Source organism: Vipera ursinii (assembly GCF_947247035.1).
Source record: "Vipera ursinii genome assembly, chromosome: 6".
Lineage (NCBI taxonomy): Eukaryota > Metazoa > Chordata > Lepidosauria > Squamata > Viperidae > Vipera > Vipera ursinii.
Window position 1 is genome coordinate 42487936 of NC_139515.1, and position 288358 is coordinate 42776293.

The 288358-nt window shown below is 39.3% G+C and overlaps 1 protein-coding gene across 1 annotated transcript; it reads left to right on the forward strand.

The window, feature by feature from the left end:
• Positions 1-3799: 3799 nt before the first annotated feature.
• Positions 3800-218790, forward strand: HMGA2 (high mobility group AT-hook 2; the record flags this gene model as incomplete). The annotated part of the gene is made up of 5 exons (XM_083365607.1): positions 3800-3919; positions 6347-6433; positions 17675-17725; positions 192278-192310; positions 218743-218790. The coding sequence occupies 5 exons, from the start codon at positions 3800-3802 to the stop codon at positions 218788-218790; spliced, it is 339 nt and encodes a 112-aa protein (XP_083221733.1).
• Positions 218791-288358: the final 69568 nt, after the last annotated feature.

Below are 288358 nucleotides of genomic sequence, written 5' to 3' on the forward strand. Positions count from 1 at the left end.
AATTTCATATTGCATGATATCCCTGAATAATTTTACGTAGCTGTGAATGACATGGGGCGACGAGATGGAATCTTGTAGATCTAGGTGTCAACCAGAGTCCCCCAGCATCAGTTTCTGGATGTGGTCCAACGAAGATCACTATCACTTCAACCCAAAGTCCCAAACCTAATCCCATCACATGATCTAGAAGGCACTGAAACAAACTAGGGTAACCAGGAAAACAAGCCGAATTCTGCCCCTTCCACTTTGTAGTGTAGTTAGTTAAAGCTAGCATCAAAGCTCAGCAGAACAGAAATAGGCCAGACAATCAATATTAGTCAAATGTGTCTAGTGCATCCTTCTCAAGAATGTAATATTTAAGTTTGGTTTAGAATTGCACAGAATTTTTCAGCTAAGGGAGAGTTGCTTCATTTTGTGTCTTTTAACTGTTTTTTTTAAGGCATTCATAGGAATCAAGAAAATCCTATCATTTCCCTCAACTATGATAAGGTTAGTAACTGATAATCATTAAGAAAGAAGTGATCAAAAACCAGGCTGTAATTTTTCCACATCTGTTCACACCTTGTTTAGATCAACAAGCCGTGAAAAAAAATACCCCAAATGAGAGGACAAGTAATTTCTGAAGTTGCCTTCCTAGAAACAGACCCCAACACTGGCATCCGACTGAAGTGTGGCTTTGATTATTTTATGTGCAAAGAATTATGTGTGCTGCTCAAAATAAGCCACCAATTGCTTTTGCTCCTTCTCATCACATCTGAGTGATTGAGATGTATTACCATATAGGAGAAACATGCTGGCTTGCTTTCTTGCTCCCATTATCATGGAAAAGGACTTCAGTCGGGAGTTAATCCCTGCTTGATCTGATGTGTCTTGAGAATTTCTCCTTTTGCACTACAGCTATCATTCCACTTTTTGATTATTCTCAACTCCCTTGTAAATTTAGGGATTGATTTGGTTCAGCAAGAAAGAATAATGTCCCAATGGGTCTGGATTGTCCCTGGATTGTTCCTATCTTTTTATTCATAGTCCATAGACAGTACCAATAGAGTCACTTGTAGCAGCAGAAGACCGTTACTGTATCTGCTTATTGCTGTTTTGATGCCAACACTCTTCCTCTATAATCACTGTCAATTATAGAAAGAGGGATAACTTTGTTTTTAATATGACATCAATGAGAATAAAATTATTTTTATATCAGTTTCATTCATCTAAATAATACATTCTTTTTTGCAATCTGCTTTAATACTTTAATCCAATTATCATATAATTTTTGAGCAATATGGTGAGTAAGGTCTTTTTATGTGAAATATGTTTGACGTCTATTTTGCACCAGCTACATTTGGGAATAATACATGAAGTGATACTTTATTTTTATTCCTCACTTATAGATTAAGTGTAGCCAAGAGTCATAATTGTGGAGGCATAGAACTTTTTCTGTTTGGTGTGAAAAGTTGGCATTGCTGGAGTCTATCTCTATGGCTGCCAAAGGAAGATGGATTTAGCAGGCATGCTTTATTTAAAGTGATCTGTCATCTACACACTGGAGCTCCACACCCCTTTTCATTTGTATTGAAAAGGTGATTTCACAGCCTCTGTAATGGTTTAGTGAGGTTAAAACATGATCTAAATTGTTAGTGTGGAAAGAGGTTCTTTATTAATATATTTGTTTCTGTGGTGTGAGATATTTGATTAAAACATTAAGGCAGCATCATGTTTCTTTCAGGCTAAATATGCAATATATATATCTGAGGTTTTCGCGGGTGTTTATATGTGGATCTTCGGAACCAGAAGAAGGAAGCTGAAGCCTCCAGGCTGATGATGACGGATGGGATTCCGTCGAAACGTTGCACCTACACCTTTAGTTCTACGCAGGAAGAAACCCGAATGACCGAAGATCCATATATATATATATATATATATATATATATATATATATATATATATATATATATATATATATACACACACACACACACACACACATATATATACACATACATGTATGTATCTGTGTATGTATAAAAATTAAGAAAGGAATGTGCCAAGGTTGTATACTACTACCTTATTTATTTAACATAAAGAACATAAAAGACATCTCAGAGTGGTAGAAACATTTTGAATGTTGAATAATTGAAAGAACGCAGTTGAAAGTAGAAGTCTACAAAAACTAAAGATGGTAACTCACGGCCTGGATTTGAAAAAGAACATGCTAAGGGGGATGATAACAAAATGCATACAGGAGTTCAAAACAGAGAGGTGAATTATTGCCAAGGAAATAGACAGGCAATGGAGGGAATTAGGTGAATATATAATTGTTTTATCTAAATCAAAGCAAATTTTTACTATTGTAGCTTCTGCTATTATTATACATTAGCCAGGGAGGCCATAAAATTGTGCTTGTATTTGAGTTTTACAGATTGGAAGTGAACTCATTCAACCATTTTTGTTGCTTGATTTTGATGATTCATTGAAAAAAAAACCAGTACTGGATAAATATAACTGAATGCCATTGGTAGAGAAAAAATGGATTAAAGGATTTAACAAAAGGCAAAGAAAAGATGGTGGCAGGTATTCGAATTATGTGCTAATTATTTCACATTCAAATAATTTTTTGGGAAGTATATACTGAACTTTTGTTTTAGTAGTATTTAGTGTTTTTGTTTTAGTAGCATTTCTCCCAAGAAAAATGATCCCCGCAGCAATTTGGAGGGAAAAGCCATCTGCATGAGGAAACCTGATTTATTTGGTTCCTTTCAACCAATTCAGCCATTTTATACTTTCAAGTTGGGCAGCACAACTTTGGTCAGGTACCATCTTTGAAGCACACATTCTTTGAGGTGTGATTGCTGTTTTTAATGTTTTACAGTATTTGGTCTAGGTCCAGTCATCTGTTTTTCCCCCCTTTCTCTGGTTTTGTCTCCTCCTCCTCCTCCTCCCGCTCCTCAGGGTGGCCTACCCCTCCCCTCTTGTTGCCTCCGGTTTCTTTCTCACCCAGGGCTAAAGATTTCTCTTTCTTTCTTTTTCAACGCAGGTTACTTATCGCGGACAGGCTCTCCTAGCGTTTCCATTCTCTTGCCGGCTGTTCTCTCTCGTCATATCATCACGGAGGCAAAACGCATAAACCTCCCGGAGGTTTTCTCTTTCTTGTGTCGGTGTGATCTCCCAACGTGCACGATCCGGTTTCAGCCCAGCCGAAAGGCGCTCTGGGTTATACACTTTTCCGAGTGCCTTCTCTAACTCGGGTTGCCGCTGAACGCACCGAAGTCTGCGGAGCCCCCCACTTTGCTTTGCGCTCGTAAAAGGAGCGTTCCCGCTGGCCCGCCCACCGACCCACTGCTCTCTCCTAGCATTTCAAGCGCTTCTCTTTCCACTCCCTCCACTTTTGCTCAAAACAAAAAAGTCAGCAGCTCCATCTTCCTGCATTTCCATCCATGCGCTAAATTGTAAAAAAAAAAAGGGGGGAGATTTCCACCTCCGCCTCCTTCTGCTGCCGCCACCGGCAGCACCAGCCTCACTGGCCGGCTACTGCTGCTGCCACCGCCACCACCACCATCATCTCCCTCCTCCTCTGCTTCTCCTCCTCCTCCTCCTCCTCTCCTCCTCCCTTTCTCCTCTCCTTTTGGCAGCACCAGGACGTCCGGCGTGGTGGTGGTGGTAGGGATAGCGGCGCTGCCGGTCCTGCCGTGGGGTTGCGAGCTGACGGGGTCGCCTTTGAATCCTCCCGTTTTTCCAAGGTGCCTAGCAGAGCGCGAGCGACCCGAGAGCCTGCCGATAAGCTGAAAGGCAGCGAGGAGTCACGATGAGCACACGAGGTGACGGAGCCGGGCAGCCTTCGACTTCTTCAGCGGCTGCCAAAGAACAACCTGCCACCGCCGAACCGCCGAAGAGGGGACGAGGGAGACCCAGGAAACAGCCCCAAGTCAGTAATTTCTAAGCTAACCTAGACTAGAGCAGAGATATGTGAGAATTGGGCGCGCACGTGCCTTGCAAGCTCCTCAGCATTGGCGGTGTGTGTTGGTAGATGTAAAAGTGTTTTGGCGGCCACAACGGGTTTCTTTGCTCTCTAGCAATTGTAATGAAGCGGGTCAGAGTTGCAAATCCCACTGGCAAGGGGAAGGAGCGGTATGTGTTTGTGTGTGTGTGTGTGTGTGTGTGTGTGTGCACGCGCGCGCATGAAAGGGAGAAATGTGCGAGCGAGCGCGCGTTTGTTTCTTTTGAACTGGCGAAAACTTATCTTTGCCTTTATTGTGTGGTTTTACTCTGTAACGCGGAGCGGCTCCGGTCCCACCAACCAGCGCTCAAAGGCTAGTTTCGAGCAAAGTTTAAATCTGAGCCTGTGAGCGGACTGAAAAGAAGAATGGGAGTCAGGGCTGTCTTCGCTACGTCTCAATCTTTGTGCCATGTGTCTTCTTAGCTGGTCTCGCAGTGGCTGCTGCCGCCTATGGTCCCATCCGACTTCACCCCCTCCCATCGTGGCCGGGAGGGGGGGGAGTCAGACTCCCCAACTGTGTGATTCAAAGGGGGAACCATTGTTGGCTGCGTGTTTACTTTGCATTTTGTAGGATTGTTTGACTTCCTCGAGGCTTAGTCTGGTCCCCCCTCCCTTCCAGGAAACTGAGTACTCTGTGTGAGAAATAGTGCTTCGTGGTTTAGGGCTGGGTGAGTGCTCGTGGGACATTTGAGTCCTGGGCATTCCCTTTTTTTCCACGAGGTGAAATCCATAACTACTATGTGCTACATTTGGCAAAGTAAACAGGCTACGGGGATACCCGAGTTGTCCTTCAAGTCATGTGGAGAGAGATTCTCTGCGGATGCAACCAATTAAGGTTGCCGTTGTAACGCTGCCTAGCAGCATGGAGAACTTTTTCTGTTGTTGTTTGGATTGGTTTCCATTTCTCGGAGGCAGCTATTAGCAATAGGAATTGCCTACTACTAAGTGCATTTAAAGCTGACTTCCGCGGCATAAAAAATTTCATTCATTAGCATCAAACCACTTCCTTTAGAGCAAATCAGATGGTCGGCAAACTGATCTGAAACCTGAAATGTAAAATACCTCAAAGTGTGTGTGTGTGTGGGGGGGTTCCCTTAAATTTGCGACGCTGTTGGGTGATCATTAGCTAGAACCTAACACTCTTATTTTTCTCTTCACATCCCCAACAATAAAGCAATAAATATAGAAAGGAGGTTGTAAACAAACACACACATTCCTTGTATTATCTTTATTAAGCTATCGTGATTTCAGTGTTCCCCTCCCCCAGTCGTAGCAAAATTTACCATCACCAGTACCAGTTTATTTTTAAAAGTGTGTGGTGTTGGAAGATTCTGGTTTGAAAATGGAATATTTTATGAAATACAGTGTATTCAGAAAAAAATGCTTCTCTCCCAGTCAGTGCTGAACATGATAGCTATCTGGCTTGATTTTTTAAATTTTTTAAATTATGTCAGTTACACAGCAGTACAGTGAAATTCTGTGCATGCCTGCCCAGAAGTAAGCCTCACTGAACGCTGGGTTTTAGTCCCAGGTAAGTGTGTATAGGATTACAGACTTAATTTATTTTGCAACCTAAAGAATGCAGCAGAGTTTTAAGACCCATTCACAACTGCACTTAATTAGTTGAATTTCATCCTGTAATCTAAATAAAATGTTTGATATTTGAAAGTGGATGTTTTTTTTTCTTTTAGTCTATATGATCCATTAAATAAACATTTGAATTCTGAAAAGTGGAATCCTACACATTTAAACAGTCTTCTGTTTATTATCAAACAAAGTATTGGGGAACAAAATATCTGAACAAAAACTGATTTTATATACTCTGAATCTCAGTCACGCTATAAACTTTAAATTGTTTTCTCATCAGGCCAAAACATGCAGACCCCACACATACTGTACAATATATAGATTCCATTAAGCTAGACAAAATGGATTGTAAACTACAGAACAAAGCAAAGCTCATTTTGGTAACTTTCATAATGAGAGGAAAAAATATGCCTTAAATGTTCTTTAAGGTTGGAATCCCAGTCTCAAGTGGTTACAAATGTATATTTAATAAGCAATTATCAGGTGAGTGGGAAGAACCTCCACTGACAAGAATGACAAAACATTATCTTATTAGGTGTATTTGGTTGGGAAAAATGTATCTGATATACTTTTTCATTGTTTTTCCATGGAGCTCAAGCTTCTAGGGAGAAACATTTTAATTAATGTAGATAAACATATACTGTTATTTCCCACGTTTAACATTCTCTTTCACTATAAAATTGAGTCACTTGTTGACTTTAAGGTCTGTTGCTTGTATTTAGATTTGTGTTGAATTTTTTGGGACAACAGTGTGTTTTCTGTTTTTAGGAACCTACAGGAGAGCCATCTCCCAAAAGACCAAGAGGAAGACCTAAAGGAAGCAAAAACAAGAGTCCCTCTAAAGCAGCTCAGAAGGTGAGAGTAGTCCAGAACAAAAGATTTGCTTGCATTACCTCCTATTTCTTAGCTATTGTCTAAACAGTTTCACATTTAATGTTTGCACTGTGCGGGGTTTGGGCCATTTTAATAATATTTCAGGCAGGAATGTTGGAGGAGGATCTTGGACATATGAGAAGCAATCCTCCCTCACCCCCCCTTGCATAGCTTCTACATATGTTTAGTTTACAAATTCAGGATTTCACTATATATGAACCCTGTTTACTACTGTTAAATAAAGTCTACTGTTGTTAGTATCTAACATTAAATGTTCATATTCTGAAAAAATTTAATATACTTAGGCAAATTATTACTCTAATGTTTTGTTCACTATATAGTTAAGTATAAGCTCAATAATACATTGATGGGTATCAGGATATATGTTTATACACTGATCATCATTATTATCATCCTCATCAGACATTAGGGGTTGAATACCAGACTGTCCTCTATATTCCTTGCTTGAGTTAGGAAGTATGTTTTGCGGAGGGGAGAAACATGCATTCTGAATGTTGTCAAGGGCAGGAAGCATGAATTGACTAGTTCATTGAAGTAATCCACTTTGTCTCAAAACATTTTTTTTATTTAACAGATTCCAAACCATAATACCACATAATACCAAAAAAAAACCCTGTTTTTATTTTAAAAAATCATGGACAAATGCATAGTATAGTGGTTTGCTTTTTACAGTTTCTTTATAAGATACTGCTGACCTCAATTTTAAATAATTTTGAAACATCATGAATCATGGTAGACCAGTTGCTACCATCAGTGGTTTTCATTTACAAATACATCAGAAACAAAAACACAAATACTGTTATTGTTATACAGATGTGGTATTCTTCGAGTTAAAACTTGTCTAAGCACTTTTTTATATATGCACACCAGTTTTGATATTGTTAATAATGTTGAAATTATGAATTACCATAGCAACCTAGATAAATGCTTTTTTTAAAATTTAAGGACTGACAGTGTTTTTTTGTCTTTCTTTAATTTAGCTCCTTTGAGTTTCAGTACAGAAAACTATTTTATTCTTTTGCATTTGCCCGATCCCCTTTTTCTCCCCATTTTTGCAAATGGAATTTAAAATACCAAATATATTTCACAGGCAGATGTATTTTTAAAAAGAATATTGTAGAAACAGTGCAGACAAACACAACAAAAATAATCTGTAATTTTAATCCCCCCTAAAAGAGAATCCAGGTAAGGTGATATGATAGGGTGATATAAAATTAAAGATGGTACTAAGGAAATGAATAGATTTTATACTGCTAAAAGTCATAATCCCACAATCATCCAATAAAAAGGATAGAAGGCAATATAAGGCATGCAATGATTAGTCAGTGACATTTCTTGTAACAAGATGCAGTAGTGACAACTAATGGGAATAACTTTAATGAAAAATTAAATCAGTCTTCTTTATTTCTTCCCAGAATTTCATGACCATTCTCTTGTAGGCTGGTAACAAATATTCCAAAATTTATGGAGGGCACCAGGTGGGAAAAGACTGAACTTACAAATGGACACAGCTATCCATGGTGTAAATTACTTGATTTTTTTTGTAAATCTGTAAAACTGTTAATTTTTTTTACAGAAATCAGAGATCTCATGACAATTTCTGGAGGGTTTTCACATTCTGCTATAGGCTTTCCTTAGGTCCATAGCTGGCCACTGAGGAAACAGAAAATTGAACTATATAAGTATCTTGCTGAACCATAATATCCTTGCTGAACCATAATATCCTCAACTTATTACTGTAAAGGAGCCTGCCCATCATGGTTGTAATATGGGTCATCCACATGATCAACCCAATTTTACGACTTTTTTGTGTGATGGTTTTTAAATAAGTGAATCAGTGATTTGCTATGGGCTTGGTTTGTGAAAAACTGGAAGTAAATGTCAGTTTGGGGCAAAACTGCTGTAAAATAGAGTAATGTGATCTCAGGATGCTACAGTCGTAAATGTTGGCGGTCATCAAGCACCCAAAATATCACATGACTGCTGGGGGGGGGCTGGCCATCAGAACTTTGAAATCAGGTTGTAGGTATCCTGGGGAGGTCTGCCATAACTTAAACAATTAGTAAGTAACTAGTTGTAAGTCAAAACTACCTCTAGTGTGTTTGATTTTGGTTCAGTGTGATATACAAAATCACTCTCTATGATTTTGTAAACCGCTGATGACTTAGTGATATTTTTAACACCCGTATATAGTAGTTTACTCAACAAACACCAGTAATTTAAATAATAATTTAACATGATAAGTGAACCCAATTAGTGAATCTGCTATTTACTCCACATCACAAAACTTATACTTCTAGTCTTTGTAATAAGCAGTTTGTCATGTTTATAAGCAAGATTTATAAATTTAGATAATTAATCAGCTCTCAGGATAATCCTAACTATTGATTCTATTAAATTCAGTTTGCAGAACAAATAGGTTTTGGATTGTGCATATACAGTTACTCGTCCCAGCTTCTGCAAACCTAGCAGTTCGAAAACACGTAAAAATGCAAGTAGAAAAATAGGGACCACTATGGTGGGAAGGTAACAGCGTTTCCGTGCGCCTTTGGTGTCTAGTCATGCCGGCCACATGACCACGGAGACGTCCTCGGACAAGCGCTGGCTCTTCGGCTTTGAAACGGAGATGAGCACCGGCCCCTAGAGTAGGAAACGACTAGCATGCATGTGCGGGGGAACCTTTACCTTTACCTTTATGATCATTTTATAATATTAACTTGATTTATAAATAATTAGGAGTTTAGAGATATTCACAAAGGAATGGCAACACTTTTGTTCATAATTCAAAGATGTTATTCTTAAAATTATTGATTGTTTTAATAGAATAATTTTACTCTGCAGATGTTACCAGTTTTGTGTTAAAAATATACCATTTACTAGATGCTATGGCTCTTTGAAACACAGGAGTTGTATAATGGTTATCACAGAAGAGGGAGCTTTACTTTTAACTTACAGTGATTGAAAAAGATTGTGTGCAAGAAGTTGTAAGTGGATTCTGCCAATAAATATCTAGATTTTCAAAAATCTTCTAAAATATATCTTCCAAACAATATTCTGCAATAATTATTGAATGTACAGTAGTGACTATTGGTTAAGTTTTTCTTTATGTGGGTTAAATATCTACTTAATAAAAGGACTATTTGCCTGTTTTTGAAGATCTATTTCTAAGAATGTTGAGGTGTAGATAATTAATTTTATATATGCATGGTTCTCTATCCTAATTATCCTCTATTGGGGAAATAGATTTGTTTTTATAAAAGTATATTCATATGAATTCAGTTTCTTTGCTCTAATAGAAAAACTCTCTCTCTCTCTCTCTCTCTCTCTGTGTGTGTGTGTGTGTGTGTGTGTGTATGTATGTATGTGTGTATGTATTGTTTAAATTATATTGTGCCTTTCCATTGTTAAAGCAGTTAATAAAAACAAATTTTAAAGTGTAACAGACAAATTATAAAGTATAGAAGTATACAAAGATGTATAAATCATAGAAGTGCTTTATCTTTTTGGACCTTTGAGAATTGTAACTCACTTTGGAATTTCAATGTATACAAAGTAACTGTGCACATTTGGTATATTGAATTCTTAGGAAAATATATTATTGTTAATTGTAACTGTATGCTTTTTATTGGTCTGAGTTATGGCTATTAAATAATTTTAAAACACACATATATGTTTATTTCCAACCTAGATTTGAAAGCAGGAGTTGTCACTGCTAAAATTATTTTACCATAAAAGTGGATTCTGTAGGTAATGAAATATTGCCAAAATTTATGATAAATAGGTGGGTTCTTTCTCAAAGTAAAGTAATTGAAATGTATTAGAAGATAAATGTATACTTTTAGAATTCAGACAGGCAAATAAAGAAGCTCATGATTAATTGTGAACTCTTACACTTCATAATTAAAAATCTCTCTCTCTGTATGTGTGTGTGTGTATGTCTATATGATATATATATATATATATATATATGAATGATATGGATCTTTGTTATATTTTACAGAAAATTCCATTAAATCTATTGGGATTGTTCTGGAATGCTCAATGATGTATATTTTAAATTTCTTCCTGCATTTTTTTAAAGCTTACACAGCTTCTGGTAGACTTAGAAATCGGGCCTGGGAGGCATTTAAAACAAATTGAGCTTGTTAGGAAATTAGTAGTGTGAAACTTGACAATACATAAAAATGCTGCAGGATCTAATGAGTAGTTTGTTTCATGTCTGCTGCACAAATTCCAGGGAATAACCTATAAAAACAGTAATATAAAACCTACAACTAAATGAATGTATAATTAACAGAGCTTTCTAAAAGAACAGCAGCAGTATTAGCTCTTTTAAAGTTTTAAGTTCACGAAGGAATCAAATAAGAGGTAAAACAAGAAAGATGGGAAGCAGGATAGCACTGTTCTAATTCAGATGTTTCTGTCACTGAACAAATTCTTACATTGCTGTTTAAAAATGTAGTTTTTAAATATTTGAGGAAAATTGTTTAATAGCTTCTAAAACAAGTATAGATATCTTATGAGTCATATTCTAGATTTTTAGATTTACAGTTCATATTCTTTGCTTGATAAAATACAGTTGATTTTTTTTAGAATGAAGATATACATTTAAGGTATTGTGTTACAAATTGTTTTTTTTTTGGAAGTGAGTTCTCATAATATTAACTATCAAAAATTAAAACTGTTTTGAGAAAAAATGTGGAGATTACATTTGTCCATTGCCTCTGAAATGTGTATATGCCTATTATTCACTAGTCAATTAAAATAAACAGCCTAAACTGTGAATATCACCAGCATATTATTTGTCTTTTCCATTCTTCAGACAGTATCATCCACACTACCCACAATGAGACAGTGAAGAAGAAACCTAATTTGCAAGCATAGATCACATCTGTATGTAGACTGCCATTTATTTATACTTGGGCCAGGAAAAGAAACCAATCCCCTCTTTTCTGGTTAAATTTACAAACATACAAGTGAAGGAAGATGCAGGGTTTTAGCTGCTCTAGCTATTTTTTTTATTTAGAACAATGATTTCTTTCCCCCATAATAAAACACTTCAAGAGCTGCTTTTGTTAGCATGTTTCCTTTACTTCCAAATGTGTCTGTAATTTATGGCTTATGCCAGGATAAATCTTAAGGTACTATACAGATACTAATTCTTCCTCTGTTAGTTACTAAACAATACTTAATCTTGATATGCCCTTAAAAATGACATCGTACCATAGCTATGACCATGCTGGTAAATAGAAAATGATGGGGCCATAGAGTTTGGCACATAGTAAAACAAGAAATAAGTTTAGGTTGACTTGTGCATAGTTCATAACCATATTCACATACTGGTGATAGTTATTAAAAGCAATCAGAAATGTAATCTTATAAAGAAAGCAAACCATGTCTGTTAAAGCAGTGATTTGATTAGTTTAGCATGTGCTAATTTGTATGAAACCATGCAGGCAGCATTCGGTCTGTTCCAGTTTGACTGTGATTGGTAGTCTTTTGGTAGTGCTATTGTGTAAATCTTAGTACCGTGTTTTCCCCGAAAGTAAAGCCTACCCCGAAAATAAGCCCTAGCTTGATTTTTGAGGATGGGCCTAATATAAGCTCTACCTCCAAAATAAGCCCTAGTTTTGGGGCAAGGCACACACCTAAAAATCAAGCTAGGGCAGGGGTAGGGGTGTGGATCTGCCCCATGCGCCCCACACCCATTTACCTGGCAGCCAGGCCTCTCCTTGCTGGCCTACTTGTTCTGCGGCATCTTCTGCAGCCAGGCCTGCATTTCACAGTCACAGGCCTTTCCAGAAGACCTGTGCAGCCAAGAACCGAGCTATGGATTCAATCCATAGATAGCTTGGTTCTGCAAGACCTCTGCGGCTGAGGACTGAGCTATGGATTGAATCCATAGCTTGGTTCTTGGCTGCAGAGGTCTTGCAGAACCGAGCTATGAATTGAATCCATAGCTCAGTGTTCAGCTGCAGAGGCCTTCCAGAAAGGCCTGACTGCAAAATGCAGGCCAGAATGCAGCTGGAGAATGAAGCTGCTCCTTTGGCCCCAGAAGAACTTGACCTGCTCGGCAGGGCTGTCGGTGCCAGAGGTGAGTAAGACATCCCCCGAAAATGAAACCAGGTGCCTCTTTCGGAGGCAAATAAAATAATAATAATAAGACCCAGTCTTATTTTCAGGGAAACACGGTAACTTAAATATAGGCTTATGAGTAAGAGGCAGATTTTATTTTTATAGACAGAATACAGTATATTCTTTACCATGATTCTGAAACTTGAAGCTGGATGCCAGTGGAACTGACACATGCAAAATATTTTCATGTGGTCATCCTACTTGCTAGAGTGTAGTGGTGAATTTAAAATGTTAAACTTGGTGGTAAATGGCAAATGCATTATTCTGCCAAATGTTATAGTATAAGTTACTGATATGTGATGATTGCAGACTCTGGAATCATGTCATTTTTAGTATTCTGTCCATCTGAACATGTCTAAATGATAGCAGTCATTTTCTTCAGCTATTTAGACTAAATCTTTGTAGAATTATGAACTGATTAAAAGAACATCAATCAGATCTTGTTTGCTTTCAAAAGAAAAACGTAGGTAAACGGTTTAACTAATTAAGATTTTTTTCCTCTTTCTGCTGTTAATGGGAAAGTATGTTACATATTGAATGAAGTCAGGCTTCATCTAGTTCACCCATATGTGAGGATGTAACTCACCTTATCAGGATGTTAAGAGAACAGAAGATACAGTGAATTGATTATGCAGGTATACCATAAATCATGGTTACTGTGTGACTAAACCTCTGATGAAGACGTAAATCTTAATATCTGAAAAGTGATTCATGAAGCTATAAGTTTTAAAATTTGAGACATTGAATATGACTGAAGAAGTGTTGATAGTCTAAGTTTAATACGTTTGCAATGAAAAAATAGAATTTTTGATACAGATAATCCTCAATTTACAATACTTCATTTAGTGACCTTTCAAAATTACAACAGCACTGAAAAAGTGACTTATGACCATTTTTCACACTTACGACCGTTGCAGCATCCCCATGATTCACATGATCAGAATTCAGACACTTGGCAACTGACTTATATTTATGATGGTTGCAGTCCCGGGGTCACATGATCTTCTCTTGCAACCTTCTGACAAAGTCAATGGGGAAGCCAAATTCACTTAACAATTGTGTTACTAGCTAAACAACTGCAATAATTCACTTAACAACTGTTGCAAGTAAGGTTGTGAAATGGGGCAAAACTCACTTAGCAACTGTCAAACAAATTTTGGATTCAATTGCGGTTGCAGTTCGAGGACGATCTGTATTTTGCTAGTGAAATGTCTTCTGTTATACTTCAGTGGGCTTTAGCTACATGAACTTTCTGAAATGCTTTCTTTCTTGTATCTGTTTTTGATTTTAAACTACATCCTTGGTAGGGGATGGCAAAAAAATCCTTGAAATTACACAGTTTTATGTTTGGCAATATTGGGGAAGAGGTGCAGCAATAGGTGCAGGCTTTTTGTTCAAAGAGGTTTGAAATTTGGAGCATGCTGAGGTTGCCTTGAGGTTTCCCCTGTGAAACTTTGTTGTAAGATCCTACTTGAGAGAATTGAGAAAGAACTTAATGAATACCTTTGCCTGACTAATTGTTTTGAACTCATCCTCTTTCTTCTTATACAGTTATATCAGTTAGTTGTATAATAATGCTACTACTGAGGAATATACATATAGTTTCAGGAACATTTATTTGGATGCTTGTTGTTCTTACTTTAATGTACCTTTAAGAATGTTTGCATTGACTATGGTCACTTGGGAATAAAGTTCAATGAATTCATTGGGCCTTACTTTCAGGTAACAGCAATAGGATTGCTGGAAAGATATTATCACTTTGTTGTGAAATCTTTGTCCCCTCTTTCCTCTTTTTTTGAACTGGAATATATCATTATCTTTCTTATCCCTCTGAATAAAGTCTAATCTGAAAACTACATCCTGTAATCAAAAGAGTTTTCCACCAAGAGACTATTCAGTGGTAGGAAATTGCTGTTATGATTATTTTAGGGGAAACATTCCACTATGACCAAATTCTCCCTGTCTTTTTAGATACCTTTATTTTTCAATCATGATACTATTACAGTCATTTGTTTTAAATACTAGTTAGGGCGAAGCTCCAAAGATTTCTAAAGTCCATCTTGACAGATGACAGATGAATACATTATATTTGAAGAACTGTTTTGACTATTAAAGGAGAGTTTCAGGAATTTGTGCAAAAGGATAACACAATTATCACTCTGGAAAAGATATGCATTACAGTAACTGTTTTTTAAAAACATGCATTCTCAACAGAAACCTTTTTTTACTTACATGAAAATATGAGAGGATTGGGTCAGGTAAATTATATGATTTGAAATAACCAGTGCTTTTTTTGTATGACACATGTCATACAACCCGCCTTGCCTATCCTACAAGATTCCATCCCAAAAAGGTGCCGGAACTCCGTTCTGGATGTTCTGTGACAAAAAAAGCCCTGGAAATAACATTTTTAGATACAGTACTTTAAATGTTTTTAGAATATCTGTACTGCAATGAATTAAATTAATTCAGTATATCCAGTTGCTGACCTGAAGTGAGGTTGTAATGTTTTAGTTTCCACTTGTGTAAATCAGAAGTGTTCGTATTCGGTTTTTAACTTCAGTATTTTTTACAATAACATAATGCAATGCAAAAGGGACGCGGTGGCTCAGTGGGTTAGGACGCTGAGCTTGTCGATCGGAAGGTCGGCAGTTTGGCGGGTCGAATCCCGAGTGCCGCGTAGCAGAGTGAGCGCCTGTTACTCGTCCCAGCTTCTGCCAACCTAGCAGTTCGAAAGCACGTAAAAATGCAAGTAGAAAAATAGGGACCACTGAGCTACCTCTGATCCTGTGGCCAGGAATGACGACCAAGGTTCTCCAGGACCATGAGTCCAGGGAATACCACCACCAGCCCAGCCACAGAGTAGGGAAGTCACTTTGCAGCAAGAAGGCTGATACAATAGCAGCAGACCCAGCTGACCCTTCCTGTTGCCCAACATAAGAAATAGCATCTCATATTTGGTAATCTGTGGAGCAAGGCCCCTGAATACCTCCAAAACATCCCAGACAATTACCCAGCCCATATCACCTGTCCTGAAGTCAATAATAATAATAACTTATAGGGCTACTGTTTATTAAGTAATGCAGGAGAAGTGCTGCTTAAATCTTAAGGCTGTAGTTCTGTGTGAATATTTAATGGTTATCATTGGAGACAGGAGGTGGCTTCACATATTGCCCTTAGTCATGATATAATTCAGGGCTTTTCAACCTTTTCACCCATTGTACCACTTTTAGGATATGGCAACATCCGAGTACCACCAGTCACCTAGCAAGGTGTCAAAAACTTGATGACCCCCCCCAAAAAAAGGAAAAAAGTGATGAAATACAGGTAGTCCTCGACTTACAACAGTTTACTTGGTGGCTGTTGGAAGTTACAATGGCACTGAAAAAAGTGCCCCCCAAGCCAAAGCCAAGCAAGACACCTGCCTGCCCACCCAGTGGCACTCTTCCTCCTGTCCAAAGTTTTCATTGTTGTGAGCATTTCTGTTGAGGATTGGCAGCAGGGGTGGGGTGGGGGGGTGTTTGGTTTTTATTCCCCCCCTCTGCTGGGTGGTTGCAGCAGGTTTTGGTCACTTCACATGACCCTGGGACACTGTGACCGTCATAAATATGAATCAGTTGCTAAGCATCGGAATATAAATCACAAAAACCTGGGGATGCTGCAACATTCCAGCTGATCGGCACTTCTTCTGGGCTCAGCAGAAGCACCAGGATCAGCGCCGAGCTCCAGCTGGAGCCTGGCGCTGATCCTGGGGCTTCCACTGAGCCCTGAAGAAGTGCTGATCCTGGCACTTCCGCTGAGCCCTGACAGCCCTGCAGCTCCAGCCATCTCTCGCTCAGGCTTGTGCGGTGCTGCCGCTGGTTCAGCTCATTCCCCTCCCCCACTACCACTTTTCTAGGATGGTCGCATACCACCTGCCAGGTGCCAATGTACCACAGGTGGTACCCGTACCACTGGTTGAAAAGCTCTGATATAATTAGTTAAGTTTTGCTTTGGTATGTTTATCAATCCAACCAATTCGTTTTTTTAAAAAACATCTGTGTTAGAATTTATATGAACCCACCAAATTATTATTTATTGAATTGCAGCTAAGCAAGCCATGGCTTAGCATGTTTATGAATACATCCATTATAGAAGTTAAACATTGGCTTATGCGATTGTGCTATGTGTAAACTCAGCTAGAGCCCTTATTCAAACAAGTAGTATAGTTTTGTACAATGTGTTAACCTTTAAAGGAAATTTCCTTTTGAATAATAACAGAATATAAATGGTATAGATATTCAACATTTCAAACTGTTTTTTATCCACTTTTGCAAATGAATTGGAATGGTAAGAAAAACTGAAGTGTTCATGCAATATATCATATTAATTCAGTTAAATTCATTCAAGAATTTAACTTTATAAAGTGTTTTTTATTTGTAGGATTTGAATTAATATTAGTACTTAGCACCAAAATCATGTTTAGAATTGGAGAGGAGGAAAATGGATTGAAATAGCCTTTCAAATAAATGTATCTTTTGAGTATGCTGTGAATAATGTAACATACAATTTATGTATAGACAGTATGTTTTCTGATCTTCCTACATTCCTCTATTCCCAGCTTTTTTGTTAGCAGTCATTGCTAACATTTTGAGTTTGTTTTGGCCCACAAACAAAGAAAAGTTCTTTAAACAGATACATCCAAAGATATTTTTTGTCAAGAATGTTGATTTGCTTTCCATACATTCTTATCAGTAGTCTAGACACATGAAGATCACAGTGAATAGCATATCATTTTTTTTAAAAAAAGCCATATCCTTCCTTAAACAATGAACTTTTCATTCTGTTTCATGAAAGGATGGGCTCAGCTTTTCTCCATAAGGGAAAAAGGGAAAGAATAGGGAATGGGGGAGAAAAAATAAAATAGATAATAGCAGATTTTTTTTCTTAGTGGCTCCCTTCTAATCAGTAGATAAATAAAAATAACAGTGTTGCAGGAAGTAGGCGCTAGTTACCTCAACACCAGGGTTGTCTAATAATGTAATTAGAAATAATTTGGATCTATATCATGTATCTTTGTTTTTACAGAAAGCAGAAGCCACTGGAGAAAAACGACCAAGAGGCCGACCCAGGAAATGGGTAAATACTACTTTACATTTATAACTATGGCTATTTCATCCTCCAAACATAGCATTAATATAGATGGTTATGTCATTTTTTAAACTTCATTGCTATTTTCTACTTAATTCATCTCCTAGCAGATCCTAACCTGGCTTTAATGATTGATATACTTAGTTAATAGCCTGGATTCACACCATAGTCTAGTGGCACTGCAGGAGGCTGGTTTCAGAAAGCTGCAGACAGTAATATCTGAAGTGGAAGAGAGAATGGCAGTCCCAGTCTTGGAGTAAATCATCTCCCATCTTCCTAGTATATACATATACTTTCTCTATATTTGTCGGTTAACCTTGCCTAGTTTGCCTCATCAAATTTGTTATATCACAACTGCAAGACGTCTGTTAATTATACTGGCTGGGAACCCTAGGATCTGTAATCCAAACACATTTGGGTAGAGTAGATTAGGAAAGATAGATGTTTGTAGGGAGCACAAACAGCAGTCCTGTGTGCCTGATGTTGCAGCTATTTTGTGCTCCTGGTTGCTATCACTTATTCTCTTCATCACTATCCCCAATCATACCCTTACTCTTTTAGAGCTCTTTGGTGGCCAAAGCTTGCTCCTCTTTGTGGCTACAGCATTGGTAGGAGGAGGAAAAGACCGGATTTTTTGTTACCTCTTCAGCAAATAGTACAGGTAGTATACAGATTTTGTGATAATAGATACTAGATTGCACATGTCATTGTATATGTAAATAAACTGGGCTGTGGGAGCTGATTAATGTTTTTTTTTTTTGCCTGGACCTCTGAAAACTGCAAGCACTGCTCAGTGAAGGTGTTGAAAGAAGGCTCATGAAGAGTAACCATGGTTTCTTACCTTTAGACTCTAATTTGCTCAGAGACTATTTATTGAATGGAAATAGTTGTGTGAGTCTATATCAGCATAAATGAACCTCAGCTCTTGCTTTTTAAAAAAAGAAAATGAGATAGTTTGTTGGGTAATTCAGTTACAAAGGTTAAAGAGGGGTTTATCAGACATCAGAAAGTGATTATGAAAGAGGATAAAATTCAAACAGAGTGTAGGCAAAGATAAGGTTAATAAACAAAACTCCTTTGTTTCTTTCCATAGTGTCCAGGGAAAACTCTGCCTCAGAGTTAAGAAACTTATACCAAACAAATCATTGGTTTATATTATTTATCCTCTTTGGGCTGTCTCAGAAAAAATTGGCTTAAGCAAAGTGAACTTGGGTTTTCAAGCCACTCTTTAAATCAAGGTTTACATCTTCACAACAGTGCAAAATTGTTGTATAATTTTTAAAGTAGGGATAGTGTAGCTAAAGCAGATGTGTTTATTAAGTTTAGTTTGGGTTCATTCTCTCACATGCATCCTAATATCCTATCAGTAGAGTTTAGAATTTTGCTTTGTGGATTCTTGATTCAGGGCATATTACTCATGTCAGAGCCGTTCCTGTCACTATAGCTTCTTTTGCGGCACTAACTATTGCCATTGTCTACTATAGAGAGCATCCTCTCGTACTGTATTGTGGTTTGGTATGCTGGTCTGACAGCCGCGGATAGGAAAGTATTACAGAGGGTGGTGAGCACAGCACAAGACATTGTGGGCTGTCCCCTGACACCACTGGATGACATCGCCAGGGCTCGCTGTCTTGGAAGAGTGAGGAAAATTCTCAGGGATGACTCACACCCTGGACAGTATCTCTTTACTCTCCTACCATTGGGTAGGAGATATAGGAGTATATCCAGCCGTACCAACAGGCTGAAGAACAGCTTTTATCCATGGGCTGTTAGGCTCTTGAATGGGAAATAATTTTATAAACTTTATGCATAATTGACTTGCGAGGCCGGTGCATTGTGCAATTAGCTCACATGGTGTAATAAGATGGAGGGTTTGTTGTCACTGTGAGTTGTGGGTGGGGGCATGAAGGGAAGCTCAGCCAATCTCAATGTATACATGGTTGTAGTTTGACAATAAAGGTTCATTCATTCATTCATTCATTCATTTTCCAGGCAGTGTGGAAAAATCTAAAATAACGTCTCAACAGGCAAGTAACAGCTCCACCATTCCTCTTATAAAATGAAGAGCTTATAGCTCTAAAAGAGGAAGTTTCTTCAGGATATCAGATAAAGTGATAGGACAGACAATGACAGTACACACAGATTTTCCCCTGACATCTCCATGTCAAAACCTGATTTATCAAAATTAAGAGTCAAAATGCTGCAATTTTTCTTCCAAGTTGAAGCCAAGAATTACAAATCACTGGGAGAAGAATGTCTACGTTAATGTGTAGACTCCTAATCATTGTTAAGCTCTCTGCCAAGACTTCAGCTATTGTTCTTTTTTACTTATTAATCTATTTACCAAAGTTTAAAAAGGTACATATAAAACTAATTAAAATTAGGTTAAATCTTACTTAGTTTTGTCCCAGCCAATGCATTTTTTGTTGAGAGTACAGTCCTTGTTATGTTACTCAAAGGGGAAACACAATTCCCAGCCTAAAAAAACCCTATGTGCTTGTACTCTAGACCAGGACTTTTCAACCTTTTCACAGATTGTACCACTTTTAGGACATGACAATATTTGAGTACCACCATGCTTAGCAAGCTGTCAAAAACTTGATGACTAAAAAAAAGGGGGGGTACTGATTAGATTAATTTGTTGTTATAGAAATGAATAGTTTATAATATTATGGAAAAGTAAAAAGTTGAGGTTCAATTTTAATGCTTCTTTCTACTGCAAAAGAGGAAGCCTGTTCTTTTTCCCTTCTCCCCCTCACTTTTTCCTCCTTTTTCCTCCCCACTGTGTCCTACTATTTGCTTTTGTATTTTTGTATTTTATTCTGTAATCTAATAAAATATTACAAACTGTAGAAAAAAAGGGAAAAAGTACCAGTTTTAATTTCTTTGGTGGCTATTCCTTTGCTGAATCACTTTCCCTTTGCACTGACAATTGTATGATGAATTTATCCGTGTTTATTAATATGCGCCACTACCAGCTAGCTCAGGGGTCTTCAAACTTGGCACTTTTAAGACTTGTGGACTTCAACTCCCAGAATTCCTCGGCCATCATGGCTGGATGAGGAATTCTGGGAGTTCAAGTCCACAAGTTTGTAGACCCCTGAGCTAGCTGTCGGCCCTTCCTTTCTCCCTTCTGAGCTCTTTCCACAGTGTAATATGAATGCAACAAAAAAAAACCCAATCCCTTCCCTGTACCCTTATAAAGACACAGGAATCAAGTGCAAAATAAGAAAGGCTCACAAAATAAAGAAACACATAAACTCCATTTTTTTCCCTTTAAGCTGCCTCACGCGTGTCACGGGTCACAATGTTGCAATCCGAGACTGAAAGGCTCGGCAATTGCAAAAAGCTTTAGCCTTAAATTAAGCCTATTTATCTTCAAAGAAAACTTTCTAAAAGCCATAGACAGACTCAAGGCAAGGGGGTAGAACTAATTACATTTGTTTAAAGGGATTAAACCTACGGAAGTCAACACTTTGGACTCATTGCTAGCCTAAAATACAGACTAAAATAGTCCAATAACCAAAGCACACAAAGGAGCCTCTGAATTACAAAACACTGTAAAAATTGTACAGAAACCCTTATGGTAACCCAATCAAGCTGCCAGCTGATCCAGAACTAAATAAACCCACCTCCTTTCCGACATGCCTGCTTTTTATTTCATCAGCGCTAATTGCATTCTCCTGGCTTGACAAAATAAACCAGGGGACCTTTTCTTCCAGCAACAGCTGCTTCTTCTTCCCTGTCCCTGTTTCCTCCCTGCCTGCTGACCTCTTCACTTTCTCTGTTGTCTTTTTTTCCCTTCCTGCCCATACCACCTCCTTTTATAGCCTCTCCTCTCCACCCCCCCCTGCTTTTCTTCAGTTCATCTCCAGCTCGGTGCTGCTTCCGGAAGCGCCAATCAGAGGAGCTAATCATCTGGAGCCCTGCCGGCTCTTGGGGCTTCTGCTGAGCCCAGACAATCCTGCAGCTGCAGCTGCCTCTCCTTCAGGCTTGGGTCACTTCGGCTCATTCCCCTCCCCCGCTACACTTGGCTAGCAGTCACATACCACCTGCCACGTGGCAAAGTATCACAGGTGGTACACGTACCACCGGTTGAAAAGCCGTGCTCTAGACTAGAGATGAGATATTTTTACCTCAACAGTCATATAAAGTATATGATAGTGTTTAATAGTCTGGTTTTAAAACTAATGTTTAACAGTATATTGAAATATTCTTTCTGGATAACAAAAGAACAATGTGAGTTTTGTAGTTATTTTGGTTTGTACCAATAAATGGAGAAAAGATGCTTTTATCAAACTGACAGATGCAGACAGATTTTTCTGTACAATGATGATGATGATGATAATTTGTTAAAGTTCTATGCTGCCTGACTCCCTGTGACTCCATATGGTTTACAAATTATTAAAAACTTTTAATACAATAAAAAATACCAAAGCAGCACAAAATGAAAGAACATGGCAGAGAAATAAAGTGTGGGCGGGGGGGAGGAAAAAGGAGCCTGCTTTAATATCGTCATCTGTAATCTTGAAAATCCTTTGTGAACTACAATACTCCATTTATAACACAATTTTCATACACAATCATGCTGAACAATTATTTGAATGGATTAGCTTTTTGAAGTACCTACTCTTACCCATAAATTTATAATATTATTTTTACAAATAACTTAAGGCAGCAAACCACCTTCCTCCTCATATTTTCCCACAGCAACCGTGCGAGGTGAGTTGGGCTAAGAGTGTGTGACTGGCCCAAGATCACCCAGCTGGCTTCTGTGACTAAGGTGGGACTTGAACTCACAGTGCCTTGCTTTTTAGACTGGTACCTTAGCTATTAGACCAAACTGGCTCTTATTTACTACACTGTAAAATAGAAATAGCTTATCCTCATGTTAGGCTATCAATTGATGATGTATATCAATTATTGAGAAGCTGTATTCTATCTTTTCATTTTTTTTCTTAATTATTATGATGCGCCCAGAGAATATGGGGATAAAAAATTATGCTATTGTATACGTTAGTCTGAATATATAACATATAATTACATGATCCTGCCTTGAGCAGTGGGCTGGACTAGAAGATCTCCAAGGTCCCTTCCAGCCCTATGGTTCTATGTTCTATGTTCTGTGATTGAGTAAATCTCATTAATATAGTAATTCATATGCATGTCAGAGCTCTCATGAGAATATGTGCATCTAAAATTGTTATCTGCTGAAAGAGCTTAGGAAGGAGCTCCCTATTTGCATTAGAGTATACAAAGAGCTTTCTACTGAGAGCAAAGTATACCAAGACAAAAATCAGTGAGGCACGTTATCTAAAGCCATATGTTCCTATGCATTTTACAGGCAACTCTGTCAAATAAGTTTCATTTAAATTTTAAAATAACATTGTAGTTATTTTATGTTTAATCAAGTATATTTACAACAAACATTTCTACAAAATATTTTTTATAATAGGGTTCATAGAGATTTTTTAAATTATACTTCAGAAAATACAGATTTATTTATTTATTTATTATTGGGACTTATATGCCGCCCTATCTCCCGAAGGACTCAGGGCGGCTAACAACAATAACATACAATAAATACAGAAGTTAAGATAAAATTAAAATTAAAGGCCTCTGTACAATAAAATTAAAATTAAAATAAATTAAAAATTAGAGTTAAAAAATTAAAAACATAATTAAAATCCCTGTCAGTCCAGGTCAGCCAGGTGGAAAAGGAGTGTTTTGAGGCTGCGGCGAAAGGACTGGAGATCTTGGGCCATCTGAAGCTCATGGGGGAGCTGGTTCTACAGGGCTGGCGCTCCCACAGAGAAGGCCCTCCCCCTGGGGGTCGCCAGCCGACATTGTCTAGCCGACAGTACCCTGAGGAGGCCTTCTCTGTGTGAGCGTACTGGGCGATGGGAATTCGTTCCCGGCAGCAGATGGTCCTGCAAGTATCCCGGGCCTAAGCCATGTAGGGCTTTAAAGTAAGTACCAGCACCTTAAATCTCACCCGGAGGGCAACTGGTAACCAATGCAGCTCACGCAGGAGGGGTGTAATATGGGAGTATCTGGGTGCTCCCATCACTACCCGTGCAGCCGCACTCTGCACCAGCTGAAGCCTCCGGGTGGTCTTTAAGGGCAGCCCCATGTAGAGAGCATTACAGTAATCTATACGGGAGGTAACAAATGCGTGGGTGACTGTGCGTAGGGCATCTCGGTCCAGCAACTGGCGTACCAGGTGAATCTGGGCAAATGCCCCCCTAGCCACGACTCCAATATGATCTTCAAAACAGTCGTGAATCAAGGAGGACGCCTAGATTGCGTGCTTTATCAACGGGAGGTAACATCTCTCCTCCTATAACCAAAGATGGAACCTCTTGGACTAAACGAGATGCCGGTACGTAAAGCCACTCAGTCTTGGCTGGGTTGAGCCGGAGCCTGTTCTTTCCCATCCAAATCTGTACCGCATTTTTAATAACTCCCCAATTTGTTTTTGCTAGATTTATGAATTACATAGTGGCCAAAATTGTGGAAACCTTTTGGGAAAAATGTACATTTAAAGTTTGATGGCTAATAACACCACTTTTTTTTGGAGTAGTACCATAAAATTATATTTTTTTTAAATTTTAATTCCATTTATATCCCGCCCTTCTCCGAAGACTCAGGGCGTCTTACAAGCTTAGCAGTAGCCTTCATTCTATGTATATGCCTGCTTATTAGGGCTTTCACATACACCCCAAGCGGCATTACAAAGTCAGCTTAATTGCCCCCAACAATCTGGGTTCTCATTTTACCTACCTCGGAAGGATGAAAGGCTGAGTGAACCTTGAGCCTGGTGGGATGCGAACCTGCACTAATTGCAGGCAGCTGGTGTTACTTAAGGAGGCATCAGCGCACTGCTCCACCAAGGCTCTATATATCAATGGAAAGATAATTTAATCAAGAATGTAATGAATAACTTTTATGAAGGATTTGCTATTAGAATAGCAGCTATAAAGAAGAAAAGTGAAACACGTAGAAAAAAATTAAGATATACAAAAATTATCACCATGTCAGTTAATAGTTGGGTAACTAGCATGAATTACGGCCTTACAACGTCTTCCCATGGAGTGAACCAAGTCCTTTAATTCTGCAGCTGTTATAATGTAAAACCAAGATTGAATGACTGCTTCTAATAACTGGGTCTTAATGCTGGATTGCTTCTGACTAACGAGTTTCTTTAGTTGACTCCATAGATCTCCATTTGGGCTAATGTCTGGGCTATTCCCAGGCCATTCCAGCAGTGGAATATGATTATCTTGAAACCACTTTTTGCACATAGCAGCAACATGACATGGAGCTGAATCCTGTTGAAATATAAATGTTTCATTGTCTTGGAAAAGATCATGTGCAGAAGGCTTCAGTTTGGGCTCAAGTACTTCATTAATGTATTTTGGCCATTCATATTCCCATTAATAACACAAATTCTGCCAATACCTTTTGATGTCATACAACCCCAGATCATAACACTGACTGGGTGTTTCACGGTACATGTAATGCAATCAGGATGCAAATCTTCTCCGATTCTTCTCCTTACGTATTTTATGCCATCACTACCAAACAGAGAGAGCTTGGTCTCATCACTCCAAATAACACTGTCCCATTGTTCCTCCGTCCATGCAACAGGGGTTTTAGCCCAGTTTAGTCTTTTCAACCTTTGTCTGAGAGATAAGAGTGGCTTTTTTCATGGAATTCTAGATTGTAGGCCAAATTCCTGCAGTCTGCACCAAACAGTCCTTGCATTCAACTTCACATTGCATTGCAGCATTTCATCTTGTATACACCCAGATGATTTTCTTATGTCATGTAGTCAGTCTCTTAATTCTTCGGTCATCACTTGCTGTTGTGCACCTTTTCCTGCCTTTACCAGTGTCGTTTTGTAGTGACTGAGTCTCCTTACACCTCTTCAGAAACTTAGAAATTCCACCTTTGGTTAAATTTCCACCATTTTTTCTTCTAATTTCTTTATAACTGTAGCCTTGTTCAAATAATAATAATAATAATAATAATAATAATAATAATAATAATAATAATAATAATAATAATAATAATAATAATAATAATATTTTACATCGCTTTCTGGGTGACCAGTCAACTCTTTGCACTATTACTTTAATTTTATTACATTTTACAAGCTCACTAAATGAAAGAACACAAAAAACCCCAACCAAATTGATAGCGATCACATAACACACTGACAAACGTCCTCCTCTCAGCTTCAATACATGACATCAATAACTGAATCCTACAGTGATCTGATTGGCTCATTGCCAAAACAAGATGACACCTGATTGGCTCTCTAAACACTCATGCTCATTGGCTACAATCAGATGAAGGAAAAGCTACCTGATATCAGCCTAAGCAAGTTGTGCTTCTGTTTTCTGGTTATTTGGCTATACCTTTTCATAGAAAATAGATAATTGAACAAACTTTGTTACATTACATTCTTAAATTATCTTTCCATTGATAAATAATTTTAGGGTACTACACCAAAACAAAGTTGTGTTATTAGCCATCAGACCTCAAATGTACACTTTTCCCAAAAGGTTTCCACCATTTTGGCCACTACTGTATACTGTATGTTTATCAAACTTCATGAAGTATTATTTCTGCAGTGTCCTTCACTATGTATATAAAGAGATCCATTCGCTAACAGATAACTAACAGATATAGTTAGTTCAAATGAAATATTTTACATTTCTAAAAACTATGAATCCCTTGGTAAAACTAAATGTTGCACCTCTGTTACCTTGCTTTAATACCGTGTTTCCCCGAAAATAAGACCCAGACTTTTTTTTTTGCCTCCAAAAGAGGCACCAGATCTTGTTTTTGGGGTCTGTGTGTGTTTGTCTTTTCCACTGACCTCCGGCACTGATAGCCCCACCCATCTGGTCTACTTCTTCTGGGGCCATAGGAGCAGCTTCATTCTGCATCTGAGAATGGAGCTCCGGCCTGCGTTTCACAGTCAAAGGCCTTTTTGGAAGGCCACTGCAGTCAAGAACCAAACTATGGATTGAATCCATAGCTTGGTTTTCGGTTGTAATGGCCTTCTGGAAAAGCCTCTGCAAAATACAGGCCTGGGGATGCAGCAGAAGAAGTGGGCCGGCGAGGAGAAGCCTGGCTGCAAGGTAAGAGGATGAGGGACGTGTGGGGCAGCTCCACCCCCCCACCCACCCACACCGTAGCTTGATTTTTAGGTTTGTGCCTCGCCCCAAAACTAGGGCTTATTTTGGGAGCAGGGCTTATATTAGTCCCCCTCCCCCCAAGGGCTTATTTTCGGGGTAGGTCTTACTTTCGGGGAAACACGGTAGTAGAAGTGTACACAAATTCATAATTGTATGTAAAATGTATTATTTTTACAGTAAATTAATATGTCTTGAAAATATGCTATGGGAATGAATTATTTGGCTTCTATGCTTGACTGAAGAACATCAAGACATCTTACAAAAACTCTAGTGTTCATTACGAAGAGCCAATAATGTATTAACATTTGGCTTCAATACATTAGTTTCATATAAACCTATTACTGTATTATTGAATAGGTAAGAATTTTGGTCTTAATTCAGACTAGATGATTCATACTATTGATTTCAGTGAGATACAAATATATATCAATTTATTTGTTTGTGGTCATAGACCAAAGTACAAATACAACAAAAGAAAAACATGGAAAAAGTAAAATCATAGACAATTGGACACCAGAAGCCTTGGCTGAGGGGAATTACAACATTCTCCTCTAATAGTTACAGCTCTTAAAAAAAATTAGAGACCTGAGAAGTAATATATGAGGAGCCATCCCCTAAACAATATAAGACCAAATTACTAGCATTGGGACCAGAAGGAGAGACAGTACTTTAGTTCTGCCTGCGTTATACATAGGGCAGTATAAAAATACATGCTCCACAGTTTCATCCTCAGCCCTATCACAGGGGCATAATCGCTCGCTAATTGGGAGCCTCTTAAATCGCCCGTCGAGTAGTGCTGAGGGCAAGACATTGAAACGGGCTAGAGAGAAGACTCTCTTATACTTGGGGATAGTTAGAGTGTAGAAGTATGAAGCCATCCTCAGTCCATAATTATTAGATTGGCTGAAGATCAGAGTGGAGCAGGTTTTGTTAGCTCTGGCTCTTAAATATTGCAAATCTATGTCTACAAGCTGTTGGACTTCCCTAGATTGGGCATCCTTAAGGCCATAATCTCCCAAGACATCACCCGAAAAACCTAGCAAGTGGAGTTTCCTCATCAGCTCCCTCTCCCAATGAGAAGTATGAGGGTCAGCAAACACCAGGGAGAAGTAGCTACCAGGGACTGCCAAGAAGAGCACCCGAAACCACCATTTAAAGGATCCACGCCATGCATTCGATTGAACGAATGCCCAGTTCCAGGTACATCGGAACAAAGCCAACACAGGGAGGGAGACCCAAAAGTTTCCTAACAAAAACAGCCTGGGTTCTTTCAATACAATCCTTGAAGCCCTGTATCCATATGGGAATTCTGTAAAGAGTTTGGGCCAAGGTTTTGGCTTTATATATACGCAGAGCAGAAGGGATGAACTGGCCTCCTTGGGTAAAGAAAAATCTTAGAATCTGCTGATGGCTACAGGAAGCCAAATTCAGCACCTGGGTTTGATGTCTGGTCCAAGCGCCGGTATTTTGAAATTGAATACCTAAATACTTGAAGTGGAAGACCTGCCTAACAGCATTACCATTAATAGCCCAGTTGTATAACTTCCGGGCTCTAGAAAACACCAATACTTTAGATTTGTTGTAATTAATGGACAAGTGGTTCTTGGCACAGTAGGACCCAAATGCAGAAAGTAATCTTTTCAATCCTAGTCTTGATAGTGATAGAAGGACCGCATCATCAGCGTATAGGAGAAGCGGAATCTTCGTAATTGACAGCTTTGGGGCATGGGACTCAATACGTCCAATGTAAGAGGCCAGATCAGATAAGAATAAATTAAACAAAAGAGGGGCCAGGACACAACCCTGCCTTACTCCGCTCTTAATCGGGATAGGATTTGAGAGTTCTCCCTGCAAGCCGCACCTGACCTGGCTGGAGGTCTGATTATACAAGGATCTTATTAGGAACAAGAGACGTCTATCGATTGAACTTTTGCGCAATTTTGACCACAGCAGTTCCCTAGGGACTGAGTCAAACGCTGCCTTTAGATCAATGAAAGCAGTAAAAAGTTTGCCACCTCGTGTGAAAGTGTATTTGTCAACCAGGTGCGCTAGGACAAAGCAGTGGCCCAATGTGGCACAGCCCGCTTTAAACCTGATCTGTTCTGCACCAATAATGTTGGACTCCTCGACCCAGGTGAGGAATCTACGTTGGAGGTATTTAGCATATAGTTTTCCAATGATGGAAAGCAGGCTTATAGGGCGATAATCGGCCGGGTTGTTCCTATTTCCTCGTTTAAAAACTGGGACAATAATTGCTAGGCTACAGGAGGTAGGAATCCTGCCGGAAGTATTAATATGGGTGAAAAGTGTTGCTAAGAGAGGAATCCACCACTTGGGATTAGATTTTAACAAATCAGGGGGTATGGCATCAGGGCCAGGGGCTTTGCCTGACTTGAGTTCAAAGATAAGCTCAGTAATCTCAGCGTGAATCACAGGTTGCCAGTTAGGAATTGCAGGGGGCAGTTGTGGTCCAAGCTCAGTCGGAAGTGTTGAAGCCTGGAAGATTGACAAGAAATGATTTTCCCAATGTATGTTGGAGATACAGCAGAGAGGGAGTTCTTGGTGGCCAGGCAAAGAGCTGGCAACAATTTGCCAAAATAATCGGGTGTTCTGCTGGATGGAGAAGAGAAGTAGATCCCACTTCTCTCTGTGTTTAGCCCTCTTTTCCTTAACAATTAGTTCTTTATACTCCCGCTTCAGGCGATAGTAGTCCTCTGGTGGGCATTTATCCCCTCGATTACGATAGAGCAAGTAAACCCGGTTAATCTGGTTCCTAAGCATCAGACATTCTTCGTCAAACCAGGGATTACTTCTTAAATGATATGGGCCACTTGGCCTACGGTCAGCTCCTAGCTCCCTTTGGATTCAAAGGTCAAAATTATCTCTGAGCCGCTACTTATTAGGGCCTGATTGTATAGGCTGAGACACTCTGGAGATGATAAAAAGGAGTGAAACTTTCAGTATTAGGAGACCATTTGATCCTCCTTGTATACGAGGCCACATAAGGATCCAATATCTGGGGGCCTTTAGACAGATGAATATTTGAGGAAAGCCCAATGATTGTAACCAGGGGATAATGGTCGCTCTCTGTAAGGCAGTCCACATAGAAAGCATGGACTGCCTTTCTTAGTAACTGGGAAAACAGCACAACATCAATAACACTACTCTCATGTGAGGAACTAAAAGTAAACTCACTGGCTAGGTCGCCTGGGGTACTCCCATTAAGGATTATCTTATTATGTTGGGATGCTAAAAGGGCTAACTGAATACCAGCAAAGTTTGTTAGTTCATCCTTAGAGTGCCTAGCTGAAATCTGGTGACCTATTGCCTGGAGGATTTCTTGGGAGTAAAGTGCCTCAATCAATGGAGGAACTTGGACTCCCAAATGGGCATTAAAGTCACCCCCTACAAAGGTGAACAGCACTGGGAATTTAGTTTCAATACAAGTAATATAGTTCTCCAGTTTGCCCCATTGAGCCTTAGTATCGGCTTGCCTCACCGATGGGGGGAGGGAGATAAGATGTTAAACAATAACAATTTGCTGCGTCCTCTCTTAATTAGGAGCGCCATGGCTAAGGAGTCATGGGGGCAGCTCCACTGGCTCCACTTTTAAAGAGGTAGAGACCAGGCAAGCTAGACCACCCTTGGGTCTTCCCTTCGTAGATTGTTTGGTAGCAGCCAAGGAAGTGGTCATAAACCCTGTAAGGGATATCTCATCACATGCCCAGGTCTCCTGAAGCAAGACCACATTGAATGACTGGATATAGTTGGTAAATTCTATGGTGCCGCACCTTCTCCCCCAACCTGCTGTGTTCCACAAAAGGCATTTGAGAATGCACGGGGGGGGGGGGGTTGCCAGGTTTGATAGTTATTCTGTATAGTTAATTTTTTCAAGAGAACCCTTTAGGTGTGGAAAGATACACCCGTTGTTAAAAGGCAGTGTCACCCTCTTGGGAGACAAAGGCAGGGAAGGGGGGAAGGGAGGCGAGCCTTGTTCATGGGGCTGTAGGGTTCTAAGCGTGCTCCAGTTCATACATGTAGCATTAGTTGGTTGCTTAACTGGCAGGCATTCAGTGGCATCAGCAGAGGGAGTCTGAGATAGCCCAAGATCTTCAGATTTACGAATTAAACATTCTGGAGAAAGGGCCAAGGGAGCTTCCACTGATGAATTGGTATGGACTCTCTGAAATCCAAGGAGATCCTTGTCAGGTAGTGAAAGACTCCAGAGCTTAGATTTAACTGCAGCCAGACGCTTTATAATTTGGGCCCTTTCTGGTTGTGGGAGCGCACGAAAAGAGTCGAAAAGCTGTGTCTCTTCCACGTTCCAGAAATTATCTTGAGATGAGTCGATCTCATGGATAGGTGGAATCCCAGAGGCACTGGCCTGAGGCTTATTCACTAAGAAACCTTGGATGCCCTGGGCAGGTGTCACTGCCTTTGGGGTCATTTCTTCCGAGCTGATCAAGTCAAGGCAAGCTTCCTGATAAGATGTTACTCGCTGAGGGAGTTTGGTTTGACTGCTGTGACACAGAAAAGTAAAATCATAGACAATTGGACACTCAAGGACTTCAACTCCCAGAAATCCTGAGCCAGCCACGCTGAGGGGAAAGAGAGGTTTCCAAGCTGAGCCATGCTGGCTTAGGAATTCTGGGAGTTGAAGTCCTTGAGTCATAAAAGAGCCAAGGTTGCCTACCCTGCACTAGAGGAGGACATTAAAATTATTTACAAGGTTACTTCTGTAGGAACTAAACTTTTAGAATCTAAAACAGCTAATTCAAAAAAGCCAACAGGAAAGAACCTCACATTTTTCATCTGCTCCTGTCTTTTCGAAAGTAAAATTAGATAACAAAATAATCTATTTCCTATGTTAACATCTCTGCAATGAAATAAATAAAGGTAACAGGAAAGAAATGAGAAACATTTTTCTCAATGTAATATGTCTAATTTAGTTGATGCTAGAAAAAAATAGTATCTTTTGTACACTCTTGAAAACTATTTTGAATCTATAACCATCTATTACAACTAAACCACTTTAAATTAAACAATTCTTAAGAATGAAATATTCTTAATTTGGACTTTACTTTTACTATTTGGACTGTTGTGTGTTTTGAAAAATAGATTATTTAGAATCTAGTTATGTTGCATTTCAGTCTTTAAATAATTAACCTAGTATATACATAACAATATATGATGTTTTCCATGGTGAGCTTACCATCAATAACAACATTTATTAAAAAGGCTAAAATAATTTCTGGTGGTATTATCTGTCCATTAAAATTTTGTTTAGTCACAATCTTTCACTTTTTACATTCTGGACAAGCAGTGGTCATGTATCCTAGCAAAAGATGTTACATATGTGTTTCTCATCCATAACTATGGCACCCTAAGGATACCTGCATACATGCAAATGCTTCTCTGGGATCAGTAACGCAGCAGGGATTGCTTTTTCCTTCCAGTAACAGATTGCTGGGAAATACCAAACATGGCATTGAGAATTCCAATGTTTGTTACAAATTTTTCTGGATGTGGTTGGAAAGAGGCTGTTTGGCGCTGGAGACCACTGCCAGAAGGAACACAGCTCTGGGTAGGGGTTCGGAGCAGCTCTGGATGGGGGCTCAGCATGGGCTGCGGTGTGGCAACTGCGGGGAGGGGAATCCTCATGGCGGCTGTGGAGAGGGGAATCCCCGTGGCATGTGGCTCTGAGCCGCAGGGGCGGGGGTGCAAAGGACGGCCAGCGACGCTGTAGCAAGACACCAGCATCGCTCCCAGTGACAGCACCTCTGAGTTCCAGCACCTCTTTTTTTTAAAAAAACAACCCCACTGGTTATATATAATACAGAGTGATTTAGCTGTATTACACATTTTCAACAATTACTGTTAGAATTATATAGAGGGTTGGTTTACCTATTCTAATGTACAAATGTCATTTTTGTTTTGTTTGCAGTACTATTACCTCTATTTAAAGCAGCTGAATTAGTGACTCAATTGACAGTGTTTTTATACCTTCATGGCCACTGCTAATTTTCATTGGTACCTAGATTGTCTGAACTGAAAACTGTTCATACCTCCTCAAAGTTTTTTTAGGAGTGGTTTCCTTCCTTCCTTCCTTCCTTCCTTCCTTCCTTCCTTCCTTCCTTCCTTCCTTCCTTCCTTCCTTCCTTCCTTTCAATTCAGAGATCGGTTTTCAGTTATATGATAAATCAAAAGACAATTTGCATGAACTCATGGTCTTCTATACTTATAAATCCAAATGTGACATTCAACCTATGTTAATAACTTATTGGGAATTAACACATTTTAAGCATCATGTATGGAAAGTCTGTGCTGGATTTCTTTCATAATGGTTATTTCTTGCTTTCTTTTTACAAATTTTATTGATTTTCTAATTCTACATTCACATATTTGAAAAGCAACATGGTGGCTGGGTAGTAGTAATTCAATTACATACAGATATCATTAGTACAGATTTCGAATTGCTACCATAAACATTTCCTCTCTTTTTCCCTTCATATATACTGTCTATTTGTAGATTTAAAGACAAGTTTTATCCTATCAATCACATAGAAAATAACTTTCTTACATATATCCACAGTTTTTAGTTTACACATATTCTAATTGTTTTAACATACAATCTTTTACACAAACAGTGACCTAATAGATTTTTCAATTTTGAATTTTCACTAACATTTAGATTTAACGTTTCATATTTATCATTCCCAAGCTTTTAGTATACTCCCAATTCATCTATCACCATTCCTCACAAAATCTAATATTCAAAGTACACATCCCATTTACTTCTCACCCTCTATGTGAACAAATATGATGGCCTTCCTGTTTGCTAATTTTCAGTTGTTTTTTTAAGTAGTAATCAAAATTTCTTTTTATTTCAATATTTAATATTTCCTCTCTTCCTCTTTGTATCTGCTATTTTTTGCTTAAACTGATAATTTTCATTTTTAACATTCCATATAGACCTATTTATTACTTTCAACAATAAGTTTTTAGCTTGTCTACATTATTCACCTTTACATGATCTTTATGCACAAATCAATATTCACATTAGCTATTAGTATTTATACTGCCAAATTTTAATGACCAAAAAATTTTCTTTATCTCAGTTCATAACAATGTCATAACAATCTTATCTATTTAAGTACATTCTGTTTCAGATTTCAATAAGATGGTCGAAACTCCATTCTTCTTTAGTCTTATTCTGTCTTTTTTCCTTTGCCAAATCATCTTCCATGTCCTTGTTTTTGGGTCATCGAACCAATCTCCTTGTAATATCATGTATATTAATTGATATTGGCAAAACCATCCGGTCGCCATTTTTTGAGAGGACTTGTAGGTCTAGTGGGTCATCTCTATTCTTCCATATCGAGGTAGTTGATCTGAATTGTTTGTCTTCTTATCCAACTGTTCTTTTTCTAGATCCTCTAGTTCCTTCTGAGTTGTATAAGAAACCTCTTCATTTTTCCAAGTTGTCAATGTGTTTTCTAGATTTTCAAATATAAATATTTGTTGAATAGTAGATTCTTCTGTCATCGTATTTGAACGTTTCATTTTTTTCTGTTGTATTTTGTATAGATGATTCCTTAGTTGTGGCCAAAGTTTGGGCTTTCATATCTGGGCTGTCTTCTTGTTCCTTCACATAGCCTCTTAGTATTTCATTGGTTGTGGTAAGAATTTGGATTAGCGTTTTCAACATAGTGAGAGTTTGTTGATCTTCATCTGTAAATAAATTTTGTTCCTGGTCTTCTTCCATATTGGTATTTTAAGCTAAAGCCTTTACACTTAGAAAATCCAAAAGAGAGAATTTTTTTTCTAGGTAGGAACACAAAGCCTTTCACAGCTGTTTTTCAAAGTTCTCAAGGTTATATATATTATCTGATGTAGTTCCCATCTTCAAAAAAAATAGATCCAGGAAACTACAGACCTATCAGCCTGACCTCAATACCTGGGAAGATTCTGGAAAAGATAATCTTTATTTTATTTATTTTTAATTCCATTTATATCCCGCCCTTCTCCGAAGACTCAGGGCGGCTTACAAGCTTAGCAGTACCCTTCATTCTATGTATATGCCTGCTTGTTAGGGCTTTCACACACACACACCAAGCGGCATTATTACAAAGTCAGCTTATTGCCTCCAACAATCTGGGTCCTCATTTTACCTACCTCGGAAGGATGGAAGGCTGAGTCAACCTTGAGCCTGGTGGGATGCGAACCTGCACTAATTGCAGGCAGCTGGTGTTACTTAAGGAGGCATCAGCCCACTGCTCCACCAAGGCTCAAACAACAAATCAGTAAACACCTTGATACAAACAAAGTCATCACTAAAAGTCAACATGGGTTTGTCAAAAACAGATCATGCCAGACAAATCTTATTACATTCTTGGACCAAGTGACAAAATTAGTGGACCTGAGGAATCCTGTAGATATAATTTACTTGGACTTCAGTAAGGCATTTGATAAAGTAGATCACAACCTACTATTTGATAAGATATAAAAATGTGGGTTAGATAGCATCACCACCAGATGGATTTGTAGCTGGCTGACAGGCCGTACTCAGCGTGTGGTCCTCAATGGAACTGCATCTACATGGAAGGAAGTGTGTAGTGGGGTGCCCCAGGGCTCTGTTCTGGGCCCAGTGGTCTTCAATATCTTCATTAACGATTTGGATGAGGGGATAGATGGGGAACTCATCAAATTTGCAGACAACACCAAGCTGGCAGGAATAGCCAATACTCCAGAAGATAGGCTTAAGATACAGAAGGATCTGGACAGACTCGAACACTGGGCACTATCTAACAAAATGAAATTCAATGGTGAAAAAAGTAAGGCTCTACATTTAGGCAGGAAAAATCAAATGCACAGGTATAGTATAGGTGGTACCTTGCTCAATAGTAGTAACTGTAAGAGGGATCTTGGAGTCCTAGTGGACAATCACTTCAATATGAGCCAGCAATGTGCTGCAGCTGCCAAAAAAAGCCAACACAGTGCTAGGCTGCATTAACAGGGATAGAATCAAGATCAAGTGAAGTACTAATACCACTTTACAATGCTTTGGTAAGGCCACACCTGGAATACTGCATCCAGTTTTGGTCACCACGATGTAAAAAAGATGTTGAGACTCTAGAAAGGGTACAGAGAAGAGCAATAAAGATGATTAGGGGGCTGGAGGCTAAAACATATAGGGAACGGTTGCTGGAATTGGGTATGTGTAGTTTAATGAAGAGAAGAGTGAGGGGTGACATGATAGCAGTGTTCCGATATCTAAGGGGCTGCCACAAAGAAGAGGGAGTCAAGCTGTTCTCCAAAGCACCTGAAAGCAGGACAAGAAGCAACGGATGGAAACTAGTCAAGGAGAGAAGCAACCTAGAACTGAGGAAAAACTTCCTGACAGTTAGAACAATTAACCAGTGGAACAACCTGCCTCCAGAGGTGGTGAATGCTCCAATACTGGAGGTTTTTAAGAAGAGACTGGACAGCCATTTGCCTGAAATGGTATAAGGTTTCCTTCCTGAGCAGGGGGTTGGACTAGATGACCTCCAAGGTCCCTTCCAACTTTAATAATAATAATAATAATAATAATAATAATAATAATAATAATAATCATCATCATCATCATCTATTTCCCTGGGCAGTCAGCCAGGCCCATTTTAAAGTTTCCCTTTGAGTCCCAAAGTTGTCTTAATCTTTTCAGTTTTTCTTTTTTTTTCATAAGAAAGAATCCAGATTTCCAACAGAAGAGTTATGAGTGCTATGGGCAGGCTGCATTATACTCGTAACTGGCGCACTACCTGTATCAACATCATATAAATTCTAGCAAAAACATATTTGAAAAAGTCTGTCGTGTTAACAATCGAAAGTTTCCTTGATTCTTCTCTGGTAAAGTAAGTATAATAGGAGGACTATATTTAGAAATGAGAGGTTATAGTCTTGGATAGGTTTCATTATCTAAACAATTAAATTGCAGAATTTGCTATGTGTTTGTAGTAGATTTGGTTTAGATATTTCATGGAATAGTATTGGCATTTACATATTAATTCCTATTTCATCAAATGAAACGTTTTTCTTTTTAATCTTAAAAGCATTTAAATTATGTACCCAGATTATATGTCCTGTATGAAAAGTACTTATAAACCCATATTTACAAGAAAGTACTATTTATCTGTTACTCTTATTAAATAACATGAAATGTCTCAGCACTGTGTGTTTTAAAATCCATCTTGTATGCATCTTTACCACTTCAGGGTGAAGGTCTCAATCATTTTTTTTAATCTAGTTTCTTTCAAATGTAACTGGTTGTCATACTTTTGAACATACTTTATATTAATGAATAGTGTAGCAACTGACTAGTGTCTCTGTCTTGCAGTGTGAACATCTATAGCCCTTTAAAAGATAGGAACTGCAATACTATTACTATTAGAACTATTTTAGTGCTTGTTTGGTGTGCTGGTCTCCTAAAGCATAGTCAAGAAATGTATCATAAGTTGTCAATCATTCTGTGCTATTATAGTGAAACAGAACATGAAGGGCAAGGGCTCTCCCATTAGCCTAATTTATCCATTCATCTTTCTTCCCTCTCAACTCTTACTAGCAGCCAGATTTTCTGCATGCTATAATAACAGACAAAGTTGTGTTACAGTTGACCAAATGAAGCAGACTCCTGTCAGTCATCCTAGCACAGTTTTGACTATGTTGACTGGAGTGGCTGTGCAGTTTCTGACCAGTCTTTCTTAGGTATTCCTGAATATATATATATATTATTGCCTGCAGAATATATGTTCTACCATAAAATTGCAGCCCCATTTTCTAAAGAAAAAGGGAGTAAGGCCCTTTTTGCTTACATACTTTCAAAAGTATTATCCAGTTCCTCAATTTTCTCTGATTCTCTCAATTACCAATCAATTTTCAGCTATGGGTGACTATTAATAGTTTGGATGGAACATTTTCATTGGGGGAGGAAGATGATGCTATAGGAAAGAGTTAATTGCCCTTCCTGTCCCAGAATATTGTTGGTATTATCATTCTTTAATAAATGACAGTACATTTGCTGTTGTTACTACTGCTTGCCCCATTAATTGCATTCTAATTGATAAAAAGACCAAGTGCTTGATAAAATATAAAAATTAAGAAGTCCATTCCAGAATCTTTGACATTTCAGCTACTTTGTAATGCAGTATTAAAAGTATTGGCAAATCAATCTAGTGATCATTTTGTGTCTGTTAAGTTACTAATTTACACAGATTTGAAAGTTAGATAGAATTTGTAGTCTTGTATGTAGTTAAAAGAGTGAGTGGATCCGATATGTTACGGAGTATCGAGTTTGACTGGAACATCAATTAATTTAATTAAGATGAATTGGGATCCCTATATTTTTGCCTTTATAATCCTATCTTAGTTTCTTTGGATTAACTCTTTGAAATGTCCTTTCCATTCATTTACAACTGATCCAAACCATATTGTAACATGTTAATGTTGATAAAATCACTTCTGGGGCACTGCCAACTACCCTGGGGCACCAGTGGATGTGTGGCACTCTGGAGGTGGCTGATGGATTAGATAACACCCACTACCTTCCCATGCTCACTTTGCTCAGTTTCTCATCATCTTGGACAATTTAATTTTAACTGAATCTTAAATTTAAGATCTCTATTGTTTTAATTTCTTAGTTATATGGTACCTTTATCAATATTGTAAGCCACTTAGAATTGCCTTCAGCAAGATCAAAGACATACAAGTTAATAAATATGTCTACTAGGAGCTTCTGTAACAGGAAAAAATAATGCACTATTAAAAATACAGATTAAAGGAAGAATCTAAACTCTAAATAGAAAAAAAATGGGTGCAACACAATTGTTTCTATATATTGAATGTGCCTTATTCTTGTCAAATTTATGTTAAAGATTTCATACTGAAGTTGTTGCAGTTCCCTCCCTCCCATCCAGGACATAGCACAGAAGCATTGTTTGAACAGGGTCCGTAAGATTATCTGGGATACTACTCATCCTCTTCACAACCTGTTTTCCTTGTTACCTTCTGGGAGGAGGTTTCGTGGTATCCGTAGCAGAACATTCAGATTCAACCATAGTTTCATTCCATACAGCATTAACCTTGTGAACTCTCAGGCTTCTTACTTCCGTTATATATTCAATATGGACAGTTTTTAATATTTTATTGTTATGTATATGTAGGGGTGTGGGTCCATACTGTACATATGTTGTTTTTGGTATGTTTTAGATGTGTGTCATGTATGTGTTTCACTTTGAGAGCGGTCAACTAAATTTCATTTTTGATGTGTGCCATTGTCCCCACAGTAAAAAATGACAGTAAAGATTATCTTATCTTAACTACATACAGTGTGGTTGAGATCTGGCTATACATTTACTGAGACATAATGATGCAAAGTGGCTATGATCTTTTCTTTTAAATATCATGGTTCCAATAGATGAGACCAACTAAAACAGAAGCTGAGGCTTGAGGTTTCCTTTAAGAACATGTTAATTGGCTACAAAGTATCCCCACTGTCAAAAGTGAAACCAAGGCTAAAGTTCCCTCCAAAAAGTTACAGTATACAAAGTTAAACATCCCACTCACATTACTATGCAATCAATTTCTAATAGATTATTTTGGTGGGGTTTCTAACAGAAAGCTCAGCCTCCCAGTCTAACAAGCAGAATAAACAGAAATGACCTCGGTTCCCATGGGACAGAGAATTGTTTAAGCTAGCAGAAAAATTCCACTACCACTCTCCCATTCTGGTGGCAACCGAAAATGAGCCAAATGGCTTCATTCAGTTTCATTGCAGAGTTGACAGTCGGACCTCCCAAAAAGAAAACAGATCCTGTAGAGAAATAAACTGAGACGTTAGGAACCACCCCGAGATTTCTGAGGATGCTTATCGTAAAAAAATTTTTTATCAACCGATCTGCCTTGACATCTGAACTTTTCACCCAAGTTGCCTCTGACAATGGATATACCTTCCACTGTACTAAGTACTATAATCTCCCCTTGAATAATCTAGAGTCAAGGATTTGTTTTATTTCATAATGAGTCTCCCCCTCAACCAAAAGGGGACCAGCTACTTTCTTAGGAATTGGTCTTAAGGATGACTCTCTGAGAGGTTTTAGCAAACTACAATGGAAAACAGGTGGATTTTCCCCAATAAATGAGGAAGTTGTAACTCCATTGTCACATGGTTTATAATTCTAACTATAGGAAAAAGATAAAAAAAATTGACCCCAATTTCTTGCTAGGTAATTTGAGTCTTAAATATTTAGTTGAAAGATAGACTTTCTCCTCCACCCAGAACAGTCTCTGAGGAGATCACTTCTTGTCAGCTTGTTCCTTGTATGTTTTTGCAGCTTGTGTTAGAGCCTTTTTTACGTTAGTCCTAACATGATGTCACCCACTGATCTAAAGTTTGTGAGGCAGGTGGTTCTTGGGGGTATTCAGGAATAGGAATGAACTCTTTACTGGTGGCTATTTTAAATGGAGTGAGCCCAGTACTGCTGTGCATGGTATTATTGTAAGCCACTTCAGCAAAAGGCAGGAGGTCAGCCCAGTCAGTTTGTTGGTAGTCAACGTAGCATCTGATGTATTGTTCTACCATCACGTTAGCTCGTTGAGCCGATCCATTCATGCTCAGATGAAAAGCTGATGAAAGTCCTTGTGTGGACTCAATTAGCTTGAGAAAGTCTCTCTAAAACCTTGCCGTAAATTGAACTCCCCTGTCTGATATAATCCTCTTTGGAGCACCGTGGAAGCAGTATATATGTTTCAGAAACATCTTGGCTAATTTCTTTGCAGAGGGAAATCCTGAGCAGGCTATAAAATGAGCCTGCTTTGAAAAGAGATCAATGACAGTCTATATTACTGTATTCCCCCTACTTTCCGATAATTCAACAATAATGTCCAGAGCTATCTCCTCCCAGGGCTGAGAGGGGTCCGCTACCTGCTGCAACAATCCAGGGGGATTTCCAGGTCGCTTTTCCATGGCAGCACAAGTGGCACAGCTTTTTATGTAGCTTTAAATGTCCTTTTTCATCCCCAGCTTCCAAAATTGCCTCTGGACCAAATGTAATGTCTTTAGAAACCCAAAGTGGCCGACTTGTTTGGCATTGTGACTGCGTTAAAGCGCCTGGAGTCTGAGGGTATTGGGCAGGCACAATTTAGAACCCTTCCAGGCTAAACCATCCTGTGTTTGGGTCAGTAGGGTCTTATTCGCCTGGATCCATGTGTCATTTTTTAAGTCTTCCTTAAAAATTTTTTTTTTATCAAAGGGCTATCTGGCTCAGTAGATTGTGTGTACACTTGGCCCCTAGTGATTACTTGTGACGCTGATTGTGGCAGTGGAATAATAGAATTTACAGTCTCCTCTTGGCAGCTTTTGTACTGGGGCATTCTAGACAAGGCATCAGCTAGGAAATTCTCCCCCCCCCGGAAGTATTTCAGAGTGAAATTGAAATAATTAAAGTACTGTGCCCAACAGACTTGTTTGGGTGACAGTTTTCAAAGGGTCCTTAATGCCTCTAATGTCCACACTTCAAAAGGCACTTTACCCCCCTCAAGGAAATGGCACCAAATTAGTAGGGCCCATCTCACTGCAAAAACCTCCTTTTCCCATATAGCCCATCACATTTCCATGTCAGTTAATTTCCTGGAGATGTAGGTGCAGGGTTGTAGGTCTCCTCTTTGATTTCTTTGCAGAAGGAGTGCTCCCACTGCGATATCACTTGCATCAGCCTGAATTATGAACTGCTCATCAGGATCACGGTTTTTGAGAAAAGGTTCAGCAACCGCTTGGCATTCCATAGACCATGGCAGGGGCTGACTGGTTCAAGGTTCCCCCTCTTTTCCAGTTTTCAGTAGTTCAATAATCAGAGTTATTGTAGCAAAAGAGGGAATGAATTGCCAATAAAAGTTTGCGAACCCCAGAAAGCTTTGAAGCTGCTTGCAGGTTTGTGGGAGCTGCCATTCCAACACTGCTTTGACTTTGGCTGGGTCCATTTCCACCCCTTCACTGGAGATTCTGTAACCAAGGTAGTTGAGGTGCGTTTGATGGAATTCACATTTGGAAAGTTTAGCATAAAGTTTTGCTTTCAGTATTTTTTTAGTACTTTGCGTACTAATCTGATGTGCTCCGCTATAGATTCTGTGTAAATAAGGATGTTGTCAAGATAGACTAGGACTCCTTTATACAAGTGATCATGCAGCACTTGATTGGTCAATTGCATGAACACACCAGAGGCCCCTTGTAGGCCAAAAGCATAACTTTGAAGTGAAAGCTTCCCAGAGGGCTGTTGAAAGCTGTTTTCCATTCATCCCCCTCTTTAATTCAAGCCTCTCTTAAGTCCAATTTTGTGAAAAACTTTCCCTTCGCCAAACGGGCTAATATGTCTTTCATCAGGGGAGGGGGTACATATTCTCCACACTGACTGCATTTAACCCTTTAAAATCCACACACAGTCTCAGTGACCCATGTTTCTTCTCTTTAAAAAGCACAGGGGCAGCCACGCATGACTTTGTGGGTTGATTGAAACCCCTGGCCAGATTCTTGTCAATGTACTCCCTCGTTTCTTTTAACTCTTTGGGTGTCAATGAATACATTTTTGGCTTAGGAAGTTTGGCACCTGGTAGGATTTCAGTTGCACAGTCAGTCACGCGGTTTGGGGGAAGGATGTCACATTCCTTTTCACTGAAAGCTTCTGCCAAATCTCAGTATTCAGTACTCAGTATAAGTTGGGTCCCTGGAATGGGTTCTATGGCAGCTCTCACAGGTTCAAGGGTCAGTTCTTGATCTTTAGTAGCGATAGCTTCTCACACCTCGCTGGGTGTGTGAGGGGTAAGGGGTCCCATTACTAACCTTAAGGTCCTCACTCCATCCTCCCACCAAATCAAAGGGTGCAACTTATCAAGCCAAGACAATCCGAGAATTAAAGATTCAGTCATTTTTGGGACCACTATGAAGCAGATGATTTCCCAGTGCTCCCCCATTTATAAATGCGCTGTGCTTTGGTTAGATGAGTGGCAGAAGTTCCCCCCATAAGTGACCCGTCTGCCTGTTCAAACCTTATGGCTAGGGGCAGTAGTTTGACACAAATTCCTAGTTTTAGCACTGTAGGGAGATTGATTATGCATCTGGTACAGCCTGAGTCAATTAAAATGTTTAAGTCCTTTTGGGCTCCTGTCTTGGGTACTATGACTTTCATAGGAAAGGCAAAAGATGGGATGGGTAGGCTCGCCATTGGGTCATTTCCCCCCTCATCATTGTCATAATGTGCTGGCATTAGGAGTCCTTCTGGATGAGGTTCTGTTTCTCCCTGGGGTGGACAAGTGGCCCGAACAGCTCTTGGTTGGCCCAATTTGATTTCTCCCAGACAGAATGAAGCTTTCTTCTTGTCTTTGGTGGCTGGTGTACTCTTGGCTTGGGGAACTGGAACTGGAACTGGACAATCAGCAACTCGGTGTCCTAGTTGGCCACATCTGAAGTACTTGATTGGGGTCCCTGCTGGCGGCCGAAGGGCACTGCTGGCTCCAGTAGCTTGGGGGCGTTGGACCACTCATCATCTCTCCTGGACCTGCCTTGGTCTGGGCTCAGAGGTGGTGGGCCTCTGGTGGTGATCCAGTTCGATGTTTAAGGTTATAGCCACATGGTACCATTCATGGAGCTGATCAGGAGCTCCTCAATAGGTGCACGCCTGAAACAAATCATGGTCTAGCCCCACTTTGAAGTGGCGGATCAGCAATGGCTCCAGTCGCTGTCTGAGCCTGACAGTCACTTTCCGGAACTCTTGAACATAGTCCTTGGCTGGTCTCCCTCTCTGCTTCAGGTTATGGATGTTTTTCTCAGTTTGCAGAGCTAGAGACTCATCTTCTTACCTGGCTCTCAGTTCACCCATAAATAGATTGATGTTCCACAGTTCTGGTGCTTGTTCATCATGCAGGGTGATCACTCACTCGGCTGCTTCCCCCTCTAGGTTCGCTGCCATGGCATTGACCATCCTGGCCCTGGCGGGGTAGGTGGGAGCATAGCAGTTCAGGTGAGCCCACACTTGGTTCAGTATCTCCATCAAACATGGGTTTGATAGGAGGAGGGTCTCTAGGCGGTTGTCTCCAGTAGGCTTGTTGCATACCTAGTCTCTGGTGCTGGAGCTGGGGGAGAACTACATTGTGAAATGCTCTCGGCTGGGCTCCAGGGCTTGTAGGACGTTGACCTTTCTTGGGATTCTGCCTGTGCACTGGACTCGATGCCAAGACTGGCAGGGGTAGCAGTGAAGCAGCCTGAGTCATTGTGACTGAGCGCGTGCTTCGCTGGGGAGATAGCATTGGGGAGCTCCTGAGGTCTTGTCCACTGGAGATCAGGTGGTGAGCAGTCAGCTCCACAACTCCCACTTCGAGTTCGTCAGATTCCTCTCTCAACCTCTTGATGGATTGGCCATGGAGGGCGGTCAGGTACTTCCACTCTCCTGATTCATCCCAGCCAGCTTGCTGCTTCACCTTTCTCAGTATAGGTGAACAAAGGCCATGGGACAAAATTAGTGGGAGCTCTGCCTCAGCAGGTCTAGCAGCAGGAGCTTCATTCTTTGCCTGGGCAATAGCCTGCATTCTGGTCACCATTGTTGCACTGAGGCCAGAGGACAACTCTCCTTTCCTCTCCATTTCTTCCCTGAGTTTTTGTCGTCCTCCTACAGAGATAGGTAGGTGACTGGAGCTCAGGACCCCAAGTATAAATTTTTAAGGAATCTTGGTTTAATGTCATGGTTCCGATAGATGAGGCCAACTAAAACAGAACTCTGAGACTTGATGTTTCCTTTAAGAACATGTTTACTGGCTGCAAAGTATCGGCACTGCCACAAACAAAGACTAAAGTTCCCTCCAAAAAGTTACAGTATACAGAGTTAAACTTCCCACCCCATTACTATGCAATCAACTATGTTTCCCAATATATTAACAGAAAGCTCACCTTCCCAGTTTAAGAAACAGAAATGACCTTGGTTCCCATGGGACAGAGAATTGTTTAAGCTAGCAGAAAAATTCTACCACCACCCTCCCATTCTGGTGGCAACTGAAAACAAGCCAAATGGTTCAGGTTCGTTGCAGAGTTGACATTAAAATTCTTTAATTTCACAACATGTAGACAGATTTAACCATAGTTTCAATTGGGAAAATGTGACAATTCTAGACCAGGCCAAATCCAAAAATGCCAGAGAATTTCTAGAAGCCTGGCACTCTGACAAATCAGCCATTGATAGACACATAGACATTAACAATATCTATAAAAAAGGTAAATGTTCCCCCGCACATGCATGCTAGTCGTTTCCGACTCTAGGGGCCGGTGCTCATCTCCGTTTCAAAGGCGAAGAGCCAGCGCTTGTCCGAGGACGTCTCCATGGTCATGTGGCCGGCATGACTAGACGCCAAAGGCGCACGGAACGCTGTTACCTTCCCACCGTAGTGGTCCCTATAGACTATGCAAAAAGGACAATCAACTAGCCCAAAAGAGGGAAAAATTCCAACATCTCCCCACCAGTAAGATTAGCCTAGATTAGCTCCAAAGTCAACTTCAGACCAACATTCAAGTAAGCAATACCCCAATCAAGAAACTGCCAAAGAGCTATTAGTAAACAGCCCAACCAAAGAATCCCTAAGACTGTCCCCACCCACACAGATAGGCAAGACACCAGAATATAAACTGACAGTAAACAGCACTTCTTACTAGCACTGATGATGTTACCTAGTTAGGGTAATGAAACATCTGCAAGAAAACAAGCAAGCTCAAAAAGCACCAATGACTCCTCTTTTCTTTTAAGATAAAATCAGAGGATTAATGTAGCAAGTGCCACACTTCAGTTCACAAGAAAGCATAAAGTTGTTTCAGATCAAAGAACAGGATTTGACAGAGGAAACAACTGTCCAAAAGGAAAAGAATCAAAGGAGTAAGCTCAGTTGATGAGCATGACAGCCAGGAACTAACAGAATTTATTCTGTCTTGAAATTCAGAATTCACTCTTAAGTTGAAGAAACACATGCTTGAATATTGGGAAAGAAGAGGAGGAATATTGTAGTAGTAATAATAGTAAAACAGGACAGTGAATCTCTGGAGGTCAAATATTATGCAGATAGACCCTGCAATCAGATAAAGAGAACAGCTGTGACAGTTGATAGCTCACTGCTGAAAGCAGAAATAAATATTTGTTTACCTCACCCATTGGATTCTAAAATGTGCTATTTGCAAGGATCATAGATGAAGTACGCAACTTTCAAGACTTATAAAGTGCACAGAAATGCACTGTTATATTCCCCTTTGCTAATCTGTGATGCTGCCAAAGTTGATACAGCTCTCACCATAACTTAAGAAAGAAGCTTGAGGATATGGGAGTCTAGGTGGCATTTATTGGCAACACATGAAAGCTTATTGTAAGGAGGAAAGAGTCCTGCAAGTGAACAACTAGCTATGTAAATAATGTTGGTGGGAAAGATTTGTTTTTTGGGGGGGATTATAGACTGAATTATTTCAATGACTTGGAAAAATAAGTTGAACCAGAGGAATCCATGAATAATGCTTTCCAAAGTAAATTACAGATCTTTCAAAAAAGCAGACTGTAAGGTGAATAATCTGTAAGCATCTGTAAACAATGCAGTAATTTCCAGAAATGAGACTGGATATGCAAAAAAAAAACAAGCTAGGCTAAAAGAACCTTCTCATTTTTTGATGAAGCAATTTTTAGTAGATTGTGGGAATGCTATAAATTCAAGATTTCATGATTTCAAATCTGTAATGCGCTCCTATATCAGCTTAAGATAACATAAAACATTAAACATTTTGTCCATTCCCCTAATAATGTAATCATGATAACATAACATAGGATATAAAAGGTAATATTACTAACATAGTATTAAAATGTACAGTTCTAGGATCTTTACATATATTACTGATCCATATATGGACATTCTTTTATACTGAAACTATAAAAGTACATGGTAAATGTAATGTGGGATATTAAATTGAAAGAATATAACAATACTACTCAAATAAAGTAATAACAGAATTGGAAGGAACCTTGGAGGTCTTCTAGTCAAACCTCCTGCTCAGGTAGGAAACCCTATACCATTTCAGACAAATGATTGTCCAATCTCTTCTTTAAAACTTCCGGCGTTGGAGCATTCACAACTTCTGGAGGCAAGCTGTTCCACTGATTATACCATACCTTACATTATAATAATACCAGTCTATAAAAATATGGGAATAATCTTCATTTGATCTGCTAGCTCTGCTAGCGCTTGCTATCTTGATTTCACATTTAACAAAGTATCCCATGGCATTTGGCTAGGAAACTTAATATGTGCATGACAAGTGAATTCATAGCTGGATTCAAAATTATATTCAAAGATTGCTCAACAATTCCTCATCAATCTAGAGACAGGTATTTGAACGGGGTCCCACAAGATTCGGTCTTGGATCCAAAAACAAGGCTAATTATTTTTTATATCGCATCAGAAATACAATTTTCAAGTCAGGGAAGTAACACATTTCATTCTGCTTTGGTAAGATGTCACTTTGATTATCAGAAAAGGGCAAGAAGAATGATCAAAATGTTTGGAACTTCCTCTTCCATGTCTAGGTCAAACTTTAAACTGCCAGAATGAAGCACCTTTCTTGCTTTGTTGTTGGCCAAAAATAAGTCATTATTGGTACATGTTTCTGGTAGAAGTTGACATAACAGCAGATGGGCTGGGCTCTGCATCTCTCCACATTCATACAGCATGTTGTTATCTGCTAAGAGCCTCCACTTAAGCATATTGGTTTTACTACTTAGACACTCCTAACTCTCAACCTATAAAGGAGTTCATATCCTTCAACCATATCTTTCTTTAATGTTAATCCTTGCTCAACAGTTCCCTTCCTCTACCTTTTAATTCAATTTTGTTCTTGTAAACCCTCAAGAATGGTTTTCTTGCCATAAAGCTTTTTGTAAACTTGAGTTGGTGGGCTTGGGGCATATATCCATTCAGAGGATACTGTATATTCATTCAGAGGATATATTCATATATCCATTCAGAGGATCCGTTCAGAGGATTCTCTTGCTTAGAAGTTGCATCTGCCGCAACTTCTCTTCTGATCTTAGATGGGGCAATGCCAGTGAGAGGATATATTTTCTTCAATTGGTGTAGATTTGAGACTTCCTGTCACTAAGCGTACTGCTTCTTTGACACTGATATCACTTGTTTCACATGTAAGATGTACCCTACACTGCAGTAGCATACTCTGCTGCAGAGATGCTGAAGGCCAAAGCTGATGTGTGCAACGTAGATGGTTGAGCTCCCAACATGTAGTTTATCAATTTCCTGGTGTTATTGTTCCTCAAGCAGACTTTAGCCTTAATGCTCAGGCAATGCTGTTTAAAGGACAGCATACTGTTGAGTGTCTTGCTGAGATACTCAGATGTTGGACAGTTCTGTAGTTGGTTCCCTTGCCACGTAACATCCAACTGTTTCTTTGCATCTTAATTTTGGAGGTGGAAAGCACACAACTGGATCTTATTTGGGTTGGGCTTTAAATTGTTGATGGTGTAATATCATCCTAATTCTTAAAGTGCTACCATATGTTTTCTGCTACCTCATCAAAAGCTGATCCTTGTGCTGCCACTGCTGTATTGACCACATAGATGAATAGATGTGTGTTGTCAGGGACTGGTTGATCATTTGTATATATGTTGTATAATGTTGTAGACAATACACTTCCTTAAGGCAGCTGGTTCTTCTGCATCCTCCATCTACTTTTCTTATCATTCAGTGTCACATAAAATCCCAGTTCTGGAGGAAGCTGTTAATGGCCTTGGTAAGCTTATTATCATCAGTGATATTATTTAACTTGTGTAGCAATATCCTATGGTTAACAGTGTCATATGTTGCAGTTAGATAGATGAAAGCCATTCCATTACCTTTCTTTTGAAACCATGCTCAATATGTTGTACGAGGTTTAGGATTTGGCCACAACATGACATCCATGGTCTAAAGCCTGCTTGCTTCCGTATGAATTTTGAGATGCAGTTGAGAATCATCCATTCCAGTGCCTTGCAGAGATGGCAGAGGAGTGATATTGGTTGATAATTTTTCGAATTGTCTGGGTCTTTGCCAGTTTTCAGTAAGACAGCAACTCTAGCCTACCTCCACAAGCCAATCTTAAACTCGGCTACACAGTTGGAATTAAGTTTTTTAGAAAGAAATGGGAATGTTTAATTCTGAAAAGAGAAGGCTAAGGATACCTCAATAGCATTCTTGTAGTATTTGAAAAGGTCTCACCCTAGAAGAAAACCTAGGTATGCCAGTATTGCCCTAGAAATTATGACACAGAATAATTTATTTAACTTATTGGATAGCAGATTCTAACATATTATTGGGAAATTTTACTTAATGGTAAGCACTATTTGATAATGGAATCAATGATTCAAAGAGGAGGTCCCTTCACTAAATTAAATAACTAAGCAAGTTAATCAGAATAATTTATAAAATTTTGAAAATATTAGCATTGTTTTCTACAACTAGGTGCTCTTTCATAATTCTGGAATTGTAGTTAATCACATCAAGAGCTGCAAAATGAGAAGCCTAGTATTTAGGCATTATTGATAAATGCTTTATTATAGTATATTGTTTTTGGCAACCTTTCTATGCTTTCATACAGCAGAGCTGAGGAATAAAATTGAATTAGAAACAATAGCTAAATAGTTCCTATATTCTTAGTTAATATTTACTTGGCCATTTTATTACTCATGGAATCTGCCCCGTTTTATCATACCTCCTTCAAGTGATAATAAGGACCAGGTGGAAACCTGTTATTTAAAGTAAAACTATTCTATTTCCATTAAAATACAGGATGATTCATTGATTGAATTGCTGAGCTCTCCATTGAAAATAAATAAAAAGTTCAAGGCTCTTCAACTTTTAAGTTCAGTCCATAAGCCAAACCATATACCTCACAGGAAGCTTGTGTTTGATCATCATTTCTACCCTACTCAAATGTAGCTAAATGGGCAGTGCCTCTGGCATGTTTAGAATGAAAGGTGGAAAGGAAGGATTCAATCTTTTTCTTTAGTGTCATTTTATAGTGAAAGTTGCATATACTTTACACTTTGGGTTTCCTGTCCCCTCCCAAAACTCTTAGGAAAAGCGTAGGTATCAGAAAAACCGATGTGTTCAAAATGCCTTGTAGAATTTGGCCAATGATTGGGGGAAAAAATGTTGGAATTGCATTTCAGGATTACTGTATTGTGTGTTTACATTTTTTCATAGAAAAACTAATGGACTGGTAAATCAGGAGAGATAATAATAGATCTTAGGCAAAATCACTTGCTTTATGCTTGTGGCTCTGTTAAAAATTGAAATAAAATCAAGTAGAAGAAGTAAAGAGAAAGTAATACATACAGTATGACTTATGTCCTTCTCACAAGGACCCAGTAAATTCCATGCTATAAAAACTTTGCTCAAGCTGCCTTCATCTTTCTGCTCCAGCAATTAGAAAACAATAGATTGGATGGTGGCCATTGATATTTGGCATGTTTGTCCCATCATTTTATGGCCCTACAATAATGGTAAAGAAGATAGTAGCTGCAGTAAAGATGTATTAAGCTTTCTGAATCATTCATTTGAGTGGTCATAAAAGCTTCTATAGCAGCAAAAAGTGTAACATCCGATCACGTTTCCATTTATAACAACTTTTGGGTATTAGAAGATGAAATACATTAAAATTAATTGTGTTCTAGAATTCCATGGATTTCATCATTTCCATTTCATTTCATCATTTACCTAATAGTTTGCACTATCTCATGTCAATGATTCATATTTATTTTTAGTTGGTTTTTATACAAGTGAAAAAGTACATATGAAGTTCTTTTTTAAGATTGCTATCAAATGAAACATTGTTTGATTTCCATGGCAATCATTGTGCATAACAGTTAGTCAGCTGCTAAGAGGATCATTACAAGTGGCATTATTGTTTTTGAAGTTTTTGAAGTTTCCAATTTTTTTTTCTGATATAGAGGATGAACAACCATTTTTCACTGCATGCTAATAGTCTTTCTTTAAATTCAATCTGTTTTGTAATTTTGTGCACAAAACCTAAATATTTTTCAATGAATAATAGAAAATAGCCATTCTATAAACTGTGACCTGAGAGCTTTCTAATGAATGATTGTCACTAATCAACATTTTTTCCCCAGCAGTCTGTTTAATGAGATTCACAATCTACTGAAGTTACTTTTTGGAAATGAAAGTATTCAGTTATAGTACATTTCAGGACATTCTTAAATTTATTAAAAATCATATAACTTTAAAGAAGAAATATCATGTATCCTGAAACCAAGGTCTTAAAAATTGTAAAATATATAGATTTGTCAATTTGATCTAGTGAAAAATCAGCATCTACAAAAACAGAAATTTGAAAATTAATCAGTTTTTCTTGACTTAAAACTCATTGCACTCCTGCTACACAGATGTAATTATCAGTATTCTCAGTTTTCTTTGGATGATGGCAGGTAAAAGAAATCTCTGGTGAAGAAACAAAAACTAGGGGTGCAAGTTGCTTGAGCTCATTCCTTGTAGTGCTAGATCAAGAAGTGATTTATTAGAGCTGCTAAAGCCTATAGACCATACATCACCTTCCTGGTTGGCTTTGTTGGCACCTTGTCACATTCTTGTGGGCTTGAGGAATTCATTGTTCTTGTTTGAACTGATAAGAACAAAAAAAAAAGGATTTTCTGCCTGAGACCTTGGGAAAAGTAGAAGGGGCGGAATGTTGACGTGAACAGCAGGGCTGCACTTTCCCAAGCCTTACTTTCAGTGGGTTGTTGTTTTTTTTAGCAAACAGAAGACCACCAATCTTAGGTGTTTTCCATTTCACCCTTAATAAAAGGGTGTTTCCATTGGTGAAAGAACAGGTTAATATACACAGGTTTTCTGTAGCATGATAAAGAAAGATTACATTGATTCTTCTTTAGGGCTGGAAGTTTTTTTATTTTTTATTTTATTTTAATTCCATTTATATCCCGCCCTTCTCCAAAGACTCAGGGCGGCTTACAAGCTTAGCAGTAGCCTTCATTCTATGTATATGCCTGCTTATTAGGGCTTTCACACAAACCCCAAGCGGCATTATTACAAAGTCAGCTTAATTGCTCCCAACAATCTGGGTCCTCATTTTACCTACCTCGGAAGGATGGAAGGCTGAGTCAACCTTGAGCCTGGTAGGATGCGAACCTGCACTAATTGCAGGCAGCTGGTGTTACTTAAGGAGGCATTAGCCCACTGCTCCACCAAGGCTGTAGGGCAGCCCAAGATTCCCACTGTTATGGAGACAAAAGGGAAAAGACAGATAAAACTAGCAACCTAATAAGTCAAATTGGTCAAATAAAGCAAATCTCCAAATCTACCCTTAGACTTATTTATCTATCATCTTTTAAATTTATCATTCAAAACTTAAGGAATGCTTCTGGAAATAAATTCAAACCTTATTTTCCAATCATTTAATTGGAATGCTAAAAAGAAAGTATCTTTTGATTTGAGGTAGTGCCTCTAAAATTCATACACACACAAGAGGACAGAGAGAGGGGGAAAGAAAAGAAGAAAGAAGAAGAAAAGAAAAGAAAGAAAGAAAAAGTTCTTTTGTCTGTTGTCATGGGTAAAATAATGGAGAGGACAGGAAAAGTAATGAAGACATAGCATTCCTTGTGCTACAAATAAGGAACAATGTTATACTGACTGAGAGCCAGCTTTTGAACTCAGTCGTACACGTTGTTTGAGTAAATACAGGATTATGCTGTTAGACTTGTCATGTGCCATTTGATACAAAGCTTTGATAAAATGTGTCTACAAATAATTGATCTGCTTTTAATTTCTTATGTAATGTCTTGTGAAGCCATGATATATTTAATCATGATTTATTACTGCTACCTTAGTTTACACAGCACACTAAGTTCATATACCAAAAAAATCATATACCAAATTAAGCAAACACCAAGAAAAAAAATTACATGATATTTAGGTAAAATGGATCCTACCTTAGTTAGGTTACCCATTTTTCATATTGTATAATTATTTTTAGATGGCATTTAGGTTTGTCTGATAGCAAATAAACAAGAAACAAAAACACAGGTTTATGTTTAATGTTCTTACAATATCATCAAGAAAAGGAGTTTTATCCCCACTTATGGATTAGTTGTCACGGCTTGAAGTAATCAACATTTAAGATAAGGATTCTAGACTAGTTGGGTTTTATGTTTAGCCTACAGCAAACTGCAGTAGTTAAACAATCAACACTTGTCATTGTTACTTATCAGGGCTTAAAGAAGGCTTTACATTTTGATTTCATTAAAGTAAGAAACAGACCTAAAGGAAAGCAATAAGAATAATAGGAAGGGTCAAAAGGTTACACAAAAGTGAACAGTCTGTTACTAGGCATGGCTGTGTCATATTCAGTAGTTCACACATCTACCTAATTATGTAACAGTAGTAATTATAATTATAATGATTTACAGGATCAAAAATATATATTAAAAGTTCAGATGCTATTTTATATTCTGCATCCTCCTAGATATAAAAAAACCTTATTCTTGCATTTTGCATTAATTTATGAAAAACGTATTTTAATAAACTACCACAGTCTATTTCTGTACTGTAGAGAATCCTAACTTTTTCCACATGCATACTTTATATTTGCTAAGTTCTAATTAAACTGTATGAAACGTTCTTAAGTGTGTGCCAATATTAAACCTACAAGAGCTTCCTTTTGGGTTTTTTGTTTGTTTATTTGCTTTTAATTGTACATAGCCCTAAAAGGACAGCTATATAAATCAACTAAATAAATAAACAAATTGGAAAGATTATCAATAGCAATGTTTGTCTCACAGCCTCAAGCTGTCACAATGAGGGGTATTTCTGGAAGACTTTATAACGATAAATGTTGCAAGTCTGCCTATTTAGAGCAGTATTGAATAGTTATATTCAAACATAGTACTCAGCACCTGTTAGCTTCTAAAAATGCAGTATTCATTTATTCAGGAAGGGTTGTTTTTTTGCATAAAGTCTGATGTTTAGCTAGAAAGCAAAAAATGCAACCAGTGACATTTCTCTGCTGAAAACTAGTGACCCTTTTTCACTTCTTGATTTTCAGTTTTCACAGTTTGTTCCATGCTTCGCCATGGGGAAAAAATTATCCTGCATAACAGCATTAAATGTTATCATACGTGGTGAAGATCCTGTTATCTCCAATTGCTGGCAACCGCTAGGGGGAAAAGGGTGAAACTCTATTGTTAATGTTTTTAATGTGTTTGGTTTTATACTTTTAAGACGGTTTTTATCTTTTAATTTTTGATTAGGAACTACCCTGAGTTTGTTCTAAGATGGGATTCTACAACACTAGTGATTTTTCTTCATTTGCCATGTTCTAGGCTTATAGGGGAGCACAGGTATTGGAACAGAGTAACCCTTTAATGATCTGGCAGGCAGTAGCTTTGTTACTTCTCTATAAATTGCTCCTAAGCAGGGGAGATGCCAAAATTAATTGAAATCTGCTGTTAACATGAAATCAATTGAAATCTGCCGTTATCATGAAAAATATCAAATGTTTTCTAAACTCTCTTTCAATACTTAAAAATGTCCTGAAAAAATAATTATAGATTGAATTTAAATCACATATTATAATATTGTTTCCTTCACTGAAGAAGTATGGTATAATGTGCTATAGGACTGTGGAAGACTAGTGACACCTGCAGGATCCTGCTGTTTTTATCAGAATGAAGAAAGACTCCTGGAGTGCCATGCCTATTGGCTGTGTAATGCACGTAGGAAAGGGGCAAGCCTTGCAGTTTTACAATGTTGCTTTTACCAGTTGACCCTTCTTCTTCTCTCTGTGGAAAGCACTATATAAGAGGCAAGAAACCTAAGTTCTGTAATGGTGAAAATAAAACTGTAAGGTATGTGCCAAATTTAAAATAAAAAACGGGTGGTCAATTGATTATGTTTCATCAAATCACGGTTGAAACTTAGCAACCCTATAGATAGACCTCCTCAAGAATGATCTGTCCCCATCCTGGTCCTTTAGGTCTTCCAGTGGTGCATTGATTGCCACTACAATTAAATCCATCCATCTTCTTGCTGGTTCTTGTCATCTTCTCTTTCCTTCAACTTAACCCAGCAATATTGACTTCACAAGGGAACTGGATCACCATATAATGTTCTCAAAATATGATAATTTGAACCTGGTCATTTAAGTCATTTAAGCCTTGAGTGATTTTTTATTTCTCTATGATCCACTAGTTTTCTTTCTTGGCTATTTTTTGGGAATCTTGGATAAGGGGATGTTTCTCAGAAGTGTCAATATTCTTTCTATCATTTGCAATTTTTGGCTTTCATAGTACTATATCAACACAGCACAAGTTATTGATACTCATCTTCTACAAATTCAGCATCCTTCGATGTATATTCAGCATATAGGTTGAATAAATAGAGTACGCTCTTATCTCACACCTTTACCAATTTTGATATAGTGTGTTTTACCATGTTCTATCTGGATTGTGGCTTCCTGAGTTGTTTTGGAGTTCCCATGGTCAGCATAATCAAAGGCCTTTTTATAATCGTTGAAGCACATACAGGTAGTCCTCAACTTACAACCATTTGTTTAGTGACTGTTTGAAGTTACAGTGACACTGAAAAGTCACTTATGACCATTGAAGCATCCCCATGATCACGTGATCAAAATTTGGACACTTGGCAACTGGTTCATATTTATGACAGTTGCAGTGTCCTGGGGGTGTGTCACGTGATCCCCTTTTGTAACCACCTGGCACGCAAAGTCAATGGGGATGCCAGATTCACTTTACAACTGTGTTCCTAACTTAACAATGGCAGTAATTCAGTTAACTGTGGCAAGAAAGGTCATAAAATGGGGCAAAATTCACTTAACTGTCTTGCTTATCAACAGAAATGTTGGGCACAATTGTGGTCATAAGTTGAGGACCACCTGTATTGACTTCTTCTGGATATTCTTTGGCTTTTTCAGTATCCATCATGCATCAGCATTGTTCCTTACCATTGTTTGAAATCAGCTTGAATATCTGGAAATTTTCTTTACATATAGGGCTGTAATCTATGTAGACTGATTCTTAGCATTATTTTGCTAGCATGTGTAATTAAGGATGTTGTACATTCTCTTAAGTCTCCTTTGTTAGTCACTTTGTGATGAGATGGGCAGCATAGATAGATAGATAGATAGATAGATAGATAGATAGATAGATAGATAGATAGATAGATAGATAGATAAACTGAACCTTACAAATGTTTTGGACTACTGTGATATTCAGATTTGCTCGCTTGTCTAGAATCTTCTTTTTCTGTTGTTTGCCATATTTCTAGCCTTCTGACTTGGTAATGCCTAGAATGCTGATCTGACTTCATCTTTTAGTATTTAGAGTTTCTGCTGAAGAGGCAATAGCTTTTAGTATTCCATTTCTGTTTGATTTTCAGCGAATTAACTACAGTTTGCCTATTGACATCCTTTAGCATATCAGATAGAGGTTAGAACCTCCATCTGAGTACAGATTTCTTTTGGAAAACATTGTTTCTCTATTCCAAAAACAATGGTAGTAGTAGATAAATGACTATTAATATAAAAATGTGATTGTGTTTTTTTTCTAGTGTTTAGGAATATTTCGCCCCAAACTGCAAGATATCTTCACATTCCAGCTTTTGTCTTTTGTTTTTCACACTGTTTCTTGTTAAAAAGATTTATCAGTAAAAATGTTAGTAAGGTTGGTAGCTTGGATTCTCTTCCTTCTTACTCTCTTTCTTCATTTTCTCTCTTCCTGTGAGAACTATTTTACTTTGCTTTCTAACATTGAACTTAAATTCGGCAGTGTATCACTGCACTCTGCTGGAAATACTCTGAGCCAGAGAAGACTTCTTTGGATCTCTTAGATGGCTTTTACAAGGGCATGTGTGAAGGCTGAGCAGATAACCTTTGAGCTGTCAGGAACATGACTAAATGTGTGTTTTTGCTTGTCAGAAATAACAGAGTCTTGAGGGCTGGAGACAGAGTTTGTAGCAGGAAGGATGAATAAAATAAATAGAGCCACCTTCATAAAACTAAATGCTCACTATCTTCTTCATAACGGTACTGGTATATAAGAATATGGTGTGGTGTGATGTGGTGTGTAGTGTAGTGTTGTGTAGTAATGTAATATAATGTAATAATACATAACAGAACAGTAACATTAGTGGGTAGGTAGTGATCAGCTTTCCTAGGTATGTGTAACAGTTTATAAGGGGATGGCAGAGTTTTAAGGTCATCATAGGCAACAGAATTATGTTGTTTCTCTTTTTAAAAAGGGGGGGGGAAGAGAATTTATCAGGTTAATTTACTCCAGATTAAGGAATAACATTTACTAGGTTTTACTTGGGAGTCTCAGCTCAGTTTCATTTGTTCATACTGAGAAATTTGTCATTGCCAGAAAATAACTGAATTTTCAAGGCTCAGGGTGGCTGCTTATAGGCAAAACAAAACTTTCTCTACCTTCCCCCCCCCCAAATTCCACAGATAAGATCTTTTCTGCAGATTAAGTACAGGTCTAGCTACATGTAGCATATATACATATATAAAAACCAGGTGTCATGAGTGAAAGCAAGCTCATGGGCATAAATTAATTTAAAGGTCAATTTTATAGGAGCAGGCAAATGCTGTTGTATTTTTCAGCATTAGTTTGAATTAGTTATATGCTGTCAAAGAAAAGCAGAAAATGCTTAGGAAGGAATGTTTGTTTTATCGTGGTTGACCAAAAGTATTCTAGTGGTTATAAACAATGTAGACAGCTAAGGATGGGAGGTGCCATTTACTCGATCTGAAACTCATTCACAAACCTTTGACACTGACTTAAGGTCATGACAGATAAAGAGAGAGGCATTTCCCAGGGAAAAGTACCATAACTTGTATATTATTTTAGTGGGGAAAAAGTGCACAAAAGAAAAACAGAGCAACATTTTATATTGACTTTAAAAGTTGAAATCTGTTTTGCCATCCATGCAGGACACAATCCGTGTGGAAGTTTTTTACTTTTAGAGGACATAGTAAGGTCCTTAAAAACACATCTGTTAATACTTTAAAGAGTGTGTTTCTGATAGGGGGGTGTATTTTTAAAAATGCATATCACAAGGAGACAGACAGGTTTACTGTGAACTTTATCTTCAGAATGAGGACATCTTATAAAAAGGATGTAAAACAGTTAACTTTTAAAGCAACCACTTGTAAAGTGATATGCCCTCATATGATGCAGTAATCTGGCATGATAAGATCTGTAGATGTGCCTTCAGTAGGCTTAAATTGGTTCAAAAATCTACATTTATTTTACTTCATTCCTTATGCAGTATATTCTGAAAGCACTCTTCATTTAAAAGAAGACCAGCATTTTTGTTATTTTTGCATTGGTTATTCTCCTGCTTCAAAGAGGCATTTAAATGACTTGCCACATTTCTTAGAGATTAATCATGACTTAAAAGTTATCAACCTTTGTAATGATATATAAAATTTATTCCTGTCTCCTAGCAACTGGGAAGTACCTACAGAATGCCTGGATCATCTCCTTCATAGTTGTTGCACTCAAAAATTAAAGGCTTGCAAGATAGCCAGTTGCCTTTTAATTAAGGCATTTTTCCATTACTAGTTAAAAGCAAATATTTATGTTTTTTGATGAAAGGAACAAATTATATTATACTGCATATCCTTCTCTTTTTGGTTCTGTGTATTTAGAAATGTGTACATACTCGTATCAACTATTAAAGGTCTATTTAGGAAAAATATATATAATCAGCCTATCTTTCATAAATTATTTGGCATCATTGAGTCTCTCTCTCTCTCTCTCTCTCTCTCTCTCTCTCTCTCTCTCTCTCTCTCTCTCTCTCTCACACACACACACACACACACACACACAGAGAGAGAGAGACAAACAGACTTCTTTCAGCAGAATACTGTTTTCTGTATATTCATGTAGTGTATATCAATCAGTTTGCATGTCCTTCATAGGTATTGCACCCAAAAAGTATAGATAGCCAAATGTTATTGATTCTTGTATTCCTACATAGTTATACTTTTCTTTCTCCACCCAGAGGTAAGTAACATAGAAAGGTATAGGTTACCTATAAAAGGCAATCTTTTATTTTTTTATTATATTGTAAGCCACTCAGAATTGCTGTATTAGTCAGATGGAAGGAAGGAAGAAAAGTAGTCCCTGCAGATTTTACTCCCTTAGTCGTTGCCATCTATAAGGGGTGACACTTATCTCTGTTTCAAGGTCATGAGCCAGTGCTGTCTGAAGACATTTCTGCAGTCATGTGGCCAGCATAACATTGCGGAGTGCTGTTTCTTCCCCATCAAAGTGGTACCTATTTATCTACTCGCATTTGCATGCTTTCAAACTGGTAGGTGGGCAGGAGCTAGGCGAAGATGGATGGACAGTATAGAAATTTAATAAATAAATAAACCTTACTCAGATAAAGAAAAAGAGAGGAAAGAGAGTAGTGTGTCTCTCCGTGTGCGTTCCTGGCCTTTTAGTTGCTTATATTAGCATCCTGCGCTATTTTTCTTACTTTTGCCTATTGGTTTGGAGCCATTTTTTTCTATTAATGCTCAAACAGTCGGCAGCTACAGAAAGAGAGGAAGCCCTTAGATATTTGTAGCTGTTCTGACATTGACTGCAATGAAACAAATCAGTCCCCTGGTTCAGCTGGTCAGAAATAGAACAAAATAGAAACATATTGAAAATAATCAAAAAGTTCTAACCAAAGGCAAGCATTTTTAAGTTTCATTCATATAATTTTAGTAGGGAAAATTGTGAAAACAATGCATTGGTTGAAAACAAAACAGTCTGAATCAAGTTTTAAACTAGTATTTAAAGTTATAGGAAAGCAACAATTATTAAAATATATTTTCTCTTTTCTACTTTGTGGAATTTGTGGACTTTTAAACTACTGGATCAGGCAATTAAATCATCCCTGTTTATTATAGCTCAATAAATTCTTTATAATATATTGGATCATAGTCCCGATCCCTTAGATATTCAGTGAACATATTTTCTGCACTACAGAATTATAACAGTTTACAGTTAAGAGGCAAGGATTTCTTTTATTAAATTTTGTTTTGGCTTCTTCTTTTATATATCCAGCATATTTTGTAAATAATTAACATGAACATCAATGCCATAATTGGAAGAAAATCTGATGTTAAACTTGTGGCTTGTTAACACAAGTCTTTCCTGTCCCGTGCTGCTTGACAGGTTGCTTTCAAAACAAAGAAGTTTTAAAAAGAGTTTCTTATGTATCAGAGTTGTAGAATCAGGCAACAACAGAAAAACACTGTAAACCCCTTAAAGGAGCAGCTTTTCTGATCTTTGTCTAAACTACCCCAAATTTTCCATATGTATGCAGAAAAATGTGTCAGTCTTCCATATTATAGGAAAATTGATAATCTATGGGTTAGGGCAACTTTTTTTTTAAACTGACAAGGGCAAGATACCAAGGATGACTTTAGTAAGTTTTTAGCCCAATGAGCTTTCACTTTGGTTTCCCCAATTTTCAGACCTCCATAGGAATTAAATTGAATAGGCCTTGACTTAATCTAAAGTGTTTTTACTGGCAATCAATTTAATCTTCTGGCATAAAGCAGAAATCTATCTTTCCTTAAGAAGGAAAAGTACAAATGAGTAAAAAAGAGAAAAGAAGAAAAGAGAATAACTTTGGTTCAGATGATGTATTGCCCCTAACAGGTAAAATCAAGTTGATCTTGATGGGAAAAAAGATGACTCTGGTCTTGGACTGAATATCAGAAGGAATTGATCTAATATCAGCTCTCTTGTATTTACAAGACGTAAATACCATATCCTACTTATAAGAATTTCACATGGGATTTTCTTCTGCTTAGGAGGGGAAAATATATAAATCTGAAAAAAATGTAGAAGAAAAGGTTACTGTTAAATTCTAATTGTCTTTTAAACCAGGCTGAGTTTAAAAGTATCAGAATAATTAAAATGCTGTTATTTGTTGTTCTGTCACTCAGATGGATCTTCACACCCAATGGACCGTGGTGCCCAGGCTCCCCTGCCCTCCACTTTCTCTTGGAGTTTGCCCAAATTTATGTTTCTTGGATCACTGGCACTATCTAACCATCTTCTGCTGTCTCCTTTTCCTTTTGCCTTTAGTAGCCAAAATATTTGAGCTTCAGCTTCAGTATCTGTCCTTCCAAAGAACAGCCAGGATTGATTTCCTTTAGGATTGATTTGATCTCCTTTCAATCCAAGTGAGTGTCAAGAGTCTTCTCCAGCACAATTCAAAAGCATCAATTCTTCAGCGCTCAGCCTTCCTTATGGTCCAACTCTCACAGCTGTACATTACTACTGGGAAAATCATAGCTTTGACTATACAGGCCTTTTTCAGCAAGGTGATGCCTCTGCTTTTTAATATGCTGTCTAGGTTTGCCTTAGCTTTCCTCCCACAGAGCAAGCTTCTTTTAATTTCATAGCTTCATAGCTGCAATCAATGTCTGCAGTGATCTTGGAGCCCAAGAAAATAAAATTTGTCACTCCTTCCATTTCTTCCCCTTCTATTTGGCAGGAAGTGATGGAACTAGATGCCATGATCTTAATTTTTAAATGTTGAGATTCAAGCCAACTTTTACACTCTCCTCTTTCACCCTCATCAAAAGGCTCTTTAGTTCCTCTTCACTGCATATTTGAGGTTGTTGATATTTCTCCCAGCAATCTTAATTCTGGCTTATGATTCATCCAGACTGGCATTTCACATGATGTACTCTGCATATAAGTTAAATAAGCAGGGTGACAATGTTGTTGTACTCTTTTCCCTATTTTGAAGCAATGAGTTATTCCATGTCCGGTTCTAACTCTTGCTTCCTGACCCACATACAGGTTTGGCAGGACATAGGTAAGGTAATCTGGGACTCCCATCTCTTTAAAAACTTGCCATAGTTTGTTGTGCTCAACAAAATCAAAGGCTTTAACATTGTCAATGAAGCAGAAGTAGATATTTTTCTGGAACCTCCTTGTGCAGGAAGTTTTCCCCAGTAGCACTGGTGGCACAGTGGTTAGAATGCAATATTGCAGGCAAACTGCCCACAATCTTGAGTTCGATCCTAATAGGCTCAAGATTGACTCAGACTTCCGTCCTTCTGAGGTCAATAAAATTAGAACCCATATTGTTGAGGGCAATATGCTGACACTATAAGTCGCTCAGAGAGTGCTCTAAAGAATTATGGGGCAGTATATAAGTCTAAATGCTAATCTTATTTATACGTAATCCAGCAAATGTTGGCAATTCTCTGCCTCTTCAAAATCCAGCTTTATACTTCTAATAGTTTTTGGGTCACATAATGTTGATGCCTAGTTTATAGGATTTTGAGCATAATCTTGCTAGCATGTGAAATAAGCGAAATTATACAATAATTTGAATATTCTTGGGGATTGGAACATAAACTGAACTTTTCCAATCCTGTGGCCACTTTTGCATTTTCCAAATTTTCTGGCATATTAAATGCATCACCTTTTAGGATTTTAGCTGGAATATTGTCACCTCCACTAGATTTGTTGGTAATGCTTCTTACTGCCCATTTGACTTTGGACTCCAGGATGTCTGGCTCAATGCCGGTGATCACACAATTGTGGTTATCAGTGTCATTAAGGATTTTCCTGTATAGTTCTTTGTGTATTCTTGCCCCCTCCTCTTAATCTCTTCTGCTTTTGTTATTCTCTACCATTTTTGTCCTTTATCATTTCTACCTTTGCAGTTAAAGTGCAAAGTTAAAGTATAGAATATTTAAACTAAAATGTAAATAATTTTTAATTACCGGAATATAATTTCAGTATATTCATTGAAATTTAAGTTGCTTTATTTCTCCCACTGAAGTTAATTAAACTTCTGCTTTACAACGCTACAAATATTCATTGCATTATAATGAGACTGATTCTCTTCTCTCTGGAGTATTTCAATAGCAGCCAGAAAATAATTTTGAATTAAAACTTTAAACTAAAGGTATACATACTTTTTACAGATATGAATAGCTACTTTGTTAAACGAAAGCACTGTCTTTTTGTGTAGTTTTGTTGAAGGCCCTGAGTCAAGACAGATTCAGGCTGTTTTTTGTTTTTGGGAGATAGGTGAAATGGACACATTGGTTGCTGGTTTTTTTGTTTATAGTGGGAAATGCTAAATTCTAACAAGTTAAAAAAAAAGTCTGAAACTCCTTTCATGTAGGGGCTGATATGTAACAATCAGAGATTAAATGCATCTTTGGAGAATCTACGTGATTCTTTTTCTAAAGTTAGTAATGGTTACACATGAATATGAAATACCATTTTAGATGTCTTGTATACAGATAGCCTTAAACTTACAACCATTCATTTAGTGACCATTAGAAGTTATAATGGTACTGAAAAAATGACTTATGACTATCTTTCACACTTATAATCATTGCAGCATCCCCATGGTCATGTTATCACCTTTTGATAAGAAAAATCAGTGGGGAAGCCAGATTCACTTAATACCCATGTTACTAACTTAACAACTGCTGTGATTCACTTAACTGTGGCAAGAAAGGTTGTAAAATGGTGCAAAAACCAAGTAATAACTGTCTTGCTTAGCAACATAAATTTTAGGTTCAATTGGGGTCAAAAGTTGAGGACTAGCGATATTGCGTTTATTATTCACCTTTTCACATATGTTAAAATTTGACTTTTTAAATGCAGGGATAATTAATTGGTGTTGCCAAATTATATTTAACTGATGGTATTTCTTTGTGTTGTATTGTTATCCACTATCTGTGATTACTAGATAGCAATAGCAATAGCACTTAGACTTATATACTGCTTCATAGTGCTTTATAGTCCTCTCTAAGCAGTTTACAGGGTCAGCATATTGCCCCTCCCAACAATCTGGGTCCTCATTTTACCGACCTTGGAAGAGTGGAAGGCTGAGTCAACCTTGAGCCAGTGAGAATCGAACTGCCAAACTGCTGGCAGCAGATTGCTCCAAAATCAGCAGTAGATTACTTGAGATAAATTATGAACTATATTTTGGTCATAGGAAAAAGTATTGTATGACTACTTAAATCAGGTTTACTATGAGGCTATTAGCTGAGACAATAAAAAATAAATCAGGCTGGTTGGCCTGTTAGGGAAAGAGGATGTTTTTGAGAATAGTATGTTTACCATTTAGGTTTAAAGCAAATTCTGTGGTGGACCTTAAACATAAAACTTTGCACTTGTAGTTATGTTATATTGCCTTTTTTTGCAAATGGACAGATGGTTCTGTAGAAGGGAAAGAAATACATTGTTTTACATGTAAAAATCAGAAATAATTTGCCCTATTTCTAGTTTGATCTGACAGCTGTGTCTTTGTATTTAGACAACACTGTTCTCTTTGAGAACATATTAGTAGGTTAAACTGAGAGAAAACATAGGCATTCCTTTTCATTCTTCCTGGAATGCAACCATGACCGGAAGGGGTTATTAAGAGTATTAAATTTCCATATTCCTAGCTTTTCAAAAGGATTGCAAAAGGTAATTTGCAGGAAGTAGCCAAATCTTTTTGTCAGCCTGCAAAGTGAGCTGGATAATCATTCACAGCAACTTCTCCACTTCCTTGACTTTGAATAAGTTCTGCATTAATCTTTAAATTCTGTCTCAGACTGATTTAGTGTTCACCAAGTGTGGATATGGTGAATTCAAAACAATTTTACAATTGTTCCAATAGAAGAAAATATTGCCTCCATCTTCCTGTTCCAGCAGTATGATCACTAAACTAGTTTATATCCTACAAATACTTATTATATTGCCATAACTAATAACGTATTCCTTTTCCTTGTAGTGTAGATTGAGATCCTTTTTTTTAACGGGGGAAGGTTTATTGTGATTCAGTTATTCAAGAAGCAATTTTGAGAAATGAGAGCTTTATCTAGAGATAGAAGAGAAGAAGCTATGGTTACAATTCTTGATTCCTTCTAATCTACATACAACTGCAACACAGTATCTTTTGTATGCACCTTTTCCTTATCTAAGAAAAAGCTTTGAATTTCCTTATAAAGTAAAAGATGATTTTTCTTCTTTTCATTGCTTTCTCTTTAGGAAAATTGAGCAGCAATTCTTACGGAAATCACAGGGTTAATGAGAGCAGGGTGTATGAATCAGTAATATGCATACATATAAATTATCAGTATCTATATGTACTTGTCAGTGGATATAAGATTTCAGTCATAAAATGGAGAATTAGAATTTTATATCTTTCTGCTTCCTTCTAATGGTCAGTTGGATGTTTGCAACCCAGATATGAAAATTAGACAACCATCTTAGATGAAACAAGTCTGAATGAAAAGGGCTCCATATTTATATTTGCTTCTCTGTTCTTTGCCTCATTTTTTGCCTTTAAAACTATGCTTTCATATACACCTGATTAACTTACATAATTATCAATTTATAGCAAGTGGTTTCCTTATTTTCTACATGAGGGTTAAAGGTATGCAGGGAAATCCTCCTACTGACACATATACTTGAGGGTCTTGGCTGAAGGATATCACAATTGGCAAAGAGCTGAGGGAAACTTGACTTGGTAGCTGCTGAAAAGAGTATTTGGCAGTGAGGTGACCCACATGAGTATGATTCATATAGTACTCTTGAAATATGGCAGGAGGCCTAGGAAACGAGTTAGTGCCAACACCGAGAGAGAAATGACAGGCTAAAAAAATCACATTCTTTTTATAGTGCAGTCATTTCTCACAGAAAAAAATATCTAACTTGTCCTGCCAGCAGAAAGATTGCAGGCCCAACTGTGATTTTACGAGTTTGAGTCATTCAGTTAATCAGTTAGTGGTAGAACATAGGAAACCTTCTATTAGGCAAATTTTGAAAAATGTTTTAAAATTAATAAATAGTGACACTGAGCAGTTTATTCATTTACTGTAGTCTAAACCACTTCCAATAAAATGCTAAAATTGAAAAGAGGAAAGCACTTGTTTTTTGTTTATGGAAATAGTCATTGCAACTACTGTTTCATCCTTGATCCAGGTAATCCATACTTAGAGAACAGAAATATATTCTGTTTTACATTATGGCAGTATACTGCTTCTACTTGTTTTATTCTTTTGCTGTATATAGAATTATATATAATTATTAATTCTAGTGTGTGTGTGTGTGTGTGTGTGTGTGTGTGTGTGTGTGTGTGTGTAGAATTAATGCTTAGCTCTGAATGCTGTGGCCACAAAATATTTATCTATCTAACAAAGTATGAGGGTCTTTGATAACAGATATCAGATGTGGCTTATAGATGGCTGGTGTTTTTTAAAAAAAAATCATGATGTTTTATTGGTAGATGTAGTATGCATATGAAACTAGCTGTAGAAGATATATAGAAATATCAGTTTATACTAACTAAATGTAAAGTTATATCCTGACCATGGTTTCTAATATTATTACAAAAACTCTAGCTTAATCCTGGTGCCATCAGTTAAAAACTTTATTGAGAGCAGATGTTTGAAAAATGTTTGAAAGAGAGCAGCTGCTAATAAGAATGGGCAGTATTTAGCTAGTGAACTGATTCAGCTTAAGGCATTTTCATACTGCTTTACTCATAATGGTAATAATTATTAAAAATGTACATCTGATTTTTTTCAGAATAACGTGGTATATCCATTATTATGATTCCATGAGAACATATTTCACCTGCTGCTTTCATGGAGCAAAATAGTATTTCCTTCAGTTTTTCATCCAGAGAAGGCATATTTTACATTAAGTGGACATAGTTTCATCTATTGGTAGAGCCCGACCAAACTAAATACATATATATATATATATATTTAGATGAGGCAGATAAGTTGTGCCTACCAGGTAAATCACCATTTGATAAGCTGTAGTGCTAGGTATAATATTGACATATTACATAGTACACATTATTTGGTAAATCTCACAAAGGCTAGTTTTATTTATTTTCTTTTTTGACTATATATGTCACTAAAATCATTGGAATGTATCTAGGCAAATATTAATGTTAAAAGCAGTGGATAAAAGTAATACAAACAACAAAAACCAAGGAACCATAATACATACAATACATCAGGAAAACACAACTCCAATACTGCTAAGTTTGTAAGCCGCCCTGAGTCTTCGGAGAAGGGCGGGATATAAATGGAATTAAAAAAAAAAAAAATATTCAAAATGATCAAAATAGAAAGCAATCAGAACTCCCCATCTTCTGTGATGATGTAATAATTCCTTTTATAATTGTTAAAATTGTTTCCTTGTTTTGCCAGGAAAGCTAATCATGATGTGCTTGAGAACCTGCTGAGTACATATAAAAGTTTTACCAACAGCTGTGAATCATTTTAATGAAGTTGATCAAAAAATTTGTGCACAACATGAATTTTGCAAACATGGACCCGTCTCTGTGGTCATTTTGGCTTCAGGTGAAAAATGTTTCAGACTGTTTAAAACTCTGTATTTTTTTGTGTGATTCCAGATTTATACACCACTGATAACACTGAATGAGTTAACTGATTTAAATAAATATCTAGATTTTTTTATGTTATAACTTCTTGTAGCATATAACCAAAGACAACATAAATCCACAGATGACATGTCAATTTCATAGACTCATTGGACTTCCCAATACCCATGCCAGGAAAAATATCTGCAGTTTTAAAAAGTTTTTTGAAATGTCAGAAGCGATGGGATCAACCACATCTTGGGGGCTGGGATGTTTCAGAGGGCAGGAGTTGGATGGCCTGCTTCCTAGGCCTCACCGTTCAGGTGAGAGCTTGAGCATGTGCTTCTTAGACCTAATGGAATGGGCAGAAACAAAAGAAGAAAGGCAAATACAATAAATCTAAAAAGATAATAGATAATACCAAACAAGTTAACAATCCATAGCAAAGCAGATTAAAAAACAACAACCAGTGTATGAGCAAATAATATAAATAATGTTCTCAGCTGATACAATTAAGAAAAATAATGACAGCATCAAGCAAACATCAAGCTCAGAGAAATATGCCAGAACTGAAAAAACCTGCATTGCATTGGAAAGCAAATAGCTTAACTAATAGACACATCTTCCTATCTTCCTCCCTCCCTCCCTCCCTTGTAATGAGAACTTCACAAAGGGAATTCCTAGACCATAATTCTCCTAAAAACTCTTAGCTATTTTAATGCCTTAGTCAGAAATATGGAAAAATGATTTATCTGTCTCTTTTCATGAACAACAAAGCAATCTTATAACAGTAGCATTGAAACCATCTATTATTCTATTTGAAATCCTTTAATAAGATATGAGTTATGGTCTCTAATAATGCCAGCTTCCGCACACATACATGCACACACACATCTTTTATATTTTCAAAGGCAGTGTTGGTTCAAAGACTTCTTACTTCTCAAAGACCATAAATTTAGCACCATCAGAAATTGTTGACTCTGTAGCATATGTAAGTTCTTCCTCCAAGAATATGTCTATGACAGATTTATATTGATGGCTGTGCTACCTACACTGCCATCACAGACTTCCATTATATTCAGGTTCTGCTAGCTCAGTCCCCATTTCCTGTTTAAAGTGAGACAAGGTCCTGCTTGAACAAGGGGTGAAATTACAGTTGAACTTTCTAATTGCTGTCAGCACAGGAAAACCTTTGAGAAATATAGTAGTACCTCTTTGTGTCAGGTATGTGAGTGTGTTTTCAAGGCTACCTTGGCAATCTTTTCACCAGTCTGCATGAAGCTGTGAACATTTTTTAACAAGCTGCAGGCTCAGTTTTCTCTGATGCAAGGGTTCTGGGGTGTGTCTAAGCTCTTTTTAAAATGAGATCTTGCCTATCTCAAATATGAAGTCAAAATGGACTTATGCATAAATCTGACAGAGTTTTAGATTGGGTTTGTTTACAGTTATCGACAGAAGTTCTGTGCTAAGGCACATTAGTATGCTGAGGAAAAGAAGTATTGAGGAGCCCAGAGAAACCACACTTTCAGACTCAGTTGGCTGTCTCATGTGCTTTCATATGAATTGAGCTACTCACTTTTTAAAATTGTGTCACATCTTTACAATGATTGATGATGGGAAGTTGCCTGATATCAAGTCAGATGGTTTGACATCAAACTTAATCAGGGCTTTTTTTCTCATAGAACGCTCAGAACGGAGTTCCAGCACCTTTTTTGGATGGAACCTTGTAGGGTAGGCAAGGCGGGTTGTATGACATGTGTGAGTTCCGGCACCTTTTTCTTTTACAAAAAAAGCACTGAACTTAATCCTGACAATTCTGTATAACAATAGTTCTGTCATCTAGCTTTACTCAAGGTGATGCTCTGCATATCCTGGCTGAAGATACTATAAGATGCAGTCCAGCAGACGTGAAGGACAACAGATTGTAGAATGCTGTTCTAAGATTATTCCCATCACATACTACTTTGTTTTGAAATGGCAGGGATGATACATAGCATCTTCTCTACTCAAGTCTTCTGCTTCTCTTATCCTTTCCAAGAAATCTGTTGAATTGAGTTTTGTGCACAATGGTATCATTCAGTAACTTCTTCACTTAAGTGGTAGAAGGCATGTTGAAATATAAGCAATTGGCTCTTTAGAGGTAGACTGTTCTTAAACCTTTAAGATTAAATCTTTCTTCAGTACAAATGAAGAGACATGCTCACCATTCTTTCTTTAATAAAATGAAGGGGCAAGTTTTTCTTTGAATAGATTTTTGCTTTAGGTCTTGTTATCCAAACAAATGAGCCTATGTAGATTGTTCTTAAAACAGCCATATAGAGTTTAATTGTTGTTTTAATAAAATATGTCCCTTAAAATTAGCTTTCATTTATTTAAAGAGGTTTATTTGCTGGGACTAGATTTTTAAAGACCCAGCAGACATGCTGGCACTATGTTTTTTATCTGATTTCTAAATAATTGATTTGATATTACATGATTGTATTTATATAATTTAGCTATGTTAAATGAAACGAAATGGAGATAAGGTTAAAAACTCCCTTGAGTTAAGTTGTATTCCTAGTGATTACATGGATGCCTGCTTATAGTTTTCTGGCCAACAGGATATAAGTGGCTTACTATGTTTTTTTAAAAATTATTTTTTCAAATAGCCCACAGTCTTGGCCCTGATTCTCATAATCTTCCATCCAGGTGCTAACCAGTTCAGACCCTGCTGAACTTTCTGGAGATGATAACGGTTGGCTGAGTGCCGTTACCTATTGAAGCTGTAATCTTGTATGCAGCCAGTCTCTCCGCTAGCAGTCAGAATTCTTTTTTCTGTTGTACATTTTTTATAAATCTTTTTTTCTCTACAAAAATAATGTTTGCTAACTGAAAAATAAGCAACTAATCTCCCAAGAAGTCTACACAATTCAACACATTTGGAGATTCTTAAGCCTGCTTAATCAGCATCCATTTCAGCCATGTTTATCAAATAATAGTAAAATATATTGTACTTAATAGAGAATACTAATATCTTACCACAATAGACATCTAAGCCAAAAGTTATGTCCTGGTATTTCAAGTTATATGTGAACTTTACACATCTTTCACCTCTAACATTTGTGCCCATTTATATTCCCATGTTCCTTCTTTTGGTTGTCAGGGTCTTTTGCTAAGATGGCTCAACCTCCCATTTCCTATCTTCTGTCTAAACCCATTCCTAATCCCTTTAGCCTTTCTGTGATCTTAATCCCTGATTTGTCATTCTTAGATCACTAATTTTTCTAATTCTTCTACTAGATTTTTTGTTTGTCACATTGTGGTTCTACAGAGGAACAGATTATTAAATAGGTTTGTATTAAGCCAGTTAATATGGGGCAGCTTTAAGACAGAGCCCAAGAAAGACTTACTGCACTTTCATCTGGCTCAAAATAAGAGAATGAAAAGAATGGCAAGAATCATCTTTATAATATGGCAAGAATCATCTTTATAATATCTATTTACATCTAATCAATATGCTGTGATATTCTTCACCACTAGATTCTCTCAAGTCTAAGGAATCTTGGAACATTAAGATGAGACCTTTCTGTTATTTGTTTGGATAAATCACAGTGGAAGTGGTATTGATTGTGCAGTTTGAGAATATTTATAATAATTGAAGCAGTGGTGTTATTAATAATACAAAATATGTTTGAACACTAGTTATAAACCTAACTTCTGAAACTTTCTGGCAATCATCTCACAGCCTATCGCTTGGCGTTAGATGGAAGGGGGGGACTACTACATAGCAGAGAAAGTTGTATTTTCTTCCATAATATAGAAAGGTTGAAACAAGAGCTAGTTCTTTTTAGCATGTATCTCCAGCAAATGAAAATTATACATATCATAGGAACATAACAACTTTGAGACCCTATAAGTAGAAGGATGTGATGTAAATTGGTTAAAAAAATAAACTACTGTAACATAAAATAGTGAGTCCCTATTGTTTACCTTCATTTTTCTGTGGTCTTTTGATAAGGGGGCACTACTACATAGCAGAGAAAGTTGTATTTTCTTCCATAATATAGAAAGGTTGAAACCAGAGCTAGTTCTTTTTAGCATGTATCTCCAGCACATGAAAATTATACATATCATAGGAACATAACAACTTTGAGACCCTATAAGTAGAAGGATGTGATGTAAATTAGTTAAAAAAATAAACTATTGTAACATAAAATAGTGAGTCCCTATTTTTTATCTTCATTTTTCTGTGGTCTTTTGATAAGTTGAGATGCACTAATTAAATGGGATTATTCTGCTATGTATGCTCATTTCTGCTTCACCAAACCAAATATCAGACTGGGAAAACAGTGGTACAGGCTTCATTAAACACCATTCCACATCTAGGACTGGGTGGTTCAAATACCCACAGCCAAAGCTTGATTTTGATCCTTCCCATGCAGAACCTCAGAGCCTCCAGACACTGGGACAAGCTTTAGTGGGGATGTAGCAAGATGTAATGGTATGTGGGAATGACCTCAGGAGAATGCTGTCCAGGGAATGATCAGATAGCTGAAGGCATAGCCCACAGCTAGACAGTGAGTGGAACAAAAGGCTCAAAAGAGATCCTCCCTAAATTCTTAGGATGCAAAAGAGGCATGGTGAGAACTGTGCTTTCAGACTTGCAAAATTCTGTTAAATGTAACTTTACAATAAGGTGGAATTAGCTCATCCCATCATAAGACTGAAACAAGGCCAAGTACTATCATGCTGTACAATTTTATATCCTTTGGACAAAAAGCTGCCTTAAGACTTCTGGTCCCATTGGATGGCTACTGAGTGATTATTGACAGTCACCTGTCCAGGTGTTCACAACCTTTTCCAGAAATACGTCTAAAACCTTGTATATGTAGAACATTTGCTGTATCACTGAGTTATATATTTACATTATTTGATTTTTAAAAATCTGTATTTAACCTAACAGAGAAATTAGGCAATTAGCACACCATTGTTAAGCAGTCTGCTGGTATGTTTAAAAGATACTCTGTTCTTTCATATCCATCTCATTACTTTATAAATGGATATCTACCAGAAATAGCAAAGTGGGTGTTTTATATAGCTAGTAATATGAATAACACTTGCAGACCATTAAAAAACAGTTTACAACATTATGATTTTGAAAAGCATGAGAACATTAGTCACCAAACCAAATAGCATTTTATTAGGTTTCAGGTAAATGCAAATGCAAAATTAGTCTTCAGCAGTTTTACTGTCGCTTTGCTCTTCATTCTAGCTTGGAGGCGGAATACCAACAATATAAAAGTATATAGCCAGTTTTATGAGGAAACATATTGAAATTTAGACACATTGAGAAAAACCTTTAAAACCAATGAAATACAGGAATTTAAGAGGTATGGGAAGGAAGTCATGTTTACTCAATGCATTTAGATAAGAATTTCATGGACTTCAGGATTTCAGAACCTATAGTATTGCTTGATTAATCATCCCTACAACTTGAAAATAATTGTGTGTAGTAAATAGATAATAGTAACTGGTTTCGTTTTGATTTTAAACAAACAAAATAAAAGATTTGGGCTAAATTCTACAAATGAAAATTAACAGATGTCTTTTGCAACACGAGAATCTGGCTTCTGATGGAATAAACATTAGGTCTGCTCTTATTTCATTAAACACTTTGTTCAGTTTAGAGCAGGGGTGTCAAACTGCCGGCCCACGGGCCAGTTTCATCATACTGAAGCTGTGCCCACCCCATTGTTGGCAATGCAAAAAGTCACAATACGTCGTGACATATCACGTGACATGGCGAGTTTGATACCCATGGTTTAGAGGATATTCATGGCTATACTATAGTTAAAAAATGATTTTAAAATGCTGGATATTTTAGTTTTTCAAGCTAATAAATCAGTTAAGACCATATCTTTTTTTCTAAAATTGTTTTCATTTCATTTATTTCATTTATTTGATTTCTATACCGCCCTTCTCCCTAGGGACTCAGGGCAGTTCACAGGGCATATATAAATAACTATACAAAAATTAAAAGAAAATTAAACCAATGCCCAATTAAAATACAACAATAATAGAATAATAAAAACCAATTAAAAACCCATATTCCCCCATCAGGCCAGACCAGCTAATTCAAATAAGTGGGTCTTCAACCCGCGACAGAAGAATTGAAGGTCCGATGAAATCCGGAGCTCAACCGGCAGTTGGTTCCATAATGCCGGAGCACCCACAGAGAAGGCCCTCCCCCTGGGGGCCACCAGTCGACATTCCCTGACCGGAGGCACCCTGAGGAGGCCCTCTCTGTGGGCACGCACAGGGCGGAGGGGAGTTGACGCCGGCAGCAGGTGGTCCTCGAGGTATGGTTAACCTTAAGCCAAAAGTAGTTCTACATAATTTTAGTCTTTTTCTTTAATTTGAATTTGATATTTATGCCTGATTTTAGATTATACTAGTTTTTTTCTCTAATTGAAAATATATAAATGAAAAATTCAGCATGCTGCAAAACAAAGCACAAGTTTCAAATCTAATTTATACTTAAGTTGTAGGTTCCATATAGGCCTTATAAACATTCTTAGAAATAAAATAAGTGTAGTATTTTGTTTGGAAAAAGATAAGGTGAAATAGTAGAGATCATCCTGAGAATTTAGAAATGGTGCTAAGGTAAGAGACTAGCTTCACTAATTTTGCTTCTGAGGGAGCAAATTTTTGTTATTAGCAAACCCCATCCTAACACTCCCTTCAGAGAATAGCTCTAATAGGTTGTTAACATTCCACATGTATCTTATTAGTCCATAAATATTGAGAACCCCAGAAGAACAAACATAAGGAGTCTCCTTGTTTGCAAATGCTCCTATAGCAGTGTTTCTGCTATACGTAAACTTCAGGATCAAAATCGTCAAATGTTGAATATGAACCCTGCATAGTCTCATCAAATCTTTCTTCATTTTTTTCAAAATAATTAAGTAATTTTAAAATTTTGCGAAGATATTTGCTAATTTTATGCACATGTAAAAAAGAATAGTCTATAGAAATCATTCAAATATGTATTCTTCTATTTAAAGCAGAAGAAGATATATTTCAATAAAGCTTGAGGAATATATGAAACCACCATATTCCACCATATATGAGGCAGACCATTTGTTCACATAGCTCAGGATTGCTGCTGATTGACTAATGAATGTAAGATGAATGTAAGCTGTTTTGTAGAACTGTACAGTACTACTGATGGAAGCAGGTGGTACATTCCCATGAGCCAAAGCATCTTGTGGGGATTGAAATCAGAAGGACTGTCCAACCCTATATTTTGCATGCAAAGTATATATACTGTGGTGTAAAACTGGTTCTGCCGCTGTTTCCAAAAGTGCTAATTGAAGAAACTAGTATCATTTTGCAGTAAGTTTTTCACTGATATTATTTTTATGGTTATAGCATACATATTAGTTTTATTGTATCAAAAATATATAGTAGCACAGAAGTAGTATTTTAAATAGTCAGATAATCATTATGTCATTGTTAATTACAAATCACATAAACACACAAACAAAACAAAAATAATTTTAAAGCAGGTATGTCTGACAAGTAAATTGGAGTGAAGCTACGAGTCGCTTTCTAAAATCTGACATAGAATGTTCATCTATAAAATGTGTATGAGAATATATGCCAGGAATATGATGAAGCATTATCGGCTGCTTTTTTTCAATTCTAGCATATATCTAAGCCCTTATCATATTACATTTTTAAATAAATATGATAGAAAATAGAAAGACTAATATGTACTTGATCTTTTTTACCTAGCACGTAGAGTTATACAGTATACCACTTCATGGTACTTTACAGCGCACTCTAACCAGTCCACAGAGTCAGAATATTGCCCCCAACAATCTGGGTCCTCATTTTACCAATCTTGGAAGGATGGAAGATTGAGTCAACCTTATACTGCATTCTAACTACTGAGCCACCACAGCTACCTATTGATCTGCTTGGAGCTCAGTCTTTCTATTATCAATTGAAAGTGTATAGAATAGAATGAGTTATTCATAAAGAGTAACAAATCAATCATAACAATATGATTGCACAATTTATATATGTTTGGTTTTTATTAATTGTGCTCTGCATTTGGCATTGTTCTAATTTCAGAGAGAAAAGTTAATATCACTTCATATTATGAGACTAAGAATTGTTCTTAGTTAAGCAGAATTTTCTAAAAATAACATATTGAACACTGATAGATAGAAGAAGATGGTGCACCTGTAAGAACATCTAGTTTCCTTGAAACATTATCTAGCAGAATAATTGGTTCTGGGATTATCAAAATAGAGATGGTACAAAATAGCAAAACAATAACTGGAGAATTACACATAGTCCTCAACTTATGACTTCAATTGAGCCCAAAATGTATGTTGCTGAATGAGAAATTCGTTGAGTTTTGCTTCATTTTATGACCTTTCTTGCCACATTTGTTTAGTGAATCACAGCAGTTGTTAAATTACTCACATGGTTGTTAAATGAATCTGGTTTCCCCATTGACTTTGCTTGTGAGTAGGTTGCAAAAGCTGATCTGAGACACTGCAACTGTCATAAATGTGAATCAGTTGTCAAACATATGAATGTAAATCACATGCTCATGGGGATGCTGCAATGGTCATAAGTGCAAAAAATGATCATAAGTCATTTTTTCAGTGCCATTGTAATTGAACGATTACTAACTGAACTGTTGTAAATTGAGGATAATCTGTATCTCTTTTCATTCTTACTTGGTCTATCAAATAGCTGCATATAATAATTTCATGTTATATCTGGAACAAAATTTATCCTTTCTACATTGGAAAAAATCTTAAGCAACATGAAATAGACATTTCATGAATCAGTAATAGATTTTTTAAAAGAGACAAACTAAAGAACAGGAATACATGGCTTACTTAGTGGAAGAAACTTGCTCTAGAATCTATTCCTCTAAACATGATTTCAATAGTTGAATAATCACATATTGTACTTGACAGTGCTTTTTTTGTAAAAAAAAAAAAAAAAGGTGCCAGAACTCACACGTCATACAACCCGCTTTGGCTACCCTACAAGGTTTACCTTTATAGTTGAAAAAAAAAACTGGCATACCCATTTAATTTAATGAGTGGAAATGTCAGCTTTCTACGTGGAATGAAATTGGCCCAATAAAACAAAATTTGGTTGCTTGTAAAAGATTGAATTATTTTTAAGAAGTTGTCAAACAAGGTGGAAAAATTTACATTTAGAGTTTAATATGGATATTGACTTGAAACAAATTAAAGTTGAAACTTTGTCAGTGAACAGATTACTTGTTAATGTTTATGTGTCTCCCACTGCCACCATCGGCTTCCACACCACATGGTCTGACCTAGCCAATCAAGCCACGCTCTGGCTGTGGTGCTCTGCCACCTCATGGCTCCTCCTGGAAGAGGCAGACAGTGCCGGAGGGGACCCCGCTCGCACCGTACTGCCAGTGGGGCATTTTCAAAAACAAACGAGGATAGGAAGGGAAACAATAGGAAAAGAACGCAACTCTGGAAAATCCATCAAAAAATGGTGCCGGAACTCTGTTCCGGGGCATTCTATGACAAAAAAAGCCCTGGTACTTGATTTGTCAAATGAATTAGATATCTAGGGGGGAAATGCAAAATTGCCTGTCAAGTGAGTTGAAGTAAACAAAGTTAAAGGATTATGAAAATTTCAGATAGCTTTCCAGAATTCCCACTTCAGATTTCAGACAATCAAACTGATTTTAAAAGTAAATCCATATTATAGATAGTATAGTTAAAGTTATTTTACTGCAGAGGTTAATAAAACAAAATACTGACAGTGAAAATCCAATGCTCTTCTAAGGCTAAGTGGTCAGCTGAAGTAGTGGTTTTTGTTTGTGTTCAGTAATTGTGCATTTTTGTTAGTTACACAATTAATTTTATACTGTTTGATGAGAATAAACTTCCCCAGTAAAATGTTTGTTACATCTGATTGGTGTAAAGAAGTCTCACACATTATTTTAATGTTAACATGATATAGACAGCTAAAAAGCAGCATAGATGCAGAATTAATACTTGGCAGACAACCTGTGGTTTGTAATTAAAAGATTAGTCTAATGCATTAATTAGTTTAATTTAGGCAAATAGCAAGAAAAGGATATGTGGTATTTCTGCAAAAGAAACATTTAAATTAATGGATGGCAATTTGAGAAAAATACTTTTCAAATTGATTCCAAACAAAATTGATACACTTTTATAAAATAGCAAGTTTTAAATAATGCCTTGGACATTTTCTTCAAATACTCATTGCATCTAAGTTCTTTTTTGTGTGTTTTATTTCCTTCAGAATAACACCAGACTGCAAACAAAGAAAGGCCTGTGCTCCCAGGAATTTTCTGCATTCCTCTGTGGAGTAGGCATTTTCTCAGCTACAAAGGCCCTTTGGCAAATTTCATCTAATCATGGATTTGGTCTGGCCTCTGATAGGTGCCATTCATGATCTTGGTCTGCTGTTTGATAGAGCTGAGGCCTTACTGGGATCTTTTCACCACTAATAAAACAGTAGTCTTAGTGAGAGAATCAGATTTTCTGTTTCAGAGAAGAGCCATGTTTTCCTCTTTCCTAATCCTATCTGCTTGTTTGTTATGATTTTTACTGAATATACTATTTTAAGTTTACATGGAATAGGAGACATTGGGACAACTTATTAAAAACATGACAGCGGTACCTTCAGTACATATAAGGATTGTATATGGTTATACATGAAAAATACTAAAATTGTTTACTTCTTAGTATTGTGGCCTCAGAATTTAGCTCATGTAGAATTAGATTTGGAGATTTTATTAAAACGGATGATTTTACTATCTGATTTCTGGAAAGATAAATGAAGACACTAAATCTGTGTCTTGATTCCCAGAAATCATAGACTGGGTGTTTTAAACTTGGGGTAGACAAGCTTCTGCCTTAGTGTATTCTTGGGTTTGAAGTCATAATCATAATCATAATAGTAAAGTTGGAAGGGACCTTGGAGTTCATCTAGTGCAACCTCCTGCTCAGGCAGGAAACCCTATACCATTTCAGGCAAATGGCTGTCCAGTCTCTTCTTAAAAACTTCCAGTGTTGGAGCATTCACAGTTTCTGGAGGCAGGTTGTTCCACTGGTTAATTGTTCTAACTGTCAGGAAGTTTCTCCTTAGTTCTAGGTTGCACGTATGTTGTGTTGGCTGAAGATCCTCCTGAGCTTTTCCGATATTCCTCCAACGTATGGAATGACTACGTTGCTTCATTTATCGTTTTCTTCTTTCTTCTAAAGAAGAAAACAATAAATGAAGCAACGTAGTCATTCCATACGTTGCAGGAATATTAGCATATTGGAAAAGCTCAGGAGGATCTTCAGCCAACACAACATCCTTGTCCATGGCAAGGATAAAACACCCAGCCACAAACTGAGCAACATGGTATATGCAGTACAATGCAGTGAGCCATTTGCAGATTTGTACATTGGGAAACAAAACAACCATTTCATAAACGCATGGCACAACATAGAACAAACCCATCAAGACAATATTCAGCAGTCCATCTGCATTTAAAAGACAAAGGCCACTCTTTCAAAGACAGCAAAGTCTACATTTTGGACAGAGAGGACCGCTGGTTTGAAAGAGGGGTCAAAGAGGCCATCTATGTCAAAATCTTTCCCAGAGGGGAAGGGATACGACATGAACTATCTTCAGTCTACAACACAGCCCTTTCAACAGTTCCAAGAAGGCTCCATTTGCACTACTCATGTAACCCTGATGATACAGATAAACAGCCAGGTGGCATCAATGACTGTCTAAAAGAATGCAAATGACCTGCTGCTTGCAAGGAGTATAAAATCCTTCCGTGCCCCACCATCCAGTCAGAGCCTGAAGAAGCTTCTTGGATGAGAAGTGAAACGTCTTCAAAGAAAAACAAGAAAGTCTAGTTGCCTTGTGAAAAAGCATCTTTGGGATAACTATGACCTGGATGACTGAGAATCTCCATAGACATCCTCAGTAGCACATTGAGTCTGACCTGAATGCCTTCTCATCTTGCACTAAATTATCAATAATTTTATATTTATTATCTGTGATTTTATTGCAACAAGTTGGTGGTAGGAAGAAACCCAGGCTTCAAATTTCAGAGCTACCCTATATGAAGGATGGGATTCCTCAGTTTTGTTAGAAGTAGTGAATATAGGAGGCTGGAATCCACAAGAACAGAAACAAGGTTTTATTTTAAAAAAATTCTCTGACTCCATTGTAGTAAAATTAGCATCAAATACCTTAGTAGCTCAAATGTTCTCTCAATTAAGGACTTTATTGTCACGTGGTGGCTCAGTGGGTTAGGAAACTGAGCTTGTCGATCAGAAGGTCGGCAGTCTGGCGAGTGCCGCGTAACAGAGTGAGCGCCTGTTACTCATCCCAGCTTCTGCCAACCTAGCAGTTTGAAAGCACGTAAAAATGCAAGTAGAAACATAGGGACCACTACGGTGGGAAGGTAGCAGCATTCCGTGCGCCTTTGGCGTCTAGTCATGCCGGCCACATGACCACGGAGACGTCCTCGGACAAGCTCTGGCTCTTCGGCTTTGAAACGGAGATGAGCACCGGCCCCTAGAGTCGGAAATGACTAGCATGCATGTGCAGGGGAACCTTTACCTTTTACCTTTTATTATTTGACTCTTACAAGGGTTTGCCAGGGTATGGTAGTACCTATATCACGAAAATGATGATTCTTATGTACTAACTAGAGCAACAGAGCATTATTACACTAATTAAATTGTATTATTGACCTGCAAAAAATCCCTCTTCTTTTCACATTCTTCTTTCTTTATGTAGCAGATGATAGTTGTGCATAGTTCAGGAATTATGCTTTCTACATGAAATGGATTCTGATGCAGCAAGTATGCCTTCAGAAAAGTGACATAATGTTCCCATCATGATGTAAATTTTCATTTTTAATACTATATCACAATGTGATGCTAAAAATAATTGCATGGAAATTGAATTAGGAATTTTGATTCTCTGCTTAGTGTAAAGCACAATCAAATTAATAGCTTTTACAAAATAGGTTGTTGATAATTATTTCATTTAGCTTACCTAATTATAAGGACAAAAGTCATAATCATATTTATAAGTGAAATAGAATTGATGTTGAAATCTCAATCTGATCATAATCAAAATATTTCCTAGTCACAGAAGTCCATTATATTGTTTTCTTATGTAGTCTATAGATTGGAGGTTAAGATAGTGGGAGAACCAGTGTTCTGCCACTTTGATGTTGAACAGAAATATCCTTAGCTGAAGGAAAATTGGGAAGAAATTGAATTATGAATTGAACAGCCCAGCTGCAACTTCAATTATTTCTAGGATCAGAGATAATATAACTTTCAATACCAGTTGCTGGGATATATTAGTGGGATAGGAATATTATCCCACACATACTTTGCATCTCAATTTCCTACAAACCTGCAGATGACTAGGCATGTGATCCTACAAATGATCCAGTCAGTTCTTCTTAATGTTTTTATCTTGGTCCTTGTTGCAGTCAATCAGTGTATTATTTGTCCATTAACAAAGAATATATATGTAATTTGAGGAATCAGATTGTTAACACTTCCATTCAAATTACCAATTGTCCAATAAGGTTTCCATTGTACCAGTGGATGGCAACATAGGATTATAAAGACAGCATAGCTTCAATATACTTTAGATTTATAGAAGCCTATTTTCTATCCACCTCAGTACTCTATCTGTATTACTTGGATAAATAAATTGGCCCAATTTATAGGGTACACTATTAATGTGATTTGATATGAAGCAGTTCAAATATATTTTATAAATATTTTAATCTTTCTTACTATGAAAGCTGCAATTTTCCTTAAAACAGAATTTAATATGATTGAATTAACATTGATGCATAATGCTTAACAACTTCATGAGGCCTTTTTCTATTATTATGTATCTCAATGGATTTTTAAAAAATAGTTTAAAGTTCTGCAGAAAATCTATTAATCTTATGGTACATATCTCCTTGTTTCCAATTTCTCCCATAGGGTATTGTCAACAAGATTATATTCAGCTGATTTATAATTTATTTATGTTTTTATTATTATTATGTCTACTTTTGTTTGTATTTATGTTAAAGGGGAGTTAAAGCACATTATGAACTTGGTTATCTATATAGTTGGTTAATGTTAGTTAGATTATGATTATTATATTTGTAACCCTGTATTCAGCTCTGGGAAGTGGGGGAGGGAGAGCGGGTGATTTGGGGTGGGTTGGTTGTGGGGATTATATTGTAACTTTTATAAAACTTTAATAAAAAAAACCCATCCCCAGTGAGATACTACCTTGATGAGGTTTTGGGGCTTGTGTAGTCTGAGGAAGATGAGAGCTATGCCAGAGATTCAACCATACTGGACAGGTCTCATCAGGGGAGGCAGACAAAGAGTGTCTCTCCCATAAAAAATATGGTGAGACGTAAATTTCAGAATGCCATACTAGCTCGGATGTCACCCGGGTTAACAAGGTCCATGCTAGATGTTGGAGTTCCTGGATATCTGGTGAAAAATGGGTTACACGACTCAGGACTGTTGGCTGAGCAACCAGGGCCAGCAGCTGCAGAACTACTGGAAGAAAAGGTGTTTACCCGTCGCAAATACACAGTGATTGAAAACAAAGAAATAATTATCTGTTATTACAGATCAAGTCCAACAAGAAGAGGATATCTAAAACAAATGCACCAGTTCTGGAAAGAACAACATCCAGAATCAGAAATAACAGAACAGAGACTAGCAGATTAACGCCGATTTATAGTATGAAATAAAGTATTCACAGAAACAGAATTGGACAAACTGCAAAGGTTTACCCAGGGCAAAGAAATCAAAGCCTTGCCAGAAGTAATTCAGAATGTAGAGGCAAGCCAGGGGGAGTTGGGAGTGAAGGAATCCAGCAGAGATATATAATTGTTCTCATTTGAAAACCAGGCACCTCTTCCTCAGGAAGAACAAAGCCCTCTAACTAAAGAAATACAAGAATTGAAACAAAGAATAACTGAGCATCTAGAACAGCACAAAAACAACAGAATAAGGCTGCCTGCATTGAAGCTTGTTCCAAAGAAACAGCTAGCACAAGCATTAACCGATGCAAATACTGCAATATCAAGTATAAGCACCAATTCACTGCAAGAAATAAACCAACTAATATACAGCACAGCTGCAGTTATAACTGAATACCTGGGATGCAAAATCAACAAAGAAAAACAAACAAACAGTGCACCACAAAAATGGAAAGTTAGAAAATAAGATCAGCAAGTTAAGATCACATGCAAGCAAGCTAGAACAGATGAAAGAAAAGCTGAAGAACAAGAAGACCAAAGAAGACCTAATCAAGAAATACCACTTAGAAATAAGGAAGATCAAGGAAGCACTGGAAATAATAAAGCAGCAAATAACAGCTATAGCCAGGAAAATCAGTAGATATGAAGCTCGAATTGCAAATTATAGGCAGAACCTCCAATTTCAATCCAATCAGAAACATTTCTACAAATCCATCAATGGAGAAACTGCAATGAATCAGTCAGTACCTGACAAGGAAGAAACAGTGCAGTTCTGGAAGCAGATATGGGATAACCCAAAGAAACACAACAAAGATGCGGCTTGGTTAAAAGAGGTGGATGCAAATAAAACAGAAGTTGAAAAGAAAGAACTAGTAATAACAACAAAAATGGTAGAAAAAAGAGCAAGGAAGATCAAAAATTGGTCAGCACCAGGTAAAGATGAACTGCATGGGTTTTGGTTGAAACATCTAACTGTTATATACCCACTCATTGCCAAGCAGTTCAACAATATACTACAAGGAGGAGAAATTGAAAAGTGGCTAACAACTGGGAAAACCTACCTAATAATGAAAAATCCAGCAAAAGGGGCAACACCAGGCAACTACAGGCCAATTACCTGCTTACCAACAACTTTCAAATTGCTAACTGGTGTGGTAGCTGATGGAGTACAACAGCATCTAGTTGAAAACAATCTCTTTCCACCCGAAAAGAAAGGAAACCACCCCAATAGCAGAGGAACAAAAGATCAACTCCTAATAGACAAAATGATCTTGGAAAACTGCAAGAAAAGGAAGACCAACCTGAATGTGGCATGAATTGACTACAAAAAGGCATTTGACTCTCTGCCACATGACTCAAGTGCCTAGAAATAACAGGAGTCAGTAGAAACATCAGAAAATTTGTGCAAAGATCGATAGCACAATGGAAGACACAGTTGCAGGTCAATGGTGAAAGACTGGGAGAGGTTAATACCAAGAGAGGAATATTTCAAGGAGATTCATTATCACTACTACTGTTAGTTATTGCACTGTTTCCTCTGTCAACAATACTGAATATCTCAGGCTATTGCTATCAAACATCAAAAACATCTGCTAGACTATCCCACCTCCTTTACATGGATGATCTGAAGCTATATGGAAAAACAACATCTGAAATAGAATCGCTGCTGAACACTGTCCTTATATATAGCCAAGATATTGCAATGGAGTTTGGCTTGGACAAATGTGCCACACTTACTCTTAAACAAGGAAAAATAGTGAAAATTGAAGGAATCAAGATGCCCCACGAAAATAACATTAACAGTCTGGATGAGGAAGATTACTACAAATACTTGGGTATCCTTCAAGCTGACAACATCAAGCACATTGAAGTCAAGAAAAAGATTAGAAGTGAATACATCAAGAGAGTGAAGAAGATCCTCTTAAAGTCCAAACTCAATGGAGGAAATACCATGAAGGCAATCAACACCTGGTCAATTCAATGGCTTTGGAAGAATATTTGAAGGACAATGATGAAGATGCACTGAAATTAGTATATCAGGAAGGCTTACTGACTACTGGAAAGACCAAACTGGCCTACAAGAAAGACCAAATGAAGAACAGAATGGAGGCATGGGAAGACAAAGCACTACATGGCCAGTACATTAAAACAAATAGCTGGGAAAGCAGATAATAACCTGATCTGGCAATGGCTAAGAGCAGGAAAGTTGAAGAAAGAGACCGAGGAACTAATTCTAGCTGCACAAGACCAAGCCTTAAGGACAAATGCATACAAAGTCAAAATTGAGAAGACAGCAGCATACAGTAAGTGCCGCCTATGCAAAGAAGCTGAAGAAACAGTGGACCATCTGGTAAGCTGCTGCAAGAAGATTGCACAGACTTACTATAGGCAGCAGCATGACAAAGTAGCAACAATGGTGCATTGGAAGGTCTGCAAGAAATATCATTTGCTTGTAAGCAAGAACTGGTGGGATCATAAAATAGAGAAAGTCATAGAAAATGATAAAGTTAAACTGCTCTGGGACTTCAGAATTCAAACAGATGAGCACCTGCAACATAATACCCTGGACTTAGCAATTGTCAATAAGAAAGACAAAAAACTCTGGATAGTGGATGTGGCAGTGCCTGGAGACAGCAGAATAGATGAGAAAGAACTGGAAAAGGTAACAAAATACCAAGACCTACAAAAAGAAATAGAAAGACTGTGGCAAAGGCAAACAAGGGTAGTACCAATAGTAATAGGCGCCTTGGGTGCAATACCAAAACAACTGGAGCACCACTTGAACACCATTGGCATTGACAAATTCGTCATTAGTCAATTTCAAAAGGCGGCCTTACTAGGAATTTCTTCCACCCCGCACCGATCTCTGTAATACCATGAAACATCCACATCTGCCTATCCCAGGTAGATAGAAAAAATGCCAAATCCAGTCTGAACATCTGGCTGACTGTGAGATTATCATCATCATCATCATCATCATCATCATCATCATCATCATCATCATTATTATTATTATTATTATTATTATTATTATTATTATTATTATTATTATATTTTGAAGGGACCTTGAGATCTTCTAGTCCAATCACCTGCTCAAGTAGGAAACCTTATACCATGTCAGACAAATGGTTGTCCAGTTTCTTCTTAAAAGCTTCCAGTGTTGGAGCAGTCACAACTTCTGGAGGCAGGTTTTCCATTGATTAATTGTTCTAACTGTCAGGAAATTTCTCCTAGTTCTTTTTTTAAAAAAAATATTTTATTGATTTTTTACAATAACAATCTTTAGTGCTTAGTAAAACAGCATGTTGTCTGGGTTCATATATTTAAAAATAGTAATAATTAATTTTTATAATTCCATAATCAATATATTAATTAATGATATATGCCCTTGATCTTTTCTTCTTCCAGTAGTATTTTTCTTTTGTCAACATTAAACAAATATAGTTCTTAATACTTTCAATGCATACAAGGTTAGTTATAAACATTTTTCTTGTGTTTGTACAAATAACAGTAAGAGCATATAAGATCTTTTCTGATCAACTTATATTTCAATTGTATTTATAAAAGTCATCTTATTAAGTCACTATATGTCCTGTTTTCAAGATTCTTATTTTAGCTTAATTTCTCCTCTGTATTCAGACCATTCTTATCAGTCATAATTTTCTCAAAGTTAATTACCTTTAAATAGTCAAATTTTTCATTCACATACACCATCCCAATATTTTTACATTTCATATATTATAAAAAGTGCTATACTACTTGTATATCTTATCCCTCTTACTGTAGGGCCCCTTTATATCCATAATTTATCTATTCTTTTAACCATATTCAAACAAGTGTTTAATCATATAGCACTCTATCTGGTAGGTTGAATCAAATGTATATCTAACTCTAGCCTTCTTCTTTTGCCAAGTAGCTTTCCAAATCAGTGTGTTCAGCTTGCCAGGGGATTCTTCCTGTAGTTTTGTAAATATTGTTGGGAATAAGGAAGACAAGTTAGGTAGGATGTGCATTTTTTGTCTCTCAAGATCTAATGATTCTCTTGGCTGCTCTATAATCCATTTTGTTAGATCTTCTTTCCTATCTTCAGGTCTGTTTTGAAAGTCTGAAAAATAAAATATCGTTTCCATTTCCATTATTGTGGCAAAACCTTGCAAGTTTTCTTTTGTTTGTATTAAGCTGTGGTTTTCTTCATTTGTAGCTTCCCTCTTTGGGTCACTGTCCCCTAGTTTATGTTCTGTTATCTTGTTCGTTTGTTCATTCTTTGTTGTTGTTTTCTGAGAGTTTTTTAATTATAAATTTAGGTTAAAGAGGTGCTCATTTATGACGTCAAAGTTGCTTTTAATCTCATCATGATTTCAGACCATTGTCATTGAATCTATTGCAGCATTGCATATATTTTCTCCTGGAAAATATTTGTCTTCTCTTGGAGTTTTGCTCCTGCAGATCTCTGATGTTCCAGGCTGGGGCCTTCAGAAAATGATATTAGGTGTGGTTTCCTGCTACTTTTGGATAGGTATGTAACATTCATTTTATCTCCCCCCTCCAGATAGTCTTTCACTGGTACTATAGTCTTTGTAATTAGCCTTGTCAAACCTGCTAATCTTAAAGTCCAAACAACCAAATCTTGTATAGTTCTTATCTTTATATATGGTTTTTATAATCCAGTGCATTTCCAATTGTCAAAACACCACTAAAAGTGGTATTTTATAACAGTTCTTCAATTCAGGGGTCTTACAATTATCAGCCAGCCAGTGTTGCAGTCTAGAACGTTTAACCACTTAAGAGCTTTCCAGTAAATTCCCCCCTAGAAGATTAGCCAAAAGTCAAGGTTTTTCTTTTTCTGCAAACAATTCTTGAGCTTAGAGATCACAGTTCAGTAAGTGTTCATAATTCCAAAAGGTCAGCAGTTTTTAAAACAAGTGTAGTTCTCACTCTGTAGCAGATGGTCCAGTGTATTTTGTTTCCTCTGTTCCCAGCTGTTCTCTATTTAGTTAGAAGTCACTGAGGTTCAAAGGAACAAGTTGTTGTTTTGTTTCTGGGCATCTAGCTAATTTCTGAGTCAATGCATATCCTATTCTATGCTCTAATTCTCCACTAGATGTCAGTAGCTATTCATTTTCCAACTTTTCAGACAAATTATTTTGTTGTAATTTTATCAATACTCTTTCAAATGTGGAATCTTAACAGTTTTCATAATTTTCAGGTTTATCCAGACTGTAGTATTATTAACTTCATTTTAATATATTTCTGTCACACATAAAAATTAAATCGCTGCTTCCGTCTCCTCCCTTCTCACTTTCAAAGGATTTTTTACTTCTTGGGGATCTTTTCCAGGAAATCAGTTACAAAATAGAAGAGAGAAGATTGATATTCTCACCCAGTTTCAAGCATGCTGCTCACAGTTGTTTTGGTTAGTGCTTTTGGACTTCGGCTGCCTGTAGCTTGGGCTAGTCACCCAAGTGTAGCTAGCCTTTCTCCTGTCAGTTGGGAGGGTTTCTCCCGGATCAAAGGGATCGAACGCCATCATTCCGCAATCATTGGGGGCCTCCTCCTTCGCCGCCTCCAGGGGGACTTTAGACCCATTTAGGGTCCCCTGGCAGGGTAAAACCAGCCATGGGATGTGGAGCCCCACAATCCCTCGGCTGTGTCACTACAACACAAGACCAGAAGTAAGAAATTTCTCCTAAGTTCTAGTTTGGTTCTCTCCTTGATTAGTTTTCATCCATTACTTCCTGTCCTGCCTTCAGGTGCTTTGGAGAATAGCTTGACTCTCTCTTCTTTGCGGCAACTACTGAGATATTGGAACACTGCTGTCATGTCACCCCAAGTCCTTCTCTTCATTAATCTAGACCAGCTGTAGGCAACCTCGGGTCTTTTATGACTCATGGACTTCAACTCCCAGAATTCCTGAGTCAGCTATGCTGACTGAGGAATTCTGGGAGTTGAAGTCCATGAGTCATAGAAGAGCCGAGGTTGCCTACTCCTGAACTAGACATACCCAATTCCAGCAACCATTCTTTATTTGTTTTAGCCTCCAATCCTCTTATCATCTTTGTTGCTCTTTCTCTGTACTCTTTTTTACATCATGGTGACCAAAACTAGCTGCAGTATTCCAAGTGTGGCCTTACCAAGGTGTTATAAAGTGGTATTAACACTTCAAATGATCTTGATTCTGTCACTCTGTTAATGCAGCCTAGCACTGTGTTGGCTTTTTTGGCAGCTGCAGCACACTGCTGGCTCATATTTAAGTGTTTGTCCACTAGAACTCCGATATCCCTCTCACAGTTATCTCTATTGAGCAAGGTACCACCTATACTATACCTGTGCATTTGATTTTTCTTGCCTAAATGTAGAACCTTACTTTTTTCACCATTGAATTTCATTTTGTTAGATAGTGCCCAATATTCAAGTTTGTCAAGATCCTCCTGTACCTTAAGCCTATCTTCTGCAGTATTGGCTATTCTTGCCATCTTTTTTCCCCTCTTCCTTTGTCTTTTTTATTTTTCTTATGAATGTTTTTAAAACAGTCATTTGCTCCATTCTTTCAAAGAGAAATAATAACTAGGGCACTCGTATTCCCCTCTAGGCATTGTTTCACAATGTGCTGTATGTAGTTGTTCCATCTTCTTATCCATTGATTCTTCTGAGGTGCGTATGACAGACAGTTCCTGGAAAATAACTTACATTTTCCTTGTTGTCATTTATCTAATTTTTCTACCTTTTTGGTAATGGGAAGCAATGCTAGGTTTGACAGATATTGTCAACTTACTGTAAGCAATGGTTATGTCACTGGCACATTTACTCTTTAAGTACACTATTTGGAAGAAAAGGTCAACAACTGAATCCAGAATCTGCTGCATTTGCAGGCCTAAGGAAGTCAGTTATTGCTTTAGTAGACGTTGTTGCCTTCCAGTAATGAGGCTGTGGACTGATCTACCAGCTCAGTTTGTGGTGAGGTAGAAGCTTGTTCTGAAATTATTTGAACTGCTTTATTTCTAAGGGAGAAAATATTGTTATTGCTTTTGTAAGTAGTGGGTTTATGACTGATTTGTGCCATCTCAGTGGAGGGTTTGATAATCTTTTTAGTATTAGGGTAGATATTGTGCATACATTGACATGGACTTTAAAAGTGTCATTAATTTGAAGTGATGAGATAAGTCTTGATGATGGACTGTTGTAGTAAGTTGGCATGTTGATGGGGATTCAACATTATTAGGTTGAATTTTGTGTATATTGGATCTGGTTTTCTGTAGTGTGCAGTGGAAAATGACTATTAAAAATGCAAGGGTTTGGGATTGGATGCCAGTTACACAGATCACTTTATGGTTTAACACTGGAAATCACCAGACAACACAAGAACAGAATATGAATGTCATCTAAAGACAGTCTATATTACTACATTCTATCACAGTTATATCTAGTTGATATTTCTTACTATTAGTATATTAGTATTTTAATTTGTACTTTGTTTATTTACACCACTGTATACAGTAATATGGGCAAGCAGAGACTGCCTTTGGTAGAACTGTAAAATCTTCTGTTACCCCCTTAAAAAGTATCTGCCTCCGCTTGAAAATAAAGTTCTATTATACAGGGAGTGCAGAATTATTAGGCAAATGAGTATTTTGACCACATCATCCTCTTTATGCATGTTGTCTTACTCCAAGCTGTATAGGCTCGAAAGCCTACTACCAGTTAAGCATATTAGGTGATGTGCATCTCTGTAATGAGAAGGGGTGTGGTCTAATGACATCACCACCCTGTATCAGGTGTGCATAATTATTAGGCAACTTCCTTTCCTTTGGCAAAATGGGTCAAAAGAAGGACTTGACAGGCTCAGAAAAGTAAAAAATAGTGAGATATCTTGCAGAGGGATGCAGCACTCTTAAAATTGCAAAGCTTCTGAAGCGTGATCATCGAACAATCAAGCGTTTCATTCAAAATAGTCAACAGGGTCGCAAGAAGCGTGTGGAGAAAGCAAGGCGCAAAATAACTGCCCATGAACTGAGAAAAGTCAAGCGTGCAGCTGCCAAGATGCCACTTGCCACCAGTTTGGCCATATTTCAGAGCTGCAACATCACTGGAGTGCCCAAAAGCACAAGGTGTGCAATACTCAGAGCCATGGCCAAGGTAAGAAAGGCTGAAAGACGACCACCACTGAACAAGACACACAAGCTGAAAGGTCAAGACTGGGCCAAGAAATATCTCAAGACTGATTTTTCTAAGGTTTTATGGACTGATGAAATGAGAGTGAGTCTTGATGGGCCAGATGGATGGGCCCGTGGCTGGATTGGTAAAGGGCAGAGAGCTCCAGTCCGACTCAGACGCCAGCAAGGTGGAGGTGGAGTACTGGTTTGGGCTGGTATCATCAAAGATGAGCTTGTGGGGCCTTTTCGGGTTGAGGATGGAGTCAAGCTCAACTCCCAGTCCTACTGCCAGTTTCTGGAAGACACCTTCTTCAAGCAGTGGTACAGGAAGAAGTCTGCATCCTTCAAGAAAAACATGATTTTCATGCAGGACAATGCTCCATCACACGCGTCCAAGTACTCCACAGCGTGGCTGGCAAGAAAGGGTATAAAAGAAGGAAATCTAATGACATGGCCTCCTTGTTCACCTGATCTGAACCCCATTGAGAACCTGTGGTCCATCATCAAATGTGAGATTTACAAGGAGGGAAAACAGTACACCTCTCTGAACAGTGTCTGGGAGGCTGTGGTTGCTCCTGCACGCAATGTTGATGGTGAACAGATCAAAACACTGACAGAATCCATGGATGGCAGGCTTTTGAGTGTCCTTGCAAAGAAAGGTGGCTATATTGGTCACTGATTTGTTTTTGTTATGTTTTTGAATGTCAGAAATGTATATTTGTGAATGTTGAGATGTTATATTGGTTTCACTGGTAAAAATAAATAATTGAAATGGGTATATATTTGTTTTTTGTTAAGTTGCCTAATAATTATGCACAGTAATAGTCACCTGCACACACAGATATCCCCCTAAAATAGCTATAACTAAAAACAAACTAAAAACTACTTCCAAAAATATTCAGCTTTGATATTAATGAGTTTTTTGGGTTCATTGAGAACATGGTTGTTGTTCAATAATAAAATTAATCCTCAAAAATACAACTTGCCTAATAATTCTGCACTCCCTGTATATATGGTCTCAATGAGGAATATAAGACAGTACTTGGGGCAGGGGGCAGGTCATCAGCACATTCACACAACCTATTTACTTTCCTCTCCATAAATGCTTACTGTGTAAGTGCTTTGAATCTTGAATTACTGCTTCAGTCTTGGGAAATTGAAGATAAAGTGTGGACTAAGCTTTAGCATGTATAAAAGGGTAGTTTCCCTTAAAAATAGCTATAAAAGCCGGTACGAAAACCATACATGAGTGCAAAGATGTCCATTAAAAGAATGACTATACCAATAAACATCTGCTTTTTTTCATAAAAGTATAGGATTTGGCTCACTATATATCTTAACATTTTTTCTTGATATTATTCCTCTATTTTCATTACTTTCTTTTTCTTTTTATAAAAACATTAAAGTTGATCACTGTTGACCACTGAGTCTAACCTAGTATCATAATTCCTATGGATGTTTATTCAAAACTGTAAAATTATTTTTGAATTTTAACACAACTTCACTTTGGTAAAATGAGAGAAGATGTCATATGGGAAAGACCAGGGCCATATGTCACATGTTAAGTTCCAATTAAAATGATTTATTGCTCATGGCCAATGCAGAGGAATTTATTCTCAACTAACAGCACAACCTTTGGCACTAGATAAGGGTGAATTCAATTCAAGGGGGGTTGGATGGAATTCAAAAGGGGTTGGACATAGTCTGCTTGTGGCAGTGTAGAGATTGTAGGCTGATCCCTCTTTTGACTCTGCTCCCAGGCTCTGTCACTCCTTCTCCTACATCAGATATTTAAGGAATTGTAGCTACCGTCCTGCTTCTTCTTTCCTTTGACAATAAGGCCAAGGAGTACCCACATTGTTGTGGAGCTGTGAATAACCACATTTTTTAATTTAAAAACTGAAATCCTGCATTACACAGATGTGAATACATTTATTTGCTTTTAAAAACATAAAGGAATCTGAAATGATACATATGACCTTCTACTTTTATTATAACTGCAGCATGATACATGTGGCATATGTGCTTTTGTTGTTACATAGATGATAAATATGTATATAACCTTCCAAATTCTTCCTCTTGTTTAATACATTAAACTGTTAATGTACAGCCCATGATTACATTACACAAAGAGAAAACATTGAACGGTATTAATTAACATGAGACCACAGAGCAGCAATTGTGTATTAAAAAAGGTTAGCACAGCAGGGTCTCAGAAATGAAAGGTATTCTAATTTCTATATAATAGAGAGAGAGAGAAATCCTGTTAACCTTTAGACATGGGGAAATGGAGCTAATCACAGCACTAAAATTGAAAAGATAGCAGACTTGGAATGCATGCATATTGTACTGTATGTGTTAAAGTATTACTTCAGTCTGAAAGAGCAAAGTACAGGTTTATATTCTTAAAAAAAGACTGTTTATTCTTGTGTTGCATGCTTTTGATCCACAGTTGTCTACGATTTACTTTAAAGTTGAAAAGAAAGATTTGTATGTCAAATCCAGAAAAAAGTTAGGTTATAAATAACAGAAATATGAGAGTTCAATTGTAGGATGTAAATCCTTAAGTAATATAGTAGAAAGAATAATGTAATATGAATGTCTGGAAACTTATATGTCTGGATACTTATACCTTAGCCTGTTTAACTTTGATGGACTGTTCAAAACAAGTCATTACCTTTTAGTAAACTCTTTTTATAGCTTAGTGGCATGGTCGTAAAGTGTGGTGTCACATGACCCCATTGCATGCAGACAGCAATTCCAGCCATCTGCTTGCCAGCATAAAGTAAGGACCTTGCAGTTGGTTAAGTGAGGACCTCACATGTTCACGACTTCTTACTTCCTGCTGGCTTCTCCAATGACTTTGTGGGAAGCTGGCAGGAAATGTTGGAAACTGTGAACACATGATCATGGCTTGCTGCAACATCATAATCATAGACTAGACATTGAGCACAACATCACGATCACCTGAATGCAAGAGCACTACAAGAACAAGTTCAAAGCTGTTGCAATTTTGAACAGTCACTAAACAAAGGGCTGTTAACCTGAGAACTACCTTTTAATAAAAAGCAGAATCTGTTGCAAATAGAAGCACAAAGATGTCAGTGCATAGTCAGCCCTTTGAAACAGAGGGTTAATGTATTAACAGAACTGTGTGTTTTGGAATTCAATTCAAATTTGCAGCCTTTACATAACTCAGAGCCCAAGTATTAAGGGAATCCCATTACCAGATGCATTCTGCCTATCCAGTATAGATGGCTAAATAATACTTGCTGAAGATCATATCCTTTATCAGGAGGCCTAGGCATATTTGGTAGAGGGGCTCCTTTTCTGTGGAACTGCTTGCCTCCCAAGCTAATAAAATTTCCCAGGCCCATGATACTTCTTGTAAAAAATTAGCTGTTCATTATTTTATTGATATCTTTACACTGCCCAATATCTAGTTCATAGATTAACACAATAGAAAAATCAAACTAATTTTCAGTCCTAATCTGGAGAGAAATACCATCATTTGTTAACTTCTGTTGTGAGCAGATTATCACTTTTGTGAAAGTAGAAGTCACTCATTGTGTAAGAAAGAAGAGCTTCATAGAGTTTCTGAATACAGAACTCATTCATTTGTTTCACAAAGTCTTTTCAGAATACCTCAGATGCAATTTAATTAATTATTTAAATGAATTAGTTAAATACATAGCAGTACCTCCTCATCAGACTGTAAAGGTCAATTCTAAGGAACAACATGGTTCTGTCTGAGCACCTAACTGCATCTAGCAAATCTGAGTGGCTGTTCTGCATCCTCTGTACAGTATCCTCTGTACAGCATGTGAAGCAGATTTCTTTTAGCTAAAGCTGTGAAAAAAAGTTTTTTGGCATCCACATGGAATGGGATGTTCTGTGAGGCGTTGTGCCATCTCTAGACCTATCATTGTTAAGAGGCAGAAAGATTTCCAGGGTCCAGTCTCCAAAATTAGACTTTGTTAAGTTGCTCAAGAAGTGTCCATTAACTCTCTTTCATAGTATGCTACATTATGTATCAGAGTTTACATGCTCATACTCTGTTCTCTGGCAGCAACTAAAATTCCACTGTAATTACCTTTTTATAGTACAGTGGTATTTTGACACTCCTGCTTTCAAACTCATCAAATTTGGTACTCAACACATTTTGATGCAAAAATTTTGTCCTGGTACTCATCATTTGTTTGGTACTAAACACACAAGCTAGAACTTGTCGTTTTCGACTACCTTGTGACTCACTACATTATTCCTTATGGGAGAACTCATTGTTTTGTACTCATTGTTCTTGGTACTCAGTGCGCCTCCTAGAACCAATTAATGATGAGTACTGAGATATCATTGTATAGAATTACTTCTACCTTATGTAATTTAGGTCTGAAGTTCACCTTCTTTGGGAAGATGCATTTGTTTAAAACTTTTATAGGAGATATAAATTAAGATTAAAAGTAAGAGCTCTTTAATTTTAATTTTTAGTTTGATTCTTTTCTTTCCTCTCTGCATTTGACTCAGCCTACTAAAACATATTACATACATAAATCATATTATCAATTTAACTTTAGCAGCACTGCTTACTAAACCTGATTCCTGTTGAGTGCTTTCAGAATAGAACACACCAAAGTTATTGCTATGCCTGGGACTTCCAAGGAAGAAATCGTGAACTAGAGACGGCTCCATTAAAAGTAGAGCCAACAACCACAGCAAGTAGACCGGTTCTTTGTAATTTTCCTCTCCCTCCCCACCCTTAATTCTTTTAATTAAGGCTTTGTTGATTGATAAGAAATGGGATATGGGAAAAAGAGATTTATTGCATTTTAAGAAAAGATAGGTTACTAAAATTGTTTATAATTTTTGTTGTGAAATGGAAAATCATTTCTTTGTATATATCTATTTTCTTTTTCTACCGGTCTGCTATAGAGAGCGTCCTCTCGTACTGTATTGTGGTTTGGTATGCTGGCTTGACAGCCGCTGATAGGAAGATATTACAGAGGGTGGTGAGCATAGCACAAAACATCATGGGCTGTCCCCTGGATTACATTGCCAGGGCTCGCTGCCTTGGAAGAGTGAGGAAAATTCTCAGGGACGACTCACACCCTGGTCGGTACCTCTTTATTCTCCTACCATTGGGTAGGAGATATAGAAGTATAGCCAGCCGCACCAACAGGCTGAAGAACAGCTTCTACCCATGGGCTGTCAGGCTCCTGAATGGGAAATAACTCTATGTATGATAGACTTGTGAGGCCGGCGCATTGTGTAATTAGCTCACATGGCGTAACAAGATGGTTTTGTTGTCACTGTGAGTTGGGGGGGGCACGAAGGGAGGCTCAGCCAATCTCACTGTACACATGTTGTACTTTGATAATAATAAAGGTTCATTCTTTGCTGTATTTTATTTTTCCTTTCTATTTTTTCTATTGTTTTCTTTTATGCATGTTCTATTTTTCTATTTATTCTTCTATTTTCCTAATTTGTAAAAGTTTTTAAAATTTTAAATTGTAATTATTAGTAAACTTACTATTTAAAAAAAATGATTGCTATGTCTGGTAGCAGCACAGGCATATGCTAGGTCCTATAAAGTTATGTATGAATGTTATACTGTAACCTGTAAAATGTAAAAAGATGTAGGAAGTCTCATGCCCAACATACAGGAATTAAACTGTATGTTGGACATTGGAACCTATCTAGAAACCAACTAGAAGTATGGTTTCAGAGTCTGATTATCTTCCAGATACTTTGCATTCTGGAATAACTAATAGCCTTAACTTCAACTTCAACTTACAACCACAATTGACACCAGAATCTTATTGATCTCATTGATCAAAGCAGTCATAAAGCAAGATGTCGTGTGACTGCTTTGCTCAGTTCCCACAATCCTGGCACTCCTGGTTATGATCATTAAACACATGGAGTCTCAAATAGGGGAAAATGCCAAAGCAGAGAGGTAGTGTAATAAACTGAGGAGGACAAGGTGTCGCAGGGGTAGGGAGGCTCTGAGCAGATGCGTGAGAGTCTCTGGGGCTGAAATTTCTCCCTGCTGAATTCCAAGTAGAAACCATTGACTTTCTGGGAAAGTTTGCAGAGAAGATTGCAAATGGTGATCACATGATTGTGGGGGACTTGATAATTGGTTATAAGTACAAATGGGTTGCCAAGTGGAATTAGTAAAATCCTGATTAGTTAGTGTCTAAGTAGGGGTAGGTAGTTATTATATTTATAAAAGAAATAATAAAACTTTCTATACAATAAAAATAATCTTTATAAGCTTGTGATGCTACTTTTCTTGCACTGAGAGTAATTGCCAAGTAGTAAGATTGCAATTTCTAATACATGTTAATTGAATTTATTATAGCAGTCCTTCTTTCTGGCAGTAGGTCCCATCAATGTTTCTGTTCTTATAGGACTTATTAGCAGGGCTTATGATACAACCATAAAATTCTCTCAGATCCAAATGCAGTGTATAGTTCCCAGCTTATGTCTGAGAACATTTTTCTTTTCCACAAAATTTAAAAAAAATGGTTTGGCCATGATTTAGTTAAAAAGAATACAGAAATGGAGTTTAGACCAGGTTTTGACATACTTGGCATTCCTGTTCACTTTTAAAACACCAAATACTTTTGAAACCAGAATGTTCTTTCTAGCTTTTACGTTTAGGAGAATTTATTTTGCTGGAATAACTAGAATAAAACAATGGAAATAAAAATGGCGGTATGGAAATAAAATATAATACTTACAGAGAGTACAAATGTCCTTCACATACATATACAGACTGCATCCTATTTATGAGATAATTATGGGGCCCCTTCCAGCATACTTTCTGGCCTTGCACTTCTGGTTATGAACAGGTACACCTGCTGGATATCTTTAAATTCATCTTTAAATTTGGGAGAGGGCGGGAACCTGAATCACATAGGATTTCTGTCTTACACTGAGGTATTCTATATATGCTTATTTACATGACGCACTTGCCAGATATGAGAGGGGAGAATTAAAACTGGCACAGTCTATGGTTAGCTCCTTGCAATATTTCTCCCAGTATGAATGATCATACTGTATTTGCCTAAACATACAGGATACATTTCTAAGTGAATAGCAATAATGTGTCAAAAGGAAAGAAAGAGGAAGGAAGGAAGGAAGGAAGGAAGGAAGGAAGGAAGGAAGGAAGGAAGGAAGGAAGGAAGGAAGGAAGGAGAGAGAAAGAAAGAAAGAAAGAAAGAAAGAAAGAAAGAAAGAAAGAAAGAAAGAAAGAAAAGAAAAAGAAAGAAAGAAAAAGAAAGAAAGAAAGAAAGAGAAAGAAGAAAAAGAAAGAAAGAAAAAGAAAGAAAGAAAAAGAAAGAAGAAAGAAAGAAAGAAAGAAAGAAAGAAAGAAAGAAAGAAAGAAAGAAAGAAAGAAAGAAAGAAAGAAAGAATCTGGTATATCCTTATTCTACTTAGAAAAAAAATGTGTCCCTTATTGGGGTACTTTGATTTAAAATTACCTTGCCAGTTACTGCTGATACCTGTATTGTCTATATACCTTACAAGTTATGAGACACTCTTGATGTTGTACATAATTTCTTTTTATATTCTTTAGGTATTCTGACATGAGTATTCTACTTTTGAAAGGTGATTGATTGAAAACTCAAGGAAAGTGTAATTTACTATTAATAATCATAAAAGACAGCAGCTCAAATACATAATATTTCTTCTGTAGACATAATGGAGTGATAAATAGTGCTAAACCATAGAATCGGACCATCAGTTTTAGTGGCAATCAAGAATCTGTGAATCTGTGGTTGTGTGTCTAGATAATTATGAATGAATTTTAATAGCTTGATCCATTTTCTGTTTGCTTGTGTTTGAAAAATAAACACGTTCTGATTAAAAAAGATTGTGCCATCTTAGAAGAAATACTTCCTGTAGATTGATGCTTTTTATAAGGTAATAGGCTACTTAACTTTTTATTTAGTCCAAACTTTAAACTTCTGTGTTTTTAATGATGATTTTAAAAAAAATGATCAGTGAAATTCCTGGAAATTTTGGTACAGAATTATTTGAAGAAAATATTTAAATACTTTTGTAATTTTTAACTTATGTGTAACAATTTGATTCATGGTTTAGTTTTATGTTATGTCCAAACTGAACTTTGTCAGTCACAAATGAAAATTTTTGAATGATACTTAAATCCACAATAAAATAAAAAATAATAAAAGCAACAATCTTGTTGTTAAAAGTACCTATGCAATAAGGTAAAGGTAAAGGTTCCCCCGCACATGCATGCTAGTTGTTTCCAACTCTAGGGGATGGTGCTCATCTCCGTTTCAAAGCCGAAGAGCCAGCGTTTGTCTGAGGACGTCTTCTGTGGTCATGTGGCTGGCATGACTAGACGCCAAAGGCGCACGGAACGCTGTTACCTTCCCACCGCAGTGGTCCCTATTTTTCTACTTGCATTTTTACGTGCTTTCGAAATGCTAGGTTGGCAGAAGCTGGGACGAGTAGCAGGTGCTCACTCTGTTATGCGGCACTCGGGATTCGACCCGCCAAACTGCCGACCTTCTGATTGACAAGCTCAGCGTCCTAACCCACTGAGCCACCACGTCCCTTACCTATGCAATATGCACACGTAAAACAACTTTAAAAGTAGTAAGAGACTTGAGTGAACAATTGTTTTATTTGTTTTTAATTTTTTGTATTCATGGTTTTAACTGCCCTGTAAACCGCCCTGAGTCCTACGGGAATAGGGCGGTATACAAATCCAATAAAATAAATAAATAAATAAATAACTGACAGAAAGTAATTAACTCCATTATTCCTCCACTGCAATCAGCTTTTCAAATAACAACCAGATCGCACACACAGAGACCCCCTGCTAGTCCTGACGATCGCTCTCTAAAGGAATTGAAGGAGAAATCAGACTGATGCCTGGTTTAAAGATATGAAATCTATATTAACCTTAAGGGGAGGGCTGGCTTGGAAGGGTTCTGAGTTATACCTCCCAAATGGCCTCGGGCTCCAGGCATTGCAACAGAGTCATGACACTAAGCAAGTGGGTCACTTTGGATTTTTAAAAACATTGCATCTGGTGCGAAGGCAATTCTGGTGGCCAAGAATGAAAAAAGGACATTGAGAGTTATGTTAAGACTTGTGCCACTTGTGCTGCCATGAAGAGGCGTCTTGGAAAACCACCAGGTTTATTGCAGCAGGTGGCTGATCCTTCTTAACCCTGTGAGGAGATAGCCATGGATTTTATAGTGGAATTACCTGAGAGCAAGGGAATTTGCTAAGCACATTGGTTTGTGCTTAAATTGTAAGCCGCCCTGAGTCTTCGGAGAAGGGCAGGATATAAATGGGATTAAAAATAAAAAAAAAAATGAAAACACTGTAATATGGACTGTGATTGATCTATTTTCCAAAGAGGCGCATTTCATAGCTTGCTCAGGACTTCCCTCTGCCCAGAATCTAATCAAACTATTTTTGAAGCACATATACCGACTCCATGGAGCCCCAAAGTGGATTATTTCTGACAGAGGGGTCCAGTTTACTGCAAAATTTTGTAGGGAGTTCGTTAGAATGATTGGGTCCTCCCAGGGGCTATCATCAGCTTTTCATCCGAATACTAATGGAGATGCTGAGAAAGTTGTCACAATGGTGGATCAATACCTCAGATGCTCTGTAAGTTACCAGCAGACTAATTGGGCTGACCTCCTGCCTTTCGCAGAAGTAGCCTACAACAATATGGTGCACATTAGCATTGGACCCACCCAATTTAAAATAGTAACAGGTCAAGATTTTGTGCCCTTGCCTGAGTATCCACAGGAGCTTTCTACTTCCCAGACTCTGGACCAATGACTTCCATGGGGTTTGGGTGAATGTGAAGAAGGCATTGACCAAAGCTACCGAGGTTTACAAAGAGCAAGCAGACAAATGACATTCCCCTCAGAAACCTTTTCATGTGGGACAATTAGTTTATTTTTCAACAAAATATTTAAGGTTAAAATTGCCTAGTAGAAAATTAGGGCCAAAATTCCTTGGTCCTTTTCCTATCACTAAGATGATAGGGAAAAAAAACCCCTGTCACAGTGGAATTGAAACTACCATGATTGTTGGGGAAAGTTCGCCCTGTGTTTCATTGCAGTCTATTGAAACCTGTGTCAGAATCCTCTTTGAGACCTGTCCCAAAGAAGCCACCAGGTCCAATGGTGGTGGAGGGAAAACACATTATGAAATAAAATGTATTCTTGATTCTAGGTTGTACAACGGAAAGTTACAATACCTTGTTCAGTGGAAAGGTTACCTCCTTTCGGAAGCTATATGGGAGAAGTGTACAAATGTGAAAGCGGATAGATTGGTAAAGAAGTTTTACGATAAATACCCTCACAAACCTCGAGGGACTGCTTAACCTGCTTTTTCTTTTCCCTGCAGGAGACTTTTTCTTTTTGATGGGGAGCCAACTGTCAACTTTAAAAATGAGCATGGCTGAGGCCATCTTGCTTATTCATTTTTGGTTAATGCATTGAAAGGAGGGAGGGGTGTTTGCCAGTCTAAATAAACTTTTGTCCTGTGGGAACCAAGGCTATCAGCTGCTCCCAAGACTGCAGTCTGGGCGTTTCATGAAAAGCCCGCCAAGAAGATGTATTGGGGAACACAGTTGTTTGCATAGCTTTAGGGGTAGGATTTCTTAACTTTGTATTGGGGAATTTTTATGTGTGTCTTGGTTTCACTTTTGACGTGCCGATACTTTGTAACTAATAAACATGTTCTCTGAGGAATTTCCAAGCCTCAGAGTTCTGCTTTATTTGTCTCTGTCAGAACCATGACAGCTTACACTTCAAAAGAATATTGTTATTACAAGTATGGGTATTGGCAGCCCACAGGAAAAGAGTTAATGTCTTTCTAAGTAATACTGATGGAACACAAGCAAATTATACCTGTCAAAAAAATCTTATGCTATTCCATAACATAGATTGAGGGTGTGAGATGTGTGCTCTGAATGCTATAATGCATCCAGTATGCAAAGATTCACATTAAAATAATTTTAAAATTGTAGAGCATTTATCCACATATTCAGATAACAAATCTTATTGAAATCAGTTACTTATTAAAATCACAATTATAATCAAGACTGTAAAGTTGAATATACTTTTTGCAAGAATTCCTGCACATTCACAAAAAAAAAATATTCATGTGCATTCACCACTTCATGTCTCGGAAGAATAACATGTAGAAAGGGATGTGTGTGCGTGCACACATGCAGTTTTAGAGAGGACACATCTTTTAAAAATTACTTTATTTATTGGCATGTAACTTGGCATCAACCTTGTTTGATGAAAACAATTACACATTTCTGGTTTGAAGTGGATAGCTGTGTTTGACCATAGTGAGGTCACTGTCAAAGTGCATTTTCTAGAGTGTCCATTTTGAAAATTTACTTTCCATGGGATATGCCTGTTTTTGCACTTAGTACTTTTTCCCATATGGAGCACATTATACTTTGTACTGGCTTTAATGGGTTTCCAGATGTAAGCTGTTAGCATGAGCCTATAAATCTTGAAATGGTTTGAGATTAGCAACTATAGAGACCACCACTGTCACTGTGGCACTTTAATTCAAAATGTACAATTAGGAGCTTGCTAGCAAGGTAGTCTAAGGTTGCATTTATGTATTTGTTCATGAGATGATCCCCAGGTGTTGAAAACACACACCTTGTATAGCTGACATAGAATGAAGGTCCCAACTGTCTTCACTCTATGAAGACCCACAACATAGGAAACTGCCTGATGCCTAAAATGACTACATTTGTTTAGCCTAATGTTAACTCTTAATATTAGCAGCTTTTTCAGGAAAATAGGTAAATACATGCCAGTTGCCAAGCACTCAGATTTTGATTGTGTGATTGTAGGAAAATGCTGCAATGATCATAAGTACGAGGACGAGTCATAAGTCACTTTTTTCAGATTTTGACCCATCGCTAAATGAATAGTTGTAAGTTGAGGACTAGCTGTATGTGGATAGAAATTGAGAATGTGTCCCTAATTCCTGACAGTTGAGTAATGCTTGGTATTTTCCTGAGGGGGGGGGACAAACCATATTTGGGTTATATCACTTTGGATAGTAGATCCCAACTTTATGTATCTGTGGGTAGTGGAGAAATAGAAACCCAGTTTGTATGAAATTTAGGTTTGTTTATATTTTGCTACAAAATAAAATGCTGAAGGGAAAAATATATGTACAATTACAGTAGCATTTGCACCTCATCCTGCTAATACTAACCCAGATGGCCAGATAAGAGTAAAGAAAGAAGAGGAGCCAAACCATCCCATTAACTTTTCCCAACATGTCTCTTCCTCTCCACTCCTTCAAAGTCATTGCTATAAACTGGCTTATGAATAGGATCTAACAGTTATTATTTTTGTTTTTAAATGTAATTGTGTTTTTACATAAAACACCAGACTTTTGCAGACTTTTTGCAGTGGACAGAATATGAATTCCATCTGCTCTTTCAAAGAACAATTTTATTCATTGTTTGATGAAGCAGTAAGGACAATGTTGGTACAGTTTATATACACTTTAATTTACTATATGTAAAAATTATGTGAAATATGTAATTATGTTACATAATTATGTTACATAAATTTTAATTTAATGGACATTATGCTTCCTTTCTTGGTTCATAAAATCAAGCTTTTATTGTATTTGTTGACAGTATCTATAAACCCTTTGATAGGATTTGTTTCCTGAATAGATGGAAAATAAAAAATAAATATTTTCAATGAAGGCTACAATCAGAACCATCATACAAATTAAAGACAAGTTCTGCATAAATAGATTACATGTTTGGTTACTAATGTAAATGTTTCCTGGCTGTCCACTTCCATATGTTATTTGCAGGTGTGTATCCCACTACGAAGTTCCTTTCTTGTATGTAAAAGTAGTTCAGATTTTGAATTCAGTATTACAGTATTTCTAATCTCCTTTTCTATTTTTCAATCTGTTTTGTTCTGTTACCGTCTCTCAAAAACTTTTCAAAAATTTTGCTAACAAATAGTTAATAGTGTGAATTGGAGTTCACACTAAACAAAATTTGGAAGTTCATACAATTTTTCTTCAGTTATTTTAATTATTATTAGTTATCTTTTTCTTATCTTATTATATCCTGAGCATAATGCTTAATGCATTAATGGGATAATTATGATTTTGTTATTACCCTATTAACATATATCAATCTCATGATTTAAATAATACAAATAAATATATCTTGATAAGTTATATATTTTTTGTTTAGATGATATGAGATATCATTATGCATCACTTTCTGCAAATTTTTGGTAGGATTGCTGTAAAATTATTTTATTGCAAATTCTAGATCTCTAAGGGAAAATGGTGATTGGAAACAAAAAGATAAAAAATGTCAGATTTTGGTAATCCTAATACAGCAAACAAAAATAGTTGTTGTTGTTAGCTGCGAAGTCGTGTCCGACCCATCGCGACCCTATGAACAACATTCCTCCAGGCCTTCCTGTCCTCTACCATCTTCTGGAGTCCATTTAAGCTCACGCCTACTGCTTCAGTGACTCCATCCAGCCACCTCATTCTCTGTCGTCCCCTTCTTCTATTGCCCTTGATCTTTCCCAGCATTAGGCTCTTCTCCAGTGAGTCCTTCCTTCTCATTAGGTAGCCAAAGTATTTGAGTTTTAGCTTCAGGATCTGGCCTTCTAAAGAGCAGTCAGGATTGATCTCCTCTAGGACTGACCGGTTTGATCGCCTTGCAGTCCAAGGGACTCGCAGGAGGCTTCTCCAGCACCATAGTTCAAAGGCCTCAATTCTTTGGCGCTCAGCCTTTCTTATGGTCCAACTTTCACTTCCATACATTGCAACTGGAAAGACCATAGCCTTGACTATACGCACTTTTGTTGACAGGGTGATGTCTCTGCTTTTTAGTGTGCTGTCTAGATTTGCCATGGCTTTCCTCCCCAGGAGCAAGCGTCTTTTAATTTCTTGGCTACAGTCCCCATCTGCAGTGATCTTGGAGCCCAGGAAAATAAAATCTGTCACTACCTCCATTTCTTCCCCATCTATTTGCCAGGAATTGAGAGGGCCAGATGCCATGATCTTGGTTTTCTTAATGTTAAGTTTCAACCCAAGTTTTGCACTCTCCTTTTTCACCCGCAACAAGAGGCTCTTTAGTTCTTCTTCACTTTCTGCTATTAGAGTGGTATCATCTGCGTATCTTAGGTTGTTGATATTTCTTCCGGCAATCTTAATTCTGACTTTTGATTTATCTAGCCCTGCCTTTCTCATGATGTGCTCTGCATATAAATTAAATAGGCAGGGTGACAGTATACAGCCTTGCCAGACTCCTTTCCCAATTTTGAACCAATCAGTGGTTCCATGTCCAGTTCTCACTGTTGCTTCTTGACCTGCATATAGGTTTCTCAAGAGACAAATAAGATGGTCTGGTACTCCCATCTCTTTAAGGACTTGCCACAGTTTGTTATGATCCACACAATCAAAGGCTTTAGCATAGTCAATGAAGCAGAAGTAGATGTTTTTCTGGAACTCTCTAGCTTTCTCCATGATCCACCGTATGTTAGCAATTTGATCTCTAGTTCCTCTGCCTCTTCGAAATCCTGCCTGTACTTCTGGTAGTTCTCGATCCACACACTGCTGAAGTCTAGCTTGTAGGATTTTAAGCATGACTTTGCTAGCATGAGAAATGAGTGCAATGGTGCGATAGTTTGAACATTCTTTGGCACTACCTTTCTTTGGAATTGGAATGTAAACTGATCTTTTCCAATCCTGTGGCCACTGTTGAGTTTTCCAAATTTGCTGGCAAATTGAGTGTAGCACTTTTACTGCATTGTCTTTTAAGATTTTGAATAGCTCAGCTGGAATACTGTCACCTCCACTAGCTTTGTTGTTGCTCAGCTTTTCTCTATGGCCCACTTCACTTCACATTCTAGGATGTCTGGCTCGAGGTCAGTGACCACCTCATTGTGATTATCTGGGACATTAAGCTCATTCTTGTATAGTTCTTCTGTGTAATTTTGCCACCTCTTCTTAATCTCTTCTGCCTCTGTTAGGTCCCTGCCATTTTGGTCCTTTATCATGCCCATTTTTGCATTAAACGTTCCCTTCATCTCTCCACTTTTCTTGAAAAGATCTCTGGTCCTCCCTATTCTATTGTTTTCTTCTATTTCTTTGCACTGTTCATTTAAGAAGGCATTCTTATCTCTTCTAGCTATTCTCTGGAATTCTGCATTCAATTGGGCGTATCTTTCTTTTTCTCCCTTGCCTTTCGCTTCCCTCCTTTCCTCAGCTATTTGCAAAGCTTCCTCAGACAGCCATTTTGCTTTCTTGCATTTCTTTTTCTTTGGGATGGTTTTGGTTGCTACCTGTTGTACAATGTCGCGAACCTCTGTCCATAGTTCTTCAGGCACTCTGTCTATCAGATCTAATTCCTTAAATCTATTTGTCACCTCTACTGTATATTCGACAGGGATATGATTTAATTCATACCTGAGTGGCCTAGTGCTTTTCCCTACTTTCTTCAGTTTAAGCCTAAACTTTGCAAGGAGAAGCTCATGGTCTGAGCCACAGTCAGCTCCTGGTCATTTAAGAAGGCATTCTTATCTCTTCTAGCTATTCTCTGGAATTCTGCATTCAATTGGGCGTATCTTTCTTTTTCTCCCTTGCCTTTCGCTTCCCTCCTTTCCTCGGCTATTTGCAAAGCTTCCTCAGACAGCCATTTTGCTTTCTTGCATTTCTTTTTCTTTGGGATGGTTTTGGTTGCTACCTGTTGTACAATGTCGCGAACCTCTGTCCATAGTTCTTCAGGCACTCTGTCTATCAGATCTAATTCCTTAAATCTATTTGTCACCTCTACTGTATATTCGACAGGGATATGATTTAATTCATACCTGAGTGGCCTAGTGCTTTTCCCTACTTTCTTCAGTTTAAGCCTAAACTTTGCAAGGAGAAGCTCATGGTCTGAGCCACAGTCAGCTCCTGGTCTTGTTTTTACTGACTGTATAGAGCTTCTCCATCTTTGGCTGCAGAGCATATAGTCAATCTGATTTCTGTGTTGACCGTCTGGTGATTTCCATGTGTAGAGCCGTCTCTTGGGTTGTTGGAAAAGAGTGTTTGCTATGACCATCATATTCTCTTGACAAAATTCTATCAGCCTGTGCCCTGCTTCATTTTGTACTCCAAGGCCAAACTTGCCTGTTATTCCGGTTATCTTTTGGCTTCCTACTTTAGCATTCCAATCCCCCATGATGATAAAGACATCATTTTTTGGTGTGTTCTATAAGGTGCTGTAGGGCTTCATAGAACCGGTCAATTTCATCCTCTTCAGCACTGGTGGTTGGGGCATAGACTTGGACTACTGTGATATTGAATGGTTTGCCTTGGATTCGAACTGAGATCATTCTGTCATTTTGAGGATTGTATCCCAGTATTGCTTTTCCTACTCTTTTATTGACTATGAAGGCTACTCCATTTCTTCTGAGGGATTCTTGCCCGCAGTAGTATACCTGATGGTCATCTGAATTAAATTCACCCATTCCTGTCCATTTTAGTTCGCTGATGCCTAAGATGTCAATGTTCAGTCTTGTCATCTCTTTTTTGACCACGTCCAGCTTTCCTTGATTCATGGATCTTACATTCCAGGTTTCTATGGAGAAAAAATCTTTACAGCATCGGACTTTCCTTTCACCACCAGACACATCCACAGCTGAGCGTCCTTTCGGCTTTGGCCCAGTCGCTTCATTCTTTCTGGCGCTACTAGTACTAGCCCTCTGCACTTCCCCAGTAGCATATTGGACGCCTTCCGACCTGAGGGGCTCATCTTCCAGCGTCATATCATTTTGCGTTTTGGTACTGTCCATAGGGTTTTCATGGCAAAGATACTGGAGTGGGTTGCCATTTCCTTCTCCAGTGGATCACGTTTTGTCAGAACTCTCGGCTATGACCTGTCCATCTAGGGTGGCCCTGCACGGCATAGCTCATAGCTTCATTGAATTATGCAAGCCACGACAAGGCAGTAATCCACGAAGGGGACAAAAATAGTATAGTCAGTTAAATCCAAATTAATTTGTAAGGAAATAAGATACTGATTTTTGTAAAGTTAATTAAGAATAGTGTAGAAGATAATATTTTTAGGATCAAATCTTGGTCATTTATTGGGATCAGAGGTTAGTCTTCTGAGCTTTTGGACTCATGCTGGAGCCCAGACTCAGAGAACATTCTACCAGAATGTGTGCATTGGGCTATTCTATGCATAGCATTTACTGTATGTGATGCCTGGTTGTGTGGCTTTTTAGTTGTTGATTGGGATGTTCAATATTTTTAGTTCAGAATCTTTATATCTCAGGGTTGAATTTGTGATCCTTGGTGCTCTCTGTTGTGACTCAGGGCCAGCCTGTGGGTCCGACAGCCGGCTCCGATGTATCGGAGGACTCAGATGTGGGGGAGGAGGGAAACGAACCGGCTGATGATGATTTGGAGGCTTTGCAGAGTCCTCAGCCGGGGACCTCTTCTCAGCTGCGTGAGCCCGAGAGTGCGGAGGAAGATGACCCACAGCTGGCCCTGTTCAAGGACGCCCGATGCAGGAGGCAGTCGAGCAGGAACAAACAAAGAAAGGCTGTGAGACTCCTCGGGAGGAGGCACAGGGAGACCACGCCCTGAGCTCTCTATAAAAGGAGTGTTTGGGGAGGGGCTGGTTGCTGAAAGCAACTTTTCCGCTTGAGAAGACAAGCTCTAGTGTTTTTGTTAACTGCGTAATTAAATCTTGGCAGAAGCCTTTTAGCCTTGGACGCTCTCCAGACTCTTCTTTTTGAATAGGGGTTGCGAGAAGAGGGCTGGTTCAGAACACTCTCTGAGTTTGTCTATTCTGGCAGACATTTCATTACCAAACTAGGTAATATCATCAGTACTAAAAAGGACTGGGGTTTGTTCTTACAAGAATAGTTATTAATATGTTGATCAATGTGTCAGTTCACAAATAATATAATTCCCTCATTTGAGTCTCTTTTTCTCAAATACCTTGCTTAGTTCTCCTTAGAACTACAGGACAGCTTGTTTAGATGATAAATGTGTTTTTACCGATAACTGGTTCTTTAAATATGGACTTTTTTCGTGGAATAAACTGATATATTTCCTATTTTGAAGCATTGGCCTGTATAATTTGTATTTATCTTTCACTTTGCCAAAGGCAAGAAGGTTAGAAGTTTCTAATTTTGATTAACAGCAAACCCAGTTCATCATTTTGCAATCAAGTATGTGCAAATTAGAATTAGATTTCTAATATATTTCTCCTTTGGAACGCTAGCTTGCCCTCAAACTACAATTTGTAGGAAAAATAGTCCCCCACCTTTAAATAAAAATTTTTGTGATCTTCTTTTAGCTGGACATGTAAGTATGTACTCTCCTGCCCTCATGCACAAAGATGGGAAGGAAAATGTAAGAAAAGAAGGAATTAAATTTAGAGTAAACTATCTAAATTCCCTGTTTTGAAAATAACATAAATAGACACCTTATAAAGGACATGAGAATATTTTGTACTACATGTACAAATGTATTTTGGCCTTTGTCATACAGTTGCATTCTTTCAGAATCAATATTTTGTACGACTAGCACGCATGTGCAAGGGAACCTTTACCTTTACCTTTTAAACAGGAATGAATTATTTGAAGATGATGGTTGAAAGTGTTGACTTCCAGGTGTTCAGGATTTTAACAGCCCTAGCCAGTATGGTAATGGGTAAGGATTATAGAAGCTGTAGTGCAATTTCTGAGATGTTCAGTCCCCAGACCTATATTTTTGTTGCTTCTGGAGGCCTCACTTCCTCTAAATAATTGGTGAGTAAGAAAAGGCACTGGAACATTTTGTCCTACATACGTTTTGATTTGCTTTGTGCTGGAATGTTGACATTTCTTGTAAATACATACTTTTCTGTGGTTTTATCATTTTGAAGAACATTTCTGGCCAGTGTAGAAAGACATTTAAAGGTTCTCCTAGTGGGAATTTCCTATTACTCAGTTTTCTGGGCATCCTGGAAGTACCTTTAGACTGAATCATGCATTTTTATACATTGAGGAAGAGATATAAAAATGCATATTTCCCCAGAGGGCTTTTTGAAAATTGAACAATATTTTGAACAATACATGTTCCCAACTTGGTTTTCGAAAACTACATTATTTTAATACCTATATAATATTTTAATACCCATATAATTGAATCAGTGGGACCTAAACAGCCTAATTTTAGGTGTGTGTGTTTGTATGTGACACACACACACACACACACACACACACACACACACACACACACACATACGATAGAATTGCTGGAGAGGTGAAACTACATTTATATCTTTGGTGCTTTTGCGCTCCACTCATGGAGCGCGTCACTGGTCTGTTTGTTTCCATCGGCCGTATTTTTTCGAACCACTTCGCACTTGTGGAGTGCAGTTGCCTCTGGGTGCTGCACATCACAAAAAGCGAGAAAGGGGGAGAGCAATCCCCAAGGACTTTTGGCATGAGGACACGTGCAATGTCAAGGGCATTGATCATGACCAGAAAAACAGACAGCAATTCTCCACTGACAGCGAGCACCCAGAGGCAACTGCACTCCACGAGAACGAGTGCGAAGCGGTTCGAGAAAATACAGCCGATGGAAACAAACAGACCAGTGACGTGCTCCATGAGTGGAGCGCAAAAGCGCCAATGATATAAATGTAGTTTCACCACTCCAGCAATTCTATCCTTATGACATTGGCAGTTGGCCAACAAAAGCTCTATTTTATTGAAACTGTTCAGTTTTTTACCTCATCCCGGTGTTCAAACTTTTGTTTTAATTTCAATATGCCTGGGATTCGTATTTTTAACTTAATTAAGGAATATGTATGTGTGTGTGTGTGTGTGTGTGTGTGTGTGTGTGTGTGTGTGTGTGTATCTATCTATCTATCTATCTATCTATCTATCTATCTATCTATCTATCTATCTATCTAGATAACATCCTGGGATCTATTAATGATCAGTGTGATATGATCTGCAACAAGTGTGATTAAATTCGTAAAAATGTAATAACTTTAACTTCATGTGAATCTTAATTATATTTTATTTATTATTAGTTTTACTTATTTAATATATTTTAATATAGGAGGTGGTTATGTAAATGATACAGCTGAACTTCTATAAATATAGAAGCTATTTATTATACTAAGCATTATAATGGATGTTTGGGCAATAATTCCTGACAATAATTCCTCTGATGTCAATGAAGAAATGATATCCAGCTGTTTCTGAAAAGTGATATTGTATCAGTTGATGTGCTGCAGGATGGGACATGTGACAGTTCATCCTCCATGGCATTGAAAGCACTCAAACCATATACTTGGAAATTTTAGTACAAAGGTTGAAAAGATTATCACCTTTCTCATTTGGACTTTCATTCAGGATATGGTATTTTAGTCTATTTTGTTCAGTAAATAACTGTATGCTGATATTTAGGTAAGAGAATACAGCCATACTAGTTCTCTTGGATTGTTCAGTGGCTTTTGATATCATCAGCCATGATGGAGTCTGTATTTTCTTGTAAAGTTGGACCTTAGGGGCACTGTTTTGCTTTGATTTTGATTTTCCTGGTGAAATGCTGGGCTTTTTTTTCTCATAGAACGCTCAGAACGGCGTTCCAGCACCTTTTTTGGGGAAAAAAACACCTCCCTCTATTGGCTTTAGGAGTAGGCAATCTTGGCTCTTTTTTATGACTCGTGGACTTCAACTCGCAGAAATCCTGAGCCAGCCACGCTGAGGGGAAAGAGAGAGGTTTCCAAGCTGAGCCTGCACTAGAGGAGGACATAAAAATTATTTACAAGGTTACTTCTTTAGGAACTAAACTTTTAGAATCTAAAACAGCTAATTCAAAAAAGTCAACAGGAAAGAACCTCACATTTTTCATCTGCTCCTGTCTTTTGGAAGGTAAACTTAGATAACAAAATAATCTATTTCCTATGTTAACATCTCTGCAATGAAATCAATAAAGGTAACAGGAAAGAAATGAGAAACATTTTTCTCAATGTAATATGTCTAATTTAGTTGATGCTAGAAAAAAATAGTATCTTTTGTACACTCTTGAAAACTATTTTGAATATATAACCATCTATTACAACTAAACCACTTTAAATTAAACAATTCTTCAAGAATGAAATATTCTTAATTTGGACTTTACTTTTACTGTTTGGACTGTTTTGTGTTTTGAAAAATAGGTTATTTAGAATCTAGTTATGTTGCATTTCAGTCTTTAAATAATTAACCTAGTATATACATAACAATATATGTTTTCCATGGTGAGCTTTACATCAGTAACAACATTTATTAAAAAGGCTAAAATAATTTCTGGTGGTATTATCTGTACATTAAAATTTTGTTTAGTCACAATCTTTCAAAAGATGTTACATATGTGCATAAGTGTAGTCAGTAGCATATGCCTTTTTAAAAATTTTAAACATGCAAAGAAAGAAAAATAAGTCCAAAATATCTGTATTACATCCAGAAATGCCAACTTTGCAACCAATATTTCTCATCCATAACTGGCACCCTAAGGATACCTGCATACATGCAAATGCTTCTCTGGGATCAATAACGCAGCAGGGATTGCTTTTTCCTTCCAGTAACAGATTGCTGGGAAATACCAAACATGGCCTTGAGAATTCCAATGTTTGTTACAAATGTTTCTGGATATGGTTGGAAAGAGGCTGTTTGGTGCCAGAGACCACTGCCACGAAGAACACAGCTCTGGGTCGGGGTTTGGAGCCGCTCCAGGTGGGGGCTCAGCACGGGCTGCAGCATGGCAACTGCAGGGAGGGGAATCCCCACGGCGGCTGTGGAGAGGGGAATCCCCGCAGCACGTGGCTCCAAGCCGCAGGGGCGGGGGTGCAAAGGACGGGCAGCGGCGCCTTAGCATCGCTGCCAGTGACAGCACCTCGGAGTTCCGGCACCTTTTTTCTTTTTCTTTTTTTTTTAGAAAAAAGCACTGGTGAAATGTATTGTAGTTTTCCTCAGGATTCTACCTTTTTATGTATGCTGTTTAGCATGTACATGAAACTACTAGAATGGGACATTCAGAACTTCCTAGCCTAAAATCCTGGTGGCTTCATGTAAATGTTAAACAGAGTAGGTATTATTTCTTAATTCTTTGGAAGCAATAAATGTTTCATACACTTGATAGTAATCTACATGAGGAACAGCAAATTGAAATTAAATCTAGACAAATTTTTTCTTTACTGTTGGTAAAGAAAGGGGGAGGCTAGTTTGGGATTGCGATGAAGTAAATTCTGGATGGGATTTCATTCCATCCAAAAGGCAAGGTTTGCACTTTGGGGTAGCTCCTTGATTTCCACCTGTTACTGGATTTTTGAGTAATAGCTGTGATGAGATGTTTGTAATCCTGTCTTCTTTTAAGATTGTGAATTATCAAAATGATTTGAGATTGTCAGTCTCAAAGACCATCTCCATCACATGAAATTGTTTTGTGTTTCCTTCCAAAAAATATGCATTTTAATACATAAAAGCCATATAAACATAAATGCAAATCAATATTCACATTCTCTTTGGAAACATTTTATTTCTCTAGTGGCAGTGGCTGCTTCATAATGCTATTTCCCTATTTTGATTACACTACTATGTAACCCAGTTGGTTTTCCTGAATAATATGATCCACAAATGTCTGTGATGATTTCCTGTCTTATGTAATATTAGTGATACAATTTAGCAAGCCAGTATTGAAAAACAAATGGCTATAAATTAAGACAGTAGGAAGATGGTACAACTCTAAAACGGTAAAGGTAAAGGTTCCCCCGCACATGTGTGCTAGTCGTTTCCAACTCTAGGGGCCGGTGCTCATCTCCGTTTCAAAGCCGAAGAGCCAGCGCTTGTCTGAGGACGTCTCCGTGGTCATGTGGCCGGCATGACTAGACGCCAAAGGTGCACGGAATGCTGTTACCTTCCCACCATAGTGGTCCCTATTTTTCTACTTGCATTTTTACGTGCTTTCGAACTGCTAGGTTGGCAGAAGCTGGGACGAGTAACAGGCGCTCAATCTGTTACGCGGCACTCAGGATTCGACCCGCCAAACTGCCGACCATCTGATCAACAAGCTCTGCGTCCTAACCCACTGAGCCACCGCATCCCCAACTCTAGAACAACACAAATGATTTTTAAATGTTTTTGAAAAAAATTGTCACTTTCTACTTCCAACAAAAAAAAAACTCCAGCAGGTTCAGTTGTCTGCCTGTTGCAGGCCTATATAATGAAGTAGAATCTTTTTAATTAGTGAAAAAATGAATATATTGTAATACTGAGGAATAACATATTTTATGTAATTTCATAATTTGAGACATATGTTAAAGTTGATCCCACATTTAAATGGACTAACTTTAATGTTATAGAAGAAGGTGTGAGAAACAAAGCTCATTCTCAAATTGTTGGAAATAACAAAGTGTTTTATTAGAGCTTTTGCAAAAGCTGGCAGATCTCCAAGCAAACTAGCAAAAGACAGAGACCACACTGGTTACAGATCTCAGCATATTTTATACATCCCTATCACTGGCTGCTTGTCCATTTTCCCAGGCCCAGTTGATAGGCCCAGGTCAGTCACATGCTAATAAGTCCACCTATAATGTGCCATCATACCTAAATGCTTAAGATTAGTTAAACTCTTCTTGTCATCCAAACTTGCTAAGCACTCAGCCCCTTCATTTCTCACCTTAACAGTTCTCTTGCTTATCTGTACAATGCAGTACCTGCTACATATCTCATGCCAGAAGCTGTGTATGTCATTGCTTAGAAGAGTTCATGCATCGGGTAATAATAATAACAACCACAACCTTGCAGGTCTTCTAGTCCAACCCCCCTGCATAGGCAGGAAACCCTATACCAGGGGTGTCAAACTCAATTTCATTGAGGGCCGCATCAGCACTGCAGTTGCCCTCAGGGGGCCGGGTGGGTATGGCCAGGGTGGGCGTGGCCTACTGGGTGGGTGTGGCTAGAGTGTGTATGGCCTACTGGGTGGGCGTGGCCAGCTCTACATTGTTCACATCAAGGGTACCTATGGGGGCCTGGGCAGGAGTGGGACAGATCTGAGGGTCTCTGGCAGAAGGAGGGTCCCTGGGCCAGGGCCAAGGCAGTGGGGGCCGTTCCCTCACTGTTTCCAGGATGGCTTCGCGGGCCACATGAAACCACTTTGCAGGCTGGATCTGGCCCCCGGGCCTTGTGTTTGACATGTCTGCCCTATACCATTTCATACAAAATGGTTGTCCAATCTCTTCTTAAAAACCTCCAGTGTTGGAGCATTCACAACTTCTGCAGGCAGGTTATTCCACTGATTAATTGTTCTAACTGTCAGGAAATTTCTCCTTAGTTCAAGGTTACTTCTCTCTTTGATTAATTTCCATTCATAGCTTCTTGTCCTGCAGTCAGGTGCTTTGGAGAATAGCTTGACTCCCTCTTCTTTGTGGCAACCATTGAGATAGTCCTTCTCTTCATTAGACTAGACTTACCCAATTCCAGCAACGTTCTTTATACATTTTAGGTTTTAGCCTCCAGTCCCCTAATCACCTTTGTTGCTCTTCTCTGTACTCTTTCTAGAGTCACAACATCTTTTTTACATTTGGTGACCAAAACTGGATGCAGTATTCCAAGTGTGGCCTTACCAAGATATTATAAAGTGTTATTAACACTTCATGTGATCTTGATTCTGCCCCTCTGTTAATGCAGCCTAGCACTGTGTTGGCTTTTATGGCAGCTGCAACATACTGGAATGACGGCAGTCATTTCGTTCGATTCAGGAGAAGCCTTCTAGCCCGATAGGAGAAAGGTTGGTCACACTTTGTTGACCAGCCCAAGCTACTTGCAGCTGAAGTGCAAAGGTACTAAACAGCACAACAGTGAATAGCGTGCTTGAAACTGGGTGAGGAATTTGATCTTCTCTCTCCTATTTTATATCTGATTTCCTGGAAAAGTTCTCCAAGAAGCAAAAAGCCTTCCAAAGTGATGAGGGAGGGGATTACATCCCACCCTTCTATAGATGGAAGCAGTGAATTAAACCTGCCACAAAGAAGAGGGAGTCAAGCTATTCTCCATAGCACCTAAAGGAAGGACAAGAAGCAACGGTTGGAAACTAACCAAAGAGAGAAGCAACCTAGAACTAACGAGAAATTTTCTGAGTTAGAACAATTATTCAGTGGAACAAACTGCCTCCAGAAGTGGTGAATGCTCCAACACTGGAAGTTTTTAAGAAGAGACTGGACAGCCATTTGTCTCAAATGGTATAGTTTCCTGCCTGAGCAGGGGGTTGGACAAGGTGACCTCCAAGGTCCCTTCCAACATTTTTTATTGTTGTTGTTGTTATTATTATTATTAAACTTTTTTAAATTAAACATGAACCGCATTCAACTGATCATTAAAATTGACTGGCACTAATGGTTGACATGGGTTGCTGCCAGCATCCTAGGTATCAACCAGCTATCTCCTTAAAATGTAAGATGTTCCGAGTAGCACAATTTTTTGTAGCTTTGCTGGAGTTATTGCAGGAAGCTGCAATTTCTTGATGTATTTTGCAAAGTTTTTGGACATAGTTCCCAGTGCCCCGATGATAATGGGTATCACTGTTACACGTTTCATCCATAATCGTGCAGTTTCGATGGCCAGGACACAGTATTTCATAATTTTTTCCAGTTCTTTTCCTTCGACTCTGGCATCTCCTGCTACAGCGATATCAATCAGCTGTACGCTTCGGTTCTCTACAACTGCGATATCTGGCATGTTGTGTTCCAAATGGCGATCTGTCTATATTCGGAAGTCCCACAAGATCTTCACCCTCTCATTCTCGACAACTTTTTCCACCCTATGTTCCCACAACTTTTCGGACACAGGCAAGTCATATTTTTTACACAATGCCCAGTGGATTAGTTTAGCAACTTGGTCATGTCTAGCTTTGTAATCAGTTTGCACACTTTTGCTGCACTCACATATTAAATGTGAAACAGTTTCAGCTTTGTTGTTGCAAAGTCGGCAATTTGGATTGTCAGTAGATTTTTCTATCTTCGCTTTCATGGCATTAGTTTGTAGTGCTTGTTTTTGATCAGCCAGTATTAAGCCTTCTGTTTCTTTCTTGATGGTTCCCATCTTAAGCCATGCCCATGTCAAGTTGTTATCACATTTTCCTTCAATGTTTTTCAAATGTTGTCCATGCAAAGCTTTGATTTTCCATCTATTTAATCTGTCATCCAGCCGTTTTTCCTTATATTCTGCCTTTGTTTCTGTTATTTTTATAATGCTCTCTGTTTTCACAGCCTGCAGCAATTTTTCTGTAGTTTGATTCACATAGTCATTCAAACTTTGTTTTTCTTCTTCTACAGTTTGGTGGATTTGCAGTAGCCCTCTGCCTCCTATTCTTCTTGGCAGGTACAACCTGTCAATGTCACATCGTGGATGTAGAGCATGGTGCATGTTCAAAAGTTTATGCGTTTTCCGGTCTATGTATTCCAATTCGGCCAAAGTCCAGTTGATAATACCAGCTGGGTAGCGTATCACTGGGACTGCCCATATATTAATGGCTTTAATTATATTTCCAGCATTCACCTTTGATTTTAGTATTTTGCAGACTCTTCTGATGTATTCCTTTTGTGTTGACTCTTTGACTTTTCCATTCAAGATGTTATCTGCTTCCAATATGCCTAGGTATTTGTAACCATCATCCTTTGCTAGTGCTTTCATAATACTTTCGTTTCCCAGTTCTATTCCTTCTATTTTTCCCATTTTTCCTTGTTGCATGGATAATATAGCACATTTTCCAAGGCCAAAGTCCATTCTGATGTCTCTGCTAAACAGTTGAACTGCGTTGAGTATTGATTCAAGTTCAGTGTGGCTTTTCACATACAGTTTTAAGTCATCCATGTATAGTAGATGGTTTATCTTGCCATGCTGGCTTGAGATGTGGTATCCCAGTTTTGTGTTTCTTAATATTATTGTCAATGGAATTAATGCTATGTTGAACAGTAGTGGTGAAAGTGAGTCCCCTTGGAAGATTTGTCGTCTGATGTTGATTTCACCAATGTTCTCCCCATTTGCTGTTAGAACTGTTTTCCATTTTTGCATATTTGCTTTCAAAAATGTACAGATGTTTTTGCTGATTCCAAAGTTTTCCAAACACGCATTAATCCAACTGTGGAGTAATGAGTCAAATGCTTTCTTGTAATCAATCCACACCATATTTAAATTTGTTTTTTGTCGTTTTGCCTTTTTAAGTACCATTTTGTCAAAGAGCAGCTGATCTTTTGTTCCTCTTGATTTTTTATAATTTCCTTTTTGTTCTGCTGGATACAAATTGTTTTCCATCATATGATTGAATACTGAATTTGCCAGTATTCTTGTAAAAAGTTTAAACGTTGTTGGCAGACAAGTAATTGGGTGGTAGTTGGTTGGTTCTGTGTTCTTTTCAGGGTCTTTCATTATCAAGTATGTTCGACCAGCTGTTAACCATTCTTCACTTGTGGCATTTTGAAGCATTTCATCAAACTGAGTGGCCATGTGGTGATGGAGGCTGGTGAGGTGTTTCAACCGGTATCCATGCAGCTCGTCCAGGCCAGGTGAACTCCAGTTCTTGACCTTCTTTACTTGTTTTGCAACCATATCAGTGGTAATTACAATATTCTCCATTTTGTTTTGTGTTGCTTGTTTTTGGATATCTTTGATCCAGGAGGCAGTTTTATTATGTTCCACTGGGTTTTCCCACAGTTCTTTCCAAAAGTTTAAGGTTTTTTTTTTACATGGTAGAACAGTAGTTTGGACTTTTATTTTCATCAAGTGACCGATGGAAGAGGTGCTGGTTTCTTCTGAACTAGAAGTTTTCATGATATTGTTTTATTTGTCCTTCATATCTTCCAATTTTCTTTGCTGTTGCTATTACACACTGTTTTAGGTTTTCCATGATTTCTGTTATTGTTTTTTCCTTCAGGTTATATTTTTTGTATAAACTATTTTTCAGCTTTTCATTCTTTAGTTTTCCTTCTTTCAGGTATTTCAATTTGGTGACATCTCGTAGTTTTTTTGTTTTATTTTCAAGTCGACTTTTCTACTTTGGTGTTCCAGTGAGTTTCTTTTTGGCATTTTATAACCCAATTCTGCAGTTATAACGGCGGCTGTACTGTACATTAGTTGGTTTGTTTCATACTGGGATGGAACTTAAAATGTTCACAGCATTTAGTAGATCTTTCACTCGTTTGCTATGTATGCACTTCACGGATTGCAGCTAGTCTTTTTCTTTCTGTGTTTTCTTTGATGTGGTTTTCAATCTTTTCTTTCAGCATTTTTGCTAGATTACTTAGCTCTACACTTTCGAATTATTGCACAGGGGAATCTTCATCGTGTTTTGCGGCTTCTTCCGCTGTTTGGTCAGTTTGTTCAGGTATTGGAACAATTTTTTCAGCCTTTTCATCATCATTGCTTGTTGTTTTCTTTTTAGCCAATGTTCCTAGATGTTGAATTTCCACATCTGTAATAACTTTATTACAGATGATGAAACGTCTTTGATCCATTAATCGTTGTTTAGTTACGTCACTTTCTGGATGCTTTTCCTTCCACAGTTGTATCATTCTTTTTCAAAATTCCCTGGATGTTGGTTCTGCATGGTAGTAGCATTGGATGATTTCTCAATTTTCTTGAGTTGTCCAGGTTTTGTGCTTTTGTTCCAGTCGCTTTACAGTTGTACGCTTTGGTTTCCCAGCAGTAACAACTGAGCCCTGTGGCCCATTTTTCGACAGATGTCCAGGAGCCATAGCATCTGACACGTTGACTCATCATTGGTAATGGGAGATGCCTGGGTTGGTTAACAGTGGCTAGGCCACTACCAATGAGAAGACTGGTAATCCCATAACCATAGGGACCGCACCTGATAGCTGTTCAGGCCCAGCCACGGGATTATTATTATTATTATTATTATTATTATTATTATTATTATTATTACCATTGTATCTGGCTGTTTGGATTTTAAGATGGGCTGGCTTGATAAAGCTAATTAAAAAGATTATGACAACAATGAAAAACTACTCAAAGTGGAGAGATAAAATGGATATTATATACCTATCTAAAAATGATAGAAAACCATACCCAGTACCTTCTCTTGAAGACCCTAGTTTGGAGCTTCCAAGATCTGCAGGAACAATGACTCAAGACAAAACAAATACATTCTAGGAGAAAATATACACAATGGTGCGACAGATTGAAACGATAATTGTTTCAAACCATGATGAGATTAGAAATAAGTTTGACAATATAAACGAACATATCTCTAACTTAAACCTACAACTAAATAACTTTCAAAAAATGAAAGAATGAACAAACAAATCAGACAACAGAACGTAAATTAAATGCAAGTGACTTAAATAGAAAAGCTACAAATGAAGAAAACTACAATTTAATACAAAAAAAATATGCAAAACTATTATAGTGAAAACTATTCACTATAATAAAGACAAAAAAAGATGGTTTATGCTTCAGCACTTCAAAACAAATTTGAGGATAAAAAAGAACTAATAAAATGGATTAAAGAACTGTCAGAAGAATCATTAAAACGCAGGAGACAAAAAGCTGATAGTTTATTTGATTTGTCTTTTTTGACCCCAACAACACTTACAAAAATACAACCTGGCAAGCCAAACTTACTGATTTGGAAAGCGACTTCGCAAAAGAAGATTAGAGTTGGAGTCAAGAGATGTTATTCAACCTATCAGCTGGAATATTATATGACAACACTTGTTTGAATACGGTGTGTGTGTGTGTGTGTGTGTGTAAAGTTTGGGTATAAAGAGGCCCTAGAGAAAGATTATTACATGGTGTATTATAGGATTAAATATGGTTGGAATATGGCCAAAAGAATAGATAAAGCTTGTAAAGGGGCCTTATAGTAAGAGGAATAAGATATATAAGTGGTGTAATACTTTAAAAATATATGAAATGTTAAAACATTGAGAGGGTTTACTTAAATAAAAAGTTTGGATATTTAAAGGTAATAAATTTTGAGAAAATTATGACTGATAAGAGTGGTCTGAATACTGAGTGGAAACTAAGCTTCAGTAAGAACCTTGAAAACAGGACATATAATGACTTTTATAAATACATAAGATGACTTTTATAAATACAATGGAAACATAAGCTGATTAAAAACATGTTAAATATTGATTCTATTATATGCATAAATACTAAAAAATGTTTATATTCAATTTGGTATATACTGAAAATATTAAAAATTATATCTGTTTAATGTAGACAAAAGGAGAATATTACTGGAAAAAAGAGGATCAAGAAATATATTACCAACCAACATATTGATTAATTGTAGAAAATAATTATTATTGATTGTTTAAAATATATGAACCCAGACAACACACTGTTCATGAAGCACTAAAGATTGTTATTGTAAAAAATTAATAAAATATTTTTTTTAAATGAACAATTTCACAAAGAAACAAGCTTAAGAATTCTGAGCTAATGCACTGAAATATATGTGGGTATGCAAGTAAGCCTATTGCAAAGGCTAAAACTATGTATCAAACTTTAGTATCAATTCGCTGCTTTTAATATGTATCAAACTTTAGTATCAATTCGCTGCTTTTAATAAAAATCAGATTCCATTCAAATGGAAGCAAATCCCCATTAAGTAGGTTAAAACCATTTATAAATCTGACTTCCAGGAAGGTGGCAAACTGGGTGGCATGTCTGGGGAAAGATCTCTGAAGGATTTCTTCCTGGAGTGCGGCTCTTCAACCTTTTAATCTGAAGGGACTGGTATTCCTTCAGTTTTTAAGACCCACCTGGTCAGTGTGGGTTGAAGAATTTTCCCTTGGAACCCTCCAAAACATCTGCAAGCTGGCAGATGGCTTCTGGAGTTCATCCGAAGCAATCTGCAAGCCAAAAGCTGGGGGGAGGGTCTATAATCTGTTCGAGTTTGAAGAAGCCGATGTTTGAAATCCACCTTTCAAATGGACAGCAAGTTGTGCCTTTCCCTTCTTAATCACCTTGAAAAACTACTATTCTTTTCAAGCCAAATTAAAAAGAGGCTCCTTTTAGTTACAGTCTGCTGGGCCTTTTTGAAGACTAATGCCATTTTAGGGATTTCTCTTTGTCTTAAATAACAAGGGGCTGTTAAGGCGAGCTAAATAAGGAAGTGTGGTGAAGAAAGGAAAAAAAGCTGATTGAGACATATAAAGAATGAGGGCTGTGATTTTAGTTTAATATTGTACTAACTTGTACCTTGGCTTTCTCTGCTGTGGGTGGCAAAGATTTTCTGATCTTGACTAAAAGTGGAAGCCAGGATGGACAAACAGAGTATTAGAGATATTCTTGACCAATTTGCTGACCAGCTGTGTTCTAAGGATGATAATAAATCTGTTCTGTCCCAGCCTACTACATCCTTGTTACTTCACAAGGCAACCCCTAATTTAGCAGTAGACTGGATAAATAAACCCCTTTTATTGAAGTTACAGTCCTTGTCCACAAACAAAACAGAGCACGAGCCAACAGGAAAATAACTGGTAATATAAACAGACCATCATCTCTGGCCACAGAAGTTCTTTGCAAACGGTTGCCTGCAGCAACAGCCCTGCCGACACATTCCCTTTTTGTTATGCAGCCCCCAAGGCGTGGCTTTTCACTGCTTTCTCCTTCTCCCCTGGAATCGACCCATTGTCTCTCTCTGATTTACTTGTGTGACTTGTCTACATTTACATGTGTCTCTGAGGTCTTCCAGCTGTGTTGCCTCCGAGTCTGACTCATCCTCCCAGCACAGCTGACTTTCAGCTTGACCATGAGTGGAGGGGCCAGGTTCTTCCTCACTTTGTAAGTCTTGTAACTCATCAGAGCCTTCCTCCAACTCTGATGGCTCCCCAGGCCCCTCCTCCTCCTCCTCTGATTCCCCAGACTCAGCTGCTGGGATCATAGAGTGGCACAGAATCACAACACTATCCTGCACCGCAGGACCTTTCTCCCGGGTCTGCTGGTCCAGTTGCAGTCGGGATGGGAACTATTCATGGAAGCGGTCACCAAGGCAGGAGCGTGAATTGTGGTCACATCCTCCCAGGTGAACTCCTCCGGTCCATAGCCCTTCCACTTGATCAAGTACTGAAAGTGCCCTTTCAACCAACGGGAATCCCGAATGCTGGCAGCCTTGTACTCGGGAGCACTTTTTCAGTCACGTTCCGGGGGGAGGTTTCACTCGGCGGACAGGACATGCTGGTTGCTCAGGGACCAACAGAGACCAATGAAAAACTGGATGTACCCACATTGACCGTCGCAGAGTTAATCTATAAGCGACTGGATTGATGACAGCCTTGATTGGGAACAGTCTTAGATATTGGTGGTCTAACGTCTTGGCTGGCTGGGTTGATGGTAGGTTCCTGGTGGACAGCCATACCCAATCTCCCACAGTTAGTGGAGGCATATCCCACCTCGACCGATTATCCACCTTTTTGTAATCGGCCTTGGCCTTCTCTAATTGTTGCCACACTAATCGATGGATTGGCTGTAACTGCCATGAAAGTGTTCGCTGCTGGAACCGGTGAGTCTAACGGTGAAAGAGGGAAAAAACGGGGGTGATATCCCACATTGGCTAAGAATGGGGTCAACTGCGTGGAGGTGTGCTGTGAGTTGTTGAATGTGAACTCTGCTATCGCAAGATAGTCCACCCAATTGTTGTGCTGCTGATTTACATAGCAGCACAGATATTGCTCGAAGATCCTGATGACTTTCTCAGTCCCTTTGTCAGTTTGGGGATGATGCATGGACGAGAGGCAGATCTTAACGTCCAATGCCTGCATCAACCCCTGCCAGAAACGGGCTGGAAATTGGGCCCCTCTATCGGACACGACCCTAACAGGGAGGCCGTGCAGCCAGAACTCCTGCTGGATGAATATATGACAGGTGGTGCAGGCTGACGGCAAGCCACGGCCCAGGATAAAATGTGCCATCTTGGTCAGCATGTCCACCACCACGAACACCATAGTGAATCCAGAAGACGGGGGTAAGTCCATCAGGAAGTCCATGGACACAGCTACCCAGGGGCTTTTGGGTGTCGGCAAGGGCTGCAGTAGTTCGGGCAGGACCCTCGCTGACTTGGCCTGCCTACATGGGATACAGGATGTGACGTAGGCTTGGACATCGTGTCGGACTTGGGGCCACCAGAAGGTATGGGAGACCAAGTTCAGCATCTTGAACAGGCCAAAATGCCCTGCCGCCAGATTATCGTGACACTGGCTGAGGATGAGTCACCTGAGTGGTCTTCCCGGAACATAGAGATGGTCACGATAGTGTAAGAGTCTATCTGTGACTGTCCATGGGGAATCTGGCCCCACGTCCTCCTTTCACTGAGCCACCCATGCATCCTGTTGCTGGGCCTCCTGAATCTGAGCCCATATATCCACTGGCTCCCGCACCATAGCAAACAACTCGATGGGGAGCACTGTCCTGGCCAAGAGCTTGTCTTTTGCTTGGGAATATTCGGGCTTCCTGGACAGAGCATCCGCTCTTTGGTTGCGACTGCTAGGTATGTACGTTACACAGAAATTGAACCTTGCAAAGAAGAGAGACCACCAAATCTAGTGGTTCAATTTCTGAGCAGTCTGCAAGCGTTCCAAATTCTTATGGTCCATCTGGACCTCGATTTGATGCTGCACCCCTTCCAGATGATGTCTCCATGCCTCGAATGCCACTTTGATGGCCAGTAGCTCCTTTTCCCAGATGGTATAGTTGCGCTCCCCCGGATTCAGTTTCCGTGAGTAGTATGCGCAAGGGAAGAGGGCACCACCAGGTGACATTGCCACTCCAATGGCAATGTCAGAGGCCCTTGTGGGTCAGGATGTTGTGGGCTCCTTCATGAAGGCTTCCTTTAAAGCCTGGAAAGCCCGTTGTTCTGGGGCATCCCACTGAAACCGGGTCTTTTTCTGCAGGAGCCGAGTGAGGGGTCCTTCAGGGAAGCAAAACCAGGGATAAAAGTCCGATAGTAGTTGGCGAACCCAAGAAGTCGCTGGACATCTTTAGCACAAAGTGGGGGTTGCCAACTCCTCAGAGACTCGACCTTGCTCGGCTCCATGATGATGCCCTCAGGAGAAATGTGGTGACTCAGGAAATTGATGGTCATCTGGTAGAACTGGCACTTCTCCAGTTTGGTATACAACCAATGTTCTTGGAGCCACTGCAGGACCAGATGGAGTTGCTGATGGTGCACCTCTCACAATGGGGAGCAGATCAGAATGTTGTCCAAGTAGATCACAACAAACTGATCTAACAAGTCCTGGAAAATGTCATTCATAAAATGCTGAAACACTGCAGGGGCATTGGTCAGACCAAACAACATCATCGTGTACTCGAAGTACCCATACCGAGTACTAAACGCCATCTTCCACTCATCACCCAACTGAACCCTGACAAGGTTGTAAGCTCCATTCGAGTCCAGTTTTGTGAAGATCTTTGCCTCCCGGAGCCGGTCCAGGAGTTCAGGGATGGGGGGCAGTGGGTATTGATTGCGCATCATGATGGCATTTAATTTCCAGTAATCACAGCAAACCTGCAATTTGCCGGACTTCTTTTTGACAAAGAGCATGGGTGCAGACACTGGCAAGGGCGAAGGGCGAATAAAACCCTGAGCCAAATTTTTGTCCAAGAAGTCCTGCAATGCGGCCAACTCGGGGTCCGACATGGAATACAAACACACCAGTGTGAGAGGCGCGTCAGGGACTAAATCGGGTCAGTGATAGGGCCTGTGCAGGGGCAATAGATCCACCTCAGTCCTCCCATGGGACCCTCCACCTGGCCAGCAGAGACATGACAAGTATGGTTCATGCATTGTAAGCTTGGGAATGTGACCCAAGTTTTGGGACCGGCATCCGGAGCCATGCCAATCCCAAGACCATGGGAAAATGCAGGTTGTAAGTTATATAGAACTGAATAGCCTCCTCATGCGATCGGATGGCCGTACATAACGGTTGTGTGACAGACTTAGTTGGCCCAGACAGGAGCACTCTAATCTCCACTAACATCGGCAGTTCCACTGGGCACTGGGGAACAGCCCATTTGGCCACAAATGCTGCATCCATAAAGTTTGTGGTAGCCCCAGAGTCAATCAAAGTATGGACTGGAATCCTGTTTGGCATCCTGGGGAGGAACAGGCGTACCTCCAGTATTAGATGCCGTGGAGGTCTGTGGGCAGCATCTGAAGGATGTCGCTCGGTGTTGTGGGACACCCGACCTAAAATGCCTTTTAGATCGGGCTCAGGGTGTTTCCCGACAGAAGAGTAGGTGGCTTTCTTGGGGCAGGCTCGGTCACTAATGCCCTTCATCGCTTCTTGGGGCAGAAGGCAGCCAAATGGCCAGGGTCCCCACAGTAAAAATACAACCCCCCTCGAACGCCGTCTGTTCATTTCTTCCAGCACCTAGCTCCATAGGCTCCTCCTGCTGAACTGGAGTCTCACACACAATGGGGGCCGCATGGGTCTCTGGGGTGGCACAGCAACTCCTACGCTGCTGCAGCCAAGCATCAATCTGCAAACAGAGATAGATCAATCCATTGAGGTCTGGGGAACATCAACACGGGTCAGCTCATCCAACATCTCCAACAAGCTGTCTTAGAAAGCGTCCACGAGTGCAGCCTCATTCCAGGCTGAATCCTGGCTAAGCAGCCGAAAATTGCTGATATAGGTCTGTAGAGGACTTCGGCCTTGCCTCAGAGCTTTCAAGTATCAGGTAGCAGTCTGCATCTTAATGGGATCCTCGTACATCAGACGCATGTAATCACAAAACCCCACAAAGTTGTCCAACAATGGACTAGATTGGACTAGCAGAGGTGTGCCCCAACAAGCTGCAGCACCAGAGAGAAGGCTTAACATAAACCCCACTTTATCCTGGTCAGTGGGGAAATCAGCCGCTCTCACACTGATAAATAGCTGGCATTGTCCCAGGAAAGCAGGAAACATATCCAGATTGCCATCAAATTTGTCCGGCATTGCAACTTGGCATTTTCTCCTGGGTTGTGGAGCAGCAGGGGCGTGTGCTTGGAGCTGGGCCACTTGAGCTGATAACAAAGCCAGCTGCTGAGAGAGCTGGGCATTCTCCGCACATAGCTGCTCCATATTAGTAGGGGGTGGGAGGTTGCAGGCAAACTATTCTGTCCCAGCCTACTACGTCCTTGTTACTTCACAAGGCAACCCCTAATTTAGTAGTAGACTGGATAAATAAACCCCTTTTATTGAAGTTACAGTATTATTATTATTATTATTATTATTATTATTATTATTATTATTATTATTATTATTATTATTATTATTATTATTTGTAAGGGACCTTGGAGGTCATCTGGTCCAACCCCCTGCTCAGGCAGGAAACCCTATACCATTTCAGACAAATGTATGGCCAGTCTCTTCTTAAAAACTTCCAGTGTTGGAGCATTGTCCACAAACAAAACAGAGCACGAGCCAACAGGAAAATAACTCACTGGTAACATAAACAGACCATAATTTCTGGCCACAGAAGTTCTTTGCAAACGGTTGCCTGCAGCAACCAGCCCTGCCGACACATTCCCTTTTTGTTACACAGCCCCTGGAGTCAACCCATTGTCTCTCACTGATTTACTCGTGTGACCTGTCTACGTTTACGTGAATCTCTGAGGTTTTCCAGCTGTGCTGCTTCCGAGTCTGACTCATCCTCCCAGCACAGCTGACTTTCAGCTTGACCATGAGTGGAGGAGCCAGGTTCTTCCTCACTTTGTAAGTCTTGTAACTCATCAGAGCCTTCCTCTGACTCTGATGGCTCCCCAGGCCCCTCCTCCTCCTCCTCTGATTCCCCGGTCTCAGCTGCCAGGATCACAGGCTGGCACAGAATTACAACAAAATCCTCTCAAATTACTGAGATGCAAACATGTGGAGAATGCTATGATATTACCAAGGCAATTTCAGAAATACTTGTAACTTCACAAGTAGTTGAAAATGCAGAAAACGCAGAGCAGCACATTACAATTTTGGAAAAAACTGATACTAACTTTCACTATTATGGTGTTAATATAAAACTTGCAACACAACTGAAAGAAGAAAAAAGACAAATTTGGGACCTTCTCTTTAAGGACATTAGCAAGGTTGAGGATTCCATGATAAAGAGAAACTCCTAGGTGAGGGGTCAGCAACCTGAAACAGTGAAAGAGCCACTCGGAACTGGTTCCCTCACAAAAGGAAAAACTGGGAGCCGCAAAAAATGTGTGCACATGTGCATACATGCGCACATGTGCAGAACAGGGTTTGACTGAAGAGTGGAGCCAAGGCGAGATATGCACCTACCCTGCATATTTGAATTGATTGGTTGAACTTTTTTAGTCCCACTTTTTTTTGGGGGACTGCACATGGCAGAGGACTGGGAGCCGCAGGAGATGGCTGAAAGAGCCGCATGCAGCTCCAGAGCCACGGGTTGCAGACCTGTGTCCTAGGTAAAACTTCTGGACAAGAAAAATATTTTATTCTAAGAAGATAAGCAGGAAGGAGTGATTTAAACTTAATGAGACAACTGGAACCAGGATGGACTTTTCTTTGTTCAATATGTGTAATATCTATTTGACAGTATTCAATATATTAAGAGAATTGGATCTAGGATGGATTTTTCTTTGTTTGATACTTGTAACTGAAAGAGTTTTAATCAAAACTTTGAAAATGATTTTTATTATATAACTTGTGTTAAGAGAAAGCTAAAGAAAATGATGTACTAGTTTAAAGAAAACTGTATTCTAAAAAGGATGTTTATAAAAGGAAGAAAAAAAGATATAGTTTGGAGGGAGGAAGCTAAATTCAGTATTGAAATTCAAAGCCTGTATGTTAAGAAGCTAAAGAAAAAAAAGTATTAGAAAGTTTTGATTTTAGAAAAGTACTTTAAAAAGTTTAGCATTTTTCTTTTAAAAAAGGGGGTGGGTGGGATGGGGGAAAAAGTATTTTTCCCAGTAAGCTCAAAGAATTTGAGAAAATATAAGTTAACATTGTTAATAGAAATGGTGATAATTTACAAAAATTAATAGGGGCAAATAGAAACATATACTATTTCCACAGCAAGGTAAAGCAGGAATGGTTAAATTGATCATTCCATTTAAAGAGGAGAATATACTTGAGTATGTTTTTCATTTGGATACCACTTCAGGATTTTGTGCTTGTGGTAAAAAATGTATTTTTGAATTTGGTTTTGTCAATTAGATAGATTTGCTGTTATAGAAATGGCTAGTTATATAATCATGTGTAAAAACAAAAAGTTGAGGCTAGAGTGCTTTTACGTTGTACTGTGCTAAAAAGACCTTTTTTTTCCTTTTCCCTTGTACCTCACACCTTCTCTTCCCCTTTCCTTTTCCCTCCCTTCATCCCCTATCTCTATTTTTTCTTTGTATTTTATATTTTATATATTAAATAAAAAATATTAATATGAAAAACATTTACAAATCTAAGCAAAACAATTCAGAGTAATTTCTTTTGGTTGATGTATACATAGGTTTAACTAAAAATTTTAATCCTCAAAGATTTCCAGAAAAAAAATTAAAATTGTATTCCAATGTCAAGTATTTTCCTCAAATCTCATTTATTTGCAAATAACATTATTTCTTGCTCAACTAAGACTTCTTTTGTCTAGCAATACAATTATCTCTACTGCTTCCTCTCCCCATAATCCAAGTTGAAGAAAATACTTGCCTACTTCTTCCAACTGCCTTATTGCAAACTATCTTTCCTTAATTTTTTTGTAAGTAGATTCCACTCACTGGGAGATAGGCATCCCAGTTGACCAGAACAGACATATACAGACCAAAAGTAGGGCAAATCAATACTGCAAAAGCAAGTATCAGATTTGACATTTACTCCGCCTTTCTCAGGCGAGAGCTCAGTGTTTTAACTAAGCAGAAAAAAAATGGTTAAAAGGAACAGACACCCCCCTCCCCCCCTTCTCTTCCAAAGTCCTTGAGTAAAAGAAAGAAGTAACAACCAGATAAAGAGGGGACAGGAACAAAATGTTTAAAAGACTACACAGAAATTTCACCCCTCCTTCCTACTCAGCACTCTTTTAACAAAATAGTTATTTCTCTTTCTCTCTTTTCAGTAAATCACACACATTTTAACATGAATTTCTCTCTGACATCCTCCATGGGACCTTTCTCATATCTTTTTATCATTTCCTTGCAAACACTTTTTATTACCTTTCCATTTACTTCACAACAAAAAAAATCTGCAACTTATTGTTTCTTTCAGAGCCTGGGGTTTGGGGGTTCAACACACAAAGGCATTTACACATCAGCATAAAGGTAAAGGTTCCCCCGCACATGCGTGCTAGTCGTTTCCAACTCTAGAGGCCGTTTCAAAGCCGAAGAGCCAGCGTTTGTCTGAGGACGTATCCATGGTCATGTGGCCGGCATGACTAGACGCCAAAGGCGCACGGAACGCTGTTACCTTCCCACTGTAGTGGTCCCTATTTTTCTACTTGCATTTTACGTGCTTTCAAACTGCTAAGTTGGCAGAAGCTGGGACGAGTAACAGGCACTCAGTCTGTTACGCGGCACTCGGGATTCGACCTGCCAAATGCCGACCATCTGATCGACAAGCTCAGCGTCCTAACCCACTGAGCCACCGCATCACATCACATCACATCAGCATATCTACACATTTATCCTCCATTCCAAATCTCCTTTTTTAAAAAAGGCCTTTTTGTTTATTGTTATTAGAGGGTCTTACCCCTCTCCCAAGTCTTGGAAATGGCACAACACAGACACACATATACACTACCTTCATACTTCTCTAACAAAAATGGACTGTTTTTCTTTTCCTTAACTACAAATATACTACCTGGGATCCAAAAACATATAACTTCTATTGTTAATATATATGTTTAATGTTTGACATAACTAATCTTCAAACCTTCCATATTTTGGCCAAAATACACTAGTGCCTTTAATAGGATTTCTTGGTCCATCCCATCCTGCTAGCATTTGACCCAATAGGCTTTCTGGGGGAAGCCGAATATTCACCTCATCGGTCCCCTCACTCAAAAGTTTACTTTTCCTGTTTCCCATGACTGGTCTTTCCCTGTATATGAGACCTCCGTTCACTCTAAGTTAACCAAACCATTTCATTTCACCTGACTCTGACCAATCTTCTCATGGAGGTACAGAACTGCAGATCAGTGCTCTGCAGTCGTTTTGTATTTCCAGGATCCTATTGATCCCTAATGCATCTCACATATCTTGTCAATCAGATCTCACACACATACCAGTCCTACCTGACTACCCAAGTAACTTGTTGAGTTTTCTTACCTAGGTCCATGCGTGGAGTTATCCGATCACGGCTGATCTCAGCCCATTTTCCTATTCCTTTTCTCCTGTCTTTGTTATTTATCCAAGGTATTTTGTTTGAGTAGACCTCAGGCTACCATGTGGGTCAGATCTCCAGGCTGCTGAAATCAGCAGGGCATTCCCCCTGAATTTCACCAGAGCCAGCTAGGGGATTCCCAAGAATTATTCAAGTCCCACGTTGGGCATCAATTGTGAGAAACAAGGTTCACACTCAAATTGTTGGAAATAACAAAGTGTTTTATTAGAGCTTTTGCAAAAGCTAGTGGATCTCCAAGCATACAAGCAAGGGAGAACACACCATCACAGATCTCAGCATACTTTATACATCCCTATCACTGGCTGCTTGTCCATCTGTCCCAGGCCCAGGTCAGTCACATGCTGACAGTCCACCTATAATTTGCCATCATACCTAAATACTTAAGATTAGTTAAGCCCTTCTTGTCATCCAAAATTGCGAAGCACTCAGCCCATTCATTTCTCACCTCTTTGGTATTCCCTTATCAGTTCTCTTGTTTATCAGTACAATGTAGTACCTGGTACATATTTCAAGCCAGAAGCTGTGTATGTCATTGCTTAGCAGAGTTCATGCACTGTGTAAACATGGCTATGCTTTGGATAGGTAGTAGTGTGGTTATACTTTAAAATACTAACTCTAGGTAGTCTGAACAGAGAATAAACCTTACCATTCATAAGCTATATGTTAGTCTACATTATGGAAAATTACAACTTATTATATTGTATCTCACAATGGGGAAACAAGCTTGTTCTGGGCCATAGTGGAGCTCTCAGCAAAAACCTATTCATGGAGAACATTAAGAAGGGAATAGGCAGGCTTTCCACCATGTTTTTAAACAAAATGCTAAAAGCAGTGATCAGAGTATAGATACATTTCCAATCACTGTCACCTCATTCATTCAACGTAATCTGTATAATAATTTAACCATCACTTTTTCTTTCTGTAGTTGTCAAATATTCTAACATATTGATGTGGTATTGCTAATGCGAAATGGCAACAATATTCCTGAAACATATTTGCACAGAATTCCATTAAAGATGTCAACGTTTGGAAACCAACCCACAAGCTTGGAGAACGAACCTTCACCCTCAGAATGTAATATTTCCTGTTACACTGTTGGCAATCTTAAAACAAATGTTATTTTCAAAAAATGTGGAAATCTTACTGCTTTCCAAACATTAATGATGAATTACAGTCAACCTTGTACAATTGGTGGTCAGAGGCAGGAGATGATTAAAGCTAACTGCAGTTGGCCGTAGATTTTTCATCTGTCTTTTAGAGTAAACAAACAATTTTCATCTTCCTAGTTTGGAAAACAAAACAAAAACATTAGACCTCAGATTTTTTTTTGGCAACTATCAATCTTGCAAAACCAAATCAAATGAAAAAATCCCACCAGGCATTCTAGCTCTTTTATATTCAGAATAATATACAGATAGTCCTCGACTTACAACAATCCATTTAGTGACCGTTCAAAGTTACTACAGCACTGGAAAAAGTGACATGACAATTTTTCAAACTTACGAACATTGCAGCATCACCATGATCATGATTTACTTTCAGATGCTTGACAACTGACTCATATTTATGATGGCTGCAATGTCACCTTTTGCGACATTCTGACAAGCAAAGTCAGTGGGGAAACCAGATTCACTTAACAGCCATGTTACTAATTTAACAACTGCAGTGATTCACTTAACAACTGTAGCAAGAAAAGTTGTAAAATGGGGTAAAACTCAGTTAACAAATTTCTTACTTAGCAACATAATTTTTGGGCTCAATTGTGAACCACCTGTAGTAGAAATATGTTGAATCAGTCTAGATCAGGGCTTTTCAACCTTTTCATCCATTGTACCACTTTTAGGATAAGGCAATATCCAAGTACCAACAGTCGCACAGCAAGGTGTTAAAAACTTGACCAAAAAAAGGGGGAAAATGATAAAGTACAGGTAGTCCTTGACTTACAACAGTTCACTTAGTGACTGTTCGAAGTTACAACGGCACTGAAAAAAAGTGACATGACCATTTTTCACACTTATGACCATTGCAGCATCCCCAGGGTCAGGTGATTTACATTCGGATGCTTGGCAACTGATTCATATTTATGATGGTCACATTGTTCCAGGGTCATGTGATTGCCTTTTGCAACTTTTTGACAAGCAAAGTTAGTGGGGAAACCAGATTCACTTAACAACCATGTTGCTAATTTAATCTATTTTTCTCCCTCTCTCTTTCTCCCTCTCTCTCTCTCTCTCTTTCTCTCTCCCTCCGTCTTTCTTTCTCTCTCCTCTTTCTATTTCTCTCTCTCTCTTTCTCTCCTTCTCTCTACCTCCCTTCCTCTCTCTCCCTCCCTCTCCCATTGTCCCATTAATTTTTTGAGGAAAATTAATACTCGGTATAGCCCAAACTGTCACAAGAAGACATGCTACTAATGATAAATATTTTCTGATGGGGGACTTCCGGGTAAGAAATCAACATGAGCTCATCATCGCTTCCTAACAATAAGGCCACTTAGCATCCTGAGCCACCATTACCGGAAAGAGGCTCAAGAGTAAAGGGGGCAGCTGGGGATGCACTAAACTTTCTTGTGCTCACCTGCCTGCTTACCGGAGCTGCGCGCCAGGATTGAAAGAACCACAACCTGTAACAGGAAGCGGCAGTCATGATGAGGCCACTCGTAAGCGTTTTTGTCTCTCCCGCCATAACCTCACCTCCTTTCTGTCTTTCTCTCTCACCCGCCCCCATCACAAAATAACCCTCCCCCCGTGGTGACCCCTGAAGCCTATTGGAGAGCAAGAGCCACGGTGGCACGCCCTCCCGCTCAGTGCGAGAGTTTAACGGCATCACCCAATTACAAGCCACTTCACAAGGGAGTTGACTGAAGGGACAGCGAACCAATCAATGATCAGAGTTGAGGCTCTGGCCCGGGGATCAGTTTGGAGGTGCGGAGGGGAGGGGAGTGGCTGACGGCTGCCCGTCTAACCTTCCATGCTGCTTTCCAGATGATAAATACTTCTTCGGGGCTCAGCAGACACGCCAGGATGAGTGCCGCTTTTAGCCCATATATTTAACTCACCCAAAACTGTTCCCTTCCATTGCAGAACAAGAAAGGGGGCTTCGGGAACCAAAACAAAACAAACTGCCAGGATTTCCTAAACCGCTCGACACCCTCCTGGGCAGGTTGCTCGAGTTAAGCAGGATCGGGATGGCCAAGAAGTAGCATCGGCATGCAAAGGAAGAAGTGCTGCTTCTGAACAAACGTTCCCCCCACCAGTGTGCCCGATCTAACACCCCCCCGCCATTAAAGCGACTCTTCGGGCTGGCCCATTTCATCCCCAAGAGTCCCCTTTCAAAAGAGGATGCCAAAGCCCCCCGGATGCAGCTTCCCGGGTGCACAGCATTACGCTGACCCACCAGGAGCTCTCTGTGGACTGGAGCTTGGCGGAGGTCGAGGCCAACCGTATGGAGTCACCAGCTGATCCGCAGCCCCGGATGCAGCCTCCTGGGTGCACAGCATTGCGCTGACCCATCGGGAGCTCTCTTTGGACTGAAGCTCATCGGCAGAGGTCGGGGCCAGCTGTACGGAGTCACCAGCTGATCAGCCCCGGATGTGGCTTCTCGGGCACACAGTGTCGCGCCCATGTACCGGCCTTGCTGTGTTGACCCCATGTGCCCGGGAGGCCACATCTGGGGCCTCTGATCAACTGGTGACTCCGTATGGCAGGCCCCGACATCCGCCGACGGGCGTCAGTCCACAGAGAGCTCCCAGCGGGTCAACGGCTTCCCAGCGCAGCCCTGGCCAGTGAGGAGGCTGGGAGGGAGGTGGCGGCATGGCACTGGGGTTCCCCCCTTCTTTTGTGTGTCGCGCCCACAGGGCTTGACACAACCATTGCCACTGCCTTCCCTGCAAGCGAGCTGGGCAGGACCCAGGCAACACCAGAGCTTGCGGCTTTTCTGCAGTGCAGACCCGAGGGATGCTTCGTTTTCACTTGGCCTCTTGCAGGACCTGGACTGCCTGCACTGACGCCGCGTGCCACCAGCCAGGTGCTTGCATACCCCCAGTGGTACGCATACCACCAGTTGAAAAGCCCTGGTCTAGATCAGACAAATTAATATATAAAATGTTCTCCGCAGGTAACATAGTTTCAATAACTTTTTATAGGCAAAAGAATAAAATAGTTTTATTAAAAAGTTACATTTTCATAGTATGAATTACACTTTAGATTAAGGGCAGATGGCAATTGTAGAAATTATTCAGTCATTTTTAAGTATTTATTTGGGAAATGGATTCAGTAGTCACTGAATCATTTGAACTTTCCCCCCAGTGGTCATTTTACATTCCATATGAGTAAACTCATAAAATATTTGTCTGTTTAAACAGTGCCTCAATCAGCATATGTTGAAATTACACCCAGAATTTACTTGAAAGCTGTACCTATTTTTAGCTTTCCTTTCAGGCATGTTGAACATAAAAATAATTAATTGTTCAAAGTTCCATGTAAAATGATCTGGTTTCACAAGAGAGTTTTAAATGAAAACCAAGACTAAGCTGGTGGCTATATTATAGCCAGAATTTTTGGCAGTTCCATCTTCCATTCCAGATCTAGGGAAATATTAATAGGATGGTGTTGGTGCACTCAGTTTTCCACTGGGATCTAGCTGGCCTCTATTGGAACCAAGCACGCCTTAGACAACCTTGTGGTTGGATCCAGCACATCTCTTAATTTTTCTGATTCTGGTTTTCAGCTATACAGAGATTATCACTACATGCTATTTATGTATTTGTCACAATAGGCAACATAGCTAAGTTCTTCCAAACATAAAATATGTTAAGTTTTAAACTTTTTGTTATGTTGATCCATGGTAAATTATTCTCTTTATTTGAACAGATCCATTTTAAATAATTTGTATAGAAAAGGTCTGACTTGTCCTTCTGATGGTGGTGTGTAAATAACAGTATAATGGATAACTCAGAGAGCTGGAACCACAACTAAAAAGAACGGGTTGTGGATTATGCCTACAGTTGGTAAAAATGCATTCTGTGCCACTATTGGATCTGAAATAATGGACCAATTCAACAGATTTCTGCCTAATTTTAATTATTTTTATTTGTTTCTTGACAAATGTAATAGAAAATACAAAAACAGAAAGAAATATGCAAAAAATTACATTATAAAAAATAAAACAAATGTTCACATATTTCTTTTTACCTTGTAATTTTTCTATAAAATTTGCTAATAAATAATTAACATAAATTATTTTAAAAATAGATATTTGGTCCATGAAGGAGAGCACAGAGTTGAATCATTTGCACTATTCAGTAGCATAAAAGTAAATTACTGTATTCAGTCCACATTGCTGATTTGGTTCATTTTTTTAATCAGATTTATTTGTAGCCCATCTTGTGATTAAAGGCAACAATAGGTGGCTGAGTGCTTTAATTTATATACCACCAGAATCAGGATGAAGTACAATGGACAACATGTATAATAACATCAAAAATAAAAGATAAAAATAATTATATTAATTGTGAAGAAACATACTGTAGCTTACTTTTTGTAATCGATGAATGTAGTTCAGGGCCTTTCACAAATGTTAAAGCTATATTTTAGGCTTATTCATTTTTGGTTGAGGTTTAAAAGGGTCTTGATTCATGATTATGTGCCATCAAGTAATACTGACTCTTGGTGGCACATAGATAGCCTGATCTTCTGTTTTTAATCTGGCCCTTCAGGTGTTTCAGCATCACCACAGTAATCCGATACATCCACCAGGCTGCTAATTATTCTTTTGTCTTTCCTTTCACCTTTCTCAGTATTACAAACTTCTTAAGAGATCTAGCATGAATATGATAATTTCAGCCTAATCATTTGCACCTCAAGTGAATGCTCTGAACTGATTCTATGATCTACTTGTTTGTTTTCTTGGCTATCCATTCTTCTTCAACTTTAAAGAGTCTTCTCCAACCCTAAGGTTCAAAAACATCAATACTGTTTCTATCCTGTTTCTTCAGAATCCAAACTATTTCCATTGAGTGTCATAAGGGAAACCATTGACTGCACCATTCTGAACTGTGTAGGCCAGTCTCTGGTTGATTTTTAAAAGTACTCCTTGAGGACATCTGCTCCCTTCCACAGCAGAACCCAGCCTGCGACGACCGCACAAGAGGGAACGAGATGACCTCTACTTCGAACGAAGAGCCTGTCAGCCTGACTACACGCAGCGCAATGAGACTTATGCGCCTAACAGCTGATACGCATCAAGCAGCTGCTAGGCACGACTTTTAAAAATCAACCAGAGACCGGTGTTTTCCAACAAAGCCGGAACCACTGTGATTATAAACGAGCGAGCTTGTCACAAATAGGCCACACCCACATTCCACAATTTGACCGTTATAACTGCCATATAAGTGTATATACTGACTCCCTTATCATTCAGCCCTTGCTCTGATGATGTCAACAGCTTGTTGACGAAAGCTCAGCAATAAAGAAGAATTTTCTCTTATATCCCGGAGTTCATCGTTTTTATTTTTACTGATTTCAAATGTCTACACCTGGGATTCCAGTTTTTAAATTTATTATACACACACACACACACACACACACACACACACACACATACAAAACAAGATTCATACACACAGAGAGACATATACATACACACACACACACATATGCAAGAAGAAAAAAGACCCATATTTGGGTCAACACAGGGTGTTCATAAAAACACTATATATCTATATCTATATCTACAGTTGCAAGAAAAAGTATGTGAACCCTTTGGGATTACGTGGAGTTTTGCATGAATTGGTCATAAAATGCGCTCTAAACTTTATGTAAGTCACAACAATAGAAAAACACAGTCTGCTTAAAATAATACTACACAAACATTAGCTGTTGTCATGTTTTAATTGAACATAAGATGGAAACATTCACAGTGCAGGGTGGAAAAAGTATGTGAACCTTTGGACTTAATAACTGGTTGACCCTCCTTTGGCAGCAATAACCTCAACCAAATGTTTCCTGTAGTTGCAGATCAGATTTGCACAACGATCTGGAGCAGGGGTGTCAAACTCAATTTCATTGAGGGCCGCATCAGCATTGCGATTGCCCTCAGGGGGCCGGGTGGGTATGGCCTGGGTGGGCGTGGCCTACTGGGTTGGCGTGGCTAGAGTGCGTATGGCCTGCTGGGTGGGCATGGCCAGCTCTACATAGTACGCATCAAGGGTGCCTATGGAGGCCTGGGCAGGAGTGGGACAGATCTGAGGGTCTCTGGCAGAAGGAGGGTCTCTGGGCCAGGGCCAAGGCAGTGGGGGCCGTTCCCTCACTGTTTCCAGGATGGCTTCGTGGGCCACATGAAACCACTTCGCGGGCCGGATCCGGCCCCCGGGCCTTGTGTTTGACATGTCTGATCTGGAGTAATTTTGGACCACTCCTCTTCACAAAACTGTTTCAGTGTAGCAATATTCTTGGGTTGTTTGGTGTGAATCGCTCTCTTAAGGTCATGCCACAGCATTTCAATCGGGTTGAGGTCAGGACTCTGACTGGGCCACTCCAGAAGGCGTATTCTGTTCTGTTGAAGCCATTGTTTTGTTGAATTACTTGTATGCTTTGGGTCATTGTCCTGTTGCATCACCCATCCTCTGCGGAGCTTCAGTTGGCGGACAGGTGTTCGTACGTTTTCCTGCAAAATGTCCTGATAAACTCTGGAATTCATTTTCTCATCAATGACAACAATCCGTCCAGGCCCTGAGGCAGCAAAGCAGCCCCAAACCATGATGCTCCCTCCGCCATGTTTTACAGTGGGGATGAGGTTTTGATGTTGGTGTGCTGTGCCTTTTTTTCTCCACACAGTGTTGTGTGTTTTTCCCAAACAACTCAATTTTGGTTTCACCTGTTCACAGTATATTTTGCCAGTAGTGCTGTGGAACATCCAGGTGCTCTTTTGCAAACTTCAAATGTGCTGCAATATTTTTTTTGGACAGCAATGGCTTCCTCCGTGGTGTCCTCCCATGTACTCCATTCTTGTTTAATGTTTTCCTTATTGTAGATGTGTCAACAAAAATGTTAGCATGTGCCAGAGATTTCTGTAGGTCTTTAGCTGACACTCTAGGATTCTTCTTTACCTCATTAAGCATTATGCGCTGTGCTCTTGCAGTCATTTTTACAGGACAACCACGCCTAGGGAGAGTAGCAACAGTGCTAAACTTTCTCCATTTGTAGACAGTCTGTCTTACCGTGGACACATGAACATCAAGGCTTTTGGAGATACTTTTGTAACCCTTTCCAGCTTCATGCAAGTCAACAATTCTTGATCGTAGGTCTTCTGAGAGCTCTTTTCTGCGAGGCATGGTTCACATCAGACAGTGCTTCTTGAGACCAGTAAACCCAAAACAGGTGTGTGTTTTTAAAGGGCAGGACATCTGTCAGCAACACATCCAATATCATCACACTGATTGGAGTCAAGGTTGGCTCACTCCTGGCTCCAATTAGCTCTTTGAGAAGTCATTAGGCTAGGGGTTCACATACTTTTTGTACCCTGCACTGTGAATGTTTCCATCTTATGTTCAATTAAAACATGACAACAGCTAATGTTTGTGTAGTATTATTTTAAGCAGACTGTGTTTTTCTATTGTTGTGACTTACATGATGTTTAGAGCGCATTTTATGGCCAATTCATATAAAACTCCACATAATCCCAAAGGGTTCACATACTTTTTCTTGCAACTCTATCTATCTATCTATCTATCTATCTATCTATCTATCTATCTATCTATCTATCTATCTATCTATCTGTATATGTATATGTATATGTATCTATATATGTGTGTGTGTATATATATATAATTTTTAACAGAATTCAATAATAATTATTCTACAAAAACGTGTTGTCTATCTTATTCACTAATACAAATTAAATTCCTAATCCCTAAATCTTTTCTCTATCCATTAATAAAATAGGTCCCAAGTTTGAAAATATTCTGTTTCTTCTTTTTCTTTCAACCTTAAAGTAAGTCTGTCCATTTCCACACAATCTAATATTTTTTTAATTATTTCTTCTCCTGGTGGTATTCTTCGTTCTTCCAATATTGTGCAAATATAATTCTTGCCACTGTTATCAACATGTAGAATCAAATGTGTGCTTTGCTTATCAAGTTTTTCTGGCATTATACCTAGTAAAAAATATTCGGGTTTATAGTCTACAGCAGGGGTGTCAAACTCAATTTCATTGAGGGCCGCATCAGCATTGCGGTTGCCCTCAGGGGGCTGGGTGGGTATGGCCAGGGTGGGTGTGGCCTACTGGGTGGGTGTGGCTAGAGTGTGTATGGTCTACTGGGTCGGCGTGCCCAGCTCTACATCATTTGCATCAAGGGTGCCTATGGGGGCCTGGGCAGGAGTAGGACAGATCTGAGGGTCTCTGGCAGAAGGAGAGTCTCTGGGCCAGGGCCAAGGCAGTGGGGGCCGTTCCCTCACTGTTTCCAGGATGGCTTCACGGGCCACACGAAACCACTTCGCGGGCTGGATCCGGCCCCCGGGCCTTGTGTTTGACATGTCTGGTCTACAGTATGTGTTTCTCTAACATTTTTTCTAGCCAAGTGTGGATTATTGTCCAATATCTCCTTGCTTTAACACATGTCCACCACATATGATAATAAGTACCTGGTTTGTGTTTACATTTCCAACATTTCTCTGACATATTTTTAAACATTTTTGCTATAGAACATTTTATATAAGTTTTCTTTATATGAAGCTGACATTGTCAATTTATAGTTTCTTTCCCACAAACTTTGCAACTTCTCTAAGTACGTTATATCCAAAATTCTTTGCCCATGCTATCATTGTCTCTTTTACTTGTTCATCTTCCATTTTGAAATTTAATAAGAAATTGTACATTTTTTAAATTAACTTTTCATCGGAAGCTAATAATGTCTGATCAAACATAGTCAGCTCTTTATATAATCCATACTGTTTAATATCTTTGTTATATCTGACTTGCATTTGTAAATGTGACCACCATATTCAATCAATGCCATGATTTTCCATTTCTTGCCTGGATTTTAAGTTCCCTTCTAATTTAGAATATCTTTGTATGTCCATATTTTATCAAGACTTGACTAGATTTGGATGTACAAATGCTTCCATTGTTGAAAGCCATCCTGGAATTTTCAAATAAATTTTACATTTTATTTTTCCCCAAGTTAATAATAGTGCATTTCGAATGTAGTGGTTTTGGAAATATTTATGTATTTTATTTTTTCCATACCATTAAAAAAACATGCCAACCAAGTTGCAGATCATGTCCCTCTAAATACAGCAATCTTTTATTTCTAGGAGTTATCCATTCTTTTATCCATGTTAACACTGATGCTTGATAATATAAAACCCAATCTGGCAAGCCAAGACCTCCATTTCCCTTGGCTTCTTGTAACATTTTCAATTTAATTCTAGCTTTCTTTCCTTGCCAGATAAATTTTTGAATTAGACAGTTTAAATCTTCAAAAGAAAAATTCTCCACTTTTATAGGTATCGTTTGAAACAAAAATAGTATTTTTGGTAATATATTCATTTTCATCGTAGCAATTCTTCCTAACATTGACAGTTGAAAATTCTTCCATTTTTCCAAATCAAGCTTTGATTTAACAATTTAATGTAATTATCTTCTTTTATTGTTGAACATCTTGCTGTCAAATATATTCCCAAGTATTTGACCTTTTTGACTATTTGCAATTCTATTTTTTCTGATAATTGCTTTTTTTGTTTATCTGTAAGATTTTTTTTACTATCACTTTAGTTTTTTCTCTATTTATCTTTAATCCTGCTATCTCCCCAAATTGATCTATCTTTTCCAAAAGTTTAGGAATCATATCAAAAGGTTCCTCTAGAATGAATACCAAATCATCTGCAAATGCTTGCAGTTTGTAGATTTCACCTTTTATTTTCAATCCTTTAATTTCTGGATCTTGCCTAATGTTTCTATTTAAAACTTCCAAAGTTAAGATAAATAGCAATGGGGATAATGGACATCCTTGTCTTGTACCTTTTCGTATATCAAAATTCTCTGTGTAATCCCCATTTACAATCACTTTTGCTGTTTGTTTCTGATATATTGTCTGAATCATATTTATAAAGTTTTGACCAAAATCCATTGTTTTTAGTTGTTGAATCATTAATTTCCAAGAAACATTATCAAATGCCTTTTGGGCTTCCAAAAATACTAATGCCAATTGTTTCCTTGGATGGAGTTCATAATATTCCAATATATCTAATATTACTCTCAAATTATTTTTTATTTGTCTCTTTGGCAAAAATCCATTTTGATCTGGGTGTATAAATTCAGTCAAAAATCTTTTCAGCCTCTCAGCTATTATTGAAGTGAAGATTTTATAGTCCACATTCAGTAGTGATATTGGTCTATAGTTTTTGATCTGGGTGAGATCTGAGTCCTCTTGGTATCAAAGTAACATAACATTGGCTTCTGTCCATGTATTTGGGGGTTTTGCCTCCAATAAAAGTTCGTTACATACATCTTTCAATGGTGAACTTAATGTATCTTGCAAACATTTATAAAACTCTGCCGGGAGTTCATCTGGTCCCTGTGTTTTTTCAATTTTTTTGTCTTTATTGCCTCTGTCAGTTCCATCATTGTTTTTTCCCCCCCATTTAACATAGTCTTAAAGTTTTCTGGAATTTTTGGTAAATTATTTTCTTCCATATATTGAGTCATTTTCTCCCATGGACTTTCTTCCTTAACATACAGTTTGTCATAGTATTTTTTAATTATCTTTTTTATTGCTTCATTTTTAAATTGTAAACAGCCTTTTTCATCTACTAAACTGTTTATCAATTTTATCTCCTCCTGTTTTTTAAGCTAACCATCTTCCTGGTTTGTTTGCTTTCTCAAAAAAGTTTTGCTTTGCCCTTTTAATTTGCTGTGCCAATTTTTCTGATTCTATTAAATTTAATTTATATTTTTATTATTTCCATTTGTCTTTTCAATATTTTGTTTTGTGGGTTTATTTGTAGTTCAAGTTCTAATTTTTAAAATTTGTCTCTTAACAACTGACACTGTTGTCTCTTCTTTATTTTTTTTTCGCCATGTACGTTATCACTATGCCTCAAAAATATGCTTTAGCTGTATCCCATACATTTTGTAATGTTGTATCTTCTTTTTTATTTTCTTTTAAGAAAAAATCCATTTCTTTTGTTGCTAATCTATAAATTCTTTCTATTTTAATATAGATTGATCCAAAGTCCATCTTATTTTTTTCTGCATTCCTTTCCACACCATTTTTAAAGGATTATGATCTGCCCAAGTACCTAATTTCAATTTCCTGCATATTAACCCTTAACTCAGGCATCATTCAAATCATATCAATTCTGGACCAAGATTTATGACTATTAGAATAAAATGTATATTGTGATTTTCCTGGGTTCATTTCTCTCCAAATATCTTATACACCAATTTCCTCTTATCGTGTTGAAAAAAGTCTTAGGTAATCTTTTTCTTCCTTGTTTCCCTGATTTACTACTTTTATAGTCTAATGTCCCATCTACTACTTCTTTGAAATCCCCAATTAAGCATATATTTTGATATTCCATTTCTACTATTTTTCTGTGAAGGTTTTGATAAAATTCTTCTTGTTTGTTATTTGGCGCATATATTGCTATCAAAAGTATCTGGTTTTGATTTGAAACTATTTCTACCATTAATATTCTTCCTTCTTCATCTGCATAAATCATTTTTGAATCTATTGTCTCTTTAACATATATAACTACTCCTCTTTTTTTGTTGAGCTGATGTGTAATAAAGTTTTCCAACTTTTGGATTTTCCAAAAATTTATGATGTTGTTTTTTTATGTGTGTCTCTTGCAAACAAATTACATCAATGTTTAATTTCTGTAGTTGTTTGAAAATTCTTTTTCTTTTTGATGGGGAATTCAATCCATTTCTGCCATTTTAAAAGAAGTTTTAGAGAGTATATTTTTCACTTTTCCCCCAATTTTACTACTTTTATAGCCCAGTCTTCCATCTGCTATTGCATTGAAATCTCCCATTAAACGCATATTTTGGTACTTCAATTCTACTGTTTTTTGTGCAATTTTTGATAGAACTCTGTTTGTTATTAGGTGCATATATTGCTACTATCAATATCTGTTTTGGGTTTATAATTATTTCCCCCATCAATATTCTTCCCTCTTCATCTGTGTAGATTTTTTTGGGATTCATCATTTCTTTAATATATACAGCTATTCCTCTTTTCTTTTGTTGGGCTAATGCACAATGAAGTTTCCCAATTTTTGGTTTCTCCAACAATTTGTAGTGTTGTTTCTTAATATGTGTTTCTTGGAGACAAATTATATCCATATTTAATCTTTGTAGTTGTGTAAAAAGTTTTTCCTTTTTATAGAGGAGTTCAGTCTATTTACATTTAGTGTAAAAATCCCATTTTCCTTCTCCATCTTTTTCAATTATATATAGGTCTTAAACTTCTAGTTATTCTTATCTGTCTCTGTTCTCTTAGTCTTACCACTTCTTCTGTCTTTGTATTTTCAATTTCTTCTTCTTCACTTGGCTTAGCTACTCCTTCCATTGTCATTTCTTCCTGTCTCTTTGTTTCTTTCTCTGGACGGGGTTCCAAACTTCATGAAAGCTCTGTGGTTGTCATAGAATTCCATTGCCTTAAATAGTAACAAGATTCTTGGCCAGTTAGCAATACAGCCAGGAAATGGGGCCCTTGACACATTCAGCACCCCAGACATGGGTCCATAAAAGTTTTTAAGGCTTTACAAAAGTTTGGATTGGTGGAGACTTCCGGTTTGCGCATGCGGCACTGGCAAACATGCCAGGAGAAGCTCTCCCCCTGCCATCTGGTCTTTCTTCCTGGGAGGACCCTGCAAAGGGTTAAAAGTCATCCTGGAGGGGCGATCACCATGAGGAGGTTATCTCTCTGCGATTGCAGAAGGGCAGCAGCCCTTTGTTTGATCCGGAGTTACTCCTCTGGCCCAAAGAAGAAGAGATCAGCCATTAACATGGCCGATCACTAAGCCGTTCCCTGCCAAAAGCCAAAATCACTATCAAACACAATGAAGCAATCTGGAGGATTTGGGTGAGACTTTACCCTTCTTACTTCCCTAATTACTTTACTGTGGGACTTTCTTGAAAATCTTTTTCCCCCTTCTTGAAAATTCGGCGACTGCTTACTTGGGGATTTACAACCTTAAAGCCTCAAAAGAAATCAAATCTGTACCTCTGAAATTTTTGGGCCACTAAAAAGTTTTTATTGTCTATTTTTACGGGGATCTACTACCCTATTTACTACTAAAAATGAATTAATTGAATAAAAGACTTATATTGTATTACTCTGTAAAAGGATTGTACGTGCTATTGATGACATCCTGTGGTGAAACCTGGCATAGCAAGTAAACGTTTTTGTTGTTTTTTTTACTCTGAGACCTGGCTCTAATAGATTTGTCATTGACATTATCTTTAAAGATAAAAATTGGGAACACCTGGCACTGAAAACAACCTTTAGGAATAGTGGAGGTGGACATTTATTGACTTTTATTAAAATAGCCTCCACTAAAGGCCTATCTGTAAAATATTAAAGAAATGGAAGAATATATCCCACCACTTGACTATAAACTCATACTTGATACAATTTTGGCAGTGACTGCAGAAATAAAAGCCAGACTTAAAGACAAATTTGATAGCACAAACTCACCAAATGAGACTCTTACTTCAATTGATGAACTGACAATCCAAAAATAAACAGAGGATGAGGAACTTAACAATAAAACAGGGGACTTTAAAGTACAACAAGTACAATCTACTGAGATCCTTGAAGCCCAAACTTTGATTTCAACTATAAAACCTACAATCCAACAAGCAACAGAAGCTGAAGAAAGCAATACTAAGATGGAGGATGTCAAAGGCCTTCAAATACAGTATACCAAGACTTCAACCAACCAAACAATAATTACAACACCAGACGTGACCTCTTACCTAAGCCAGATGGATTTGAAAGAAGACCAGAGTCAACTAAGAACAACTGCACCACACCAAACATGGAGATTGGATTTACTGGAACGAAAATTTAATGACTACAAAGGGGTCACTCTCTATGAAAAATTGATAACTGGATGGTCTCCCTGTTCAAACAACATGTGTAGGAAGAAAGGGAGACACATTTGAGAACCTAAAGGCAATGATATGGAAGCCTGCCTGGCACAAAAAGAAAGCTAGAATTAGATTTAAAGGAATTTTTCCTCTTTTTCGGTTGTAAGTGTTAGGACTTGCAATAATAAAGCTTAAATTTTTCTCTCAACTGTTAAAAGATATAAACTGAGTCTATATTTAGGATCTAGATTTAGCTATAAATAATAAAACATACTTTCTTAATTATAGATGAATTGTAAGGATGACAAATAGCATATATATGTATTTCAGATTTGATAATTGCTATATAATGAAATAGATTAGATATTAAAACATAACTTTGAATTATAGAATTTGCAATAATATAATAAAAGATATTTTAAGAATGGATGAACTACTAAGATGTTAAATAGAATATATTTGTTGTAATGATAGAGCTAAAAATATTTTCTTAATGGGCTAAGGTGAATCTTTAAAAGATACACATTGATTTTATACTTAACTTTTAGACCTTTAAAGGAAAGGAAAGTTAGCTATTAGAATTGACTTATATTACAGAATTTGGAAGGATACAACAAAAGATATTTTCTCAATAATTAGTGAACTATTAAGATGTTAAATAGAATAAATTTGTATAACATAAGAATACACTGAAATGAACAATAGATGTATTTTAGACAGGATAATTACTATATAATGAAATGGGGAAATGTGGGCTACCCAAAAATTAAGTTTTCTTTTATATATTATAGGCTAGTTTGGAATATCTTATTCCAATTAGGAAAAACGTAAAAACAGGACATGGATATGTATATGTGAAAATATATTGAAAATTGGTCTAATTGATTGTGTTATAATTAGATATGTATTATTTTGATTAATTTGACAATGCTATCATAACTAAGGGAAGGAGAGGGAATTCTTGTTGATGTAACTTGACATATCTACAAATGACTTTGTTATTTACTATTGTTTACTTTTAACTACCAACCACCATATTGCTTCATAAATACTTGGATGTAAAACTAAAAAAACCAATAAAACTTATATTAAAAAAAAAGTTTGGGTTGGGGCCAAGGGCAGATGTTCCACTGCAGAAAAAGCCCATCTTATAGTCCCCATCAGCTGACACTCTTTGGCTTACAGCATGCCCATTCTGCTATGGGTAAAACACTTCAGGTACTCTGATCCAAAGCCATGTAGAGCTTTAAAGGTAAGCACCTGCACCTTAAATTGAAGCTCATGCATAAGTGTTGTGTACTTGGCACCATTTACTTCAATGGTGCAGAAAGCGCAGCCATATTCTGCACCGGCTGAAGTTTCCAACTGATCTTTAAGGTCAGCCTCCTGTGGAGTCTCTTGCAGTAGTCTAAATGAGAGGTTATTGTGAACAAAGCCTCTTGATCCAAATATGAATGTGACTGGCACATCAACTGAAGGTGTGCAAAGGTCCGGCTACACTAGCATATGAAAATTGTGCAATTGCTTGCATACTCTCTTGACTCTCTTTGGTATTGGTTTGTAGACTAATATTTCCAATATATCATCCACCTAGATGACTGAGAATCTCCACAGACATTCATGCACTGTGTTATTCTCCAGATTTACTGGCACAGTTTGGTTAAAGCTTTTACTGATTCTTCTTCAGTTTCTTGCCCTATATCTGCAGCTATTCCACCAATTCCTCTAACTTTAAAATTTATTTTCTAGTATAAATAAGAAGGCGCTCCCACAGTGCGCTCCCACAGAGAGGGCCTCCTCAGGGTGCCTCCGATCAAAGAATGTCGATTGGTGGCCCCTAGGGAGAGGACGTTCTCTGTGGGCGCGCCAGACCTGTGGAACCGCTTGCTGGTTGAGCTCCGGATGGCCCCCAACTTTCGCTCCTTTCGGCGCGATCTAAAAACTTATTTATTTGAGCAGTCTGACCTGGTTTGATGGGTTAGGGTTGGGGTTTTAATATGTTTTTAATTAATGTTTTAAACTTGGGCATAATATTTAATCGTTTTTTAACTTTTGTATTCCGTTTTTATATTTATTGCCCTGTACACCACCCTGAGTCCTTCGGGAGAAGGGCGGTATAAAAATATAATAAATATAATATAATATATAATATCTTTTAAGGTATCTTGGATGTTGATATCTCTATTGTATTTTTAGCACATTTTTTAGTATACCAATTCAAGGTTGAAAGATTTTGTTTGTTTGTTTGTTTGTTTGTTTTTCTTGGCAATTTCCACTGTCTGTCCTGATATCCAAGTTTCTTTCCTCTGTTTCATGGTCTCTGGCATTCTGTTCTACATCTTTACAAGATCTTTGATTTTATTCCACACTTTCTTTGGTTTCCTATCAATGAAGTTCAGGACTTCAAATTGATTCCTGATGTTGAAAATGATGGGCATATGCTCAAGATCATATTGTGAAAACTGGCTGGCTTTATTCTTCTGCTTTAGCTTGACTTGAAATTTGCATATGAGCAGTTCTTGATCTGACTACATCTTTGTTGTTATAACTGAGCTTTTCTACCTCTCTATACCACTAATACAGTCAGTTTGATTGCTGTGTTTGAGGCATAGGTTTTGGTTGTTTGAAGAATGTGTTAGTAATCACTGGCAAAAATTGATAAGACATTTTCCTTCATTTTTGTTTCTTGGTCATGTTTAATTGCATTTTCCACATTACAATTTTCTTTGTAACTTTGGAATTCTAGCTTTCAACCACAAACAGAACATCTTGCTTGCATGTTCTGTCAATTTCAGATTTATCAACCTCCTCTTCTTCTTCATTGGTCTTTTCCTATGAAATCTAATTTATATTTTTGATCACTGATTTTATTGTTTCCCATATCTTTATCTATCTTTACTGTCTTTACTATATTCTTTTTGAATATATAAGCAATGTCATTTCTTTTTTAGTTTTCATGTTCTGAAACAGTACGATCTTCTTAATGAAAGTGACAGATTTCCAGCCCAAGTAATTTACTCATGCCTGTTGTCAGTGTGAAGTTGATTCTGTTCATCTTTCAAATGTTGAACTTTCTCATGTTCATTTTCCTTATATGCTCCATGTTTCCACTGTGATTCTGAATTTTCAATTTTGTGTTTTCTTTACCTGCATGGCAACATCAGCAACTAGACATTCCAAACTCTTTAATCGTGGCGCATATACCATTAGTATTCCTAAAAACCATCAGTTCTTCTTCATGCACATATTAAATGCCAGCAAATGGAGGAATGATCCTTTTAATTACAATAGCAAAGGCATCATTTCATACTATGTGGGGAAAGGAAATGATAAAGCATTCCTGTATTTTACCTAGAAAACCACATGGATAAACATTCAAACGTGAACCTGTATGAATTATGTAGAGACATACGCACAATTTGAGTAATAAATTATCAAACCCTTAGAATAATAAACCTAGGGTCAGTCACTGGTAGTAGCTCCAGAATTGGCAATATTTATTCTAAAGCTGTGATCTGTTGCTATAGAGGTAGTCCTCGACTTATGACATTTCATTTAGTGATCTTTCAAAGTTACAGCGGCAGTGAAAAAGGTGACTTATGACCATTTTTTGCACTTATGACCATTGTAGCATTGCCATGGTCATTTGATAAAATTCAGATGTTTGACAATTGACTCATATTTATGACTGTTGCAGTGTCCCAGATCATGTGATCATCTTTTGCAATCTTTTGACAAGCAAAACAGATTCACCTAGCAACTATCTTATTAACTTAATAACTGCAGTGATTCATTTAACAACTATGGCAAGAATGCTTGTAAAATGGAACAAAATTCATTTAACAACTGTCTCCTTTAGGAATGGAAATTTTGGCTCAATTGAGGTTGTACATCACGGACTACCTGTGTCAGCTTCAGCTAATTTTCCATTAAAAATGCTTTCTGGCTATATTGAAATAATAGCAATTAAATGGCTGATTTCTCCCTTTTCACATACTGCAGAAGTAAAGCAATACTGGACAGCCAGGAATAGATTTTTCTTTTTTAATAGACTCAAGAAGAGCTCTGGAATTAAGCTGTTAAGCTGTCTCTGGCCTGCTTCCATCCCATATCTGAGCAAGCAAGAAGATTATGCATTCATTGATTTCTCATAGAATCCCTCCTCAAATTGGATCTAGTCAATTAAATTTAAACAAGTCCCAGATAGAGAATACCACCAAAATTAAGATGGTGGAGAAAAGAGTAAAAAGAAACAAAAAAACTCAATGGACTAGGAAAGGAAGAAAACTGAAGAATCACCACTGACGCTACATGTTCACTTATGAGATGCTAGGATTATTGCTTGTTTGTTTGCTGTAGCTGCCCATCACAGCAAATGATTCTTATTTGCTTTACACACAATACTGGCACAATACAGTCAACATTTGCTCCATCATGCTGTTCAAATTCTTGTAGTAGTAAGTCTGAAGTGTTCCAACACCCTAGAAAGTTAAATGTATTCCAGTTCAGAGACTTGATCACTTTCATATAATAGAAATAATAATAATAATAATAATAATAATAATAATAATAATAATAATAAGAAGAAGAAGAAGAAGAAGAAGAAGAAGAAGAAGAAGAAGAAGAAGAAGAAGAAGAAGAAGAAGAAGAAGAAGAAGAAGAAGTTGGAAGGGACCTTGGAGGTCATCTAGTCCAACCCCCTTCTCAGGCAGGAAACCCTATACCATTTCAGGCAAATTGCTGTCCAGTCTCTTCTTAAAAACTTCCAGTGTTGGAGCATTCATCACTTCTGGAGGCAGGTCGTTCCACTGGTTAATTGTTCTAACTGTCAGGAAGTTTCTCCTTAGTTCTAGGTTGCTTCTCTCCTTGACTAGTTTCCACCCATTGCTTCTTGTCCTGCGGGTGCTTTGGAGAATAGCTTGGCTCCCTCTTCTTTGTGGCAGCCCCTGAGATATTGGAACACTGCTATCATGTCACCCCTCACCCTTCTCCAAAGAACAGGAGCATTTTTAGCTGAAAAAAAACCAACATAAATAAAATAAAACTAATCCAAGGAAACTTTTTTAAATATAACAAATGCTAAGAAACTGTTGTACATTATTGCTACCCTCAGTCCTGGGTCAGGAAAAAATTATATATTCTTTTGACATTAATATAAGATGTTAGGCTTTAATTACAAAAATACAATAAAAGATTGATTAATAAAATAATATGTTGCGTAGACTGGCTTAGAATTTGTTTTTAGTTCTTTAAACTAATAAAGCTTTAAACAGAAAAATAAAATAAAGGGAGAAGAAAATTAAATACCTAAGGTATGAAAATGCCTATTATTTTATTGAATTAAGACGTACAAACAAAAGCATCTTCATGGTTTTTGGATAAAAAAGAAGTTTCATAATTGGTGATCAGTGCAAGAATGTTTTTTTTAGTTGGTAGGTAAGTGGCATTTAGCAGAGGAAGGGATTAATATCTAAAGGTAGAAGGAGTTTTCTCCAAGGAAGTGTAAAATATCGGTCAATAGAAGTTTAGGACTAATTTGTTAACAAACAGTTATGTCAAGGTCTCTTTTTGCTTGGTGTGTAATTTCCTAGATTTCCTCTTTTCTCCTCTTTGAAGTTAGGGACAAATTCCTTCAATATTCCAGAATGTAATGCATTTGGATCTTGAGATTTAAATCTATTCAAGGTAAAATATTGCTTGAGGTACAGTTTCAAGCTTCAGTGCTGTTTCTTCATCCTGCTCTTCAAAATTAACTGATAGAACATGTGCTCTGTTGCTGGATGGATATATGTGCAACCAAGATAAGAACCGAGTAGCTCTGCCTTTTATTTGTAATCTGTTAGCATTTTGCTCTCTTCATCCAGAAGTTGGTTTTCCATCATTTGGAGCTGGAATGAATCCACAGATATTCTAGGACGGCATGTTTAAAGAGCTTATTAACACAAAGCCACATTCTTTAAGCAGTGAAGGTTCAGGAGGTAGAGCTAGCAAAGAGAATGAACCTCAGAACATTCCCTTGTTCTTGACAACACTGTCAGGCAACCCTTCAACAGGAATTTAGTGGTTTTATATTTGATTGCTGTATAAAAGATGTAAAGTAACTCTCCCTAGTTTCCTGATAGGTAGAATTCACTGGGAAATCACATATTTCATATAAGATATAAGTGATTCCTCGTATGGAGATAATATATGCTGGCAAAGAAGACTAAATTTATGCAGCATAGGTCCTTTATTCTTGGCTGTAATGTATAAGAGATTTAAATGCAACTACTGTATATCTGTATTATTTTCATACATTGTGAATTGTCTTCACAAAGACAGGCGCGAGACCGTAGGCAAGGTTCAAAAAGTTTATTCGGTTCAGCTCCCGGCAGCTGACTGTCAAACACTCCGGGTTTATATAGAGAACTGTCAAACGATTCAACCAATCAGGTAACTGTATTTCCCCGCCGTCCGGAGGACGGCCAATCAACGCTCGGTACTTTGACAGCTCGGCGGCTGTCGGGGAATTCCTCTCAGCTGAGCGCTTAGCTCAGTTCGGAGGACCGAGTTGTAGACTGCGGATTTGACAGTTCCGGGAACTGTCAAATCTGGCGCGTGCGCGATGGCCCCCGGCCGCTCTTTTGACAGCTGTCAACGGGAATGGCGGCCGGCCGGGTGGTGCGCATGCGTCGTAGCTTCGGGCGACCATTTGACAGCTGTCAACTGTCAAATGTCTGCCGGCCCGGCTTTTTCTCGCTGCTCGGAAACTTCTGGTTTTCGAATATGATTCACCCCCTTTCCCCCCCCCTAGAACAGGTATGTTATGCCTATTAACATTTGAACGTTTTAACACAGTATGGTTAACAGATTTTTTGACAGATGGAGGGTTTCCCTTCCATTCAAAGTCTGCGAGGTATGCGGGAGGTCTTCTGGCTCGGCTGGACCGTCGGGGACAGAGGGTGCTTCCTTCGGGTTGCGTGGCCGGAGGAGTTGCTTCTGGGTGGGGCTCGGTCGGTGGCTGTGGGTCCTGGGGAGGGAAGAGTCCATCAGGTCCGGGGGTGTCGTTTGGTGAAGGCTCGCCCAGAGTTGGTTGTAGAGGGGGATTGGGGAGTGACCTCGGTCGGAGCTGATCTGTGTGTCTGCGTTGTGTGAGTCCTGCCCCAGTGTCCACTGTGTATGATAATGGTCCAGTTTGGTCCAGGATAATCCCCTGAACCCACTTATCCCTTCCCCCATAATCTCGGGACCAAACACTTTGTCCTTTGGCGAATGCTTTTGGCTGGGTGTTTGGTGTCATTTCGGCTGCCGGTCTGTCGGGGTGGAGTCTGTCGAGCCTTGTTACCAGGCGGCGGCCCCATCGTAGTTCGGCTGGGCTTTTGCCGGTGGAGGTGCAGGGGGTAGAATGGTGGGCTAAGAGGAATTGTGCCAAGCGACGGTGCCAGTTCCCCGTGATGATTCTTTTGAGGGCGTCCTTGGTGGTCCTCACCATAACCTCCACAAGGCCGTTGGACGATGGGTGGAAGGGAGCCGATGTCGAGTGCCTAATACAATTGCTCCTCGTGAAGATCTGAAAATCATGAGAAGCGAATTGAGGGCCGTTGTCTGATATAATTACGTCGGGGAGACCGTGTGTGGCGAAGATTCCCCTGAGGGCTTGGATGGTTGCGGCAGAGGTTGTGCTGTGAACCGGGAGAACCTCCAGCCACTTGGAATAACTGTCTACAACTATGAGGAAAACCTGCCCTTGGAAAGGTCCGGCATAATCAATGTGGATGCGGGACCAGGGGTTTTTTGTGAGTTCCCATTTGTGAATTGGGGCTCTGGGTTGTAGTGGGTGAGATTCTTGGCACAAATAGCAGCCTGCGATGTATTTTTCTATGTCTTGGTCTATTCCTGGCCACCAGACGTAGCTGCGGGCCAGGGCTTTTGTTTTTACGATGCCAGGGTGGCCCTCATGTAAAGTGTGCAATACTTTTGGTCTGTGTTTAAGTGGTACGATTACCCTGCACCCCCATAGCAAACATCCCAAGTGTGACGTTAACTCATTTTGCCTGCCCCTTTAACTGAATAGCGGCTCCCTGGAAATCTGCGAGGAGTATTTTAGAGGGCTGCAGGGGAATACGGCGTTTATTTTTAAACCCAATTTTTCTGAGAGTGTCCCAAGACATTATCGAAACTGAGGAGCCGGAGTCGACCTCCATTTCGCAGGGCACCCCTTGAATTTTAACCCAAATTTTAATTTTGGGTTGTAACTGATGGATGGGCGACATTTTTGTTTTGGCTCGTATGGACAAGACTGAGGGCCGGGGAATTCCTTTGGCTGGGGAAGGGACCTGAGTCCTACCTGCCGGAATTTCCTCAAGCTCGTGGAGGGTTTCCCGGTTCAGACTGCGGCATGCTGAGCGAATGTGCCCGGTCTTCCCGCATCCGTGGCATTTGGCGTTTCTGAAACGGCATGTGGCTCTGGCGTGAGCCCCGCCGCAGCTGGCACACTTTGGTTTCGGCCCTGTGGCGGTGGGTCTTGAAACCGGACCGGCTGGTCTGGATGGCCTGCGGTTCTTCCCGTGATCGGCGCTCATTTTGCTGAAGCGGGACATGATGTCATCGACGCCGGTGAAGGTCTCTGGTTGCTCGTCGTCCGGCTCCCTGGCGTGGTGGACTGAACCGGCCGGGCTGCTTCTGTACACCGGAGAGCCCTCACGGTGGCTGTCTTCGTAGGCCATGATCTCTAACGTGAGTTGAGCGAAATCCATCGTGGGCCTGGCCACCAGCTTCCGCTGGAGCCGCTCGTTAGAGAGACCGGCGATAACCTGGTCTCTGATACGGTCTTCCAGGTCGGGAAACTGGCACCTACGGGCAGCGTGACGTACCCCCGCGATGAAGGCCGTGGTGGTTTCGCCCGGTTGCTGGCGGCGGCGGGCGAAATGGAGGCGCCAGTATAGCTCGGACCGACGGGGCATGAAATGCTTGCTGAGGTGGTCAGTCAGTACGGCGTACGGGACGGTCGCGATGGGGTCAGGGCTGCAAAGCCCTACGGCGATGTCATAGACGGCGGGCCCGCTGAGGCAGAGGAGGGCGGCAGCTTTGTGGCGGTCCTCAGTTATCTTATTGACAACGAGGTAGCCTTCAATTTGCCCCCAGTGCGACTCCCATCCTTCAGGATGGCGGACGTCGAATTCTCTGACGTGACCTAAGTTTGCCATGGTCTGGGTCCACAGTACTGTTCAAGCTGCTGAAAAGGGTTCCTTTGCCCTCCGAGTGGCTTCAGCAGTGACTTGTCAGCGGGAGGGATCGGAACTCCTTCGCGGGGTGACTCGGCTCAGTTGGCAGCTCTATAGTACCGGGATCCCATCCTCGTCGCCAGGTGAATTGTCTTCACAAAGACAGGCGCGAGACCGTAGGCAAGGTTCAAAAAGTTTATTCGGTTCAGCTCCCGGCAGCTGACTGTCAAACACTCCGGGTTTATATAGAGAACTGTCAAACGATTCAACCAATCAGGTAACTGTATTTCCCCGCCGTCCGGAGGACGGCCAATCAACACTCGGTACTTTGACAGCTCGGCGGCTGTCGGGGAATTCCTCTCAGCTGAGCGCTTAGCTCAGTTCGGAGGACCGAGTTGTAGACTGCGGATTTGACAGTTCCGGGAACTGTCAAATCTGGCGCGTGCGCGATGGCCCCCGGCCGCTCTTTTGACAGCTGTCAACGGGAATGGCGGCTGGCCGGGCGGTGCGCATGCGTCGTAGCTTCGGGCGGCCATTTGACAGCTGTCAACTGTCAAATGTCTGCCGGCCCGGCTTTTTCTCGCTGCTCGGAAACTTCTGGTTTTCGAATATGATTCACATTGCTTTGCAGGGTTCTCTTTGTGATATTCCATTTACATAATAGTGCTTATATATTAGTGCTTAAAATGTTGCATTGTGCATAATTTTGATTATAATAATAAAATGTATATAAACTAAACTTAAAGAGAAAAATAGAAAAAAGAATAGTATAACAAAAAGAAGGAAAAAGAAAGAGAAAAGCAAGAATATACTAAAGAAAGAGAAAAGAGATATATAAAGAAGTGATTCCAAAACTTTTAAATAACAAATGTAACATATTTAGTAACTCTACATCCCCTTCAAGGTTACGATTAGTTCTTCAACCCATGTCTCATCCCTTATCTATAGACAAATCCATAAAATGTTAAAATTTCAGTCCCAGTGTCAGCAAAAAGTCCATAAAGTATAGCAGTAACATAGCTTATTTTAACCATGTTCAAATAAATCAATTTTATATTCTTTTCTTTTACATCTAACAGCCTTAATCTTTAGTTCATTCAAATATTATTGTAGGATTTTATTTCTTTTCATTTTTCATTATTCCATTGCACAGAGTATTTCAAGACTTTAAACAAGCTACTTTTGTAAATTCAGTCAGAAAAAAAATTAGATCACTTTCTTGGTTAATCTTTTTCTAAGTTGTTTTCTTGGCCTGTCATTTGTAAATCAACTTTCAATGCCATCTCTAGCTTGCCAAATATAATTTATTCCACATATGTCACTTCTTCAATAACATTTTTTGAATATAGTCTATCCACACAGGCAGATATCATTAATAGCGTGCCTGCTACTTTCTGCCTCCGTTCTTCAAAAGTTTGTTTTAGTATTTTCAATGTCAAAATGTTTTTCATTATTCTATCGGTCCCAGTTGATTAACACAAAAAGTATGGTTGTATTTTCCCCCCTCTGCCTAGAATTTTAATCCCCTCTAGTACCCAGTTTTTAATATCATAAAATGTCTTGTCTTCATTGTGTATTGCAAAAAAAAAGAGATTTATTTTCTCAGAGTTTGTCTGAGTTGGACAACCAGCTAACAGTAAACAACAGACTAATCAGCTAACCACCAAGACCACTCCCACCAATACTGACAGGGCAAGCCACTAGTATTTAAAATGAGAGCAAACTCCATTCCCTCCTAGCACTGATGATATTACCTAGTTTAGTATTAAAACATCTGTAAGAAAATAACCAAGCTCAGAGAGCATCAAGGACCCCAAAGTTCAACCCAGAGCTACAAATATTCTGTTCTATATTTTTAATCATTTTGCCATTTTTATTGAGTTATAAAAAATAGTAGCATTGATTTATACACTATTATCTGCTAATTTATATCTTTATTTCATATGTGAATTTTCATAAATGTTTTTCACATCTTAAACCTTTTATGTTGATTTAAAATGAAATTGTTAGGGAATATTCATAATAAATTTCCTTCTTTTTGGGGGGGAACATTAAAAAAATCTACAGAAACATACACAAATAAACATAGAAAAATATATTTTTCCCCTCAATTTTTTTTCTAAGGCTTCATAACTCTGTATTGGAGGAAATAACCATGAATGTACAGGAAGAAATAACAAAAATTGTGCATGCGCTATTGGTTAAGGGGAATATATGGTGAAAATAATTTAAAGAAATATTTTCATTTGAAATAATTTAATTTTTCACTTTGTGTAACAAAGTGAGATGTGGCTTCATAAAATGTAAAATTTTATTTCAAAATTTAATATGCAGTATGAATAATACAGTAAAGTATAAGCATTCTAATAAATTCTCACTTATCCATAATTAGGAATATGCTTTTTTCAGTTACTTATTTACTATTTTTTTCTTGTATGTATTATTTGAACCCTTCTTGTTTCTTACATGGTCGAGATTAAGACTGACAATTTTTGATTAACCATATTTTATTTTAAACACAAAAATTCAGTAAAGAAATTAAAATGGGTATTGAAAGAAGTAATAGTCTGTAAAGGTGTAAAGTATGTCTTCATTATTCAAGAATAAAGAATAAATTAGCTTATCATTAGTAGATGCTTTGTGGGTGGGTGGTCCTTACAGCTCCTGTTAATTCATAATACCTACCAGTTTATTTGAGTTTAGTAGCTAATGTTAATGCAACAGATTGTGCACAGATGACAAAATCTGTTCATTCCCACAGAATTCTGAAACACATGACTGCAAAAAGTGTTGCCCCAACTAAGAAAAATTAAAGCAATGTATAAAAAAATTACTAATGTCCTTCCCTTGAAAAACAAATTAGATTCAGCCACAATAAATGTAATGATAAAAATATTATGAGCATTAGAAAAAGAGGCTCTTATTACCCAACTATAAATGGAAACAAGCTGAACTCTCTTTATATGAGCCACAAAGTTTGCCAATGTGCTATCAAAGGGAAACAATAGCTGGAAATAAAAAAAATATCTTCCTGTTGAATGCAAACATTTATTTAGTTTATATCTAACATAAACTTCAAACTTTTTTACTCATCTATTCTAAATTGTTTTACAACAGTCAAACAACATTTTACCCCAAATAGTTTGTGTGCTTGGAAGAAAGGATAAACTGCTGCATAGATAGTTCTTGACTTACAACCATTTGTTCAGCCAGTGTTCAAAGATATGACCGCACTAAATATTGGGACTTAAAAGCAGTCCCCAAAGTTATGATTCTTGCAGTGCTTCCATGGTCATATGATCAAAGTTCAGTTGCTTGGCAGTCACATTTATAACCTCAGGGGTGCTTTGCTATGTGGTTAGAGCTCAAAGCATTGTTAGAGATTCCACACACCCACTTCACGGTCTGTTTCTGTTACTCTCCTCTGGGAGGAGATTTTGGTAGGACTACCAGATTCTGTAACAGCTTTGTTCCCTATGCCATCCATCTGGTAAACTTACAAGATTCGCTTTTCTTGCCATGTATATCTATACATCTGAACTAGACTGTTGTTTCTCTGGGCCACGTATGTGGGTATATGCATAATTTATTTTATTTATTTATTCTCATGTTTATGCATATTGGAGGTGGTTACCCTTTGAGAGCTGTATGCAAGGAAATCTCATTTTAATGTATGCTGATTAGTGTACATTTAAAGTGACAATAAAGTTATTGTCATGTCCTGTCCTGTCCTGTCCTATCCCATCCCATTCCATTCCACTCCCTCACCCACCTATCTTCCCTTTCATCTCTGCTTTTTGGGTGCCCTACCCTCCACTACATGCCCTCCCTGCCAACAACACTTCCCCCAGGTAAACTTCATTGTCTTCTTCTGCTGGTTACCCAAATCTACGTGTTAAGCAAGGTGACCCAGATCTATGTGTTAAGCATGCAGCAGGGCAGCAGAGCATAATATTTAGTGAATCCTGGCATCACATTTTGTGCAAAAAAATTAAACAAAACTTTTAAAGGGGTTGTCTAATGCCACAAAAAGCACAAAAGGTAGGCTATCACCTAACTTGAGTGTCATAATTTAGAAGGCCTTCTTCATAAATGCTACCCACATTTTTAAATTACAGGACTTTGAAAAGGGAATGTAGATAGATGGGAAGCTGATGAAGAACCTAAATTCAGGCACATAATTAAGAAAAGGGGGTGATATTGAGATGCCTTGGCTTCATGCAATTGGGGCCTTATAGTTTAATATCAGCACTACAAACTGGGCTCAAAAATTAATTGAAAGCCTGTGTATAATATAATAATAGCTACTAAAACCCATTAAAACCATACTATTTATTTTGAACCACCAAGAGTTTCTGGATCTTGTTCAAAGACTGCCTCATCTCTAACGCATGCCAGTAAGCCAACAATATTTCATTGCAACTAAAAAGCTTCTCATGAGGTCATAGCTGGGACAACAACAGCCATCTGTGGACCAAATTTCAGCTTGAGACATAACTAACCTCTCCATGATTAGCTCCAAATTGGTAAGGCAGACAAACAGCAGTTTGTAATAGTAGATGAAACAAAAAAAATGTCTAGCCTCATTGTGTTCAAAAAGAAGAGTCATATCTTTTGTTAAATGTAGGCATATATTTCCATTTTCTCTTCCCTTCCCTACGCATCTTCCTCTTCCCCTTGAAGAAACTCAATGCCATTTTTATTGAAGTTTTATAAAAGTTACAATATTATCCCATCCCAACCCACCCCTAACCCCCCTTCCCCCTCCCTCACTTCCCAAAGCTGATTACAGGGTTACAAATATATAATAATCATAATCTAACTAACATTAACCAACTATATAAATAACCAAATACATAATGCACTTTAACCCGCCTATAACAAAATTATAACAATCTAAAATTTACTCATAAGCTAAATGGAACTTTTTAGAAGAAGTCCCATATTTTTTCTGAATATAATCTTAAATTTTGGGCTTGAGTAAATTTTACATTTCTAACCCAAATTACCTCCCATACATCCAATGGGATTGGTTCTTGAATATTTTGAGCCCACTTTACAATACAGTCTTTCACTAATTCCATTTCCGAATCCAATTCTATTAAAGCATTATAAATTCTCTTTATATGCACTCGAGTTTGATCTTTAATCTGTTTTACCAAATTTTCATCCATCAGTGTCAAACCAACCTTCTGATCTAACTTCCACCTAACTTGCAGTTGAGTATACTGGAACCAAGACTGTACAATATTTTCTTGTTTTAACTCAGCTAACGACCTTAATTGCCAATCATTCCCTACCAATCTAAGTAATTGCTTATAAGAAATCATATCCAAGTTCACACCCATAGATACACCCTCTATTGCGTGTCCAGGAATCCCCCAAATTGGTATTTTATAATTCAACTTATAATAATACTTTTTCCAAACACGCAATAAAGCACTTCTTAAAATATGAGATTTAAAAGCCTTGTCAACTTTTTTTATCATAAATCAAATATGCATGCCACCCATATAATAAGTCCCATCCCTCAAGATGAAGTATACTTTTATTTGTTAAATTAAGCCAATCACTAACCAGTGTTAAAACCACCGCATCATAATATAATTTCAAATTAGGCACCTTAAGTCCTCCTCTTTCCCGTGCGTCTTGTAAAATCTTAAGTTTAACTCTTGGTTTTTTCCCCGCCCAAATAAATTTATTAATACCCTTCTGCCAATCATCCAAATTAGCATCCTTTTTCAAAATAGGTATCATTTGAAACAAAAAGAGAAACTTTGGTAAAACATTCATTTTAACAGCTGCAATTTTCCCCAACAAAGATAATTGTAATTTTTTCCAATTATTTAAATCCTTTTGTACTTTTAACCATAACATCTCATAATTATTCTTATATAATTTCACATTAGAAGCTGTAATATATACTCCCAAATATTTAACCTTTTTCACTATTTCATAACCTGTCAATTTTACTAACATTTCCTTTTCATTCATGGTCATATTTTTAGATAATATTTTAGTCTTATTATTATTTACCTTAAAACCAGAAACTTTCCCATATTGAATTATAATTTCCATCAAATCTATAACCGATTGAATCGGTTGAGATAATGTAACAACCAAGTCATCCGCAAATGCTCTTAACCTATAATCATTCTGCTTTATTTACCCAGATTGTTGGGGGCAATTAAGCTGACTTTGTAATAATGCCGCCGGGGGGGAAAGCCCTAATAAGCAGGCATATACATAGAATGAAGGCTATTGCTAAGCACATTGGTTTGTGCTTAAATTATAAGCCGCCCTGAGTCTTCGGAGAAGGGCGGGATATAAATGGGATTAAAATAAAAATAAAAATAAAAAATAAAAAAATTGCTCTTTCAACAAATTTATTGACATCCTTAATCTCTTATCTGATGGATTCAAAATAAAAGCTTTCTCTTTCAATTTAATCTCTTCTTCCAATTCTTTACATTTTTGCATCTGCTTATGCCTATGACCATTATTCATATGAATCAAAATCCCCCTCATATAAGCTTTACTAGCATCCCAAACCATTTCAATCAGTGTTCCTTTATTCATATTCAAAACAAAAAACTCTTTCAAATAATCTTTACATTTCTCTGAAAGTACATCATATCTAAATAAATTTTCATTCAATCTCCAAGATCTTCTGATCCCATCTTCCCTAAGTAGCTCCATCCATACAGGACTATGATCCAACAATATTCTAGGAAAAATCTTGACATTCTTGACCCTGGAAATAAGATCACCAGTAATTAAAAAAAATCAATTCTGGAAAACGATTGATGCCTGTCCGAGAAAAAAGTAAAATCTCTGTCCTCCAAGTTTCAGTCCCGCCAAATGTCTCTTAATTCCAAGTCATCTTTCAAATTAAAAAAAAACTTTAGGCAATCTAGAATAGTTAGGAGAGTTTTTAGAAGATCCCTTCTTGTCCTTGCTTGAATACAAAACACCGTTCCAATCACCCATCAAAATAACAGATTTATAATCCAATTGAGTTAGTTTATCATGTAAAAACTTATAAAACTTTCTTTGCTGTTGATTAGGAGCATTGGTTGCCAGTTGTCTTCCGGGTGAGGTTCAAGGTGTTGGTAATGACCTACAAAGCCCTCCATGGCATGGGTCCAGAATACCTTGGGGAGCACCTGCAGCCGGCGTCAACTTCCCTCCGCCCAGTACGCTCCCACAGAGAGGGCCTCCTCAGGGTGCCGCCGGTCAAAGAATGCCGACTGGTGGCCCCCAGGGGGAGAGCGTTCTCTGTGGGTGCACCGGACTTATGGAACCATCTTCCGGTAGAGCTCCAGATGGCGCCCGACCTCCGCTCCTTCCGGCGCGACCTTAAAACCCATCTCTTTAAGGAAGCGGGCCTGGCCTGATGGGATGGGGTGGGTTTGTTATTATGACTTTAATTTTAAATTTGTACTATGGGCATTGTTTAATCATGTTTTAATAATTTTAACTTTTGTATCTGTCTTTTACGTATTGCCCTGTTAACCGCCCTGAGTCTCTTGAGAGAAGGGCGGTATATAAATTAAATAAATAAATAAATAAATAAATAATCCAATAATAAGAATTTTCTTGCCTTGTAATAATAATTCAATAATAACATATCTTCCCTGTGGATCAGACTCAATTAATGTAGCAGATAAATCTCTTCTTAGATAAATAACCACCCCACTCTTTTTATCTGGAGCAGATGCTATAAAGTGTAATCCCAACTGGGAATTAATCAAGTACTTTTGATCTTTTGCACAAATATGAGTTTCTTGTAAACAAACAATATCATTTTTATGTTGCTTCAGGTAGTGAAATACTTTCTTTTATGTGGTGAATTTAAGCCATTAACATTCCATGTCAGAAACTTTATCGCCATTCCTAGCGACCTGGAGCCTCTGGAACACCGCCTGAAGATCCGCAGTTGGTCTCTTCGGTCGCGCCCCTCCCACCGGCTACGTAGTAACAGGGCCTTGTATCATGGGCCCAGAATCCATCTTCTGTTTCAATTGCTCCTTTTCTTTATGTTTATGCACAGCACGCGTCATTCTCTTTTCTTTTGGATCACCCTTTAACAGCAAACTCTGTTCAGTAGATTCAGCCAATTGTGCCTCTCCAACAAACTGTGATGTTGCCCCTTCAACTTGTTGTTTATCTTCCAAACTCTCTTCTGTTCTCTTAAGTAGTGGAGATGGCAGTGAACCTGCTTTCAGGACATAAGTATAAAAATCTTTTGCCTTTGCACTTGTATTAACTCTATATTGTGTCACTGCATAGTTCACCACTATTCTAATAGGTATCTCTCATCTGAACTGAATCTGTCAGTTTTTAAGCTCATCAGACAAAAAACCAAAATCCTTCCTTTTCCTCAACATTTTAGGAGGTATTTCTTTCAAAATTATAATATCTTGACCTGCAATTTGAAATCTCTGTTGATAGTTGATGGTTGCATTTCGAAGTGACCTCTTAGAAAAATAAATCACCACATCTCTAGGTAAATTTTTCTGCCTCACAATCCAGGAATTGACCCTGAAAATTTTATCCACCTCCCTTGATAACTAACTCCTTAGGATCCCATCCCAAGATGGGAGCTATAACTTTAATCACCTCCTCTTGTAAATCCTCTCGAGGGTTTTCTTTCAATTCCCTTATTCTCAGAGCAAATTCCATGTCTCTATATTGTGAAATAATCACCTCATCCTCAGTTTTATCCATTTTATTTTCTGCTTTAGCAATTCTATTTTCTAGTTTTTCACTATTTTCCACAACCTCGTCCACACGATCATCTAAACGTTCAATATGTGCAGCCAGCCCTTGAAGTGCAAGCAAAATGTCTTCTCTCATCTCTCTATTTTTACACTCAAGAAGATCAGCCACCTCTTCCTTTATTTGTTGAGCCGTTTGTTGTGCTTGAAGCTTCAAAGCATCCTGCAGGTCTTTAAGTGTAAATGCTGGTGGTGGAGGAGAGGGTGGAGGGGATCTGGGCTTTGAAGTGGATTGTGTTGCAGGCTGTGTTACGGGAGAGGAAATTAAGCTTTTAGAAACAACAGGAATTACCTGCCGTCTTGAAGCCATTTTCCAACTTGCTACAATTCACTTTCTCTTATCACTTTCACTTTCCCTCTGCACTTCAGGATAAAAATAAAATCCAAAAAAAAAAGAAAAAGAGGAACCTTTAAAAAAATTTAAAACTCTAAAATCCAATGTATTATTTACACTTTAACAGAATCTTCACACTTTATTCTTTCAAAAAAAACATTTCGGTGCCATCTTTTCTCTTTCAAAGTCAAATTTGTGTATGGGGAAGATTAAAGCACCCCGAGTTAAAGTTTTAAATACTTGCAAATTTACTCCTCCTGGTCGGCTCTGTCTGCTTTAAAATCAATCATAAATCACTATAATCCGCAGATGTGGATGCAGCGTCTGGCTTCGCCCCTGCTTCGGAGCAAAGGCATCCTGAGCTCGGAGAAAGCCTTGGGCTCTGTGGGAGCTCTCACCCTCCGACCCCCAGATATTTCTGGGAGGTTTTGGGGAGCTCTACCACTACCCGAGGAGAGCTCACCTCCCCCTCTTCTCCTGAGGGGGAAGTTTACAAGCCGCGGGACAGCTGATTGTCACCGTCCCTGCGGTTCAACAAAGACTCAGGATGGGCAGCCAAAGAAAAGCCGCCATCGGCGCGGCGTAACCACCGGAAGTCCCTAAACTCAATGCCATTTTTGATGTTTCTTTATGAAAGAGGGAGGGAAATCTGGTCGAGTGAGAAAGATTTATATTGTTTGGCCTATTGATGTGGGATTAATGTTATAGTATGGGGCATATTATTTTACAGCAACTCATCCTTAATATATATTAATTCAATTATTATTCTTTGGCAGGATGTCCTAGCTCTAAACTTTTTTTATGCAGACTCTTGTAGGTTCATATATGCGTGTAACTATAGGCATATATATGCATGCAGACACACATTTACTGGGAAGGGAAAGATCTTCAGGATTGTTTGCAGTTGGTGTTGGCAATCCTAAACTGAATCTAAGTGTGAAAGCTGTATTGAAGACAGTTTTTGTGTTTGTTTATATGTATATTTATTTGTCAAACAAATTTGTTCTTTTCCCTGTTTTGTGGGGCTGGGAAAGTTGTCTTAAATTTAAATTCTTCTTTGTAGTAAATGTGATAATTGCAAGAATTTAATTCAGTTGTGATTTTTCCACAAATAGCTGTCTGTAAACAGGGAGGGAGGGGGGAACATCTTTTCTTTTTACAAAGAAGCTTGAAGCAAAGAATGTAAAAGTTTAAGCAAATAAGGAAAGGGGGTAGTAATAAGACACCACTATTTTCAGCTTAGGTCTCTGAATTCAAATGGGGTTTATATTGCCAGAAAGCAAAAATTATTACCATATGGATACTATTCCATTGCCCTAGAGGGCATTAAGATGATCAGCTAGGCAACATCCTGAGATGAGATTCTAAAAGGTGCAAAAGAATCATACTTCTTTTGCAGGGAAGGTGAACTGTGCAATAATGTGTTGTTGGGGGTTTTTTGGAACAGACACAATTCTGTAATCTTGGCTAAAAATTGATGATGATGATGATGATGATGTCTCACTTTTCTTTCATAAGCTCAGGGTAACTTAGATGGAGATATCCTCTCACTCTATCCCTTCAACTTTGTGTGGTTGAGTTGGCAGAGATTTGGGTAGCCTTAAGTCACTCATTGAATTTCCATGGCTGAGGGGGACTTTTATGTGGGTTAATCTAACATTTTAATCATGATACAGTATTTACTCTTAAGACTTTCTGTGGGGTAGTATATTATTTCTATCAAGAGAATTCAGTCTCTCCAGAAAGAAAAAGAGTTTTAAAGCAACCTAGGAAGTTTCTTATATGAAAGTGGACATGCCTGTAGTTCATTTGACTTCATTTCTATGCTAAGTGAACTAGACAATTTTAAGTGTTATTATTTTAAAAAAGGAAAGATAAAGGATAAGCCTATAATTGGAGCAAGAACACTCCACGTTATATGATAAGTTTTGCTGTCACCCACTCACTCCCCAGATAATAATAGATTGTTCCTACCATTTAAAAGAACTTGCTAAGGCTGTCCAAGATCCTACTCCTATGCTAACCTAAAGTATGGCGGCTGAGTTAAGATACAGAGCTTATCAACCAGGTTGGCAGTTCAAGACCTAAGTAATGTGTGACAGAATGAGCTTCCATTACTTGCCCCAGTGCCTGCCAACCTAGCAGTTTGAAAGTATGTAAATGCAAGTAGATAAATAGGTACTATTTCAGTGGGAAGGTAACAGCTTTCCATGCACCTTCAGCATGTAGTCGTGCTGCCCACATGACCACAAAAGCATCTTTGGACAATGCTGGTTGTTTGGAGATGAGCATCGTCCCCCTACGGTTGGACACAACCGACAGAGGCGCCTTTTACTTTTACTTAATATTTTTCTTAGCCTGGATTATGTGGAATGTGCAAAATTAAGTGTGGTATTATCTTTGCTGTTGTTAAAATATGTTTTTAACTAGAGATAGCCATAGACAAATGCCTCCCCCAGTTGTTTTAGAGTAGTAATCCTATACATTATCAGTGTCAATTGACTTTATTTATTAAACATGAGAGTTCATGATGCTACATCAACAGTTACATTTTAATTATATGTGAACTATATCCTTGGGAGGAATGGGTAGGAAAACCTGTTTATGGCTGTTTATGCCATTTTGCCAACAAAATTGCTCAGATTCATCAAAGCCTTGATCCTCCTGGCTGAATCTAATGGGGTGACTGAGTCATCATTTATTTCTCTTATAATGGACTATTTTGCCTGCTTGGGGTGATTTCTGCCTCCCCTGGCTCTTGAGTAGAGCTAGGGAATATTTCCATTTGAATTAGAAAGATGGTCAATACCTTTTTGCAGACGTAATATAAGGAGTCTAGAAGGATGTTATGATGTGCTGCCTTTTATGAGGCCTTTATAGATCCATCATTGAGTGACATTTTGACAAATTTCCAGCCTTCCTTGGGGAGGCACATAATACAAATCCAACTTTAAAATATGCTAGAGACACAGCAGATGGGCAAGGGGGAGAGGAGATGGTTCTATGCAAGTGGCATGCACATGTGTGCGTAACTCCATTTGCATAAGCAGTAGGCACGCGTGTCTGCTGCTTTCATAAACGGAGCTTCACGCATGCACATGCTCAACCACTGCTTGTGCATGTGTAGCTATAGGCACATGCACACTCAACTGCTACTTCCATGGCCCAATTCCAAACAGGCTGCAGCCCAGTACTGGGGGTGGGGAACCCTGTGCTAGATGAAATAGATTATCTAGATCCTTTTCTGTTAGAGTTCAGACTTGGATACTAAGCTTGTCAGGTGAAAAGCTGACTGCCTGGATTTGAGATTCAACTGTTACGCAATGGGGTAAGATCCTGTTACTTGCCCCAGCTCCTGTCAACTTAGCAGTTTGAAAGCATGCAAATGTAAGTAGATAAATATATACCACTACAGTGGGAAGGTAACAGCATTCTTGGCATATAGTCATGCTGGCCATATGACCGTGGAATTGTCTTCAGCCAACACTGGCTCCTTTGGCTAAGAACTGAGAAGAGAGTCAGATACGACTGGACAGAGGAAATCTATATCTTTACCTTTCTTTAGTAGAAGCTTTGTCAGAAAATGACATACCCCACTTGGTGGTTTCAGACCTCAGTGGCTTTTGTTTTCATGTACCCCAGAATCCTTTGGGACCAAAATTGTGGAAACCTTTTGGGAAAAGTTTATTTTTGAGGTTTGATGGGTAATAACACCACTTTTTTTTGGAGTAGTACCATAAAATTATATATCAGTGGATAGACAATATAATCAAGAATGTAATGCAACAAAGTTTGTTCAATTATCTGTACTGTAATCTATGAAAAGTTATAGCCAAATAACCAGAAAAAGGAAGCACAACTTGCTTAGGTTGATATCAGGTAGCTTTCCTTCATCTGACCATAGCCAATGAGCATGAGTGTTTAGAGAACCAATCAGGTGTCATCTTGCTTTGGAAATCAGCCAATCAGATCACTGTAGAATTCAGTTTTTGATGTCATGTATTGAAGCTGAGAGGAGAGCATTTGTCAGTGTGTTATGTGATCACTATCAAGTTGGTTGGGTTTTTTATGTTCTTTCATTTAGTGATCTTGTAAAACATAATAAAAGTAAAGTAATGGTGCAAAGAGTTGACTGGTTGCCCAGAAAGCAATGTAAAATAGTATTATTTTATTTTATTTTTTTATTTTAATTCCATTTATATCCCGCCCTTCTCCGAAGACTCAGGGCAGCTTACAAACTTAGCAGTAGCCTTAATTCTATGTATATGCCTGCTTATTAGGGCTTTCACACACACACCAAGCGGCATTATTACAAAGTCAGCTTAATTGCCCCCAACAATCTGGGTCCTCATTTTACCTACCTCGGAAGGATAGAAGGCTGAGTCAACCTTGAGCCTGGTGGGATGTGAACCTGCACTAATTGCAGGCAGCTTGTGTTACTTAAGGAGGCATTAGCCCACTGCTCCACCAAGGTGAACAAGGCTACAGTTATAAAAAAAAACTAGAAGAAAAAATGGTGGAAACGTAACCAAAGGTGGCATTTCTACTGTAAACTTTTCCAAAAAGGTTTCCACAATTTTGGCCTCTACTGTAGAGGTCGAGACTTCAACTATCCAGATATCAACTGGGAGACAAACTCTGCAGCAACCTAGCTGACAATTTTGTCATCCACTTTGTCAAAAGGTGGAGAAGGGAACTAGATGTACAGCCATACTGGACTTAATTCTTACTAAGATGTGATAGAGGGAGTTGAAGTTACCAGAAACTTGGGCGAAAGCAACCACGTCATACTGGAATTTAATATTTAATTTAACTGCCCTGAGTCCTTCGGGAAAGGGCGGTATATAAATCTAATAAAATAAATAAATAAATAAATAAATAAATAAATAAATAAATAAATATAAGACAAACACTAGCAACAGAAAACAATCCAACAAGGGTCTTAAACTTCAAAAGAGCTAACTTTAACAAACTCAAAGAGAACCTAGGAAAGAAGCCAGGGGAAAACAACCCAAGAAGTATGGGAAACCCTGAAAAATGTGGTCATAAAAGCCCAGTCCAGCACAATACCAGTGAAAAAGAAAAACAAGAAATTCAAGAAGAAACCAGCATGGCTACACAAAGATCTCTCTGGCAAACTAAGAGACAAAAAGGACAAATACAAAAAAATGGAAAGAGGGGACATAACTAAGGCCAATTATCAGGAGACAGCCAGAACATGCAAAGATGAAGTCAGGAAAGCAAAGACTCAGAATGAACTAAGATTTGCAACAGAAATCAAGGATAATAAAAAAAAAAGTTTCTTCCAATATATTAACAACAAGAAAATTGTCAAGTAAACTGTAGGTCCACTAAAGAGAGAAGATGGCAAGGAAATAACAGGCAACAGGGAGAAAACAGAACTGCTTAACTCATACTTTGCATCAGTCTTGAAACAAAAAGAAACCATACCCCAACATACCAAAAAAACCACTGCAAAAAACAAACTAGAAACAAAAAAATAAGCAAGAAAATGGTAAGAGAACACCCTATCCGACCTTGATTAATATAAATCACCAGGACCCGAAAGATTACATCCCAAAGTACTGAAGGAGCTGGCAGATGTTATCTCAGAACAATTGCATCATATCTTTCAAAAACCCTGAAGCACCGGGGAAATACCTGAGGACTGGAAGGGCTGATGTGGTTCCCATCTTCAAGAAAGGAAAAAAACAGACCCAGGAAACTACAAACCAATCAGTCTAACATCAATAACTGGGAAGATCCTGGAAAAGATAATCAAAAAGCAGATCTGCGAACAACTAGAAACAAACTAATTTATAACCATTAGTCAGCACGGGTTTGTAAAAAACAGATCATGCCAAACCAATCTTATTTCATTCTTCGATAAAGTGACTAAACTAATAGACCAGCGAAATACTGTGGACGTAGTATACTTAGACTTCAGTAAGGCATTTGATAAGGTAGACCACAACCTACTCCTTGGTAAGCTAGAAAAAGGTGGAATAGACAACATCACCACCAGATGGATCTGTAGCTGGCTGGCAAACTGTATCAACGAGTAGTCCTCAATGGCACTATATCCACATGGAGAGAAGTAAGCAGTGGGGTACTGTCTTAGGCCCAGTACTCTTCAATATCTTCATAAATGACTTAGAGGAGGTAACTGAAGGAGAATTCATCAAATTTGCAGAGGACCCCAAGCTGGCAAGAGTAGCCAACACCACAGAAGACAAACTCAGGATCTAAAAAGATCTTGACAAACTTAAACAATGGGCCCTGCTCAACAAAATGAGTTTCAATGTGGAGAAAAGCAAAGTCTTACATTTAGGCAGGAAAAATCAAAGTTACAAGTACAGACTGGCCGAGACCTGGCTTAAAAACAGTGACTATGAGAGGGACCTTGGAGTCCTAGTGGACAATCACTTGACTATGAGCCAGCAGTGTGTAGCAGCAGCCAAAAAAGCTAATACAATCCTGGGTTGTATAAACGGGTATAGAGTCAAGATCATGCAAAGTATTAGTACCACTTTATAAAATCCTAGTAAGACCACACTTGGAATACTGTGACCAATTTTGAATTTGAATTTGAATTTTATTGAATTTATATACCGCCCTTTCCCGTAGGACTCAGGGCAGTTTACAGGGTATATAAAACATCAATACAAAAATTAAGAGCAATTAAAAAAGATTAAACTATATCCCTGAAAAAATATAAAACCCCAGTTAAAACCCCAATTAAAACTCAGCCTGGGCTGGAAAGCTCGAAGAGCCAGCTCTTCAGGTCTCGGCGAAATGATCAAAGGTCGGGGGCAGTCCTAAGCTCCATGGGCAGCTGGTTCCAAAGGGCAGGCGCCCCCACAGAGAAGGCCCTCCCTGTGGGAGCGCACAGGATGAAGGGAACCTGATGCCGGCAGCAGGTGTTCCCTCAGATATCCTGGACCCAATCCATTTAAGGGCTTTATAGGTGTTACATGGGAGTAACAGGAAACCCCCATCACAACTCGCACGGCTGCATTTTGCACCAGCTGAAGCCTCCGAGTGGTCCTCAAGGGCAGCCCCATGTAGAGAGCGTTGCAGTAGTCTAAATGAGAGGTCACGAGCGCATGAGTGACTGTGCATAGGGCATCTCAGTCCAGATAGGGTCGCAACTGGCGCACCAGGCGAACCTGGGCAAAAGCCCCCCTGGTCATGGCTCCTATATGGTCTTCAAAACTGAGCCACGAATCCAGGAGGACACCCAAGTTGCGAGCCCTATCAACGGGGGTAACACCTCACCCCCCCATCGTTAAAGATGGAATAGTCTGGTTAACCCGAGATGCCGGTATTTTGGTCACCATATCACAAAAAAGATTTGAGAGTTTGGAAAAAATTCAGAGAAGAGCAACTAAGATGATCAAAGACCTGGAAACATACAAAGAACGGCTGCAGGACTTGGGTTTGGCTAGTCCAGGGGTAGGCAACCTTGGCTCTTTTATGACTCGTGGACTTGGCTCAGGAATTCTGGGAGTTGAAGTCCACAAGTCATAAAAGACCCAAGGTTGCCTACCCCTGGGCTAGTCTAAAGAAAAGAAGAAACAGGGATGACATGATAGCAGTGTTCCAGTATTTGAGGGGCTGCCACAAAGAAGAGAGGGTCACATTATTGCACCAGAGGGCAAGACAAGAAACAATGGTTGGAAACTGAATAAAGAGAGAAGCAACCTGGAATTAAGGAGAAACTTCCTGACAGTGAGGACAATTAACCAGTGGAAAAGCTTGCCTCCAGAAATCATGGGTGCTCCATCACTGGAGATTTTTAAGAAGAGGCTAGACAGTCACTTGTCTGAGATGGGTTCTCCTACTTGAGCAGGGGGCTGGACTCAAAGAACTCCAAGGTCCCTTCCAGCTCTATTCTATATTGACTGATTATACTTGCTCATCATTTCTGTTGGAAGAAAGCTGGACAGTTCAACTACATTGTGAATGAAGTTGCAAATAATAATTCTTTATTGGAAATTTTGTTTTTCTACAATCAAAATTAATTGTTATTTTATAATATTGGAATTACAAAAGTGTTTAAAAGTTTGTGAAGCCTTTTGAATTTTCAATATTTCTGCATAAATACGACATAAAATGTTATATGTTCTCCACACAAATCAAAGCTAGACAAAGGGAACTCAATTACACATGGTCAAAAATGTTACATGTGTTCATTTGTTTATTGAAGAAAATGATCCAAAGTTACACATCATAACGTAAAAGAAAATTAATATAAAATGTTTATAGATGATATACAATTCCATCAATATCTGAGATAGACAAATCTTATGATACTAAATGTCTTATCACATGTGATGAATATATAAAAAAGGAATGTCTTATCACATATGATGAATATATAAAAATAGTATTGAGAAGATATACATCATATGATGCAGAAAGTCATAGAATTTAAATTTGAAATTTAGCCACAACTTTTTTTACTAGTTATAATGTCAGAAAAAATCAACAAGAAATATAATAATTTAATGAGATTTATGCTTACAGCAGTAAGAATAATCTTTGTTCAGCCCTGGAACAAAGACACAATTGCAACAATACTCAACAGTGGGATAGATTGGCCAAAATGAAGATCCTGAAAACAAGGTTGCCAACGCTGTGACAATGGATGTCGTCACTCTGATGAGAACCAGCAGCATGTACAGTACAGCATGTACAGAGCCGTTGGGCTCTGTTAACCTGGCGGCACTACCTAGAAGGGAGCAAAGTGCCTTTTGAAGTATGGACTGATCACAAAAACTTAAGAGGTATTAAAAACCCCACGCAAACTTTCCCCTAAACAAGTACAATGGGCACAGTATTTTAACTGGTTTAATTTCGCCCTAAAGTACATACCAGGAGGAAAGAATTTTTTAGCTGATGCTCTATCTAGATCAGTATAAGAGTCAGTGAGAACAAATCAATGAATCAATCATGCCTACTCCATAGATTGTGTCTCAATTAACACCACAGAGAATCCAGCCCACAAAAAAACCAACCCCGGATCATCCTGTGACAAGAATGCTGAAGCAAGAACTCCTCAATGATCAATGGTTTAAAGACAGTCAAGCATCCCTAACCTGTAGGGATAGATTAACCCATACAGGGGGAAAATTATATTTGCCTGAGACCCTCCACCTCTAAGCATTCCAGCGTGGTCATGATATGAAACAAGCCAGACACTTTGGCTATTTGAAAAAGCTACACTTGATTTGCTGGCAGTTTTGGTGGCCATGTTTGAAAAAGGACATGGAAAACTATGTCAAAAGCTGTGCAGTATATGCCATCATGAAAAGAATTCTGGGGAACCCCCCCTGGACTATTGCAGCCTATCACAGACCCTTCCCAGTCATTGGAAGAGATTGCCATGGATTTTATAGTTGAGTTGCCTGAAAGCAGAGGAAATACAGTCATATGGACTGTAAATGATTTTTTTTGAAGCAGGCTCATTTTATCGCCTGCATGGGACTCCCATCGGCCCAGAAACTGGCCAAAATGTTTCTTAAGCACATTTATAGATTGCATGGCACACCAAAATGTATAATCTCTGACAGGGGGTACAGTTTATGGCTAGGTTTTGGAGAGGGTTTTTGGCAATAATTGGTTCATCGCAGAGGTTATTGTTGGCTTTCCATCTGTCTACGAATGGAAAAAGCGAACTCAGTGTGGAGCTATACCTTAAATGCTATGTCAACTATCAACAAATGAACTGGACTGACCTCCCTTTCACTGAGGTGGCTTACAGCAACACCACTCATAGCAGCACACTACAAAATAGCTGGAGCCCCTTGTAGTCCAAATGGCATGACTTTGAACTGATAACTTCCCTTAGGGCAGTTAAACGCAGTTTTACATTTATCTCCTTCTTTTATTCTTACTCAGTAGTATGCTTCCCTTAGATGTAGTTTGGTGAAGATACACTCCTTTGCCAGATGGGTTAGTAGGTCCTTCAGGAGGGGGAGGGGGTACTTATTCTCCATACTCACACAGTTTAACCCTTTATAATAAATGCAGAGACTCAGCGACCCGTCCTTTTTTTCCTTAAACAAAACCGGAGCCTCCACTTGGGATTTTGCGGGCTCAATGAAGTTTCTGGCTAGGTTTTTATTCACATACTGCTGTAGTTCCTCCATTTTGAGAGGGAACATAGCGTACATTTTTGGTTTAGGTAATATCTCAATGGCGCAGTCATTTGGCCGGTGTGGTGATAGGACATTGCATTCTTTCTCACTAAATGCCTCTGCTAAATCCCAGTATTTGCTGGGGATGAGCGGCTTGCCAGGCACGGGAATGGTGGCCACTTTTACTGTTTCTACTGATGGTAACGTCAAAAGAATCGGCCCCAGGGAATGTGGTAGACATGATACAGTGGTTGTACTGAGTGTTGTTTAAAGCTGTGAACAATGTTTTGTAATTTTTTATATTTTTTATTTTAAATTGTTTTGTATTATTGTAACTTTGTATAAGCTGCTATGTGGGACGGCAATTATATAAATTTAAATAAATAAATATTTATAGACAGTGTTTTCCAATACCAATTGGTTAGGTTTTTTTTAATTGCTTGAATGGATTCCTTGACTGAGCTTTTTATGAGAGTGCACTTGAATTTGTAAAGAGTATCCTTACAAATAATTTTGAGGTGTATTGTTTTCCATAATGTTATTCCCTCCAAAAGGTGCATACATATTATAATATATTGTAATTCAGGGTTCCCAAAAATGCTAACATAACTTCCAAGCTTTGCACAGAAATGTCACATATGAATTGACCAAACAATGGTATATTCCCACTGTGCAACTCCAGACATTATAGCAATAGCACTTAGATTTATATACCATTTCACAGTGCTTTACAGCCTTCTCTAAGTGGTTTACAGAGTCAGCATATTGCCCCCAACAATCTGGGTCCTCATTTTACCGACCTTGGAAGGATGGAAGGCTGAGTCAAACTTGAGCCAGTCAGAATCAAACTCCTGGCTGTGGGCAGAGTCAGCCTGCAATACTGCATTCTAACCACTGCGCCACCATGGCTCTTCCCATCTTATGGTGAAATTTCCTACAAAAATAGGAAGAAGTCATTTCATATACTCACAAAGATAAGTTCAGCAATCCTTTTATATCATTTGCATTAATAAAAACCTAGAAAATAATGCAGAAGTAGAATGAAAATATAGAAAAATTTCATTCACAATATATTCTGCTTGCTTGTGATGCTTTATGAATACTAGGTTGGGTATTAAACTGAAAAAATAGAATTTAAGCAGAAATTGCAACTACTTGTTACAGAAACCAGGGCTTTTTTAACAAAACAAAAATATGTAGAAATAAAGCTAATTGTGACTTACTAAATGGCTGGAAATATCACAGTAGTCCAAGTCTATGCCCCAACCACTGGTGCTGAAGAGGATGAAATTGACCGGTTCTATGAAGCCCTACAGCACCTTATAGAACTAACACCCAGAAATGATGTCCTTATCATCATGAGGGATTGGAATGCTAAAGTAGGAAGCCAAAAGATAACTGGAATAACAGGCAAGTTTGGCCTTGGAGTACAAAATGAAGCAGGGCACAGGCTGATAGAATTTTGTCAAGAGAATACGATGGTCATAGCAAACACTCTTTTCCAACAACCCAAGAGACGGCTTTACACATGGACATCACCAGACGGTCAACACAGAAATCAGATTGACTATATGCTCTGCAGCCAAAGATGGAGAAGCTCTATACAGTCAGTAAAAACAAGACCAGGAGCTGACTGTGGCTCAGACCATGAGCTTCTTGTTGCAAAGTTTAGACTTAAATTAAAGAAAGTAGGGAAAAGCGCTAGGCCAGTCAGGTATGAATTAAATCATATCCCTGTTGAATATACAGTAGAGGTGACAAATAGATTTAAGGAATTAGATCTGATAGACAGAGTGCCTGAAGAACTATGGACAGAGGTTCGCGACATTGTATAACAGGTAGCAACCAAAACCATCCCAAAGAAAAAGAAATGCAAGAAAGCAAAATGGCTGTCTGAGGAAGCTTTGCAAATAGCTGAGGAAAGGAGGGAAGCGAAAGGCAAGGGAGAAAAAGAAAGATATGCCCAATTAAATGCAGAATTCCAAAGAATAGCTAGAAGAGATAAGAATGCCTTCTTAAATGAACAATGCAAAGAAATAGAAGAAAACAATAGAATAGGGAGGACCAGAGATCTTTTCAAGAAAATTGGAGAGATGAAAGGAACGTTTCATGCAAAAATGGGCATGATAAAGGACCAAAACGGCAGGGACCTAACAGAGGCAGAAGAGATTAAGAAGAGGTGGCAAAATTACAAAGAAGAACTATACAAGAATGAGCTTAACGTCCCAGATAATCACAATGAGGTGGTCACTGACCTCGAGCCAGACATCCTAGAATGTGAGGTGAAGTGGGCCTTAGAAAAGCTGAGCAACAACAAAGCTAGTGTAGGTGACAGTATTCCAGCTGAGCTATTCAAAATCTTAAAAGACGATGCAGTAAAAGTGCTACACTCAATTTGCCAGCTAATTTGGAAAACTCAACAGTGGCCACAGGATTGGAAAAGATCAGTTTACATTCCAATTCCAAAGAAAGGCAGTGCCAAAGAATGTTCAAACTATCGCACCATTGCACTCATTTCTCATGCTAGTAAAGTTATGCTTAAAATTCTACAAGCTAGACTTCAGCAGTATGTGGATTGAGAACTACCAGAAGTACAGGCAGGATTTCGAAGAGGCAGAGGAACTAGAGATCAAATTGCTAACATACGCTGGATCATGGAGAAAGCTAGAGAGTTCCAGAAAAACATCTACTTCTGCTTCATTGACTATGCTAAAGCCTTTGATTGTGTGGATCATAACAAACTCTGGCAAGTCCTTAAAGAGATGGGCATACCAGACCATCTTATTTGTCTCTTGAGAAACCTATATGCGGGCCAAGAAGCAACAGTGAGAACTGGACACGGAACCACTGATTGGTTCAAAATTGGGAAAGGAGTCCGGCAAGGCTGTATACTGTCGCCTTGCCTATTTAACTTATATGCAGAGCACATCATGAGAAAGGCAGGGCTAGATGAATTAAAAGTTGGAATTAAGATTGCCGGAAGAAACATCAACAACCTAAGATATGCAGATGATACCACTCTAATGGCAGAAAGTGAAGAAGAACTAAAGAGCCTCTTGTTGCGGGTGAAGAAGGAGTGTGCAAAACTTGGGTTGAAACTAAACATTAAGAAAACCAAGATCATGGCATCTGGCCCTCTCAATTCCTGGCAAATAGATGGGGAAGAAATGGAGGTAGTGACAGATTTTATTTTCCTGGGCTCCAAGATCACTGCAGATGCGGACTGTAGCCAAGAAATTAAAAGATGCTTGCTCCTCGGGAGGAAAGCCATGACAAATCTAGACAGCACACTAAAAAGCAGAGACATCCCCCTGTCAACAAAAGTGCGTATAGTCAAGGCTATGTTTTTTTTTTCTGCCCAAGATGGTGACGGCCACAACTTAAGCTTCGGGCGCTCTTTGAAGGCCCCAAAGGAATTTGCTCCGGGAAGCCCTAGGTATGTTGAGGCGATTCTGGGGGTGGGGGATCTAAAAACAGCTGCTACGCGCTGTCTTTGGTGGCGCTGAGCCCCCCCCTTCGAATTAGCGGCATTTTAACATCTGCCGTCTGCCGACCTGCCGGCCTCATGATGGCGCCGAGCGCAGCTATACCGTGAATCCTGGACGTCTGCCTTGCTTCTTTTCATCTGCGGCTGGCTGAGCTGATTTCATGCTGTTGCTGGCCGAGGCGACTTTGGGATTGGGGGTTTTTTCAAAACAGCTGCTGGGCACTGCTTTTCGTGGCGCCGAGCCCCCCCCTCCGGAATAGCGGCTTGTTGATTCAATCAAGCGGTGCTGAGAACTGCCTGCCGAACTGCTGAGCTCTATTATGGCGCCGAGCGCTGCTTCGCTGTGAAGCTCGGGACGTCTGCCTGTTTTTTATCTGCTTGCGGGCTGAGGCGACTTTAGGGATTGGGGGATCTTTGAAACGGCTCCTGGATGCTACTTTTCGTGACGCTGAGCCTCCCCCCCCCCGAGCTAGCGGCCTGTTGATCTGAATGAGCAGCGCTGACAATCCCTGCTGACCTGTTGAGCTCTGTTATGGCGTCAAGCACCGCTACAGCGCCGTGAAGCCCAGGACGCCTCACCTGCCTTCTTTCTTCTGCCTGTTCGCCGTGGATACCCTCTGCTTGTCGGAGGGGCAGCGGCGACGACCCCACCGGACGGAGATCCTTTTACGACCATCTGCTGGCTGACACCGTTTTTTGGTGGCGAGGAGCCTCCTTCTTCTCCCAGATGGTGGTTGCAGATTGTGGGCCTGGTCATCGGCCTCGGCGGACATGTTAGTGAATTCCAGGACTCAACATAACTGCTGGGATCACTTCTCTCCACCGTTGAAGGATGGTTTGGACTGGTGGATGGACATTGGGGAGAGAATGTTTTGTTCTCCCCCCCCCCAGACTGGCGGTGCGGGCTGGCGTTGTGAGGATTGACAGAGGCCTGGCCTGCCTGTTCCTTACTTCTTTTGTTGACAGGCAGGCATTACGGCTAGCTCCATACCTGATGGGAATTAAGATCTCCCTATGGATAATCCAGTGTGGACGGGACCGAACCGTGGTGGGAGGACGGTTTTGGACTGGTCAGCGACCACCTCACTGGTGTGGGAGACCAGTTGGGGTGGGCCTGGCTTAGGACTCCCCTTTTCTCTCTCTGCTCCAGTTAGACTCCTCAGCCGGAGTGAGAGGACGACTGAGGTTGTCCCTTGGAATTCCATCTCAGGTGAGAGCTGAGATGGCTTTGCAGATTGAGAGATATGCCCACTGGACCTTTTCTTTTTCCATCTTTGTACCATCAACGAACAATCCTTTGGCCATATTTACAACATCGGCCCCAAGAGACTATTTGAGCGCTATATGATCCATCGTTATTCCGAAGCGGACTTGTATGCCCTTAGGGCGGTTCCTGCCTCATGGGCGCGACCTGTTGCTTGCTTCCATACTCCCCTTAATGACGGGCCCAAGCTTTGGGACGCCGAGAGGTGGTTGGGCTTGGATAGGGGCCTCGAGTTAAGACGCGCTAAGAGGCCCCTGATAAGATTTTTAGCTGGTTATTTTAAGAGGTTAGGGAGGGGGAGGGAGGGGGGGTGGGGAGGGAACCTGTAACCGGCACTCAGTCTGGACCTGTTAGAGGTCCTGACGGGACGGGGTTGGGGGAGGTGGCTGCTGGCACTGGGAATGTGGGGGTGGGGCATCGAATCCCCACGGCGATAGGGTATGACAGCAGGTGTTTGCGCGGAGGGTCATATCAACATCTGGGATCGCGCCCCCGCTATCTTCGAGCGGTGGCGCGCTCCGACCCTCCGGTTAGCACCCTCTTACCCGGGGATGAGGGTGATCAGGCCCCTGAGCTCAGGCTGGTCTATTTTAATGCTAGATCCGTAGTTAATAAAGCTCCCCTCATCCGTGATCGGATCGAGGAGGAATGTGTGGATCTGGCGTGCATCACGGAAACTTGGCTGGGCTCGGAGGGAGGGGTGCCTCTCACCGAGTTATGCCCGCCGGGTTTCCGGGTGCTGCACCAGCCACGGGCTCAGGGCAGGGGTGGTGGGGTGGCAGTGGTTATTCGGGAGACTTTGTGTCCCCGGGAGGCCACCATTGTCCAGATGGCCGGGAGTGAGACCCTCCTCTTGAGGTGTGGTCCTCGGGTTCAGTTGGGCTTGTTGCTTACATACCTGGCACCCAGCTGTGTGGCAACAGCCCTGCCCGAGCTGCTCGACACCCTCTCAGGGTTGGCGGTGGAGTTCCCCAGGCTTGTAGTCCTGGGTGACTTCAACCTGCCATCACTGGGAGGGTCGTCAGAGTTAGCTCGGGAGTTCATGGCTTCCATGACAGCCATGGGCCTGACCCAGGTTATTGAGGGCCCGACTCATGTGGGGGGTCACACTCTCGACCTGGTGTTCCTGTCTGGACAGTGGTTGGATGATCTGGGAGGGGGTTCTCCATCCATCACCCCTCTGTCATGGTCAGATCATTACCTCCTGAGGCTGGTTTTCCGTCATGCCATCCCCCGCCGCTGGGCGGCGGAGCCGACCAGGTGGTTCCGCCCCAGGCGCCTAATGGACCCAGATCGGTTCCAGAGGGCGCTTGGGCCTATACCTATCACCCTTACCCACAGCCCAGTCGATGCCCTGGTGGAGGCCTGGGAAACGGCAGCCACCAGGGCACTCGACTGCGTTGTACCCATGCGACCTCTGACCCGACGCAGATCCCGTTGGGCCCCATGGTTCTCTGTGGAGCTCCGGGAGATGAAGCGGCAGAGACGAGGTCTAGAGAGCGGTTGGAGATCCAGCCGATCTGAATCCGACCGATTGCAGTTAAGAACCTTTATAAGGTCTTATCTTGCGGCGATGAGGACAGCGAAGTCTAACTACTTTGCCGCCCTTATCGCGTCCGCAGATAATCGCCCGGCCGCCCTGTTTAGGGTGACTCGCTCCCTCCTTAATCAGGAGGTGAGAGAGGATCCCTTGCAGGGACGAGCCGAGGAGTTTAGTCATCATCTGGCGGACAAAATCACTCGGATCCGGACCGGCTTGGACTCTGACTGGGCAGAGTCTAATGTGGAGGAATCAGGCGGTCTTGAGCACGTTATCTGGAATGAGTTCGACCCTGTTTCCCCTGATGATGTGGACAGGATCATGGGGAGACTGAGCACCACCACCTGTTTGTTGGATCCGTGCCCCTCCTGGCTAGCTTATGCGGCTCAGGAAGGAACACGAGGCTGGTTCCATGCAGTAATAACTGCTTCCTTGAAGGAGGGTGTCTTTCCTGCCGCCTTGAAGGAGGCGGTGGTGAGACCCCTTCTCAAGAAGCCTGCTTTGGACCCGGCTGTTTTAAACAACTACCGTCCAGTCTCCAACCTTCGCTTTCTGGCGAAGGTTGTTGAGAGCGTGGTGGCGCATCAGCTCCCTCTGTTCCTGGAGGAAACTGATTATCTGGACCCGTACCAATCGGGCTTCAGGCCCAGACACAGCACGGAGACGGCATTGGTCGCGCTGGTGAATGATCTCTGGAGGGCTAGGGACAGGGGTTGCTCCTCTGTCCTGGTCCTATTAGATCTCTCAGCGGCGTTCGATACCATCGACCATGGTATCCTACTGCGGCGTCTCAGGGGGCTGGGAGTGGGAGGCACCGTTCTACGGTGGTTCTCCTCCTACCTCCAGGGCCGCTCACAGTCGGTGTTGACAGGAGGGCAGAGATCTGCCCCGAGGTCTCTCATTTGTGGAGTTCCTCAGGGGTCGGTTCTCTCGCCTCTCCTGTTCAACATCTATATGAAGCCGCTGGGCGAGATCATTCGTGGTTTTGGGGTGGGGTATCATCAGTACGCTGATGATACCCAACTTTTTCTTTCCACCCCAAACCAACCCAGTGATGCCCTCTCCGTGATGTCCCGGTGCCTGGAGGCGGTTCAGGTCTGGATGGGGAGAAACAGGCTTCGTCTCAATCCCGCCAAGACTGAGTGGCTGTGCATATCGGCATCTCGGGTTAACCAAGTTATTCCATCCTTAATGATGGGGGGTGAAGTGTTACCCCCCATCGATAGGGCTCGCAACTTGGGCGTCCTCCTGGATTCACGGCTCAATTTCGAAGACCATATAGGAGCCGTGACCAGGGGCGCTTTTGCTCAGGTTCGCCTGGTGCGCCAGTTGCGTCCCTATCTGGACCGAGACGCCCTACGCACAGTTACTCACGCGCTTGTGACCTCCCGTTTGGACTACTGTAACGCTCTCTACATGGGGCTGCCCTTGAAGACCACTCGGAGGCTTCAACTGGTGCAGAATGCGGCCGCGCGAGTTGTAATGGGGGTTTCCCGATACTCCCATGTAACACCTCTACTCCGTGAGCTGCATTGGCTTCCGGTTGCCCTCCGGGTGAAATTCAAGGTGCTGGTTATCACCTATAAAGCCCTACATGGCCTGGGTCCGGGATATCTGAGGGAACACCTGCTGCCGGCATCAAACGCCCTTCGCCCAGTGCGCTCCCACAGGGAGGGTCTGCTCAGGGTCCCGCCGGTAAGAGATTGCCGGCGGGTGACACCCAGGGATAGGGCCTTCTCGGTGGGAGCGCCTGCCCTCTGGAACCAGCTGCCGGTGGAGCTGAGAACTGCCCCCGACCTCCGATCATTCCGCCGGGGCCTGAAGACCTGGCTCTTTGAGCTCTCGGGCCCAGACTGAGGAGAAATTTTTAATTTGGGGTTCTTTTTAATTGAGTACAGGGTCAATTTAATATTTTTTAATTTGGTTCTTAATTTTTGTATTTTGGATTTTTAATTCCCTGTAAACCGCCCTGAGTCCTCAGGGAATAGGGCGGTATATAAATATAACTAAATAAATAAATAAATGGTCTTCCCAGTTGCAATGTATGGCAGTGAAAGCTGGACCATAAGAAAGGCTGAGCGCCAAAGAATTGAAGCCTTTGAACTATGGTGCTGGAGAAGACTCCTGCGAGTCCCTTGGAGTGCAAGGCGATCAAACCGGTCAGTCCTAGAGGAGATCAATCCTGACTGCTCTTTAGAAGGCCAGATCCTGAAGCTAAAACTCAAATACTTTGGCCACCTAATGAGAAGGAAGGACTCACTGGAGAAGAGCCTAATGCTGGGAAAGATTGAGGGCAAGAGAAGAAGGGGACGACAGAGAATGAGGTGGCTGGATGGAGTCACTGAAGCAGTAGGCGTGAGCTTAAATGGACTCCAGAAGATGGTAGAGGACAGGAAGGCCTGGAGGAACATTGTCCATAGGGTCGCGATGGGTCGGACACGACTTCGCAACTAACAACAACAACAAAATGGCTGGAATACATTTCTTAGCTACCCCTTTCTTTTATACATCTTTTGCTAAATACGGTATTATACCCAGCCTGTAAGCTGAGGTTAAAAAAGACTCAGGCTACATGTTTAAACTTTTTTGGAATTCTGAATAAAGCCAGTTGGTTTTAATTACAGCTATGCAGAACAAAACGCTATCATTCTAGAATGATTTTGCAATTGGGAATTCTGACATTCAGTTCCATTTTGGTGTAGCTCCTGTTAGAATCTGGTGTAAAATGCAAGTGATTTACTTCATCAGATAAATGAAAATAATCAGCAGAAAGATCAACAATTCAGTCTTTAGAGCAAGAGAATTTTAAGTGGTGGATTGCTTTTTGACCCTCATCTTTGAAGTTCCTTATTATGTGGATGCTATTGCATATATACTATTACGCTCATGCTTACAAATTTAAAAAGGGAAGATGAAGATTAAAGACTGCTGTTTTACAATTTATAGCTGTTTAGTTTTCTCTTGAAGGAAAAATACTGCTCTAAAATCCAAATCCAAAACAGATTATTGGAGAGATTTGAGTAACCTCCTCCTGATTTGAGGTACATTACCATATCCACTAATGCTTTTGATTTGCTAGTACTTAGCGTGCATATGTGAATAAACTGTTTTAAAGCATGTTGAGAATGTTCTCCTCATTCATCTTATGGACTTTGGCATTCAGGAGATATAGTTTCTGTTTCCAAAATGTAATAATAAGGAATGATATTATATGTGAAATGCGTTATAAAATATCCTTATATTATTTGCTCAATAATACAAGTATTATTGTAACTGGATGTTTATGAGCATTGCAGTGTCTGGAAAAGGCTCTAAAGATACTTTGTCATAACTTGTCTTTTTTTCATTTCTATCTATATCTCCTTCCTGTGTCAACTTTTGCCTACTTTTGGAATAAGTTCTGGAATGTCCAGTTTTGGAACTGAGTCACAAGTAACAGGTCTCACTTTCCCTTTTAAATTGCTGAGCATTAATGATTTATTATTTCATACCTGAAAATGCAAAATAGCTAGGATGAAAACATTTTGGGCTATCCCTCACAAAATTAGAGTACTTGCTAATACAAATATTTTTCTGTTTATTCATAATAGTTTTGCAGCAGCAGCAGCAGCAACAAACAACAATAATAGAGTTGGAAGGGACCTTGGAGGTCTTCTAATCCAGGGCTTTTCAACCAGTGGTACGGGTGCTATCTTTGGTACATGGGCACCTGGCAGGTGGTACACGACCATCCTAGAAAAGTGGTAGTGGGGGAGGGGAATGAGCTGAACCAGTGGCAGCACCGCACAAGCCTGAGCGAGAGATGGCTGGAGCTGCAGGGCTGTCAGGAGTCTGTGGAAGCGCCAGGATCAGCGCTTCTTCAGGGCTGTCAGGGCTCAGAGGAAGCGCCAGGATCAGTGCCAGGCTCCAGCTGGAGCTCGGTGCTGATACTGGCGCTTCTGAGCCCAGAAGAAGCACCGATCAGCTGGAATGTTGCAGCATCTCCAGGGTCTTGTGATTTACATTCAGATGCTTGACAACTGATTCATATTTATGACCGTCACAGTGTCCCAGGATCATGTGAAGTGACCAAAACCTGCTGCAACCACCCAGCAGAGGGGGGGAATAAAACCAAACATGCCCCCACCCCACCCCCGCTGCCAATCCTCAACAGAAATGCTCACAACAATGAAAACCTCGGATATGAGGAAGAGCGCCACTGGGCGGGCAGGCAAGTGTCTTGCTCGGCTGTGGCTTGGCGGGGCACTTTTTTCAGTGCCATTGTAATTTCAAACAGTCACTAAGCAAACTGTTATAAGTCAAGGACTACCTGTATCACTTTTTTCCTTTTTTTTTTTTTTTTGGTCATCAAGTTTTTGACATCTTGCTAGGCGACTGGTGGTACTAGGATGTTGCCATATCCTAAAAGTGGTACAGTGGGTTAAAAGGTTGAAAAGCCCTGTTCTAGTCCAACCCCCTGGTCAGGAAGGAAACCCTATACCATTTCAGACAAATGATTGTCCAGTCTCTTCTAAAAAACTTCCAGTGTTGGAGCAACTTCTGGAGGCAGGTTGTTCCACTGATTAATTGTTCTAACTGTCAGGAAATTTCTCCTTAGTTCTAGGTTGCTTCTCTCTTTGATTAGTTTCCATCCATTGCTTCTTACCCTGCTTTCTGGAGCTTTGGAGAATAGCTTGACTCCTCTTCTTTGTGGCAACCCCTGAAATATTGGAACACTGCTATGTCACCTCTCATCCTTCTCTTCATTAAACTAGACATATCCAACTCCAGCAACCATATGTTTTAGCCTCCAGTCCCCTAATCATCTGTGTTGCTCTTCTCTGTACTCTTTCTAGAGTCTCAACGTATTTTTTACATTGTGGTGACCAAAAGTGGATGCAGTATTCCAAGTGTAGCCTTACTAAGGTGTTATAAAGTGGTATTAACACTTCATGTGATCTTGATTCTATCCTTCTGTTAATGGAGCCTAGAACTGTGTTGGCTTTTTTGGCAGCTGCAGCACACTGCTGGCTCATATCTAAGTGATTGTCCACTAGGACTCTGAGATCCATCTCACAGTTACCTCTATTGAGCAAGGTACCACTAATACTGTACTTGTGCATTTGGTTTTTCTTCCCTAAATGTTGAACCTTACTTTTTTCACCATTGAATTTCATTTGGTTACATAGCACCCAATGTTCAAGTGTGTCCAGATCCTCCTGTATCTTAAGCCTATCTTCTGGAGTGTTGGCTATTCCTGCCAGCTTGGTGTTGTCTGCAAATTTGATGAGTTCCCCATCTATCCCCTCATTCAAATCATTGATGAAGATGTTGAAGAGTACTGGGCCCAGAACAGAGCCCTGGGGCACCCCACTACACACTTTCCTGTAGATGCAGTTCCATTGAGAACCATACGCTGAGTATGGCTGGTCAGGCAGCTACGAATCCATCTGGTGTGATGCTGTCTAACCCACATTTTTCTATCTTATCAAGTAGTAGATTGTGCTCTACTTTATCAAACAACATGTTTGGTAAAATATATTTTTTTCTTTCTAAACCTAACAAACTGCTTCTTTTTAGAACCCAGATATATCTCAATAATGAGCCACATGCAAATCGAGATCATACAAGCCCATTTGCCTCTTGCCTCTCTCTCCTGCTGATTACACCTGTACACGTGTTTACTCCAAAACCACATCAAACCCACGTACATTCTTGTAGGCTAACTGGTTTCTAGTGCTCAGAAATCCCCTTTTTCTTGGCAGTGTTCCTGGCATTCATGTGACTCCTGCACACTGCAACTCAATGAAATCCTCTGAAACAGCTGCCAACTCACCAAATTTTCCATGAATTAGGTCCTGACACTTCAATGAGAGGAAAGACAATGTTTGAAATAAGGCCAGCTCTGGCTTACTGCCTAGTATGTGTCACATAATTCTACCAGCTGCCCTTCCATACAACTCTTCATACTTTACAGACCACCAAGCAGATCCTTGAATACTTAAATGCTGTTTAGGCTTGGAGCTGCCAGTATGTTTTCTCAGCCTCTGGCACCCACTGGCTCCAGACTGGGCTCAGAAAGTTTTTGTAGGCGTTTGTTTTGTTTTGTTTTTATTTTTATGAATGACTGCAGAAGAGTAGTCTGCCAGAACTGAGGCACAATACTGCAGCCATTCATGGAAAAAAAGTAAAAGGAAACATTGTACTTTGGATGCAGACCAAAGTTTAGAGGAATCTTACTCATGCAGGGCTTTTCCTAACAACTCCGATAACAGCTTTGCCAACTAGATTACTGTGATTTAGAAAGCATAGAATTGTGATTGGAGATGGTTTGTTCTTCTATAAATTAGTTCTGCCTTCTTCCCCCTCTACCCCACTGTTTGCATTTTTATTCCTTATCCTGCTCATTTTGAGGAAAGCTCACTTTTTTTTACAATTTCATTTTTTATATTTTCAGCAAGCTGATCCAGGTTTTGTGTATGTGCTGGGGAGGGGGTAAATAAGTTTCTAAATTTAGATTACATATGTTCTATCTAATTTTACAAAGAAAAATGGTGTCTATCATACCAGGGGAAATTGTTTAGCTACTACTGCTGATACATAATAATAGAAATTTTAGTCTTTGATAACATTATGATTAAAAATCCATTGTAAAAATTGGAAATGAGGGATTGGTTGCATATTAACTGCTAAAGCAAATTTGCCATGAACAAATGAAAGCTTTGTAGTTCTCAAATATTTCATTTTATGATAGCAGTGAATGCTTATTCCTTGTGCTTATTCCCATACCTTAATTCATTGTATCCTAAACTTTCCACTAAAAACTTAAGCATTCATATAGAAGAAATCAACAGACACTTTTATGAGATTTGGCCATATTCAGAGAGATTGTACTAAAAAAATAGTTCACTATTTGGATATCCCCAGCATAAATATATGTTGTTAGCTGCGAAGTCGTGTCCGACCCATCGCGACCCTATGGACAACATTCCTCCAGGCCTTCCTGTCTTCTACCATCTTCTGGAGTCCATTTAAGCTCACGCCTACTGCTTCAGTGACTCCATCCAGCCACCTCATTCTCTGTCGTCCCCTTCTTCTATTGCCCTCGATCTTTCCCAGCATTAGGCTCTTCTCCAGTGAGTCCTTCCTTCTCATTAGGTGGCCAAAGTATTTGAGTTTTAGCTTCAGGATCTGGCCTTCTAAAGAGCAGTCAGGATTGATATCCTCTAGGACTGACCGGTTTGATCGCCTTGCAGTCCAAGGGACTCGCAGGAGTCTTCTCCAGCACCATAGTTCAAAGGCCTCAATTCTTTGGCGCTCAGCCTTTCTTATGGTCCAACTTTCACTGCCATACATTGCGACTGGGAAGACCATAGCCTTGACTATACGCACTTTTGTTGACAGGGTGATGTCTCTGCTTTTTAGTGTGCTGTCTAGATTTGCCATGGTTTTCCTCCCCAGGAGCAAGCGTCTTTTAATTTCTTGGCTACAGTCCCCATCTGCAATGATCTTGGAGCCCAGGAAAACAAAATCTGTCACTACCTCCATTTCTTCCCCATCTATTTGCCAAGAATTGAGAGGGCCAGATGCCATGATCTTGGTTTTCTTAATGTTAAGTTTCAACCCAAGTTTTGCACTCTCCTTCTTCACCCGCAACAAGAGGCTCTTTAGTTCTTCTTCACTTTCTGCCATTAGAGTGGTATCATCTGCGTATCTTAGGTTGTTGATATTTCTTCCGGCAATCTTAATTCCAACTTTTGATTCATCTAGCCCTGCCTTTCTCATGATGTGCTCTGCATATAAGTTAAATAGGCAGGGCGACAGTATACAGCCTTGCCGGACTCCTTTCCCAATTTTGAACCAATCAGTGGTTCCGTGTCCAGTTCTCACTGTTGCTTCTTGACCCACATATAGGTTTCTCAAGAGACAAATAAGATGGTCTGGTACTCCCATCTCTTTAAGAACTTGCCACAGTTTGTTATGATCCACACAATCAAAGGCTTTAGCATAGTCAATGAAGCAGAAGTAGATGTTTTTCTGGAACTCCCTAGCTTTCTCCATGATCCAGCGTATGTTGGCAATTTGATCTCTAGTTCCTCTGCCTCTTCAAAATCCTGCCTGTACTTCTGGTAGTTCTCGATCCATATACTGCTGAAGTCTAGCTTGTAGGATTTTAAGCATGACTTTACTAGCATGAGAAATGAGTGCAATGGTGCGATAGTTTGAACATTCTTTGGCACTGCCTTTCTTTGGAATTGGAATGTAAACTGATCTTTTCCAATCCTGTGGCCACTGTTGAGTTTTCCAAATTTGCTGGCAAATTGAGTGTAGCACTTTTACTGCACTGTCTTTTAAGATTTTGAATAGCTCAGCTGGAATACTGTCACCTCCACTAGCTTTGTTGTTGCTCAGCTTTTCTAAGGCCCACTTCACCTCACATTCTAGGTTGTCTGGCTCGAGGTCAGTGACCACCTCATTGTGATTATCTGGGACATTAAGCTCATTCTTGTATAGTTCTTCTGTGTAATTTTGCCACCTCTTCTTAATCTCTTCTGCCTCTGTTAGGTCCCTGCCGTTTTGGTCCTTTATCATGCCCATTTTTGCATGAAACGTTCCCTTCATCTCTCCAATTTTCTTGAAAAGATCTCTGGTCCTCCCTATTCTATTGTTTTCTTCTATTTCTTTGCACTGTTCATTTAAGAAGGCATTCTTATCTGTTCTAGCTATTCTCTGGAATTCTGCATTCAATTGGGTGTATCTTTCCTTTTCTCCCTTGCCTTTTGCTTCCCTCCTTCCCTCAGCTATTTGCAAAGCTTCCTCAGACAGCCATTTTGCTTTTTTGCATTTCTTTTTCTTTGGGATGGTTTTGGTTGCTACCTGTTGTACAATGTCGCGAACCTCTGTCCATAGTTCTTCAGGCACTCTGTCTATCAGATCTAATTCCTTAAATCTATTTGTCACCTCTACTGTATATTCAACAGGGATATGATTTAATTCATACCTGAGTGGCCTAGTGCTTTTCCCTACTTTCTTCAGTTTAAGCCTAAACTTTGCAAGGAGAAGCTCATGGTCTGAGCCACAGTCAGCTCCTGGTCTTGTTTTTACCGACTGTATAGAGCTTCTCCATCTTTGGCTGCAGAGCATATAGTCAATCTGATTTCTGTGTTGACCATCTGGTGATGTCCATGTGTAGAGCCGTCTCTTGGGTTGTTGGAAAAGAGTGTTTGCTATGACCATCGTATTCTCTTGACAAAATTCTATCAGCCTGTGCCCTGCTTCATTTTGTACTCCAAGGCCAAACTTGCCTGTTATTCCAGTTATCTTTTGGCTTCCTACTTTAGCATTCCAATCCCCCATGATGATAAGGACATCATTTTTTGGTGTTACTTCTATAAGGTGCTGTAGGGCTTCATAGAACCGGTCAATTTCATCCTCTTCAGCACTGGTGGTTGGGGCATAGACTTGGACTACTGTGATATTGAATGGTTTGCCTTGGATTCGAACTGAGATCATTCTGTCATTTTGAGGATTGTATCCCAGTATTGATTTTCCTACTCTTTTATTGACTATGAAGGCTACTCCATTTCTTCTGAGGGATTCTTGCCCGCAGTAGTATACCTGATGGTCATCTGAATTAAATTCACCCATTCCTGTCCATTTTAGTTCGCTGATACCTAAGATGTCGATGTTCAGTCTTGTCATCTCTTGTTTGACCACGTCCAGCTTTCCTTGATTCATGGATCTTACATTCCAGGTTCCTATGGAGAAAAAATCTTTACAGCATCGGACTTTCCTTTCACCACCAGACATATCCACAGCTGAGCGTCCTTTCGGCTTTGGCCCAGTCGCTTCATTCTTTCTGGCGCTACTAGTACTAGCCCTCTGCTCTTCCCCAGTAGCATATTGGACGCCTTCCGACCTGAGGGGCTCATCTTCCAGCGTCATATCGTTTTGCCTTTTGGTACTGTCCATAGGGTTTTCATGGCAAAGATACTGGAGTGGGTTGCCATTTCCTTCTCCAGTGGATCACGTTTTGTCAGAACTCTCAGCTATGACCTGTCCGTCTTGGGTGGCCCTGCACGGCATAGCTCATAGCTTCATTGAATTACGCAAGCCCCTTCACCACGACAAGGCAGTAATCCATGAAGGGGGCATAAATATATACATATGGTAAATAGTATCAGTTGTATCTCTATAGAGATCTGTTTCACTACTTCATGAACTTAACATATACAGAACACCTTGCTTGCTGCTCAAGCCTGAGGCTTAATCAGTAGCAAGTTAGTGAGAGCTAAACAACAAAACAAAAATGAACTGATCAACACTTATCAACCTGGTGCTTTGATATTATTACTGCTGTCCCAGAATTTCCAGCCAGCTAGAGAGTACTCAGCTGGGGTAGGGTACACAAATTACTCAGTGAGAGCCTCAGCTCCAATGGGAAATACGTACTTTTTAGCCATTCATATAAAAAAGGATGGGATATCTAGCATGATTTCTCAATCTTAGCAACTTTAAGATACCTGGACTTCAGCTCCCAGAATTGCCCAGTCAGAATGCTAGCTGGAGAATTCTGGGACTTGAAGTCTAAACTTCTTAAAGTTGCCAACATTGAGAAACACTGATCTCCCCATTCCAAAATTAAACCTTTTACCAACTAAGTAAAAAGTGAATTATTGTGGCATATATTAGATTCAGCTCCTTGTCATGTTTCTCTACTAGTAATGTTACTACACAATGAATTCTTGCTCTAGGACAGGAGTCCTCAAACACTGAGCTATGGCCCGGTACCGGGCCATGGCTTGTTAGGAACCAGGCTGCACTGCTGGAGGTAAGCAGCGGGTGAGTGAGAAAATTCAAAACCATCCCTCCACGAGGCCAGTCCCTGGTGCCAAAGGGGAGGGGGCACCAGTGCTCTAGAAGATACTTCAACTATAGAACTGGTAACCCTTTTATAAGATAGCTACTCATGAAGCTGAAAGTTGTTGATTTCAGCCCAAATGTTTCTGACATGGGCATCCACTCTTAGGTTCCAAGTAGATTTAGACAAATCTTAAGGAAGACTCAGAATGATAAGTCAGATAAAGATTTACATCTGTTCCTGATACTTGATCATAACCAAAAGGAACTGAATTAGAGATTTTGAGTCCAAAATTAATTTCTCACATATCAACCTGCGATATTATCTTTTCAGACTACAAAATATTTCAAAATTCTATAAAGAATAAAATCATTTCAGTCTGCTGTTAAGTATGGCATACCTACAATTTATATATATATAAATTGAGTTATATGTTTAAAGCTAAATTAGACATGATTTAGAATATGCAAATTACCTGCCATTCTATTTATTGTGTACTGTAAATGTAAACCTCAGTACTGTAAATGCATGAATCAGATTAACAACGTAGTTTTAAGCAAGGATAAATATGCCATCTTGCATATTATGCTAAAATAATATTTTTCTAGATATATTACATTAGAAATATAGCAAGTTGTATTCATGTAAATTGTCTAAATGATATTTTTATATACACATATATATCATCTGGGTTTATTTTTGTTTTGTTGTTTTGCAGCCACAGCAAGTGGTCCAGAAGAAGCCAACTAAGGTAAAAATTATTTTGCCAGATATTTAATTCAGTTCCTTGTAATAGTTTGTCATGCTTCTTTACTTGAACCATTACTATAAAATGAATGGAAATATACATTTTATAAGTACTTACAACAGAACGACCAAATAATTATATGCATATTTTTTTAAAAAACGTCTTTTGCAAAGACTAAAAATATACCATGACATATCATTTCATTAATTTATCAATTTAGATTCCCACTGACTTCTTTCTGCTGCATTTCAAACAATATGCAAGAAATGCTCTGATCTGTTTAATTGTTTTGAAATACAGAAGCAGGTTATGGTTCCTTTAGTTTGACTATCTTAAAGTACAATTGTAGATTTTTTTTTACATGAATAGGGAAGAGAAGCTCAAAATCAAGTTACTTCCATTTCCAGGGGCAATGAGAAATCAGAAAACTCAAAACTGCAATCACCTCCAAAATAAATATAATTTAATTACCAGTCAGTATGTGAACCTTTTCTGGCCATTTACTAACATGGCATAGTGTCATGAAATCTTACACTTTTGTGCAAAATTTTCACTTTACTGAAAATTAGAATAGAAAAATATTTTATATGTATGCATTTGAAGTAAAGTTAATGAGAAGAGCATAGGATAGAATATAAGTTAAAATATTAGTAATTAATTGTAAGCGAGCAACCTCCTTGATAAAGCTTAACTTGGGGATGAAATAAAGCTGCTAAAATGAAAAAAAGATAACATTTTGCATGAAAAATTGATAACCTTTTCTGTACCAGCAGTGGTGAAATGCTAAGGATAGAGCTCTCAGTGAAATAATTTTATGAAATTTCATTGATTAATTTTGTGATATTATATAGTTGACTGGTGAATATTATTTAAATCCTGCTACCAACTTCATTTCCCAGGGGAAAAAATGTGGGGAATTCAAAATTAAGTCTGCTAAGGAATTTATAAAGCACGGGTGTCAAACTCGCCATGTGATGTGTCACAATGTATTATGACAGGGCTTTTCAACCATTGGTACAGGTACCACCTGTGGTACATTGGCACCTGGCAGGTGGTACGTGACCATCCTAGAAAAGTGGTAATGGGGGAGGGGAATGAGGTGAACCGGTGGCAGCACCACACAAGCATGAGCGAAAGATGGCTGGAGCTGCAGGGCTGTCAGGGCTCAGTGGAAGCACCAGGATCAGCGCCAGGCTCCAGCTGGAGCTCGGCGCTGATCCTGGTGCTTCTGAGCCCAGAAGAAGTGCCAATCAGCTGGAATGTTGCAGCATCTCCAGGGTCTTGTGATTTACATTCAGATGCTTGACAACTGATTCATATTTATGACAGTCAGTGTCCCAGGGTTATGTGAAGTGACCAAAACCTGCTGCAACCACCCAGCAGATGGGGGAATAAAAACCAAACACCACCCCACCCCACCCCCACTGCCAATCCTCAACAGAAATGCTCACAACAATGAAAACCTCAGACAAGAGGAAGAGCACCGCCAGGCGGGCAGGCAGGTGTCTGGCTCAGCTGTGGCTTGGGGGGCACTTTTTTCAGTGCCATTGTAACTTCGAACAGTCACTAAGCGAAGTGTTGTAAGTCGAGGACTACCTGTACTTCATTACCTTTTTCCTTTTTTTGGAGGGGGGGTGTCATCAAGTTTTTGACACCTTGCTAGGTGACTGGTGGTACTCGGATGTTGCCATATCCTAAAAATGGTACAATGGGTGAAAAGGTTGAAAAGCCCTGTATTATGACTTTTTTTTCGCGATGGGTCGGACACAACTTCGCAGCTAACAACAACAACATGACTTTTTTTGCATTGCCGGAGCTGGGGTGGGTGTGGCCTTTACATGATGCAACTGGCCTGTGGTCCAGCAGTTTGACACCCCTGTGTATAAAGCTTTCCTTCATTGCATTTGCCAGGTACTTTGTAGATCGCCCCACTTCAGCAGAAGTTTGGCAGAATCTCAATGGTGTAGTGATAGGGACCTCACATTTCCATTCACATTCTCAGTTGTGGCTAGTTCTTTTGCTGGACCAACTGAGAGTAAGCCTGGATTTTAGGACACAATTCTAGTGCATTCAACATGTATTTCTATAGTTTAGCACCCTGAGGGATCTCCTCTGATATTCATGGGTCAGCTACTTGCACTTTTGGGATGGGTCCCTAACTAGGTTATTTCCTGATCCCACTTCAAACACAAGTATGGCAGAACTTGTAGACAGAAAAATGGGGAGCAAATAACAAAAAGCAAAAACTTGTTGGAGTTTATTCTCCCTAGTCTGTTGAGCGTTCAGGGTCTGAAAATAAAAACAGGCTGTTGGAATCTCCTCAATCCAAACTAAGAACTCAAAGTAACATTCAAAATAAAATGCCTAACCAGAAAGGTAAACTCCTCTGGAGTGGCAGTTTGGAACTTGTTCTCCTGCTCCATCTGCAGCAATCAAAAGAAGCCTTCTAGCTTCAGCTGTGGGTATATAAGCAGCTCCTTAGTTGTGTAGACTCTGGTCCTCTTTCCTCTGAGGAAGACCTTGAAACAACTTTCTTCTCTGCCTGAACAATGAGCTGAGACCAGGCCAAGCAACATAGAAAGAGGTGTGTGTGTGTGTGTGTGTGTGTGTGTGTGTGTGTGTATGTTTATATAGTTTACCGTAGTTAGTTCCCATATGTGGTGTCTATAGGATTATGGGAGCTGACATCCAACATATATGAAGAACATCAAGTTGGAAAAAAACAACGAATCCAAGAATAGTTTAAATCTGAAAGCAAATGATTGAAGAAAAATGTTTAATTGAATTAACCAGCCACCAAAGTAAATTTCTGTATTTCTGCTGTTATAAAATACATATGCATGTTTCTATACAGTTTGCTTAAACATTCCCTGCAAGTAGATTTGGCATCATTTTCTAGCAGCTGTTGCAAGAATATAAATGTTGGCAGCATCAACACAATATGTCCTTAGTTAAGAATGCAGTGTATTGTATGAACATACTAAGCCTATCACTATTGGGACAAGATTGGGGCAGTTTTGATCCAAATTGCACCAAGGCAGTTTCAAGTCAAATTAGCTTGCCCTGGACAGCTATGTTGTACAAAGCTAAAAGAAATTCTGCCCAGTTGTTTCCCAAGAAATTAGAAAGAGATATGACATGGCTGAAAATAAAGTGGGCTATTACAATATTCACTGTCAAGGTCTGGCATACATAAAACATCTCATTCAAATATCAGTTAACAGCAATGCTCAGGTCACATTCACTATGGCCTTGCCTTGTCTTGCCAGTCAGAAAGAAGTCATTTACCTATTTCCATATCCTTGCTGGTGCAGGATCAGAGGATACAGAAAGAATTGGAGAAGATGTGCAAGGACTCCTGAGTTCCCTAACCCTAACGCTAACCCAGAACCATAAGAAAGGAACTGTAATAGCGTTGGCCAGTTATGAATCTAGTCATCATGTAATCATATGTTGAAATAATGTTCCATTATTCTTTTCCAGCTATTTAACCATTAGTTCTTAAAAGGAAGCTCTGGCTTCAATTGAATATTAATCTTTAAAATTCTCTTTATCAATTTTCTAGCTTTTTTATACTGTATGTCCATCAAGCACAATAGCATATATATGTATTTCAGTCCAATAGCTTTTAGCTGTTTTACAAGTCCATCAAAGGTAATAAAAAGTTCCTACTATATTTCCAGCAGGTTAGAAATCCTATATATATGTTTAACAATCTTTCTTTTGATAAATGCTATCTATACATTTTATAGAAATATTCGTTTAGAGTTTAACAAACTATAAATTTCAACCTTTTTGTCCACATATTTTCTTGTTGCTGCATTTATTATATCCAAAAATTTTAGCTTTATCTTATCATACAGTTTTTTTATTGAAAAGTTTTACAATACATTTTATCTTTAACAATCCCTCCCCCCCTCCCCCACCCAACCCTTCCTAACCCTCCCTAACCCTCCCCCCTTCCCCCCTCCCCCCTCCCCGACTTCCCAGAGCTAAATACAAGGTATAAAAATAGAAACAATCATAAACAACCATATGTTAACAACAATAAACTATTAAGTCTATCGCACTCTAGCTCATATGAAATGACTACAAGCAATACTAATATCACATAAAAAAAACTTATACAAATGCTAAATGAAACCTTTTGGTCCCATATTTGTTCTGGATATAATCAATCCACTTTTTCCACTCCATAATATAACGTTGTTGCGAATGGTCTTTCAAATAAGCCGAAATCTTTGCCATTTCCGCCAGGTCAGAAACTTTTAGAGTCCATTCTTCTATAGTCGGCAGTTCCTCTTTCTTCCAATATTGACCTACTAAAAGTCTTGCTGCCGTAATTAAGTTCAGCATCAACTTGGTGTCCACAACAGTAGTATCTGTAATTATGCCCAATAAGAACAATTGCGGACAAAACTTTATCCTTTGCTTAAATATCTTCTGCATATTCCACCAAATTTTAATCCAAAAAGCTTTAACCTTTTTACAGGTCCACTATATATGAAAATACGTTGCGTCTTCGCCACCACATCTCCAACATTTAGGTTGATAGTTCGGATACATACTTGCAAGCTTTTTAGGATCTAAATGCCACCTATAAAACATTTTGTAAAAGTTCTCTCTTAAGTTTTGAGCTTGTGTAAATTTTACGTACCTCACCCAAATCTTTTCCCAAGTGTCCATTGTGATAACTTCTTGAATATTCTGAGCCCACTTTATCATACAGTCTTTAACAAGTTCTGTTTCTGAGTCAATTTCTATCAGTGCAAGATATATCCGTTTGATATGTGCTGGACCCTGATTTCTAATTTGCTTTACCAAATTTTCATCAATCATTGAGAAACCAATTTTCTGATCTTCTTTCCACCTGGCCCATAATTGACCATATTGAAACCAAGTTTGAACAATCTTCTCATCTCGCAAGAGATTATACGGCTTCAAACGCCATACGTTTCTCTCCAAACTTAAGATCTCCTTGTATGTAATCGCATCATGTTTGAAGCCAACATTTATGTTTTCTATTGCATGTTTCGGAATTGCCCATAAAGGTATCTTGTAGTTTAGCTTATGTCTATACTTTTTCCAAACTCTCAGCAATGCCTGTCTTAAAATATGCACTTTAAACACATTATCTACCTTATCATACAATAAATATGCATGCCAGAGTCATGGCCCTCCAGATTTAATAATCTCCCTTGTGTTAAATTAATCCAATCACTTATCGCTGACAACGCAGCAGCTTCATAATATAATTTAAAGTTGGGCATTTTAAGACCACCTCTTTCACGCGTATCCTACATAATCTTAAATTTAACTCGTGGCCTTTTCCCTGCCCATACAAATTTATTGATACCCTTTTGCCATTCCTCCAAATTTGAGTCTTTTTTAAGAATAGGTATCATTTGAAATAAAAATAGAAATTTAGGTAAAACATTCATTTTCACTACTGCAATTCTTCCCAGTAGAGACAACTGCAATTTTTCCCAGCTCTCCAATTCTTTTTGAATTTTTCCCCATAACTTTTCATAATTATTTTTATATAACTTTGCATTTGAGGGTGACAAATACACCCCCAAATATTTAACCCTTTTAACAATCTCAAATCCAGTTAACCCTTCTAGAAGGGCTTTTTGCGATACTGTCATATTTTTGGCTAATATTTTAGTTTTTTGTATATTGACCTTAAATCCAGAAACCTTCCCATATTGCATTATTATCTCCATCAGGTCCACAACAGAATTTTTCGGCTGGGTCACCATAACAACCAGATCGTCTATAACAACCAGTCTATAATCCTGATCTCTAATTTGAATTCCCTTAATTTTTTCCGAATTTCGTATTTTAATCAATAATATCTCCAATGTTAAGATAAATAATAAAGGTGACAACGGACACCCTTGTCTTGTGCCCTTTTCAATATTACATACTTCAGTCAAACTATTATTTACTATTATTCGGGCTGTTTGTTTTTGATGTAATGCCCTAATTGGTTATAAGAATTTATCCCCAAAATTCATTTTATCTAAAACTTTCATCAAAAATTGCCAATCCAATTGATCAAAGCCTTTTTCGGCGTCTAAAAAGATCAGCGCCGCAGGGATCTGGTTGTTCCTTTCCAAAAATTCCAACAAGTCTACTATATGCCTCACATTATTTTTCATTTGTCTACCACTGATAAACCCAGTTTGGTCCCCATGAATTATCTGTTGCAGAACCCTCATCAATCTGTTAGCTAAAACCTTAGCAAATATCTTGTAGTCCGTATTCAAAAGTGATATTGGTCTATAATTTCTTACTTGAGTGACGTCCTGATCTTCCTTCGGAATCAAAGAAATAAAGGCAGTTCTCCAAGACGGAGGCACCCTTCCTCCCCTTTGAATTGTCTGAAACAATTCCCTTAGTGGCTTTATCATCTCCAATTGTAGGTTTTTATAGTACACCGCAGTCAGTCCATCCGTGCCTGGCGCTTTATCCATCTTCAATTGTTTAATTGCTAAAAGGATTTCTTCTTCTGTTATCAGTTGATTAATCTCTTCATTTTGTTCTTGTGTAAGAACCGGGATGTTAACATTCCTCAAATATACATCAATATCTGCTTCATTAATCTTATCTTTAGCATATAATTTAGAATAAAAGTCCAGAAAGGCTTCCTTAATAAGATCCTGTTGATACACAACCTTACCCTTATGTTCTCTTTTATCTATTTTAGAAGCCGTTTGCTTCTTCCTTAACCTGTAAGCTAACCATCTGCCTGGTTTATTGGCATTGCAAAAAGTATTGTGCCTAGCAAACCGTAAATTAGTTGCCACCTGATCAGCCATCAACTTATCAAATTGTCCTCTTAACAGATTAATAACCTCTTTGATCTTCACATCAAATGGATTCCGAATTAGGGCCTTTTCTTTTTCTCTAATTTCATTCTCCAATTCCTTCCTCCTAAATTCCAAGTTACGTCTGTATTTGTTATTCATATATATTAACACCCCTCTCATATAAGCTTTACTAGCATCCCAGACCATATCCATAGAAGTGCCCTTATTCATGTTAGTTTCAAAAAAGTCCTTCATCTGTTTTTTACATTCTTCCACATTTCTCTGATTTCTAAACAAGTTCTCATTTAAGCGCCAAGAGCGCCTATCTCTATTATTCTTGTCAATCTCTAACCAAACTGGACTATGGTCAGACATAGTTCTTGGACAAATCTTTATCTTTTTAATCCTGGAAAAAAATCATTAGTCAATAATATAAAATCAATCCTGGAAAAATATTGATGTCTATCAGAAAAAAAAGTATAATCCTTTTCTTTTAGATGTATTTCTCTCCAAATGTCTCGCAACTCCAAATCATCCTTCATTTCAAAAAAAGATTTAGGCAATCTAGCATGGCTCGGAATATGCCTAAAAGAGCCACCCTTGTCCAGTTGTATGTCCAAGACTCTGTTCCAATCTCCCATAAAAATAAAAGATTTATAATCCAACTGAGTAATCTTACTGTGTAATAAACTATAAAAGTCAGCTTGTTGTTGATTAGGAGCGTACAGTCCAACCAAAAGCGTTTTTTTGCCTTCTAACAGCAAATCTATTATAACAAATCTTCCTTGTTTATCTGCTTCTATTAGCTCCGCTGTCACAGTATTCTTGACATAAATAACCACTCCATTTTTCTTATTCATTGCTGAAGCACTAAATTGTGTACCCAATCTAGAGTTCAATAGGTACTTTTGGTCCATAACCCTAATATGTGTTTCTTGCAAGCAAATAACATCAGTCTTAAATTGTTTTAAGTATTGAAAAACTTTCTTTCTCTTCTGTGGTGAGTTTAAGCCATTGACATTCCAAGTTAGAAACTTAGTCGCCATCCTTAGCGGCCTGAAGCTTCTGGAGCACGTCTGTCAAGAGTCCCTTAACTTCCTTAGGCCGCGCCCCTCCCACAGCTATAGGTACGCTTTGGAGGTTCCATAACTTTCTGCTGGTCTTGCTCTTGCTCTTGTCTCGCTCGTCTCAAGGCAGCACGCGTCATCCTCTGCTCTCTGGCATCTTCCGATGAAGCTGTAATTTGATCCCCTCCAGTAGCTTTCTCATCTGTCTGTGTTCCTTCAGCATCTTGAGGCTTTCCCTCGCCATTTTTCTTCACAGATTCCAAAGGTGGTAAAGAGGTTGCTTTTAAAACATTGCTATAAAAATCACGTGCCTGGATCACTGTGACCAAACGGTGTCTTATGCCTTCATGCATCACCACCATGCCCACTGGTATCTCCCATCTAAACTTGATGTCGCGTTTCTTAAGTTCCTGTGCCAGAAAAGCAAAATCTTTCCTTCTCCTTAAAATTCTTGGAGGAATCTCTTTTAAAACCAAAACTTCTTGCTCAGCAACCACAAGCTTAGTATCATAAGAAACTTGGATAACTTCATTCCTGATTGCTCTCTTTGTGAAATAAACCACCACATCTCTAGGTAGCTTTCTCTGTCTTGCAATCCATGAATTCACATGAAAGATTTTGTCTATATTTCCCTCAATTTCAGCTGCTGGCTGTCCCAGTACCACTTCCAAAGCCTCAGAGACTATCTGCTTTAAATCTTCTTTAGGATTCTCTTTTAAACCTCTGATTCTGATAGCAAACTCCATCTGGTGGTACTGGACCAGAGTCAAATCACCGTCCATTTTATCCATCACATTTTCATTCTCTAACACTTTTGCTTCTAATCTGGAATTCTTTTGGCTAAGATCTTCCATTTTTTCGTCCAAGCATTGAATACATGAAGCCACACCTTGAAGTGCAGGCAAGATGTCTGCCCTCATTGCTGTAAACTTCTCTTCCAGCTTTTCCATCTTCTCCTCCAGCTTTTCCATCTTTTCATCTATAATATCTGCTATTTGTTGTGAGTGCTTTTCCAAAGCATCCTGTAAATCTTTAACCGTCAGTGCCGGAGCAGGTGCAGGAGCCAATAAGGCTTGCAGCGAGGACTGTTGCACCGGGGAAGCCCCCGCACTCCGGAGAACTTTAGAAGTTTTAGCCGCCATCTTCCCCCACTTTCACTTGCTACGCACTTTCACTTTTAAAGTCCATAAAATCCATTGAACTAGAGAACAGAAATCCATTTCACCTTGACCTCCTATATCGCTCTGCCTGCCTCTTCACACTCCAAAGTCCTTCTTTCTGGCAGGGGTGGTTGCTAACGCTTAGTTCTGCTCCCAAAAGCACGGAGCAGAAACGCTGCGCAGCCCGGAGTAAACCCAGGCTTCAGGGGGGCTCGATCCTTCAGCCGCCCGAACTAGAAGTTCAGGCGGCCCCGGAGAGCTCAACCCCTACCTGGGGCCTCAACCCCTCCTCTTCTCCCGAGGAGGGGGCTTCCGAACCGCTGAAACAGCTGATCGGCGCTGTTTTCAGCACTTCTACGAAGCCGCAGAGCGGACAGCCCGGAGATGGCTGTCTTCAGCGTCGCATCGCCACCGGAAGTCTTATATATATGTTTAACAATCTTTCTTTTGATAAATGCTATCTATACATTTTATAGAAATGTTCGTTTAGAGTTTAACAAACTATAAATTTCAACCTTTTGTCCACATATTTTCTTGTTGCTGCATTTATTATATCCAAAATTTTTAGCTTTATCTTATCATACAGTTTTAACTTGTTCATCTTCTATATCCAATCTGAACAGAAACATTCATTTTAGCTATAAGATATTTGCCATTAGTACATAACTCAATTTCAAATATAGTTTTATCATGTTCAAAATCAAAAATACTGTTATCGTTTAAATCTTTCTGAGGGTTGCATATATGTAAATCATTGACATTTATATCATAAAATCCTCTATCTGAATGTATATGAATCCAGTTTTTTTCAACTTTTTTATATGTCCACCAAGCATGATAAAATATTCGTTATGTTGTTCACATTTCCAACATACATTTCAAATGCCTTTATACCTTTCAGATCTTGCATTTCAGTTTTCACACGCAGAATGCAAATACATTCACTACTTAGGGGCGTATGCTTTCTTATTTACAGTTAGGAGATTTTATATTAAATATATATTATATTAAATATATTTTATATTAAATCCCAAACCAACTTACAGAACCCTGAAGATTTCCCGCCTTATAGCTGGAGAATTTCATAATAGTTCTCCTTATTTGTATTAATACAAATTGTTAAATTGTATTACATCCACATGAAAGCTGAGGAATGATTTAGAATGACTGAAGAATAGCACTGAGCTTATGTTAGAAAAGATACCATATCATCTTGTAAGCCACTAGTAAGTAAGATACTTTTTTCTATCTGGACGAACTTATTTTGGGATTTATAGTAGGAAATACCCATAACATTGTTCTCAGTCACTAAAATTGAACTGATACTATCAAGTGAATTCTATAGTTATTTCTTGGTTAAATTATAAACAAAGAGAAAATAATGTCAGTTTGCTCATTTGCAAGCAGCCTACAACAGCTGTGTTCCATATGCAACGTGCTATACTATATGGGTGAATTACATTGTAAAATAATACAAAGGGAATGGTTTTTTAGAGAAACATGGTGATTAACAAAGTGATAATTTTTAAAACTTCTAAAGCTTAAAAATGTGCATTTAGGAATTCTTTAGGATAGTTTGAGGGGTGCAGAAAAAAGGCTGAAAGTCTTTAGAATGCCAAATGGTAATTTTGTGTGTGTGTATGTGTGTATTTATAAGATATTTGAATACTAGAATGGAAGTAAAAGTGTTCTTTTTAAGCAGGTTGATTCCCTAACTCCCCCAAACCTAAACAACAACCCTATTTCCATCTATGGAAGACTAATGGAATAAAAGAGACTAAGAACAATTCAGTTGATACTTTAACACATAAAATATACCTTAGTCCAGGTGGCAAGAAACTTAGTAAGAAATATTTCAAATCCTTTAAGGATATTGTCCTTTGGTAAGGTCTAAAGAGGGCGGAAAACCTCTTAGAATACGTATTAACCCACAGATTAACATGAAACATACTGTAGTGAAATCTGGGTAGCTTCTGCTGTTTTAATCTTGACCAACTGCATGAGGCTTGATACCATTTTACCAGATATCAGTGGGGCTGTAATCCTTTCATTAACTCTATGCCTTCTGGTACATCTGTGGGTTCTTGTCTTGATGTAGAACGTGAAATCAAGTAAGCTGAAACAAAAATGGTCCTATTTATTAACCTTTGTACAAACTCTTACTATAAGTGGAACATGAATAAAGCTATTTAAGTGTTTGGGAATCTATTTTCAATCCTTCACTGTGTAGTGATAACAATTTCTACCTCTCAACCTGTTCCCAGAAACCTTCAAATCCATATTGATTTTTGCCAGATGAAACAGCAATATATTCTTTCTAGCTGCTGCAAGCAAGTGCTTGTGAGCAAAGGTGCTAAATTCATTTTATAAACAGAAAAGGTCTGTCTCTGTAAAGACTTGAATGCAGTCAAATCTTTTAAGAATTTTACTTGGTGCTCAATGCACTTACCTGCTTGGAATTTGGTTTTGCCTCTGTTAAGGTTTGCATGAGGATCTGTTATTAAAATGTTGAATACAACTAGTTTTTCGGGTGGGTTCTTGGCTCAGTCTGTTTTTTTTTGTTGTTGTTGTTAGCTGTATTGTGGAAAACATGTATAGCCAAGAATTTTGCCTATTGTGGCTTCTCAGCAGAATTTCTCATCATATTGCCCTTCCTAGGCCTTAATGGAGGTGAAATAGTCCTTGACGTGGATCTGCAGAAAGGCAGGCATAAGGCCTGAAGCCATTACAACAAAGATCTCTTTTGTAGGCCTTTCTCTACACACACACAAAGAGAGACAGACAGACAGACACCTTACAAGGGTGCTTTTATTATAGCAATTGTTAATGTCTTGCTCTCTGGGATGCTGGAGGGAAGAAGTATAGTGCTCCAGCTTGGAACATTTATGCCTGTGCCTAGATAATGCTGTAGTAGCAGTTTTTTGTTATCCCCTTTATAGTAGCTTGAGCTCCAAGCTACCATATTCCCTCCTAAATATTTAGGTCAAGAATAGAATAGAATAGAATAGAATAGAATAGAATAGAATAGAATAGAATAGAATAGAATAGAATAGAATAGAATAGAATAGAATAGAATAGAATAGAATAGAATAGTTTATTGGCCAAGTATAGTTGGTCACACAAGGAATTTGTCTCTGGTTTATTTATTTTATTTATATAAATATAAATAATAACACTTCAGTATAAAAAGAAGGTAACATAACTTCTATTACACAATTGGTTTGTTATTATTCCCACTAGGGCTAAATTCCCATCAGGAAGAACTGGGTTTCTACTGGTGATTCCAATTTATTTTATTATGCATTTTTAATGAAGACTTATCTGTATCATTTAGGTACTGTAATTACTTCAATGTTTTGGTATTTGGATGTAAATAGATGACTATTCTTAATTATCTGGAGGAATAAAATCATAATTTAGTATACATCAAAACATTTATGAATACTGATGTTTAGGTGTTTTGACTTCTTCTGTAGTTATTCTGAAAACTCCATTAGTGATAAAAACCACTAATACTCTGAGTAGTATTCAGTGAACTGAAAGCTATCAGCCAGTTGACACTGCTATTTTTACTCTTTCCAACTGAACAAACTATTGGAAGGCAATTCTGTAAAGCAGGGCCTTTCAACCAGTGATACGGGTACCACCTCTGGTACATTAGTACGCGACCATCCTAGAAAAGTGGTAGTGGGGGAGGGGAATGAGCTGAACTGGTGGTAGCACCGCACAAGCCTGAGCAAGAGATGGCTGGAGCTGCAGGGCTGTCAGGGGTCAGCGGAAGCACCAGGATCAGCTGCCAGGATCAGCTGGTGCTCAGTGCTGATCCTGGCGCTTCTGCTGAGCCCAGAAGAAGCACCGATCAGCTGGAATGTTGCAGCATCTCCAGGGTCTTGTGATTTACATTCAGATGCTTGGCAACTGATTCATATTTATGACCATCACAGTGTCCCAGGGTCATTTGAAGTGACCAAAACCTGCTGCAATCACCCAGCAGAGCGGGGGAATAAAATTTTTTAAAAACCCATCCCACCCCCAATGCCAATCCTCAACAGAAATGCTCACAATTGAGTGAAGGGGCAATGTCATTGCCTCTTGAGGAGATGCAGCAGGCGGAGGCTACGGAGCAGAGTTTGGCATTAAAGGAAGACCCAAAAGAACAGAGGATGACAAGAGCTGTATATAGCATATGGAAAAAGAGCAAAAACAAAAGCCTGTATCTGGTCCAGCTACGCAAGACGCGGCTGTCTCAGAGCCTGTGGGAGGAGCACGTCCAAAGAGAGCAACAGCTGATCTTCAGGCCATGTTCCAAAGGCTCATGGTCACCAGAGATGGTGAAGTTCCTGACATGGAATGTTAATGGCTTAAATTCACCACAGAAAAGAAAGAAAGTATTTTTTATCTGAAACAACATAAAAATGACATTGTTTGCTTACAAGAGACACATATTACAAGAGACACACATTAAAAGACCAAAAGTATCTGATTAATTCCCGACTGGGAACACATTTTGCATCTTTTGCTCCGGACAAGAAGGCTGGAGTGGCCATTTATTTAAGAAAAGACTTTTCGGCAAGATTGATTGAATCGGATAAACAAGGGAGATATGTTAGTATTGAATTAATACTACAAGGAAAGAAAGTTCTTCTTATTGGATTATATGCTCCAAACCAACAACAGCAAAAATTCTTCAAATTTTTACATCAGAGACTAATCGAATTGGATTATAAATCTGTTATTATGATGGGGGACTGGAATGGAGTTTTGGTGCCATCTGAAGACAAGAAGGGATCCTCCAAAAACTTTTTTAATTCAAAATTGCCTAAAGCTTTTTTTGATTTGAAGGAAGATCTGGAATTAAGAGATGTATGGCGGGAAAGGAATATGAGAGACAGAGATTTTACCTTTTTTTCGGATAGACATAAATCTTTCTCCAGGATTGACTTTATTTTGATTACTACTGATCTTTTTTCTTCGGTTAAGAACATTAAGATTTTTCCCAGGACAATGTCTGACCATAGTCCTGTTTGGTTGGAGTTTTTGCTGAAGATGGTAGTAGAAGATCCTGGAGGCTGAATGAGAATTTATTTACAAATGACTTGTTCTTGCAGAAATGTAGAGAACATATGAAAGAATTTTTTGTTACAAATATGCATAAAGGTACATCGATGGAAATGGTTTGGGATGCTAGTAAAGCTTATATGAGAGGGGTTTTGATTTATATGAACAATGCTTACAGGCGTAAGCAAATGCAAAAACATTTAGATATTGAGGAAGAGATTAAATCTAAGGAGAAAAAGCTTATTTTGAATCCATTGGATAATAATTTAAGGATCTCAATACATTTATTGAAAGAACAATTTAATATGTTACTGGCTGATCAAGTAGCAAGTAATTTGCGCTATGCTAAACACAATACTTTTTGTAACGCTAATAAGCCTGGTAGATGGTTGGCTTATCAATTAAGGAAGAAACAGAAATCACGCACTATAGATAAAATAGAATAGAAAGGAAAAGAAGTCTACAAACAAAATTTGATTAAGAGGAGTTTTTTTAGATTTTTATTCGAAATTATATTCTAAAGAAAATATACAAGCTTTAAATATAGACAAGTATTTACAGGGAGCTCATTTTCCCAGACTCTCAAAAGAACAACAACTTGAGATGAATTGCCCAATTACATCAGAAGAAATTTCTTTAGCTATTAAACAGTTGAAATTGGGCAAGGCTCCGGGAACAGATGGATTAACAGCAATTTACTATCAAAAGTTGCTGCTCGAAATGATTGAACCCTTAAAGATTTTGTTTAATGAAATTCAGACTGGAGGTGCAGTTCCTCCATCATGGAGGACAGCTTTTGTATCACTGATTCCAAAGGAGGATCAAGACCTTACTCAACCTAAAAATTATAGACCTATATCGCTTTTAAATACAGATTATAAGATTTTTGCTAAAGTATTGGCTAATAGATTAATGCAAGTTTTGAAACAAATGATTCATAGTGATCAATCGGGATTTATATCTGGGAGGTATATGAAATATAATGTAAGACAAATTGTAAACTTGCTTGAATATTTGGATAAGAACAACCAAGTCTCCGCAGCATTGATATTTTTGGATGCAGAGAAAGCCTTTGACCAACTGTGGTGGCACATCAGCTCCCTCTGGTCCTGGATGAAGCGTATTATCTAGACCCGTACCAATCGGGTTTCAGGCCCGGGTACAGCACGGAGACGGCATTGGTCGCGCTGGTGAATGATCTCTGGAGGGCCCGGGACAGGGGGCATTCCTCTGTTCTGGTCCTATTAGACCTCTCAGCGGCTTTCGATACCATCGACCATGGTATCTTGCTGCGGCGTCTTAGGGAATTGGGAGTGGGAAGCACGGTTTTACAGTGGTTCTCCTCCTATCTCCAGGGACGCTCGCAGTCGGTGTTGGCAGGAGGGCAGAGGTCGACCGTGAGGTCTCTCATTTGTGGAGTTCCTCAGGGGTCGGTCCTCTCGCCTCTCCTGTTCAACATCTATATGAAACCACTGGGTGAGATCATTCGTGGTTTTGGAGTTGGGTATCATCAGTATGCTGATGATACCCAGCTTTTCTTTTCGACCCCAAACCACCCCAGTGATGCCCTCACCGTGATGTCCCGTTGCCTGGAGGCGGTTCGGGTCTGGATGGGGAGGAACAGACTTCAACTCAACCCCGACAAGACCGAGTGGCTTTGCATACCTTCATCCCGGGTTTATTCGGACATTCCATCTCTCTCTATGGGGGGCGAATTATTACCCCCCGTAGATAGGGCTCGCAACTTGGGAGTCCTCCTAGATTCACGGCTCACTCTGGAAGACCACATAGGAGCTGTGACTAGGGGGGCTTTCGCCCAGGTTCGCCTGGTGCGCCAGTTGCGGCCCTATCTAAGCCGGGATGATCTATGCACAGTCACTCACGCGCTCGTGACCTCTCAACTAGACTACTGCAACGCTCTCTACATGGGGCTGCCCTTGAGGACCACCCGGAAGCTCCAACTGGCACAGAATGCAGCCGCGAGAGTTGTGTTGGGAGTTTCCCGATACTCCCATGTTACACCTCTGCTCCGTGAGCTGCATTGGTTGCCAGTTGTCTTCCGGGTGAGATTCAAGGTACTAGTCATGGTGTTTAAAGCCCTACATGGCAGGGGTCCGGAGTACCTCAGGGAACACCTGCTGCCGGCGTCAACTTCCCTCCGCCCTGTGCGTTCCCACAGAGAGGGCCTCCTCAGGGTGCCACCGGTCAGAGAATGTAGATTGGTGGCCCCCAGGGGGAGGTCTTTCTCTGTGGGCGCCCCGGAGCTATGGAACCAGTTACTGGTTGAGCTCCGGACGGCGCCCAATCTTCGCTCCTTTCGCCGCGATCTGAAAACATACCTGTTCGAACAAGCCGGCCTGGCCTGAGGGGGGATTGGTGGGGTTTTACTATCATTTTATTGGGGTTTTATTAATGTATTTATTGTTGGGCATGTATTTAATTACTTTTTAATTTTTGAAGCTTTGTGTTTTATTCTTGCCCTGTACACCGCCCTGAGTCCTTCGGGAGAAGGGCGGTATAGAAATATTAATAATAATAATAATAATAATAATAATAATAATAATAATAATAATAATAATAATAATAACTGAATTGGCAATTTTTATTGAGAGTTGTTGAGGAGATGAATTTTGGAGAAGGTTTTTTACATGCTATTAAAGCTATATATCAACAACAAACTGCACAAATTATAGTTAATGGGGGGCTAACAGAGACCTTTAAAATTGAAAAAGGTACAAGACAGGGATGCCCCCTATCACCATTATTGTTTGTTTTAACATTAGATATTTTATTAATTAAAATTCGAGAGTCCTCTATGATAAAGGGAATTAAAATAAAACAGAATGATTATAGATTGAGAGCTTTTGCTGATGACTTGGTTGTGACAGTATCTCAACCGTTACAGTCAGTTATAGACTTGATGGAAATTATAACTCAGTATGGTAAGGTTTCTGGGTTTAAGGTGAATAGTAATAAGATTAAGATATTATCTAAGAACTTATCTATGAGTGAAAGGGATATGTTATCTAAATTAACAGGTTTTGAAATAGTGAAGAAGGTTAAATATTTAGGAGTATATATTGCAGCCTCAAATGTAAAATTGTATAAGAATAATTATGAAACACTATGGTTGAAGGTACAAAGGGACTTAAATAATTGGAAAAAAATTACAATTATCACTACTGGGAAGAATTGCAGTTGTTAAAATGAATGTTCTACCAAAGTTTCTCTTTTTGTTTCAAATGATACCTATATTGAAAAAGGATGCCAACCTTGATCAATGGCAGAAGGGTATTAACAAATTTATTTGGGCGGGGAAAAAACCAAGAGTTAAATTTAAGATTTTACAAGATGCCAGGGAAAGAAACAACCCTGCTCAAGGCGCCGAATTTGAAATTGCATTATGATGCGGTTGCCTTGACGTGGGTTAGTGATTGGCTTAATTTAACTAATAAGTGAATACTTCATCTTGAGGGATGGGATTTGGTATATGGATGGCATGCATATTTGCTTTACGATAAGAAGGTGGACAGGGCTTTTAAATCCCATATTCTTAGAAGTGCTTTATTGCGTGTCTGGAAAAAGTATTATTATAAGTTAAATTATAAAATACCGATTTCGGGAATTCCTGGACACGCGATAGAGGGCGTATCTATGGGAGTGAGTTTGGATATAGTTTCTTATAAGGAACTACTTAGATTGCAAGGGAATGATTGGCAACTTAAATCATTAGATGAGTTAAGACAAGAAAACATAAGTTACTCTTGGTTTCAATATACCCAATTGAAAGCTAGGTGGAAGTTAGACCAAAAGGTTGGCATCACAATTACAGATCAAAATTTAGTAAAACAAATTAGAGATTTAAATTGTGCACATATAAAGAGGATATATAATGCTTTAATTGAATTGGATTCGGAAACGGAATTAGTTAAAGATTGTATGATAAAGTGGGCACAAAATATTCAGGAACCAATTTCGTTGGACACTTGGGAGATAATTTGGGTCAGAAATGTTAAATTTACTCAGGCTCAAAACTTAAGAGAAAATTTTTATAAAATGTTTTATAGATGGCATCTGGATCCCAAGAAGTTGTCTAACATGTATCCTAACTTACAGTCTAAATGTTGGAGATGTGGTAGTTTAGAAGCCACCTATTTTCATATGTGGTGGACTTGTAGAAATATAAAAGCTTTTTGGATTAAAATTTGGTGGAACATTCAAAAGATTTTTAAGAGAAAGATAAAGTTTTCTCCGCAATTGTTTTTATTGGGGATTGTTGTAGATTGTGATGTTAAAGAAACCAATTTGATGTTGAATATGATAACAGCAGCACGGTTACTGGTGGGACAATATTGGAAGAAGGATAGTTTGCCTACTATAGAAGAATGGGTGTTTAAAGTTTCGAATCTTGCAGAAATGTCTAAGATTTCTGCTTACTTGCAAGATCATTCACAGGAAAGATATATTTCAGTTTGGAGGAGATGGATAAATTATATTCAGAACAAATATGGGACTAAAAAGTTCCATTTAGCTTATGAGTAGATTTTAGTGGGATATTGTTGTTGGTATTTTGTATGTAGTTATGTTAAAGGGGAGTTAAAGCACATTATGAATTTGGTTAATTGTATATTATGCATAATTTTATTTAGAATATGATTATTATAACTATAATCCTGTATTTAGCTCTGGGAAGTGGCGGGGGGAGTGGGCGGGTTTGGGGTGGGGGGGATTTGGGGATATATTGTAAAATTTTGTTTTTGTAAAACTCTTTCATAAAAAAGAAATGCTCACAACAATGAAAACCTCAGCGGGCAGGCAGGTGTCTTGCTCAGCTGTGGCTTGGGGGGCACATTTTTCAGTGCCATTGTAACTTTGAACAGTAATTCGAGGATTACCTGTACTTCATCACTTTTTTCCTTTTTTTTTTTTTTTTTTTTGGTCATCAAGTTTTTGACACCTTGCTAGGCGACTGGTGGTACTCGGATGTTGCCATATCCTAAATGTGGTACAATGGGTGGGAAAAGTTGAAAAGCCCTGCTGTAGAGGAGTGGGCTGTCTTTCTGCCTATCAGCAATAATTTAAAGTGAAGAGCTGATACATAGCTCTGGGACATTATTTGCTTTGTAGATAAATGGACTCAAGTTCAGGCCGTAGCATCTTTTCAGCCAGAACGCGCTCAGCGTTAAATCCATGGGGTAGCCCCGACCCCTGGGTGTGCGCACAAGCAGAGTCCAGCATCCCTGCTGGCTGTCTTGCCCCACAGGCTGACTTCACACAGGACGCCGGCGCTGGCCGTCTCCTATGCGCACACTCGGGGGGCGGGGCAGAGGTGGCAAGGCAGCTCCTTGCTGGTTCCAGTGGATCTTAAGCTGAGCGCGTTCTGGCTTTGATGGATGCAACCAGGGTTGTAGATCAGCACCAACCCCCCCCCCAGCACCTCTAGCCTCACAGCCACAAGGCTTTCCTTTCATTGGGACAGACCCCCACATGCGGGATAGCAAAACCAGCAGCAACATGGCAGCGCTGGGAATCTCCCCCCTCCCATCACCACTTCCTGAGCATGGAGGAAGGAAAGAGATGAGAAGGAGAGAAGTGTAGCGGAGAGGGGAATTGGGGGGGATTGGTGCTGGCTCAGAGGTTTTGCCAGAGCTGTGAGGATTCAGCAGAGAGGTCAGGAGCTCCAGAGGCCTCTCCGGGGGCTGGGGGCGGGATGGGGCTCTTGGGGCAGGATTTTTAAAGGGGAAGAGAAGATTGACTGGGGGAAGAAGATTTTAGTTTCTCTTTTCTGGAAGGAGAAGGAGGGAGAGCAAGGTAGGAAGGCAAAAGCTTTTTATTCTCTCTCCAGAGAATAAACTTCCTACCTCGATCTGGAGCTCCTGACCTCTCTGCCGAATCCTCAGAGCTCTGGCAAAGCCTCCCAGCCAGCGCGGATCCCCCCCCAATTACCCTCTCCACTGCACTTCCTTCCTTCTCTTCTTTTCATCTCTTTCCTTCCTCCACACTCAGGAAGGGGTGATGTGAGGGGGAGAGATTGCCAGCACTGCCATGTTGCTGCCAGCCTTGCTATCCCACACGGGGGGTGTCTGTTACAGTGAAAGGAAAGCCTCATGGCTGTGGAGCTGGAGGTGCTGGGGGGGAGTTAGCACTGATTTACAACCTGGTTGCATCCATCAAAGCCAGAATACACTCAGCCTTAAATCCACGGGGCAGCCCCATCCCGTCCCCTGGGTGTGCATGCACGTAGAGTCCAGCGTCGCTGCTGGCTGTCTTGTCTTGCAGGCTGACTTCAGCCAGGATGCCGGCACTGGCCATCTCCTGTACGCGCACACGGACAGGACAGAGGTGGCGGGGCAGCTCCTTGCTGGTTCCAGTGGATCTTAGGCTGAGCATGGTCTGGCTTTGATGGAAGCAACCAGGTTGTAGATCAGTGCCACCACCACCAGCACCTCCAGCCTTGCAGCCATGAGGCATCCCTTTCAATGGGACCGCCCCCACCCAGGGGGAATGGCCGGCAGCAGCATATTAGTGCTGGCAATCTCTCCCCCTCCCATCACCAGTTCCTGAGCATGGGGGAAGGAAAGAGATGAGAATATGAAGGAAGGAATGTAGCGAGGAAGGAGGGAGGGAGGAAAGAAGGGAGGGTGGGAGGGAGGGTGGAAGGAATGGAGGGTGGGTGGGAGGGAGGGAGGAAGGAACAGAGTAAGGAAGGGAGGGAAGGTGGGAGGGACCATGTCCCGGTGCTGGCCCCGGTCCCATCCTCCTCCGCCAGAGATCCTCAGATCTGCCCCAGTCCTACCTAGGCACCTCTGAATCAAGTGATGTCGAGCTGGCCATGCCCACCCAGTACTCCACACCCACACTAGCCACACCCACCCAGTGGCCCTCAATGAAATTGAATTTGACACCCCTGATCTAGTAGGCACTGGAAAATATCGTATCCCTTTTCTTGTTACAACACTTTGTAAAAAAAGTAAATAGTGCTTCGCTAGTGGGCCAATGGTGCAACTTAACAAATGTTTATGCTTCACCTTAGTTTATACCGGTATAGAACAAAAACATACTTTTGGTGCTTTTTTCTGCTGGTCCATATGTCTGTGGGACAAATGACAAAGGTAGTCAGCTATTTTAAAAAGCATTCAGGGATCTGTAGGAGTGGTGAATAACAATACATGCATAATGATATCACTTACTGTATATGCAACAGATTCTGTACTTGTTTCATTCTTTATGATCAAAATACTTAATTGTAGTGTTTACACAAGGATATCTCACATGTTTGTTATTATTGTGATTTGTTGTGGTGCTTATATTGTATGCTTTTTTAACATCAAAAACACTGCCCCCTCCCAAATTCAAATACCACAATACACTATTCAAATTCTTCATGAACATGTCACTCGAGGCAGTCTTGGACCTTGGATATATCTTTCCCCTGAGCCTTCTTCAAGCAGTTTGTAGCTATGGTCATAATTTATAACATCAAAGTAATTCAATGTACAAACAGGAAAAAATTTTACTCACTTAAAAACAGAGTATCTCTCATTCAACTAGCAAGAATGTGATTATAGCCTGTTATAGCAATTCTCAATTTTCATCTGTTAAGTAGACTATGTAATGTTGTGAGCTGTTCAGTATTAGGAAATTTTTCTTGACTAATGCTCACAATAATGTCACTGCATTTCCATTTTGAAAGGCTCTTTTATCTACATCTCTGAGCCCTCTTTCCAATGGGTAAGCATGCTTGACCAGGAAGGGACAGCTTGGTCTTTACATAGCTAGGTCCTAATGACGTGTGCACAGCTTTTGGCTTTAGGTGTTCAATCTCTTTCTCTTACTTCAAAGCAATTCCTTTAAGATTTGACGAGAGGTATATTGTGAGTTTTAGTGCATAAAATGTTTCTCCTACCTCTTTCATACATGCAGCGCAGCAATCTTCAAATCCAGTTCTAAGTATATTTAAAGGTAAAGGTTTCCCTGCACATGCGTGCTAGTCGTTTCCGACTCTAGGGGCCGGTGCTCATCTCCGTTTCAAAGCCGAAGAGCCAGCGCTTGTCCGAGGACGTCTCCGTGGTCATGTGGCTGGCATGACTGGACGCCAAAGGCGCACGGAACGCTGTTACCTTTCCACCGGAGTGGTCCCTATTTTTCTACTTGCATTTTTTACGTGCTTTCGAACTGCTAGGTGGGCAGAAGCTGGGACGAGTAACAGGTGCTCACTCTGTTACACGGCACTCGGGATTCGACCCGCCAAACTGTCGACCTTCTGATCGACAAGTTCAGCGTCCTAACCCACTGAGCCACTCTCCAGTAAATAGTTGGAGTTCAGCAGATCTTTCTCCTAGCCAGGAGCAGTAACCACCATTGTATCCCTTTTTTTCCATCTAGTCTGACCCTTGATCACAAGAAATATCTTTCCAAAGACTTCATTTTGTTGTATAATTCTGCAGCAACCATATTGAGAGCAGATGTGGTAAGAACAAATTACAAACATCTACTTTCTAAAGATAGCTGCAGCAGCTAATAATTAAAGGGAATCCCACACAGAGATGTTAATCCAGGGTCAAGATTTATTTTGGGATGGAAGTAAGCTTGGTTGTCCTAGTATTTGTGTTGAGGATTAGATAGGCAGAATGCAATTGTGTTTATTCTTCTTGACCTCAGAGCAACTTTCAGACATATAGTACTCCTGAATCATTTATTTGAATTGGTTTTTAGGTATTATACAGTTTCAAAGAATTGTACAATAGACTGTTTAGGCTATTGAGTCCAATATCCTATCACCACCCTTTTGCTGCATGACCCTCTTTCCTAATGAAGCAATGTGAAAACCTTGATAATTTGCATAATTTTAGATACCTACAAGCTGATATGACAAAATTAGACTACAGTTTCCATTCACAGATTGTGTTTGAGATTGCACAGATTGCAGTTTGAATATATATCAGGTCATGCAAAGATTCTTTGTTGTTGTTGCAAATGTGGCTGTCTACAGACAGGCTTAAATCCCGTTTTCCCATTCACATGAGTAATACATAAAAGAACTCCTGAAATGAAAACAACAGGATGTGTGTCTGTACACACACATACCACCACTACCAGGTGCCAGTTCTTTCAGCTTCGCCTTCATGTGGGGAAGTTGAGGAATTTCAAATTTATTTCAAGAATTGTTAAACATATTGTGAGCCTTGAGATTCCTTGTATGCTAGTTAAAATGTTTATTAGTGCTACAATATGACCCCAGAAGAACTAGTATTTATTTATTTATTTATTTTTATTTTAATTCCATTTATATCCCGCCCTTTCTCCGAAGACTCAGGGCGGCTTACAAGCTTAGCAGTAGCCTTCATTCTATGTATATGCCTGCTTATTAGGGCTTTCACACACACCCCCCAAGCGGCATTATTACAAAGTCAGCTTATTGCCCCAACAATCTGGGTATGTGAACAACTGCCTGCTCAAATTTTTGCCACCTAAATATGTTTAGATTCTGCACACAGGATAAATAGACTGAAAGACTTGTTGCATGTATTTGAAAATCGGTAATAGAAAATGCAGTAGGTTTGGATGCTAGTGACCATTCATAGGGCTAGGAATTCTGGGTTGCAAATATCTGGAAGATCACTAATTGGTATCAAAGAGACACAGAAATATCTAACTTCCTGCCCCCATTTGGCCATGTTTTTTTTTGTAGGCCAGATCCAATAACAGTAATCCAATGGCTAAGTATAAGATGTCACTTCCATTGATGATGTCCGGAGGCAGTTGTAAAGATCAGAACAGCTGAAACAGAAACATACAATAGAACAGCTAGCAGTGTCATCAGAAAAAGCAAGAGGAAGTAATGTGTCAGAGTAATTTGGTTTCAGATGTACTTGATATTAGATTATACCATGACAAGTCAAAAGTTCCTGACTTAAGGCTTTGGACAACAGTTGTGAAATATTTTGAAAAGTCTAGAAAATAAGTTGAAATAAACAGTAACTCACAAGGACTAGGTAACATTCATGCCAACCACAGTTTCTGTCTATGTATTCATACATTCTCTGTGATTGTGTAACCTGGGAGTATGAAGGTGACTGGAAATGAAATTGTGGAAAATGCTATATCTTTGTAATAGTTGACTGCCTTTTTGTAATTTAAATATTAATTGAAAAAATAAGGCCAGGGGGTTAGCTGACACTTGGCTTCCCTCTCTTTTGCCTTTCCATGGCTTTGATCATGCTACATCTATCTTTGTGCCTCATTCTCCAGAGACCATCTCAGGGTCATGGCCTGTTTCCTAGTCAAAAGGTATAAACCTACTGGCTTAAATATTTGAGGCCCACAGTTTAGCAGGGGGGCCTTTTTGCTTCATGCTTTCTCCATTTCCCACATAACCCAGAGCAGACTAAACAAAACCAGTGTGAAATCTCATGACTTGATGGTGCTATGGTTATATTTTTTAAGCTGTCATCCATTCATTTGTACTTGTGTTTATTCCCTGGATTTACAGCTTTTTTCAAGCCTTTTTGGGGGGTGAATGTTTGAAACCTTTTGAAAAAGGATTGCAGAAAGCAGTGGCCAATGATTAAAGCCTACTGTTGTTTTTTTCTCGCCATGCTGCTCTTGTGCAGTAGTGTCACACATGGTAGCATTTAGCATCCCCTTCACAGCTGAAGTGTTTCAAACACTAATGAATGGAAGTTTGGTCACATAATGCAGACAAGCTGTATCACAGGCTTTGCTGAGTGGTGTATGGCAGTGGCCTGGGAAAGGAAGAGAGTTATAAATTGTGTCAGCTATAGCCACCCAGACAAAATGAAGCCATGTGGAAAATCAAATCTATTAAAATATGAAGACTGTTATAAGCTGGTCATTCTTAAAAGGTCTCAGTTTGCTATATGGGTAAATGTTTACCTATTCATCCTAGAACTTTTTCACATGCTGTCTTACAAGATGATGTGCAGGATTTGATAAAAATCAACTTCTCTTTAACAGCCTTTTATCAGCAGTGTTTATTGTCTCCAGTTTACCACCCATATCCTGAAAGGTGCTGCACATTAATTGAATAAGGAGTGTAAAAAGAATGGCTCAGTGGAGCAAGGTCAGAAGATGGCCCTACATATTTTAAGACCAAAGGAAAAGAGTAGGGGTGGAGACTGGGACTAAGAATGAAAGAGACAGCAAAACAGCCCTCTGACAGTTTCTGGTTTTGTGTTGTTAACCTAGATTTTAGACATTGCCTCCAAAACAGGGTTATGCTTACATGTGTTTTACGCTTCAGGCAGAAGGTTAGCGTGGTGTTTGGTTAAAAATTTCAGTAATAGCTGAGCAGGAAGATAGTTGTGCTGTCATGTGTGGTGTGATAGGTTGGGATATGAGAGGCCAAAGTTCAAATCCACACTTAGCTCTGAAGCTTGTTGGGTGGCCTTGGGCAGCTTTCCATTTCCCAGCATAACCTGCTTCCCAGGACTCTTAGCTGAGTGGATAAATGAGATAAGTCCATAAAGTACTTTGTATGTTGAAAAGTCCTGAAGATGTGATTAATATCAAGAGAATAATGCACATGAGATGCACATGCCTTTTCTTTAACCTGAAAACTGAACTTTTTTATACAGTCATTTTTGCCACCTACATTTCTCTGTGAGCTTGTTCTTAGGCATATCTGCATACCATATTTGGATTCATACATATCTTTAAAAGGAGCAATATGGGAATGGTATGACCTAAAGTTTACAATTGAAACAGCACCTCTGATAGTTGCTCTAGTTGCAGAAATTAATTATGAAAGATGTCTCTAAGTCCTGGTATTTATGGAAAAGAGCTTAAAAACAGCATAAACTTGTTCCTAATGAGTTAAGATATTAATGACTTTGGGGGGGGGCTTGATTTGTGTAAAACGGGCAAAGGAATTAATCCAATCACATTTTCCTCCCCCCCCCCATTGTTAGCAGTTCCAGTGTAGCTCACATCCTAAAATGTAGCCACATTTTCTATTTCTTGTTCATCCACAATGCAATTTGTCAATCTTAATGCAGTGTTTTACATTAATTCAGTGATTCCTTCAACAAGCTAAGACAAATCCTGTTTGTGTGAACTCAGTTACACCTTGAAACTTGACTACAACATTCTGAGTAAGTCTGAGTAATTCTGAGAAAGTTATTAATAATGGATTCCTGGTTTATATTTCATACTGCAAAGCAAGAAAGGAAGTATATATGGACATAGGTTCTGAGAATATCTCACTCTTATTAAGCTAAAATACAGTTGTTTGAACTGACTCAGTTACTCACTTCAACTTAAGGTATTTTTAAATAGTTGTATAATTAATTTACTACTCTGATTGCTTATTCCAGGATCAGCCTGAAGAGACATCCTCACAAGAATCAGCAGAAGATGATTAGAAAACCACACTTTTCTATTTCTACCTCATCAGCAGTTGGATCTTTTGAAGGGAGAAGACACTGCCATGACCACTTGCTTCTGTTTCCACAATCTTCTACTTTGGCCTGAGTGGGGAGGAGGGAAGGAATCCACATAACCTTGAAAAGGACTTATTAATAATTATTGCAATCCCTTCATTGTCCCAGGTTTCATGAAACTGCTGTAACACAGGGGGACACAGATTAACAACACAAAATATACTTATTGTTTTCTCTTATTTTTCTTTAACCTACTAATAGTTTGAGCTGCTAAGTAAGGGTGAATGGGTCAGTAAATCTCAGAAGCAGGTTTCAAGTTGTTCACTGCACTGCCTATATATGACTATTTTAAAATATTGATTACCATGGGCATTTAAATTGGAAGGACTGGTGTTTGACACTAGTTCTTACAACATCTCTGACAACCCACTCCCTGGCTTAGTGAATTCCCTGTTTAGAACACCAAAGATAAGGATTTAGATGCTAGGATTGTGTATGCTTCAGGATGATTCAGGAGGGTTTCACACCTCATGCAAGCACAGCACCTCTCTACTGTTCATTAAAGCAGCCTGAAAGAAAAATGCAAATGCCTTTAATGACTACCCAGTTAGTGTTGTGCTTGTCTCACATTAATTTCAGTGAGTCAGGTCTATAAAGCAGCTGCATAATTTTATAGGCTTGAGTAGACATTTGCAAAAAGAAATAGATAACTTTAGTGAACAGCAGAGAGTTTATTTTTGGAAGGTCAGAAGTGCTTCTTTGAAATAGTTTTTGAAGTATGCACAGCTCTTTTAGATACTATTTTGTTAGCCTTGGACTAGATTTGTGCTTATTTGTTTTTCATGTTATTGTTCTTTTGAGACACATCTAAGGTTAATTTCTTTCAGTTAATTCAGCTGATAATCAGGAAGGAAAAGTCACAAGAAAAAAGGTACTTTGCAACAAAAGGGAAAAATGACATAATATACTAGTAATACACATATCTGCTGAAGTAATACCAAATGGAACTCGAACAGTACCTTCTTTGGAAACATGTTCATACATGTGGAATCTGCTTTCTAGAGATTATCATGTTGTTTAGAAATGACTTACATCAGACTTTCAGGACTGAAATTTAGCAACTAAAATTTGGATTTTAGTGAATTTTAAACAATACCTCAGAATGATTTTAAATCATACCATACTGGAACCAAGGGAAATAACTTAGATATTTAGTTTGATTTGTTACTGTGCTGCCAGCCCATTCCACTCCTTCAGAGGAATGGCCTTATCATCTTCACTAATACATCTCCATTCAAGAGCCAATACTATGTACCTCAAGTGGGCTTATTACTTTTAAGTAATATACATTGACATAGGATATTTATCTGGACAGCTTGGTCCAGTTATATGTCCCCATTTTTTTATTAAAAAGCAGCACTTTTAACAACTGCAATACTACCCCACTTTTCAGTACTACCTCTGTTATTTACATTGAACTCAACAATCATATAAACATTTGCTGCTATGAGCATACAATGCAAGAAATTGTTATTGGATAAGTAATCATAAATTCTGCATTCCCCCAATCTTTTTTTTTACTTTGTCAACTTCATTGCAATTAAGAACACAATACTGTTAATGTTTTCCAGCGTTACAATATTTTTTAAATTTTTAAAGTATGCTATGCCTTTCTCTGCTAAATTTCTATATAATGTACCATTAACTTGAATATATTTTTGTATCAAATTGCTCATAAGGTTTGTAATGATAATTTTCTTCATTGACACTACATGACATAAAAATAATTAACTGCAGTGTTTAACTATTATTGTCCAAGTTTGTACCTCAATTGACTTTTTTAAAAAAGAAATGGATTAGTCGATTGACAAGACCTACCTCCAGACTATTAATGGATGAACTTGCTGTTTCTTTCAACATTTGTTTTTCAGAAGATAATACTTTTGTCTTCCCAAAAACAAAAGCAAGGAAAACCCCAAATTAGAACTATTTTTGTAAAAGAGCTTTGTGGGAATTGAACACATATTAATTTGTTTCATATTAAAACCACCCCTCAAAGAAACTTGAATCTTTGTAGGTTGGACGCAACAAGCTCAGCTTTTTGCATAATGCAATCACAAATATGTGTGTGTAAGTTTGTGTGTGTTTGTGTATGTGTAAAACTAGTAGATTATATGAGAATACTCATCAAGTATTTTTCATTTTTTTCACAAATGTGATTTTTTTTTGTAATAAGTGTCAACCAGATTTATTTTAAATGCTTCTTATGTAGAGATGAATACTTTGACTTCTTTGATTTCTTCCTTTTTATTTCCTCTCTTTGTCTGCCTGTCTCACCCTCAGTGGAAATATCTGTTGGTAACCTTGTTTCATTATTTGGGCCAGGGGTAGATTCTCAGGAAAACATTCTTCGATATGGCTTTAGTGTTAGTGAAAGCAACTAAGGAGAGCTACTTACTGGCTGCTTCTCAAGATTGACTGTTAAGAACAAACACCTGCTCTGGTGACATGAGTGCCTTGCATTAGGGATCAATAAAAATGAGCGTATAAGAAAAATGTATTTTAGGTATCCTAATGTTCCCTAATTTGTAAATAATTATACAATAACTGCATATGTGACTAAGTCATGACTATTCAAGCCGTGGCCTAAAAGATAAACTACAATGCGAATACACAGATTTCTCCTCGTGGGTACAGCCAACTGACCCGCTCCCCCGCCAAACAAATCCCTTAGTATGAGACATAAGGGATATTACTGGAAATAAAACATTTAGTGACTGATGAGGAACATTTGTTCAAGACTCCAAAAATGCCTTGCTTCCTTAGACTATGGGTTTTAATAGCATAGGCCAGTATTTCTCAACCTTGGCAATTTACCATGTGCGGAGTTGCAGTCTGCACATGGAAAACTCACCAAGACTGAGAAACACTGGTATAGGCCACACTTCCTAATTCCATGATTCTAGTATGTACAAAAACTCCATCCAGGAAAAGGGATGTATTATTTTTAATCTTAAGAAATGGTGTGGATACAATAGGAAATCACTATTTTGCATATGGGAATATACCATGAATTACTGAAGAAAATCAAGTAAACTTTACCTATATGGAGCTCTGTGTGAGCATCAGTATCATATTGGAGTTTCTGAATCTGCTTAACAGTGTGAGATGAACTAAATATTTTTGACAAGTGGGGGCAGGCATCAAACCCCTAAGGTCTTATAGCTTTGATCAAATCTTACATTTTCTGTATATTGTAGAACAATCAAAACACATTACTACCTCTCAGGGTCTTCTATACCTCATTTTCAGATTGAAAATAACCTTGTGGCCATTGAAACAGAAGGATCATCATAAAATTTTTATATATATAGTTTATTTTTATGGGAGATAAATTTTATAGGACTGTTCTTTGCTGTCATTGGTCACTCCTAAATAAGACTGGACATTATTTTTTTCTGCCATTTCTGCACAGTTGATATGCTTGCAAAAACATACAGTTCTTTTTCTAGTTTCCTCAACTGTTTTCTAGTTTGTTGCTTTGTTACTCATATAGAGTTGCTGTCTATGATTTTGAATTGCTTGCTTGTTACTTTGCTGGATTATCACAGTTTGTTCAGCACAATAAACTCATAGTTTATGTAATCTTTGTTCAATTGCTAGTATTTTGTCACTACTTCATAATTAAGCAATAAAGTTTGGTATTGTCAAGTTTATAAAAAAGCCTTAAAATGCTGTACAAATGTTACTGTATTCAAACTATATACTGTATATAATACATGAAAGGGAGACCCAATTGGCAGTTAAGGCACCAAGCTAGAAACCAGGAGACTGAATTCTAATACATATTTAAGTACATACGATAACCATTGTGAGCAGAAATATACCCTCCATTGTACTTGCTGCTGTTTTTAAATTATCTGATATAATGGTCAAACTATAGCAAAAAGTGGAAACCAAAAATGCCATGAACTGCCATATACACATACTTGACATGGTTATATTTAGCCTTCATTGTTATGAAAAGGAAATTGCTGTGTCCTCATTGAAAGTACTCAATCAGACTTGGAAGCAAGACAATTGGCAAATATATAGAAAAATAACTGTAGCAATTACATGAATTTATAGGTTCTTCTATCTTACTTCTAGAAGAAATGTTATGTGATACATATAGGTTTTCAGTGGAATTGAATTACTTGCTGGCAAAAAGTTAAACTCCAGAGCCATAAACTTGTATTAAAATTTTAGGGTTGTTTTTTTTTTAAAATGGCTGCTGAAAATTAGTGAGTTAAATATTATGCATTTTATCCTATTCATATCAATTCAGAGAAAATAAATTGTTACACTAATTTTGCCTTCTATTTAGATAAAGGTAAATAACATTAATTATGAAATCTCAAATGAGTAGATGGTAATTTTTTCAGCTTGGCTTTCAAAACTGGCAGTAAGGATCTCTAACCTTAAGTGTATTAAACGATAGGTAACATGAATGATATGATTAGGGTATTACAGAGCACCTGTAGACAGTTTGAGTAAATTATATTCATTGCCTCAGCCTAACTTATCTCACAAGACTGAAGTAATGATAGAAGTGGGGCAGCAGGATGTATACTTTCCTGAACTGTTTCAAGAAAGAACAAAATAAAAATAACAAAATAGTTAAGCAGAGATAGTTTTGATACCAGCAATTCAAAGCCTTCAATAGTAAAGTTAACTGGAAAAATGACTATAAATCACATTTTAATAATGTACCGTAATTGTGTTTTTGTTCTTCAATCAATCAAAATGTAATTTTTATAAGGAATTACACTCCCAAATGAGTTTATTTTTATTTCAACTAAATGATATAAACATTCAGATAGTGGCTAAAGAAAAATACAGATATGCAGAACTGAAAATATTTCACATGCATATACATTATCTGTAGAATAATCAGAAAATCAGATTTAAAAAACAAAGCAAAGTAATGTACAAATGCTATATATACACAATATACATAAATATATTTAGCATTTATTTTATTCAGGGCAGAAAGTACATTCACAAGGAAAATCTTTATAGTATTTTACCTTATTGATAGCAACTGGCTGACCTCTTCTGGACTTCCAAGGGGAGGAAAATCCCAGAAAAATATGTTGGCATAGCACTTCTATATTGCTGCTAAGAAAATTGAATGGATGTATTCAGTGCTTTTTTTGTAAAAGAAAAAGGTGCCGGAACTCACACATGTCATACAACCTGCCTTGCCTACCATACAAGGTTCCATCCAAAAAAGGTGCCGGAACTCCGTTCTGAGCGTTCTATGAGAAAAAAAGCCCTAGATGTATTAATGAAATCACCAGAACTAGTTCATGAAGTGGAAATTTTACTTAAAGAATCCTAATTTGGATAAGGACAGAAAAACTTGAAATTGTTTATTCTGTGAAATGCAATTTTATCCATTCTGATACACAAGAACGTAATGATTAGAATGCAAGTACCATAAAACCACGTTAGAATAATTTCTATCATAATTAAAAGTGCATTTTTTTAAAAAATAAGATAAATATGCTCAGTTATTAACAGCATTTCCAAGCAAAACCTGTGAAGTTTCACTAACAAGGATAAGCCAAACTCAAGAAAGCTTGTAATACTCTATGACTTCAGAATGTACAAAAATTAAAAGTGTCCAATCCATAACAGCGTAGATATACTAGATATATTGGTATCAGCACAATACAAGTTTATTATGTATTATCTAGTATTTCAGACACAAATCATAGTGGGCATTTAAGGTTTCAAGCTGCTACATTCCACAACCTAAACTGATGGTCATTAGAATGAAACTAAGTGGATGCAAGAGTGCCACCATCACCACCGCAAGATAAAAATTATTTTCCCCTCAATGCTTGAGCATATTCAGAGAATCTACCAGTTTGACATTCTAATTGCCAGTCCAGTCATTCATTCACAGAACTGTCATATTCAGTCATGATCTAGGGGAAGAAAAATAATACTGCACACATATCTGTGAGGAAGATGGGCAGTTTAAAATATGAAAAATAAATATGTCAATTATGAGTTTCCCATAGACTGCCATCATAAAGTGTACAAAAACAGAACACTGGATTAGCCAAGTCATTAATCCAACACCAAATCATTATACTTTTATGATGCCATGAATTCATCAGACCCTGGGACAAATATTCAGATGTAACTTCCATTCTATAACTATGATTCTAGCTTGTAGACTTTCTCAAAAAGTAGACTAGGATAAATATTAAAATGTCAACACTGCTAACATTGGATGTTCTTGCTCTGACAACATATGGAGATGCAGCCATTTTCCTTCTTATGTTTTACTCTTAGAGTTAGAATTAGATGATACTGGGGGAAGAAAGAGGAATGTGCATGGGAGTTAGACATAACAATATTGTAGCAATGTGAGAATCAAGGTTTTTTGAAATAACTGATGGTAAGCAATGGCGGGTTGGATAACTGGAGGGAAAGCCTGCATTACAAACTAATTGGAGAATGTGATTTATGACTGTTAATCAGAGGAGGGAAGTGCGCTAGAAGTGTTCAGGTGAAGGGAATTCAGATTTTGGCTTCACCTATGTACGTGCCGATGCTATGCTACTTGAATAAAGATTCTTTAAGGTAAACAATGCCTCAAAGTTCTTTGAAAAGTTTCATTTGTTGGAACCATGACATTTAAGCCAAAATCTCCAACTTTCCTAACTATCTAGGGATCCTGAGCCCCAGTCACTGTCCCTGGAATCAAGGAATAAACTGACAAAGATTCAGGGAAGATTTCAGCATGGAGAAAGAGAAAACGCCTGAAGCCAGCACCCCAGCAGCAGCTGCTAGTCTGGGGGGTGGGGGGGTGGGAGCGACAGCCAGCATGCCGGTGGAGAAGGTGCTTTTTCAGGCCTCCCAGCTGGGGGCAAAACCCAAGCCGCTAGGACAGCTGATCTGATCGTCGGAATGGGCCCAGCCCAGCGGAGACTCCAAACGCCTCAAGATGGCCTTGCCACCCTCAAGTGCTTCAAAGGCAGACAAGGTTGAGCTATCACAAAGGGATTCCCGCATATCGCGTTCCCCAGACCAGTGGAGAGCTACCAGATTGTCTGCCACTGAGGACTCAGGTGAGTGGAAGTAGCTGTCCACAGCTCGTAGTCAGTCAGTGGAGAAGATGGAAGTTTAAGGGGCTAGAAATGAGAAGCGGAGTGCAACCTTCCCATTCCCCATACGCCAATGATCATGATGATTGATGAGGCAGCTATCAACTCCTGCCAAGAGGAACACCCAGCCCTTCCTTCGCAGATCAGGCAGACTTCCTGCTCCTGAAGCCCCCTACCAGGGTCTCTAGCCCCACAGAGAGAGACAGCTCCAGTCACTGCCCCTCCAGAAGCCCCAATCCCACCGAAGAGATGAGGGGCCGAGCAGTCGCCAAGAAAGCCAATCACCAGACTGATATACATATCGATCACCCAGTCTGGGGGCCCTGCAGCAATGGGGAATATGACAGCCCCCGCAGGGAGAGGTCAGCAATCTCTGAGCTTGCAGCAGCTAATAGAGACCTTGCAGCAACTTGGGCTGATGCATAGGACAGGAGACCAGCAACAGCAAGGGGGTTGGTAGCCACCCCCAAATGTACAGCAACTGCTGAGGGGGCCCACAAATGATGGAGATCCAGCAACAACCCCCTCTGAGGCCGCAGCGGGCCCTACAGCAATTGAGGATGCCACAACTCTTGGCAGACCAACAGCAGGAGGAATAGCAACAACCCCCACCCAGGCAGCAACCATTGGGGGGCCTACAGCAATTGAGGATGCCACAGCTCCTGGCAGACCAGCGGCAGGGAGGATGGAAACAACCCCCACCCATTCAGCAACCATTGAAGGACCTACAGCAACTGAAGGTGCCACAACTTCCAGCTGACCAGCAGCAGGGAGGACGGCAGAAGCTCCCACCCAGGCAGCAACCTTTGGGAGACCTACGGCAACTCAGTATGCCACAACTGCCGGTACTGCAACAACACGGGGGAGTGGCAACAGCCCCCAAATGTGCAACCCCTGGGAATGCGGCAGCAGCCAGGGTGGGCCCAGCAGCAACTGGGGGGTGCAACAGCCACAGTGGGGGCCCAGCAGCCATTGATTACTCCACCTTTCAGAGCAACCTTTGAATGGGGACCCAGAGAAGCTGATTTTTTTTCTCAACCAAGTGCAGTCTCATTTGAACCACTGTGCCTATCTTTACCTCGACCCAGCCGCCATGGTTGAAGTGATTGCATCCAGCTTAGAGGGAGAGGCATCCGAATGGCTGAATAATTTATATAATGAGCAAGCCCCTGAATTGGAGGACCCCCACCTCTTCCTCCTAGGACTGAGAGCAAGGTTTGAGGACCCATCAAATGTCTCAAAGCAGAACAAATTCATAAGATAAAGCAAGCCAGCAGGCCTGCTCTGGAGTATGTACAAGAGTTTTGCAAGATAGCTGGTCAAATAGAGAGGTGGCCTGAGCAGTCCGTAGTCCATCACTTCAAAGAAGGGTTAGACGATCACCTCTCTCAGGCTTGCATATATCGAGCAGTACCTGATCAGCTGCAAGAATGGTACTAGACAGCAGTAAGACCAGACATTCAGCTCGCTATAAGAAGCCTCCCCCACCTGAAGCCGAGCCAAAGCCAGAGCAACCCAAACAGCAACCCTCCCCCCAAAAACCTCAAACTGCTGCAACTGCTGAAAGACCAGGCCACCTGCAGGCCTGCCAATCAATTGCTTCTGATGTGGACAGCAGGGACATCGTGCAGCGAATTGCCCAGTCCCCTAATCCCAACAGCAGAATATATCGGGACCAGCAGCGAGAAAGAAACCTGCCCAGCAGCCAACGAGAGAGAAATCCAACTGGATCACATCCCCCACAAAGGAGGACGCCGGGACTCAGGCTGGATCTGCCCCCATTCTACCGTCTTTTGACAGCAATGACGAAGGAGAGAACAACCTGATGGTGAGTTGACACGTCCTACCTTTCTCACTTACTGCCAAACTCATAATCCCTAAGTTGGGGGCACAGGTAGATTTAAAAGTGCTAGTCGATTCTGGATGCTCTCGGTGCGTTATTAGCTTGCCATTTGACATGAAAATGGGCACACAAGCAAAGCTGCTCTCCAAACCCATGAGGTTTGAGCAAACCGATGGATCCTGATGTGAGGGACTTTAGTCACACAATTAACTGAGCCCCTATGCCTAGAATATAGGTGAGCACTGGGAGTTTATTGACTTCCTGGTGGCTCCAAAAATGACTGAGGCTGTGATCCTAGGATTAGCCTGGTTGGACAAATGGAATCCTTTTATCTGGTGGGAGAAAGGAATGAGAACTGTTTGGCTACCTATAGGGCCCAAGCCCCCTATTGATTCAACAGACATTACAAGAAACTTTAGCCCACCCAGTGAGTGAGCGCACATGGCTTCTCACTGCCACCAGGTGAGCCACTCATCCCCAGTGAGTACCAGGACCTAGTGGAGGCATTTAGTGAGAAAGAATGTGATACCCTGCCTCCTCACCGACCCAATGATCGCTCCATTGAACTGTTGATGGGAGCAAAACTCCCATGACCAAGAATGTACGCTATGTCCCCCCTCGAAATGGAGGAGATGCAGTGATACATGGACAAAAACCTACTTGTTGTGATTCAGGGTCAGCCTGTGGGTTCAGCAGTTGGGTCGGACGATTCAGAGGAGGAGGAGGGGGGTGTTGGAGAGGTTGCTGAGGGTGTTGGAGACCTTGCTGATGAGAGCCCTCAGCCAGGCCCCTCCCACCTGGTTACGACGCAGACCCAGCTGTGTGAGCCTGACAGCATGGATGAAGATGACCCACAGCTGGTCCTGTTCAAGGACGCCTGACGCAGGAGGCAGTCAATCAGGAGTAAACAGAGGAAGGCAATGGGGCACCTCGGAAGGAGGCAGAGAGAAGCCACGCCCTGAACTGTTTAAAAGGGGAATGCGTGGGAGGGCTGGTTTGCTGAAGGCAACCGTTTGAATAGCTCCTGTTTCATGGTTGGTGTTTGCTCTCTTTGCTCTGTTTGCTCTGTTTATGTTTTTATGTTAATAAATTTGGCAGGCTTAGTTCCAGCCTCTTGCCTTCTTGTAAAAGGGGTTGTCCCTGCCTTTTCTGCAGGGCCGGTAGCAGGCTGGTACAGAACAGTTTGCCGTCAGCCTCCCACCCCTTACTATTATTATGGAGCACTACGTGCTGAGAATGCCCAGCTCGCCCAGCAACTCACTTTGTTGGCAGCTCAGGTGGCTCAATTGCAAGCTCAGGTCCATGCTGCACCCCCACCATCACCCCCACCCAGGAGAAAATGCCAAGTTGCGATGCCGGATAAATTTACTGGCAATCCAGAACTGTTTCCTGCTTTCTTGGGACAATGCCAGCTCTTTATCAGCATGAGAGCAGCTGATTTCCCCACTGACCGGGATAAGGTGGGGTTTGTGTTAAGCCTTCTTTTGGGTGATGCAGCTCGTTGGGGCACGCCTCTGCTGGCTCAACCTAGTCCATTGTTGGACAACTTTGTGGGGTTTTGTGATCATATGCGTCTGATGTATGAGGACCCTATAAAGACGCAGACTGCTACTCGATGCCTGAAAGCTCTGAGGCAGGGTCAATGCCCCCTACATGGCTATATCAGCGATTTTTGGCTGCTTAGCCAGGATTCCGCCTGGAATGAGGCTGTGCTTGTGGATGCCTTCCAGGATGGATTGTCGGAGATTTTATTTTATTTATTTTTATTTTAATCCCATTTATATCCCGCCCTTCTCCGGAGACTCAGGGCGGCTTACAATCTAAGCACAAACCAATGTGCTTAGCAATAGCCTTCATTCTATGTATATGCCTGCTTATTAGGTCTTGCCCCCCCACAAGCGGCATTATTACAAAGTCAGCTTATTGCCCCCAACAATCTGGGTCCTCATTTTACCTGCCTCGGAAGGATGGAAGGCTGAGTCAACCTTGAGCCTGGTGGGATGGGAACCTGCACTAATTGCAGGCAGCTGGTGTTACTTAAGGAGGCATTAGCCCACTGCTCCACCAAGGCTCCTTTAAATGTTGGATGTTGGATGAGCTGGCCCATGTGGATATTCCCTCAGACCTGAATGGGCTGGTCCATCTCTGCCTGCAGATTGATGCTCGGTTGCAGCAGCGAAGGAGTCGCCGTGCCAGCCCACAGACCCCTGCAGCCCCTGTTGTGCGTGAGACCCCAGTTCAAAGGGAGGAGCCAATGGAGCTGGGTGCCACCAAGTCTCATCTATCGGTGACTGAAATGAACAGACGACGATCGGGGGGGTTGTGTTTTTACTGCGAGGACCCTGGGCATTTGGCTGCTTTTTGCCCAAAGAAGCGACAGTGGGCATCAGTGACCGAGTCTGCCCCGAGAAAGTCCCCTACTTTTCTGTCGGGAAACGCCCCAAGCCCGATCTAGACAATGTGATAGATCGGGCGTCCCACAACAACACTGAGCGACGTCTTTCCGATGCTGCCTGTGGACCTCCATGGCATCTGATATTGGAGGCACGTCTGATCCTTCCTGGCAAGCCAGAGGGGATTCCAGTCCATGCCTTAATTGACTCTGGGGCCACCACAAATTTTATGGATTCAGCATTTGTGGTCAAATGGGCTGTTCCCCAGTGCCCGGTGGAACCGCCCATGTTAGTGGAGACTATCGATGGTTGAGTGCTCCTGTCTGGGCCAATTACAGCCGCCACGCAACCATTATGTATGGCCATCAGTTCCCATGTGGAGGCCATCCAGTTCTATATCACCTCAGATCTGCATTTCCCCGTGGTCTTGGGACTGGCGTGGCTCCGGGCGCATAACCCACAGATCTATTGGTCACAGAACTTGGTAACCTACCCAAGCTTGCAGTGCGTGGACCACTCCCACCATATCTGTGCCGGCCAGGTGGAGGGTTCCCCAGGGGTTTCCTTGCCTCCCAAACTGTCCGACTTTGCTGATGTGTTCAGAGAGACAGAGGCAGATCAATTACCCCCGCACAGGCCCTATGACTGCCCCATTGATTAAGTCCCTGATGCGCCTCTCCCAGTGGGGCGTTTGTACTCCCTGTTGGACCCCGAGTTGGCTGCATTGCGGGACTTTCTGGAGAAGAATTTGGCTCACGGTTTCATCCGGCCCTCGTCCTCGCCAGTGTCTGCACCCGTGCTCTTCGTCAAAAAGAAGTCAGGTGAATTGCAGCTTTGCTGCGATTATAAGAAACTCAACGCCATCACGGTGGGCAATTGTTACCCGCTGCCCCTCATCCCCGAACTCTTGGACCGACTCCGGGAGGCTAAGATCTTCACGAAACTGGACCTGCGTGGAGCTTACAACCTCGTCAGGGTTCGGCCGGGTGATGAGTGGAAGACGGCGTTTGGTACTCGTTATGGACATTTTGAGTACACGGTGATGCCGTTTGGCCTGACCAACACCCCCGCCGTGTTTCAGCATTTCATGAATGACATTTTCTGGGATTTGTTGGATCAGTTTGTCGTGATCTACTTGGACGACATCCTGATCTACTCCCCGTCGCGTGAGGTGCACCATCAGCATCTCCATCAGGTCCTGCAGCGACTCCGAGAACATCGGCTGTTTGCCAAGTTGGAGAAGTGCCAGTTCTACCGGGTGACCATTGATTTCCTGGGTCACCGCATTTCTCCTGAGGGCATTGCCATGGAGCCGTGTAAGGTTGAGTCTTTGCAGAGTTGGCAACCCCCACGTCGTGTGAAGGATGTTCAGCGACTTCTTGGATTCGCCAACTATTACCGAACTTTCATTCCTGGGTTTGCTGCCTTGACAGCTCCCCTCACCCGGCTCCTGCAGAAGAAGATTCGGTTCCAGTGGGCTTTCCAGACTTTGAAGGAAGCCTTCATGAAGGAGCCCATCTTGAAGCATCCTGACCCGCAACGGCCGTTTGTCATGGAGGCAGATGCCTCCGACATTGCCATTGGGGCGGTGTTACTCCAGGCAATGATGCCCAGCGGTACCCTCTTTCCTTGCATGTACCATTCACGAAAACTGAACCCTTCAGAGCGCAATTATACAATCTGGGAGAAGGAGCTGCTGGCCATCAAAGTGGCGTTCGAGGCCTGGAGGCATCATCTAGAGGGAGCGCGGCATCAAATCGAGGTCCGGACAGACCATAAGAATTTGGAAAGCCTGCAGACGGCTCAGAATTTGAACCAACGCCAGATCCGGTGGTCTCTTTTCTTTGCGAGGTTTGACTTCCGAGTTCGGTACATACCTAGCAGGCACAATCAAAGAGCGGATGCTCTGTCCAGGAAGCCCGAATATTCCCGAATGGAAGACAAGCTTCTGCCCAGGACAGTGATCCCCGTTGAGTCTTTTGCTGCGGTGCAGGAGCCGGTTGATATACGGGCTTGGATCCGGGAGGCACAGCAGCAGGAGGTGTGGGTGGCTCAGCGGAAGGAGGAGGTGGGGCCAGATTCTCCTTGTACAGTCACGGATGGACTCTTGTATTATCGTGACCAGCTCTACGTTCCGGGAGGGCCACTCAGGGGACTCATCCTCAGCCAGTGTCACGATAACCCGGCGGCGGGGCATTTTGGCCTGTTCAAGACCCTGAACCTGATCTCCCATACCTTCTGGTGGCCCCGAGTCCGACACAATGTCCAGTCCTATGTCACTTCCTGCATCCCATGCAGGCAGGCCAAGTCAGCGACAGGGGCCCCGCCTGGATTACTGCAGCCCTTGCCGACACCCAAAAGACCCTGGGCGGCTGTGTCCATGGACTTTCTGATGCATTTACCTCCGTCCTCTGGTTTTACAACAGTGTATGTGGTGGTGGACATGCTGACCAAGATGGCGCATTTCATCCCCTGTCGCGGCTTACCGTCAGCCCGCGCCACTAGTCGTATGTTCATTCAGCAGGTGTTTCAGCTGCACGGCCTCCCTGATAGAGTTGTCTCTGATAGGGAGGCCCAGTTTACAGCCCGTTTCTGGCAGGAGTTGATGCATGCGTATCAAGATTTGCCTCTCGTCCGCGCATCATCCTCAAACTGACGGGCGAACCGAGAAGGTCATCGGTATTCTGGAACAATATCTGCGCTGCTACATCAATCTGCAGCAAAACAATTGGGTGGACTATCTGGCCATAGCTGAGTTTGCATTTAACAATTCGCAGCACACCTCCCCCCAGATGACACCATTCTTGGCCAATGTGGGATATCACCCCTGGTTTTTCCCCCTTTCTCCCGTGGACTCACCGGAGCCGGCAGCGAACGACTTCATGGCAGAGTTACAGGCGATCCATCGATTGGTGTGATGTCAGTTAGAGAAGGCCAAGGCCGATTACAAAAGGTTTGCTGACCAGTTAAGGCGGGATACGCCTCCACTATCGGTGGGAGATCGGGTCTGGTTGTCCACCAGGAACCTACCATCAACACGGCCAGTGAGAAAGTTAGATCACCGATATTTAGGACCATTCCCAGTCGAGGCTGTCATCAATCCGGTTGCCTATCGCTTAACTCTGCCACGTTCCCTGCGCGTGCAGCCAGTTTTTCATCGGTCTCTGTTGGTCCCCGAGCAACCGGCCTGTCCACTCCGCCGAGCGGAACCTCCCCCATCAGGACCTCGTGATGGAGACAGCACCCCCAAGTACGAGTTCGCCAGCATCAGGGACTCCCATTGGCTGAAAGGTCGTTTCCAGTACCTGATTGAATGGAAAGGCTACGGACCAGAGGAGTTCACCTGGGAAGACACGACCGCCATTCGTGCCCCTGCTTTGGTGACCGCTTTTCATGAACAATTTCTATCCCGACCGCATCCGGATCGGCAGACCCAGGGGAAGGGCCCTGCGGTGTGGGATAGTGTTGTGATTTAGGGTCAGTCTGTGGGTTCAGCAGTTGGGTCGGAAGATTCAGAGGAGGAGGGGGGGTGTTGGAGAGGTTGCTGAGGGTGTTGGAGACCTTGCTGATGAGAGCCCTCAGCCAGGCTCCTCCCACCTGGTTACGACGCAGACCCAGCTGTGTGAGCCTGACAGTGTGGATAAAGATGACCCACAGCTGGCCCTGTTCAAGGACGCCTGACGCAGGAGGCAGTCAATCAGGAATAAACAGAGGAAGGCAATGGGGCACCTTGGAAGGAGGCAGAGAGAAGCCACGCCCTGAACTGTTTAAATGGGGAATGCATGGGAGGGCTGGTTTGCTGAAGGCAACCGTTTGAATAGCTCCTGTTTCATGGTTGGTGTTTGCTCTCTTTGCTCTGTTTATGTTTTTATGTTAATAAATTTGGCAGGCTTAGTTCCAGCCTCTTGCCTTCTTGTAAAAGGGGTTGTCCCTGCCTTTTCTGCAGGGCCGGTAGCAGGCTGGTACAGAACACTACTGAGGGAATTCATTGAATGGGTCAAGTTTGCTGTGGGAGCCCCTGTGTTGTTTAAAGAAAGAAAAGATGGGTCTCTTCGCCTCTGCGTTGATTATAAATCTCTGAACACCATGAGTGTGGAAAATAAATACCTCCTCCCCTTCCTGAAGAACTTACTAACCCACCTGGCTAAGGGGAGTGTCTTCACTAAATTAGACCTGAGAGAGGCATATTACCGGGTAAGAATAAAGGAGGGAGATGAGTGGAAAACTGCCTTCAACTGCCCCATGGGAAGCTATCAGTTCAAAGTCATGCCATTTGGGCTACAGGGGGCTCCAGCCATATTCATGCAACTGATTAATGATTAATGAAGCCCATTTATACAAAGGGGTTCTGGTGTATCTTGATGACATCCTGACATACAGCATGAATATGGCTGATCATATAAAGCTGTTGAGAGAAGTGTTAAAGAAACTATTGAATGCCAAGCTTTATGTCAAACTGTCAAAATGTGAACTTCACCAGACCCGATTAGATTATCTTGCCTACAGAATTTCCAACAAAGGCATTGAAATGGACCCAGCCAAAGTGGGGGCTGTAATTGAATGGCAGCCCTCAAAGACTCACAAACAGCTCCAGAGCTTCCTAGGTTTTACCAACTTCTACCATCAATTCATCCACTTCTTTGCTGAGATCACCCTACCCCTTACAGAACTACTCAAACAGTCAAAGAAGGAGGAAAGCCACAACCAGGCCAACCACTAACATGGACTATGGGCTGTCAAACTACTTTTGAGAATTTAAGAATACTATTTGCTGTTGAACCAGTCCTAAAGCACCCCTGCCCAGGGGAGCCCTTTGTAATTCAAGCTGGCATCAGTGACGTGGCCATCAGAGCTGTATTACTGCAAAAGAACCAAAGTGGAGCCTTGCAACCCTGTGCCTACACCTCAAAAAAAATTACTGAAAGCGAAAGGAGGTGGGCAATCTGGGAGAAGGAGGCATTCGCAATTAGGTGGGCTCTATTAAACTGATGACACTATCTAGAAGGGAGCAAGGTGCCTTTTGTAGTATGGACAGATCACAAAAATCTAGAAGCACTGAAAACTCCCTGCAAATTGTCCCAAAGCAAGTGCAGTGGGCACACTACTTTAACCATTTTAACTTCACTCTAAAGTACATACCGGAAAGAAAAAACTTCCTAGCTGATGCTCTATCCAGACTGCTCCAGTAGAAAAGTGAATACGAAGAGGTTAATGAGGCAATTATTGCCAATCCACAAACTGCTGTTCAACTCACGCCTCGCAGGGCCCCTAATCCTGATGATCCTGGGGCAAACAAAATAAGTCAAGAGCTCCTCACCGATCAATGATTCAAAGAAAATCAGACCTCCCTAACAGGAAGGGATTGTCTGGCTTACAAGGGAGAGGAAATTATACTTGCCAGAAGCCCTCCATCTTAATGCTCTCAAACAGCCATGACGTAAAACAGGCTGGACACTTTGGATATTTAAAAACTCTACATCTCATCTGCCTGCAGTTTTAGTGGCTGGGGTTAAAATTGGATGTGGAAAATTATGTCAGGAGTTGTACTGTATGTGCCACCATGAAAAGAATTCCATGGAAACCCCATGGGTTACTGGAGCCGGTGGCAGACCCTTCTCAATCATGGGAAGAAATTGCTATGGACTTTATAGTAGACCTACCTGAAAGTAGGGGAAATACAGTCATCTGGACTGTGATAGATCTGTTTTCATAGCAGGCTCACTTCATTGTCTGCAAAGGACTCCCATCTGCCCAACAACTGACTAAGTTGTTCTTGAAACATATATACCAGCTGCATGGTGCCCCTAAATGAATAATTTTGGATAGAGGGGTGTAGTTCACAGCTAGGTTTTGGAAGAGCTTTCTTAAATTAATTGGATCATCTCAAGGACTATCATCTTTTCACCCATCTACTAATGGGGCCACTGAATCCGCTAACAAGATGGTGGAGCAATATCTCAGATGCTATGTTTCCTACCAACAAACCAACTGGACCGACCTCCTCCCTTTTGCAGAGGTGGCTTACAATAACTCTGTTCACAGCAGCACCGCCTTCACGCCTTTCAGAGTAGCCACGGGAAAAGAGTTTAGTCCAATACCTGAATACCCTCAGGCGCCCTCCACCTCTCAGACACTTGATCAATTGGTGATCAAAGTTTGGAAAGCCACGAAAACTGCTTTGAAAAAGACTTCCAAGACCTATAAAAAGCAGGCAGGTAAAAAGAGGGCTCCTCAAAGAACATTCCAAGTTGGGGAAAAGGTTTATCTGTCAACTAAATATTTATGCCTCAAATTACCCAGCAAGAAATTAGGACTGAAATTTTTGGGGCCTTTCCCCATCGTAAAGATCATCAACGAGGTCACAGTAGAATTAAAACTCCCTAGGCTTTTAGGGAGAGTTCACCCTGTCTTCCACTGCAGCTTGTTGAAAACTTTTCAGGGCTCCACTTTAAGACCTCCCCCTAAGAAGGCACCCGGACCTCTCATAGTGGTGGGTCAGACTCACTATGAAGTAAAGTATATTCTTGATTCTAGAATTTTTAAAGGGACATTGCAGTACAATGAAAGAGATACTTGCTGTCTGAATCCACTTGTGTGACATCTAGCAATGTGAAAGCCGACAGACTCATCAAAAGGTTCTATAGGAAACACCCTAACAAACCGAGAGACAGTCCGTAATATATGCTTTTGTTTATGTTACAGAATCTGTCCTTTTTGTAAGGGGGGCGGATGTCAACGCTGCTAACATCGGATGTTCTTGCTTTGACAACATATGGAGATGCAGCCATTTTCCTTTTTATGTTTTACTCTTAGAGTTAGAATTAGATGATACTGGGGGAAGGAAGAGGAATGTGCATGGGAGTTAGTTAGACGTAACAATATTGTAGCAGTGTGAGAATCAAGGTTTTTTGAAATAAGAGATGATAAGAAATGGCGGGTTGGATAACTGGAGGGAAAGCCTGCATTACAAATTAATGTAATGTGATTATGACTGTCAATCAGAGGAGGGAATTGCGCTAGATACTATGTGTTCAAGGGAGGGGAATTCAGATTTTGGCTTTGCCTATGTACGTGCTGATGCTATGCTACTCAAATAAAGATTCTTTAAAGTAAACAATGCCTCGAAATTCTTTGAAGCGTTCCATCTGTCGGAACCATGACATAAAGCTCTTCAGGACAACCACTCTTTAAATCCCTAACACCTACATGAGATTACCTTCATCAAATTAAATAGTTTTCACATTCTTAGCACTAGGCACAGAAAGTCACAACTATTTTGTGTCTCCAGTTTGAACAGAGAAATGTGATGTAATTGTGATTTTAATGATAATTTGATCATGTATGTGGGCAGGGTCGTTGAGGTGTTGAGTTTTTGAGTTTGGCTGTTACCCTTATTTTATTTCCATTAAACTTTGTTTTGATTGTTCCTGTTTGAAAACATGCTTCTAATGTCTGGTCACCCAATTTGGATTGCAAGACCTCGCAGGGCTCTGGAGGCTACAAAAAGGGTGTTCAGGGGCTGCCTGTCGACTGTAGCCCAGGAAGGATGTCCAGGAGTGTTTATAGACCAAAACCTGTTTGTTTTCCCCCTTCCTTGTGTCAAAGGCACATGTGAAAGAGGTTACTTCTGTTTCCTAACATTTCTTAAATAGTTTAGATCAGACATGTCAAACTTGTGATGTCACGTGATGTTGCACAATGTATTGGAGCTTTTTCTCCATTGCCGGCAATGGGTTAGGCACGGTTTCCTGGTGATGCATCTGGCCCGCGGGCCAGCAGTTTAACACCCCTGGTTTACATGATATGCTCTTTCATAACCAAGCTGGAAATAATACAATTATGCAATTATTTATTCAGTCTTTCCATTCCATTTCTATACTGCATGAACATGTGCAGAGAAGTAAAATAAAACAGGTGACACATAATGAAGCTCCCTTCTTTGTTGCATGCATGAATGTCTAAGCAGCATTCTGAGCCAACAGGTTTCTGAATTATAAGACTGCTGCATAAAAAACACAACTGTGTTTGTCTACTTGCAAGATTATCAGCTGAGGCACCTTTATTCGAAATCTACTCTCATTGAAGAATATGTGGAGTTTTCATAGTAATTACAGATAACAAAAATATTTCTGAGCATAGTTGTCAAAGCAGGTGAGAAAGATAATGTTGGGTGTAGCTAAACTATTTCCTCTAAGACCATTTGAAGTTGATTATCCAACATCTTATTACCTTCTGAAGGCAGGAAGATGGAGATGACTTATAATTATCTAGTACCAATAGATATAGGTTAAACCTCTTAAGAAGAGGCCCAACTATTGCCTCTTTAACCCATGGTATTCTGTCTTCCCTCACTGAGAAATTAATGACAATTAGACCAGTTCCAAATAAAGCGAACTATTTTTTTTATTGAAAAGTTTTAAAATACATTTTTAGAACATATACCCCATCTCCCCCACCCTCTCCCCTTCCCGCCCTTCCCAACACCACCACCCCCGACTTCCCAGAGCTGAATACAGGGTATTACCTCATACAATCTTACTCTAAAATAATCCAATTACTATAATTACTCTTTAAATCCTATCACACTTTAACTCTCCTTAGCCATAGAAAAGATAAATAATATATCCTCTAATTATAATAACTAATAACTATTCATATTCTAAATGATACTTTATAGTCCCATATTTATTCTGAATATAATCAATCCATCTTCTCCATTCTGCTATATATTTATTTATTTATTTATTTTTGGGACTTATATGCTGCCCTATCTCCCGAAGGACTCAGGGCGGCTAACAACAATAAAAACAACAATACAAAAGTTAAAAGAAATTAAATAAACAGCCCCAAAATAAATTAACTAAACAATTAAAAATTAAAACATTTTAAAAACCCATCGTCAATCCAGGTCAGCCTGATGAAAAAGGAAAGTTTTGAGGTCGCGGCAAAAGGACCGGAGATCCGGGGTCATCCGGAGCTCAAGGGGGAGTTGGTTCCACAGGGCTGGCGCTCCCACAGAGAAGGCTCTCCCCCTGGGGGTCGCCAGCCGACATTGTCTAGCTGACAGCACCTTGAGGAGGCCCTCTGTGTGAGCGCACTGGGCGATGGGAAGTTGTCCCCGGCAGTAGACGGTCCCACAAATATCCCGGGTCTAAGCCATGTAGGGCTTTAAAGGTAAGTACCAGCACCTTAAATCTCACCCGGAAGACAACCGGTAACCAATGCAGCTCACGCAGGAGGGGTGTAATATGGGAGTATCGGGATGCTCCCATCACTACCCACGCGGCCGCATTCTGCACCAGCTGGAGCCTCCAGGTGGTCTTCAAGGGCAGCCCCATGTAGAGAGCATTGCAGTAATCTATCCGAGAGGTAACGAGTGCATGAGTGACCATACGTAGGGCATCTCGGTCAGGATAGGGGCGCAACTGGCGCACCAGGTGAACCTGGGCAAATGCCCCCCTGGCCACGACTCCAATATGATCTTCAAAACTGAGTCGTGAGTCCAGGAGGATGCCTAAATTGCGTGCCCTATCTACGGGAGGTAACACCTCTCCTCCCATAACCAAAGATGGAACCTCTTGGACAAGTCGAGATGCTGGTACGTAAAGCCACTCAGTCTTTGTTGCGAGTGATCTTTCACATATGCTGAGATTTTGGCCATTTCTGCCAGGTTCGAAACTTTCAAAGTCCATTCTTCTATAGTAGGCAGATCCTCCTTCTTCCAGTATTGCACTACCAAAAGTCTTGCAGCTGTTATTAAGTTCAGCATCATAGCAGTACAGTCAGTGATAATACCCAACAAAAACAATTAAAGATCTTCTGCATGTTCCACCAAATTTTGATCCAAAAAGCTTTAACTATTTTACAAGTCCACCATACATGATAATACGTTACATCATCACAACAACATCTCCAACATTTTGGTTGACAATTTGGATACATACATGCTAATCTTTTGGGATCTAAATGCCATCTATAAAACATTTTGTAAAAATTCTCCCTTAAGTTTTGTGCCTGTGTAAATTTAACATTCCTAACCCATATTTTCTCCCAAGTATCCATTATTATTGGTTCTTGAAAATTCTGGGCCCATAAGCTACCATTAATCCTTAACCAGTTCCACTTCTGAGTCAATTTCTATCAATGCATTATATATCCTTCTTATATGCGCTCTATGCTTATATGCGCTCTACTTTGATCTCTAATTTGCTTTACCAAATTCCCATCTGATATTGAAATGCCAATTTTCTGATCTTCTTTCCATCTGGCCTGTAACTGCCCATACTGAAACCAAGTTTGTACTATTTTTTCTTCTTTTAGAATATTAAAAGACTTCAATTGCCATTCATTCTTTTCCAATCTAAGAATTTCTTTATATGTTATCACATCATGTTTAAATCCCACATTTATATTTTCTATTGCATGTTTAGGTATTGCCCAAATAGGAATTTTATAATTCAACTTGTATCGATATTTTTTCCAAACTCTCAACATGGCAGACCTTAATATATGTGTTTTAAAAACTTTGTCCACTTTTTTGTCATACAATAAATAAGCATGCCAACCATATAACAAATCACACCCTTCAATATTCAATAATCTCCTTTGTGTTAAATTAAACCAATCACTAATACTGCCGCCTCATAATATAATTTAAGATTGGGCACTTTGAGACCACCTCTTTCACGTACATCTTGCAATGTCTTAAGTTTAACTCTCGGTCTCTTCCCTGCCCAAATAAATTTATTAATACTATATTAATTTATTGAATCTTATTTAAGTACAGGTATCATTTGAAATAAAAATAAAAATTTAGGTAAAACATTCATTTTCACAGCTGCAATTCTTCCCAATAAAGACAGTTGTAATTTTCTCCAACTATCTAGCTTTTTTGTATTTTTAACCATAAGAATTCATAATTATTCTTATATAATTTAGTATTTGAAGCTGAAAGATGTGCCCCCAAATATTTAACCTTTTTAACTATTTCAAATCCCGTTAGTTTTTCTAAGGCTACCTTTTGTTCTATGGTCATATTTTTAGACAATATCTTAGTTTTTTGTCTGTTTACCTTGAATCCAGAGACTTGTTTGTATTGTAAAATTATTTCCATTAAATCCAAAACTGATTGAATTGGTTGACTTAACATAATAACCAAGTCGTCTGCAAATGCTCTCAATCTATGTTGTTGTTAGTTGCGAAGTCGTGTCCGACCCATCGCGACCCTATGGACAATGTTCCTCCAGGCCTTCCTGTCCTCTACCATCTTCTGGAGTCCATTTAAGATCACGCCTACTGCTTCAGTGACTCCATCCAGCCACCTCATTCTCTGTCGTCCCCTTCTTCTATTGCCCTCAACCTTTCCCAGCATTAGGCTCTTCTCCAGTGAGTCCTTCCTTCTCATTAGATGGCCAAAGTATTTGAGTTTTAGCTTCAGGATCTGGCCTTCTAAAGAGCAGTCAGGGTTGATCTCCTCTAGGACTGACCGGTTTGATCGCCTTGCAGTCCAAGGGACTCGCAGGAGGCTTCTCCAGCACCATAGTTCAAAGGCTTCAATTCTTTGGCGCTCAGCCTTTCTTATGGTCCAGTTTTCACTGCCATACATTGCAACTGGGAAGACCATAGCCTTGACTATACGCACTTTTGTTGACAGGGTGATGTCTCTGCTTTTTAGTGTGCTGTCTAGATTTGCCATGGCTTTCCTCCCCAGGAGCAAGCGTCTTTTAATTTCTTGGCTACAGTCCCCATCTGCAGTGATCTTGGAGCCCAAGAAAATAAAATCTGTCACTACCTCCATTTCTTCCCCATCTATTTGCCAGGAATTGAGAGGGCCAGATGCCATGATCTTGGTTTTCTTAATGTTCAGTTTCAACCCAAGTTTTGCACTCTCCTTCTTCACTCGCAACAAGAGGCTCTTTAGTTCTTCTTCACTTTCTGCCATTAGAGTGGTATCATCTGCATATCTTAGGTTGTTGATGTTTCTTCCGGCAATCTTAATTCCAACTTTTGATTCATCTAGCCCTGCCTTTCTCATGATGTGCTCTGCATATAAGTTAAATAGGCAAGGCGACAGTATACAGCCTTGCCGGACTCCTTTCCCAATTTTGAACCAATCAGTGGTTCCATGTCCAGTTCTCACTGTTGCTTCTTGGCCTGCATATAGGTTTCTCAAGAGACAAATAAGATGGTCTGGTATGCCCATCTCTTTAAGGACTTGCCAGAGTTTGTTATGATCCACACAATCAAAGGCTTTAGCATAGTCAATGAAGCAGAAGTAGATGTTTTTCTGGAACTCTCTAGCTTTCTCCATGATCCAGCGTATGTTGGCAATTTGATCTCTAGTTCCTCTGCCTCTTCGAAATCCTGCCTGTACTTCTGGTAGTCGATCCACATACTGCTGAAATCTAGCTTGTAGAATTTTAAGCATAACTTTACTAGCATGAGAAATGAGTGCAATGGTGCGATAGTTTGAACATTCTTTGGCACTGCCTTTCTTTGGAATTGGAATGTAAACTGATCTTTTCCAATCCTGTGGCCACTGTTGAGTTTTCCAAATTTGCTGGCAAATTGAGTGTAGCACTTTTACTGCATCGTCTTTTAAGATTTTGAATAGCTCAGCTGGAATACTGTCACCTCCACTAGCTTTGTTGTTGCTCAGCTTTTCTAAGGCCCACTTCACATTCTAGGATGTCTGGCTCGAGGTCAGTGACCACCTCATTGTGATTATCAGGGACATTAAGCTCATTCTTGTATAGTTCTTCTGTGTAATTTTGCCACCTCTTCTTAATCTCTTCTGCCTCTGTTAGGTCCCTGCCATTTTGGTCCTTTATCATGCCTATTTTTGCATGAAACGTTCCCTTCATCTCTCCAATTTTCTTGAAAAGATCTCTGGTCCTACCTATTCTATTGTTTTTTTCTATTTCTTTGCATTGTTCATTTAAGAAGGCATTCTTATCTCTTCTAGCTATTCTTTGGAATTCTGCATTTAATTGGGCATATCTTTCTTTTTCTCCCTTGCCTTTCGCTTCCCTCCTTTCCTCAGCTATTTGCAAAGCTTCCTCAGACAGCCATTTTGCTTTCTTGCATTTCTTTTTCTTTGGGATGGTTTTGGTTGCTACCTGTTGTACAATGTTGCGAACCTCTGTCCATAGTTTTTCAGGCACTCTGTCTATCAGATCTAATTCCTTAAATCTATTTGTCACCTCTACTGTATATTGAACAGGGATATGATTTAATTCATACCTGACTGGCCTACCACTTTTCCCTACTTTCTTTAATTTAAGCCTAAACTTTGCAACAAGAAGCTCATGGTCTGAGCCACAGTCAGCTCCTGGTCTTGTTTTTACTGACTGTATAGAGCTTCTCCATCTTTGGCTGCAGAGCATATAGTCAATCTGATTTCTGTGTTGACCATCTGGTGATGTCCATGTGTAAAGCCGTCTCTTGGGTTGTTGGAAAAGAGTGTTTGCTATGACCATCGTATTCTCTTGACAAAATTCTATCAGCCTGTGCCCTGCTTCATTTTGTACTCCAAGGCCAAACTTGCCTGTTATTCCAGTTATCTTTTGGCTTCCTACTTTAGCATTCCAATCTCCCATGATGATAAGGACATCATTTTTGGGTGTTAGTTCTATAAGGTGCTGTAGGGCTTCATAGAACTGGTCAATTTCATCCTCTTCAGCACTGGTGGTTGGGGCATAGACTTGGACTACTGTGATATTGAATTGGATTGGATTCGAACTGAGATCATTCTGTCATTTTGAGGGTTGTATCCCAGTATTGCTTTTCCTACTTTTTTATTGACTATGAAGGCTACTCCATTTCTTCTGAGGGATTCTTGCCCGCAGTAGTATACCTGATGGTCATCTGAATTAAATTCACCCATTCCTGTCCATTTTAGTTCGCTGATACCTAAGATGTCGATGTTTAGTCTTGTCATCTCTTGTTTGACCACGTCCAGCTTTCTTTGATTCATGGATCTTACATTCCAGGTTCCTATGGAGAAAAAATCTTTACAGCATCGGACTTTCCTTTCACCACCAGACATATCCACAGCTGAGTGTCCTTTCGGCTTTGGCCCAGTCGCTTCATTCTTTCTGGCGCTACTAGTACTAGCCCTTTGCTCTTCCCCAGTAGCATATTGGATGCCTTCCGACCTGAGGGGCTCATCTTCCAGCGTCATATCGTTTTGCCTTTTGGTACTGTCCATAGGGTTTTCATGGCAAAGATACTGGAGTGGTTTGCCATTTCCTTCTCCAGTGGATCACGTTTTGTCAGAACTCTCTGCTATGACCTTTCCGTCTTGGGTGGCCCTGCACGGCATAGCTCATAGCTTCATTGAATTACGCAAGCCCCTTCGCCACGACAAGGCAGTAATCCATGAAGGGGTCTCAATCTATAGTCTTGATCTTTTATTTTAATTCCCTTTATTTCCTTTGAATCACGTATTTTAATCAATAATATTTCCAGTGTTAAAACAAACAACAATGGCGACAGTGGACATCCCTGTCTTGTACCCTTTTCTTTTCTTTTTTTTTTAATTGAAAAGTTTTATCATACATTTTATTTTTAACAATCCCCCTACCCCTCCCCTATCCCTCCCTCCTTTCCCCTCCCCCCCTCCCCCCCTGACTTCCCAGAGCTAAGTACAAGGTATAAAAAACAAAAAAAAAGAATCATAAACAACCATATGCTAACAACCGTAAATTCTAAAATCTATCACTCTCTAGCTCATATAGGATAACTACAAACACTATTAATATAAAATATATAAAATAAGAAAAAAGAAAAAGAAAAAAGAAGGGAAGACTTATTCAAATACTACATAAAACTTTTTAGTCCCATATTTGTTCTGGATATACTCAATCCATTTGTCCCATATTTATTCTGGATATACTCAAACCATTCCTCTTAACAGTTTAATAGCCTCCTTAAACTTCACATCCTCTGGATTCAAAATCAAAGCCTTTTCTTTTTCCTTTATTTAATTCTCCAATTCTTTCCTCCTAGCTTCCACAGCACATCTAAATTTATTATTCATATATATCAACACCCCTCTCATATAGGCCTTGCTAGCATCCCAAACCATGTCCATAGAGGTGCCCTTATTCATAATAATTTCAAAAAAAAAAAACCTTTATCCGCTGTTTACATTCATCCTTAAAAAAAAGTCATTAGTCAACAAAATAAAATCGATCCTGAAAAAAAAAATTGATATCTGTCAGAAAAAAGAAAGTATAATCCTTTTCTTGCAAATGTCTTTCACGCCAAATATCTCACAGTTCCAAGTCATCCTTCATTTCAAAAAAGAATTTAGGCAGTCTAACATGACTTGGGACACGCTTAAAAGCTCCAGCCTTGTCCATCTGTACATCCAAAACACCATTCCAATCCCTCATAAAAATAAAAAATTTTATAATCCAACTGGGCAAACTTCGTATAAAGTAAACTAAAAAAGTCAGCTTGTTATTGATCATTAATATTGAAAAACTTTCTTCCTCTTCTGTGATGAATTTAGTCCATTAACGTTCCAAGTTAGAAATTTAATTGCCATGCATATCATCCCAAAGCTCTTGAAGCACTGCTTAAATAGGACTATCTTTTTTAGGCCGTACTCCTCCCACTGCTTGGCTGTAAGTACATTTTTCTTTTATTTTTCTTTGATCGTTTTAAAGCAGCACGCATCTCCCTCTGCTCTCCAGAATCATCCAAAGAGGTTATAGCTTGATCTCCTCCAGCACCATTCTCCTCTGTCTGTCCATCTTCAGCCTCTTGGTGTTCTCCTTCTCCAGATCCCTTTGCAGCTTCCAGAAGTGATAGAGGGGTTGCTTTTAAAACATTATTGTAAAAATCACGCGCCTGCATCACAGTGGCCAAACGGTGCCTTTTACCTTCATACATCACCATCAACCCAACTGGAATCTCCCATCTGAACCTTATATCTCGTTGCTTGAGCTCTTGCACTAAAAATGTAAAATCCTTCCTTCTCCTTAAAATCTTTGGAGGAATTTCTTTTAGAACCAAAACTTCTTGATCAGCAATCACAACTTTAGTACCATAGGCAGCTTGAATAACTTCATCTCTAATTTCCCTCTTTACAAAATAAACCACCACATCTCTAGGTAACTTTCTCTGTCTAGCAATCCATGAATTCACACGAAACACTTTATCCATGCCTCCCTTTATTTCAGATGCTGGCTGATTCAATACTACTTCCAGAGCCTCAGAAATCAACTGCTTTAGGTCTTCCTTAATATTCTCTTTTAAACCTCTGATTCTAACAGCATATTGCATCTGGAAATATTGAGCAAGACTCAGATCTGTGTCCATTTTTTCTCTTAAATCTTCATTCTCCAGTACTTTTGCTTCTAATATGGCATTCTTTTGAGTCAAATCTTCCACTTTTTCCTCCAAATCTTTCACACATTCAGCCACTCTATACACTGAAGACAAAATGTCTACCTTCATCACTCTGAACTTCTCTTCCATCCTCTCTTCTATTCTCTCCTCCAATTTCTCCAATTTCTCCTCCATCTTTGCAAATTTATCACCCATTGTTTCCAGAATTACCTGGGCATATTTTTCAAGAGCAACTTGTAGATCCTTCGGTGTCAATGCATCAGGAAGAAGCAACGCTTGTAATGATGACTGTTGCATCGGAGAAGTTCCAGCACTCCTGAGAGCTTTTGGGGAAGATTTAGCCGCCATCTTTACTTTCACTTACTACGCACTTTCACTTTTAAATTTATAAAATCCATTAAGCTAGAAAGCAGCCATAAAAGTCCTCTTCACCTTTTCCTCCTGTACCGCTCTGCCTGCTCCTTTTATTCCATGGTCTTTCCTTCTGGCAGGGGTGGTCGCAAACGCCTGGCTCCGCTCCAGAAATCACGGAGCAGAGACGCTGACCAGCTGGGAGCAACCCAGGCTACGGGGGAGTTCGATCCTTCAGCCGCCCAAGCTTTAAGCTCAGGCGGCCCCGGAGAACTCAACCCCTACCTGGGGACTCACCCCCTCCTCTTCTCCCGAGGAGGGGGCTTCAAATCCACCCGAACAGCTGATCGGCGCTGTTTCGGGTGGAAATAACACAGCTGAGCCGCGGGCAGCCCGCAAGGGCTGTCTCCGGCGCCACGCCGCCTCCGGAAGTCCTTGTACCCTTTTCAATTTTACAAGCTTCTGATAAGCTACCATTAATTATTATTTGTGCTGTTTGTTTTTGATATATAGCCCTGATAGGTTGTAAATGTCACTGCACGTTTTTTTTTGTTCGTCAGAAAAGTTCATTTCTAACTGTACATTTTCCCCTGCTCTCTGCACCTGTTGTGATAACTTATCTGGTAACCATAGTGAACCTCATATGACTAGCTATGTTATGGTTTCAGTCTGTTTAGTGCGCATGTCTAGAAAAAGTTCCCAGTGTTTTTCTGTATTGTTTTATTCACTTTGCTGTTACTGTCTGTTACGTTAGGATGTAGTGAGCTAGCTCTTTTTATAATATATATTTAGTTTTTATATTTTTGTAAGTAAAAGGTATTTAGTAAGATTATGCGTCGTGTTTTTATTGCCTTCCTGCATGCACATCATGCATTCTCTGAAGCACGGTCCGTCGCCCTCTACAAAGGTGATTTTTACCTTGACAGTAAAAACCTATCCCCAAACTGCATCTTCTCTAACACTTTAAATAAGAATTGCCAATCCAACTGAGCTTTTTCAGCGTCCAGAAAAATCAGCACTGCAGGGACTTGGTTATTTCTTTCTAAATATTCTAATACATTTACAATATGTCTCACATTATTTTTCATTTGCCTACCACTTATAAATCCTGTTTGATCAATATGAATCATTTGTTGCATAACCTTCATCAATCTATTTGCTAAAAATTTTGCAAATATCTTGTAATCAGTATTTAACAACGATATAGGTCTGTAATTTTTAGTTTGTGTAGGATCTTGATCTTCCTTTGGAATCAACGTTATAAATGCAGTTTTCCATGATGGTGGAACCTCTCCTCTGGATTGAATTATTCTAAACAATTCTTTTAAAGGTTCCACCATCTCTAATTGTAAATTTTTATAATAAGTAGCAGTCAATCCCTCTGTCCCAGGTGCCTTACCTACTTTTAATTGTTTAATTACTAAAATAATTTCTTCAGTAGTTATGAATTGGTTCATCTCTTCCCGTTGCTCTTGTGTGAGCACCGGGATATTCACTCCTTGCAAATAACTATCTATGTCGAAACCTTGACTTTTATCCCTTGCATACAGCTTAGAATAAAATTCGACAAAGGCCTTTTTAATGAGATTTTGCTGAAACACTTCTTTACCCTTATAATCTATCTTACCTATATGACGAGACCTTTGTTTTTTCCTTAATAAATAAGCTAACCACCTACCAGGTTTATTTGCGTTATTAAAAATGTTATGTTTAGCATATCTTAAATTAGCTGCCACCTGGTCCGCCATCAGCATATCAAACTGACCTCTTAACAAATTAATTGACTCTTTTAGCCTCTCGTCAGATGGATCCATAGTAAAAGCTTTCTCTTTCCTCTTTATTTCCTCCTCTATTTCTTTATGCTTAAATTCCATTCTATGTCTATATTTATTATTCAAATATATTAAAACTCCTTTCATATAAGCTTTACTTGCATCCCATACCATTTCAATAGAAGTACCTTTGTGCATATTTATAATAAAAAATTCTTTCATCTGCTTTTTACATTCTTCCACATTTTCTACATATCTAAATAAATTTTCATTTAATCTCCATGATCTTCTGTCACCATTACCCTTATCCAATTCCATCCAAACTGGACTATGGTCTGATAAAGTTCTTGGACATATCTTGATCTTCTTAATCCTAGAAAAAAATAATTAGTAATTAGTATAAAATCAATCCTAGAAAAGGATTGATGTCTGTCAGAGAAAAAAGTAAAATCCTTTTCATCCACGTTTCTTTGTCTCCAAATATCTCTCAATTCCAAATCATCTTTCAAATCAAAAAAGATTTAGGCAATCTGGCATGATTAGGAGTATTTTTAAAAGATCCTTTCTTATCTTTCTGCGTGTTCATCACACCATTCCACTCTCCCATTAAAATACAAGACTTGTAATCCCATTGAATTATTTTGTTATGTAGCAATTTATAAAATTCTTCTTGTTGTTGATTAGGAGCATATATTCCAATTAGAAGTATTTTCTTCCCTTCAATAAAAAGTTCAATAATAATATATCTTCTTTGTATATCTGCTTCTATTAGTTTGGCTATCAGACCCTTCTTCACATATATTACTACACCATTTTTCTTCTCGGGAGCGGATGCAATAAATTGTGTACTCAGTCTCAGATTTATCAAATATTTCTGATCAGATACCCGAATATACAATGTCATTTTTAAAATGTTTAAAATATTGAAATATTTTCTCCCTCTTTTGTGGTGAAATCAAACCATTAACATTCCAAGTCAGGAATTTTGTTGCCATCTTTTGTGACTTAAAGCCTCCGGAGCGCCTCCTGAAGATCTTCAGAAATCTGTCTCTTCGGCCTCGCTCCTCCCACTGCTTCACTTGATTCTTGAGTTGTAATCATCAAACATTGATCCTGTTGCCGTTGTTTTTGTTGTGCCTTACGTCTAGATGCAGCCTGTGTTATTCTTTGAGTCATAGGTTCTTCTATTAAAGCCAAGGGTTGCACAGTTTCAGAAAATTGCTGTTTTTCTTGTGAATAATTCACAAGAAAAACAGCATAATTCACCACAATCCCCATTGGTATCTCCCATCTGAACTGAAGCTGTTGTTTTTTTCAATTCTTCTGCCAAAAAAGCAAAATCTTTTCTTTTTCTCAAAACTTTTGGGGGAATCTCTTTCAGAATCAAAACCTCCTGACCAGCAATTTTAAATCTCTTATTATAAAAAAGTTAAATAATCTCATTTCTTATCTTTCTCTTCGTAAAATACACCACCACATCTCTTGGCAATTTCCTTTGCCTGGCAATCCAAGAGTTAACTCTGAAAACTTTATCTATCTCATCAAAGAAATCTTCGGGTTGAAACCCCAAATTAGGTGCCAGGGCATCCACCAGCATCTTTTGCAAATTCTCCTGAGGATTCTCTTTCAAACCTCTGATCCTCAGGGCAAACTCCATATCTATCCATATTATATTTAACTTCATCCATTTTGGCCTCCAACATCAAATTATTTTGTTTCACTTCTTCCACCCGCTCATTCAGAGTCTCAATACAACCTGCAAGCCCCTGAAGTGCTAACAGAATGTCCTCCTGCATTTCCTTGTTCTTATAAGCACAGCCACCTGTTCAGTTATTTTTTCAGTTACTTTTTCAGACTGAGTTGCTAAAGCCACTTTTAAAGCATCTTGTAAGTCCTTTAAAGTTACAGGTGGAGCAGCTGCAGGGGATGATGTCAAAGACTGCAATCCAGATTGCTGAACAGGCGATGTCCCTGCACTTTTAGGAACAGGGATTCTAGGAGGCTTAGAAGCCATTTTATAGCCAGTTAACTCTCCATACACACTTTCACTTTTCTTCTCCTTTAACAACTTAAACCAAATCTTGTAAATTTAAGCAGGTCAAATTTAAAGTCCAATTCCTCCTCAATATCCCAGCAAACACTTTCACTGTAAAAGAAGTGAGAGAGGAAACAAAAAAAACCCTTCACTTCTTAAAACAAAAAAATCTTCCCCTCTCTTTTCCCTGTTCACTCAGGTGCCATTTTCCCTTTCTTTTCCAAGTAGTTATTGAGACAAAAAAAATATTTTTCGAGAGTTAAAGCCTTGTACTTGCTATTTATATGACTCCTGTATCTGCTCTGCTGCTACAATGTTTCTAGATGTCAATCAGATCCGGCAGGAGTGGATTCAGCATCTTGTTCTGCTTGTAGCAGAAGAGTCCTCTGCTCCGGAGATTCCCAGGCTTTGGAGGAGCTCTCACCCTTCAAACCCCAGAACAAACGTTCTGGGGCTCTAGGGGAGCTCTACTCCTACCTGGGAACTCCCCTCCCCTCTTCACCCGAGGAGTGGGGTTTTCACGCTGTGGAGCAGCTGATTGTCGGCTGCTCCGCAGTTTAAACAGCAACGAAGGGCCGGCGGTCGATTCCTACCGTCCACGACGCTGAAGAGCCACCCGGAAGTCTAGCCAACTATTTTTTTATAACAAGGATCAAAAGAAGGAGTGGTGACTATACTGCCCCAAGCAATATCATGGCTGGTTAGAGATGATCCAGGAGGGAAAAAGAAGAACATGAAGTATCAGTACCAGGTTTTCTTCAACAAGTGTTTTGTTTTGTTTATTTTTGCATTGCCATCTATAGTTGGCACTTAATGGTGGTCTCATCTTCTGTTTCCAAATTCTTAAATCCTAGAACAGGCCATACTTAATCAAAGACTAATGGCTGAACACAAATTATTCTTAACTGTCAGAAAAATGACCATATTGTCTCAATGATTGCTGTGGGTTGATTTTTACAGTAGCATCAATATAAGAACATGATGATGAATAATGTTTCCAAAGTAAAGTTGTTTTATGGCTTCTAAACATTTTGGCTCCTATTGTATTTACTATTGTTGGCTAACACGTTGGCTGGACATGCTCTCGGAGAAGATTTCAGGACCTCCACTGAACATTTTTTAAATTCTCACCACAGACTGAAAATTCTTGATCTTTGTAAAGACATCTGATTTATATACCTGGAGAGGATGGATTACAAAACAAATTCAGTTTGGGGAACCAAATACATTGCAGTTTGTCTCTCTAACTGTATTAACAGCCAAACATAATGAGTGAATCAATTTTTAATTAGACTGTAAGAAAGTGAATAGCTTACTGTCTTTCATCACTGTCACAGCCTCTTATCTTTGCTTGTCATCAGTCTATTGGAATTTTGGAACTGTGACAATGAAGTGGGGCTCTCCTGTTAGTCTATACCAGGGGTAGGCAACCTAAAACACTCAAAGAGCCACTTGAACCCGTTTCCCACCGAAAAGAAAACACTGGAAGCCACAAAAAAATGAAGATAACACTTCATACTGTATATTATCTTTACCTTTGTGCTATGTATAAAAAACTATAGTGTACTGCATTTATGAAATCAATGAACTGCTACAAAGAAAACAACTTTTTATTTCTGCATGCAACAAAAGCATTTTAAGCTCCAAAAAAAGGGTCGAATGTTACTTTCAAATAAAATACTCAAATGTCTATTTGAGTCCTCCTTGTATTTATGAAATAAAAAGCCAGTGCAAACTGTAAAAACTACAAACAGAAAAATAGAAAAGAAAAAAATTGCAGGGGGAAAAAAGGACAGGAGAAAGAGGGGAAAAAAGCCTTTCTCCTTCATCCCAACAGGTAAAAACAATTTTAGTAGCTTATCTACCATCTTTAAATACAGCATAATTATCCCCATACTTCACCTCTTAATTAAAAAAACCCAAAATATTTCATTAAACATTCTTTACTAAAAGTCCAGTAAGGACAACCACATATATTCATTTTTTCTCTCTCTGTCTCTCTCTCCCTCCCTCCCTCCCTCTCTCCCTTCCTTTCTCCCTCTCTGTCTCTCTCTCCCTCCCTCTCTCTTTCTGCCCTTGGTCTGCTAGTCCTCTTCCCCCACTCAGTGTTGTGTGTGTGAGTGAGAGAGAGAGAGACAGAGACAGAGAGAGACAGAGAGAGGCACTTGCACTTCCCTTCTCTCTCTCTCTCTCCTCTCTCTCTCTCTCTCTCCCTCTCTCTCTTTCTGCCCTTGGTCTGTCAGTCCTCTTCTCCCACTCAGTGTGTGTGTGTGTGTGTGTGTGTGTGTGTGTGTGAGAGAGAGAGAGAGAGAGACAGAGACAGAGACAGAGGGAGACAGAGAGAGGCACTTGTGCTTCTCTTCTCTCTCTTTCTCTCTCTCCCTCCCTCCCTTCTTTTCTCCCTACCTCTCTCTCCCTCCCTCTCTTTCTGCCCTTGGTCTGCCAGTCCTCTTCCCCCACTCATTGTGTTTGTGTTGTGTGTGTGTGTGTGAGTGAGTGAGAGAGAGAGAGGCACTTGTGCTTCCCTTCTCTCTCCTCTCTATCCCTCCCTCTCTCTCCCTTTCTCTCCCTCCCTCTCTCTCTCCCCCCATCTCCAATCTTCTGCTCACCTGGCAAGCTGGCTTCACACTGTTCTCGGACAAGCTGACACACATTCTCATTGGGCTGGCTCTCCTGCTGCTTCCTGCTTCCTGTGGAGACACAGCAAAGAGAGGAGCCCTGCCCAATAAGTTTGTCAGCTTCTTGGAGGACAGTGTGAGACACACACACACACACACACACACACACAGAGAGAGAGAGAGAGAGAGAGAGAGAGAGAGAGAGAGAGAGAGAGAGAGAAGGGAAGCGCAAGTGCCTCTTTCTGTCTCTGTCTCTCTCTCTCTCTGTAAACTGGGAGCCGCAGGAGAAGGTTGAAAGAGCCGCATGTGGCTCCAGAGCCGCCCCGTGGTCTATACAATCTAACACATGGCAGACTTATATAGGATACAAACATTCCACCAACTAACCAAAGACCCTCCATAAAGTACAGATACTAGCTGTCCCACGATGACAGTGCCAAAGTTGTAAGTCAGAGTTCTGCCCCTCATCCCCTTAATCTATTTTTATCTTGAGATATTTTGATAATACTCCAGGATGGTTAGTAGTAAATTCTTATTACCTATCGGAATAGTACGGGAACTTGGCTGGCCTGCTTTACTATTTAGATGTTTACTGAGTTCACAACCCATATCAAAGTAACATTTATCTTCATTGGCAGCTCTCTGTAAGAGTTTCGCCATTTTCTGAATAGCTTGATTTCTACTCACTATCTGATCCAGCTCCCTGCAACCCAAGAGCTGTTCACTTGATACCTGATGACTGGTGCCTGATGACTCTGGCTTCAGCTAAGAATTAGTCAAGCACCACATAGACACTCAGCTCAGATAGTACAAACATAAACATGAAGAGGAAGTTTCCATTTACAAGTATTTATGCCACAGAAAAACCAATCCAGTGGTCTGAAATCAAATGTTGCCACTTTGTTGCCAAAGGCAATTGTAAACTATTTACTGGCACAAAGGAAAAAGCCAGTTTTCAATGTATGTCAGAAACAGCACAATTATACACATAGAGCATTTAATAATGCTTTTAAAAATATTGTTACCATAAATTTCAATAGTGGTGATAATGCTATTTTTTCCCATGACAGCACTGTACCAAGCTTTTTCTACAATCATTTTGTACAGTTTAATTGATTCTGTGTTGATCCTAATCAAAGGAGAGAGAGTGGGAGATGATAAATGATAGACAGGTGTAGTTAAATTCTTTCTCATCATTCTTTCATGGAACTCCAAACAATATACATTGACTTTCCACTCAGTCTACCATCTAGGTGAGAGGTGTCCAACCTTGGCAACTTTAAGACTTGTAGACCTCAACTCCCAGAATTCCCTAGCCAGTCACTAACTATTCTTAGCTGTTTGTGAATTTTAAATCACAAGTAGAATTATCTGACTTTCTAAACTTTCTCATCAATCAAATAGTTCACAGCACTACAATAAGTGTCCGTTCTGATAGAAGAGGAACCCTAATTGTCATCTTACAGAATACTACAGACAGAACCAGTGACCTGACTGGGCTGAACACATTAGTCTTCAGCACTGGCAAACCATATGGAGCTCCTACCCAAAGCAATATTGCCATGCATGGTTGGTTATCAGAAAATGGTGAGTTTGACTAATCACGCACATATTATTCTTATTAAATTGAAATGAATGTTTCCTTGCCCAGCCATTATTACGACAGAGTACATTGATTTTTTTTAGAATATAATAATTGGTTAGATAATTCTTTTTCTATTTTCATGAGATGAAACCTCACCTTAATTGCTGATGACTCTGCTTAATTTTCTTCTCTAATTTTGATTTTATAGTTATTATTTCTCCTGTACATTTGATGATCTACTCTGAATTTTCTTTTGTTTCAGCTCTTAATCTGTATTCATCTCCTGGAATTCCTGTCTTTCAACTCATCTATTTTCAACTCTGAAAATATTGCCTTTACATATATTTAAATTATGATTTATTACATGGTTTATTAAATTAACCACCAAAAAAGGTCTGCATTCACACATTGTCATGCATTTTTTTATTGTAGCCTAATACAGTGTATGAATGCAGCTTCTATTTCATCCAGGACTGTTTGCATTAAGTTTCATGCTTAAATAAAATATTAGAAGTCCCAAACAAAGCCCCATTCATAAGCAATGTCTAGAAAATGCACCACACATGCAATCATAAGGACAAATGAACCTTTCATTGAAATCAGAAGATTTTTCTTTCAAGTAAATGTGTTTAAATACAGGTTGTGTTAATAACAATATCTTCAAGCAACTACTTGAGTTCAGTAGGCTTCCCAAAAGCCATATTTTTTTTCCTTAGAAAATAAGTATAACAAAAATGTAGTTGATATGAAGCCAATCCTTTTCCTTTGCAGACACATAAAGTTATATGATGCATCTCCTGAGTTCCAAAGGAAATATGTTTTAAGACATATAGTGCTTTTTCATTTTTTTATAGAACACAGGAAACATTCACACTATTCTATCTGCTTTCCATTAACAACTTCAGAGTTGTTCCCAGTCATTTTAGTAATTATCCTTGACCTGAAAAAAATGACCTTGAGCATTGCATTTTCTTCATTCTCAAAACAATGTATAGTGGGTTTCAGAGTGTAAATGTACTCTTTCCATCTTCCAAGCTCTAAATTATAAATATATTCATGGTTCTATATACACTTCAGGAATGTACAGCCCCCGTGGTGACTTGCTTTGAAAAACAATGGCAATGCCAATTGCACAAATTATTTTGTTACTACATATAAAATATGCCAGCAAAGACCTGGAGTAGTGTGTAACATCTGGTGACATTTTCATTTAGTTGATGAAATTCAAAGCACAATAAACCTTCCTAATTAGCCAACATAATGACCAAGAACAAATTTTGCATGGGAAAATTTCCTGGATAACCCAACAGAAGCATGGATATAGAAACATCATATAAATCCTGCCTTCTTATTGTAACTTCACCACTGACCTTTTCACTCATTGAGATAAATGTATTTATATATATACTTCATGCAATACCAAGACATACATACAAAGCACATTCACAGACTCTTTAAATATTTGCTGCCTATAAAGTCTTCCATTTAAAATATCTTGTTTCCATATATTGCTGTCATAAAAAATAATAATTTCAATGGCTTATTTGTTAGAAGACATCTTAATAGATGTTGGAAATATGTGAAATATCTCCAACATTAAAATAGCTAATTGAATAGTAACTGTAAAGTTCTTTTAAGGTTCACTACCAAGCAAACTATCTAGGAAGGTATAGAACCATTACAACTGAATACAAAATCATTTATCTTTTGCTTTTGATAATTTAATAATTTTGTTTTATATTCCCATGTATGCAAAAAATACAAAATTACATAAAAATATGTAATATTCCCATTGATGTGGATCTATGATTTAATATATCCCAAAATTAAAACTTTAATAGCTAAGTGAGGCATCAGAAAGGTTGCTACCTCTCACTAACATTTGGACTCTTTTACTTAAAAATAGAACAAACTTTATTTATGGTCAAAGACAAGTTACAAGACAATTAAAAAAAGAGAACATGAAATTTCAAATTTTACCCAAAATTTTAAATGTCAGAACCTCTTGTAAGCCTCTAGAGAGGCTAATATAGCTTCCAAGGGCAATAAAAATGGAAATATTCCTGGGAACTCAGGGGCATGGCTGTTCCAGTTCCAAAGATCTTGAATCTTTGCAACTACAAGTCTGGAAGCCAGATGACAAATGGATGATCAGCTTCAAATTAAAATTATTTATATCAGCAAGGACATAACTACCACATCTACTGATGCCAAATAAGTAATAGCCTTAACAATTTTGTAGGCCTGGTCAGCAACAGTTTTTATTTTGTTTTTCAAACAGGAAAAGATTGAAAGTAATTTCAAAATATTTAAATGCCTTAATTTGTTCTTGGGAGATGCTATTAATCTTCCAGCAATGTCTACATCTTGCAGGCCTCTTAGTAAGATCCATCACTTTTGTTTTGTTAGAACTGCTAAGTGTTTCCTCTCTCCATAATGTCAGCCGAAGGCTTGAAGACTGCACTTGGATCTATCTATATTGTAGATAGTATGCTTCATCAAATATAGCATTTATTTCCCAACTTTTGAGAGTGGAACTCTAAATTTATTAAATGTTGAAAAGAAGGGGGGTAGGATACAACTTGCTTAACTCCTTTTTGAATAGAAAGTGGGATGAAAAGTATGCTAAAATATCATAACTAACCTTAATGAAATCTCATAATTAGAATTCAGTGGTCAATAGAAGAGACTACCAATTTCACAAAGAGTCTGTATTTAGAGATGGAGTCAAATAAAAAAATTCAATCAATGAAAGTAGCATAAAGAATACTTCTTTAAAGTCAATTTTTCCCCAGTATCTCCTTATTTATGTCCTTATGAAATCTTCAGACTATTCTACAGAGTACTTTTTAACTTTTCAACAGAAGGCACCACTCACTGGCTTGACACTATAAAAGTTGACACTGGGATGACCATGGCATATCTGAGGGAGACAGTGTGAGACAGAGGGACATGGAAAGTGCTAATCCATAGAATGGCTGACAATGATGACGTCTTTTCAACTAGAGTGAAGCAAAATAATACACTGAACAAGTTTTGATCAACCTGCCCAAACCCTAATCTTTTCATCAGTCAATATGTTGTCCTCTAACAGCTAATAAATAAATGTCCAAGAAAGATGTCTGGAATGAAATTTATTGAAAATACTTAGGAAATTAGATGAAGATTTGCCAGATCAATTTTATCACTGAAACTAATTAACTGCACTACTTGGGAATCTGTGGGAAATTATCAATAAGAATAAAGATGTTAATAGGTAACTTATCAATCAGAACATATCTTGAATAATTCTGCTAAAACTAAATTTCTTCCAGTTGTTGTTTTATTATTTTTCAACTGTAGAGTACTTTTGGTGATATCATAAGGAGATATATGAGGTTAATCTGAAGAACATTCTGGATGTAACTCAAGGGATATTAAATAGATGTGTGCGTGGACAAGAATATCAACCTTTCTATCAAGCAAAATCAAACTTTTAATAGTGAGTGCCACACAAAGTGCACTAACCAAACAGGTGGTAAGAAATTAGGGGAACTCAGGCACCACACAGGTTATGTAGAAAGTAAACACAGGGTCAGTCATAAAGGACTCAAATGTCTATACACCAATGCACAGAGTATGAACAGTAAATAGGGTGAACTAGAAATTCAGGGAAATGAGGGCAGATACGATATTGTTGCCATTACGGAAACATGGTGGGGTGAAACCCACAAATGGAGCACACAGCTAGAGGGATTTAAATTATTTAAAAGAAACAGACCAAATAAAAGAGGAGGTGGAGTTGCTCTCTATATAAGACATAACTACATTTCTACAGAAATAGAGCACAACAATGATGAAAATTGTCTTGAATGCATTTGGGTCAAGATAAAAGGGGGGAAAATGACATTGACATAGGTGTATACTACAGGCCACCAATCAAACAGAGGAAATAGATGAACCTTTTGCTAGTCAGCTAACTAAGGTATGTAGGAAGCACATCACAATAGTAATGGGGGACTTTAATTACCCTGATATCAACTGGGAGACAAACTCTGCACCGAGTGTAAGATCAAACAGATTCCTGACAAACCTAGCAGACAACTTTGTCTCCCAAAAAGTAGAGAAGGGAACTAGGGGATTAGCCATATTGGATCTAATCCTCACTAACAGAGATGAAATGATAGAAGGTGTTGAAACCACAGGAACCTTAGGGGGAACTGATCATGCAATATTGGAATTCAACATTCTGGAAGCACAAGCAATAGAACACAGTCAAACTAGAGTCTTAAACTTTAAGAGAGCTAATTTCAATAAACTTAGAGAGGTCTTGAGAAGGATTCCATGGATGAGAATCCTCAAGGGGAAAACAACTCAAGAAGCTTGGGAAATTTTGAAAAGTGAGATAATAAAGGCCCAGTCTAGCACAATACCAACAAAGAAGAAAAATAACAGCTCTCAAAAGAAACCAACATGGCTGCATAAAGAACTCTTTGATAAATTGAACGATAAAAAGGACAAGTATAAAAGTGGAAAGAGGGGGACATAACTAAAGCAGAATATCAGCAAATAGTCCGAGCATGCAAAGATGAAGTGAGGGAAGCTAAGGCTCAAAATGAACTAAGGCTTGTGACCAAAGTCAAAAATAACAAAAAAGCTTCTTTCAACATGTAAAAAACAAGAAAAAAGTTAAGGAAATGATTGGTCCATTAGTGGGGGCAAGTGACAAGAAGGTGACAAGCAATAGGGAGAAAGCAGAACTATTTAACTCATTTTTTTGCCTCTGTCTTTACACAAAGGGAAAAAACAGTCCAACCTATCAAAAAGAGTACCATAAAAATAGATTAGAAACACAGGTTAAGATAGGCAAGAAAATGGTAAATGAGCACCTATCCAGCCTAGACACGTTCAAATCACCAGGACCAGATGGATTACACCCCAAAGTTCTCAAGGAACTGGCAGATGTGATCTCAGAACCACTGAACTATATCTTTCAAAGATCCTGGAGCACTGGGGAATTACCAGAGGACTGGAAAAGAGCTGATGTAGTTCCCATCTTCAAAAAAGGGGAAAAAATAGATCCAGGAAACTACAGACCTATCATCCTCACCTCAATACCTGGGAAGATTCTGGAAAAGATAATCAAACAACAAATCAGCAAGCACCTAGATGCAAACAAAGTCATCACTAAAAGCCAACATGGGTTTGTCAAAAACAGATCATGCCAGACAAATCTTATTGCATTCTTTGACCAAGTGACAAAATTGGTGGACCAGAGGAATGCTATGGATATAATTTACTTGGACTTCAGTAAGGCATTTGATAAAGTAGATCACAGCCTACTACTTGATAATGTAGAAAAATGTGGGTTATACAGCATCATCACCAGATGGATTCGTAACTGGCTGACCAGCCGTAATCAGCATGTGGTCCTCAATGGAACTGCATCTACATCGAGGGAAGTGTGTAGTGGGGTGCCCCAGGGCTCTGTTCTAGGCCCAATGCTCTTCAACATCTTCATCAATGATTTGGACGAGGGGATACATGGCGAACTCATCAAATTTGCAGACGACACCAAGCTGGCAGGAATAGCCAACACTCCAGAAGAAAGACTTAAGATACAGGAGGATCTGAACTAACTGGAACACTGGGCGCTATCTAACAAAATGAAATTCAATGGTAAAAAAAGTAAAGTTCTACATTTAGGCAAGAAAAACCAAATGTACAAGTATAGTATAGGTGTACCTTGCTCAATAGTAGTAACTGTGAGAGGAATCTCGGAGTCCTAGTGGACAATCACTTAGATATGAGCCAGCAGTGTGCTGCAGCTGCCAAAAAAGCCAACACAGTGTTAGGCTGCATTAACAGAGGGATAGAATCAAGATCACGTGAAGTATTAATACCACTTTACAATGCCTTGGTAAGGCCACACTTGGAATACTGCATCCAGTTTTGGTCACCATGATGTAAAAAAGATGTTGAGACTCTAGAAAGAGTACAGAGAAGAGCAACAAAGATGATTAGAGGACTGGATGCTAAAACATATGAGGAACAGTTGCTGGAATTGGGTATGTCTAGTTTAATGAGAAGGACAAGGGGGGGATATGATAGCAATGTTCCAATATCTCAGGAGCTGCCAAAAGGAAGAGGGTGTCAAGCTATTCTCCAAAGCACCTGAAGGCAGGACAAGAAGCAACGGATGGAAACTAATCAAGGAGAGAAGCAACCTAGAACTAAGAAAAAACTTCCTGACAGAACAATTAACCAGTGGAACAACCTGCCTCCAGAAGTGGTGAATGCTCCAACACTGGAACTTTTTAAGAAGAGTCTGGACAGTCATTTGTCTGAAATGGTATAGGGTTTCCTGCCTGAGCAGGGGGTTGGACTAGATGATCTCAAAGGTCCCTTCCAACTGCATTATTATTATTGATCATTGCACAGTCGGCCAGATGTTCAGACTGGATTTGGCATTGTTTTCTACCTATTGAGTCCTTACCAAGGACCTGGGATAGGCAGATGTGGATGTTTAATGGTATTATAGATATTGTCACAGGATAGAAGTAGTTCCTAGTAAGGACCGGCTTTTGTAATTGACTAATGGAGAATTTGTCAATTCCAATGGTATTCAAGTTGTCCTCCAGTTGTTTTGAGATTGCACCCAAGTCGCCTATCACTATTGGAACTACCCTTGCTTGCCTTTGCCACAGTCTTTCTATTTTTATTTGTAGGTCTTTGTATTTTGTTATATTCTCCAGTTTTTTTGTCGTCTATTCTGCTGTCTCCAGGCACTGCCACGTCCACTATCCAGACTTTTTTGTCTTTCTTATTAACAATTGTTAAGTCCAGGGTGTTCTGTTGCGGGTGCTTGTCTGTTTGAATTCTGAAGTCCCACAGCAGTTTAACTTTATCATTTTCTACGACTTTCTCTATTTTATGATCCCACCAGTTCTTGCTTATAGGCAAATGATATTTCTTGCAGATCTTCCAATGCACCATTGTTGCTACTTTGTCATGTCAATTTTGACTTTGTATGCATTTGTCCTTAAGACTTGGTCTTGTGCAGCCAGAATTAGTCCCTCGGTCTCTTTCTTCAACTTTCCTGCTCTTAGCCATTGCCATGTCTTGTTATTATCTGCTTTCCAAGCTATTTTTTTAATGTACTGACCATGTAGTGCTTTGTCTTCCCATGCCTCTATTCTGTTCTTCATTTGGTCTTTCTTGTAGGCCAGTTTGGTCTCTCTAGTACTCAGTAAGCCTTCCTGATATACTAATTTCAATGCATCAGATATCCTTCAGATATTCTTCCAAAGCCATTTTTTCTTCTTCAACCATCTGATGTACTTGCAGCATTCCACGTCCACCTATTTGCCTTGGTAGATAGAGTCTGTCAGTGTCACTGCATGGATGAAGGGCATGATTCATTGTCATTATTTTTCTGGTCTTCCTATCCATTGCTTTTAGTTCTGCTTGAGTCCAGTCCACTATTCCAGCTTTGTATCTAATGACTGGAATTGCCCAGGTATTGATTGCCTTCACTGTATTTCCTCCATTGAGTTTGGACTTTAAGATCTTCTTCACTCTCTTGATGTATTCACCTCTAATCTTTTTCTTGACTTCAGTGTGCTTGATGTTGTCAGCCTGAAGGATACCCAAGTATTTGTAGTAATCTTCCTCATCCAGACTTTTAATTTTATTTTCGTGGGGCATCTTGATTCCTTCAATTTTCACTATTTTTCCTTGTTTGAGAGCAAGTGTGGCACATTTGTCCAAGCCAAAGTCCATTGCAATATCTTGGCTATATATACGGACAGCATTCAGCAGCAATTCTATTTCAAATGATGTTTCTCCATACAGCTTCAGATCATCCATGTAAAGGTGGTGGGATAGTCTGGCAGATGTTTTTGATGTTTGATAGCCATGTCCTGAGTTATTCAGTATTGTTGACAGAGGAAACAGTGCAATAACTAACAGTAGTAGTGATAATGAATCTCCTTGAAATATTCCTCTCTTGATATTAACCTCTCCCAGTCTTTCACCATTGACCTGCAACTGTGTCTTCCATTCTGCCATCGATCTTTGCACAAATTTTCTGACGTTTCTACTGACTCCTGTTATTTCTAGGCACTTGATTATCCAGTCATGTGGCAGAGAGTCAAATGCCTTTTTGTACTCAATCTATGCCACATTCAGGTTGGTATTCCTTTTCTTGCAGTTTTCCAAGATCATTTTGTCTATTAGGAGTTGATCTTTTGTTCCTCTGCTATTGGGGCAGTTTCCTTTCTGTTCAGGTGGAAAGAGATTTTTTTTCAACTAGATGCTGTTGTACTGCATCAGCTACCACACCAGTTAGCAATTTGAAAGTTGTTGGTAAGCAGGTAATTGGCCTGTAGTTGCCTGGTGTTGCCCCTTTTGCTGGATTTTTCATTATTAGGTAGGTTTTCCCAGTTGTTAGCCACTTTTCAATTTCTCCTCCTTGTAGTATATTGTTGAACTGCTTGGCAATGAGTGGGTATATAACAGTTAGATGTTTCAACCAAAAGCCATGCAGTTCATCTTCACCTGGTGCTGACCAATTTTTGATCTTCCTTGCTCTTTTTTCCACCATTTTTGTTGTTATTACTAGTTCTTTCTTTTCAACTTCTGTTTTATTTGCATCCACCTCTTTTAACTAAGCCGCATCCTTGTTGTGTTTCTTTGGGTTATCCCATATGTGCTTCCAGAACTGCACTGTTTCTTCCTTGTCAGGTACTGACTGATTCATTGCAGTTTCTCCATTGATGGATTGGTAGAAACGTTTCTGATTGGATTGAAATTGGAGGTTCTGCCTATAATTTGCAATTCGAGCTTTGTATCTACTGATTTTCCTGGCTATAGCTGTTATTTGCTGCTTTATTATTTCCAGGGCTTCCTTGATCTTCCTTATTTCTAAGTGGTATTTCTTGATTAGGTCTTCTTTGGTCTTCTTGTTCTTCAGCTTTTCTTTCATCTGTTCTAGCTTGCTTGCATGTGATCTTAACTTGCTGATCTTATTTTCTAGTCTAACCTTCCACTGTTTGTTTGTTTGTTTTTCTTCTTTGTTGATTTTGCATCCCAGGTATTCAGTTATAGCTGCAGCTGTGCTGTACATTAGTTAGTTTGTTTCTTGCAGTGAATTGGTGCTTTACTTGATATTTCAGTATTTGCATCTTTTAATGCTTGTGCTAGTTGTTTCTTTGGAACAAGCTTCAATGCAGGCAGTCTTATTCTGTTGTTTTTGTGCTGTTCTAGATCAGGGCTTTTCAACCTTTTCACCCATTGTACCACTTTTAGGATATGGCCACATCCGAGTACCACCAGTCACCTAGCAAGGTGTCAAAAACTTGATGACCCCCCAAAAAGGAAAAAAGTGATGACATACAGATAGTCCTCAACTTACAACAGTTTGCTTAGTGACTGTTCGAAGTTACAATAGCACTGAAAACAGTGCCCTGCAAGCCACAGCCAAGCAAGACACCTGGCTGCCTGCCCGGCGGCGCTCTTCCTCCTGTCCAAGGTTTTCATTGTTGTGAGCATTCTGTTGAGGATTGGCAGCAGGGGTGGGATGGAGGGTGTTTGGTTTTTAATTCCTGTCTGCTGGGTGGTTGCAACAGGTTTTGGGCACTTCACATGACCCTGGGACACTGTGACCATCATAAATATGAATCAGTTGCCGAGCATCTGAATGTAAATCACAAGATCCTGGAGATGCTGCAACATTCCAGCTGATAGGCACTTCTGGGCTTAGCTGAAGCGCCAGGATCAGCACCAAGCTCCAGCTGTAGCCTGGCGCTGATCCTGGCTCTTCTACTGAGCCCTGACAGCCGTGCAGCTCCAGCCGTCTCTTGCTCAGGCTTGTGCAGTGCTGCCACCGGTCCAGCTCATTCCCCTCCCCCACTACTACTTTTCTAGGATGGTCACATACCACATGCCAGGTACCAATGTACCACAGGAGGTACCCATACTGCAATGTATGCAAGCTGTTATAAGTTTTGACAGGTTCAGGAGGTAGAGAGCGCTGGACAGTGACAGTGGAGTCTGGCCAGTGGGAAGCAGAGTGCGACACTATTGACTGTTGAGACTGACTCGAGCTGAAGTTTGATTTAAGGGGTTAAGAAGAGCACTTTGAGACCGTCCAGCATACTGCTGACTGATTTCCAAAAATCCCCAATAAAAGTAAAGGGGGAGGCCACTTTGGAGGTGCGGTACAAAGAGTTCCTGGGGTATTTGGACATCCTAGTGGTCAAGAGACAAAGGAATAGCCTTGTGGGTTTTGAGTGGTTCAAAAGCCTTGGAATTGTCATCACTGGCATTAATAGAGTCCAATCCCAAAGCATCAAAGCAGTCTGCGAGGCATTCGCTGACATCTTCAATGAATCATTAGGCAAATACACAGGGCCCCCCATCACATTTAAGCTAAACCCCAACATAATGCCAATCAGAATTAAACCGCGACAGGTACCTTTCACTCTGAAACAAAAAATAGAAAGAGAGCTTGATAAATTAGTGGCACAGGGAGTGCTTACACAGGTTGACAGTGCCAAGTGGGAGACTCCTATAGTCACCCCACTCAAGGCAAATGGCGAAGTGCGCATCTGTGCAGATTACAAATGTTCCATCAATAAAGCATTGGACCAACACGCTTACCCAGTGCCCACGGTAAGCAGCATACTCGCATCTCTTCAGGGCAGGGCCATTTTTGCCAAATTGGACTTGGCACATGCATACCAACAACTGTCTGTGTCCAAAGAGACTGCAGATGCACAAACTATTGTCACTCACAAGGGGGTGTTCCGGTAAACCGGTTACAATTTGGAGTCAGCGTTGCCCCCGGCATCTTTCAGGAAGTGATGGAGCGAACGCTTAAGGGCATCCCTGGGGTCTGCCCTTACTTTGATGACATCCTTATTGCAGGAGGGTCAGAAGAAGAGTTGGCTAACAAATTGCAGGCTGTTTTGGAAAGGTTCAGAGCTGCAGGTCTCAGACTTAAAAGGAACAAGTGCAGCATTGGTGTAACTGAGACAGAATTTTTGGGTTTTAAAATCGATGCTCAGGGCATTCATTCTACTGATGCCAAGGTGAAAGCAATTAAATGAATAAGGATACTTCTATGGATATGGTCTGGGATGCTAGCAAGGCCTATATGAGAGGAGTGTTGATATATATGAACAATAAATATAGACGTACTTTGGAAGCTAGAAGGAAAGAATTGGAGAATGAAATTAAGGAAAAAGAGAATGCTTTGATTTTGAATCCATTGGATGTGAAGACTAAGGAGGCTATTAAGCTATTAAGAGGACAATTTGATAAATTAATGGCTGATCAAGTGGCAACCAATTTGAGGTTTGCCAGGCATAATACTTTCTGCAATGCTAATAAGCCAGGTAGATGGCTAGCTTATAGACTAAGGAAAAAGCAGAGGGCTTCTAACATAGACAAAATTGAACACAAGGGAAAAATGGTGTTTCAACAGGATTTTATTAAGAAAGCCTTTGTGGATTTTTATTCTAAATTATATGCTAAGGAGAAGATTAATGAAAAAGACATTGATGAATATTTGGAGAATGCTAGCATCCCGGTGCTTACACAAGTACAAAAAGAGGAGATTAATCAACTGATTACAGAAGAAGAAATACTTACAGTAATTAAGGAATTGAAGATAGACAAAGCGCCAGGTACAGATGGTTTGACGGCGGCCTACTACAAAAATTCACAATTAGAGATGGTTAAACCGTTAAAGGAACTGTTCCAGACAATCCAGCGAGGGGGAAAGGTGCCTCCATCTTGGAGAACTGCCTTTATCTCTTTGATTCCGAAGGAAGACCAAGATGCTACTCAAGTAAAAAACTATAGACCGATATCACTATTAAATACAGACTATAAGATATTTGCTAAGGTGTTGGCTAATAGATTGATGAGGGTTCTGCAACGGGTGATTCATGGGGATCAAACTGGGTTTATTAGTGGTAGGCAAATGAAAAATAACGTGAGGCATATAGTAGATGTGTTGGAATTTTTGGAAAGGAACAACCAGATCCCTGCGGCGCTAATTTTTTTAGACGCTGAAAAAGCTTTTGATCAATTGAATTGGCAATTTTTGATGAAAGTTTTAGACAAAATGAATTTTGGGGATAAATTTTTGCAACCAATCAGGGCATTATATCAAAAACAAACAGCCCGAATAATAGTTAACAATAGTCTGACAGAAGTATGTAATATTGAGAAGGGCACAAGGCAAGGGTGTCCGTTATCGCCCTTGTTATTTGTGTTAACATTGGAGATATTATTGGTAAAAATACAAAATTCGGAAAGAATTAAGGGTATACAGATCAGAGATCAGGATTATAGATTGAGAGCGTTCGCAGACGATCTGGTTGTTACAGTGACCCAGCCGGAGAGCTCTGTTGCGGACCTGATGGAGATAATAATGCAATATAGGAAGGTTTCTGGATTCAAAGTTAATGTACAGAAAACTAAAATTTTGGCTAAAAACATGACAGCATCGCAAAAGGCCCTTTTAGAAGGGCTAACTGGATTTGTGATTGTCAAAAGGGTTAAATATTTGGGGGTGTTTTTGTCGCCCTCTAATACAAAATTATATAAAAATAACTATGAAAAATTATGGGGAAAAATCCAAAAAGAAATGGAGAGTTGGGAAAAACTGCAATTGTCTTTGTTGGGGCGAATTGCAGCAGTAAAAATGAATGTCCTGCCTAAATTTTTATTTTTATTTCAAATGATACCGGTTCTTAAGAAAGATTCTAATTTGGAGGAATGGCAGAGAGGTATCAACAAATTTGTTTGGGCAGGGAAAAGGCCACGAGTTAAACTTAAGATTATGCAGGATACTCGTGAAAGAGGTGGTCTTAAAATGCCTAATCTTAAATTATATTATGAAGCTGCTGCGTTAGCAGGTATAAGTGATTGGATTAATTTGACACAAGAGAGATTATTAAATCTTGAGGGCCACGACTTGCTGTTTGGCTGGCATGCATATTTGTTGTATGATAAGAAGGTAGATAATGTGTTTAGAGTGCATATTTTAAGACAGGCATTGCTGAGAGTTTGGAAGAAGTACAGACATAAGTTAGATTGTAAGATACCATTGTGGGCAATTCCAAAACACGCAATAGAAAATATACATGCTGGTTTCAAACATGATGTGACTACGTACAAGGAGATCCTAAGCTTGGAAAGGAACGATTGGTGTTTGAAGCCATATAGTCTCTTGCGAGATGAGAAGATTGTTCAAAATTGGTTTCAATATACTCAGCTACGGGCCAGGTGGAAAGAAGACCAGAAAAATGGTTTTACAATGACTGATGAAAATCTGATAAAGCAAATTAGAAATCAGGGACCAGCACATATTAAACGGATATATCTTGCGTTGATAGAGATTGATTCAGAAACAGAACTCGTTAAGGATTGTATGATAAAATGGGCCCAAAACATCCAGGAAGTTATCACAATGGACACGTGGGAAAAGATTTGGGTGAGGAACGTAAAATTTACACAAGCTCAAAACTTAAGAGAGAACTTTTATAAAATGTTTTATAGATGGCATTTAGATCCTAAAAAGCTTGCAAGTATGTATCCGAACTATCAGCCAAAATGCTGGAGATGTGGAGATGAAGATGCAACATATTTTCATGTATGGTGGACTTGTAAAAAGATCAAGGTTTTTTGGATAAAAATTTGGTGGAATATGCAGAAGATTTTTAAGCAAAGGATAAAGTTTTGTCCGCAACTCTTCTTGTTGGGAATAATCACGGATGCTACGGTTGTGGACACTAAGCTGATGTTAAATTTAATTACGGCAGCAAGACTTTTGATAGGTCAGTATTGGAAGAAAGAGGAACTGCCGACCATAGAAGAGTGGACTTTAAAGGTTTCCGACCTGGCAGAGATGGCGAAGATTTCGGCCTATTTGAAAGATCACTCGCAAGAACGTTATATTATGGAATGGAGAAAATGGATTGAGTTTATCCAGAACAAGTATAGGGTTAAGAAGTTTCATGTAGCATTTGAATAAGTCTTCTTTCTTTTTTTCTTTTTCTATTTTAGTTTCTCTATATATATTTAATATTACTAAGGTTTGTCCTATCCTATATAAGCTAGAGAGTGATGGATTTTAGAGTTTATGGTTGTTAGTATATGGTTGTTTATGATTGTTTTTTTATATATACCTTGTATTTAGCTCTGGGAAGTCAGGGGGAGGGGGGAGGGGGGGAGGGGGAGAGGTGGGGGGGAGGGAGAAGGGAGGGGGAGGGGGGACTGTTAAAGATAAATTGTATGTTAAAACTTTTCAATAAAAAAAGAGGAATCACCTTTAATGCAAATGTTAATTATTTCACCATCATCTGCAGTAAGAGGATAATATCAAAGGTGTCTATCAAACTCAACAAATCTTGTTCCGTATTGCACAATCCAACTATGTTTCCAGTAATCGTAATGCTATTATGCTGATTACTCAGGATTCATTTAATTGATATTATTTCAGGATCTTCTTTTAATAATAGGCTGAATCTACTACATGTGGTTCCACTAAACCACATAAGTTTGGGATATAGGTTCACTGAGGATTTCATCATTTGCCTTAGAAGTAAGCACAATATCTTTAGGGGCCTTATTTTAACTCTCTTTGCTGCTAGTTTCTGATGGCCAAACGCTTATCCAGTTTGAAAATTTAAATTATTCTCCAAAATAAGATTTTCTGGACTTTGCCATCTTCTACAAGGATTCAATCCACTTTTCTCCATGCCACTTTGTTAATTAAACAATGGAGGATTAGATGTAGAATTACCTGTCAAACAAATCTCTGCAGTCCATAAGAAAAGCCATACAACTATCTGCTTTGTAATCTTGTGTTTTGCTACATTTGTTCTTCCACATTCCTTGCTTGTGTTCTGAAATGCAGCAAGGTTTTGAGTAGGGTAATGACTATGTAGAGAAGCATGAGAGATTATTTTAAATCTTCCAGTTTCCAAAAATAATCAGCTTCTTTGTCCTTCAATGATAAATTAAAAGTTCTTTAGCATATCATCCTCAGAACAAAAACTTTATACAGAGACCATTTTAAGATTATTTGGAGTTCTGCTAATTTTTTCCCTTCAACATCTCATCTAACTATAATCAGAATTATTTACCTCTTTATGGGTCATTGAAACCTGCCTTTTTTAATAGTTTGGATGTGTATGATCTAACACCAATACCTTGGAATACCCAGTTAGATACAATTAAAAGAGCACCAAGAATATTTTCATTTAAAAACATTAGGATATAACTGAACATTTAAACTTCAATATTATTGCTATTATTGCACTTAGAAACCATTCCATCTTTTCCAAGTCAGCCTGGAACATTTGGTAAAGACTGACTTAAGTTAAAAATTATTGCTTTGTAAGTGAACCAACTTACTTTGTTAATGTTATTATATCTGGAAAAAAACAATTGCAGATTGAAATACATGAAAATGAGATACCCGTTATATCTGAGTGGCTGGGTGGCCCCTACACATTTTATCATCGAAGGATCTATTTCTTTGTTGTGACGCAACTTACAATCCTTTCTATGTATCCCCTCTATTTTGACTTTTATAGTAGCAATTAAAAGAGTGTTGAAGCTTATCTAGCTTTTCTGTGATAACAGATAATTTTTGAAACTGAAATCCCAGTTTCTGCTGTCAGGAGGCACTTTTTGCTATAAAATCAACTGAAATTATTTCTGTTATGGGCTTCTTGGACATAACCTCATGAGCTGATAAATTTGCCATCTGTTGTGACTCCATTAATGAGAGTTCATCCCCTTGTGTCAGTAAACCTGGCTGCAATGATTAAAGAGGGAGTAATGTCCTCAAGCCCAGATGACCTAAACTGTTTCAATAAATTGTATTTATTACTTAAGGAGAATGAATCATTGTCACTTACAGTTGTAAACTCTTGGACTGATAAAATATTCTCTATCTTCAATTGTTTAGGTACTTTCCAAGGGCTTGCCTGTCCAGAACATTTTCTTGATTATTTCTATTAAAACCCATTATCAAGCCAATTATACAACAGAATATAGGCCAAGTTCAATCTTGTTGCCATTGTGGATAGCAAACAATAAACTACAAATCACTCTATATAAAAAAGGTATAGAAGAAGAGTGATTATCTGAGAGTGCACTGCCATGACTTTCTGTTGAGCAAATTTAAAATAAAATTTCTAGTAACAGAGTTCCTGATGTATTTATTTATCAAACTTATATGCTACCTATTTTCCAAAAGCTCTAGGCAGTTCATAACATTCCATACAAGGAAATTACCATATACCAATTAAAGGAAATTAGCATATACTAATATACCAGTTAAAATAGAAAATAGAGAAAAAGGAAAAAAACATCAACTGCAAACAGAGCAACCAAACAATAGTATTAAAAAGTGTGTACAAAAAATAACAAATGATAATTATATCATTAACATTAAACATAAAATGTCCACCCTGGTTGAATGCTGAAAAATATATCTAAAATATCTGGTACATTCTTCCCCCTCCCTTACATAACACATCTACAAATAATTATAAACTTTTCCATCTGTATTTAATAAAAATACTATGTTACATAGAAAGATGTCACTGCTGTGGAAATCTATCTGCCAATCAAGTTGACCCATCATCACTTCATTATATAAAAAGCAGTCAACAGGTAAACCCAAAAGTAAAATTAGTCTTCAAAGCCCTCTGTAATAACAATAGCAATAGCTATTATACACGTGTTTTACAGTCCTCTCTAAGCAGTTTATAGAGTCAGCATATTTTCTCCAACAATCTGGGTCCTCATTTTTACTGACCTTGGAAGGATGGAAGGCTGAGTCAACCTTGAGCCAATGAGACTTGAACTGCCAAACTGCTGGCAGCTGGCAGTCAGCAGAAGCAGCCTGCAGTACTGCATTCTAACCATTGCACCACCAGGGTGCATCTATTATTGTATTTAACACATAGAAAGTCCACAAATGGTTTCCAATCTCTTATAAACTTGTCTAATTCATTGATTCTAATCAATGTGTTTAATTTCACCATCTATGCCAGTTCAGTCAATTTTAAAGTCCATTCTTCAATAATGGGCATCCTCTTTTCTCAATATTTAGAATAAACAATCCTTGCATGTAAAGAAATAATGTCCCAAACTACTTTTCTATTGACTTGTTCATCATACCTAGAAGAAAAGCTTCATTAGTATTTGCATTTTAAATATTTGCTGAACTGTCTTTATTATATTTATCCAACCTAATTTAGCATACATACAAGACCACCACATATGGTAAAAGGTACCTGGAGTCAGGTTTCATTTCTAGCAGTTAATGGAAATCCTTCTGTACACTTTTGCTAATTTATCCAAAATCAAATACCAGCAATACATCATTTTATAAAAGTTTTCTTTCAAACTGTAATTTGAAGTATAATTGTTGTCCCTTCTTTGTAGCCTTAACTAACCTGCAACTTTCAAATATATGTGAATTCCCAGTCACAATGACCAAAAGAGAAAAGCCAGAATTTTTCAGTCCTAGTATCCTAAAAATGACAAGCAGAAGTATACAACTTTTAATATGTTGCCAAGTAGTTTGCATTGACAGAGATATACTTATCTTTAAAGTGAAAAAGAAAAATACATAGGAAAAACATATATTCCTATATTTCCTCTTTTAGGTTTCCCAGGTTACAACAGTTCATTTAGTGACCATTCAAAGTTACAACAGAACTGAAAAAAGTGACTTAGGACCATTTTTCATAGTTACAACCTTTGCAGTATCCCTGATGCTCATGTGATCAAAATTCAGATGCATGGCAATTGCTTCATACTTAAAACCATTGCCAAAGTCACTATTGCCCTAAGTATTGTGAGATCTGCAGAAGGGATAGAAGGGCAGCTGTGATCAAAGCCACAATTTTTTTAAACATGTATTTCATGCTACTGTGACTTTTCTGATTTCTCCCACAGTTACTGTTGATTGTTGTACTAACTTTTGAATATGAATCTGATATATACATATTAATTTTGTAACTAAACTTAAGAAACATAGCATTATTTTCAAAGACGACCAGACAGCTAACATGTAAATTAGTTTTGTAGTATATAGACATCTAAACACAATTTCGTGAAATGATTTTCAAAACAATGCTCAATTTTAACAAAGAAATTGTTAAATAGCGGGTTCTTTGGTGCAGGAATGAAGACACGAAGCTGAGTACAAGGTAACTCATAGTTTATTTCATGGAGAAACTGTACTGGGGAAAAGGCTGCAACTAGCCCCAATATATAGTCTAGCCCCTAGGCAGCAGCCAATAGGTTTGAATCAACCATTGCCGCCTGGAGATAGCCAATTGCAGCACAGGAGACTTGTAGTCTGGGTTGCTGGAGAGCCGTTGCTCCAGCAACCCACGTGGTATTCTTTAAGAGCCCAGTACATAACAGAAAACTTAAACGTTCTAAAAGCTTCTGCTTGCAGTCAGGGACAAAATTCTAACAATCTTTATAGTCCATAAGATTACTTTACCCCAGACTTAGATTTACCATGAGAAGTAGTCTGGTTTTTATTATGAAGCAAAAATGCCACCAAACTGGCAATTTTGCATTGGAAAAAATGATATTGTTCTTTCAGCTCCATGCACTGGAAATGATGTAATCTAAGTATTTTTATTTGCAACATATTCATACATTATGCCAGCAATTGATCCTCAAGGGATATGTGGTAAAGGGAGAATACCAGTGGCAAATAGAATTTACATCAAAGAATCCTAGAAACTTCAGGCTTCCATTATTCTATTCCTGACCTTTGTTAATGTGCAAGAGACTACTATAAGAGATAATAGTCACACTTATCAAAGCTACTTCTATTTAAATGATTGCTGACAATAATATGAAAAAAGTCTACAAAGAGCACATTTATCCTTATAATATGGTATACTCCTATCAAATCACAAATCTTGAGAAAGGCTAAGATGGCTATTAAAATATTATAAGAATGATATGACCATGATATGATGCACAGGTGTTTTGTTTTTCTTAAATAATAAACAAACAAATAAAACCTGTAATAAAAAAGAGCAATGTTAATAAACAGTAATCTTAATTGTGCACTCACTAAACTTTTACAGTATTAATATTACAGTATGTGAGGGTGAAGGTTCGTTTTCCGAGCTTGTGGATTGGTTTCTGAACATTTCATTACCAGACTAGGTAACATCTTCAGTGGAGTTTAGGGGTGCCAGTATTAATATTATGTGCTTTCCTATAACAATCCAGTAAGAATTAACTTGAAAGCATGATCTATTTGTTTAGGATGAAAGATAGAAAAAGATACAAAAGCGATGTGAATACACACACACACACACACACACACACACACACACACGAATATTGCAGTTTATGATTGGGAGAATACTATTGTTATTACCTTCCAGAAAGAAAGAAGAAACAAAGACCATTATTTGCTTAATCATTTCTTTTATTCAGTTTATAAGCTGACTATTACCAAATCAACTCATCAGAAAAAATAAAACACATCATAAAATCAAACAAACTCCCATACCAGGATAGCATAGAAATGTTCAAAAAACAGATAGTTTTTATTTAGTGACTGCCTCATTCAGCAAATATTCACAGTCACAATGGTGATGAAAAGTAACTTTGTGATCAGTCCCCACATTTATGACTTTCACAGATCTGCAAAATAAAGGAAAGCTGAAGTATCACAATAAGCACATTCACAGTTTCACTTAGCCTCTACTTTGCTTAACAACTGAGTTGCTGGTGCCAATTCTGGTGACCAAACAAAGACAAACTGTACCATCTATCTAAATGTAGGTTCATAACTCAGTTGCCCCATAAGTCACTCTACTGAAAAACGAGGTTTTAGAGCTTTCCTAAAAAAACAGCAGGATCAGACCTGTACAGACCTCAGGGAGAAAGCTGCTCCAAAGGACAGGATTCTTAATTGTGATTGACAGGATATCAAGAAATGACAATGAGACACCTTGGAAAGCACAATTCAGTTTTAAGGTGGGCAGGAATTCTCCAAATCAGACTTATTTTTCTTCAGAAAGTTAGATGAATGTATGAGAAAAGAAGTTTACAGTATGTTACCTCTGCTGATTTAGTCACAACTAGACAATTCAGGTCCTGTTGGTTCACCGTTTCAGAGATATTTTCTACTTAAACCGAGAACCAGAACAAGCAGGGGAGGGCAAAAAAGCAATGGGAATACGAATAACTTCTGGCTTCCGGCTGGATTCCCCACTGAATTTCCTTGAGAGAAGCAGGCAGGAACCCTCAGAAATCTTCCTTCCTACCTTCCCTCTCACCTTCTCCATCCTTTATTCTTTTCTTCATTCCTTTCTTCCCCATTTTCCCTCTCTTCCTCACTGTTTTCCTTCCTTCCTTCCTTCCTTCCTTCCTTCCTTCCTTCCTTCCTTCCTTCCTTCCTTCCTTCCTTCCTTCCCATGCTGCTTTGAATAGCACAAAAGACCCATTCTTTCAAAGCAACTTCTTTTTAAAGAAGAGACCGGATAGCCAATTGTCTGAAATGATACAGGGTCTCCTGTTTGAGCAGGGGATTGGATTAGATCTCCAAAGTCCCTTCCAGCTCTGTTATATTCCCTTTTGCTGAACAATTCTCCAAGCCAATTTCCGGCTCATACATGTGTAAGAACTTGAACAGCAGTTGACAATGGTGATGGCAAAATAGTGGCCATGGGGGAAGAAGGGTGAGGAGGGAAAAACCATTGTGACATGGGATAAAGAGGTGGCTATTTCTCAGCTGACAAAACTCTTTTTGTTTGGGTTAGCTGTTCTCTGCATTGTTTCTAGACATCAATTTAGTGTTTTTCAGGAATAACACTAACTTCACATCTTTTTAAAAAAACTGACAATCAGCTGTTATTTGACACAAGTGTTTTGCAGACATGCTTTGAAAAAAGTCCAACTGTTAGTTGATATCAACTAGTTAGGCTTTTTTGTACACAGGATTAGCAGTATTCCAGAGGAATGCTTTTCCCAGGTCCAAAAGAAGTCTTATCAGCCTGAAACTCAGCAGATGGTAAGACTCACTTTGAATACCTTGGGAAAAATATTTACCCTACTAGCCTAGCGATCTGTCAAAACTTCCCTCTTCACACAACCCTCCTGCCGCATAAAGGAAAGCAATCAACTGCCAGCTGGTGACATGTAGGGGTGGAAGCAAATTTGGGAGAATCTGCCATTCCCTAACCTTAAAGTGTTTATGTAAATCAGGAAAGCACCATTTGGCAGAATGGTGTGTGTGACAGAACAGGGATGGTTGATGGGCCAACAAATTTTATGCCAATATAGGTTTTTTTCCCTAACTCAAAGACTGATAGCTCTTTAACTCAGCTGTGAGGAAGAGCCCTTAGACAGCTTCCTTGAATTCAAACTGTTGTTTCCCTACAGTATATACCATTTGCTTGTCTTAAATGGTATAGGGTTTCCTGCCTGAACAGGGGCTTGGACTAGATGACCTCCAAGGTCACTTCCATCATTGTTACTACTACTACTACTACTGCTACTACTACTACTACTACTATTATTATTATTATTATTATTATTATTATTATTATTATAAAACTTTTATTCATAAAACATGAAACTCAGTCAACTGAGCACTCAAATTGACTGGCACTAATGGTTGACACGGGCTGCTGCCAGCATCCAAGGTATCAACCAGGTATCTCCTTAAAATGTAAGATGTTCTGAGTAGCGAATTTTTTTGTAGCTTTGCTGGAGTTATTGCAGGAAGTTGCAATTTCTTGATGTGTTTTGTAAAGTTTTTGGACATAGTTCCCAGTGCCCCGGTGACAATGGGTATCACTGTTACGCGTTTCATCCATAATCGTGCAGTTTCGATGGCCAGGTCGCAGTATTTTGTAATTTTTTCCAGTTCTTTTTCTTTGACTCTGGCATCTCCTGGTACAGCGATATCAATCAGCTGTACACTTCGGTTGTCTACAACTGTGATATCTGGCTTGTTGCTTGATCTGTCTGTATTCGGAAGTCCCACAAGATCTTCACCCTCTCATTCTCGATAATTTTTTCCACCCTATGTTCCCACAACTTTTCGGACACAGGCAAGTCATATTTTTTACACAATGCCCAGTGGATTAGTTTAGCAACTCGGTCATGTCTAGCTTTGTAATCAGTTTGCACGATTTTGCTGCACTCACATATTAAATGTGAAACAGTTTCAGCTTTGTTGTTGCAAAGTCGGCAATTTGGATTGTCAGTAGATTTTTGTATCTTCGCTTTCATGGCATTAGTTTGTACTGCTTGTTCTTGAGCAGCCAGTATTAAGCCTTCTGTTTCTTTCTTGATGGTTCCCATCTTAAGGCATGCCCATGTCAAGTTGTTATCACATTTTCCTTCAATGTTTTTCAAATGTTGTCCATGCAAAGCTTTGGTTTTCCATCTATTTAATCTATCATCCAGCCATTTTTCCTTATATTCTGCCTTTGTTTCTGTTATTTTGATAATGCTCTCTGTTTTCACATCCTGCAGCAATTTTTCTGTACTTTGATTAACATAGTCATCCAAACTTCGTTTTTCTTCTTCTACAGTTTGGTGGATTTGCAGTAGCCCTCTGCCCCCTATTCTTCTTGGCAGGTACAATCTGTCAATATCACTTCGTGGATGTAGAGCATGGTGCATGTTCAAAAGTTTACGCATTTTCTGGTCTAGGTGTTCCAATTCAGCCAATGTCCAGTTGATAATTCCAGCTGGGTAGCGTATCACTGGGACTGCCCATGTATTAATGACTTTAATTATATTTCCACCATTCAGCTTTGATTTTAGTATTTTGCAGACTCTTCTGATGTATTTCTTTTGTGTTGACTCTTTGACTTTTCCATTCAAGATGTTATCTGCTTCCAATATGCCTAGGTATTTGTAACCGTCATCCTTTGCTAGTGCTTTTATAATACTTTCGTTTCCCAGTTCTATTCCTTCTATTTTTCCCACTTTTCCTCGTTGCATGGATAATATAGCACATTTTCCAAGTCCAAAGTCCATTCTGATGTCGCTGCTAAACAGTGGAACTGCGTTGAGTATTGATTCAAGTTCAGTGTTATTATCTTGCCATGCTGGCTTGAGATGTGGTATCCCAGTTTTGTGTTTCTTAATATTATTGTCAATGGAATTAATGCAATGTTGAACAGTAATGGTGAAAGTGTGTCCCCTTGGAAGATTCCTCGTCTGATGTTGATTTCACCAATGTTCTCCCCATTTGCTGTTAGAACTGTTTTCCATTTTTGCATATTTGCTTTCAAAAATGTACAGATGTTTTTGCTGATTCCAAAGTTTTCCAGACATGTATTAATCCAACTGTGGGGTAATGAGTCAAATGCTTTCTTGTAATCAATCCACGACATATTTAAATTTGTTTTTCATCGTTTTGCATTTTTAAGTACCATTTTGTCAATGAGCAGCTGATCTTTTGTTCCTCTTGATTTTTTATAATTTCCTTTTTGTTCTGCTGGATACAAATTGTTTTCCATCAGATGATTGAATACTGAATTTGCCAGTATTCTTGTAAAAAGTTTGAACGTTGTTGGCAGACAAGTAATTGGGTGGTAGTTGCTTGGTTCTGTGTTCTTTTCAGGGTCTTTCATTATCAAGTATGTTCGACCAGCTGTTAACCATTCTTCACTTGTGGCATTTTGAAGCATTTCATCAAACTGAGTGGCCATGCGGTGATGGAGGCTGGTGAGGTGTTTCAACCAGTATCCATGCAGCTCATCCAGGCCAGGTGCACTCCAGTTCTTGACCTTCTTTACTTGTTTTGCAACCATATCAGTGGTTATTACAATATTCTCCATTTTGTTTTGTGTTGCTTGTTTTTGGATATCTTTGATCCAGGAGGCAGTTTTATTGTGTTCCACTGGGTTTTCCGACAGTTCTTTTGAAAAGTTTAAGGTTTTTTCTTTACATGGTAGAACAGTAGTTTGGACTTTATTTTCATCAAGTGACTGATAGAAAAGGTGCTGGTTTCTTCTGAACTGGATGTTTTCACGATATTGTTTTATTTGTCCTTCATATCTTTCAATTTTCTTTGCTGTTGCTATTACATGCTGTTTTAGGTTTTCCATGATTTCTGTTACTGTTGTTTCCTCCAGGTTATATTTTTTGTATAAACTATTTTTCAGCTTTTCGTTCTTTAGTTTTCCTTCTTTCAAGTATTTCAATTTGGTGACATCTCCTCGTAGTTTTTTTGTTTTATTTTCAAGTCGAATTTTCCACTTTGGTGTTCCAGTGGGTTTCTTTTTTGGCATTTTATAACCCAATTCTGCAGTTATAACGGCGGCTGTACTGTACATTAGTTGGTTTGTTTCATACAGTGTGCTGGATGGGATGGAAGTTAAAATGTTGTTCACAGCATTTAGTAGATCTTTCACTCGTTTGCTATGCACTTCATGGATGGCAGACAGTCTTTTTCTTTCTGTGTTTTCTTTGATGTGGTTTTCAATCTTTTCTTTCAGCATTTTTGCTAGATTACTTAGCTCTACACTTTTGAGTTGTTGCACAGGGGAATCTTCATCCTGTGTTGCGGCTTCTTCCGGTGGTTGGTCAGTTTGTTCAGGTATTGGAACAATTTCTTCAGCCTGTTCTTCATCATTGCTTGTTGTTTTCTTTTTAGCCAATGTTCCTAGATGTTGAATTTCCACATCTGTAAAAACTTTATTACGGATGATGAAACGTCTTTGATCCATTAATTGTTGTTTGGTTACATCATTTTCTGGATGCTTTTCCTTCCACAGTTGCATCATTCTTTTTTGAAATCCCCTGGCTGTTGGTTCTGCCGGCTAGTAGCATTGGATGATTTCTCGATTTTGTTCAGTTGTCCAGGTTTTGCGCTTTTGTTCCAGTCACATTACAGTTGTATGCTCTGGTTCCCCAGCAGTAGCAACTGAGCCCTGTGGCCCATTTTTCGACAGATGTCCAGGAGCCATAGCATCTGACGTGGTCCTTGTTGACCCAGGCAATGACTGATCCGGTATGGATTTTTTTATTTCTTCTCATCATTGGTGATGGGAGGTCCCTGGGTTGGTTCACGGTGGCTAAGCCACTACCAATGAGAAGACTGGTAATCCCATAACCATAGGGACCGCACACGTTAGCTGTCCAGGCCCAGCCATGGGTTGTTGTTGTTGTTGTTATTATTATTATTATTGTTGTTGTTGTTGTTGTTATTGTTATTATTGTTATTATTGTTATTATTATTATTAAAAGGCACAAAGCATCAATCTGACAAATTATATTTCACAACATAGCTGCTGTACAACAAAGAGAAATACAGGACTTGCTTACCATAAAACCGAAAGACAGAACTGAAAAGATCTCTAATAAATCAGTGTTATTTTTCCTCCCAAAGTCAGGGGTTAAAAGGGGAAGAGCAAGGGTGGTTTTTAACATATATTTACAAAGTGCTGATTATCATGTGAATTGGCTCTAAGTAAAGCAATCACTGAAGGAGAATCTCATTTCCCACTCATCTGACATCTCAGTGGGCCATATTTTTTTTGAGGCTCTAAGATGTTGCTCCAGCAACCCACGTTGCTTGGTTCTGTGTTCTTTTCAGGGTCTTTCATTATCAAGTATGTTCGACCAGCTGTTAACCATTCTTCACTTGTGGCATTTTGAAGCATTTCATCAAACTGAGTGGCCATGCGGTGATGGAGGCTGGTGAGGTGTTTCAACCAGTATCCATGCAGCTCATCCAGGCCAGGTGCACTCCAGTTCTTGACCTTCTTTACTTGTTTTGCAACCATATCAGTGGTTATTACAATATTCTCCATTTTGTTTTGTGTTGCTTGTTTTTGGATATCTTTGATCCAGGAGGCAGTTTTATTGTGTTCCACTGGGTTTTCCGACAGTTCTTTTGAAAAGTTTAAGGTTTTTTCTTTACATGGTAGAACAGTAGTTTGGACTTTATTTTCATCAAGTGACTGATAGAAAAGGTGCTGGTTTCTTCTGAACTGGATGTTTTCACGATATTGTTTTATTTGTCCTTCATATCTTTCAATTTTCTTTGCTGTTGCTATTACATGCTGTTTTAGGTTTTCCATGATTTCTGTTACTGTTGTTTCCTCCAGGTTATATTTTTTGTATAAACTATTTTTCAGCTTTTCGTTCTTTAGTTTTCCTTCTTTCAAGTATTTCAATTTGGTGACATCTCCTCGTAGTTTTTTTGTTTTATTTTCAAGTCGAATTTTCCACTTTGGTGTTCCAGTGGGTTTCTTTTTTGGCATTTTATAACCCAATTCTGCAGTTATAACGGCGGCTGTACTGTACATTAGTTGGTTTGTTTCATACAGTGTGCTGGATGGGATGGAAGTTAAAATGTTGTTCACAGCATTTAGTAGATCTTTCACTCGTTTGCTATGCACTTCATGGATGGCAGACAGTCTTTTTCTTTCTGTGTTTTCTTTGATGTGGTTTTCAATCTTTTCTTTCAGCATTTTTGCTAGATTACTTAGCTCTACACTTTTGAGTTGTTGCACAGGGGAATCTTCATCCTGTGTTGCGGCTTCTTCCGGTGGTTGGTCAGTTTGTTCAGGTATTGGAACAATTTCTTCAGCCTGTTCTTCATCATTGCTTGTTGTTTTCTTTTTAGCCAATGTTCCTAGATGTTGAATTTCCACATCTGTAAAAACTTTATTACGGATGATGAAACGTCTTTGATCCATTAATTGTTGTTTGGTTACATCATTTTCTGGATGCTTTTCCTTCCACAGTTGCATCATTCTTTTTTGAAATCCCCTGGCTGTTGGTTCTGCCGGCTAGTAGCATTGGATGATTTCTCGATTTTGTTCAGTTGTCCAGGTTTTGCGCTTTTGTTCCAGTCACATTACAGTTGTATGCTCTGGTTCCCCAGCAGTAGCAACTGAGCCCTGTGGCCCATTTTTCGACAGATGTCCAGGAGCCATAGCATCTGACGTGGTCCTTGTTGACCCAGGCAATGACTGATCCGGTATGGATTTTTTTTATTTCTTCTCATCATTGGTGATGGGAGGTCCCTGGGTTGGTTCACGGTGGCTAAGCCACTACCAATGAGAAGACTGGTAATCCCATAACCATAGGGACCGCACACGTTAGCTGTCCAGGCCCAGCCATGGGTTGTTGTTGTTGTTGTTATTATTATTATTATTGTTGTTGTTGTTGTTATTGTTATTATTGTTATTATTGTTATTATTATTATTAAAAGGCACAAAGCATCAATCTGACAAATTATATTTCACAACATAGCTGCTGTACAACAAAGAGAAATACAGGACTTGCTTACCATAAAACCGAAAGACAGAACTGAAAAGATCTCTAATAAATCAGTGTTATTTTTCCTCCCAAAGTCAGGGGTTAAAAGGGGAAGAGCAAGGGTGGTTTTTAACATATATTTACAAAGTGCTGATTATCATGTGAATTGGCTCTAAGTAAAGCAATCACTGAAGGAGAATCTCATTTCCCACTCATCTGACATCTCAGTGGGCCATATTTTTTTTGAGGCTCTAAGATGTTTAGGTTGCTGGAAAGGAAACAAAATGTATGACAAGTTTTGAGGATCTGTGCTAAAAGAGGATCATTGCCCGAAGCTATTGATTCTTTTGCTTTGGGTTTTATCTAGTCTCTAATTTTCTAGCAGTGTTTTCTAACACTTATTTCACCAGTAACAGGGTGTGAAGCTTTTGCTTTCTACTCTGCAATTATTGTGTTAATTAATAATTCAAATTATTGCACAATGTTGAAAGCATTATCTATAGTACTGTGAACAATATTTTTAAGATTAGACTGACTGTTTCTAGATTATAAAATACTGATATAGAGAGAAAATTAGGCCACTAAATGGTTAAACCATAAATTGAAATATTTATTTATTTTATTCCCACCCAAGACTCCATTTTCTTCTAGTTGGATCTCTGTCAGTATAATTTCCTCTTTCTCCAGCTGATGTCAATGGCACAATAAATGGAAATGTATGAGGAAAACCATTACATTGAAATAATTCCTGGGTTATATTTTAATGCTTAATTATATTGCTTTCCGGTGAAAATAATAGATTCATCTATTATGGGGAGGCTGAATAATTGCTATTCCCAAATAAAGCTCTCACCACCCATCTTTTGATCGGCTGTATTAACAAAGGTTTATTTTGGGAAATTAAGTTTGTTTATTAAAAATGTCAAGAAATGTTACTATGACAAATTAAATGTGTATATAGAATGGCATCAGATAACACTGTATTAAAATATTTATTCATAAATTAAATTTATGGATCATATAAAATGTTTAAAGTAAGTTCTACACATTTGTCACCAAATTTTCACCTTTAGGATAAAGCAGTCATGCTGCATTTTGGATTAAAAAAATATTATACAAAGCATATGGTAAGCAAAATATGTTTGGGCAATTTGGTTGTTCTTTCTATCTCTAAAATTACTTTGCAGTTTGAGCAGTTTGAGTGCCTGAGTGCCTGCTGCTTGCGCAAATGGAGCTGTGTGTGCAAGTGCATGCGCCTGCTGCTTGCATGGCCTGGGGCTGGGGAGCCCTGAAGTAAATGATGTACATAAGTTTCAATTTACAGACTTTCATTGTTTCTTTGCAAGAACCTTTAAGATACAGAAGTCAGTAGTAGATTAGATCACAATCCAACATATGCTTAGAAATAGATTCCACTGTATTTTATTTACTTCCATAAATGTGTGTACAGGATTGCAAATATATTTTATCCTTATATTGTTATGTTCTTTCATCTCCAGCTACATTCTTTTCTTTTCTCTTTATTCCTTCCTTCCTATTTTCTCTATGTTTATCTTTCTAAACAAAAATATTTATATATTATATTAGTTACTGACAATTCCAAAATTATATTTCAAAAATATATTCCTTGCGATCTCAGTCTCACATAAATAACTCAACTGCAGTGTATTAAATAAACAATACAACACATTGCTTACTGACTGCCTCATTCAGTAAGATAGTTCTCAGTTCCAACAATGATGAAAAAATAACTTTGCAACCAATGCCCACATTTACAACCTTTGCAGTTTCCCTCATTCATGTGATCACCATTATAATCAGGAATTGTCCTGTGCCTGATCTATTGTTTTTCTTTTTTTGTCCCCATTGCAGAACAAATAGATTGGAGAGGGAAAGATTATAAGAGAGTAACTTGCTGCACAATGATAAATACATTGAGCTATATGAATCTTGGTGCTACTGGTGCCACTGGGTCCCTATATATGCAAGCACAAGAGAGTAGGATGTGACTTTTATACCCAATTGTTCTTTAGCCTCTGCTGAAAGAAAAAAAAATCATCAGGTCCAGTTCCAAACAGGGAGTAAATAAAATGGAGGCTAAGACGCTGGAAATAAAAATGGAGGCTGCTTAGAAAGAACATTCCAGTTTATTGATGAGCAGAACCTGCAACAGCATGCAGTTCTGGGACAGTTGACCAAATGGAGTTGAGAGTGGATGGATTTTTATAGGGTCCTGAGACTTTGAAGTGGAAATGTTTCTGGGTTGTGCAATGAGGTGAGCTTTTGTGTCTTTTGCTAGTCTGAAGATGGTGTAGGATTAATCCTATTATGTCCTAAAGGTCATATCCTGTTCTTAGATTTGGGGTGGGGTGGGGATTGTAAATTCTTAATCCCATCAACTGTGAAGGCTGAAGGCATTTTGCTTATGAATGGTGTTCCCCAAATCTGCATTCCTGAGTTTCTGCTTGGGGGAGGGGCTCTTTCTGCCTGAGATTTTTTTTTCCATTATTCCTTTGGGGAATTATAATATTCTGCCTTTTTTAATATCCCCCAAAATATTTCCTTCTTTAGGAAGATGGGTGGGAGCTGACTTTCAACAATCCCCCCTTTCGGCCATATAAGTGTGGGTGACACACTTTTATTGCCCCAAGATTAAGAATTGATCTGATCAGGGAGATTTGATGGGTGCGTTTATTTTTTTTCCAGGATGCAGGGAAGCTAGTTGTCAAATTGTTAATGCAAATGGGAATGCACTAGAGGCAACAGAAAAGGATCCCTGCAATGGCTCCAAAAAGGGAAGCTTTCAACCCATGAAGGTCAAGAAGCCCAGAGCAAAAGTTCTGTTAAGTGAAAAAGAAATTTATAGTATCCAATATTCTGTGCCAATTCTCTTAGATGTTTGATGTCACTTCCTGTGAGCTTTCAGTCAGGTTTGAAGTAAGCACATTTCCCAAAATTCTTCACAGCCATATTTTGCCTTAGTAAATAACTACTGGCTGCCCATTTTCAGGGGTTGCTTCCTGAGCCTGCCTTAGCTCTTAGTTTAGTGCATCCAGGGTTTGTGATGTTAAGATTAACCAGTGTGCAAGCCAGGGTATTAATATTTCTTAAATTGCACACAGTGAGTCCTAGGACTCTCACTATGACACCACCAGTGCAACATATTCCAGGCTTGGGTTTGCAGATCTCTTTTCTGCTACCTCGTCAGTGAGGGCATGCCCCTCCCCCATGGAATTTGCAGGAAGTTGTGCTTGCATAGGCCACAGAGCAAGAACCAGCCTAGGGGAGCTTTAAGTGGAGGTAAGTAAAGGGATAGCTTCAGTGTGATTCTGAATGGTGTGTGTGTGTGTGTGTGTGTGTGTGTGTGTGTGTGTGTTCAGCTACTTCTATAAGACAGGCAATACAAACATCCTGGACAAATTTCCCTCCTACCAGACAAAAGTCCAGTGTGTTCAGGACTTGCTGTGTCAACCACTCTCAAATGCCATCCCTCCCCGAACCCATTTAACTAGCTAATTACAATGTAAATGAGGCAAGAAAACCTTAAAATGAGTTTCTGCCCTTCCCCCATAGTCTTTCCAGTTGTCTTCTGAGGTTTCACATGGGGGCCAATGGATCCAGGAGTCCTTCCTTTCTCTGCAGCTTTCATTGGCATCTGAGTGATGTAGGACCTGGGAAGATCTGTTCCACTGTGACTGGAAGTCTGGTGACTTTTTAGTGGATGGCTGGATCCAAACCCAATTCCCTGGCTCAAATGAATGGAGGCAGCACCTGGATTAGTGTGACCTGCTTCCAAAGGTGGGGGTTGTCTGTGCAGGGCTGAAAGGTATGAAAACAGGACCGCCTCCCTCCCTTTGTGGGTGACTTTCCCAGGAAAGGCATTGTTGGTCTGACATAGGAATGGAGGACAGAGGATAAGAAATGGAGAAGTGGAATGGGGTGGATAGTTTGCAGACAGGGTTTGAAAAGACATTCAGGTTAACATTGCAGATGTTAAATAAACAGATAAAACCCACTTAAAGACACACAATAAATACAAGAATGAAAGTTTTCCTGTAAATGAACTTAAAACATTTCCTCCTGATAACCTGGGGCTGTTCTTAAAAGGTACAGAAAGAGAAAGAGAGAGAGAAGGAAAAACGTTCTCTTCACTCCATTTTGCTGGCCAGGCTTTGCTTGTTTTAACATAATTTCTAGCAAAATTTTAAAATTCTTGTCTCTAGGAATTAGAGACACTCAGTTACATTAGGGACGTGGTGGCTCAGTGGGTTAGGACGCTGAGCTTGTCGATCAGAAGGTCGGCAGTTTGGCGGTTCGAATCCCGAGTGCCGCGTAACAGAGTGAGCGCCTGTTACTCGTCCCAGCTTCTGCCAATCTAGCAGTTCGAAAGCACGTAAAAATGCAAGTAGAAAAATAGGGACCACTACGGTGGGAAGGTAACAGAGTTCCGTGTGCCTTTGGCGTCTAGTCATGCCGGCCACATGACCACGGAGACGTCCTCGGACAAGCGCTGGCTCTTCGGCTTTGAAACGGAGATGAGCACCGGCCCCTAGAGTTGGAAACGACTAGCGTGCATGTGCGGGGGAACCTTTACCTTTACCTTTTTAACAGTTACATTTACCTCGAGGACACATAAAGACTTCGACACACATACATACACAAAGACAAGGAAAAGAGAACAAAAAAGGGAAACAGAACTCTTAGATTTTCATATCCTGGTTATTCCCACCATAAATCTCAAATTAGGAAAGGCAAAAACTTAACAAACATATCATGTGGTTGCATTGAAGAGAGAAAGAGAGAAAGAGAGAAATCAATGTTTCTCTCTATATATTTTTTTATTTTATTTAAGTACCTTTATTTAGCTAAATTGGTTTTTCAGCTTTGTCACTGAGCAAAGTCCATTCCTTACACATTTCCCTTGCTCGTATTTTCTTCATAACAGCTAAGACAGGCACTTGCCTCTCATCCCATGCCACAAGCAAGTCTCCTAGAGGGGATCTGGGCACAAACCTTGAGCTATAGCTTCCCATGTTTCCCTTCCCGTGTGGAGTTCAATTGGCTTAGCTGGGTCTTTCCCATGCAGCCAAACCTGTCACCCCACCTGTCGGTTTTTGGACCAAAAAGGGCTCCGGGAGGACTCTGGTTCCCTAGCAGAGTATGGAAACCTCCTTCCAAGGGAACACCACCAAAGGTTTTCAGACCAAAAAGGGGTCCAGGAGGACCTGCTTCTCCCCATGGAGTGTGTACAGGCACCTCCTTCCAATAGCCTCACCTTGCTCATGGTTTTCAGACCCAGGAGAGTCTGGGAGGACTTGCTGCTCTTCTAAGCAGTGTGTACAGGTACTCCCTTGACAGGCCTTTGCTCACTGACTTCCCAGCTGGTTGCCCAGTCTGGCTCACTTTTCCCTTCCATTTTCACACAGTTTCTCTCTTTTCCCTAACAGAAGGTCCTGTGCCCTGGCCAAACCCCCTTGCTTTCCAGGTTCTGTTGGTTGAACAGATCTTTTTTGCAGTTGGGAAAGATGCAGAGGGAGCATGATCCAGCTGTGTTTTGGAGAAGGGTCCTCTCACTCACACACACAGACATAAACACATCTCCCTCACTCCCATGGACTTTAAAAGTTAAAATTTAGGGAACATTTGGAGCAATAAAGGGGTGGTTTGAACTGTCAGCTGACTGTGATGCCTCTGTGCCATGCCCCGGGTCATGACAGGATTAATTCTATTATGTCCTAAAGGTCATGCCCTGTTCTTAGATTTTGGGTGGGTGGGGGGAATGTAAATTCTTAATCTCATCAGCTGTGGAGGCTGATGGCATTTTTCTTATGAATGGTGTGCCCCAAATCTGCATTTCTAAAAGCTGGCCTCCTGAGTTTCTGCTTGGGGCAGGGACTGTTTCTGCCTGAGATTTTTTTTCCATTATTCCTTTTGGGAGAATATAATATTCTGCCTTTTTTAATATCCCCCAAAATATTTCCTTTTCTAGGAGGTGATTGGTTGCTGACTTTCTACACCTCTCATCTGTCACAACCCCTACTCTCAAAGTTTCTCTGAAGGTCTATGGACCTGTTTCAGTGGGGTAATCTGACATGGGATAGCAGTCAGGGAAATAGCCAAAAATCAGCAATTTCCCAAAA